Genomic DNA, 288,358 nt, shown 5'->3' with positions numbered 1-288,358 from the left:
AGATGTGCTGAGTTCATAGGAACCAGAAATTACTGAGGAAAATGGGAAGAAATGGCTCATGCAAAGAATGTGAGGACCTCGGAGTGAGGATGACACAGTTTTGGCAGAGTCTGGGACAAATTGCTAGTAGAGGAGATGCAGCTCGTAGATAAATGACAAAGTTGCCTGCAAACTTCAAAAGAAAAAAAAAAACATTTTCCTGCATTTCAACACTCCTGTGTTGTTAGAAATCGCTGTGAAACCCACCCTCGCCCAGGGCAGCTCCTGCAGAGAATCCATCACCCCGTCAGCAGCTTGAGTTCCACTCCACCACAACAAAAGCAAAATTTCATATTCAGCTTTTAATCAAAAGTATAAAATACCATCATAATGAACGCATCTGCATAAAAAAACCTGAATGAATCTCACAAATACTACCTGAATTCTGGTGTTTCCTATTTTGGAAAGTCAAAGCTTCTAATCTTAACATGTTTCTTAAAAACGCTTGTGTTTTTGTAGTAAAAGCACTAATCTTGGTTGAGTTATATTTCACAAAGAATAAGAGTGCGATAGGCTTCCAATATTTTCAGGCTATGTTGGCATTTCACAGAACTCTGGCTATTTTTGATACGCAGTTCAAGACTGAAATGAAAAATATAAACTTAAATAACAAGACTTATCTCTAAGCATTATTTGTCTTACTACTTCAGATAATATAGAATTGGAATAATTCCCTTTCTAACCCTGATAAGCACAGTATCCCAATGAGAAATTCAGATAGCCAGTGGGTACACCAATGAAATTTAAAAAATAAAATAATATAAAATAAATGAGCTATAGAGAGGAAGATATATATATACACAGAAGAGTTATATTAATAAAAAACCAAAAAAAGCATCTTGAGTTACATCCCAACTGCCCAAGCTCCCATCTTCTCTGTAGCAGGTTTAACACTTTACATAATTATCTGCCTAAATATAAAAGATGTAAATGAAAGCTTAACAAAATATTAAGGCAGAGTAGCCCTTTGAAAGAGCTTTAATTATCCTCCACACATAAGTAACAGAACTACATTTAAAATAATCATGAAAATGAACAGATTTCAAGTCCTTGTCCACTTAAAAAGAAAACGAACCAGAAAAGGTGAACTGAGTGGATAATATTAAATGAGTTTCAAATTTTTGCACATGCTTTAAAACCCAACGCTGAGCATGCTAATGTATAGAAAAGAGCGAATCTCAGGGCGAACAAACCAGACTGAGAGATGGTGTCCATTTTTTATATTCTGAAAATTATTTTTCTCATTAATTATTTGGGCAACAGGTCTAAGAAAACAGAAAATAACCACAAAGACTACTTAGAAAGAAGAATAGCTTAACAAGAAGAAGAAACTTAATGAGTTGCTGCGAATTACTCATATCCAAGTCATGCTTTGAGCCAAAAGACCCTCTCCATCCAAGGAAAATAACCTGTTTTAAAAAGCTCACTCTCTCCAGTCTGGCTCCCATATTAACAGGGATTAAAAGGCACGTTTAATCTTGGCTTAAACAGCCCCTCATTAGGAATATCTTGTCAGCATTGAGATGGAACGGTGGATCTCCAGCGCCTTGCCTTGTGCAAAGAGCTGAATTCTGGTTGCGTGAGCATCCCAACCACGCGATGGGTTTGGTCACCAGCTCAGGGATATCTAGGCTTTGTATTAATATATTAATTAATATAAGTAATATATTACTACACCATTCATATACTCAAGATCTCTAAACAAAACATGTTTCCTACAGTGATTTCCAAAAGCACTTTTCAGAAAGCTTTTCCATTTAAGAGGTCAATTTTCCTCCCGAAGACTCATCTTTTGCCCTTTTGTTTTCTAAACAATAAATTTACAAAATATTTCCAGATATTAAAATTGCTACAAGAAAACTAGAATGATTTTAAAAAGACGTTTTGGGAGATATTTTTTTTTTTTTAAGATGATGAGGGACTAACCACGATGTCTATTATTTCACCCATCTGTTGTTTTCAATCGGGCTGAAAGAGTGAAGTAAATAAATATTTCTATCTATTATAGCAGCAGAGCTATCAAGGACAAGATGTTTTCTCCACTTGGGTTCTTTCAGTGCGATGCCCCAGCCCATCCACAGCCATAACTAACACTTCAGCTCCTTGTTTTCTCCTCCAGATAAAAATAACAGTATGATTCACTTCTGCCTCCTCTGCCCGCAACGGTCAAGGTTAAGTTGGCAAAAGAGAAAAAAAAAAAAAACAAAACACAAAAGACTTGGCACGAAATGAAAAAGTTCTGATTTTTAAATTTTTTTTTAAAGGATGAAAAGTGAACGATGCACATGTTGACATTGGTTATTTTTATGTTTCCAGACGTGTTCACTATTAGGAGAGGAAGATGCTGTATTGACGACACACTGAAAAGGAGAAGAAAAGGAGAAAACAAACCTCTTATCGTAAAGTACTGCAGGATTAGCACTTCAGCTAAGTAGCTTCCTGAGGAAAATATAAATTACAGCTATGTTCAGGAGCTGATTGTCAAACCCTCTGATCTGGAGCAGAAGTGAGGCTGATTTTAGAAGAGACGAAATGGCTCCAGGTGATTCAAAAGCAGGAGAAACACAAAAGGTTTAGCGGCAAATTTAAGTGCTGAAGTTTTTCAGATTTGCCATGAAATGAGGAGCAACGTGTTCAAAGACACGTGAACTTTTTCAAGGTATTCGGCTCTTCTCATCTTCCCACTTCTAGCAAAGAAAGTGGGTAGGAGTGAGGAGAAAAAAAAAATCACTTAAAGTATTTATCCAGGCCCTCGTAATTAGCAGGATCAAAGTTTTTCTAAAAAAAAAACCATGACAGATCAGTTCTCATGTTCACTGCAAGTCCTGAAACAGAAGTTGTTATGCCAGACTCAAGCCAACTCAACTAATTTTAAAATCAAGCAGGGCAACATCTTCGGAGAATTAAATTCCTAGTAGGAAACTGCATCAATCGGATCCTTTGCACCACTAAACCATTGCTCCTGACCTCCTGATTTCTATCAGATTATTTTGCAAACAAACTTCTCGCAGCTCCTAGTTAAGCCTGTTCAACTGCACGACATCTATCACCAGGAAATGTGAAAGTCATGAAGAGCCAAGTTGAGTTCTCATGATGGCCGTGAAACAAACCTGTCTTTCGGAATTACAAGCGAAAAGTCGTCACCGAATTCCTGACACATCTGAGGTTGCTGACCAAATTAGAGACCACCTCTGGAACAGAGACATATAGATGGGTCACAGCTGGACCATTTCTCTGGGATGAATGACAGGAACCACAGCATTCCTCTCTGTTCCCCATCCAGAGGAATATCCCATTTAGCTAAATGAGATGCATGATATCCTATTAAGATGACTTAGTAAAATGAAAAGTAAATTAATAGGAAACAGAAGGTATTTTGATTTCAGTTTCTTCTGTAGAGCATTAACTGTTCCCATATGCTGCCAATCAGCTGGCAATGGTGATTTTTAGCTTATTTATAAAATCCCAGAGGTAGATAAGTAGTTTTCAATAAAAGTGTGTTCTATACAATGATGTCCCTTAAACATTTACCTATTTTTTGCCTCAACATTGAAGCCCACAGAGCTTACGTGTTATCACCAGAGTAACCTGAATGCTTCAAATCCTGAGACCGAGTTCCTTAATTACTGTGATGAAGTTTATCCCACAGTTAACCTGGGCAATTGTCACTGGTCTGGGCAGCTGGTGGAGTTGCAGAACCGTCTCCATATTCCTGGAGACCTACAGAGATGTTCTGCTCGGTCTCCTGCCCCCGTGTCATCCTGCCAAACGTCTGCTCTCCAGAGATCTTCGAGTCCCTGAAAACCTACCACAGCAATTCATTGTTATTAACATCAGAAAGTCTTTGCTTACAACCTGTGAATCCACAAGTATGTGAAAAAGGTTATTTCCTTTCCCTCACAGCAGCGTTTTATTTGAATAATATCACATCACCTTTGGCCTTGGCTGATCAGCACCTATTCTATTTGTCCTCAGAGGTCTCGTTTCCTACAGCTCTTGTTTCTCCCTAGAATTTCTTCCATGCTGCTGGCTGAACATGAACCAGCATATGTCCAGGTGGCCAAAAAGGCCACCAGCATCCTGGCTTGTACCAGCACTGGTGTGGCCAGCAGGCCCAGGGCAGTGACTGTCCCCTGGACTGGGCACTGGGGAGGCCAAACCTTGAATCCTGGGGCCAGTTTTGGGCCCTTCACTCCATAAAAGCCCTTGAGGTGCTGGAGCACTGTGTGAAGTTCTGGACACCACAGAATAAAAAGGATATAAAGCTACTAGAGAGTGTCCAGAAGAGGCTACGAAGTTGGTGAAGGGTTTGGAGGGGAAGCTGTAGGAGGAGCAGCTAAAGTCACTTTTTTTGTTCAGCCTGGAGAAGGGGAAACTGAGGGGAGAGCTCATGGCAGCTGCAGCTTTCTCACAGGGGGAGCAGGAGGGGCAGGGCTGAGCTCTTCTCTCTGGTGACCAGTGACAGAACCTGAGGGAATGGCAAAAAGATGTGCCAAGGGAGGGTCAGGTTGGACATGAGGAAAAGGTTCTTCACCCAGAGGGTGCTGGAGCACTGGAAAAGGCTCCCCAGGGACGTGTCACGGCCCCAAGCCTGACAGTGTTCAAGGAGAGACTAGACAACATCCTCAGACACAGGGTGTGAACGGTAGGGTTGTCCTGTGCAGGGACAGGAGTTGGACTCAATGATCCTTGTGGGTACCTTCCAGCTCAGGACATTCTGTGATTCTGTGAAGGGGCTGGAGCACAAGTGTGCTGGGGAGCAGCTGAGGGACCTGAGGGGTTCAGCCTGGAGAACAGGAGGCTGAGGGAAGACCTTCTCACTCTCTGCAACTGCCTGAAAGGAGGTTGGAGCCAGAGGGGGTCAGGCTCTGCTCCTAAGGTGTGGATGGGTTTTGATAGATTAAGACCTGTTGCTGAATTAGTCAGGCTCAAAGGTATCTCAAGGCCACTTCGAGAACAGAGTCTGCTGTGAGAAAGAGGGGCGTTCCTCAATCACCGGGCTCCTGGCGTGGCATGAATCATCGGACGTATCATCAGTGAGACTCCAGAGCACGGACAGCCCACGATACTCATTTAACGAATCCATGCTTGGAGCGTGGACGCGTGATTAGAATATAGTTACGTATATAAGGAGACTTGTTTCTGTAATAAATGGCTTAGCGTGATTCACATTGAATCGACTTGTTTTGCTTGGTCCTTATCTCGCTCTACATCTGGTGACCCCAACGTGATACTCTGATCGGCGTACCACTGAAGTTGGGGAAAAGCCTAGAGCGGCCCAGCCGGAGGCGGATCAGCTGGACTGAGAACCGGGCGGAGGCCTACGGTCGTTCCGCGTTGTTGAAGAAGTCACCGTAAAGGGTGAGCGGCTGGGAGCGGGAGGAGGGAAGAGTGAAGTTATGGGGCAAAATAAATCCTTTGAGGAAGAAGCCGTAGTTAAACTCCTCCTGCCTATTCTCTCTATGAGAGGACTTAAATAAGAAGAAAGCAACATATGTGGACTATTAATTCGGTATAGAATTAAAGGCTACCCAGGAGAAAATGAGAAGGCTTTTAAACGTTAACTTTGGGATGATAAAAGGCAGAAATTATGGAATAGGGTCAGCAATGGAGATGATAAAGAAACTAAATCACTAGCGACTAAATGGAAGCTTAAAATTTCCACCTTAAAAGACTTTAAGGCTGAGCGGGCTACCGTTGCCAGAATTTTTCCAGCGTTGCAGCCTGATAACAAACCTAAAAATGACTGTGAAGTTTACCCGGATTGTGTCTTTTGACCCCCTCCCCACTCCATCCTCTGTTGTGCCGGCGGCACTGATTCAGCAGTCTGGGGCGGGGGGAGGAAAATTACCGAGTGGATGGCCTCCCATACCATCACACGACCCTAAGGAGACCAAGCAGTCCAAGGAACTGGAGTCAGATAATTTGTCAAAAGAACTATGTGAAATGTAACAGCTATAGATCATTTAGGACAGAACAATGGGGATTTATCGAGGGGGGCAGGTGTCCCACAACTCCTGGAAGAGACACTAATTGACACACCGCAACTACAGACACGATAAGTTTCTGAAATCCTGAGGCAGTCAACAGATCTTGCATATCAAGCTATGAGAGAGGTGCCAAATCATTTGCAACTATTAATCAGGGTCCCAATGAGAATTACATGCAATTTATTGACCATCTTCAAGACGCCATCAGTAAGCAGGCTGAAAACTTAGAAGCTAAGGAAGCACTAGTGTTGAGATTAGCAGTAGAGAATGCTAATGTTTGCTATCAATGTGTTATTTGCAAGTTTTCCAGTACATATTATGTGCTCCTGTGTATTGCCTCTCTGAAAATCAAGCAGCTTGTCAGGAATGTGAGTTAATTGTTTTACTAGTTGTTTTTAAGTGTGCTGTAAAACCTTCTCCCACTTTTCCCATTCTCGCTGCAAGCAGCCCTGTGCCTTCCTCCTCCTCCCTCTCCCCCCTTCTCAAGGTTTTTACTTGCAAGATGGGGTCAGGAATAATTGTTTTCAGTTGTGTTCCTAAAAAATCAGTATTGGGAGGTGTTTTAAAACTTAGGAAAGCACTCAGAATTGTAAGGAAGGAAGATCTTGTAAAATATTGTAATTAATGGTGGCTGCGGTATAACTTAAATGATTGGGAAAAGTGTCCGGAAAATAGAATCTTGTTGCAATTAATGTTGTTTTTGAGGCCAGAAGATCAGGACAAAATAAATCCCTACAAGAGATCATTAAATCATTTCAGACAGTTTTACAGGTGGGGTGCTTTGAACTTCAACAAGCTGAGAGTTAACTGATAACACACAGGTCACAGAAAACTTGTTAAAGTCTGCAAGATGCTTTCCTTATTAACCTGTTTTCTTTGTGGGTATCTGTTTAAGTATGTTGCAATTTTGGTAGGTGTGTGCTATATGGTACAATAAGTTCACAGTCTGTTAAATCATGAGAATCCGCTGACTCAAAATGTGCATTTTGTGATAATTCAGAAGATCATGAGTAATTTAGTTCTTTACTGCGTGAATGTGATCGTAAAATTTTGCGTGTGGTAGCTGTTATTTTTTTTTCTCTAACGTGCTAGCTTTATTCCAGCATTCAGACTTGCGCAACTCTGTGACAGGCTGTGTCTCATCTCGGTGTGCTGGATTTGGTTTTTCCATATGCACATCATGTAAAGAATCCTGGTTTTGGAATAACAGCTGTAGCGCACTAGATGAGACACTAAAACAAAACAAAACAAAACAAAACAAAACAAAACAAAAGAAGGCCTTGCTCAGTCCGGGTCGGCGGGTGCGGATGGGTTTCAGCGCGCAACTGACCTTTATTGTCAGGGAGACCCAGAGGTACCTCCACCTGGCTGAGCAGTGAGCGGCCCAAAGGTGCAATATAAAAAATTGAGATATTGTCTTATATTGGTGTAACTGTGATCCATCTGCATATTTGAACTTGGTATATGGTTTTCATATCTGAGCTCAGTATTTTAGTTTGCATATTCATATTTGGTACCAAAAGAATCTTGTTTGGGGAGATAATTACAAAATGGGAACCGGTTCCACTGCTAAAATTCCACCTTGCTCCCCCTTAGGATGCATCCCTACACATTAGAGTAATTGCTTATATTGTTAGAAAAGCATTTAAATTGTTAAAATGCTATGATAGATGTGAATTTAGAAGAGGTTGTATTCAAAAGTTGCTAGAGTATTAACTGATTTAGATTTAGGAAAATAGAATAATGGATTTATGTTTATTATACTGGTTTATACTGTTTTTTGACATTTCTAAATTGTAGAAGGTAAATGGAGCTAAGGAATGTAACTATTTCTGAGCTACTTGAAATTGCATATAAAGTATATTATGGCTGGAATGAAATGGGAAAACAAAAGACCAAAACATCTCAGGCCTGTGTACAGCTCATTGTAACTGAGAAGTTTCCCAGAGACTCCCACTTCGTATCACTTCGTACCAGCCAGCTGCGTGACCTTGGCTATATCTGAACTGCAGGAAGAAGAGAATGAAAAAAAAATGGAGAAACCTGTTTTCCTGCTGCTAAGCAGAGAAAGGGGGGCTTTACTCCCCCCGCTCTGTCCCTTTTTTTTTTCCCTGAAGTGTTGTCATCCATTTTTGTTGTGGCACTGTGTTGTTTTTCGGCTTTGTATCAGGGGTTGTTGGTGTTGTTTGTTTTTGCTTCTGTCTTGTTTCCTAGGTTTTGGCACACCTGGGAAAAAGAGCTCATACTTTTACCTCCTTGCTGAAGTCAGTCTTTTCACACTGGTCAGCTTTGGGGGGTCACAGTGTTCAGTGCTTCTCTGGGTCAGACTGGTGCTGATTTGGGTGTGGAGTGGAGCCAGATTGGTTTCATGTGGAGTTCGAACTGCTGTGTTTTCATGCTGGGCTGTACGTCTTGCCATCTCAGATGGGGGCGAGAGGGAAGTTTTATTCCTCCCGTGCCCCTCCCCCAAGCAATGTTACTGCTAGAGAGCTGTGATACTGCATGAAGGAGTCTGAGGGTGAAATTTAAAGGCATCACCAGTGGATCCATAGTTCTAATGAAACTGGAAAACTAAACCAAAAATTTGTTAATAGACTTATTCTGTGGTAATTAGTTGTAAGTGACTTCTTAGTAAATTCACCATGCTAGTTTTTGAGGTCATGAGAGAGAACGAAAGAAAGGCCATTTTTTGAGACCAATGGAATGCCAAATTTGGAACAAAGTTTTAATACATGAATTCTTTAGTTGCCAGAAAGTCCTATATCTCTCTTAGGTTAGGATTTGTTAAGTAAATTGTAAGCTCAAATAACGTTTTCTGAGAATTCTGTTTAGTTGCATGGCCTACAAGAAGCTGCTTGGATGGCGCAGATCTGCTTGCTTCAAGTGAGAAATCTCCAAGGAAATTTCAAATGCTGTATTTCCACTACTATTAACAGGCAATGTTTCGATAAAGCAAATACTACACTGATAGATCTGAAACAGGACTTCGATCCGGTAAGGGAAAACAATATACAATAAATATGACAGCCAAAATGGAGTTAGAAACTTTGAGGAATGAATTTATGACAACCTTACAGGCTGGCTGCATTCGATTGGATTTGCAGATTTGTCTATAGCTACAACATAGAAACAACCTGTGGCCATTGTGGAACAGTATGATGAGATTGCTAGCAAACTGATATACCGACTGTTATATACCAATTGTCACTCTGATCAAGAAAATGCAGGGAATGAATTTAAGTCTTAATAGGCCATGATCCTTTTGTCATATATGTACCATTTGTGAGATTTAATTCTGATTTTTTTATTTGTAATCTATGTCTTTATAAATTGCACTAGTTGGTTTTCTTAACAGCACAGCTTTTAGCATGCCTAAATGTAAAATATAAATTGCTGCAGAACCTGCAAGTCTTTAACATCAGGTCGTAGGCCATACTTGTATTTGGTCTGATCCTACATACTTGCAAAGTTTTTGTTGATGGTTCTGGGAAGTCTCATAAAGCTGTAGTGGTTTGGTGTGGAGATAACAATTGGCGTCATTCTGTAAAAATTATTGAAGGTTCAACCCAATTAGCAGAACTTGGCATAGCTTTAAATTACTTAGAGCTTTTTAAGGAGGAACCTCTAAATTTGATTTGTGATTCTGAGTACGTAGTCAAGATCCAACGCACATATCTGGTTCTGAATTTTTGTTTGCTTGTTTGTTTGTTTGTTTGTTTTACAAAAAAAAAAAAAAAAAAAAAAAAAAAAAAAAAAAAAAAAAAAAAGGGGAGGGGGAAGTAGGGGAAGCACCACAAAACCAATTGTCAAAAGCATTGTATGTGATGAAATACTTTGCAAGTATGACCCAAAACCATGCTAAATCAGAAAGAACCTACATTAGTTATGGTCAAATCACTAATCAATGGAAAAGGCCTCATCAATTGATAACCTGGGGAAAAGGTTATGTTTGTGTCATTACAGGCCAAGGATTGAAGTGGATTCAACAAAGATTCAACGGATGCAGATGGACAGGAGGGAGATAAGTTGTGAGGACTGTTTCAGATGTAAACCATGGATCCTAATTCAGTGTTACAGATGCTCTCAGACCTGGTGGTCTAGAAGCCTATTAGCAAGCAGGTGGTGTACCTTCTGTGGAGAATGGCACTTTGAACAATCAGCAGGAGATCCAAAAGGGTGATATTATGATTAGACAGTCAATGCATAGATAAGGTAAAATTATGAGATATCTCTATCATAGTAATCTAAGTTCAGCAACTGATAAAGTTTTAGAAGGGATATTAAGGTTAAGCTATTGATCTTTTAAATAGGTTAAGATGATAACTTTTAAGATATTAATTCAATTATTAGTATATGCTGATGATATTAAGTATGTTACCCTATAAACTGCGCAGTTATAAATCTTTTAGGAATTTAAGAGAATATATTTTATTAACTTGTCTGGTTATTTTGAATCTATTAAAATAGTGTGTTAATAAGGTTGTCATAGTAGAATTAAGGTTTTAAGAATAGGCAGGTAGTTGTTTGATCTTATTAAGTAAGGTTTAACTGCATTATATGTAATTGTAATTATGTTGTTAATCACGTGTTCTATGTTGCAGTATATTTCAAAAATGATGCATCGTGCGGTTTAAGGGGCCTGACTAATTCAGGAAAAGAAAGGGGGAAGTGTGGATGGGTTTTGATAGATTAAGACCTGTTGCTGAATTAGTCAGGCTCAAAGGTATCTCAAGGCCACTTCGAGAACAGAGTCTGCTGTGAGAAAGAGGGGCGTTCCTCAATCACCAGGGTCCTGGCGTGGCGTGAATCATCGGACGTATCATCAGTGAGACTCCAGAGCACGGACAGCCCACGATACTCATTTAACGAATCCATGCTTGGAGCGTGGACGCATGATTAGAATATAGTTACGTATATAAGGAGACTTGTTTCTGTAATAAATGGCTTAGCGTGATTCACATTGAATCGACTTGTTTTGCTTGGTCCTTATCTCGCTCTACACTAAGGAACAAGCAACAGGACGAGAGGAAATGGCCTCAAGTTGCGCCAGGGGAGGTTGAGGTTGGATCTTGGGAACAATTTCTTCCCAGAAAGGGCTGTCGGGCATTGGAACAGGCTGCTCAGGGCAATGGTGGAGTCACCATCCCTGGAGGGGTTGAGCAGACACAGAGATGAGGTTCTCAGGGACATGGGTTAGTACCAGGGGTGGGTTAACAGTTGGACTCGATGATCTTACAGATCCTTTCCAACCCAAATGATTCTAAACCCAGAGTAACCCAGCTAAGACGTCACTAGCACCAGCAGACTCAGGGGACACCTCTGGGCTTCTCTGCTTTGCATACCCACCAAGGACTGCAGCAAACACCTCCTTCTGTTTGCACCATCAGCTCCTCATTACTACCTTCTCAGTACATTTTCCAACTAATTTTGCATCTAATTTTTAGCATTTTCACCTCTTCTGTGCTTCCTGTTTGTTTGATGAGAACATTATGTGCAACAAAGTCAAACCACTAAGTATTAAAGTCAAGAAATGTCATATCCATTTTATAGATTCTTGACAAGGTGATCTGGCATCCGTTGTAGTGTCCAAAACTCATTACAGATTGCACATATTCTATATTTTGTTAAGATTTCCTCAATATAGAACATGCTGTCTGTTAGTATTTCTGTAGGAAATACAAATCTGGACTATAGTTTAGGATCAGAGAATCTTACACCCAGCATAAGGAGGATTCTGTTGAAGCACAGAGGGATGTCAGGGTGACTCAGAGCATAACATGAACCTCATGTAGACCTCTAGTGGGATCTGACGATGGAAATTATACTCATGCTTCCACTGTAGCATGGGTGAAGATAATCCAAATGTATTTTGCTGTTTAATGACCACAAAAAGTATTGGTGGAGAGAATCAAGATGTAGCACAGCCCCTCCAGACATAGTTTGGGGTCCCCACCCTTCCATCACCAAAAGCTGCAACATTTACCATTTACACCTATGATTTATATGTGTTTGGCCACAAAATTACATTGAGCACAGCAGCCTGAACCCCAAAAGAGATCCCTGATACGTGGGAAGTTGGTGGATCCATCCTGCTCTGAATAATCAGTTTTGGCTACACAAAAAGCCCCAAAATTCTCTCTCTAACATCAGGCTGGGATGGAAACTTAAATAAGAATATAAGAGCAGTTCAAGAATAGGGAGATCCTCCCTGTGAATACATCCTCCCAGCTTCCAGCAACACACAGTTTAGGAATTTATTGAGCCAAATCTTTAAATATATGTATTTTTCCCCCATATTTTTTGACTACTTTTGGAGCACATCTACATTTCAGACACTCACAACAACTCACATGGCCATGAGGATGGAGCTCCCACCTTCATCATTGTAGAAAAAAACCTTGAGCAAAGTTTGGGAGCCAAGAACTTATTTTGGTTCTTCTCAGTGCCCACACAGTCCCAGACAAGCTCCCCATATGTAGAGCAAAACTAATACAGTTTACCACTTTTTCAAGGGATAGGAAGACCAGTTACAACATTTTGGCTGTGGCACACAAGACAATCTATGGGATGGTAGTGCTGCCAATCCCATGTATGAGCTGGAGGACATGACAAGGTAGGAGTCAGATGAATCTCATCTTTTATTCAGATCTGCAAGTCTGACAACTCTCAGCACTTACCAGCTGGTGACAGGTACATTAAAAAAAAAATTTTAAAATCTCTTTTTTTACATCCTCGCTTCTCTCTAACGAAGGAGCTATTTAAAAATTCAACATGCTCCCTTGAAAAGCTTTAAATAGTTTCTGAATGTAAGTGACATTATGTTGTAACCTAATATTAAATAGTTTTGGGGAGGAATTGTTTAAATTGTTGAGGAAAACCTACATTTAAGTGTTACAAAGGAAAGGACATGCTGCTATCGGTGGGAAGCACAGGGCTGTCACACAGAAGGTATGGCCAGTGCTAATTTTCTTGGATCTGGACAAGTGACCAAGGAAGGTGTCTATCTCAGTCAGGAATGAAAAAAAAGAAGGGAAGAAGAAGAAGGGAAGAAGAAGAAGGGAAGAAGAAGAAGGGAAGAGGAGGAGAGGAGAAGAAAAAAGAAGAAGGAAAGAAGGAGGGAAGAAGGAGGAGGGAAGAAGGAGGAGGGAAGAAGGAGGAGGGAAGAAGGAGGAGGGAAGAAGGGAAGAAGAAAAGAAGAAAAAAAGAGAAAGAAGATGATGATTTATTTTTCACTGCCCCACAATTTGAAGACATCTTGTCCTAATCTTCCGGGCAGCATCATGCTGTAGTCTGCAGCTGCCAAAAATTTGGAGAGTTTTGAGCTCTGAATCCTCTACTCTCCAAGTCTAGTGTCATGCTCTTGCATGACTAGAAAACATGAAGTGAGAACAGAAGAGGAAGGGGAAGGTACAGAGCAGGATTTCAGTTCGACATTTAAAATTTCTTTATGGATCATCAGAAATCTGTCAATCTTCTGTAATATTTTAAAATAAAAGCTACTTCAAGCATTGTTCAGCTCTGCAAATACTGACTTGAGGACAGAGAAATATTCCTTGTGCTTAAAAATCTGTTCTTTTCTATCAGGAATCATTACTTGGGTTCTCAATACGAACATTAAAGCCACCATCAGCTGCAGCAGTAATTAATTAACAACTGTTTTCCAAAGTCATACTCCATGGAGAGCCACAGTGGTAACAGTTTCTGATATGCAGCTATTTTGTTTTTCCTTCCAAAATGTTTACTTACCCTAAAGGGACTGATGTGGAGAGACACTTTTTAGGTGAGAGCAACACACAGATAAAGGCAACTGAATGTCTGCTCTTAAAAAACATCCCCCATATTAATTGACTAGTGAGGGGATGTCACGGAATATTACCCCGAGGTTAATACAAGGGACAACAGGGTCCAAAACAACTTTTATTAAACCGGTGAGAAACAGGGTTTTAGCATTCCAAAAGTGACTTAAATAAAGGTTCGGATATCAGTTGAGGAAAATTATTTAGGGGCAGCAACCACTACAACAGGCGGTCCACAGAGTGCATGCACGTGGCTTCACTCAAAACAATGCCGGAGTCACCCCTGAGTCCCGGAGAAGAACACACTTGCCCAAACCCGTAGCAGGGTTATTTTAAAGAGATACGCATACTCGTAGTGAGTACGGAAAGTTATACGCTCACGATTCCGCGAGGGTAAATTTATAATACACTCGCAATCCTGCGAGAGTTAATTTACTTACACGTGCAGATGTATTCCTTTACAAAACAGGGCTCAGCTGCCTCTGTTGACACTGATGAGAATCAGTCCTCCACCTCTTTTTTTTTTTTTTGTTTATGCCCATTAAAATAATTATACTCATCATTAAAAGAAATGTGGAAGTTAAAGCTCAGTACCAACTTTCTGAGACTGAAATCTTGCCTGCAAAAGGGATGGTAACCACCTCATGGTTCTTTCTCAGGACAGGAATTAAATGTGGAGCTTTTTTGCAAAAACTTTCATTTTTAAGGCAAAAAGGCAGATGTTTGGTTATGTTCTAGTTGCACAAGGGGCAAACTGAACAGCACCAGCTACAAGAAATGCAAGTACAGTTCTGGTTAGCGTGGGTCTTTTTTGTTGTTGTTAAAGGAAAAAGGAAAAAAACAAGTGATAACGCCAGAGAAAAGAGAATGAAAACACGCTGAACACAGGAATGAGAACATCATTTGGAAAAAAAGAATTTGAGTTCGATAAACACTAACAAGGAAGACACAAATGTGCAAAGCCAAAGCAAACTACAGGCAGAGCTGGATGTTCTCAGTTCTGAGCATCCTGGGATATTGTTGCTTTCCTTGCTGCGATGTAATCAATAGTTAGCATGACATCCTCTTGGGCAAAGACTTCCAGAGAATTCAATATTTAAATAGTGCTGAATGACACTGGTGTGTAAAAAGAACTGAAAAGTATATGGTTTATAAAATATCAGTCAAGTGGCCTAAATGCCAAAAGAATTGTTTAATTTATGGTACCCATCTTCTGGTTCCTACGCCGGAACATTCTGAGTGCTCATCCTTTTCATTTCATTTGACATTAAATCAATTTTATTTTTTAAAGAATTGGTTCAAAAAGTTCTATTAGGAAAGAATGCAAATCTCCAGCTTCTAAATCCCACTAATTCCTAGCAGAAAAAGGAAAACACGTCCACGTGTCATTCAGGTTAACTTTACTCAACCATCCCTCATAACTTGCACTGCCTAATAAAAACCGAGACAAAATTATTCTGTTTTTTGCTTTCTTTCCCCCTATGCTAGTTTATACAGAAAATAAGTCATTTGAAAATCAGAATTTTGGTCACTTGTGACATTATAAAGAGATATTTCTATGCAAGGGATGGCCCTTGGACCTGGGTACAGGTTTTTGAGCAGGGCCTGTTGCGATAAGACAAGAGGTGATGGTTTGAAATGAAAAGAGGGGACATTTAGACATTTAGCTCATGGCAGGGGTTGGACTAGATAAGCTTCCAAGGTCCCTTCCAACCCAAACCATTCAATGATTCTATTCCATGATTCTAAAAAGCACTAGTGCACAAACTTCACTCTCATATTGTGTCCACACGATGCATTATGATTAAATATTTATTTATTGCAAGATAGAATTCTCTTAAATGCAATAATTCTTTTTTTTTTTCCTTTTTACCCGAATGTATAGTAATCTGCAATCCAAAGCAACAAATAATTCTAAGCCTAACCAGGTCTACAATCAGAGACCTAACAGTGCACCTTTTCCTTTGTGGAAATCTCCTTGTGGGATCCATAGCAATGGTGCTATGCAGTATACAACAATATATACCTATATATATCTATATATATATCCAGGATGTTACTGCCTACTCAAAAATCCCCACTTCTCACTGAGACTTCACATCGCAGCAGTCTTCCAGGCAACTGATACTTTTGGCTAAATAACTGCTGGAGGTTTCTGCATATTGAAATGGTGTGATGCTGAATGCTATCGAAAAGGCAGTTATATATATATATATAAAAGGTTAGCACAATCTGAGCAGGAAGAAGCTTATCCAGTTGAAAAAAAAAAACCTGAGCAGAGATGTGTGATGGAATATGCTATAGTCATACAATGTATATAGGGTAAAAAAAAAAAAAAAAAATCAAGAAAGGCGCACTATAGTGAAGTCTTAATCCAAAGAAACCTGATGAAATAAAGTGGAAGTGCCACCTATAATAGCAGAAGAAATATATGATGGAAATATAGGCTGATGAACCTCACAATTCTGAACTTACTGCTTATGACAACTGATAATGAATGGCTCTTGGCAGGTGGTATCTTGGTGCCGGTAACAGGATGCCTTGAAATTTGAATTTTTTAGAGTGTAGATTTCTTTATGTTGAAGCTTGGTGGCTTTAGGTCACAATTACTGACACTGCAGAGCCCTCTCCTGTGGAGCACGGAGCGCACACGGTACAGAAAAGCTGCAAAGAAGCTACTTAAAGCAGCTTTATCTTGAGATATTTTAATATTTTTCTTCCTAACAACTCCACAAGTCAAAGCAGCAAAACCACCTCTGAATTTCCACTTCCCCAGATGGTCCTGACTGTCCCCTCAAGGCCATTTTGTCCCTTTGTACGTCAGCTGGGGTGCAGGAAGAGCCGGAGGACGATGAGGCGGGTGCGGCATTCAGCGTAGCAGGCAGGAGCCTGTCATGGTCGTGTCGCTGCGGCCATGGGATGGGGACCACTCATCCTCAGAGCCTCATCCCCTCCATGGATGAGGGAATAAACCAAAGAAAGGCGAGGATGAAGGTAGTACAGGCAACCTTAATAATGGCTTTTCTTTATTCTGAGTCCTTAATCCATGATGCCTTATTCATGTGGAATATTTTCAGTGAGATTTCCCCCTCCCAAAAAATATAACCTGCAAACATATAAACCTGTAATTGTAAACAACTACTTCCTTCATGACGCACATATGACTTGAAAGGCAATTTTGTCAACAATGGAAAACAAAAGGATACACGTACCATATACTTAACACTTATAAAAAATACTCAGAATGCCAAATTAACCCCAAACAGCTCTGGCCGCTATGTTTTTTACCAGGGAAAAAAACACAGAGGAAAAATTTGATAAACTAACTCCAAATCCATCAGCTGCATCCACAATAAGTCTAGATGAACAGACAGCTTCAGTTTATTTTCTATTTTTTTCAGCTAGCTTTATAGATGTGAAGGAATATTTAAAATAATTATATTTTTGGATATTCAGTACTTGACTCTTCCACACCTGCCCATAACACAACTATTATAAACTCCAGAGTGATGTACTTTATGGAAAAGAGGAATTGACACTCCAGGGATTTTCACCTTGATAACATCATTTAACAGCATCCACAATTCTAATGATGTAAACTTCCCTTTCCTCTTCACAGGGGAATTTCTACAGTTAAATTGTTTCAAATAATTTTCTTTATTTTTAGTTACTTAAGAGAATCATATACATCTTGTTTGTATTAGCTTTGGGGAGCTTCCAAGAGATCTGTCTGAATTTCCTGCATTTTCAGCAGAAAATAAAACCTTCAACAAGATAAAATCGCTCTGTCAAAAGACTGGAAGAATGGAGGGGAAAGAAGGAAGTGCCCAAGAAAAAATGAACTTCAAAGCCAAGCCTTTGGTGACAGAAATCTTATCTTTATCTATTTTACTGGTACAATACTCTCTGGCTGCTGTATGTTAAACCCAGATTGTTTTTGGCCATAATGTTGAATTGTGGGAAAATAGGTATTAAGGGAAAAATTGTGGGGTTTACACTGAATTTACCTCAACACCTTAATCTCTTCTTCCATTCATGCACTTTGAAATTCCAGTCCTAAAATACTTTACGTTGAAATACTTATCCTCTATCTCCCTACAAAGTCAGGCTCCCAAATCAATGAAAAATTTCTAGCTATTTACATAAATTCCCTCAATGCTTTACTGATTCTTGGTGATGCTTCACTCTCATAGCCCTGTGCCCATTTTATAGAATTGTTTTGGTTGGAAAAGACCTTTAAGATCTTTGAGTCCAACTGTCAACCCAACACTCAAAGGGATGGAGAGACACTTAAGTGCAGGAAAGATGTAGAATTTGGCATTTTTGTGAGACTGGGATTCAGTATCACAACTGCAGAAGGTGTTCACTTCCACAAACCAGGATTTAGATAGTGCTCCTCTTTGGCATTTCATCCCAAACTCCATTCTTGGGAACCTCCCATCTAATTCAAGTATTTAATTCCACCTGGAATGCAAAGGAGTGACAAGTCTCCTTCTCCTAAGATAATAAAATGACAAATCAAATCAAATGATTTTCAGCCCAAATAGCTTTGAAAAAAGTAAATGATTATGGAAGGCATCTACTCAAGGTCAAACTTTAGAGGCTGATCTAAGCCCACCAAGAAGCTCCAGTTTAAGGGGATCCACCAGTTGGGGACTCCAACACTGTCTATACAAGAACAAGATATTTCCAAACCATATCCAACCACGACAACAAAACCTGTATTTAGGAGAACTCAACCAAATCATTTTCTAAGGTCCCACCAAACCTGGGAAGCAACTGCTGCTGGGAAAAGGACAATGTTCCTACTAAGAAAATTTAAAACTCTGAATCTGTATTTTTCACAAAACATGCGTGAAAAATATAAAGAAATTTTCCTGCTGTTGAAAGGAAATGGAGAATTTTCCATTTATCCTTGAAATCAAGCAGTATTCCCTAGAGGGATGGGAAGATTTTGTTTGGTTCGCCTGGTAGAACAGGAAAGAACAAGTTCCATCCGCAACCAAACTATACTTGGAATGGGTTCTTATCCTTTTTATCCTATATGATGTTTAATTGAAGTATAGAAGCCCTTGCTTCTATCATGAAGAATAAGATGGAAAAACATTACAATTAGCAATTTAAATCAAACGGTTTTCTTCACATTTTCCCTTCACACCTCCCAAACTTGCCTCCAGACAGTCCACTACAGTTAGAGGAATGTAATTTATCCACCACCTCCTTACAGCCCCAGCATAATCTCTGACTATAATATCAACTATTTTCTTCACCCTTGGTATTATATTTAGCAGTAACGACTATGGAACTCATTGCAAAATGTATATATATATATACACAATGAAGAGCATATTTCTAATGAACCAACTGCTGTCATTCAAGAAAATCACTCAGTGCTATGGATTTTGAAGATCTATTTTCAGCATCTAAGCAATTTTAATTGAGAAAATATCAAAACTAACTGAATAATTCCCAACCCTCACTAAAGCTGGCAACTAGAAGCTGAAATCACAAGTTCTCCACTGGTTCCTCACTGATCCCATCCCATGGTTTGGCATCTTTGCCATGACATTTCCTGTAGACTGCTGTGGGAAAGCAAGATGTGCAGTTCCAGCCACCTGGATGATAAAGGAAGATCAATACTAACATGACCATCTGGACGGTGAAAGAAATAATACTAACATAATTAGATCATAGCAAAATATAAAGGGCCTTGGACAGATTGTGTTGAAGTACATTTCTCATAATTGTAAAGAATTATAGCCCAGACTCGTGAGAATGGTATCTCAGGCCAGATAACCGCCCCCAAGTGCATGGGATGTATGAATGTCCTTGAGCCTGGTCTGTGAATGAGTGAGAATGTAATTGAAACAAAGATAACATGAGTGTGGTGTGTTTTTAATAACAATTATTGGAAAAACATCTTATGTAACATCTTAGTCCAGGTCCGTATCTGTAAATCCTGTAAACTGTCACTGACTAATAAAGAAGGCCTCAGCCTGGCTCAGCTCTCTGCTCTGCCCGGCTCTGCACTCCTTCCTGAACAAGATCTCTGTCTGCGCGTGAATCTTTGTCTGCGTCCTGGTGTGCGTCGTTCCTAATCACTGCAAATGGTGCCCTGTGTGAATGTGTGACCCCTGGAGGCTCTGTGTGTTTGGCGGTAACCACGCAATCCGATGGGTGAGTAAATTTTATTTGTGGCCACATTAAACCCTATGGTATAAATAGGGACAAGTAGTCCTCGTGGAATGAGAGAGCTGTGGGATTGTGTTAGTATGGGGTAAGCCACTTCTCAGGAACATAAATTGTATTTGCAGGTTTTACTGCAGATATTATGTTTTTCTGGGTATCGTATTTCTGAGAAGCAGGTCGCTTCGCTCCTGGTATAGGTGACAGAGAATTGTGCTTGGTTTCCGAGTGAGGGGACGTTTGACAGTAAAATTTGGAAACAGGTTGGGGAAATATCTACACGCGCAAAAGAATTCAGGTTTTGCAGTCCCCAATGGTTTGCATGTAACTTGGAAATTTGTGTACTCTGTGCTATCGCAGTTGCAGTCGGCAGAGCAAATAATGCAAGGGCAAACAGGGGAGGATGGACAGAAAAACACAAATGAGCAAGTTGCTAATGATTTGAGTCTTGACAGCACTCATCCTTTTGAGTCAGGCTCTGTAGATCTCAAAAAAGAGTCAGTTTTATATCCATCATTAATGCCATCACAGCTATGTAAAGATAAGGCAGAAATTTGTGAGGAGCTGTGCTCTGCCCTCAGCACCTCCTTTGCCTGATTTTAATGATGCTTATACAGCACACAGTAACCCCTTCATAACTAAGACAGCAGAACACAAAGGGGTAATGCAAAAATGACACAAAGGCTATGGAGCACGGCAATTTTTCTTTCACCTTTCCAGTTATTTACAAACCACAACAACCACCAGAACATGATGGACTACCTTATACAATGGTTAAGGAGTTAAAAAAATATGTGCAAGAGAATGGGTTACACAGTCCTTTTACAATGGGAATTATTGAAAGTATTGGTGCCACGTATGTAATGACTCCATGGGATTGGAAATTGCTTGCTAAAACAATTTTGACACCAGCACAATATTCTGTGTGGCAAGTAGAGAATAAAGATCTTGTGATTGAACAGGTCTTGGAGAATTTGTCATCAGGAGCAGGGATAAATCAGGATATGTTGCTAGGAACCGGACAGTATATCACTCCACAGGCGCAGGCTGGGCTTCCGCGGCAGGTTTGCGAACAGGCAACTTGTCTTGCTATTACAGCATGGCGTCGGATCCCGGAGGCAGGGCAGTGCGTAAGCTCGTTTGCAACAATAAGACAGGGACCGCAGGAGTCTTATATAAACTTCACTGACAGATTGCAAACTGCTATAGCAAGGCAGGTTGAAAGTGAAGATGCAGCAAAACTTTTACTGCTTCAACTGGCATATGACAATGCTAACTCTGACTGCCAGGCTGCTTTGTTGTTGGTGAAAGGTAAAGCCACTGATATTGTGCAATATGTTAAGATTTGTCAGAATATAGGGACTGAAACATATCGGGCTTCAGTATTAGCAGCCACGTTGTCTCAGCTCAGTGTAAATCAAGCGAGTCTTGCGGCTCCAGCCCGCACTGACCTGTAAGCAGTTCAAAAATGCAATGCAAAAATCGAGATATTGTATTGAATTAGTGTAATTGTGATCCATCTGCATATTTGAACTTGGTGTTTGGTTTTCATATCTGAGCTCAGTATTTTAGTTTGCATATATATATATATTTGGTACCAAAATAATTTTGTTTGGGGACATAATTACAAAATGGGAACTCATTCTGCTGCTAAAATAGCACCTTGCTTCCCCTTAGGATTCATCCTTACACATTAGAGTAATTGCTCATATTGTTATCTAATAATTTTGAGACCAGAAAAGAATTGAAGTTGTTAAACTCTGATTCGCATTGAATTTATGTGTTTGATGGAGGTACGGGAAAGAAAAATAAATGCTATGATGGATGCAAACTTGGAGGAGGTTGTATTTAAAAGCTGCTAGAATATGACCTGGTTTGGATCTAAGAATATTAAAGTCATGGATTGATGGTTAATATGCTGTTTATTGACATCTGTAAGACATTGCAAATGGTAAATGGGGTTGAGGAATGTAGCTATTGCTCAGATAATTAGAATTGCATATAAAGTGTATTATGGCTGGAATGAAATGGGAAAACAAAAAAGCAAAATATCCCAGGCCTGTGCTGTACTGTTTCAACATAAATTCCAGGCCTGTGTCAAGCTGCTAGATAAACTTAGCTCCCTGGCTTAGCTCCCTCCCTCCCACTTAGCACCAGCAATTAACGCCACCTGCATGGCCTTGCCTGTATTGAAACTGCAGCAAGAAGAAAGAAAAGAAAAAGAAAAAGAAAAGAAACAAAAAACCTGTCTACCTGCTTTCAATGCGGTGAAAGGGGGATTTTTCTCTCCCCGCCACTGCAGCAATGTTGTAATACTGAATGGAGCAGTCTAAGGGTGAAATTTAAAGGCATTCCCAGCAGATCCGTAATTCTAATGAAACTGGGAAATTAAACCAAAAAATTTTTAATAGACTTATTCTGTGGTAACTAGTTGTAAAAGACTTCTTAGTAAATTCACCGTGATAGTTTTTAAGATCGTGAGAAAGAAAGAAAGACCATTTTTTGAAACCAATGGAATGCTAAATTTGGAACAAGTTTTAACAGCTGAATTCTTGTATTTGCCAGAAAGCCCTATACCTCTCTCGGGTCAAGATTTGCTAAGTAAATTGTAAGCTCAAACAACGTTTTCTGAGAATTCTGTTCAGTTGCATGTCCCATAAGAAGATGCTTGGATGGTGCAGATATGCTTGCTGCAAGCAAGAAATCTCCAAGGAAATTCTGGATGCTGTATTTCCACTAGTATGGGCAACCAAGGTATCGGTAAAGCCAATACTACATTGATAGAACTCAAACAGGACTTCGATCCTGTAAGGAAAAACAATATCCAATAAACATGTGTCGAGGGTTAGATTGTGGGGTGACAATAAAACCCTGGCAGATGTATTGTTAACCTCCTCTCCTCCCCCCACTTCCCCCTTTTTGCCCCTCCCTCTCCCCCCTTCCACTAAGGACAGGCGATCAGGAGGGAAAGAAGAACAGAGAGAAGAGAGTTGGAAAAAATTAAAGATGTTTTACTAATGCTACTAATAAGAATAGAGAAAATAATACAAAATATACAAAACCAATCTTGAAAGTCTCAGCAACTGCAGGGCCAGCACCTGAAGTCCTGGATTGGACTCTGTAGCCAACCGGAGCTGGATTCAGTCTCTCACTAGGCCTCAGTTCGCAGGGACGACTAGCAAGGTCCTCTCCTAATGTCGGCCATAGGGAAAAGTATTCACTGAATACTTAAACCTTATCAATACAATCTATCAATACAATCTAATTAATCACTACTACTATATATATATATACATATGTACATATATACACAGGAGTAATTAATCAGTGGAGCATCCTTTAAAAAGTTCATTAAGTTCATTTTGCCACGACAGTCTCCCAGGGCAGGAAAAATGGTACAAGTACATCTCATGACCACTGTTTGTGGGTTAAAGACATCAACTTCGAAGAAGTTGTCAGGCACCACTCGAAGAAGCTAGCTCTGGTTTCATCATCACTGTCTTGATCTGGAAGACACTTATTAAATACTGTTAGCATGGCAATTCACATCCTGCAGTTCAGTATTGAATATTTTCACCTAAACTCAAATCCCCTTGAGGTACACACCAAACTTCTCCATCCTTAAGCATCATCCATCAGGTGCTGCCAGGTCCCTGGGCAAAAACAATCCCACGAATGGGCTTGCCTTTGCCTGAGGCAGGAGTAACCCAGACTGCCTTTCCTAACATATTTTTCATGTGTACTACAGGGACTTAATCTCCTACAGTCTGTAGAATTTCTGATTGGGCAGTCCCGGCTCGATTGGTTGATCCCCTGGTGTTGACCAACCAAGTGGCTTTTCCTAAATGTGAATCCCAGTTTTTAAAGGTTCCACCACCAAGTGCCTTTAGTGTAGTTTTTAGCAAACCATTGTACCTTTCAATTTTCCCAGAGGCTGGTGCATGATATAGAATATGATATACCCACTCAATACCATGTTCTTTGGCCCAATTGTCTATAATACTGTTTTTGAAATGAGTACCATTGTCTGATTCAATTCTTTCTGGCGTACCGTGTCGCCAAAGGACTTGTTTTTCAAGGCCCAAGATAGTATTTTGGGCTGTAGCATGAGGTACGGCATATGTTTCCAACCATCCAGTGGTTGCTTCCACCATTGTAAGTAGGTAACGCTTACCTTGACGTGTTTGTGGAAGTGTAATATAATCAATCTGCCAAGCTTCTCCATAGTTATACTTTAACCATTGCCCCCCATACCATACAGGCTTTAACCGTTTCGCTTGTTTGATTTCGGCACAAGTTTCACATTCATGAATAACCTGTGAAATAGTGTCCATAATTAAATCCACCCCTCGATCGCGAGCCCATTTATATGTTGCATCTCTACCTTGATGCCCTGAAGCATCATGGGCCCACCGAGCTAGGAAAAGTTCACCTTTATGTTGCCAACCCAAGTCCACCTCAGCTACTTGAATCTTAGCAGATTGATCTGCTTGTTGGTTGTTTAGATGTTCCTCGGTGGCTCGACTTTTAGGCACATGAGCATCTACATGATGAACTTTCACAGGCAGGCTCTCTAGCCGAGCAGCAATGTCTTGCCACAGTGTGGCAGCCCAAATGGATTTACCTCTGCGCTGCCAGTTGCTTTTCTTCCATTGCTGTAGCCACCCCCACAAGGCATTTGCTACCATCCATGAGTCAGTATAGAGATAAAGTATTGGCCACTTCTCTCGTTCAGCAACGTCCAAAGCCAGCTGGATGGCTTTCACTTCTGCAAATTGACTAGATTCACCTTGTCCTTCAGTGGCTTCTGTAACTTGTCGTGTGGGACTCCACACAGCAGCTTTCCACCTTCGATGTTTTCCTACAAGACGACAGGATCCATCTGTGAACAGTGCATACTGCTTATCAGTCTCTGAAAGCGTATTATATGGTGGTGCTTCTTCAGCACGTGTTACTTCCTCCTCATCTGGAGACATCCCAAAGTCTTTACTTTCTGGCCAGTCTGTAATCACTTCTAAGATCCCTGGGCGATTGGGACTTCCAATTCGAGCTCGTTGCGTGATCAATGCAATCCATTTACTCCACGTAACTTCGGTTGCATGATGTGTAGAGGGAACCGTCCCTTTGAACATCCAACTCAGCACCGGCAGTCGCGGTGCTAGGAGGAGCTGTGCTTCAGTACCGATCACTTCTGAAGCAGCTCAAACTCCTTCATACACTGCTAGTATCTCTTTTTCAGTTGGAGTATAGTTGGCCTCAGATCCTTTCTATCCTCGACTCCAAAAACCTAAGGGTCGACCTCGGGTTTCTCCTGGTGCTTTCTGCCAGAGGCTCCAGGTAAGTCCATTATCTCCGGCTGCGGTGTAGAGCACATTTTTAACATCTAGTCCAGTCCGAACTGGTCCAAGGGCCACCGCATGAGTTATCTCATGCTTAATTTGTTCAAAGGCTTGTCGTTGTTCAGGGCCCCACTCAAACTGGTTCTTTTTATGAGTCACTCGATAGAGAGGGCTCACAATCTGGCTGTAGTCAGGAATATGCATCCTCCAAAAATCTACAACGCCCAAGAAAGTCTGTGTCTCCTTTTTATTAGTAGGTGGAGACATTGCTGCAATTTTGTTGATCACATCCATTGGGACCTGACGACGGCCATCTTGCCATTTTATTCCTAAAAAGTGGATCTCTCGTGCCGGTCCCTTGACCTTGCTTCGTTTTATGGCAAAACCAGCATCCAAAAGAATCTGAATTATTCTCTCACCTTTCTCAAAGACCTCTTTCGCTGTGTCGCCCCATACAATGATGTCATCAATATATTGCAAGTGTTCGGGAGCTTTACCTTGCTCCAGCGTGGTCTGGATCAGTCCATGGCAGACGGTAGGACTGTGTTTCCACCCCTGGAGCAAGCGATTCCATGTATACTGGATGCCTCTCCAGGTGAAAGCAAACTGCGGCCTGCACTCTGCTGCTACAGGAATAGAGAAAAATGCATTAGCAATGTCAATTGTAGCATACCACTTAGCTGCCTTTGACTCCAGTTCAAATTGCAGTTCTAGCATGTCAGGCACAGCAGCACTCAGTGGTGGTGTAACTTCATTCAGGCCACGATAGACTACAGTTAGTCTCCACTCGTCACTAGACTTACGCACTGGCCAGATTGGGCTGTTAAAAGGTGAGCGAGTCTTACTAATTACACCCTGGCTTTCCAATTGACGGATCAACTTCTGGATAGGAATCAAAGAGTCTCGGTTGGTGCGATATTGCCGGCAATGCACCGTCGTGGTAGCAATTGGCACCTGCTGATCGTCAACCATCAGCAGTCTCACAACAGAAGGGTCATCTGAAAGACCAGGCAAATCAGACAGCTGTTCAATTTTCTCAGTGTCCACAGCTGCTATACCAAATGCCCACCTATACCCTTTTGGGTCCTTAAAATATCCTCTCTTGAGGTAGTCTATGCCAAGGATGCATGGAGAATCTGGACCAGTCACAACGGGATGCTTTTGTCAGTTTTTTCCAGTTAGGCTCATTTCAGCCTCTAAAACAGTCAGTTCCTGGGATCCCCCAGTCACTCCAACAATACTGATGGATTGCGTTCCTTTATAATTAGAAGGAATTATTGTGCACTGTGCACCAGTGTCCACTAAAGCTTTGTACTCCTGGGGGTGTGTTGTACCAGGCCATCGTATTTGTACAGTCCAATAAACTCTGTTATCCCTTTCCTCCACCTGGTTGGAGGCAGGGCACCTCTAATTTCTGTTTTGCACAGTCTCTGGGTGTGAATTAGAGGTTCCTTCAAGAGCATCAGAATCTCTTCTGCTCCTTTTGTAAACTGGAGCAGCCATCTTCCTAGGACTTTTTCCTTTTATCTCACGTACTCGTTCTTGAAGTTCTGAGGTAGGTCTTCCATGCCACTTATTCATGTTTTCTCCTTGCTCATGTAGGAAGAACCACAGTGAACCTCTTTTTGTGGGCTGCCTCTGTCCTCTCTCTTGAGATTGGAAACACCTTCTCCTAATAGCTGAAACATAGGTTTGTGCAGGTCGTGAATGGTATGCGTCTTCTCTGAGTTCTTTGATTTCTTGCAACAGCTTTTCAAACCGGTCATCAGATTTTTCACACAGTTTCTCCACAGCAGAGACACAAGCCCGTAGAGAACCAGCAAGGCTGTCCTCAAAGTTCCGGAGCTGCTCAATCACTTCAGTAATATTTTGTACACCTCTAGCTGTCCAGACCATTCCTGCCAATGACTTAGCATATGCAGGCGGTGCACTTTGTACAAATCTGCGCCACAGAGGTCGTGTACAATTGATTCTATCTGGGTCTGTCCCCTCTTGGCTGTTTGGTCCAAAACAGATGATCTCTCGCACAGCTAATTCTCTCAGGAACTGAATACCTCTCTCCATAGTATTCCATTTCCCTAACTTGGATATACAATCTTCCTTGTAGGGAAATCTTACTTTCATAGCTGCCAGGAGTCGGGTCCAGAGAGTAGTGGCATTAGACTCTCTTGAAATTGCCATATCAATGGTGGAATCTTTTGACAGAGATCGCAGCTGCCTGGCTTCACCACCTTCCAGTTCAATTGTATCTGCCCCATTGTCCCAGCATCGGAGCAACCAGGTTAAAATATTCTCGCCTTCACGACGACTAAAGTCTTTTCGGATATCTCTCAGTTCACCTGGAGAAAAGGACCGAGTGGTGGTCACTTCATCTCCTCCCTGTCCTGATGGTGCCCCTTGGGTTGATGTTGGCCCTGTGCCATCATCTGCTGCACGGGTAGTCTTTCTAGTGACTTTCTTACAACCAGCAACTGATGCTAATATGGGTTCACCATCATTTGATTTATTTCCAGAGTCTGAATGACTGTCATAGTGATTACTGTGGTTACAGCAGCAACAGTGACCAGTGTGTGAAGAAGAGGAGGCTGCCTTTGAGGCTGGAGAAGTAATGTTAGCAGCAGCAGCCTTGGCAGAGGAACTCTGCAGAGGAGCTGTAGCTTCAGCCTGTGAAGTCACGGTTGGGGGGGCAGTGGCTGCAGCGGCAGCTTTCGCTGTTTTGCTCTTTCTCAAGGGGCCAGGAGTGCTTTTTGCTAAAGCTTCCGAAGATGCACCACAAATCTCAGGACAACAAAGAGACGCAAACCTTCTATTGAACGCCATTTCTCTTAACAGAAGCACAAACTGACACACATTCAGCAAACCAGATAACACCATCACAGTTCTATCAAAACTCCAAGGATATTCAAAGCTCTCTAAAACATTTGCGAACTGTCCTAGCGAAAAAACGAAAGTATTGTTAGTCAGCCTTTCTAAAGATTCGCTTGACCAATTAGCAAACACAGAGCCGTACTGCTCTTTAATCTCTCCTGGAGGCTTTTCAAGGTAAAGCAAAAGTGAGTAGAAATTCATTAGCGGCTGCAATATAATGAAATAAACCAGTGATAAACCACACAGTATCATCATGACCATTGTCCAGTTCCTTGTTGTTATATAATGAATACTTCAATTTAAAAAGAAGGCCCAACACAGATATGGAATCAGTGAGCACAATGTAGAAAATAACTGGTACAACTTATGCCATAACATCTTTAAATCAATGTAATTCACTTTGCCTTAATACCACTAAATAATGTCCGAAGCAAACAGACATGCAAGTATCACAACTCTATGAGTTGGCACCGTGCCAAGAAAATTGAAAGGTACGTCAGAGCAGTAGAAAAGCCAAAAATCTTCAAATTTACCCCTTTCTCGAGCCCCACGTTGGGTGCCAATTATCTGTCGAGGGTTAAGATTGCGGGGTGGCAATAAAACCCTGGCAGATGTATTGTTAACCTCCTCTCCTCCCCCTGTTAGCAAAAAGGATACATAACCACGGACGTAGTTATATGCGGTGCTTTTATTCCAGCGCTGGGAAACCAGGGGTTCACACCCAAAGCTGGCTTCGACCACCGATTCAAAACTCACTACATTTGTACAACTTAGTTACATACATATTCATCACAACTCTTAACAACCATTAGCATATTCCACACCTATTCTAACACAAACTGTCTATCTAACCGATCCTAAGTAATATTCGCATGTTTTTCGGTTATTTCTAAGTTACCTGTTTTAAGAGAATATATCATAAATCTTTGTCAACTAGAAGAATAGGGTACGGTTATATAAGACCATGCATGAATGCACATCTCCCTGGACACGGTCCGAAAACTTCAAAATAAGGTAAAAATCTTGGATACGGCATCTTAGATACAGTTTACTAAACCAAGAATCTTAGATACAGTTATATAGTTTACAAAACTAAGAATCTTAGATACGGTTTGCAAAACAGAAAACTAATTCAACCATAAGAAAACTAATTTCAACTATTTGATGCAAAACTTATTTCAACTATAAGATGTAAAAACTAATTCAACTATAACATTTCCCCCCTTTGAAAATGCTTTTCTATTCCTAGACAATGCATTTTCACTCCATTGTTTTGATTATAGTTGGATACACTATGTTTCCTTATCAGCTGGAGGGTTGTCAATGAGTGGGTTAGTATTTCTGCTAAGAACAGTAAAGATGCGATCATTCCTGGCGTTTGATTGATTTACTTGACGCTTAACACAAGCGTACAGCAAAAAGAGAAGAGCGACTATAACTGCAAGCAGGAGTAAATTTTCCAGTAATGAATGTACCCATCCTCCCAAATTCAGGTTCAATTTACCTAGTAAGGCCCCAATCCAGCTCTGCTCTGCATCTTGCTTTTCCTTTTGTAGTTCCTTTTCCGTTTGGGTTAATTGGGAAATATCTTTCTCCACTTCAGAAGTCACATTTGGGATATGAATGCAGCAATGATCAACCCTATCTTTTAAATATCCGCAAACGCCATTTTCTTTCAGCAACATTATGTCAAGTGCCATTCTGTTCTGCAAGGTCATTCTGGTTGTAGCTTGCAATTGTATATTGAAATCTCGAAAACCCTTTTTGGTTATCCTTGCCAATCGATCCATCTGCCCAATTAATTTGTCAATCATTTCTCTGTTTCTATAAGCTGCAATCGGTGCAAAGAAGGATTCTAATGCCCAGCCGAATTTAACACTGCTTGACGGTTCATGTCACACCTCATCCTCATCTATCTCTCGCTTGTGCCTAACTTGTAGAAGTTCCTGCCTATTCTTCAAGGGTGACTTTTTCCAAATGGGACATAGGGTTGGTAACCCCAAAGTAATTTCCCTTGCAGGTCCTGCTACCGGTAAATGTGTTGTCCAAGTTCCATCGCTTAAGGCCCAAACGAAATGTCCCACACCACATATAGTTCCTTTGCAATCTATTTTATCTCCATCAATGCCTATTTTGACTGCTTCCTTTGGATACAATTGTTTTTGACAGATGCAACCTGCTATTACTGCAACCTTAATGATGAACAGAGGTATATCTCTCACATCCGTCTGGCAGGTTATTACTCGCAAGCAATTCCACCATGGTACTGTTATCCCTCTCGTTACATTGGACCATTTAAACACCATGGGAATGCTTCACTATATTGATATTGTTGTACAATACTCAACGTCCACATGTTATTCCATGATTCAGTTATGTTCTGATTATCCTGATCTTTACATTCCCAATAGGTTCGGTTGACTTTTTCATATACTATCTTTTTGGTCCAACTTTCTTTGAGAACTATCTTTCCTCCATATTCCACTGGTTCGGGTCCTGTTTTCTCCCATTTTTCGGTTTGCACTTGCTCTAATCTAGTGCGAGATTCACACACTATCTTACAAGTTTTGTTTGTTTCTGGTAAGGTCGTAGATATTATTCCCCATTGTATTGGGTCTTTGGCCGATTTCGGAATGGGAAGGCAAGCAGTGATGCTACTGGTGTTCTGAGTTTGTGCAAAATCTCTAATCAATCCTATCATCAGGTTCTCTGCCTGATTTTGTACACTTTGCACCACTTGTGGCATTTGAGTGTCGTCACTATCTCCTATAGCCCTTCGTGTCCTACATAATTGTTCTCCAGTGACTTTGCAAATCAGAGTGGCATTCTCTGTTCCTTCTTCAAGAAGTGTTCCCACAAAAGCAAACAGTCTGGGTACATTTACTACTATAAACACAATACGGTAACAAAAACTAGACATCCTGCGTCGTAATTTTAAGTGTGGTAGGACCCACTACTTGCGATTGCCACAGTTTTGGGACTTTCTTTACTCGGGTGTAGTGTATCCAGGAATCTACTTCAGCAACCTTGATTGCGGTGAATGTAGTTAAAAGTACTTGATAGGGTCCGTCTCAACGTTCTTTTAAAGGATCCTCTCTCCAGGTCTTTATATACACTATGTCTCCAGGTTCTATATCATGTACCGGATTCTCAAGTGCTAGTGGGCGATTCCACACTAGTGCGGATCTGAGTCGATTCAATGTCCTGCCGAGAGACAACACATAATTGTATACATCCTGATTACCTTTTACATGTACACTTGGATTTGGATCAGGTGCTTCATATGGTTTGCCATACAAAATTTCGTATGGACTTACTGACATTCCGCTCCTGGGCTTAATCCTAATTCGCAATAACACTATAGGTAAGGCCTGAGGCCATTGAATTTTTGCTTCCTGGCAAATTTTGCTAAGTTGTCTTTTTAATGTCTGATTCATTTTCTCCACTTGTCCACTAGATTGGGGTCTCCATGGGGTATGTAATTCCCATTTGATTCCTAAACATCTACTGACTTCCTTCACCACTTGAGCAACAAAGTGTGGTCCCCTGTCAGATGATATTCCCAATGGTACCCCAAATCTTGGAATTATCTCTTTTAATAGCCATTTTACAGTTTCTTGTGCCTGATTGGTGCGACAAGGAAAGGCTTCTGGCCATCCTGAAAAGGTGCATACCCCAACTAATAGATATCTGAATCCTCGAGTTTTGGGGAGTTCCACATAATCTATTTGCCAATAATCTCCTGGTTGTATGCCTGTCTTAATATTTCCCATATCTACTTTTCTTTTTACTAAAGGATTATTTTTCAAACAAATTTCACACTTAGCCGTAATAGACTTTGCCATTGTTAACATCTGGACTGAGATAATTCATTTTCTCAGGTATTTTACCAATGCTTCTGCACCCCAATGACACTTCTGATGCTCCATTTGAAGTATTCCTCTCATAGTCGTGGTTGGCACCACAACTTGTCCGTTGGTGGTCACATACCATCCAGAATTATCCTTGACAGCTTTTACTAATTTTGCCAATTTCTCGTCTTCTGTAGAATATTTAGGTGCCTCTAAAGGTATAGGTAATAAATCAATTGCTCTTACCTTCTGGGAGATAAGACCCACCATTATCCAGACTTGTTGTGCCACTGATCGAGCTGTTTGATCAGCAAGTCGATTTCCTTCAACAATTTTCGATGTTCCACTCTGAAGAGCTTTACAGTGCATGATGGCAACTCGTAATGGTTTCTGAACAGCATTAATCAAGTTTAATATTTCCCTCTGGTACTTGATGTTTGTTCCTTGGGAGGAAAGTAGTCCGCGCTCTTTCCAGAGAGCTCCGTGCACATGAACAACTCCAAATACATACTTTGAGTCAGTCCAAATATTGACCCTTTTGTCCTTGCTGAGCTCTAATGCCCTAGTTAGGGCAATCAACTCAGCTTTCTGTGCTGATGTGTTTGGTGGTAGGGATTTGGCTTCAATCACTGTTTTGACAGTAGTAATCGCATATCCTGCATACCGCACTCCGCTTTCCACGAAACTACTGCCATCAGTGAAAAGTTCCCAATCCATCTCCTCCAATGGGGTATCCTTCAGGTCAGGACGACTTGCGTGGGTATATTCGATGACCTCCACACAGTCATGTTCCAAATCCCCTTCTTCTGTTTCTGCATTTAAAAACACAGCTGGATTCATTAGGTTAGTTGTTTTTAAGATAACATCATCTTGCTCTGTCAAAATGGCTTGGTATTTCATCATTCTACTTGGGGAAAGCCAATGGCCCCCCTTTTGTTCCAATACAGTAGTCACCATGTGGGATACAAATACTTCGATCCTTTTCCCCATGGTCAGTTTCCGAACTTCCTGGATTAATATCACGGTAGCAGCCACCGCCCGCAAGCATGCCGGCCATCCAGCACTTACCAGGTCAAGTTGTTTAGAAAAATAACCTACGGGCCGTTTCCAAGATCCCAGCCGTTGGGTTAATACCCCTAGAGCAAGTCTCTGTCGCTCATGCACGAATAACTGAAAGTCCTTACTCAGATCAGGTAGGCCCAAAGCAGGCGCTTGCTTTAAAGCTTGTTTCAGTTTTCGGAAAGCTTCTTGTTGCGGTTTTTCCCACACCAAAACTTTATTCTTCTGTGCCTCGTATAAAGGTTTGGCAATAAGTCCATAGTCCATAATCCAGAGCCTGCACTATCCTGCCATTCCTAGAAAAGATCTTAATTCATGCAAGTTACGCGGTTCAGAGATAGCACAGATAGCATGCACACGGTTTATACCTAGTCTTCGTTGTCCTTGAGAAAGCTCGCATCCTAGATAGATCACAGTCGTGGATGCAATCTGAGCCTTATTTTTCGACACTTTATATCCATTCATTCCTAGTTGATTCAATATTTCAATTGTTACCTGGATGCAAAGTTCTTGGGTTTCAGCAGCAATCAGAATGTCATCCACATATTGCAGCAACAAATACCATTGTCGGGGAATTCCGATATGGCCTCTTGTAGTCCACTCCTCAAGCTCTTTGGCTAGTTGATTTCCAAAGATGGTCGGACTATTCTTAAATCCTTGTGGAAGGCGCGTCCAGGTCAATTGAGTCTTTCTTCCGTTGTGAGGATTTTCCCATTCGAAAGCGAATAGCTTTTTGCTTTCCTGGTCAAGGGGTATGCAGAAGAAGGCATCTTTTAAATCAAGTACTGTAAACCATTTATATTTCTCCTTCACAGATGTTAACAAGGTATAGGGATTTGCAACTACTGGATGTATGTCCTTAGTGATCTGGTTTATTGCTCGTAAATCTTGGACTAGTCGATAGCTACCATCAGGTTTCTTTACTGAAAAATTGGGGTATTATATTCTGATTCACATTCTTCTAGAATTCCATATTTCAAAAATTTCTCAATTAAAGATACTATTCCTAATTTGGCTTCCAATTTCAATGGATACTGTCTCAACCGTACTGGTTTAGCATCCTCCTTCAGCTCCACTTTCACAGGTCTAGCTGTTTTTGACCTTCCAAGTATGTCAGTTTCCCATACTGTGGGAATTACTGCATCTTCTATTGCCTGTGGTATTTTTACAAACGGTTTTTCTTTTAATAGTAAAATCTGTCCTACCTTTGACTCTGGAATTTTCATTACCAACTCTCCATCCTCAAATGTTATTGTGGCATCCAATTTAGTCAGCAAATCTCATCCTAAAAGAGAAACTGGACAATCTGGAACATACAAGAACTCATGTGTTAGTTCCTTTTCTCCAAAACACAAATCCAAGGGTTGCAGGAATGGCCATACTTCCTCCTTCCCTGTGGCACCAACGATTGTTGTAGCTCTGTGACCTACTGCTCCCTGTAAAGAATTTAATACAGAGTAAGTAGCCCCTGTGTCCACTAAAAATTTTACATCCCGGTCTCCCACTTGTATTGTCACTAAGGGCTCCTTACTCTGAGTTTTCTCTTGCATGCTTTCATATAGTCAGCTGTCATTACTGTATTCCCCCAAAACCATAGTCTGTACCGCATTTCCCGCAGCATTGGACACCTGATTCGTGGGAATCTTTGGACACTCATTCTTCCAGTGTCCTTCCTACTTACAATAAGCACATTGATTTATGCCAAGCCTCACAGGGGGTCTCAGGGGAGTTCCTTGTGTATTTCGTAAACCGCGCCCCCGACCTTCTCCCCGAGCATTTCCCGTTCCCCTGCCACGGACTCCTACTCCCCTGCCCTGTCCCTGGATCAAAGCCAACAAATTTTGCTGATGACGTCTCGACTGCTCCTTCTCCCTATTATTGTAAACTTTCCAAGACGTTTCTAACATTACATCCAAATTCCTTAATTGTGCACCCTCCAGTTTCTGCAATTTCTTGCGAATGTCATCTTGAGATTGCCCTAAGAAAATTAAAGCCAACTGAGTTTTCGCTTGCTCCGTTTCCACATCTAAATCCGTATATCTTTTAGCAGCTTCTTTCAATCTTTCTAAAAAGACTGAGGGAGACTCATTCTTTTCCTGCCTTACATTATACAATTTTGACCAATTCATTTGCTTCGGCATAGCAGTTTGGACGCCAATCAATAACCAATCCTGGTACCTCCGGAGACGGCGTAATCCGTCTCCTGTATTATAATCCCATCGGGGGTCTTCCTTTGGAAAATTCTCATCAACATTACCGCCTGCTAGTCCATTTCGGATATCTTCTCTCGCTCTATCCCTTGCAGCTCGTATGACCATATCTCTTTCCGTAGAGTCCATTAACGTATCCAGAATCACTTGTAAATCATCCCAATCAGGATTCTGTGTCTTAATTATCATCTTAATCACTTTTGCAACCTTATCTGGGTTTTCCCGATAAGGACCAGATGATTGCTTCCAAATCACTAAATCCCCTGGTGAGAACGGGACTTTTACATAGACTGGTTCCCCCCCCACACTTACTGCTTGCCGCAGGGGTGCTATTATGTTTGATGATCCTCCCCCCTTTCGCGCTTCCTTTTCTTTTTCCCTGTTTCTAGTTCGATGAGATACTGGAGTCACGGTTATTCCTTTTACACCGACTATTACCTCCTTTTCATCACTCGAATCATCATCACTATCAGTAAGAGGGATAGGCGTGGAGGGTCTAATTGGTACCGTTCCCTCAGAAGGCGCAACATCGAGACACACTAAATCCGTCTTTGAATTATTACCACTGCTATTTTCCACAGCCAAACATGTCATGCATTTCCTTTCCGTTGTGCATCCCGTACACTTATTTTCGCTATTATTCTGTACTAACATTAGTCCACAGCTCTCTCTCCAGTCACGTTTTCGTTCAAGATAGAAAAAGAGATCAACGTATTGAACTTCATCCCATTTACCTTCTCTCTAACAAAACCTCATTAATTCAGCGATAATTTCACGGTTCAAAGTGCCCTCTGGTGGCCACTGTACTTCATTTGGTAATTTATACTCAGGCCACCAATGAGTGCAATACTCGATTAACTTCTTTTTATGCATAGACTGTCCAAACCCCCCCTCCTTCCAATGTTTTAGCAAACAATCCAGAGGTGATACCTTTAACTTAGACATATTATCAACACACAAACACAAATACAGAAAACAAACCAAGTTAACACAAACACAAAGACAAACACAAGAACCAGCTTAAATATAGAAACTGATGCAAAAAACAGATCAAAATAGAATCAGACACCAAGGTTCAGGACCTGCCACAAATACACAAATCAGACCAAATGGCACCTAGAAACTGAACCCAAACCAGAACAAATACAGAAACAAATACAAGAACCACACCAAATACAGAAACAAATACAGGAACCAGACCAGAACAAATTCAAAGACCAAGATTAGAATGCCGAGCCTGCAGCAAATACACAAACCAAACCAAATGGCGCCTAACCAAGTGCTGAACCTTTCAGCTACACAAACTAATTGGCGCCTGACCAAATGCCGAACCTGCAGAGGTTTCCCTCTGTCTGACGGACGGCGCCTATAGGCTTTACCAAACGGGAGCTCCCTGCCCAACCGAGCGTGGCTTTCGCCGCGTCTGACCGGCAGGCTACCAAACCAAATGGGGTACACCAAATCCAAAATAAAAGCACCTTCTTACCAATCAGAGGTCCGTCGAGAGCAGCGGAGGGTCGGTCGCGTCCGATGCGCTCCCCAAGAATACCTTGGTGCTAGCCGGAGCAGGATCAAGACACGATCTGCCTCAGCAGTGCTCGCGAGGTCCCATCTGGGTCGCCAAAAATGTTAGCAAAAAGGACACATAACTGTTATAGTTAGCTGCATTTTGCTTCGTAAACTGTATCCAAGATTCTTACCTTATCTTAAAAACTATGCAGGTTGTATATGAGTTTCATATTTTAGAGAACTAAAAGTTAGTACTTATCTCAAGAAGATAGGATGTGCTGAGAAGGTACATTTACTATCATCCAAGAATTTATACAATTTTGTGAAGAGTGCGCATGTGCTGTGATGAAAGGTGAAAAGTACACTAGTGATGAAGACTACTTACTTCATCCTGAAGACCCCCAAAACGACCACCAGAGGACACTGTGCATGCTTAGGGTAGTTCCAAGGTGTTGCAATTGATATTGTGAAATAATTGTGTAACTTAATGAATAAGCAGTATACACGTTGTAACTCTAATGAATATGTATGTAACCAAACTGTATAAATGTAGTAGAGTTCAAATCAGTGGTCGAAGTCAGCTTTGGGTGCGAAGCCCTGGTTTCCCAGCGCTGGAATAAAAGCACCGCATATAACTACACAAAAAAAAAAAAAAAAAAAAAAAAAAAAAAACAACAAAAAAAAAAAAAACCAGACAAAATCTATTACCTGACATGGGAATATATCCTCCAGTGGGAAGGAGAGAGAGAAAAAGAGGAAAGAAAAAAAAAAAGTGAGAATAACTATTGAAATCTCCAAATGAGAAAATCGGGGAGGGGGGGGGAATATATATATTAAAAGGTCTGTATATGGTTTGGTGCATTGCTCTTGAGACGTGAGCTTTATCTGAGTTCTATGGGTATTTTATTTTATAAGACATTTGGGAAGGAAAAAAAAATCCCACAAACTCAAAACATTGCGCAGTTTTCTGAAATAAATAGCAAAATAACTTGGACACTTTTTGTTTGGAGCAGATTAGAGGAAGTAAAAGAGGTGAAAGGACCATGATACATGGGCAAGTTTATAAATCCTGGAGGCTTTTCTTTTTCTTTCTTGGAAGTCCCAGTGTCTGCTTGGAGTCCAATATTTTTTATTCAGTTTTACTGGCAGAAAACTTTTACAGGCATGATTATTCTTAACCCTTTTCAACAGCTGAACTTGTCAACGTCTTTTTCTGTGTGAATGTGGTTTCTGGGGATGGAAGTAGCTGTTGAAAACACTTAGTTGACTATATGATATAGTGATAATAACGGCTTATTAAAAATATTATAAAGCCTGTCTGTAATCTTTAATGTTCAGTTATATCAAAACATACTTTTCCTAACAGCTGGATGTGGAAGGTTTTTGGGTTTTGTGTATATTATTTTCTAGCTTACTGGTGTAATATGTTTAACAAAGTGATACCTTAACTAATGATTTTATCCCCATATCATCGAAAGGGAAGTAGGGGAGGGGAAAGGAGACGTGGAAAAACTTGCTTTATTTAATTCACAATCCAACCCTGTTCTTCATGACGATGTTATAAGGCTGGGACATGTGTGCTTGATGCAATATTAATTTTTTTCAGGAGAATTATCAGGATTATTTAGTAGTGAGTTGACTTTTTACTTCCCTCTCCCTGATCAGTTACACTATAAATTCTTTCCCTGCTTTGGATCAAGGCAATAGTTCATTAATGTGTTTAGCTGGAATAAATCAAGAAAACTACAAGCCTAGTATGTGAATTTTGAGAAGGACTAGATTGAGTGGAATATTCAAGCTTTAAATGATTTCAGTAGCAGGACTTAAGATTGCTTGCTAGAGAATAGGCAGTTTATGGTGGCACTAACAATGTCTGTCTGTAAAGCTGCTATAAAGGTGAATTTTTGTTGTGACAGCCCATTAAAATATCTGCGCTGGGCCTGTCTTTGAACCATCATTCAGAAGAGCAAAATTTTTGTCTGTAGCCTGAACAGAGGATTGTGACAATTAGTGTGTCCCTTGGGTTCTGTAGATGCAGTTTGGTGGCAGAGTGGATACAACATGCAGCTCCTGTCTAAATATATTGCTTCTCCACATCCACTTCAAGCTTCTTGAGTGAAATACTACGATTATTTTTAAAGCATGGAAGACCATCTCCTTGTCCCAAATGCAGGAGCAGAGGTATCTGTGCAACAGTTCTGCACTCTGGAATTGTTCTAAATGTATACTTCAGAGGTACATATTTTTTCTTTTTCCCCCTTTCTATGTATAATTGCATATGTGCTGTCTTAATGTGGGGGTTTTGTTTCTGAGTGGTTTGTTTTTGTTTTTCAAATGTATAACTGAATTGTGGCCTGCATTACTGGATGATTCCGTGTAGATTTTGTTATGGAATAGTGAGAAATCGGAGATTATAATATAGAAAGATCTTATTTTTCTTCACAGTTGAGTATCATGTTGTGAAGATGTACATATAAGATGACAGTTACTGTTGGGAGGAGAACTGAGGTTACACATGTGATATTTTTCAGGCAGGTACATAATCTTAACCCACATTCCAGGCTGACCAAAGGCAAGCTGAAGACTTTAGGCTTGTCCCACGCACTGAGTTTAGGAAGGCTCAAGTCTTTCCTGAGCACAGACAGAGCTTGCTCACCTCTGAGCTTGCTCTATTACAAGCCTTGGCAGAATAAGCTCATGTCTGCCTATAAAATAACTTATTAGGCAAATGCAGCTGGGCAGCCTGGCCTAAAATTAATAAGGAAGGTATGAGATGGGGAAGACGACAAATGGTAAGTCTGTAACCCATCTTCTCGTATCCCTTACTGTGAATCACAGAATGTCCTGAGCTGGAAGGGACCCACAAGGATCATCAAGTCCAACTCCTGTCCCTGCACAGGACAACCCCACAGTTCACACCATGTGTCTGAGGACGTTGTCCAGTCTCTTCTTGAACACTGTCAGGCCTGGGACTGTGACACCTCCCTGGGGAGCCTGTTCCAGTGCTCCAACACCCTCTGGGTGAAGAACCTTTTCCTTATGTCCAACCTGACCCTCCCCTGACACATCTTCTTGCCCTTCCCTTGGGTTCTGTCACTGGTCATCAGAGAGAAGAGTTCGGTGCCTACCTCTCTTTCTCCCCTTGTGAGTAAGCTGGAGTCGCCATGAGCTCTGCCCTCAGTCTCCCCTTCTCCAAGCTGAACAAACCCAGTGACTTCAACTGCTCCCCATACATTTCTCCTCCAAACCCTTCACCAACTTTGTGTCCCTCCTCAGGATCCTCTCCACTAGCTTTATATCCTTTTTATCCTGTGGCGCCCAGACTTGCACACAGTGCTCCAGGTGAGGCCAGAGCAGAGCGGGACAATCCCGTCCCTGCCTGGCTGGCCATGCTGTGCTGAATGCACCCAGGACACGGGTCCCTCTTGGCTGTTGGCTCATGTTCAATTTGTCGTTGACCAGAACCCCCAGATCCCTCTCCCTGGAGCTGCTTTCCAGTATCTTGTCCCCCAGTCTGTCTGTAAAACCAGGGTTGCCGTGTCCCAGGTGCAGGGCCACCTCAGCATACAAAATGGTGGCCCCATGGGCACCAAGATCACTTCAGCGCACAAAATGGCGGCACCAGGGGCACCAAGATCACCTCAGGCCTCAGAATGGCAGCCAGAGGTGTGGCAGGGTCACCTCATGACAAGACAGACTTTGTCCCGGGTGCAAAATCTGGCACTTGCCTTTGTTGAACTTCATGTGGTTGCTGATTGTCCAGTTCTCCAATTTGTCCAGATCCCTCTGCAGGGCCTCTCTGCCCTTGAGAGTGTCGACAGCTCCCCACAATTGTGCGTCATTGGCAAACTCACTAAGCAATTCCTCAAGTTCTGTGTCCAAATCATTGATGAAGACATTGAAGAGCGCTGGCTTATGGATTATGTGTTGACCCAGCTGTATGCTGGACATCTTGTCCAGGAGAATACTGTGAGATGCCCTATCAAAGGCTTTACTGAAATCCAAAAATATCACATTGACAGGCTTCCCTTGGTCAACTAGGTGGGTAACCTTGTTGTAGAAAGAAATTAAGTTGGTCAAGCAAGACTTTCCCCTCATGAACCTGTGCTGGCTGTGGCCAATGACTATGTTGGCATTCAGGTGCTTATATGAAATAACCACCAAGATGTGGTGACTTTTGTTGGGAAAACCTGCAGAAATGTACATCAAAGCATATTTAGGAGTGTTCAGAATTATCTATGATAAATTTAAGAAACTGTTTCTCAAAGTTAGTTGGTATTGGGAAAGGCAAATGTGCTTTTAGGCCATTACACAGCGCGTAGCTAAACCAGTTTGTAGCAGGGAGCACAGGACTCTGCAGCATCGTGGTTTTGAGTCTGAGAGTTACTGAAAAGATCTTGAGTTACCCTTTTGAAAAACAGGCTCTGCTGCATTGTACAAAATGCCAAGGAAAAAGGTTTCACATATTAACATTTAATTTAAGGAGTTTTATAGAAACTACAGCATTATTGCTTTTCAGGAATTAGACATGAGCAGCCCCTTAGAACACTTGTGTTACAGTATGTGGATGTTTGATTTATGGCTCCCTTGGGTATGTTATGGATACTTTGTTTTTTCTTTGGGTTTGGTAATGTTAGCACTCAAGAGTGTACACTACTGCTTAAAACTGCATAGTCAGCAAAAAGATGCAACTTCAGTATTTAATTGTTTGACTTTTGTGGCAATGAGGAACGACGCGCACCAGGATGCAGACAAAGATGCACACGGAGGCAGAGATCGTGTTCAGGAAGGAGCGCAGAACTGGGCAGAGCAGAGAGCTGAGCCAGGCTGAGGCCTTCTTTGTTAGCCATTAACAGTGTATAGGTTTTACAGATATGGGCCTGGACTAAGAGGTTGAACAGGATGTTTTTTCAGTAATTGTTATTGCAAACATACCACACCCATGTTGTGTCTGTTTCAGTTACGTTCCCACTCGTTCACGGACCAGGCCCAACAACATTCACACATCACGTGTACTTGGGGGGGTGGTTATCCATCCCGAGATACCATTCTCACGAATCTGGGCTATCATCTTTACAATTATGAAAAACATACTTCAGTACAACCTGTCCAAGTCCCTTTATATTTTGACTAGTTGCTGTGATTTTATTATGTTAGTATTATTTCTGCTTTGACCGTCTGGATGGTTATGTTAGTATTGATCTTCCTTTATCATCCAGGTGGCTGGAACCACACATCTTGCTTTCCCACAGCTTTTACGTCGAAACTCTTGCTAAACATTTTGTAACAAGATAGAGCTCCCAAGGCTTTAAATTATAGAGTTTTCTTTCAGCAGCTTGTTAAGAGCTGGTACACATAACTGAACATCTGGTTGTTATCAGGACATTTTTCACTTCATTAAAAACTGTAAATGCATATGGAGAAAAAATGAAAAACTCTGATCTAGTTAAATCACTGTTAAGTAGCACCCTGCGGTGCCACTTAGAAGTGAGTCGATGTTTCTATTATGTTCCATTATTTTCTATAGTTAAAATTGGTTTTGGTTGCAATCTTAGTTATTAATACTTCCAAATTTAAATGGTAACAATGTTTTGACTCATTTAAGGGTGCTCACTACATTTCCTGGGAGCTTAAAAGTCAAAGATAGGAGGAAGAAGGGCGATAAAATTTATTACAAAGCGCTACAGAATCATTGCAGTGTAGGAATGATGCCATGTATAATGAGATGAGAAATATTTAGACTTTTTTTCCTGCTAATTTTGAGCAGTGAAGGGGTTAAGAATTGCTTTCTCTCTTATTTCAGTGTCTTTTTTTTTTTTTTTTTTTTCTCTCTTCCTTTCAAAACAACCAGTCAGAATAGTGCTTTTTAAAAAAGGGCTCTTCAGGGAACTTTAGCAAGATTGTATAATGGTAGCTTCAGTATTTGAAGAGCTATTTGACTTCAGTATTTTTGGCAACTTTACCGAATCATCAAAGGGAAACTTCCATCTGTAGAACCTTAGGTTGAAGCTAGCAAAAATGTCTGAACTGAAAAAGATTTGTCTTGCTTCGCTTTGAAGATCCTCAAAGTTTCAGACTGTTGTGCTCTGTGTAGGAGGGATCTCATTAACACAAAGGGAGTTTTATTTGGTGCTGCAGCAAATAAAAGAAAAAAAATATTTATTTGCAAGATTTTCATCATTGGTATTATCTTCTTTTCTATTTTCTGATGGCAGATGTGTGGCCTCTTCAGTGTCTAAAGCTCCTAAGCAGCAGAACCTTTATCTGTATCACATTCTTCTTATTCTTCTTTCTGTTCTAATTCTAAGTTATTTTTTATTTTAGACTTAGATCGGTGTTTCTCTATGACCTGTCTTTTCACTAGGCGAGCTTTAACTTACATTCAGCTTGTAAAAAAAACAAACAAACAAACAAACAAAAAACAAAAAAACCCAACAAAAAACAACAACAAAAACCCTAAAACAACAACAACAAAAAAAATCACACACACAAAAAAAAACCCACACACCAAACAAAAAAGCTTTCTAATCGCAGAGCATAGTGCTGTTTATCATATATCATGCTGTATATTCAGGCTCCTAATAATCTGTTTTCTCCGTTATGTTTTTCAGCCCTCTCTTGTGTTTGGATTTGAACAGTAAGGTCTTTCTCTGAGATTTAATGGATATTACTTACAAGACTTGATGTGCAAGGTAAATACAGAAGAATATAGATTATTTGTGCAACACTTAAATCCTAGATTATTTGTAGCATTTTTAGTTTCTAAAGGGAAGAGCTCAATGCCAGTGAGGTGAAAATGGACACAGCCACATCATCTCAGTTGGTTTAGGAACAAATCTGGGAATAAAAATCTTGAATCCAACCATCATTTTAATCCTTTAAATAACTCCCATTAGAGTATTTCCATCTTTGGTTGTTTTTTTGCTCGCTCTTTCAAGAATACCTGTTGTGGGGGAGATGCAGTAGGAAATGTCAGGGATGCTCTGAGCTTCCAGTTGGTATTTTTTGAGTGTCCTTTTGGGACATCTCCCAAACATTTGGAGTTGGCTGTAATGAGCACTGTGCATTACCGGCTGCAATGGTGCCATCAGGGGGTGTAAAATTAGGAGCGATTCCAAGAGCAAAGATTATGTTCCCTTGGAGTTGTGTCCTGAGACTGATAACCAGATATTCTGTTGGCTTTTCAGTTTTCAAAACTATTCCTATGCTTTCTGACTCCTCTTTCACCTTTCTGGTGGGTCCTCAGGAAGCAGGGAAATGAAACCTGGTTCCTGTATGATTTGAGAGTTTTTTGTATGAATCAGACCTTTTGGCAGCCCTCCTAAATTAAAAAATTAGTTACCTTTTAACCTTTTAATACTCGGAGTAGATGGCTCTGGCTGGGTGAAAGTTCAGGATAAGATTTAAATGGGGAGGGGGTTTGGTCTGGTGGTGCGAGGTGAAATTCAGAGATTTGTTTCTGACCATTCAGCCTGTTTGCTCTGAAGGTGTGAAATAATTTGAGCTCTCAGACTGTTTGCTAAGGTAATTAGCTGCGTTTCATTGAGTAATTAGCTGCGTTCACAACAGCACATGCCTTCAGAGCGGTGGTTGGTATTCCTAGCTGAGATTTTCCAATACATAGGGTGTTTCAAAAAGGAGGACCCAATTTCAAATTGAAATGACTTTGGAACTGTGTCCATCTTTTTCAAACACTCCATATTGTCTCTGTGCTTCATCTCTGTTCCTTATTCTGAGCCGTGTCTCTCTCAGAGGCAGGAAACAAAGCTGAACGATGTGGTGAGCTCAGAAAGCAGTTCTGAGCGGTGCTTGGCATTGGAGAGAAGCTAGCAGCAGCAGGATGGTGACACACAGGTACATTGTTGAACTCGTCAGCAGATGACACTGATAGAAGGTCATCCACACAGTTTTGAATGAAAAAAAGATGCCAGGACACTGGGGAGCTGAGGTTTAACAGGACCATAGTACTTGTTCTGTGGTGGGTAATGGCATCATTTAGAAACAGTCATTACACTGATACCTTCCCCTTACTAATTTAGATGCATAAGCTGCTGGTAGCATCAAACTCCTGCAAATTGCTCCTCTTGCTTCTACTGGAGTCGAATATACAAGAGTATTTTGGGTTTTGTATTTTCCCCCACAGGCCACATTTGACAAATGACCTTGCTATTATCATCTTCGTGGAATCATAGAATAGTTTGGGTTGAAGGGACCTTCCCAGCTCCCCCAGTGCCACCCCTGCCATGAGCAGGGACATCTTCACCAGCTCAGGTTGCTCAGAGCCCCATCCAGCCTGGCCTGGGATGTCTCCAGGGATGGGGCATCCACCACCTCTCTGGCCAACCTGGGCCAGGCTCTCACCACCCACAGGGGCAACAATTTCTTCCTCGTGTCCAGCCTGAATCTCCCCTCCTTTAGTTTAAAACCATTGCCCTTTGTCCTATCGCAACAGGCCCCGCTCAAAAGTCTGTCCCCATCTTTCTTACAGGCCCCTTTTAAGTTCAGAAAGGCCGCACAAAGGTCCTCCTGGAGCTTCTCTAGGCTGAACACCTCAACTCTTTCAGCCTGTCTTCCCAGCAGAGCTGTTCCAGCCTTGGATCATTTCTGTGGCTCTTCAGGTCCATGTCTGTCCTGTGCTGAGGACCACAGAGCTGGGCTGGATGATTGTTTTGACCGTAGACCTTTTTTTTTTTTTTTTTTTTTTTTCCAGACATTTAGACCTTTCAAAATGCAGTATCAGCATGGTGGAATATTTGAAATAACTGTCTGTAAAAGGCACAGGTGCAATTTTGGTCGAGATCAAGCAGACAATACATGCAGCAAGATGGTTCAGTGTGGTTCTCCAGCCCCCAAACATCTGAAGGTTGATACATTTACAAGTCCGCCACCACAATTAATAACAAAAATAAACCAATAATAACATATGTTCTTGATGGAAGACCAGAAGATAATTGATATCCTTTCCAGTTTGTATCCTGGAAGAATTAGTTACTTAATTTCTTCTAAATCAGTACTTTTTTCAGGATAAATGCAGCACTGCTTTAAAACTGCGAAGAGGAGCCTGACATCTCTGCTATCTACCTGAAAAAAGGGATTGAGACAGAAAGTATAGCTGACTTATTACAATTTTTATCATTAGTTTTTAATGGGATTATTGCCTAAAGATTACTATAATCCAAATTGTACATGGCTTTTAAATTTAAAAGCATTCATTGGAATGATCTGGTATCATTGCTTTTGGAAGGAATCCCTTGACATCTCAACTATTTCTCATTGAAATGTAAATACTAAACAATGTATTAAATATATACACACATTTGTGTCATGCTGGCATCCAGGAATCTCACATTTTTGAGCTCAAGTCATCATTCTCTGAAGAATTAATAATTTAAGATAATCACAGGTACACACCATCTCTTTTGCTTTAGAGATTAAATGTGTATGTATAAGATTTTGTTGCCAAAAATCAGTTTTAACTTGGGTGTCACATGCAAGAACCTAGATCTGTTAAAGAAACAGGTGCTTGCTTTGTGTCCCTATATAAGAAATGTGATACCAAGGGGAACAACTTGTTGTAATAAGGAAATAACCCAAATGCAGGAAAGAAATTATTGCTGTGATTTCTACATTTCACACACACAAAAAAAAAAAAAAAAAAAAACACCCCAGAAAAAATCTATTACCTGACATGGGAATATATCCTCCAGTGGGAAGGAGAGAGAGAAAAAGAGGAAAGAAAAAAAAAAAGTGAGAATAACTATTGAAATCTCCAAATGAGAAAATCTGGGGGAGGGGGGGAATATGTATATTAAAAGGCCTGTATATGGTTTGGTGCATTGCTCTTGAGACGTGAGCTTTATCTGAGTTCTATGGGTATTTTATTTTATAAGACACTTGGGAAGGAAAAAAAAAAATCCCACAAACTCAAAACATTGTGCAGTTTTCTGAAATAAATAGCAAAATAACTTTGACATGTAATTGATACATGAGTTCATTATTTCTAGTTTCCTCCTTATCTGCAAGCAACCAGTTTTCAGAGGAAGTTGGAGATCAGCATAAATTCCATGTCAAGTCATTTTATGTGACCGATAGCTTCAAATAAAAAAAAAAAAAAAAAAATATCTCAAATCTCCCTATTCTATAGTTGCTCAATATAAATAAACAATATTTTATTTGAAGTTAAATGAGGTTCCTGATGGTTCTTGTGACCCTTTAGAAATGTTGGAGTTTCAGAAAAAAGTACATTTGACCCACGGTGGAGGAAAAATAATTTTTCTCTGAAGCTTTATTCTTGTGCTGAGTGGTTGTGTTTGTGTCAGAGCAGATTTAATTTGAACAGGTTCTACAGGTTGAGGGAAATTTTTCTGCAGTTAAATGTGCCCCAACTGGGTTTTGAAGAGAAAGAAAATGAGAACAACTTGCTAACTGGAACTGCATGAATTTAGCTTTTTTTTTTTTTTTTTTCTTTCCGAGTTATATAAGGGTATTGAAAGCAGATTTTTCTTCCCCAAAAATTACTTAATACATTACAGCAACCTCTTTGTTTATTTCTTTATACTGAATCTTATTAAAAAATAGAAAATAATTTTGTAACATCTCGTGAATTCAGCCTTTTCATTTATCAACTCAGGCTTGGAGACATTATTCTTGGTAATTATAAGCTTCTGATTATTTTTTTTTCTGTAGCTAAAATGTATTTTTTCCAAGTGTTTACATTGTTTTTAAATATAAAAATATTGCTTTTTTTTCAGGCTAAAATGTTAATGTTCAGTATATCTAATTCTTCCCTGGATTTCTTGGGATGGATGTGGGTAGGGGATTGTGAAACGTCACAGTTTAGAGGGGGAGCTGTTCCTGGCTTAACTTTAGGTCTGGCTTAAATGAATTTGCAGTGGAACCAGATCCTGGTGTAACCTCTGGCCTGATGTAATTATCATTACATCATTATCTTGTCTTAGGGACCCATTTTTCCTGGCAGATGGAGCTGGACATTTCCCTGACTGAAAAATATATTTTTCTGACAATTTTATTTAACAGGACAAAGGGCACACTTTTGAGATATCTCTGTTATTTTTAGAATAAAGCATTGTCTGAAAATTGCACCTGGAATGTTCTGGGCAATACTTCAGTGTTTTTACATTGTCTTGTGTTTTGACACACACACACACACATATATATAAAAGCTTATGCTGAAGAAAAACAGCCCATTGTTGGTATAAAGTGATTCTGGGTTTCTTGAATATGTTGTTTGTATGTTCCCAGTTGAAACTCACTGTACAACCTCAGGTGAAGCTACCAAGTGTTCTTGGAAGTCTGTTTGTAAACAAACCCACTATTTTTTTTTTCCTGCAGAGATATTACATAACAGCATTTCCTTGAAAGCTGCGACAGTCTCATTGTCTTTCTCTCCTGCCAATTATTCCACAAAGAAATTCTCAGAGAGAGCATCATCCACAAATACCTGATGCACGGGTGATGGTAGGTCATGTTGCTTCTGATTGCTTGGATTGGAAAGCAGAAACAATGAAATACATTTTGATAGAAAACTTGTTCTGTCCAAGAGAAAACAGGATACAAAAGCAAACAGAATACAAAAGCAACCACATATAAGGACCGTTGGAAGGTTTCGGGTTTAATTCTCACAGCCCTGACTTCAGTAAAACTATTTTGGAAACTATTTTAATTTTTTGAGGGTAATTTCTTTTCAAGATTTTTTTGAATTCAGTTACGCGTCTTTTCCTGTAACGTTGCAGTCTACGGATCTTGCGTACCTCAGAAATGCTAGTGAGACTTCTTGCAATACAAATATTGGAATAAAATTTTAGAATAAATATTTTATAATAAATAGCTGCCCCTTGAAAGACTGCAAATCTGTGCTACACTGAGTTTTAAGCTGCAATAGTAGAAGTACTTAGCAGGTGATAAACTCAGTTGTGTAATATTAACACCACTTGTTCTTACGATTTGATTGTTTTGTTTAAATGCTTGGTTGCTTTTATACATTTTGCTCAGGTGACCATTCATCCCCTTTCAACTTGAAATTCTGGACTTTGGGGAAATGTTTCTTTTATTTAGTTTTCTGAAATTCCTACTAGGTGTAAAAGAGGAGTTGGGCCTGAAACTACAGCAGGGCGGAGGCTCAGGATGTGGGGTTTGGTGAGACTTAAACTTCTGAACCAAAGGAAATGAGGGTTTGGGGCAAAATGAGGAATATTTGGAAGAAGAGATAGTAGGTGTAGGTCTAAGTTGGGAGTAGCAGGTACCTGCCCTCTTTTATGTTCATTTATTGGATGTTTTATTGGTTTTTACAACCTGGTTCCAGCTGCACACACAGCCAAAAATATTGAGGGCAGGTGGAGAAATTCTGGTGTTACCTGTTCTATGTAACCAACGCATGGAGTGAAAACTAAACAAATATAATTTTCTTTCCCTTGCATACATATTTTTCCAGTTGTGTCTTGAGGCAAAAGAATACAATTCCATAAATGAAATGATTGATTTAAAAGTAGGATTGGAAAAAGAAAACAAAAATAGTTTCCCTGATCCTGCTGTTGAAGGGGCTTTTGCTGAATTCTTTGTGTGGGCAACACCTGGATGTTCTTTCCTTTTCCAGGCCTTGTCCAGTGGAAGAACGTGGAAGACTTGATGGTAGTTTTTTCTTAAGAAAAAGGTTTCTCTTGTTTATTATAATATACACCATGTTTCAGTTGATGGTTGCTCTGTTCCTCACACCAGATGGGTTTTATTGGTGTGTGTATTACATATAAAATTCCTTCTAAAGGTTTTTCTTTTCCATATAATAATAAAAAATAATATATTTTGCTAACAGAAAAGATATATTTTATTTTCTTTTTCCCTGATAAACTGGACAACACTTTGCAAATCATTTGTTCTCAATACTATTTATTTTGCTCTTTTGTGAAATCCATTCACAGTCAGCATCCCTGGGGGATATTAATGTTCAGGCCGCACGTGCTCTGCTGTCAAATATTTTACAGCCTGTGTCAGTTTGTGTGGGTCTCCTCACGGAGGTAGTAAAAGAACATTTCTCTGGAATTTGCAACGGAACCCAAAGACTACGCTGCTTCTGCCTAAGAGGAGGTTACACGCAGCTCTGGGTTAGACCTCTGCCATGACTGGGTTCTGCCGGTAATGTAAATGCATCAGAAAACCTTTGCTTGGGTTACAGTTGATTTAAACAGAGAATAAATTAATTAAACTGTTCCCTGCAACATTTTTGAGTCCCTCCAGGTACATTCTTTTCCTTTGCTAGAGAAAATTGCTCTTCAATGTTTTTCTGGAGTGTTTTTCAGTAAGTGATTTGTACTTTTGTTGCATATTTCAATAGCTCTACTTACCCGATGGTTATATTCTTCTTGGTTCGACTCTCTCTGGTCACTCACAGGCAATAATTTTTTTATTTTTTTTTCCTGGTTACTTGATGGATTTGTAAAGTCCACCCAAATTGCCACCACTCCTGCCTTCCTTTGTACCTCCTCTGATCTCATATCCCCCCATGACTTTTTACTTCGTGTATATCAAGTTTTCTTAATGCAGACTCTGAAGATTTCACCCTCCGTCTGTTCTTGTCTCTTCCTCCATTGCCTGTAGCAACTCATTGTAATAAGAACCGCCTTCTCAGGGACAGGTTATGAATATGTATAGGTGTTCCTAAAACTTTCATGAATATGTAACACTTTACTGTATTTAACCAAATTCACAACTACTGTAAAAACACACACATTTTGGTTTTTTGGTGGTGTTTTTGTTTGTGTTTTTTTGTTTTTTGGTTTTTTTTTTGTTTTTTTTTGGAAAGATCTCTCTTCATTGCGGGAGCAGACATTTTGTGTCTGGCAACGACAGCGGATAAGGTATGTTGTAATAAAATTGCATTTAATTGCATTTAGCGGGGAGCCAGTAAGCCGTAGACGGACGCCCCACATGTGGCCAGAGTTTCCGCAGTGGTAAAAGGTACCTGGGAAGTAGGGGTTGCTGTCTGTGGGTCAGTCGCAGCCGCTAGCGATCTTGGGAATAGATTGAGCAACCCCAAGGTTTGTGTGTCTCGATTCTGAGAGCCAGGATGGACTTTTGCTAATGACTAATCTTAGCAAGAGTGAAGGGCAATGTAGAAATCTCTCTTTTTGCAGCTGCTGAAAAAGGTAATAATGAAAAAGGAATTGGTCTATAACTGTGTGTTATCTTTTGTAAGTACTCGGGCATTCCATGCATTCCATTCTAAATCGTAAAGTAACTCGTAAGTTGTAAAACCAACCAGCCGTGTCTCTGTGAGCTGTGTGTGTGCTAATGACAGTAATTACTGTTTATGGTGGTACGCTTTAGCATGTGATCTGTATAAAGCAGAAGATGAGCTTAAAACACTTTGATTTAAGTCACGTGACATATGAGTTAAAATTATAGTGCGTGCAGTGTAAGAAAGTATATGCAGATATGTTTTTCACCCTCCGAAATCAGGGACATAATAACAAGATGGGAATCGGTTCTGATAAAGGCCACATTTAAAGAACCTCTGATAAAGGGCCACATTTTATTTCAAAAACTGTACAGCAAATCAGTCAGCACTTGGGAATTGACTGACAGCTACATACCCCTTATCGTCCTCAATCCACTGGCCAGGTAGAAAAAAAAAATGAATCATCTAATTAAACAACAAATTGTAAAACTGGGGCAGGAGGCGAATTTGGCTTGGCCTCGATCTTTGCCTTTGGCCCTTCTGCATATGCGAACAAGGCCAAGGGCAAAGGAAGGGTTGAGTCCTTTTGAAATCCTGTATGGGAGACCCTATAGTTTACAGAAGGGGATATCTGCACAAGTAGGGGATGAAATTATGACTTCTTATATGGTAGCATTGGGTAAACAACAAAATTGGGAAACATGTTTGGGACTCGGAGTATGGATTTGGATGGGCCAGTACATAACATCCAGCTGGGAGATTTATGTGAAGTCTCTTGCAGAAAAGACTTTGGAACCACAATGAGAAGGTCCATTTTAAGTCCTCCTGACATCTTCACTGCTACCAATATTAAACAACAGAATGCCTGGATCCATCATTCTAGAGTGAAGAAAGCCTGGAAAACACCATGGAGGGTAACCCAGGTGCAGCCTGGAAAATTGTATTTTTTCACGATCATAGCTTTAGGACACGATTGGCATGCAAAAAATTGGGATGTAATGCTCACTCAAATGATTTCGAACAATTTAAACCTTTCAGACTTTTGGATATGCACGGTCCTTCCAAGAGGAATGGAATTTCCACTGTTGGGAGTACCCCATCCAGACTGGAGTAGAGAAGGGGGTGGAGGGGGAAAGTTGGATGCAAACCAGAAGCAAACCTGTCTTTATGGGCAGGACCTGAGTAAAACAATAGGAAGACATTTCAAATTGGTACCTTGGAATCAAACTGAAATTACAATTTATTCTAGATGTATGAACTCCATAGATAAAATCACCAGTTGGGAAAAGTTTCCAAATGGCAGTGAATGTAGTCAAAGGGTGTTGGAATCTTTAATATAACCAAGCTGAAAGAACTGGGGTTTAATTACAGCATACAAAATACTGAAAACTTTAACTTCCCTTCCAACATAGCAACAAATTGTAATCTACCTCCTGGGTGGTGGTGGCTTTGCGGAGATAGACGAGCCAGGAAAAGTCTACCTGGTAAGTGGCAAGGCTGTTGTACAGGCAGATACATAGTACCTTAAGAAAAGGTGTTTAACCATTCATACCCACCCCCAGGTATTGTCAGGACGTTATGGAGAAAAACGCGTTCAGTGCCGAGTAACCCTCTTGTAAAGAGACCCTCTGGATTTCCTAGTTTTGCCAGATAGTTTATTCTTCAGCTGGGAGTTAGTGAGCTAGAAAAAGCCATGGTAAATATATCAGCCACAATCGAGAAAATTGAAAATGCCACTATGGATGCTCTTCAGGGACACCAGGAAGAGATATCATCACTAAGCAAGATAGTCCTACAAAATCGCATGGTCCTAGACCCCCTGACTGCAAAAGAAGGAGGAGTGTATGTGGTGATAAACCAAAGTTGTTGCTTATATATTAATCAGGAGAAATGGGTAGAAACAGATATTCAAAAGATATGGGAACAATCTCAGATCCTCCATCAAGTTACTAGAGACAATACAACATGGGGATTCTCAAATTTATGGGAAGGCCTCACTTTCTGGCTTCCCAACTTAACCCGGTTACAATCCTTATTTGTAGCTTTAGTGGGAATATTAGCTTTAGGGATACTGGTCTGTATGATGATGTGTTTCTTGTGGTGTTGCCAGAGTACTGGGAATACTTATAGCAACTGGAAGAAATATCAACTCAGGCAGGAGCTAGAATCTAATAGGTATTTTGTAAAGACATTAGATAAAGAATTTACTAATCTCTTAGAAAAGAGGGGGTTGATACAGGGAATTAACAATTAATTAACTAATTAATTAATTAACACTTAAATAATTAACACTTAAAGAACTAACACTTAAAGACACTTAGAGAACTAACCCTTTAACCTACATCACTATTGCCTAGCCTTGCTTAGTTTTGTGTAACTTACTGTAGGAGAAACAGGAGTTTGCTGACACCTTGCAAAGATAGTAATCCGTGGGTGCATCCTTGGGTGAACTAGATAACAGAAACTTGGGCACAGGACAGGAGGTATGCCAGTTTTAGCCAACTCAGCAGTCTTGGTCCTAACCAACTCATCACACTGGAGCAAAGGTGACCGTGTACAGAGGAGACCCGTGTTCACAATCACTGCGCAGCTGCAACCAGGAGGAGCCAGAGGTGGAAACTATGGAAATGGTCTTCTGGAACTCATTGTAATAAGAACCGCCTTCTCAGGGACAGGTTATGAATATGTATAGGTGTTCCTAGAACTTTCATGAATATGTAACACTTTACTGCATTTAACCAAGCTCACAACTGCTGTAAAAACACACACATCTTGGGTGGAGCTATCCCCTGTGTGTCCAGCGTTGTAAATACATACCTTCTTTACAATCTCAGAGGTTGTAAGGTCGTTTCCATGCCTCAAGAGCAGCTTCATTCTGCCCCAACTATCTTCTCTCCCACCATGAGGACCACATGAGCTGGTTTGAAATAATTCATCTGAAGGAGGGTATGACTAATATTTAGAAAATGTATTTATAGTTCTTTGGTTCAATGCTGGAGTGGATACAGACATAGCCAAGAATAACCTGATACTGAAAATGTTACTTGTTAATATTCTCATATTTTCTCTTGCTGTCATTCCAATTGCAAATCACAGATACCTGCAGCGGAAAAATCTAAATATTTCTGTTATACTGTATTTTTTAAATAACTATTTTTAATAACTATTATATTTTAATTACTATTTACTACCCCATACAAATGGATTGATTTTTTTTTTTTTTTTTTTTTAAACAACTAAACCAAATCCCTGGTCAGTCCCCAAGTGTCTCTGTAAAACGTGAAAAAAGAAGTTCTCATGTTTCACCAATGTCTCGTATAGAAAAAGTAGCATGAAAAAAATCCCAATTCCATTGAAGTATTTAGTACCAAACAGCCTAAAAGGCTCTGACCAGACTTCCTTCTGCATCCATGTCCTTGACTGTATATGGCTGCATGTTGAGAAAAAAAAAAAAAAACAAACCAGAATTATATTTTTATAACATATGGTAACACACTTCTGGTTTTTAAGCACTACATTTTGCAATCAAAACCTTGCTTTAGGAACACTAAAAGTTTGGTTTACTACATTGTTGAAATACAGAGCAGTTCCAAAAATAAATCCTACTTTTTGGAGAGCTACTGGATGGGGATTTTTTTATTTGATTGTGGTGGTTTGACAAAGTCCAGCCATCCAGAGTAATCAGGAAAAGCATCTAAAAACCAAATCAACAAAGAAAGATGCTTCAGGATGTTCATTTTTTCATCCAAAATCTTTAAAAAAATTGAATTAATCCAAGTTGAGCAAATGTTGGCTTACAAGGCAGTAATAAAAAATTCAAAAAACTGTCATAATTTATACCCTTTACTGCAAAACAATGACAATATCCTAAACCTATATAACTACTAAAGGAGGAAAATAAGAAAAAAAAAATGATAATGTTTGGCTTTCTTCAAATGTGTGTAATAACCAAAATAATTGGCTTTTTCAAAGGCTTTACCAGGTGTTTGTATCACTAATGTCAGTTCTTCCCACTTCTTCCAATTTGTTCTCATGTCTCCTAAATCTGAAGAGCAAAAGATTTTCAGTCACATTCAGAAGATGCTGCTGCCACACTAAATATTCTTAAAAAAAAAAAAAAAATAGCAATTTTCACCCTTATTTTCCTAAATCTTGAGAATATTAAAGTGGAATAAGGCTTAATGCCATCTACATAACATGAATATCAGACACCAATGAGACTTTTGTGGAACTCCTGAATGATGAAAGGAAAACATCTTTTTGAAGAACTTCTTGATTTTCTTCAATATATTTGTCTAAAAATCCTTCAACCACAAGCATATGATTAAAATCACAATAATGCAAAAACCAACTGCAAATAACTATTAGTCCTTCATATTAATATATGGAAGTTTAAATAGATGGAACTTCACCAACACTTTCGTTACAGAATTTTAGGATTGTTTGCTCTTTCTGTTTAAGGATAATTTATACAGCATTTTTTTCAGGAAAGTGTCCATGTCAAAGAAATAACTGATTAATAATTCAGATAGAACTGCAGAATTTGGTGATCGCTCAATACAAAAGCTTTAGATTTGGGTTACGCTGGTTATTTCAGTCTATTCTGAAATTGCTATTTTTTGATGATATAAAAATAGGGGGATTAGGTAGGAGTAATATTCTTTAAAATATAATTCATCTGAAGGAGAGTCTGACTAATATTTAGAAAATGTATTTATAGTTCTTTGGTTCAATACTGGAGTGGATACAGACATAGCCAAGAATAACCTGATACTGAAAATGTTACTTGTGTTCATGAGCCATCAACTCGGAGTAATCAAAAAGAAGGTAATTTAGTGTAAACCAAGGCGATTCTCATATTAAATGAAATTTAAATCAATAAAATCCACATACTGTAGAAAACATTAAAATATGGTATTGGTTTACCATGTACTACCTTCAGTAAACATCCTAAAAATTTCGTGTATAATAATATTTTAAGGTTTTTTTACAGTAGAAAAAAGAGGATCTAAAAATTCACACAAAAATGAAGTTTTTTAGATTATTAACAATGTCTGCTTAATCCAATCAAAAAATCTTACTGACTTAGTGACATATAGAAATTGAATAAAATACAGGGAAAAATAGTACTGAAAAGACCTAAGCGGTGCTTTTGGTGAAAAGTAGGTGGTTTCTGAGTTTTCAAGAAATATTATGACAAAATATTATTTTGGGCTTCTTCCCTCCTCCCCACTATTCGACAAATCTGGTCAATATCTCGATCAGGAGTCTTGATTTAATTTGCTCAAAATTTCCCATTCTGCCACCAGTGTCTTCAATTCTCCAGCTTAACGAGTAATCCACATTTTGTATGTTCGCAGCAGTTACCGCTAAGTAGTATTTTTACAGACTCCCAGCTAAACGACGTTAATTGCATCACGCTAACGTAGTTATGGTTGACCGGTTTATTTGAAAGTGGGTTTAATTTCATTTCTACATCATTACTGGAGTCATCAGATGATTGCGGGGAAGATTTCCTATTTTTTGACAATCACACGCATCTATAGGAAAACATTTATGTCTGGTGGCGAGTTCTGCATTCAACGAGTTCTTTAGATAATTTCAAAAATTAGATAGAGCTGCAACATTATTATATTAAAAGACATCACAACCTTAATTTACAGTTCAAATACTGTTCACGTTGATAGTGCATGAAATGCTTGTCCGCTGCATGCTGGATAGGAGAAAAAAAAATTAACTTTTTTGCACACCATAGAATCTTTTCGGTTCAAAGAGATCCTCAAGATCATCAAGTCCAACAGTTAACCCAACCCTGGTACTAACCCATGTCTCTGAGAACCTCGTCTACTGCATCTGTTCAACCCCTCCAGGGATGGTGACTCCACCACTGCCCTGGGCAGACTGTTCCAATGCCCGACAGCCCTTTCTGGGAAGAAATTGTTCCCAAAATCCAACCTCAACCTCCCCCGGTGTTTGCTGTGCTAAGGATGCTGGTGACAGTGTGATATGGTGGCATTTTTAAAGATGTCCCCAAGGAAAGGTCTTTTTGAGTCTTAAAATAATAGCTTAAAGTTGTCCCGGTAGTGTAGTCATGATCTAGGAAGGGGCAATATTATTAATTATTGCAGTTGGAATAACACAGGGATGTGAGTGAAGCTTAATACCCAAACCGTCTTCAGCTGGCACAGTTTCTGAGGGTTTAACCTTAAGAGAGGGCTTAAAGATGTTGTCACCCAAAGGAAAATTTCTGTAACCATTTTACTAGAAATGGTATTGGGATCTGGAAATATAAATTCAATTACCAGCACAGTAGCTGGAATGCAGCTTTATTCATTTAACCTTTCATCGTATTGGAGTTTAATAAAACTAAGCATTATAAACTTATCACTGGAATGTAAGACAAGGACTAGATCGATGAGAAGCTGGAGAGGAAGGCACAGAAGCAAATAAAACCATTCCTGATGTGGATGTATAGACAAAGAAATTAAAGGTAAAGAAGTTTCCTTTGGGGTGCTTGTGCAAAATGAGAGCGTGTTGGTCTGACAAGCTTTTGCACGTTATTTTTATTTTGCATATTAATCAAATGCTTTCATGTTTGGCCTTTCTAGGTAGGTCCCTGGCTAATATTTGGTTTTTTTGTGTCAAGTGTTGCCCTCTTTCCCACTCATTTTAGAGCATTTTGGGAGGTTTGAAGTCGACTGTGATCGTGCAATTCGGTGGATGGATTTTCCTTGGCCAGGATGCAAATCTTGTCATCCTGTTGTGGATATTAATAATGACAGAGTTGAGACCTTGTCACTCGTCTGCTGAGTAGTGCAGGGAATAAATTTGGAAACAAGGTTTCATAAGAGAATTGCAGTCAGGAACAGGACAAGGTTTTCTGTCTAAATGAGAAATTTCAGAATGAGTCTAACCCGGGAATAATTTAATCTTTTACCAATTATTAGGAATTTCTTTGCATTCCTGTTAGCATTTTGGATTTTTGCTCACCATTATGAGAATCTGTAGCTGATAAATACACAGATCCATAGTCTCGGTCTGACTAAACTGAAAATTTTTACTTTCCCATTGGTCTTAGTTCACACCCTCACATTGAGATGATTTTATACTGCAGCTGATGTTCAGAAGGAGTTTAAGTCTGTTGATTTCTGCCATGTACATACATGGATTTTCTTCTGTATTAAACAGTTGCTGTAGGACTCGTTTAATGTGTGTCTAGGGTGATGTGCAAGTCTTGAGGGTGAAAAACTTATATGAGTTGGCTTTCTCCAGTCACCTTCAGCTGGCAATTTATTATTTCAATAAGGTATTTGAGGTTGGCTTCCTGGATTTATTTTGCACCTCACATCTTAGAATCATAGACTCATTTTGGTTGGAAAAGACCCTCAAGATCATTGAGTCCAACCATAACCCAACCCTGGCACTAACCCATGTCCCTGAGAACCTCATCTCCACATCTGTTCAACCCCTCTAGGGATGGTGACTCCGCCACTGCCCTGGGCAGCCTGTTCCAATGCCCGACAGCCCTTTCCGGGAAGAAATTGTTCCCAAGATCCAACCTCAACCTCCCCTGGCGCAACTTGAGGCCGTTTCTTTGTGTCCCTGTCTCCCCTCAGCCTCCTGTTCTCCAGGCTGAACCCCCCAGGTCCCTCAGCCACTCCCATCACACTTGTGCTCCAGCCCCTTCCCCAGCTCTGTTCCCTTCTCTGAACTTGCTCCAGCACCTCCAGGGCTTTCTTGGTGTAAGGGGCCCAAAACTGAACACACAGATTTGAGTTAAGCCCTGAAACTGTTATTTTAAACATCACTTTGAAATTAAGAATGTTCAGTTTGTTGTCAAAGTAATTGTTGACGACAATTTTTGCTGGGGCTAAATGTTCCACGCTAAAACGGGGAAATTAATGGAAATATCAAGCAACACAAACACCCAAGTAAATTTGGAGTCTGGACCCTGTTACATGACATTTGTGAGCAAACAGTGGATGGAATTCACTAATTATAAATTCCAAAATTGAAGTCGAATGAGAGGAGGTAGTTATACTATGATACGCTGTATTGCAGTCATAGAATCGTGGAATAGTTTGGGTTGAAAGGGACCTTTAAAGGTCATCTAGTCCATGTCCCTACTTGTTGAGAAGCCAACCCAGGAGAAAGAGTCACCAAATCCTCTCCAAGATGTTTGAAGTCTTGGGGGCTTTGAGTTGTTTGTGCCCATGCAGATAAAAGAGCTTTATCCAGCTTGTGCATCATCTTACCAGGCAAACAGAAGTGGGATCTCCTGTTCTTTAACCACAAACTAATCTGCTGAAATGTTTTGAGTTCCAAAAATTAAAGGTCAGATGGCAACTTCTGGGAGAGAAATCAAAAGCCTGAAACCCACACGTGTCGTAAGGAGCTTCACGTGAATTAGAACACGATACAAGGGCAGGAATACACAGGAAAAACCTGCAAGTGATTCATTTGCTCTGTAAACCCACCTCTCTCTAGTTTGTATGGCACATGTCAGCAATAATAACTAAAAGATGCAGGTGAAGAAATCTGGTTATTTAAATTAAAGTCATTAAACTATTGTATCAAATTATCCTTTTGGGTACTTTTACGCTTAATGATCGAGTAATATGATAGTAAAGCCTCAGACAGGCATGTCCTGGAACATGTATTAACGCTGAAAATAAAACACTTGTTCCATTTTCATGCTCAAAAATCCACAGCAACTGATAAATCAACATTTTCTTTACACAGTATTGCAGTGAGAGTTCGAATGAGTACAAACCAAAGATCCTTCAGCAGTACAAAGATATTATTCAAGTCCTTGGAAGACATTTCCTCCTTGTACCAAAACTAGAGATTTTCCAACAAGCCATGCAATTAAATTACAAAATTGTTGCCAATTTGTGGGTATTGGCTCATTAAAATGAAGAGGACACGATGGATCCACTGTTCAGAACATACCGATTTGCCGCATGACTGCAGAACTTCCCCAAAAGCTCCTTGGAAATTGTTTTCAATCCTTTTTAGGAAGCCATAGCCCCATTCTTAAAAAATAATGTTTTTAACTGTATGATGTAAATATCCCAAATTACAAGTGGCTTGAGAATTGCAACTTGACAGGGTACAGTGAGTCTTTTAGCCATGAATAATTGCAGTTTTGTTTTGCTATTTTTAAGTGGATTTTTTTTTTTTTAAAGACATTCTGGACATGACATCATTCCTACAGGTTCCTGTATTTTGGTGTTGGTGGTTCCTCAGCTAATGCACATTTGGATAAATCTTTGTAGATTTAGGGACATACCAGTTGTGTTTTGAAACATGAAGTTTGATACTCACATAATCAGGGAGCAGAGAATTGGTCGAACCAAGGGAACCTCTTAGGGATTGCGTGGCTTGCTCCAGCACTTTGTTGTGGTTTTTAGACAGCAAAGAAAATAAACTGGAGGGAGAAAAGAAGTGGAAAAAAAATATTAAAAATAAATTCACAATAGTGTCCTGAAATAGTTCAACTACCCAGTCAGAAGAGACGGTTTATTATATACACAAACTTGAATAAAGAGATTTTTAGAATGCAATGAACAATAGTTATACAATTTATTTATTTATTTAGCATCTGGGCTAAGCAACAGTAAAATTTGAATAGAAATATTCTATACAATAAATGATGTGAAGAACATCATTTGTTCATGGTTAAATTCTTAAAAAGTCAAGCTGTAACAGAAAGAATGGTATACATGGAATTTTAAATTCATAACCATTATGTGTTTGCTAAAATGCAATTTTTAAGTGCAGCACCTCATGCAATATAGTGCAACAGATCCTTAATCATCCTGTGTATTATTCATTTCAATAATTCAATTGTTTAGTACAGGAAGAACCCAAGTATTTTACAGAAGCTTTGCTCTTGGAGTTGATGACGCTTGGGACATGGAGCAGCTGCAGACATCTTGTTCGTCACATCATTTAGAAAATATTAAATCCAGTTTAGCAATTAAAAAAAAAAAAGTGGCAAAAATACTACCTCAAGTGTTATATTCTAGATAGTTTCTATTTCTCAGAATTAGAGAACAGCTTCAGTGCTCGGAAAGCTTTTCTGCCTCAAGAAATGACGCTCGGCATTTCAAGAAATCCTCTTAATTTTTTTTACTTAAAATATATCATTGATATTGTATCTGTCACAGATGGTAGGAGTAGATTTCTCAGAGTATCAGTGGTTTTCCCTTTCTTGCTAGTCAACAGCCTCAGGAAAAGGTTTTTCCAACACTTCTCATCACCACAATGAATTAGTTATGCTCCTCAAACCTAAATTCTATTTCTCAGGAGCCGACTCAATAAATTCCACCATTTCCCAACACCTCTTCCATCAGATATTTCTCAGAACAGATTAACAGTGTCCTTTTAAGGACAACCTTAATCACAATGAAGGCATCTAATTAACCCATGTGAGAGCCCTTGGGTAGGTTGGACCATCCTCAAGGTTGATCCAGAGTCTACGAACATGAGGAACGGGCTTGAGACAACATGGTTGACACCAAGGCTGGTATCACAGCTGGTCCCACCAGGATAATCCCAACCGGACCGATATGACAAGAAGGTCGGACCATATTGCAAGACCTCCGTGGTGGTTACAGGGGTTGAGAATATTTGGTGTTTTCAGGATAACACAATATTTTTGGCACCACGAAAACTGGAATCTTATTTTTTCCTTCGTGTTGTCCAATGGAGACTCGACGTGTCATTCCTGGGACCAAACGCCAACCTCTCACTAACTCACAGCTATTAGAACATCCCATGTTAAAAAGGGGAGCAGCAATACAGAAATAAGATATATTAATAGGCTTTCCACCTTTTCCCCTCCCTCTCATAATCTACTATTGTATTCACAGACTGAAATTTTTGTTCAAAATTTGGATTTGCAAACTGGCCCTTGGCCCAAACCAGCAGCGCTATTTTTCAAATTGCTGGGATTTTTGAAGCCTCGGATTTCAGAGATATTGTCATCAGCACCATCTAGTGCTGCAGAGACAGAATAATTGGTTAAAACCAACCTGGTGATGGTTGGGGGGGGGGGGAACAAGAACAGGTTAAACCTGGTGTGTGTGTCTGCTCCAGAAGATACAGAAAATTTCACAGAGAGGAAAAATTTGGAAAAAAGAGGATTTCCAACTAGTAGATTCTTCTCCAAAACACATAAAGCATTTCAGCTACCAAGGAGATTTAAATAGAAACAAAGAATTGGTATCAGGATTTTGAAAAGTGCATTTATTCAACACATATGTAAAGGAAAATGCACATAAATTTGTATTCTGCATGGAATTGGGAGAGCAAAGAGCAAATTGATTTTCTCTGACAGATATGGAGACAACTGGGAAAAAGAATAAGAAATTAAAAGGACGGAAGATTATTTCTTTATATCCTATTTTTGCCTTTTTTTTTTTTTTTTTTTTTTTTGTAATTAAGTGTAATGTAACTAAACTCGAGTGCCTGTTTATGGCATAAACAAGCCCTTGGTGGCTGATTTCTATCTCCCAAAGGGGGGACGTTCTATTATCCACTGTCTTTGGCACCGGGACTTTCCCTCGCAGAGTTTTGCTTTCCTGCCTTCTTGGTCCACTGCCCAAAACACCAATATTCAGGTTAAGAAAACCAAACCAAACCAAATTAATAATAATAATAATAATAATAATAATAATTATTATTATTATTATTATTATCATTATTATTATTATTATTTTTTTTTTTTTTTTTTTTTTAACCCACACAAAAAATCCACCCCACAATTCTCTTCTTCATAAATTCTCCAAGAATCATCTCTTAGTGGAGCATGAAAGGTAAGGACATGTAGGCAGGAACTTTTGACACCGAGAATTAAAATAAACATATATCACAGAATTGTACTCAGAGCAAACTGCAATCCCTCAAAGAGCTCCACAAAATCACAATTAGAAAAAAAAAAAATTAAGGCCAAATACTCTCATTAGATACTGAATTTGGAGGTCCAAAGGAAGTGGTGTTGGCTCCCGAAATGGTGTAAAACTTCATCACCAAGTAATTCACTTACTACACCTCGACCTCTGAAAACCTCCTTGAAAAATATCAGCTTAATTTTTAAAGTATTGGAGCAGATTTAATTACAACCCTCAAAAAGAATTTGCATGAAATTTCGCTCATAAAATTATTTTATCGTTGACAAAATTACCTTCTAAAGGAGACACGCTACCGTGCGGCAGTCACATCTTTTCTGTAAGGTTCAGGGGTTTATTTTAAGGTATGAAAAATGCAATTAAAAAAAAAAAAAAGGCAACGATGTTTTATAACAAGGTTGTTCCCGTCTCCACAACACGGTACAAGAGACAAACCCCAATTCATGCAGAGGTGGGAATTAAAACCACCTCCCAAATTTCCCTCACATGTTTTAGTCTCACTTGTATTTTACCCCACTAAAAATCAGGCTGAGATCAAATTGAAAATAATATATATTATGTCCTCAGAGAGGGCAGCTTGAATGACAATCTCAAGGTCTTGTGCTTCTGATTTTTAGGAAATAAAGCATTGGTTTCTTAATTCCCTCTATACAGATGAAATTTTTAATTTAACACAAAGCTGAACCTTGATCAGTAATAAAAAAAAATATTGCAGACTAAACACTAATGGTTGCTTAAATACAAGTGATTTGATTATGTGTTGTTTGCACACACAATATTATAAAATTCCAATCAGTAACATATGAACTTAAGGATTTCGAAAGGCCAATTCCACAAAGCCCGTGGAAAAAGGAAAATAAAGAAGTCAATAGTGGGAACTTATTTAACAAGTTTCTTCCTGGTCCATCAAAAATCACACACACACACACAAGCTTCTGTAAGTTCTGCAGAAAATCTAATCTAATCTAAACAAAACAAAACAAATAATGTCCGACAGCCCTTTCCAGGAAGAAATTGTTCCCAAGATCCAACCTCATCCTCCCCAGGTGCAACTTGAGGCCTTTTCTTTGTGTCCCTGCCTCCCCTCAGCCTCCTGTTCTCCAGGCTGAACCCCCCAGGTCCCTCATCCGCTCCCATCACGCTTGTGCTCCAGCCCCTTCCCCAGCTCCATTCCCTTCTCTCAGTTTGCTCCAGCACCTCAAGGGTGTGCACCGGGAGGTGACGGGGTCCAAGGAGCGTGAACAAGTCTTCTCTGAAATCAGAGCGGTAGCCAGAGCTTTCCCAAAATGTGTAGCACTGAGTTTTCCAGCTGTGCTTATATTTGGAGTTTTCAGTAGAATGAAGGGCACGAAGAGGCTGGGGAAGATGCTGTCCATGTGATTCAGTGATGGGATGGAGAGAAATAAGGAAAATTGGGAGCAGCAGAAGGCGCATCCCTGCAGAGCTGGGTCCAGCAGATCTGCTGTCATTAAAATTGTGATTTGGGCACCAAATTCACCCCCTACCTCATCCTGCTTTGTCTCAATCGCTTAATTCTTGTGTGGTTAAACCCAGAGATGCTGAGTTGTGCCATGGTAAAGCTGACCACTATTATCCATTATTATTTCCTGACTTGAACATAAGTCTGGTAAGGGGTGAGATGAAAATTATCTTGTGTTTTAGGCAACTGAGTCCAGCAAAAATTATTTCTCCCTTGCCTCTTTGCATTTAATTTTTTAATTATTATTATATTTAGGTTGTTAGGCAGATCATTTTAAAACGAGACATTCCCAAGAGCCACTCGCTCATGTTCTCATGTCTCACTTAGGAAACAGCTTCATTTTTTTACCTGCAGTTACAAGTCAACAGGAGAAGTGTTTTAAGCTAAGTGCTATAAAATTCAAAGTGCTCTGTAAAAATTGGTTATTGGATGTATTGATCTATACAAGAACATTACAGGTCACTTCTGCCAACGGCAGCCTGAATTTCATCATCTGTCTCTATGTAGGGTTAAGGTGGTTCTGAGGGTGCTGCTTCAAGAGCATTAGCTAATATATTAAGTTAATGCATGCGATACAAATCTGGACTTAAATGTTGAATAGTTCATTATTCTGCCTTATTAATATGTTTATAGTTGATATATTTGATAATTACAATATATATTATATTTTATAATTTATAGAAATAAATGTTATGATTATACAAAATACAGATATGCATATATAATCCCCAAAATGTATCTGTCTACATTTAAAAAAAATCAAGTAATATTTGGCCTTTTTGCTACAGAGAGGAATTCATGCTGGCAGTTGTTGAGTTGGTTTTAAAAGGTTTTTCTTCCCTCTCTCTACAAGGGAGGTCAATCAAGGTGTAGATAGAGAATAGCAAATGTTCTCACTAATTTGAGTGTACTAACTAATAAACTAAAAATAATCGGAGGACAAGGTGATCAGGATAAATGCAGCAAGTATTCTGCACTATTATATACTGTACTGAACATGTTTACCTCCTTCATCTCTTTTGTTCTTTATACCTTTCAGGGTTTATATTTTTCCTTTCATTCTCTATTATAAATTCTTAAACCAGGTGTGTGTTCCAATCAGAGGCAGGTGTATCTAATAAGTCCTAATGACTTCATTGCAAAGGAAATAACAACTGGCAAGGGATTGATTTGCTGTTTTTGCATTAATAAAATCAAAATCATTGATATTGGCAAGTAAAGCTGGTATTTTGTTTGAAATATTTGCATGTGCCTGGACTAGATTTAAAGGTTAATTTAATTAATTCAAAATACACATCTTAAAATCATTTCCCCGACAATCCTGTCTACCTCAATTTCAAATTGTTGAGTGTAGCAGGAGGAATGAATATGAAATTATTAAGATGTTGTTTACCCATCATAATGAGCAACAATGTTGATCTCTACAGGACTCTTGATCTGATGGTTCTGGTTTAAGCAATATTAGTTTTTGTTACTGTGTTTTGCCTAAAGTATGCTGAGTTTAATAAAACTGAGTACATGAGAAAAATGCTGCGTGATGGAACAAGTAGGTTTTATTAAAACAACAACACACAAGCTCATTTTCCTCTATTAACGTGTTGACATTTCTACATAAATCCTTCAGCTGGTGCCTGCTCCATGTTTAAGGTTCTCCCCTTCAAACACAGGCTTTTGTTTCACCTCTCCTCGTTTACCTTTCATATATTATTATGACTTAATTTTCTTGAATTTCCAGTAATCTTTCAATTCCTTCTTTCCCACACCTGCTGCTGTTACTCCTGAAATTTTCATTTTGAGAAATCAAGTAGTCAGACCTGTTGTCTTATTGTACAAAAGTGAAATGTTTTTCCCTTTTCTGACCTATCAGACACTATCTGTTCCTCTAGAGGAGCTTTGTGCATTAAAATATGGACACAAATAATGTGTATATATATGTATTTTTGTTTGGTTTTTTGTTTGTTTTTTGTTATGTTTTGTTTGTTTGGTTTTTTGTTTTGGTTTGGTTTGGTTTTTTTAGCTATCCTGTGGACGGTCTTCACATTTGGCGGGGTGGGGACCAAAGTGCGGCCGCAGCTGGAACGCTGCTCTCCTCTCACAAACCAGAGTCTGCTGCTTCTCCTTGTCTTGGTGAATCTCACTGATGCTCCCGATATGTCCAATCCCTACAGACAAGCTATTATGTCTTTCAAGAACACACAAGGTTTGTATTTCTTAAGCATCAACGGATGAAAATGAAGCGTTAAGTTGCTGCGACTACTTCAAGGTTCCATTTGCAAAACTTGTTTTCCCTCCAGCCAACCTGTGGAAGAGCAATATAGTATAATTTATTTGAGGACAAGGCTACTCTTTCCTTCAGAATTGAGAAATTTTAGCCAGCTTCATAATTTCATAAAATATAAATAAAACTGACCTATAAGTAGATTGGTTATCCAAGAGTCTTCAGGTGTTCCCTAAAACTTTGTAGCACCAGGGGAAATTCTGCTTAACTGGAGACATGTTCCTCACGATATGAGGATAGAGGATTGTTTGAATATGAATAATTTTATGTCCTAACATGACCCTTGGATTTATGGGATACTGAGATCAAATTGGATATTGAGATCAAATTATTGATACAATTTATGTTTCATTCTGGTTTTTTTTTTTTAACTGAGAACTTCTCCGAATGCTTTATTTGGTTAGTTATGTATTTTATTGAAAAATTATATATGTATCATTATAAATTTTTAAAAGAAACTATTCTTTGTCATAAGTAGCACAAAAAGCTGTATTTTCTCTCAATATGTCCATTTCACAGAATCACAGAATCACAGAATATTAGGGATTGGAAGGGACCTCAAAAGATCATCTAGTCCAATCCCCCTGCCGGAGCAGGAACACCTAGATGAGGTTACACAGGAAGGCGTCCAGGCGGGTTTTGAATGTCTCCAGGGAAGGAGACTCCACAACCCCCCTGGGCAGCCTGTTCCAGTGTTCTGTCACCCTCACTGAGAAGAAGTTTCTTCTCAAATTTAAGTGGAGCCTCTTGTGTTCCAGTTTGAACCCATTACCCCTTGTCCTATCATTGGTTGTCACCGAGAAGAGCCTGGCTCCATCCCTGTGACACTCACCCTTTATATATTTGTAAATGTTAATAAGGTCACCCCTCAGTCTCCTGTTCTCCAAGCTAAAGAGACTCAACTCCCTCAGCCTTTCCTCATAAGGGAGATGCTCCACTCCCTTAGTCATCTTCATTGCCCTGCGCTGGACTCTCTCCAGCAGTTCCCTGTCCTTCTTGAACTGAGGGGCCCAGAAGTGGACACAATATTCCAGATGTGGTCTCACCAGGGCAGAGTAGAGGGGAAGGAGAACCTCTCTGGACCTACTAACCATCCCCCTTCTAATACACCCCAGGATGCCATTGGCCTTCCTGACCACAAGGGCACAGTGCTGGCTCATGGTCATCCTGCTGTCCACCAGGATCCCCAGGTCATTCCCCAACTTATACTGGAACCTGGGGTTGTTCCTACCCAGATGCAAGACTCTACACTTTCCCTTGTTATATTTCATTAAATTTTTCCCCGCTCAACTTTCCAGTCTGTCCAGGTCTCGCTGGATGGCAGCACAGCCTTCTGGTGTGTCACCCACTCCTCCCAGCTTGGTGTCATCAGTAAACTTGCTAATAGTACACTCTATTCCCTCATCCAAATCATTGATGAATATATTGAATAATACAGGCCCCAGTACTGATCCCTGAGGGACTCCACTAGATACAGGCCTCCTACTAGACTCTGCCCCATTGACCACAACTCTCTGGCTTCTTTCCTTCAGCCGGTTTGCAGTTCACCTCACTACTCGATCGTCCAGACTGCACTCGCTCAGTTTAGCTGTGGGGATGCTGTGGGAGACGGTCAAATGCCTTACTCAAGTCAAGGTAGACCACATCCACTGACCTGCCATCATCCATACACCTCGTTATGTCCTCATAAAAATCAGTGAGAGTGGTCAAGCACGACTTCCCTTTTGTGAAACCATGTTGACTGCCCCTAATGACCCTTTTATCCTTGATATGCCTTGAGATGGCTGTGGGAAACTGCAGCGAGTCTGTGGAATCCTTGACAGAAAATATGGGAGTAGAGATCAGCCTTGAGATATTAAGATTTACCCTTGAGAAGGATGGGAGTAAAGGAGTATCCGGAGAGAGGAGAGATGCACCCGTGAGAGAGAAGGGGATAGAAGAATAACATGGATGATAGAAAAATTAACCAATGAGATGTTAGTGCTTTAACTTGTAACCAATAGTGAAAAGACACATGAACTGGTAGAATTGTATAAAAATGCACTTGTAGCAATAAATGGCACCTATTACTTTCATCTTGAAAGAATTTGGTCCATGTCGTTTGTCCGTCTCAACCGCAACATATGGTGACCTCGACGTGATCCTGCCTGAAGAGGATCTCGCCTAACAAGGTGACAGCGTGAAAGCTGTGAACAGCCAAAGAAGAGCTGTGGGGACGGAGCCCGGTACAGCTGATGAGAGCAGTCAAAGGAGCTGCCGATGATCTGAATTGATTGAAAAGACACCTCGCTAAGGAGGAGGTGAGCTACCGGGAACATGGGGGGAAACTTATCTAAAGAAGAGGGTACTATATTATCCACATGGAAGCTGCTTCTGAAGAAGCAGGGTGTTAGCCTTCCGGAACTGACTTTAAGAAAAATGTTACTATGGGGCAAAGCACAAGGTTTAGAGGTTAATCCTGTGACAGCATTTAGTGTGTCACAATGGATGGACTTGGGAGATAAACTGTTTGACAGTGCTACCCAAGGGTCCAAGGAAGCAACTGAACTGTTAACAACCTGGCGCTTGCTATTAGATACTCTGAAAGAGTTAAAACAGCAACAGGATAAGGCAGAGGCGGCCGAGGGGGATGGTCTTCCTGGCTCTCCTGGGCCAGATTTGGAGGAAAAAGCAAGATTAAGTACTACTCCGACCCCCTCTGTTACTAAAGATTCGTCAAAACCACCCAAGTCCATATTATCTGGCACGGACAAGGATCCGCGGCACTTTTTTGGAAAGTTAAAAGGAATAAAGGAGGACCGTACGTATGTGTGGCCCCGAGATCAGATAAAAGCTATGAAAGACTCACATGAAAAAACAGTGTTGGGTTATGTGCGATGTCAGGAGGGGCCCTCGGAGCACCGGTCGGAGCGGTGCGTTCGGCCGACTGCTCCGCTGTCATCAATCACGGCTCGAACCTCTCCTCTACCATCATCAACCGCGGTTCTGCCATCTGCGTCACCGCCATTAATCACAGTTCAACCCTCTGCCCCGCCGCTATCAATCGTGGAAGAAAAAAATGGACATTTTTTTTTTTTTTAATATCCCCTCTTGCCTGGAGATTTAGGTGGGGAGGACCCCCCCGTGGTGAGCCAGACCGAGCCAAATACGTAATTCCTACAGATTTGGGTCCCCCCAACCTGCCCCCGTCTCCCTCCCACACTGCTGCAAAGCAAATTCCTGAGGGTGGGGGTAGAGTTTCAGAGCGTAAACCGAACTTACCAAAAAGCTGGGATTTACCCCCAGTTTCGATTACAGTTGAACCACGGGACCCTGTGCATTTCTGGAAGAGACACTAATTGACACACCACAACTACAGGCACGATAACTTTCTGAAATCCTGAGGCAGTCAACAGACCTCGCATATCAAGCTATGGTAAAGGTGCCTGAAACCAACAATGCAGCCAAATCATTTGCAACTATTAATCAGGGTCCCAGTGAGAATTACATGCAATTTATTGACCATCTTCAAGAGGCCATCAATAAGCAGGTTGAAAACTTAGAAGCTAAGGAAGCATTGGTGTTGTAATTAGCAGTAGAGAATGCTAATGTTTGCTATCAACATGTTATCTGCAAGTTTTACAGTACATATTATGTGTTTCTGTGTATTGCCTCTCTGAAAATCAAGCAGCTTGTTAGGAATGTGAGTTAATTGTTTTACTAGTTGTTTTTAAGTGCGCCGTACAACTCTCTCCCCGTTTTTCCCAGTCATGCTGCAAGCAGCACCCCTCCCTCCCCCTTCTCAAGGTTTTTACTTGCAAGATGGGGTCAGGACTAATTGTTTTCAGTTGTGTTCCTGAAAAATCAGTATTGGGAGGTGTTTTAAAACTTAGGAAAGCACTCGGAATTATAAGGAAGGAAGATCTTGTAAAATATTGAAATCAGTGTTGGCTGCTGTTTAACTTAAATGACTGGGAAAAGTGTCCAGAGAATACAATTTTGTTGCAATTAATGTTGTTTTTAAGGTGAGAAGAGCAGGACAACATAAATCTCTGCAAGAGATCATTAGATCTTTACAGACAGTTTTACATCTGGAACGATTTGAGCGTCAACAAGCTGAGAGAGAGTTAACTTATAACACACAGGTCACAGTAAACTTGTTGAAGTCTGCAAGATGCTTTCCTCATTAACCTGTTTTCTTTGTGGGTATCGGTTTAAGCATTTTGCAATTTTGGTAGGTCTTTGTTATATGGTACGATAAGTTCACAGTCTGTTAAATCATGAGAATTCCTTGACTCAAAATGTGCGTTTTGTGATAATACAGAAGATCATGAGTAATTTAGTTCTTTACTGCGTGAATGTGATGGTAAATTTTGTGTGTACTAGCTGTTATTTTTTTTTCTCTAGCATGCTACCTTTATTCTGGCATTCAGACTTGCACAACTCTGTGACAGACTGGTCTCATCTCGGTGTGGTGGATTTGGCTTTTCCGTATGCACACCATGTAAAGAATCCTGGTTTTGGAATAACAGCTGTAGCGCACTAGATGAGACACTAAAAAAACAAACCAAAACAAAACAAAAAAAGGCCTTGCCCAGTCCAGCTCGCTGCGGCGGCGGGGGGCGGGTGCCGATGGGGCTCCAGCGCGCACTGACCTATTTTGTCAGGGAGACCCAGAGGTACCTCCACCTGGCTGAGCAGTAAGCGGCCCAAAGGTGCAATGCAAAAAATTGAGATATTGTCTTGAATAAGTGTAACTGTGATCCATCTGCATATTTGAACTTGATATATGGTTTTCATATCTGAGCTCAGTATTTTAGTTTGCATATTCATATTTGGTACCAAAAGAATCTTGTTTGGCGAGATAATTACAAAATGGCAACCGGTTCCACTGCTAACATTCCACCTTGCCTCCCCTTAGGATGCATCTTTACACATTAGAATGATTGCTTATATTGTTAGAAAAGCATTTAAATTGTTAAAATGCTATGATAGATGTGAATTTGGAAGAGGTTGTATTTAAAAGTTGCTAGAATATTAACTGATTTAGATTTAGGAAAATAGAATAATGGATTTATGTTTATTATACTGGTTTATACTGTTTTTTGACATCTCTAAATTGTAACAGGTAAATGGAGCTGAGGAATGTAACTATTTCTGAGCTACTTGAAATTGCATATAAAGTGTATTATGGTTGAAATGAAATGCAAAACAAAAGAGCAAAATATCAAAATATCCCAGGCCTATGTGCAGCTCATTGTAACTGAGGAGTTTGCCAGAGCCTCCCACTTCGTACCAGTGATTATACCAGCTGCATGGCCTTGGCTATATCTGAACTGCAGCGAGAAGAGAAAGAAGAAGAAAGAAAAGAAAAAAAGAAAAAAAAAAAAGGAAAAAACATGTTTTCCCACTGCTAAGCAGAGAAAGGGGGGCTTTACTCCCTCTGCTCTGTCCTTTTTTTTTTTCTTTTATTCCCTGAAGTATTGTCATCCATTTTTGTTGTGGCGCTGTGTTGTTTTTCGGCTTTGTATCAGGGGTTGTTGGTGTTGTTTATTTTTGCTTCTGTCTTGTTTCCTAGGTTTTGGCACATTTGGGAAAAAGAGCTCATACTTTTACCTCCTTGCTGAAGTCAGTCTTTTCACACTGGTCAGCTTTGGGGGGTCACAGTGTTCAGTGCTTCTCTGGGTCAGACTGGTACTGATTTGAGTGTGGAGTGGAGCCGGATTGGTTTGATGTGGAGTTCAAACTGATGTGTTTTCATGCTGGGCTGTAGGTCTTGCCATCTCAGATGGGGGCGAGAGGGAAGTTTTATTACCCCCCGCACCCCTCCCCCAAGCAATGTTACTGCTAGAGAGCTGTAATACTGCATGAAGGAGTCTGAGGGTGAAATTTAAAGGCATCACCAGTGGTTCCATAGTTCTAATGAAACTCGAAAATTAAACCAAAAGTTTGTTGATAGACTTATTCTGTGGTAATTAGTTGTGACTTCTTAGTAAATTCACCATGCTAGTTTTTGAGGTCATGAGAGAGAACAAAAGAAAGGCCATTTTTTGAGACCAATGGAATGCCAAATTTGGAACAAAGTTTTAATACATGAATTCTTATAGTTGCTCTCTTAGGTTAAGATTTGTTAAGTAAATTGTAAGCTCAAATAACGTTTTCTGAGAATTCTGTTTAGTTTCATAGCCTACAAGAAGCTGCTTGGGTGGTGCAGATCTGCTTGCTGCAAGTGAGAAATCTCCAAGGAAATTTCAAATGCTGTATTTCCACTAGTATTAACAGCCAATGTTTCGATAAAGCAAATACTACACTGATAGATCTGAAACAGGACTTCGATCCGGTAAGGGAAAACAATATCCAATAAATATGACAGCCAAAATGGAGTTGGAAACTTTGAGGAATAAATTTATGACAACCTTACAGGTTGACTGCGTTCGATTGGACTTGCAGATTTGTCTATTTATAGCTACAACATAGAAACAACCTGTGGCTATTGTGGGACACTATGATGAGATTGCTAGCAGACTGATATACTGCTTGTTACTCTGATCAAGAAAAGCAGGGAATTAATTTAAGTTTCAATAGGCCATGATCCTTTTGTCATATATGTACCATTTGTGAAATTTAATTTTGATTTTTTTATTTTATTTGTAATCTATGTCTTTATAAATTGCACTAGCTGATTTTCTTAACAGCACAGCTTTTGGCACGCATAAATGTAAAATGTAAATTGCTGCAGAACCTGCAAGTCTTTAACATCAGGCCATAGGCCATACTTGTATTTGGTCTGATCCTACATACTTGCAAAGTTTTTGTTGATGGTTCTGGGAAGTCTCATAAAGCTGTAGTGGTTTGGTGTGAAGATAACAATTGGCATCCTTCTGTAAAAATTATTGAAGGTTCAACCCAATTAGCAGAACTTGGCATAGCTTTAAATTACTTAGAGCTTTTTAAGGAGGAACCTCTAAATTTGATTTGTGATTCTGAGTACGTAGTCAAGGTCCAATGCACGTATCTGCTTCTGAACTGTGTTTTTTGTTTTGGTTTTGTTCTTTTTTAAAACAAAAAGGGGGGAGAAGTAGGGAAAACACCACAAAAACAACTGTCAAAAGCATTGTATGTGATGGAATACTTTGCAAGTATGACCCAAAACCATGCTAAATCAAAAAGAACCTACAGTAGTTATGGCCAAATCACTAGTTATTGGTCAATGGAAAAGGCCACATCAATTGATAACCTGGGGGAGAGGTTATGCTTGTGTCTTTACAGATCAAGGGCCGCAATGGTTGCTGGCACGAAACGTGAAACCTCTGTCATCTTCCTGACAATGATTGTTGCAGCTGCTGTGTTTTGGATGCCTGCACAGACAAAGACTAACATGTGGAGTACTTTAGCCAACATGACTGACCAGGACTCCATATGCCTAGCTACGGCATCTCCAGAAAACCCGTTCCACACATGCTTGGTTGGCATCCCTCTTGATGACTACAGCAGCATCACACAATTGTTTCAAAATAGTGGTCGGTGCAAAGGCATTGCAACAAACTGTAATAATACCAACATGGCACTTTGGATTAATTGCCTCCTGGAAATAGACATTGAACCACAGGAACTGGAATTGCTGGGATCTGTGCCCATGGACGCTTGTATCCAGCTGGTTTGTGAAAAGTGCCAGGACAATATGCTAAAGCATGAATGGATAAGACTGCAAAATGTTAATGCTACCATTGGTGACTATAGAAATGAAACTCGATGGTGTAATGCCTCACAGAAGAATCCAAGGGATGTCATTAATAATGTGGGGCAGCGACCCAAAAACCTCCTGTATGGTGTATTCTTGATCTGCGGAGATAGAGCCTGACCAGGAATTCCTTCTAATGCTGTTGGAGGACTGTGTATTTTGGGACTATTAACTCTCTTAACGCCCAATGTATCTATGATAATAGATCACAGAAGAGCAAGACGAGAAAAACACTTTTTGCGTGTATATGAGTCAAAATGTGATGATAATGTAGATTTTTGGGGATCAAGGTTAAGGGTTTTAGGATCTCTTGTATCTGGTGTTGGCACAGCTAAAAGCTTTAAATATTTTAGAAAATTAGGATGCTGGCTAGTTAAGCAAACTAACAGAACTTAAAAGGCTTTAAGTGGACTTTTTTTTAGATGTAGATTCTGTAAGACATGCCACATGGCAGAGTAGGGCTGCGATAGATTTTTGTTATTAGTTCAAGGACATGGGTGTGAAGATTTTGATGGGATTTGTTAAATAAATTGCTTAGTGGTTGAGGGTTTTTAGGATGGTTGTTATCAGTAGTGAAAACAGGACTGATCATTTTGATGATTGTTGTGGTTGTGTTACTAATGTTGCCATGCATGATTTCTCTGCTAAAAAGGGCCCTGCAGCGGACAATGAGGGCAGCATTTTTAGGACAAATGAAAAAAGGGGGAATTGTGGGAAACTGCAGCGGGTCTGTGGAATCCTTGACAGAAAATATGAGAGTAGAGATCAGCCTTGAGATATTAAGATTTACCCTTGAGGAGGATGGGAATAAAGGAGTATCCGGAGAGAGGAGAGATGTACCCGTGAGAGAGAAGGGGATAGAAGAATAACATGGATGATAGAAAAATTAACTAATGAGATATTAGTGCTGTAACTTGTAACCAATAGTGAAAAGACACATGAACTGGTAGAATTGTATAAAAATGCACTTGTAGCAATAAATGGCACCTATTGCTTTCATCTTGAAACAATTTGGTCCATGTCGTTTGTTCGTCTCATCCGCGACAGATGGCACCAAGGATAAGTCATTTCATCAGTTTCCCAGGGATGGAGGTGAGGCTAACTGGTCTATAGTTACTCAGGTCCTCCTTGTTGCCCTTTTTGAAGACTGGAGTGACATTTGCTTTCCTCCAGTCCTCAGGCACCTATCCCGTTTCCCAAGACTTGGCAAAGATGATGGAGAGCAGTCCAACAGTGACCTCAGCCAGCTCCCTCAGCACCCACAGGTGCATCCCATCCGGACCCATGGATTTATGGATGTCCAGATTGCCTAATTGGTCCCTAACCCAGTCCTCATCAACCGAGGCAAACTCCTCCATTGTCCTGCCTTCCTCTGGGGCCCCAGGGGTATGGGGCTCCTCAGGACAGCCTCCGGCAGGGTACACAGAGACAAAGGCGGCATTCAGTAACTCTGCCTTCTCTGTATCTTCTGTCACCAGGGCACCCACCTTGTTCATCAGTGGGCCTACATTGCTTCAGGTGTTAGTTTTATCTGCCACTTATTGGAAAAAGCTCTTCCTGTTGTCCTTGACCCCTCTCGCCAGGTGTAATTCTAAGGAGGCCTTAGCTTTCCTAGTTGCCTCCCTACACCCTCTGACAACAGCCTTATATTCTCCCCAAGTGGCCAGCGCCTCCTTCCATGATCTATAAACTCTTCTCTTCCACTTGAGCTTACCCAGCAGCTCCCTGTTTAACCACGCAGGTCTCCTGGCTCCCTTCCTTGACTTCCTACGTGTCGGGATGCTCTGATCTTGTGCCCGGTAGAAACAGTCCCTGAACACTAACCAACTATCTTGGGTCTCTTTACCTTCAAAATTTATAGACTGACTTCTTGTTTCCACTACCAATACTCATACAACTGAGCTTAAATTTGATTCCTGTGAACATTCTGAGCAGCTGGTAGGAGGAGAATGATATAATAAAGAAAGTCTGGTTATTGCCATAATGATCTGTAGTGTCTGGCTTTTTTGTTGAAATAATTGATAACATTTAATTGGGACAAAACTGATAAAATTCAGGATAGTTTTCTTTATTCGACATGCTCTAGAATAGTTTAATTTCTCTCTTGGACAGTTTAATGTTTTATAGAATATCACAGGATATGCTGCTGTTGCTGATAAGTTTCTTTAATACTGTTTAGTTTTTTAAATAATTTTTAAATATCCTTTATTGAAATAGATAGTGAACTGCTATAAATATAAGTGACATGCTTTAAACATCCACAGAAGCGAAGCTTGAAAGTGAGTGGACACTCCTCAGCTAATGAATCATGGAGTCAATTTTCTGCTTAATAGAAGACATTGAATTGATCTGATTTTGCTGTCCACATCAAATTTTTCCCTAATTAAGGGAAATACTTGCCCGAAGCAGGATGGTTTTAATTGGTCCATAATGACGATCAGTGTTTGAAGGGGATGTGGAGGCAGAAAAGACAAATGTTGGTCTCTCCTCTTCCTGGTGGAATGTTTTTTGGGGAGAATGTCCTGGTTTTGGCTGGTATAGGGTTAATTTTCTTCTTAGTAGCTGGTGTAGTGCTGCATTTTGGATTTAAAATGAGAATAATGTTGATAATGCACCGATGTTTTAGTCATTGCTAAGCAGTCAAGGACTTTTCAGCTTCTCATGCCATGCCAGATGCACAAGAAGCTGAGAGAGAAGAACTGACCCAAACTTACCAAAGGGATATTTCATACCATAGAATGTGTTCAGTGTATATTTGGGGGGGAAGAAGAAGAAGGAAGAGAGAAGACGTTCAGAGTGATGGCATTTGCTTTCCCAAGTTACCGTTACCCGTGATGGAGCCGTTGCTCTCCTGGCCTGCTGATGAGAAGCAGCTAATTAATCCCTTATTTTGCTTTGCATGTGCGGCTTTTCCCTATTCATCTGCCTTTATCTCAACCCATGGGTTTTCTCACTTTTACTCTTCTGATTCTCTCCCCCATCCCACCAGGGAGGAGTGAACGAGTGGCTGCATGGGGCTTAGCTCCCGGCTGGGGTTAAACCACACCAGAGAGGCAGGGATTCCATCGCTGACAGGCTGCGTCTTGCCTCTAAAGGAAAAAAAAAAAAAAAAAAAAAAAAAAAAAAAAAAACGTTGCTCCAGGACCTCCTGCTGTTTTCAACTGAATGGCTGGAGCCATTACCCCTCGCCCACGCCAAGAGAAGCAGCAACATTGACTCCACCAGGCCCTCAAAATCCCAGTGGGAGACAAGGCTCCCGTGGAGCATCTACAGGTTTTCCAAGTGTTTTTTCCTTCCCAGAAGGGTGGAAATGTTGTTCAAAATCAGTGGCAACCACCACATTCTTCCACACTGAAAGCTGGTTACAAATTCGGACTAAAAAAAAAAAGGGGAAAGTGACACACGTGCATCCCATCGGGGGTAGGGAGTGTTTGTGTGATCAGTCCCTCCCAATATAGGCAGAAATTTCTCCAGAAGAGTGGAAAATTTTGGTAAGAAACCATGGGATTGTTCATTTAAAAGCCAAATTTGTTTCATCTTGTGGTAGCTGCCCATGAGCACATGCATGGTGATACTGTTCTCACTGTTTTCCATGGTTATGCTGTCTATAATATCTGAGAAATCTTTCAGGATTTGAAGAAAAAAGTAAGATTTTGATTAAATGCAATAGTTGCTGCCTATTCTGTTGGCTGTCGTAGTACAGTTGGCTGTAAAACAGCTTGTAAAAATGCAGATTTTTACATTTGCATTGTTTTATTTTCCTTTATTTTTCCAAGTCTTTTCTTCCTCTTAAAATTCCTTCTGTCCAGAAATTACTGTGCAGGAGAAATAATATTGTCCCACTGTTTTATACAGCAGAGCTTTCGCAAGTTAATGCATTTTTAATAATAGATAATTCTGAAATCTGTAGTTTGTTATTATGGGAACTAAAGAATTTTAGTTAAATTCTTCAACTTTGAACATCTTGCTTATAGTAATATGGGAATTTTTAAGCCCAGACCTTTAGTATATTTGAGTATCCAAGCTCCTGTTGTTCCCAGAATTTTTTCATGTATGTAGCTTGTTTGTGTATTCAGTTGCCAGGATGCTGAAAGAAATCAGCCCAAAAAAGGCCAATTGTCCCATTTCACAGAGCGTCACAGAAGATGCATGTTTTTGTTGGATGTTTTTGAACAAGAGCTGGATGGGAAAATACTTTCTGCAAATTTCTGTGAAGCTTTTTGAGTATTGAGAAAAGCACCTGCTCTGCATTGGAACTAAACCTCATGGTCTCAAAGTTGTTGGTTTTTTTTTTTTTTTTGTGAAGAAAACAAAGTAAAAATCTCCAGAGGCTGAATAAGAACACAAATCTGGATTTCTGACATGAGTATGAGCATGTTGATTGTCACATTTGCTTTTTTCGTTTCCACTGGAAATTCCTAAAAGGTGGAGATCTGTGCTGATGGACATTCTTCTCGAAACTGGTGAAGGTTCTTCAAGCCAAAATCTATTTTATTTTCATTTCCAGCTCTGGCACAGATTATATTGTGAACGTGAACAAACTGTTGTTACCACGAACGATGTTCAACTATATGCCACGGTGTTTTAAATCACTTTAATTAACGTGCTAAAATCCCCATCTTTTAAAGTCCTGACAACACCTGTTTTATTGAAAATATAAGGATAGTCTTGCCCTTCATTCCAAAAAGTGAGTAGCAGATAAATCCACCCTAATGCCCGTGAACTAATAGTGGAAATTTTATTTGCACATAAATCAGGTCGTTGATTCTAGCGAAGACGCTGTAGCTCCTTTGCAGCAACTCCTGGGATTGTCTTTTTTTTATTTTTATTTTTCTACTAGTAGAAGCTATTTGGACAAACTATATATATATATAAAGATATTTATTAAAAAAAGATGAGTGTCTTGTGCAGATGCAGGAGCTCACGTGGGAGGAGAATTTCAGCTTTATGACACAACCAAAGCTTCATGAGACCTTATCAAGCTTTATGATTAAAGTCCTGGATGATTTTTATTTCTTCCTTCCTATGATTCTGTATAAATTTTTTCTCCCCAGTGATTTTTTGAAGCTAATAAATAGCTGGATAGTAAATATATTTGTTAATTATTTTTGAATTATTTATTTCAGATAGCACTGCTTTTTCATCATCAAATCCCCACACTTTCCAGATTAATTTTAACAGTTTGTACATGGCTTTGTGCGAGCAGCAGAAATCTGACCAAGCAACTCTCCTTTTATACACACTTCTGCATCAAAATAGCAACGTATGGACCTATGTGTTGGCACAGACCAACATAGAAAATCTCCTAAGTGTTGTGTCATTGCAGGAATATGATCCTAAACATGTCACTGCAGTAAAATATAATATTTATAAAGCTCCCAGGCTTTGATTCCCTCTTAGTCTTGATCCACCTGGGCATGGTGTAAAGAAACTGGTAGCAGATATCATACTATTTATTATTATAATTTTTTTTTTAGATAGTCAGGCCAAGCGTACGGGGATAATAGTTAATAAAATGAGCTGTAACTTGCCTAATACGCCAAATATCTTACAGGGTTGACCTGAGGCTGAAACTCTTCAAGGAAGAGCTGGCAGATTTTATAGAAATGCAACTCTTGTGACTTTTTAGCTGCTTTAAATAGGATTGTGGTTAATGGTCAATGTAACAGGCACATGGTACAGGTTTTTGTAGGTTATAAATTAGCTTTAGTAACATTTAGTTCCAGTTCGGAGTTGATAGACACCACTGTTGGCAAACTGGGGGGAGATGGTTAATATTGAATTAATTCATGACTAAACTTCTGTGTCGTCTGCTGCAGATTATCTAGGTGAGGGCTGAGGCATTTTGCATGAATTCTGTGAACAAATGGTTGTATTTAATTTTCTGGGCTTTTAATATATGATACACCATGTTGCACAGCTGCTGACAATATCAATTTATTTTTAGAGAAATAAAGGTTAGGTGTGTGCATTGTTTTCTAATTCTGATGTCTGATTATATTGTAAAATTGCCAGAAAAAGCAGGAGGTGCATATGTCAGCTCCAGATGCAGGTACTCAAATGCTTCACAATGTGCAATATCTTCATATATTATCACTCATCCTTCTTCCCTCTCAAAAGAAAACCCAAAAAACAAAACCAAAAAAACCCACAAAATGACAATTAATAATCAGCAACATTAAACATGTTGTGGGAAAAGCTGAGAAAATTAAGAAAAGCATCAGTAAAAACTCAACAGCATGTTTGATTTTTTTTTTTTTTTTAGTACCAAAATTTGAAACTGTCTTTTCTTATTTGACTCTTCACACATCCTGTTGCTTTTTGTGATTGCTACTGACATCTTTGCCCAGTCCTCTTATTTTTAGTGAGTAGGTAAGGATGAGAAAAGCAATTTTAATTGCTTAGGAAGAGGCAGAAAGGATTGTGGGTGGGATGGTTTCTGGACAGAGAAGTCACGATCTCCTAATTACAACCCTGTGGTGAAAAAGGCTAATTTAGTCTTGCGCTTATCAACAAGATGAAGAAACAACAGAGCTGGATGTTTCCTTCCCTATATGGCAACGGCAAGAGCGCTGCTCACACGCTGCCTGTGGTGTACGACTATATTTAATGTTTTTAATAAAATATTTACAGGCTGTTGAAAAATCAGAGTGTAGAGAAACATTTTTTTTTCACTTGAATATTAACAATAAAACTGCGAGAGGCTTTGTAAAAGCAAAGTTAGTGCAGAAAAGAGCTTGAGAAGCGTTGGGATAAACACGTGACATCGGGAGGGGAGGAGGTTGGAGAGAGATGTGATAAGAAATAAAGCCCAGAGGTTGAATCCTTCGAGTTTATGGGTGCAAAACAATTAAGGTAATTAATTAGAGGCAAACCAGTGCTCTCTGTGGATAGATTTGACTGAGAGCGGATGAATTTTTGGAGGAATATTGGGGCAATGAGGAACGACGCATACAGGTGCAGACAGAGATGCATAGACACAGAGTTCTTGTTAGCAGCGAGATCAGAGCCAGGCAGAGCTGAGCTCACTTTTATTATCAGTTCTCAGTTTATAGGTTTACAGATATGGGCCTGGACTAAGAGGTTAGATAGGATGTTTTTTCAATAATTGTTATTCCAAACACACCACACTCATGTTGTGACTGTTTTCAGTCATGTTCCCATGCATATCTTGTGAGTGGTTCCACTTAAATTTGAGAAGAAACTTATTCTCAGTGAGGGTGACAGAACACTGGAACAGGCTACCCAGGGAGGTTGTGGAGTCTCCTACTCTGGAGGCATTCAAGACCTGCCTGGACGCCTTCCTATGTAACCTCATCTAGGTGTTCCTGCTCTGGCAGAGGGATTGGACTAGATGATCTTTTGAGGTCCCTTCCAATCCCTAACATTCTGTGATTCTGTGATTCACATGCCCAGGCCCGACATTCACACATCATACATATGGGGGCAGTTTTCTGGCCCGAGATATCATTCTCACTGGCCTGGGCTATCACTCCTTACACTCATAAAAAGCATACTTCTGTATAACCTGTCCAAGGCCCTTCAGCTGGAACCACACATGCTGCTGTTCCCACAGAATATGGCACAAGTCAGCGACTTCTTCATAGAGAAGCAGTTGGGTGATGTAGAAAGGTCTGAGATGGGAGCTCAGGTAAGCTGAGTGCTCAGCTTAAATGTTTAGGCACGTTGTTCCTGTTTTGCTGCACTCACTGCATTGCATTTGTTGCATTTTCTCCTATTTTAATACTTTTCTGATTTCGGTGCCCAGGAAGCATCATAACAGATGTTCTGTGACATTTCCTGGGATTTTTAAAATGTGTCTTTGCTCTTTTGTAACTTGAATTTTTAAATGGGTTCCAGGTGTCTTTCTTAACTGTTGTAACAGATAAAGTCTCCGCATTTTTCTTCATTTGTTTATGAATTTACCTCTGTCATTTATATATAAATACCATTATTGTGCTTTATAATATTTTATCTATAGTAAAACAGAGCATCTTTTTTACTCTTATAATTCCTCTTGATAGAATCAATAGGGTGTTGGTGTGTCTTCCATAACTCTTTGTAAAATTTTATAAAATAGGTTCAATATCTGCTGCTAGTAGGGATGTTCACATCTAGAATTCGACTCTCTTATTGAAAGTATTTGCAAAAATTCTCTGGGAAGTGGTGGGACTGGTGAAATAGGGATTAATTAGCAATTTTTTTAATAAGCACAGTGTCGCAGTCTGAGGATGGGAAAATATTGAGCCTTTTTCTGTTTATAAGAGCAGTTAACACTCATATTGCAGGTAAAAATACCAGTGAGGTATCTGCTTGTAAAAAAAAATAAGCTATTTCTGTTGAATATATTTGCTTTGGCTGCTGAATTGACATTTTGTTGCTGCTCAACACGACTGGACTGAAATAATGAATATGAAGATGTATTTATATCAACTGATAATACATCATTTTTTTTTTCCTGTGGTATAAATTTGACTTTAGTCAGTTACTTATCTGACTCCGCGGTGTTGTATTTTGTTGTGTACTAAAACCAAACTATTTTTAGAAATAGTTTTTGGGGAAGCTGCTCCTGACCTTGGACTGATTGTAACACCTGCAATTTTCAGGCTTGGTTTATACCTGCCTCTTGTTTTGGGGATTAAAAGTGTTTGGTTTTTTTTTTTTTTCTTTTTAACCAGTGGCTGTGTCTTACCAGTTAAAAGCTGCTTCTGATGGAGAAATTTTAGAAGTGGTCTAGTAATGATCATTTAATGACTATGAATAAAAGGCCCAGCAATACAAAAATAAGTGGTTATAGTCTTCTCCGTACATGGCTGGACATTGGCATTGCATGAGAAGACAGAGATAAAAGTTTTAAGGTATGTGCGTAAGATAAAAGTGTAGAAATGCATTTTGGTTACAGTTCTAGATAAATTTTTGTAAAATTAAATTTCCAGAATGTCTCAGAATCAAGGTACCATTTTTTAACGGAGTTTGCAGCAAGACTTAAAGAACACAAATGCACTTTCACGGCTACAGTTTGGCCTATTTTAATATTAATGTGCATAGACAGAAGAGATAAGTTGTTGTTTTCCCTGCAAAATCAAGTTATAAATGCAGTTCTTTAATAATTTTAGATTGTTCCCTGCTTATCGCAACGCTTGGAAATGACTTTTAGCTTACGTGATGCAGAGCTACGTACAAACTAAATATTTCAGATGGAAATAGTTCGAATAATGGACTAACACTGTGACATCTATCTCCCTTTTCTTCCATCCAAGGAAAAATATTAATACTGTTTTTGTTTTTTTTTTTTTTTTGCTATATGCTGAGTCAATACTCTAAGGAAAAACCTGCTCTTTGCTTTTCTCTCAAGACCTATATTCAAAAAACCACAAAGACATCGACTCCAGTTCTGACTGTAGAGAGAAGCTTATGAAGGACCCTTTGAAATGGTAAAGGAAGAATATTTGCAACGTGTAAATATTATTTTCCCTCTGCTTTTCTTGCGGTGTTGCCTTGACCCATCCATCAAAAGCTTTTGTGGCCTTGAAGCATTTAGATCAATCTCATTGGTTTTCATAGAAACTTTAATGTGTTTTTAGCATGTTTGGGACTGGTTGGTTGTATTATAAGAGAATATTCTGGTAATTTTAGAGGCTTGTGAAGCCGCTCACCAGAATCCGTTTCATCCACTACACTCGGCCTATTTTGAAAAACAGCAAGTTTTTTGATGTCTAGAAGCTTTTTGGCAACAAATTCTACGTCTTATCCACTATCTTGGAATTGAGAGTTTTCTCCAGTTCCTTTTTCCAACAGATTTTGGGATTTTTAGGCCTATTTCTGCGGTGGGGAAGCCGCGTTGTCCGGAACCAGTGGAAAGCCCATTTTCAGTTGGTAGCAAGACGTTTGCATCTGGATTAGCTTTAGCTGAGCGCTCAGTGCACTGCTCATCACAATAAAATCTCCTTTTCCTTATTATTGCAAGACTTTGGCTTTGGTTACTTGTCCTGGTGGAAACATTGCAAGACCTTGGGCTGAACTCTCCTCGTAACGTCAGTTCTCTTTGGCTGAGTATTATCTAGAATAGGAAAAACAGGCCTTTTCTAGGCTTAACCCAACCCAAACTGATTCTTTTCTGGGATTATGTCCACACACCAAACTGGGATTTGAATTTCAGGTCTTGATATTTCTGTGTGCACCTCAGCACCATTATATTTGATGAGAAAAGTCCTTTCAGACCAAGTTGTGCTTGAATGGTTTGAAACAATTGTTTTTGCTGCTTGAACATGTGAAAATCTTGTTTAAGAGTTTTAATAAATTTTAATAATTTTTATTTTAATTCTCATTTTCCCATAGTCTAAAGGGGAACTAGAGCTTTCAGCGCCTATAGTAACTGGTAGGGCTAGAAATCGCATTTATTAGGAATTGAAATTCTGCGTCTGACCACAAGAAAGAATTTGTTTAGACTCTTGCAGAGACGGAAAGAAACAGATGGAAGGTGTTTGAACACTGTATGTCGCTATTTAGGAGTGGTTATTGCAAGAGGGAGGAATTATTATATTGTTAAGGGCAGCATGATACACAGGACATTTTAATTCTCCTCTCTATTGTCTGAGGTATTTGAAAGACTAAACTAATCCACACATTTTTTCCTTCCCTTAAAGGTTCTGCCAGTTCTTGAAATTCTCTATCACGTCGAAGAAAGGAATTCCCACCACGTTTACATGGCTCTTATCATTTTGCTGGTCCTCACGGAGGACAACGGCTTTAACCGATCCATCCATGAGGTGGTGAGTTGTTGTTTTGGTCAATTCTTCAGCTCTAAAAATCATTTAAATGTTTATTTTTAGAAAGAGGCATCTGTATATCTGTGAACGTGCTCCCTCTTGTAGAGGAGATGTTGCATATACTTATTTTTCTGTCTCATTTTAATAGCCAGACAGGCTTCCTCAGAAATACTGAGTGTTTGCCATGGGAGGACTATAAAAAAGAGAAAAAACCAAAAAAAGCCTTTTTGATTTCTCATTACAAACTTTGCTTAACCAGTTTGATGCAGCTGAGAGGAGCTTTTAGTTGGAGTTTTATTTTCAAGCCTGAACGTTCCTTCCTTACTTGGCACTTCTTTTTCTTCCTGCTATGTTAATATCTATTTTATGTTGTTGGTGTAAGATGATCCAAATTTTTACTAGTTTTGATAGGTCTTGACCATCTGCCTTGGATAATTATGTTCTAATTTCCTACCTTCTAAAGCTGTGAGAATACAGAAGAGATCTGCACTGATTTTATTGAATTTTTTTTTTTTACTGGGATATTATGTGAAATTAATTAAATGCAAAAAGCTGGAAGCAAATGTCATGTTATCTAAACAAAACTCTTATTCTGGGATAATTTCCAGCCTCTTTTGGAGATAAATGGCATTTTATTCATTGTGCCAAGCAGTAGAGATTTAAAATATTTACTCTCTGAAATTCCATATGCACTGTACGTGTACATTTATTTTTGAGTTCCATATCACTAAGTCATTTAATTTCTCTTATTAATCGAATTTGGTGAGAGCAGACAAAGTTTCACTCCTGCCTCAGTCTTTTTCCCTATTATTTTTCATTCATTTTAAAGGCTTTGCACACGCTCTGTCAATAAATTCCTTATGGGATGAGTAAAAGTGGAAGATTTCCCTAAAATTAATGAGGATCCAGCTGCAGAAGGAAAACATAAATCAGGTTTTCTTGTCCAATTTATTCTTGCTTTTGCAGCTAAACCTGCCAATATAGTTGTATTGTGAATATTAGTTTACTACTTCAGTTTTAATAAAAATCTTTGATTTTAAGTCAGATTTTCACTAATTGCTTCTTTCTTTTACCCTGTGGTTGTGTTTTTTTCCTACTCCATAGTGTCTGCTGTGAAGAATCAATTCATTAGTTAATTAACGGCCAGAGTTTTGCTTCTTAGCTGGATAATGAGAGGTGGCTGGGAAGTCTCTGAAAATGGACAATTTTGCCATCCAAAGCCAACAGAGCACCATGACACTGCAAATTGATAACCTTAATTCTTCTTTTATTTCTTATTATTTCTCTTCCCTTTTTCTCCATTCTTTGATGGATGAGATGTGTTTCATGCCAAAGGAGAGAGCAAACTCAGAGGCACAGCAAAATGCTTTTCCACCCTTGAAGTGCTTTTCTTATTGAATTTTAAGGGTTTTTTTTATTGCCCCATGCTCTTAAAATTAATGTCACGTGGATAGATTGGTGCAGGGAAGGAGAAAGAGATCTCCCCTTTATTCAAAAATTCAAATTTGTACTCCAAAATCCACTATAATGTGGACAAGAGATGGTGATACCAACTCAAATATTCCCTATGGAAAGGATTCCTTATCTATAGAAAAAACACATTCCATTATATTAAAAAAAAAAAAAAAAAAAAAGTTACCTTCTTGATTTATGGCATTCCTGAACTTTACAGAGTCTACTTTTGGACACAGTTTAATTACTAATTATTTATTATAATTATTTCTTAACTAAAATACTTTGACACGCAAAGTCAGTTCCTTCATTTCTGATTAAGACATGGATTATAATTATTTTTTTAATTAATTATTCTGTCTGCTTCAGAAGGAGGTTTTAATGTAGGGAAAATCCCCTGTTGAATAAGAGTTTTGATGACAACAGAATAGAAAAAAAATAAAGAATAAGATATACATAAGGTTGTTAAGTGCAGAACATGAAGCTTCAACTGTGTTTTTGTTGCTTGTAAATTGAATTTGTCCAGCAATTTTTGGTGGTGATTCAGGAATTGGTACAATTTTTACCTCTATAGGTTAGAGATATTGGGATATTCGTGGAAAGTCATTATTTTGACTGCAACTGCAGCATTTTTATTGTAAAGCCTTTGATTTGCCACCTGCCAAATTTAAAAGAAACAAAAATGCAAAATTTAGTTGTGTTGTGACCCAAAATGACAATAAGTGAAAGAATATGACCCAGGTAAGAAATTAAAATCTTAAGGAGTGGAAGTCAAGTGATGGTCAAGTGGGGAATTGCAAATATTAGTGTTTGAACTGGTAAATATGGTAAACTGAAAACCAAGTGGAAAAAATTCCGACTATTGAAATGTGTGAGCTCTGGAATAACCTACATAGTGGAAAACCAAATCCAATCGATATTTAAATGTGTTCAGTGTTTGTACTGCCATGAGGAAACAAAATCCAGCTTTAATGAGCGATGCTACAGGTTTCAAAGTTAATATTTTTCGGTTTTAAACTCAAGTATTTCCGCTTTTCACATCAGCTGTAAACACCTTTGCCTTTGTTTCTGTTCCTGAAAGTATCTCCAAGTCCTGGTTTTTAAATATTTCAGAATTTCACTAACTTAATACATATATGAAATTTTAATTTTTGCTTTCCAGATACCACTTCTTTATCACATCTGTATTATTTTCAATGATCATGAAGTTCTAATGAAACACACTTAATATAGTGAATATAAAGTTACACAGAGCGATAGCTTTGTGTACTGTAGCACGGAATGACCTTACAACCCTTGAAGTTATACGGAAGATATGCATTTATTTACGACGCCAGACACATGGGGAATCATTTCACCTAATGCGTGTGTAAAATTACAGTAGCTGTGAGCTTGGTTAAATGCAGTAAAGTGTTACATATTCATGAAAGTTTTAGGAATGCCTATACATATTCATAACCTGTCCCCGAGAAGGCGGTTCTTATTACAATGAGTTCCGGGAGACCATTTCCATAGTCTCCATCTCTGGCTCCTCCTGGTTGCAGCTGCGCAGTGATCGTGAACCCGAGTCCTCTTTCTCTGTACACAGTCACCTTTGGTCCAGTGTGATGAGTTGGTTAGGTCTCAGACTGCTGAGTTGGTTAAAACTGGCATATCTCCTGTCCTGTGCCCAAGTTTCTGTAATCTAGTTCACCCAAGGATGCACCAAGGATGCATCCAAGGATTATTATTTTTGCAAGGCGTCAGTGAAGTCCTGTTTTTTGTACAATAAGTTACACAGAGCTAAACAAGGCTAGGCAATAGTGATGTGGGTTAAAGGGTTAGCTCTCTAAGTGTCTTTAGTGATGTGGGGTAGGGTTAGTTCTTTAAGTGTTAGTTATTAAGTGTTAATAAATTAGTTGTCAATTCTCTGTATCAGTACAAATTTTTATTTTGACCTAGAATAATCCTGAATTTATAGAGCATATTCTCCATGTTTTTAGGAATTTTTGTGCTTATTTTACTGTATTTCTCCAGGTTGGATGGCTGAATATTCTATTAATAAGATGAAAGAGCAGATTGATTCTCCTACAATAAATTCAGAAATTGTGGTTAAACTTTATCCACCCTGATGGTGCAGAGCACTGAAAAATCTGAAGCTCTTAACTTGGAACAAGGGAAAATGTGAAGGAACTGGGAACATTCTGCAGGTGGTTAGGGTGGAACTGAAGAGTTTCTGAAGTTTTTAAAGAATTTATAAATTAAAGGGTAAGATCAAAAAGAATATAGGAGTGTGGTGCACAGGGAGTAGAAATCAGGGAATTGCCAAATTTAATCATCTTTCTACACTTAGGGTCTTTCCACATGGCTTATAATAAAGTTGATGAGATCTATTGACTGATAATACTGCAGAGGTCCCTCCCCATTCCCTCCCCCCTCCCTCTTTTCCCTTTTTCTATAGTTTTTGCTTTAGAATACAGTAAATTTTTTCACATTTGAGACTGGAAAGCTACTTTACCTATCTTAAGGAATACAAGAGCCCAGACGACTTCCTATGTCCTTATTCAGATCTAGGTGCTCAAGAACTTTATTTTTTTTTGTTTGTTTTTGTTTTCAGATACTGAAAAATATCACTCGGTATGCCGAGCGTGTCCTAACAGAGATCTCACTGGGGAGCCTCCTGATACTGGTCATGGTAAGAACCATCCAATACAACATGACCCGGACAAGGGTAAGAATTAAGTGGATTTCAAACTTAAACGGGATTGATTTCAAACAGGGTCTGCAGTTTTTCTTCGTTTTGTTGCAACCAGCTGACATCTGAATTTATGGGAGGGAAGGAAATGGGAAGATGAGCTGGATTAATTAAGTGCAATGTTAAATGGTTCTGAACTTGTTGCACAGTTTCTGTATTATCTGTATTATTGAGTAGGATTCTTTAAAGACCATAATTCAAGCACCAAGCTCCTTATTTTCCTAGAAGAAAAAGTTCCATAGTTTGAGAAGAAATTATTCTGTATAGGTTGTTTCCCTCTCTGAAATTGCTCAGAAGTGGGAATTTCAGCTCTATTTATTGTTAATGTTTTTATGAGGTAGGACAGTGACTGAGCCATAAAACCTTTCTGAGCTCTAGCAAAGCAAAACTGCTTCAATTTCATAGCTTCATATCCAATTATTTTTGTGCATTTTTCAAGAATACATTCTATACCTTATCTCAAACATGGTATCATATAGTTTTGAATATTTTCAACAATTCAAGTCACAGATGTTTTTACATTACAAGTAGTAAAAAAATCACTTAAATATATTTTAAATTGGGAAACTTAAGGATTTCACTTATATGATCAAAAGAGTTAGAAGAAACGAGGACATTCTTGGCATGGATTTGTAGGATTTGGAATCTTTTATGTTATATAAATACATATTTTAGATTTGAATAGGCAAAAATAAATCCCTGTTGGATTGGATAAGCGGACAAGTTTGGCTCTGTGAAAACCCTTGACTTTGATAGGGCTGTTATTTAAATACGTCTGGTCAAATGGTTTCAGGGATAAGACCACAAAAAAGAAGGGAAGGAAGAGGAGGAGAATCTTTCAGTATTTGTTACATCTGTGATATCATTTAAATCAACTTTACTAAATATATGTGAAGACACACACATGAAGTCTGAAACAATCTCTCTTTTATAAGCCTTAGATTTTAAGAAAACCTATTTAAACCATCACCACATTTTGCATTTTTTTTCTCTATGCTTTTGACTATGTCCTTTAAAACAACATATATTACTCTGTCTTTTGAATGATTCCTTTAATAGGCATCAGTGTGTATCAAAAGGACACTGTGTGTTTTGGTTTTTTTTTGCTTTCCTCTTCTTTCTGACAGGACAAATACCTTCACACAAATTGTCTGGCTGCCTTAGCAAATATGTCAGCACAGTTCCGCTCACTTCATCAGTATGCTGCTCAGAGGATCATCAGGTAAATAGAAAAACTGCTCTTGAATTTCATCTTTTGCTGAATCTCAGGAGTAAAAAACCTCAAATTTTACATGCCTTAATAGATACCGATGAAATAAATAGCTGTAATGATAAGTGAATAGCTAAATACTCCCATAGTATTATTTGCTTTATACTAGAAATTGTTCTGAATGCACAAAAAAATATTAGTTTCTCTGTCTGAGAAACTTCTGAATTTTGATTCTCTTAATGGAGCAGCTCAGGAGCTGCTTTCAAACAAGGTTTTCAGGAATTTGTGTGAATTACTTTTTTTAGTTACATTATGATAAAAACACACTGAGTGCTGGTTCTCAAGTACTACGCAGACTGGATTTTCAACTTGCTTTACTTCTTCCTGCATATTTGACAACAGATTTATTTGTTAAATCTGATGTAGCACAATGATAATTTTGTGACCAAGGCTATGCTAATATGAACCCTACAACTGTACTTTTCAGATGATAAAGCTTATTATTAGCTTATTAAAATAAATTAATTAAATAGCGTGCCTGTACACTTTGTAAAGGACGGGGTTATGTGGATGGGTTTTGATAGATTAAGACCTGTTGCTGAATTAGTCAGGCTCAAAGGTATCTCAAGGCCACTTCGAGAACAGAGTCTGCTGTGAGAAAGAGGGGCGTTCCTCAATCACCGGGGTCCTGGCGTGGCATGAATCATCGGACGTATCATCAGTGAGACTCCAGCGCACGGACAGCCCACGATACTCATTTAACGAATCCATGCTTGGAGCGTGGACGCGTGATTAGAATATAGTTACGTATATAAGGAGACTTGTTTCTGTAATAAATGGCTTAGCGTGATTCACATTGAATCGACTTGTTTTGCTTGGTCCTTATCTCGCTCTACAGGGTTAGCCAGAGATATATCTTGTTCTTAAATCTCTGCTCTTTAGGATTTAGTTCTCTCCAAACCATTTCTCTTTTGGAAATGGTTGGTTGTCCAAGTGTGGACAAATAAGCAGGTTTAACACATTCTTTTACCTTTTCCCTGCTTGATAGTCGCCCTCTTTTCATACCCTTGGCAGTGATAGCGAGTGGTCAGAATTTGAATCAAATCTGTTTTCCCATTACATATCACAGCCATTGTCTAAAATACAATTTCTCAAATCGTAGATGTACATTCTGAGTTTTCCAAGCATTTGCAAAGTTTGGCCTCTGAAATCCTAGATGTGAGATCCACTACCTTGACACTCAAAAACTTGGTCTGGTTTCTAGTGGGATGCTTTGTTTTCCACTTCAGAGCTTTTTCCTCTCTTCCCGGTTTCTGATTTTGTTCCGTTTTCTTCTACTGCTGTTTCTGCTGACCAAAGCGAGATGTGTTCGTTAAATTTGGGGAAAGAAGAGGTTTATCTTGCTGCTCCCATTCCAGCCTGCTGTTATCACTGCTCAGTAATCTCGGAGTGATCTGTGTATTTCTGTGTGGCTTGGCTTTTTGTCAAAATACTCTAAATTTATGGACATCCACTGTTCAAAATTTAAGTTCACGGTTCAAAGAAAGCTCAGCTGGATTATTTTGGTTTAATTTGGATATGAAATGACTGAGCGTGTGGTCTGCTGGCTTCTCACAAGAGGTGGTAGCCGTCAGTGGAGCAGCAGCGACCTTGGGACTTTGGCAGATGCTTCTCACCTCAACCTTTAAATTTGGAATTATAAAAGGAGCTTTTTGAGCTGTGAGGCACCTTTTCCAACCTTCTCAGATGTGTTTTTCAACATCTATAGCTGTGTCTTTGAGGCAGATTCACTCCCTGATGTCTAAAACCTATCTCAAGACCCAAGGAAGGACGTGAATGCTCTTCGTACATGTCCTGGTTTTGTTAAAAAACAAGTATCTCTTTTAGTGAATTTTGCCTGTCAGCTAAAGCCTTCATATTAGCTGCATTTTCCTGGAGAACCAGACACATGTTTTGGTAAACATAGTAATGGAATGCTAACTTATTGATAAGGACAGATTCACATCTCGTGAGAGGGGCAATAAGAAACAGGTGACCAATAAACTGACCAACGGTGTACAACATTTCATTCACGTGAATACTTCATATAAAAGTGGGAGATCATGAGGATCTCGTCCTTTTGCCCTTTTTCGTCTTTCTTTGTCCCTTTTTCCTTATGGCTGACATTAGGAGAGGACCTTGCTAGTCGTCCCTGCGAACTGAGGCCTAGTGAGAGACTGAATCCAGCTCCGGTTGGCTGCAGAGTCCAATCCAGGACTTTGGGTGCCGGCTCTGCAGTTGCTGAGACTTTCAAGATTGGTTTTGTATATTTTATATTATTTTCTCTATTCTTATTAGTAGCATTAGTAAAACATTGTTAATTTTTCCAACTCTCTTCTCTCTGTCCTTCTTTTCCTCCCGATCGCCTGTCCTTAGTGGGAAGGGGGAGAAGGAGGGGCAAAAGGGGGAAGGGGGTGGGGAGAGAAGGTTAACAATACATCTGCCAGGGTTTTATTGTCACCCCGCAATCTAAACCCTCGACAACACCGCAACAGCACTAAGTAAAACATGCAAAGGCACTTACGTCCTTATTTAAATCAGAAATTTGATATTTTCTCTACTGAAGTAAGTCAACTGCAATTTTAAAGTAAATATATCAAAGATGAAAACATAAACAGCACCAGGCCTACATCTTTTTAAAAAACACAGAAACGTAGCAAATTGGGCAAGATATAGTAAAGTGCTCTAAAACCAGTATTTACTAACTCCTCTAATAAATACAATCTAGTCTGAAACAGCATATTCAAGATTCAAAAGAAAATTTCTCAGTGCTAATGTTTAAGTAATTGCGATTCATAATCTTCCTCTCAATGCACGCCAGATTTTATGAAGACTTTAAATCTTTAATGTTATTGAGAAAAAGGTCTTGAAGACATACATGCCACGTGTTAGCTCAGAGAAAATAGATTAATCTGCACCAATGGAAAACAAAACAAAACAATTCTGCTAAGCCTGAATAAATATTATTGTTTCTGCATCAGAATTTGAAAAATGAGCAGCAAATAACATCTTTCGCTGAGTTTGAAGACTTAATTGCTAGACTTTCAAAAGGGAGTTATGCTACAACATGACTCTATGGGAAAGCCAGTACAAAAGCCTTTTTTTGAAAGAAAAAAAAAGGAAAAAAAATAGTGTAAGTTAATTAAAGCAGCACATGTTAGTCAGCATCCCAAACTACCTGTATACACTCAGGAAGAAAGTCCTGATGTGCCTCGAAGATTTTACTACTGTTTTTGTCAGATAATCTATGTTCTAGGAAGTCCTCTGAGTCATTCCCAAAGTCAAACCCAACCAAAATACATTCTACACTCACTAAAATATTACATAGATTATAACAACATATTAAATCACTCATTCCATGACAATGACTAATTATTCTCTGCCTAAAATATCACCTATTAATGTTATTTCATACAGGATAAACAGCAAACAAAAAAAGCCTATCTGCCTTCTTGCCAAGGGTAAAATACATCCAAAAATATTAGAATTTTGGACAAAAGCTTTGATATCTGTTTAGTACTCTGTTGTTGATGACATGATGAACTGTGGTAATGATGAACCACAGTAGAAACTACACTAATTATTCGATTTGTAGTACCAAGATTGACTTGCAGATGTCCATGGAAAGGTGGGTTGGACTGGATGATCTCCAGAGGTCCCTTCCAACCTCAACCAGTCTTTGATTCTGTTCTCAAGTAATCCCTGACTTGATCCTTTCTCACTACTGGTACTTTCCTTCCTCCTTGATCCCCGCCTAACTTCCTAATCTAAGTAATAAGGTGACTTCTCTTGGCTTTCTAAAAATGCTCTGTTCTTGTGGGCCTAATTTTCAGATACACTAAATTTATATCTCAAAGCATAGAGTGATGACAGGATTTTAAAATAAATTATAGCAAAATAGCAGTTTGGAGGGGAGGGGTCATTATAGGGTTAAAGGTGCCATAACACCACAGAATAGAGAGGCAAAAAAAATATTTTAATATGTAAGAAATTATTATTTGTGATAATGTGTCACAGACATAATTTCCCATGCCCCATGGCAACATTCTGTCACAGAAGCGGCCAAATGTACATGACAGGCTCATGAGAGGATTATCATCTTTACACCTGAAAGTATTTATAGTAAAGAGTGCAAGGGAATGAAAACCGTACAAGTTCTGGAGATGTTTGATAGAAAGAAAATCAAATGATAAATATATGAGAGTCTTCTCTAGAAAGGCCAAATTGCCTCAAGACAGCTGAAGTTCTATTAAAAAGAACAAAAGGATTTATTAGAAGCAGACATGAAGAGCTGATGACCATAAGAAAAAAAAATATATGAAAGAGCTGTGAGGAAGTGTCTATTTGGTACTGAAGTTTGAGATGAAGAGCGAAGGTTTTAATCACCAGATGCAGTGGTTATTTGGAAGAGATGCTGCTATGGGAATGTTGCTTTTGAAACCTCCCGCGCTTTTATCCTCTGGCCAGACACTCAAGATAATTCACAGGCTATACATGGGATTGCGGGAGATGCCGACAACACCCACGTTAATGTCGATGTTTGCATCGCAGCCTGTTTCCAGCAGGATTCAGCCCATCTGAACCCATGTAAATTCTGGTATTTGGAGAAAAACCTACTTAGGGATGCACCCAGGAGTACAATTAATGAGTTACAGAACATGTTTCTACACAACTTCACAGAAAATTGATTTATTCATTGCAGAACTAAGTGTATTTTACCTAAAACCTGTTCTTTCCTAAACTTGCTGAAGGCTATTGCCATTAAACAGGTCAAGTCATTCAACAGTTATAAAGACCTGATGCACATTAAAGTTGTTAAATCCTCATTCTTTCCTCTGCACTTATAGTTTCACTGTCCATTTAGAAGCATCAGATGTTTCAAAGTACAATATTCTCTTCGGGAGCCATGCAGGCAACGGTGGAAAGGATATGGCAGTGGGAAATAGTTTGGTTTGAGTACTTAAGAGATTCAGAAATGTCATTAATTGTTCTCTAGTATTCCTAAAATCAGCCAGAAAGCCGGTTTGAAAATGTGGGGTCTGAATGAACACAAAATTTCCACGTGTGGTGGAAAGGAAGGTTTTCAGGAGCAATTTGGGGGGCACTGATTGATTTCTAACCAAGCAACAGTTTTGTTTGGTACTAATACTTACTCACAGCCATAATACAATTTTAGTTCATCAGATAAATCTTTGTGTGTTTATTACTCATTCCAGATTGTAGTTCACAGTTTTTTTCCAAAGAGAGATTTTCTAAAAAGGAAAAAGTACATGTTGTATTGGAATAAAGCGATTAATGAGCCAAATACTCTGCAACTGAAGAGAAAAGACAGGTTCAAGCAAGTCATTATCTTGAGTCATCTCTTAATTTCTGTTAAGGAACACTGTCCTATAAATACATTCCATTCACAACAAATTAAGAAGACAAGACTGCAGTTTCTAGGATTCTACTAGAATAGCAAATAGTAGTTTCTAAAAGGCTATTAGAATACCCTTGTTTTTGTAAATCTCAGAAATTCTTATGCAGGACAATTTCTTGCTATAAACCAGACTTTTTAAAATGTAAAAACTATGCAATTCACATCTTCAGTGTACTGTACATTAGACACCCAAATCCCAAATAATTGGGATACAACCTAATAAGCACTTTGGTGCCCTTAATCTATATTTCCAGACCAGCTAAAATAAATTAAAATGGCACTAGCACGAATGAATGAATGCCACTGGTTGTCTCCCTTTTCCTTCCTTTCACTATTAAACATGCAGAAAACTAAAACAACACAACTCAGAACCTCAGTCTGCTCTGCAAATTCATCTGTTAAATATCACTATCAAAAACCCAGTTATTTCTGCACAGGTTTCCTCAAATATTTAATCCTCTCCATCAAAACAGATTCGCAAGATCAACAGTTTTAAAAGCTGTGAGGTTCCACCAAAAAAATCAAACTTTAATTCCCCAATTTGAAGACTATTATCAAATTGTACTGTTTCCAAAGAGCTTATGCGGCATAATAACTATAAAAAGGGTTATTTGTGATAATTAAAGATGGGACAAAGGGACCTTCTACCTCCAAGTGACACTCTCCATTGCATGCAAGAATCTGTGTGATGCTCTCAATTCCTTGAAACCGGTATCGAGACTTCGATAAACTTCAGTTCTATGGCTGCATGAATTTGCATCATGTTCGTTTAACCACATGTTCTGCCAAGTGATGGCTTGTAGCTTGTAAGAAACTGAAGTACCGCACAATTTCCTGGATGGCAGAAGAGTAATAAGTTGTCAGAATGACTTTCTCTCCCCAAAATGACAGAATTACCATGATGGTTGTGTCTTACAGGTCAGCAGAGGCACAAAAAGTGGTCAAGGGAAGAGAGAATCATCTTGTCCAAAGCTGAGCTGTTAGAGCGGTACGTATGTAGAGATCAAAATCCTTTTTAAGCCAGGTCAGCAATCAATAATGATATTTTTAAGGAGTTCTGTGCCATGAATTCTACGATACGCAGAACAGAAGGTAACAATTCTGCTTCATGTGAGAAGATACTGAGATAGCGCAGAACAACGGTTTGTCCAAGACCCTTCCATGGTTCACGCTGATCCAATCTATCTCAAAATAAAGCTGTCAGTCTGTCCATCTGGGAAATGGCTCCAAAGGCTTCTAACAGCACACGGGGCACTCAACGGCTCACGCCAGATGGGGGACGAGGGTATTACTGTCTCATCAGGTGGCCACACAGAATCCCCAGCAGGTTGAACCAGGCTTAAAGGAAGTTCAAAGATATTTCCATGTTGGAAACAGCTGATATCGGCCTAAAACCTCACCTCCATATGTTACCCATGGGCAAAAACAGGCGAGTCCACAGAGAGCGCTCCTCTTGTGCATAAAGCTAAACCGGCTTTTTAATACATTTGACCACAACTACACTCAATGCATCGTAACAAAAGATACTTATTTCCTTTTAAAAATTCATTATATTTACGTTGCTAAGTCATTTGCTACTAGTATCTTTTTTCCCTCATCTGAACAATTGTTGTCTCACCTTTTGTCACAGCCATTCCTATTAATTGCAATGACACCTCCCAATTTTGGACCGGCTGATTAGCTTATAAGCTTCCCCACAGCTAATCTAGGTCAACAAGCTACTAACAACAGCAGATGTTTCTTTTCTTGAACTGTATCAAGATGTTTATAAATTGCTTCTGTCTCCCGACAAAAGCCACTCCACAGATTCGGGAACCTCTGTATAAAAAGTAGCAATGACGCAGTGGAGAATAAAGAGCATGAAAGATGAAGAGCTACAGTCTAGGAGGTTCCTCCAGTGCCTTGATGATAACTTTCTGATGCAGAGAGTAGAGGAGCTGACTAGGAGAGGTGCACTGCTGGACCTCATCCTCACTAACAAGAAGGGTCTGGTTGAAGCAGTAAAGGCTGAGGGCTGCCTTGGCTGCAGCAACCATGAAATGGTGGAGTTCAGGATCTTGTGTGGCAGGAACAGTATAGCAAGCAGAATTGCAACCCTGTACTTCAGCAGGGAAAACTTTGGCCTTTTCAAGCAATTGCTAGGAGAAATCCCATGGGCAAGGCTGCTTGAAGGTAAAGGGGCCCAAGATAGTTGGTTAGTGTTCAGGGACTATTTATACCGGGCACAAGATCAGAGCATCTCGACACGTAGGAAGTCAAGGAAGGGAGCCAGGAGACCTGCGTGGTTAAACAGGGAGCTGCTGGGTAAGCTCAAGTGGAAGAGGAGAGTTTATAGATCATGGAAGGAGGTGCTGGCCACTTGGGGAGAATATAAGGCTGTTGTCAGAGGATGTAGGGAGGCAACTAGGAAAGCTAAGGCCTCCTTAGAATTAAACGTGGTGAGAGGGGTCAAGGACAACAGAAAGAGCTTTTTCCAATAAGTGGCAGATAAAACTAACACCTGAAGCAATGTAGGCCCACTGATGAACAAGGTGGGTGCCCTGGTGACAGAAGATACAGAAAAGGCAGAGTTACTGAATGCCGCCTTTGTCTCTGTGTACCCTGCCGGAGGCTGTCCTGAGGAGCCCCGTACCCCTGGGGCCCCAGAGGAAGGCAGGACAATGGAGGAGTTTGCCTCGGTTGATGAGGACTGGGTTAGGGACCAATTAGGCAATCTGGACATCCATAAATCCATGGGTCCGGATGGGATGCACCTGCGGGTGCTGAGGGAGCTGGCTGAGGTCATTGCTGGACCACGCTCCATCATCTTTGTCAAGTCTTGGGAAACGGGATAGGTGCCTGAGGACTGGAGGAAAGCAGATGTCACTCCAGTCTTCAAAAAGGGCAACAAGGAGGACCTGGATAACTATAGACTGGTCAGCCTCACCTCCATCCCTGGGAAAGTGATGGAACGACTTATCCTTGGTGCCATCTCAAGGCATATCAATGATAAAAGGGTCATTGGGACAGTCAACATGGCTTCACCAAGGGGAAGTCATGCTTGACCAACCTCATTGACTTTTATGAGGAAATAACAAGGTGGATGGATGATGGCAGGGCAGTGGATGTGGTCTACCTTGACTTGAGTAAGGCATTTGACACAGTCTCCCACAGCATCCTCACAGCTAAACTGAGGGAGTGCGGTCTGGACGATCAAGTAGTGAGGTGAACTGCAAACCAGCTGAAGGAAAGAAGCCAGAGAGTTGTGGTCAATGGGGCAGAGTCTAGTAGGAGGCCTGTATCTAGTGGAGTCCCTCAGGGATCAGTACTGGGGCCTGTATTATTCAGTGTATTCATCAACGATTTGAATGAGGGAATAGGGTGTACTATTAGCAAGTGTCCTGGTTTTGTTAAAAACAAGTTTCTCTTTCAGTGAATTTTGCCTGTCAGCTAAAGCCTTCATATTAACTGCATTTTCCTGGAGAACCAGACACATGTTTTGGTAAAACCTAGCAATGGAATGCAAACTTATTGATAAGCATGGATGGACATCTCGCGAGAGGGGCGATGAGGAACAATTGACCAACGGTGTATAACATTCCATTCACGTGAATACTTCATATAAAATGGGAGATCACGAGGATCTCGTCCCTTTTTCCTTCTGCTTATGGCCGACATTAGGAGAGGACCTTGCTAGTTGTCCCTGCGAACTGAGGCCTAGTGAGAAACTGAATTCAGCTCTGGTTGGCTGTGGAGTCTAATCCAGGACTTTGGGTGCCGGCTCTGCAGTTGCTGAGACTTTCAAGATTGGTTTTGTATATTTTGTATTATTTTCTCTATTCTTATTAGTAGCATTAGTAAAACATCTTCAGTTTTTTCCAACTCTCTTCTCTCTGTCCTTCTTTTTCTCTCCCGATCGCCTGTCCTGAGTGGAAGGGGGGAGAGGGAGGGGCAAAAGGGGGAAGTGGGGGGGGAAGAGGGGGTTAACAATACATCTGCCAGGGTTTTATTGTCACTCCACAATCTTAACCCTCAACAGCAAGTTTGCTGATGACACCAAGCTGGGAGGAGTGGCTGACACGCCAGGAGGCTGTGCCACCATCCAGGGAGATCTGGACAGACTGGAGAGTTGGGCGGGGAAAAATGTAATGAAATATAACAAGGAAAAGTGTAGAGTCTTGCATCTGGGAGGAACAACCCCAGGTTCCAGTATAAGTTGGGGAATGACCTATTAGAGCGCAGCGTAGGGGAAAGGGACCTGGGTGTCCTGGTGGACAGCAGGATGACCATAAGCCAGCACTGTGCCCTTGTGGCCAGGAAGGGGTGTATTAGAAGGATTGTAGTTAGTAGGTCGAGAGAGGTTCTCCTTCCCCTCTACTCTGCCCTGGTGAGACCCCATCTGGAATACTGTGTCCAGTTCTGGGTCCCCCAGTTCAAGAAGGGCAGGGAACTGCTGGAGAGAGTCCAGCATAGGGCCACAGAGATGATGAAGGGAGTGGAGCATCTCCCTTATGAGGAAAGGCTGAGGGAGCTGAGACTTTAGCTTGGAGAAGAGGAGACTGAGGGGTGACCTTATTAATGTTTACAGATATATAAAGGGTGAGTGTCATGAGGATGGAGCCAGGCTCTTCTCAGTGACATCCAACGGTAGGACAAGGGGTAATGGGTTCAAACTGGAACACAAGAGGTTCCACTTAAATTTGAGAAGAAACTTCTTCTCAGTGAGGGTAACAGAGCACTGGAACAGGCTGCCCAGGGGGGTTGTGGAGTCTCCTACTCTGGAGATGTTCAAAACCCGCCTGGACACCTTCCTGTGTAGCCTCATCTAGGTGTTCCTGCTCCAGCAGGGGGATTGGACTAGATGATCTTTGAGGTCCCTTCCAGTCCCTAACATTCTGTGATTCTGTGATAAAAAGCATCTGCAAAAGCCAAAGCCACCCAAGGTTGACCAGCCAAAATCTCTCCAGTTATCCTGTTTTGTGCACAACTTCAACTACCCACAGAGAGACACAGTGAAGTGCTGATAACATAGCTCCATGTATTTAAAACCAAACCAGTATAGGGAAGGGAAGGTTCTCCAAGTCAGGGCAGTTGACAAAATTGAATGAATATTACCCTGAATCTTATAATAAAACACCTATTACAGCTATTTTTATTTCCAGCAGCTGCTTGGGATAGATTTATATGAATCTGACAATTTTCATGCTGTTTGGAATGTGATACAAATGACCCAAGTTGTATTTTATTGAGCTCTTAAGTACAGTATATTGAATATTTGCAGTTAATTCTTTCATAGAAAATAGTCTTTTAAATGTAAAACAATTGGCAGTCTCTCCTCAGAACAGGATTAGGAAAAAGGCTGCGTGGAAATAGAATTACTTCTCACATTAAGGAATCATTAGAGCATCTGGTGAGGTTTAAATTCTGACTGTCTATTCATTTGCATTGCTAAGCAGATTTTAAGTGTTTCACAGCTACTTAATTAAAAAACCTAAACCCTAAAACACTTTATTTGATATAAAGTACCATCTCTATAGGCATGGAAAAAACTTTTTCATTATGAATACTGTGGTTTCTTTTCTCAGGGATACTTGTACTCTCACGGTAGAACCAAAATAGGAATGTAAATAGAAATATTCTGCTTTGGCATCATGGAGCAAGTTGGATCTGTCAGCACTGGCTAAATTTAATAACACATTTCATAAAGCAGTAAAAGGATGGATGACGTATGCCTCAAAACATCAATCTCTCATGAAATAGATGTGTTCATAAGTATTTATTCCTATTGCTTTTCTTGGTAACTGAAACTTTATAACTAATCTGTGTATTTTGAGAGAAAATCAGGTGAAAATATTTACTTTATTATGCTTAAGCTTGCCAGGGAACCCAAGGTTGCAAAGCTTAAAAATAACAGCATGGAGTATCTTTGGAATATGTAAGCATATATTATATAGGATATAATATATATCATGTTGTCTTTTTGGTTTGCTTCTTTAGTTGATGAGTACATTCATTTTCTGTATGTATCCTTACATTATTTACAACCATCAAAATCAGCTCCAGCTGTTGGGATAACCAACATCTTTCTCAGTCTGCCATCCTGCCACGTTACACTTGGATATTTTGTGGTTATTATTTGTAATACAGCCCAGCTCAGATCCCACGTTAAGTCTCTCTGCTAAAAAACATCCAGAAACCAACTAAGAGTAGCTACTAAGAGCTTACATCTTTGGAAGAACTATGAGTTTCAGATGTGCTTTGTGTTTCCTCTAAGGTCTCTCTTACTATTTGGCACATTTCAAGTGTCATTTTACGAGTCCATCACACAATTAAAGATAATTTGGCCATTTCAATGCAACAGAATTTTTTTTCTTGTTTTCTGTCGTTCATTCCTTTCTGCATGCATCAGTGTCGAGCAACACCAGAAGTCTCTCTGCCTTCAGTAAGAATATCAGCACTATTATTTCACAAATAAAATTAAGTGGCAATGTTAAAGTCACATTTTAACTACATGTGTCTAGAGAGATGATGAATAAGTCATCCAAACGTCACAATGTTGTTGAGGCGTCGTATACTGTCGAGGGTTTAGATTGCGGGGTGATAATAAAACCCTGGCAGATGTATTGTTAACCTCCTCTCCCCACCCCCTTCCCCCTTTTGCCCCTCCTTCTCCCCCCTTCCCACTAAGGACAGGCGATCGGGAGGAAAAGAAGGACAGAGAGAAGAGAGTTGGAAAAATTAACAATGTTTTACTAATGCTACTAATAAGAATAGAGAAAATAATATAAAATATACAAAACCAATCTTGAAAGTCTCAGCAACTGCAGAGCCGGCACCCAAAGTCCTGGATTGGACTCTGCAGCCAACCGGAGCTGGATTCAGTCTCTCACTAGGCCTCAGTTCGCAGGGACGACTAGCAAGGTCCTCTCCTAATGTCAGCCATAAGGAAAAAGGGACAAAGAAAGACGAAAAAGGGCAAAAGGACGAGATCCTCATGATCTCCCACTTTTATATGAAGTATTCACGTGAATGAAATGTTGTACACCGTTGGTCAGTTTATTGGTCACCTGTTTCTTATTGCCCCTCTCACGAGATGTGAATCTGTCCTTATCAATAAGTTAGCATTCCATTACTATGTTTACCAAAACATGTGTCTGGTTCTCCAGGAAAATGCAGCTAATATGAAGGCTTTAGCTGACAGGCAAAATTCACTAAAAGAGATACTTGTTTTTTAACAAAACCAGGACATGTACGAAGAGCATTCACATCCTTCCTTGGGTCTTGAGATAGGTTTTAGACATCAGGGAGTGAATCTGCCTCAAAGACACAGCTATAGATGTTGAAAAACACATCTGAGAAGGTTGGAAAAGGTGCCTCACAGCTCAAAAAGCTCCTTTTATAATTCCAAATTTAAAGGTTGAGGTGAGAAGCATCTGCCAAAGTCCCAAGGTCGCTGCTGCTCCACTGACGGCTACCACCTCTTGTGAGAAGCCAGCAGACCACACGCTCAGTCATTTCATATCCAAATTAAACCAAAATAATCCAGCTGAGCTTTCTTTGAACCGTGAACTTAAATTTTGAACAGTGGATGTCCATAAATTTAGAGTATTTTGACAAAAAGCCAAGCCACACAGAAATACACAGATCACTCCGAGATTACTGAGCAGTGATAACAGCAGGCTGGAATGGGAGCAGCAAGATAAACCTCTTCTTTCCCCAAATTTAACGAACACATCTCGCTTTGGTCAGCAGAAACAGCAGTAGAAGAAAACGGAACAAAATCAGAAACCGGGAAGAGAGGAAAAAGCTCTGAAGTGGAAAACAAAGCATCCCACTAGAAACCAGACCAAGTTTTTGAGTGTCAAGGTAGTGGATCTCACATCTAGGATTTCAGAGGCCAAACTTTGCAAATGCTTGGAAAACTCAGAATGTACATCTACGATTTGAGAAATTGTATTTAAGACAAAACATACTGTGGTCAAAACAAAAAGGCACGATGGCTTAAGAAATTGCCTCCTTGCAGCTGCTTTCTCTTCTGAAAATTAATATATTGGCAAATGAAATGTCAAAAGGGATTGTGTGTTCCTCAACTTCCAGAGCAAAGGTAAGTAATTGACTTGAACCCAGTTGAAGACACTGGTTTTGATGAAGCCTTAGACTTGAAGCCCCAAGGATCAGCCATTGGTGACACTCTTTTCTGGCCTGTTCCTTGCCCAAACTACACAATTCGGTCTCCTGAAAGAGTCTTTTAGCCGCACATGTCTGCTAAAGGGATTCTAGAGGGATACTGGCCCGTGAAATGCAGGCGCTTGCGGTAGGTGAACTTGTTGGCCGAGATTCAACCTCTGAAGCTATGAAATGATGGGTTTTTTGATTTAGTGAGGAGGTTCCAGCCTAGAGTTAAGGGGTTTTTTTACTTCATGCTGCTGTAAGGATGGCAAACAGGCTGGTAGAAGCATCTCAAAGACCTGTTTTATTTATCTCACAGGATATTATGCTGCTTGAGGTATTTTTTGGAGAACTTACCACAATCTACACCCTGGGCAGATGTCCCCTGTGAGCTGGGCTATCACACTTGTGTATTTTACACCATTATACAGTGAAGTATTTTCTGTCTAAACCCTATGATAATAGATGTTTGAGGTTATATATGATCTATGTGCTTAGTATTTGACTGGTGATGCAGTTTGTTGCAGGTCAACTACTCAAATTAATTAATTTTCCATGATGAGTGGGAGGATATACTGTGAGTAGACATAGCAATAATTCTTACTCAAAAGCATCCAGAGTCAGTTAGGATGAATATTCAATCTTTTATCGATGGCTTTATCATTATTTCATGTAGTTTTTCACAAAAAAGCTCTCCAGGTCTTAAGTGCGTAACTCTGTTATGATAAAGCACCATGTTTGAGGAACTAGAACTCACTACAGGAATATTCTACCCCTGGAATCCCAGAGCAGTTCAGTAATTCCATGTGATTTTTTTTCCCTTAAAGCAAGATTTCAGTTTCCATGAAAATCAGTTCAATTTTGTGAATACTCTCAGGGGTTTTTATGGTAAACTTTGTAAACCTAGTTCAGACACACGCATTTATATTTTCAAGGTGAACTGAGAGAGGCAAAAAACTTCTTAATGCATTGTCAACCCTCCAAAAATAAAAAAAAAAATTAAAAAACAATTTATTTGATTTCCAACTTGGTGAGTTCCCTTTGCAGTAGTGACAGAACCAGCGTCTGAACCCAGGTGAACAAATTCATTTTATGTCAAACCGCTCCATTGCTTACTCAGCAGCTTCCATTGACTCTTGGCACAAAACCTGAGGACATAAAACCATGAATTAGCTTTCTCAAAGGCAAATACCTCTTTTTTTCTGTTTTGTTTTTTCTCCCTTTACCCTTGTCTTGCAACTATACCTGCCGCCACTTGCGGAGATGTGTATGTCTTGGACAAACTGTATTTTCCCCACTCCCTCTGCTCCACACTGCAGCATTGCTTCTCGACCCGCAGTGACAATGGAGAGGAACTCTTATCTTTAACTTGTTCTCACATTCTCAGATCCTATGCTGCCAGGTTATTAACCTCTCTGCTCTCCGTTCACTGCATGCTGCACGTTCTGTGACTGATCTGTGTATATTTGGGTTTTTTTTCAGTAAACTGAAAAATGACATTAAATTGTTAAGGGGATGGTTTGGGTCTTCATGGCATCCTTGATGCATATCCTAAAAAAATCTGGTGGAAATGGGAGTCTAATAACAGCTTGTTGTTGTTTTTGTTGTTAATAATAATAATAATAATAATAATAATTTAGAACACAACTTCTGAAATTAATGTGTGGCCTTTGGAAGTTTTTAATGCTTTTAATGTTCAAGTATTTTAATCCTATTCCAAAGCTATGACTTAAGAACATAAACTGTGATTCCCAAAGCTTCCATAGTTCATTTGAAATTAGTGCAGAGATATAATTTGTCATACATGTAAGTCTCTAATACTCTAATACTAATATGCCTCTTATTTTGGTGACACTGTCTCTACAAATTGCTTTTCAAGAATAGGTATGATAGAACTTTGCCCTCAAGTTCAGTAAATTGTCATGGCACTTAATGATAAATTAAGATAGATTTGCCTGTTTTTGTATGCCTGATCGGTTTTGATTATTCAGAATAAGAACAGTGAGAATCCATCAGCCCAAAATGACAATATAAAATCCTTGTTCGTGATGCAGAATTATAGATGTTCTACAAAAACTGTAAAATAGCAGGAAATTTAAAAATAAATTCTACTTGCAATACCCAACTGTTTTCTCTAAGCTGTTTACTCCAAGTTAAAATTAAGTTTTACTATTTCACTGTTGATAATTAAATATCTTAACCAAGACACTATAGAAGTTTTAGGAAAACAAGGAATAAAATGTGAAGATGGAAAGCGGCCAGGGTGGAAATAGGGCTTCCCAGCGTACAATAGCAACAGACCACACAGGAAATATGAGTAAAACCAGCTTGATTGTCAAGGGAAGAAAATCTGACAAAACAACAACAAAAAAGAAGTTTTATAGTAGTACATCGTGATGGAGAGTTACGCTGAAGGATCTCAACAAGAGATGAAAATTGAGACGTCCCAGGGGCATTTTCCAGATTAATTCGGAACAGGGGTATGGTATTAAAGTAGGCAAAACACTAAGATTTCAAAGGGATTATTTAAAAACGAATAATAATAATATTGAAGGCAGTCCACACCAAAAGCTTGTTTAAGATAGAATCTGAAAACATAAAATAAATAGCTTAATTATTCCAGCTTGTTTCAGTGAAATCGCTGCAACATTGGCAAAATCATCCTTGGGAAGCGAAGTGGCTTTATTGATGAAAATAAACACTGATAATAATATATATATTTTCCTATAACAAGTTTGTGAAGTTTTTAGAGCAAAAAGTTCATCTAGTTGGTCCCCATACCGAAACAGATAAATAGTTTACTGGTATTACTTTCTGACATGGGAGTTGTGCATCAGTTGAGATATATTATTATTATGATATTTTTTATATATCAGCTCAGAAGATTGTAAAATCTCAGGTTTTCATTCCAGGCTATCCTTTTATGAGATAGGAGGAGGACGGAGTATTTGAAATAGAACTTGCTGCTAGGAAAATATCTAGGTAGGAGTTTTTAGTGGCTAATTTCTGGTAATATATTATTAGAAAAGTGTGCACTTAGGAAACTTGCCTGCGTAAGTCTTTAAAGGGCATTAAATAAAGTGGCATAAATGGAGGTGTCAAAAAAAAGGGTTTTTTTTGTGAATCCATGCATTCATCCCAAATTAAGTTCTGCAGTAATTTATCCTGCTTAGAGAAGAGATGGAATACAGAAATTACTAAATGCAGAGAATTAATTATGGTCATTTATAAATCACGACCCTCTCATCCTCCCATACATGACTATTGTACCTTTAATTTGGAGATGGGGAGAGGAACAAAGGAGAGAAGGTAAAGGTGACTTTGGAATTATGGCACTGACTAATTAATCGAAGTTAATAACCACTTTTAAAACAAAGAAGACACAATACCTTTTTTTTTTTTTGTGCATTAGCATAACATAAATATTGAGCCTGGGATTGTCATCTGTCACTGCTACTGTCTAATAATTCAGTTGTGGCCATGCTATTTATTGATTATTGCACTAATTGTGCTTAGAGATGTGAAATATGTTCTCCCATTCTTACCATTATGGTTTCCCATTGAATTACATGTTTGTTGTGTGATGTTTTAACGATTGTGTTTACTTTTTTATTTTAAACCTATTTGGGTTGCAGTTCATCTCCAGAAATTTCTTTTTGAAAATGAACCAGGCTTAGCGCATGGACTAGTGAGAAGCAGTGATTTGTTTGGGGTTGCCAAACAAATTAAGGACAGTTTTATTTTCATAGCCAGCTTGACATGGGAAATATGGTTTTGCTGAGCTTTGGAAACTGAGTAAACACACTCACGAAGCAGCAGAGAAAAAGGAAAAATCATATGGATTCATTTGGATTCAGAAAATTTTTAAAAATATATATGATGTCAAATTTACACAGTTTACCCATTTTTTGATATCTTTTGTAACTTAATACTAGGTTTGTTTCAACAGCAAAATAATAATAATAATAATAATAATAATAATAATAATAATGGGAAGAAGAAGAAGAAGAAGAAGAAGAAGAAGAAGAAGAAGAAGAAGAAGAAGTTAAAACTCCCTTTCAGAAGTGTCTGAAGCCTGTAGAGAATGAGTTTTGCAACCACTCTCCTCCCAGGCCATCAAAAGTCAATGGAATTATGCATTTACATTAATTTAAGAACGTGCATCCTTTGCAGGATCAGGGCCTTGGAAGTCAACTTTGAAAAATACTGGTAATTATTATACTAGAAATGTTTCTATTGCTGCAATGCACTGGTGAATTACTGCATAAAATTAATTTTTATTCCCTTCAAGAGCCCCTTCAGCCTTCTGAAAACTGGTCTTTTTCTATTTTCCCACTTTTTCCACTTAAAGCACTCAGTTATTTATCACTTCTGTATATAATTTCTATCACTTCTGTGTGACATTTTAAATATTAACCACCAAATATTGATCCTTGCTTCACCTGGGAGAGCTGGTGTTGAAAGCGTTCCCCATGTAAAGAGCGTTATTGAGAAATAATATTAATTACAATTATATTATAAACATCGAGTAGGTGGGACAACATATAAACACAACAATCAACAGGACGAGCAATATTATTTTGAATTTAATGATTATTTTAATGGGAAAATTGAGTAAAAATGAATGTGTCTGCAAAGAAGTCGCCCAAATGGAGTGAAGTTGGTGTAGGTGGGTTCCATCCAAATGGTGTGTACAAACAAAAATCTCATTATAAATTAGTGTAAGAAGATGAAATTGCTTGAGAATGAGACAATTTCCAAAGGTAACAAAATCTTATTTCTGCAGGAAAATTATGTGTGAGTCTTCTATGGGGCCTCAGTCACAGGACCTATTGAAAACCTTTCTTGGTGAATAACTCCATAAAAATCTGTGAGAGAAGGAAAATTATTTGTGATGTAGCCACTGGACCTTATCAGAAAGGGTTTTTAAGTCTTTAAGTTTTGAATGACAGCTTGTTTTTTTTCACTTTTCATGAATAAACCCACTCCTTTCACAGGCAAGGAAAAGCTTAATTTAATTTATCACTAAAGCAAACTATTTTTGGAATGGTAAATAATTTAGTTTAAAAATGTTAATTGGCACCTATTCAGGGATTACAATATCGTGGTGTTATCATGGAATTTAATTATGGGTTGATTGGGAAATTGTTCTTATTATTGAGACATACGGCGTTATTCATCCAGATTCTAATGCTGAAGTTGGAAATAGCGCATTTTTGCGACAATTAACATTTTTCTTTTAATGTTATTGTCTGTACACTGAAAGATTCTAACTGCTGCAATTACCACCATTTAACCTAAAGACTCAAAGATGGTAATTTTCCTAATGGGTGTAATATTAATTTTACTTTTTATTTTTAATGCAAACCCATTGCTGTTATAATCATTGATTTCAGTGGTTACAGTACGTACATTTTAAATTTCAGTTCTAGGTAGTCCCTGGAACATCTGACAAAATTTAATTAACTCCCTTAAGAAGTAAATAAAACCAAGAATAAGTAAAAATGGGCAAAGGAAAAAAGGCACAAGCTACACTAATATTACTTTGAGGATGCAGGTTGATTTGATACTACCAGGATGCTGAGATTTCTATAGAACAGCCTATGAAAACAGATATTTTTATGAAAAAAAAAAATTAAAATGGTCAGATGCCTTGTTGAATTAATATAATTGAATGTTTTCTTGCATTTTGATTGTGATTTTTAGTCAACTGCTGGTAGGTTTATTGACCGCTTGGGGTTTTTTATTATTGAAATATCATTTTACACTTAACATTGAGTGACTTAGCAGAGGGGAAATTGTTTATAAATTATTCCATTAGAAATTGTCTTCACGCTGCACAGCATATCAATCAAAAATACAGTGTCATAAAAAAAATAAATGTTATCGGTATTCGGTGGGTGAAAAATTGCCTGGCTTATAGTTCTCAAAACGCAATTTAACAAGATGCTCATCAAGTGATTGCGCACCTAGTGGGAACCCTTGCGTGTTGCTTTGTTAACTCCTACACTATTTAAAATTATGTATCCAGAAGATGATTTTTTTTAGGGAAGCAGGGATCAATGAAAGGGAAAGCTTGGATATCAAAAATTAACAGTAAACCTGGTGCAAATGCGGTGTATTTTCATGGAGCCCATAGAATTTTGTGTGTGTAGGTCATGCTCTAGAGAGCGTTGACTTTGAAAGGACTTGGAGGCATTTTAGGGCAATTTTGCGCGTTTACTTGGAAATTATGTGGAAGATTAAGGATAAATAAATTATTTAATAAAGGACTTTTTAGTTTGCAAAAGTAGAATGTTCGCCAGTAGCTCGAAATTGAAGCAAAACTGATTGAGACTGGTTCATATTTATTTTATTGACAATGGTGGGTGATTCACTGGAATAGTTTAACAAGGGCTGTGGATTTCCCAAGATTGGAATTTTTAAGTGAGATTGGATTTTTTTCCTAAAAGATACATCCAAGTCCAGCCACAGCAATTGGCCTCGTAGGAGGTGGTAGCCGAGGGAATTCCTATGGCAAACTGATTCAAGTGGTGACTTTTGGCATTAAAAATCAGAATTACAGGTAAATTGCCATGCAGGATTTTGTTGTTTTGTTTGTCTTACATATTTCTTTAAAATACTGTATTTTAATTCAGAATTTTCCTGTTACAAATGTTATTTTCCCAAGGTGATCTGACCCACATAGTATAAAACAGCACAGGTGGCCAAAACACTACATTCTCATGCACAAAAAATAAATTAAATTGAAATAATAAAATTACAAGAGTCATTATTCCTCCCACCCTGGTAAAAATTTGTCACAGACACAATCTAGATGCATTCTGCCATATTAGCATGTGAAATTAAAATGCATCTCAATCAGACAGAATTATTTTCAATTGAATGCTTATGAGCCCACGTTCCCATGAGATGAAATTGGAAGAAAATGACTTTCACACATTTTCATTGTAGCATTATGTTCGGAGTCCGGGGGTTTTGCGTTCTTATGTAATATCTGGCGATTAATCAGGATTGGGGAGGGTGTCTTGTTCTTTTAGAAGTATGTAAATAAGTTATTGTTTGGAAATTAAAAAGAGAAATATTCTATAGCTTGCCTGAGGAGTTCAGGAGAATGCTAAAAAATGAATGGCAGACTGAACAGAGTTTAATAGTTTATAGCTAAAAGCAGAAAGAATTTATGCTCATACAAGCCAATCTTCTGCTTAGACCAAAAAACTTTACTGGGCTTCAGCTCCTTTGTAGTATCTGCTGTCTTGGGTGCAGAACATGTCCTCTTGGGTGCAAAACATCTCCTTGGGTGCCGAATGTCCCCCTCCTCTTGGGTACTGAATGTCATCTCCTGGGTGAAGAATGTCTCCCTCCTCTCAGGTGCCAAACGTCTCCTCTTGGGTGTAGAAAATTGCTTCTAGAAGCTTCAATAATTCATTGTCATTGGCAAGATGAGCACATGGTGAATACTCTTTGTTTTGTCCATCTAGATCATCCATTGTTCTCTCTTCTGGTTTCCCAGCCTGTTGGAGCGAAATAAGGACTCAGCAAAACAAGTCGATTCAATGTGAATCACACTAAAGCCATTTATTACAGAAACAAGCCTCCTTATATATGCAACTATATTCCAATCACACGTCCACACTCCAAGCATGGATTCGCTAAATGAGCATCGTGGGCTGTCCGTGCGCTGGAGTCTCACTGATGATACGTCCGATGATTCATGCCACGCCAGGACCCCGCTGATTGAGGAACGCCCCTCTTTCTCACAGCAGATTCTGTTCTCAGCTTCTCGAAGTGGCCTTGAGATTCCTTTGAGCCTGACTAATTCAGCAACAGATCTTTATCTATCAAAACCCCTCCACACCAGCCAGCATTGCACGAACTTTTGCCTAGTGAAAATGTGAAATTGTTGCCTAAAATATGCAATTATCACCTAAATTTAGAAAATTATTCACTTAGAAAATAACAAATATATGTTACCCATTGTAAACATCTTCCAATTTGTCAAATCAAAGCAGAGATTCTCACCAAAGGTTCATTTTGACTTATGAAGTCCTTGTCATCATGAGTTCTCCTTGCAAATCACCAGGCTGTAGCTGGAAGAAAATCACTTGGAGACAGAGTTGTAGGTGATTAAGAGATTCAAATAATGTTTATGAACAGTGGTGATGAATTTTTGGCAAAAGACTCTCAAGAACAAAAGCAACAAGAGATATACATTGATGTAGGAAACAAGACATTGGCTTTGAAGTTTGGATGCAAAATATCCCACTCCATAAAATGGAGAAATTTTATGTAGAAATTTTTAGTTCAGCAGGAATTTTAATTGATAAACCCAAGAATCAATAGTGCAGTTAAACAAAAAAAAAAAAAAAAAGAAAAAAGAAAACTTCAGAACATACTCTTAATATTGTAGGTGACTTTTGCTTGAAATATAAAAATATAATTTGGTTAGTGGGATATTGTGTGTCTGAGCTAGTTCTTCCCTAGTTGTTCCCCATGTACTGGCTGACTTCAGGATAATTAATGTTTAATTTAAAAATGATGAGTCCGAGAGATAAACATCATATAGTAAAATCCAGATTTTTTCATTTTGATTTTATTTGGTTTGGTTTCTTTGTTTGTCTGAGGTTGTTTGCTTGTATTTTGTGTATGTGGGTTTTTTTTGTGTATTTTTTTAATTTTAATTTTTAATATTATTTATTTAATATTTGATTAACAATCTACGTCATTAGAAGCATCATTCTCATGGTTCTTCTAGAGTAGTTCCAACCTGTTTTAACAGAGTTATAACTGCTAAAGACTTGGCAACCGGCCTCTGGATTCATTCATACCAATCTAAATGGCCCCAAACATTCCACTTTTGCAGAATTAATAACTCTATAAGGACTATTTCTTCTGTTCTTTCCATTTCCAGTTTTTAACAAGAACGTCAAACTACAAGAACTGTTGTTTCTTCTCACATTTTGGTATTGCCGTTCCTCGCTGCAGCGTGTTTCACCGAGAAATGCAGAGGTGGATTAAAAAATAAAGGGGGGGGAGAAATGAGTCAGTTTTGGATTTTAATCCCTGGGATGTCAGGCTCGAGAGCTCTGAGCTCTGTTCCAAAGTGGTTTTTTGTTCTTTCGTGTTTGTATGCTGAATTTATGAGAAAACAGCGACGAGAATGCTCCCACTGCACTGGCCATGCATCAGCAAAACCAGTGGGAGAGGAAAATCAGAATAACCACAATTGTTTTCCAGAGATGACTAATTCTGCAGTCCCAGGGTAACCTCCAGGACACTGATTAGCATTTGGCTTTTCTTCTAAATGCTGGAAAAGTTTTCTGGGGCATCAGCCAAACTGAAAACGAGTTCAATATGGGGATGCTAATGAAAGAAGATTGAAGAGTTTTCATTTAATTTTCCTGCCTGTATTTAGTTAATTCAAATAATTTTAGGTGCATAATGAGCAGGATCACATATGTTCCTTATTAGTTATCAAAACATTTTATGAAAGGAAAATCTGATTTTCTAGGTGGGATCTAATAAGGTAGCCCTAAGAGATGTGACCCATCAGGCCAAGTTTAATGTCAAGAATAGTGGGATAAATTGTTTTTTTTACCTCCGGTTGGTGGAAAATCTAAGCCTTAGATTTTTATAAGCTTGCATGGATCGAAGTTCACCCAAGCTTTGTGGTCTTTCTCCGAGAAGTGAACCTCAGAGGAACCTCTACTGAAGGTGAACCTCTACCCTCCTTACGTGTAAACACCACTAAAGCTCTTGGTGTGTGTTTGGTAGGACACGGTCCTACCAAGAGCTGAGCTTTCTTAAATCTGAGTTTTACTATGAACTCTGCTGTGATTGCTCCTGGATTTTGCAGAGTAGTTTTAAGAGAATTCAACAAAGATATTTTACTTTTCTCCACTTTGCAAGAAGATGCGACTCCTTAGAGTGGCTTTCAAAATGGTGTTCACCCAGCAGAAATTAAAAATTGGTGATTATTAAAAAAAAAAAAAAAAAAAAAATTAGATCTTTCTGATGCTGCATTCTTCTAATTAATCATCAGCCCATTCTCTCACTACTGCAGAATTTTATCTTAAAATATATTTCCTATATTCCTGAAGCACTTTATAGCACAATTGTGGCTTTGATGAAGCTTCCGCGTAATTTGCTGTTCGTTTCTGGCAGATAGCCATTCGTGCATTTTGTAGTTTGTTGCAATGTTTAACCATGCTCGTGGAAATTTTGGGGGGGTCACCAAATGGCTGAGTTTGGAAGGAACCTCTGGAGATTGTAGAACTGGTTGCCCAAGTCTGTGTCCAGTAGACTTTTAATATCTCTAAAAATGTTGACTCCACAAACTCTCTGGGTAACTTGATTTTTTTTTCCTTATGATGAAATGCAATTTCCTGTATTTCAATTTGTGCCCATTTCCTCTTGTCCTTTCTCTTCTTTGTCTTCTTTACACCCTCCCATCAGATATTTGTACACATTGAGATCCCCTCAAGCCTTTTCTTCTCCAGACTAATCAGTCTTAGGTCTCTCAGCTTCTTTTTTTGCCCATCAGATGCTCCAATCACTTAATCATCTTTGTGGCTCTTTGCTGGATTCACTCCAGCATGTCCATGTTTCTACTACTGGGGAGCCTAGTGATCCAGATAAGATGTCCCCGGTGCTGAGCATAGAAGAAGGGTCACCTCCCGCCATGGGCTGGCAACGTCTTGGTTGGACGTTGACTTTTCTTTACTGTGAGAACGCATTGCTGGCCTACATTCAACTTGGTGTCCACCAGGACCCTTAGGTCTTACTGATTGGCCTTCAATGTGCGAGATCTGATATTTCCCTTTGAGGTTTCTGTTGACCTGTTTCTCCAACCTCTCCAGGTCCTCCTGAATCTCAGCACAACCATCTGGTCCATCAACCTCTCCTCCCAGTTTTCTATCACCTGCAAACTCGCCGAGGGTTATCCTTGGAGGTATTGGTTCCTCAGAACTAGTAGATCCACCTATTCCCTTAAATTCATAGATTAAAAAGGCCCAATGCCCTCAGACACATGCTGTGAATTTTGGAGTTGTCCTATGCAGGGCCAGGAGTTGGACTCAATGGAGATTTAAAAGCGGCTGTAACTCGAGACAAGCACTCAGTTCCTCGGATCAGCTGACTGAAGCCAGCTCGGCTGGAGCCGTGAGCGAAATCTCGAAGCTACAGAGGTAAGAGAAGGTAAAGAGAGGGGTTTCTGGTCGCGTTTTCGATTTCGATTGCGCTACCCGGGAGTCCCCGGCAGCCCTTGCGGAGCCGGCTGACGTGGCGCGGCCGTTACCACGGTGACGGGAGTCACACCCCTTCCCTCTTGCTTCGAAAAAGCCTCTGGGAGGGCAGCGACGCATCGCTGCCCACCAGGCGCTGGGAGGTGAACGTGCTTGTGAGGCAGGTGAGCACTACCCACACTGTGCTGCAGCAGCGACTGGGGCTGCTTGTGCAGTAGGGTTCAGAGGTTCTGTCACTCCTTGCTGTTAGACCTCTCACTTGTTGCTGGTGACACAGACTGGGGTGTGGCAGGGCAAGTAGACTGGACACAACTAGCTCTTGTAGGTGAGTTTGTCCGGGGTTTCATTTTGTTATCTTGTCCCCAATTTAACTAAGGGTAGTAATGGTTTCTAGAAAAAGGAAAGCTGTTGCTGCCGTTAATACAAAGAGTGTGTCTACACAGACACTACCTGCCAAGAAGGATGCAGCCACCCAGGCTTCTGGCTGTGCAGAGTGTCTGTGCCTGGCATTAGTACCAGAGAATGGTATGGGAGGCACCTGTGTACGATGTGACCAGGTCAATGACTTACTGTGCCTAGTGGCAGAGCTTAAGGAAGAGGTGGAGAGACTAAGGAGCATTAGGGAGAGTGAAGAAGAAATTGACTGGTGGGGTCAGGCTCTTTTGACTCCTAAGGGTGTGCAACAGGAGATGGCAAAGCCTTGTCCCTCCTGCCATAAGGCAGATAGAGCAGATCTAATTGATGGGGGGGAATGGAAACAGGTCCCTGATCCGAGAGGTAAAAGAACCCTCTCTCGAAACCCATCACCACCCTTGGTGCCCTTAACAAATAGATATGAGGCCCTGGACCCTGAAAATCAAGCAGAGGACAACCAAGAAGATCCACCTGGAGAGCCTCCTGGATGGACCTCATCTACAAGAAGGATTACAACTGCAGCTGTAAGAAGGAAAAAAAAAAAGAAGAGTGGTAGCAGTCGGCGACTCTCTTCTGAGAGGAACAGAGGGCCCTATATGTCGCCCAGACCCATCCCATAGGGAGGTCTGCTGCCTTCCTGGGGCCAGGGTGAGGGACATTAATAGAAGACTTCCGGAGCTAATTCAGTCCTCAGACTACTATCCCCTGTTAGTAGTCCAAGCTGGCAGCGAGGACATCAACAGAAGTACCAAGATAATTAAAAAAGACTTTAAAGAACTGGGTCGGTCAGTTCATGGGACGGGAGCACAAGTGATATTTGCCTCAGTTCCTGTGCTATCTGGGATGGATGAGGAGCTAAATAAAGAGAGGAGTAGAAAAGCCCGTCTCATCAACAGGTGGCTTAAGGATTGGTGTCACCGTAAAAATTTTGGGTTTTTTGACCATGGGGCAAACTCCATGGTACCTAGTCTTCTCAGATCAGATGGGCTTCATCCTTCTAGGGAGAGCAAGAGGACTATAGCCCATAAGTTGGCAGGGCTGATCAGGAGGGCTTTAAACTAGGTTTGAAGGGGGAAGGGATTGAAACCGGGCTCTCCAAAGATCAGCCTAAGGATGGAAAGCCTGAATTAAGAGTGAAATCAGCAGCCCACTTGAAGTGCATGTACACTAATGCACGCAGTATGGGCAACAAACAAGAGGCGCTGGAAGCCATTGTGCAGCAGGAAAGCTATGACATAGTTGCCATCACAGAAACATCCAACCAGGATGACTCATATGACTGGAGTGCTGCTATGTGTGGCTACAAGCTCTTCAGAAAAGATAGGCAGGGTAGGAGAGGTGGAGGGGTGGCTTTATATGTTAGAGAGTCACTCGACTCTGTTAAACTTGAGGTCAGCAGTGACAAGGTTGAGTGCCTGTGGACCAGAATCAGAGGGAAGTTCAACAAGGCTGACATCCTCGTGGGTGTCTGTTATAGACTGCCCAACCAGGACGATGAAGGAGATGAATTATTCTACAAGCAGCTGGCAGATGTCTCAAAATCGACGGCCCTTGTTCTTGTGGGTGACTTTAATCTGCCGGATATCTGCTGGGAGCTCAATACAGCACAGAAGAGGCAGTCTAGGAAGTTCCTAGAGTGTATAGAGGACAATTTCCTTCATCAGCTGGTAAATGAGCCTACCAGGGGCAAGACCCCGCTAGACCTACTGTTTACAAACAGAGAAGGGCTGGTGGGAGATGTAGTGGTTGGAGGCCGCCTGGGGCATAGCGACCATGAAATAATAGAATTTTCAATACTCAGAGATGCAGGGAGAACCATTAACAAAACCTCTACGCTGGACTTCTGGAGGGCAGATTTTTGCCTATTCAGAAGCCTAGTTCAGAGCATACCCTGGGAAACAATGCTTAAAAACAAGGGGGGCCAGGAGAGTTGGACATGCTTCAAGCAGGAGGTTTTGAGTGCACAGGAACAGGCTATACCAGTGTGCCGAAAGGCTAGCTGGCAGGGAAGACAACCGGCTTGGCTAAACAGGGAGATTCTGAATGAAATCAGAAATAAAAAGAGACTTTACCGACTGTGGAAAAAAGGGCTGGCTACTTATGAAGAATTTATGGAAATAGCTAGATCATGCAGAAAAAAAATCAGGGAAACAAAAGTGCAATTTGAGGTTAATTTGGCCAATTCTGTCAGGGATAATAAAAAGTCCTTCTTTAAATATGTTAATAACAAAAGAAGGGGCAAGGAAAACCTCCATTTTCTGTTGGACTTGGAGGGAAATATAGTTAACAAAGATGAGGAGAAAGCTGAAGTACTTAATACCTACTTTGCCTCAGTTTTCACCAGAAAGACAGGTAGCTCTCAGGACAACTGGCCTCTGGAGGTGGTTGACAGAGATAGGAAGCCAAACAGGTCCCTTGTATTTCAGGAGGAAATGGTGATTTACTGAGCCATCTGGATCCTCACAAGTCTATGGGACCAGATGGGATCCATCCTAGGGTGATGAGGGAGCTAGCAGAAGAACTTGCCAAGCCGCTCTCCATCATCTTCCAACAGTCCTGGCTCACTGGGGAGGTCCCATATGATTGGAAATTGGCCAATGTTCCCCCAGTCCACAAAAAGGGCTGCAAAGCTGACCCTGGCAACTACAGGCCTGTCAGCCTGACCTCGGTGCCTGGCAGGGTTATGGAGCAGATCATCCTGAATGGAATCACCCAGCACCTTCAGGATGGACAAGGGATCAGACCCAGCCAGCATGGGTTTAGGAGGGGCAGGTCCTGTCTGACCAACCTGATCTCCTTTTATGATCAGGTGACTCACCTGGTGGATGAGGGGAAAGCTGTGGATGTGGTCTATCTGGACTTCAGCAAGGCCTTTGACACTGTCTCCCATAATATACTCCTGCAAAAGCTGGTAGCCCATGGCTTGGACAAGTGTACTCTACGCTGGGTTAACTGGCTGGAGGGCTGGGCCCAGAGAGTGCTGGTGAATGGGGCTGCATCTAGCTGGCGGCCAGTCACTAGTGGTGTTCCCCAGGGGTCAGTGTTGGGTCCAGTCTTGTTTAACATCTTTATTGACGATTTAGATGAGGGGATTGAGACCATCATCAGCAAATTTGCTGATGACACCAAGTTGGGAGAGTGTGTCAACCTGCTGGAAGGCAGGAGGGCTCTGCAGAGGGATCTGGATAGACTGGAAAAATGGGCTGATTCCAATGGGATGAAGTTCAATAAGGCCAAGTGCCGGGTGCTGCACTTTGGTCACAACAACCCCCTGCAGCACTACAGGCTGGGCACAGAGTGGCTGGAGAGCAGTCAGACAGAAAGGGACCTGGGGGTACTAATTGACAGGAAGCTCAACATGAGCCATCAGTGTGCCCAGGTGGCCAAGAAGGCCAATGGTATCCTGTCCTGTATCAAAAATAGCGTGGTCAGCAGGACAAGGGAAGTGATCCTTCTCCTGTACTCTGCATTGGTGAGGCCACACCTGGAGTATTGTGTTCAGTTCTGGGCCCCTCAGTTCAGGAAAGACATTGAAGTGCTGGAGCGGGTCCAGAGAAGAGCAACACGACTGGTGAAGGGACTTGAGCACAAGACCTATGGGGAGAGGCTGAGGGAGCTGGGGTTGTTTAGTCTGGAGAAGAGGAGGCTTAGAGGTGACCTCATCACTCTCTATAACTACCTGAAGGGAAGTTATAGCCAGGTGGGGATTGGTCTCTTCTCCCAGGCAGTCAGCAATAGGACAAGGGGGCATGGGCTTAAACTCTGCCAGGGGAAATTTAGGCTGGATATTAGGAAGAAATTCTTTACAGAGAGAGTGGTCAGGCATTGGAATGGCCTGCCCAGGGAGGTGGTGGACTCGCCGTCCCTGGAGGTTTTTAAAGTGAGGTTGGACATGACACTTAGTGCCATGATCTAGTCAACAGACTAGAGTTGGACCAAGGGTTGGACTCAATGATCTCTGAGGTCTTTTCCAACCCAGTCGATTCTGTGATTCTGTGATCCTCGTGGGTCCTTTCCAACTCAGGACATACTATGATTTTATTTAAAAGACATGTAAGTGTGGCACTCAGGGACATGGTTTAGTGGTGGACTTGACAGTTGATGGTTAGACTTGATGACCTTCAAGGTCTTTTCCAACCTAAATGATTTGATTAATTAAGGTGTTCAAGAGATTTGCCCCAGAATCACCACATGGGTTCCACCACCCATGACCAGCCTCCAGCTGGACTTTGTGCCATTGACCATTGCTCTCTAAACCCATTTCTTTAACCAGCTTTTTGTCCACCTCCTTGTCCACTTCTCTACCTTCTACTTCACCAGTTTGTCACTACTTGGCTCAATTGGAAAATACTATGATTATCTTGATTTTTCTTCTGAGAACCATGATACTTTTTGTATATTCAATCACATTTGTGAATTGCCTTAGTGTCCAGCATAGTTTTGGCCACAGATTAAACCAGCGAGGTTGTGAAAACTCATCTTTGCTTGACTTCGGTTGTCACCTGGAGAAATTTAAATTGTGAAAGGTATTTGTATGTGTCTCGAAACACATATTGTGTCTTTAGAGACATGGTTTAGTGCTGGAGTTTGGCTATGGTTGGACTCAATCTTGATGGTCTCTTCCAACCAAAAGGATTCTATGATTTTATTCTGAATATCCCAGTTTGTATTTGGTCCCGTGCTGTAGTTTTCTCATTTTTTTTCCCCAAGGTGAAGGGGAATTAACATCCCATCCCATGAGGGTTGTAGTTTTTGTACAATATACAATAGATAATGGTTGGTGTTTGCTTTATCATCTTGCTAAATCTATTCTTGGAAATGTTTGCTTTGGAAAAAATCACAAAATGAGCTGGAACATCACAGAATTTTGTCTTTTTAAAAAGTACATTTTGGGGAGGGCATTTTTTTTAAGAATTTGTGAGGATTTTTGAATTGATAGAGGCAGAAAGAATCACACAGGGGAATAAGACGTAGAAAATGGAGTGGGAGGTAAAGAGCAAAAGCTCAACCTCTTTTTGCTGTGAGAATGAGGTTTAATTTCCAAATAAATTGAAGACAATGTAAATTTAATTACTGTGCAACTTGAGGCACTGGGGCTTAAATATATATCATGTTGGTTTTGAAGATGGAAAAATATTGCACAACTGCAAGTATGCTGAAATGAATCATTAAATCTAATTTGGATCAGTTTTCCCACCGATCACAAGACTTAAAAGCAATAAAATAACCTCTCTTTAGAATGACAAATTCAGTAGTGAATAAGGTAATTTAGAATGACAGTATATGTGGGAAATAATGACCTTTTTCCTACTGAAAAATAATAACTTTGAAGTGTTACTTAAAATAAAATCTGCTTTCTCTTACGTAAGGGCTCCTTGTGCTAATGTAGTGTTTCTAAATCATACCGGTAACATCTGTAACACCTTTTTTTAACAAAATTAACATTTGAGCTCTGTCAAGGTTGGATTATGAAACATGGGCAAGACATTTTTTTTGCTAAATATATAAAGTATTTTTGTAAAGATGAAGGGGAGGGTCAAAGACTGGGCTCCTTCCATAAGCCAAGTTATTTGCACAGGTTGTTTTTCCCTTTTATATTATTTAACAACCATAGAACATGGAGGAGAAAATCACTGAACTCCTGAAATTTAAGATGTGATATTAGGAAGGGCAGCTTGACTGTTCATGATAAAGATGTATGGGAAATAAAGTAGATTAAAGACCCTGGCATTATTTCTAACACACCCATAGGAATGGACATGGGGGCTCTTGAGGGGCTCTAGAAAGAAATAAAATAAAAAATATTGAATAACAGGAATTAATAAAAATTAGCATCCTTGATAAATATTTATTTCAATGCTGCAGATATTTTTCAGGATGAGAAGCCCTCTTTTTAATTTCCTATCTATTTTGACATGAATTTTCCTTTGGAAAGAGGTTTTTTGTGACTGGCTACATTTTGCAGGTTTATATCTAGAGACATAAATCCAGAAAAATTTAACAAAAGAGGATTGATGTTGACATTACAATTAAGGATATAGACAATTTTTCCTTGGGATATATATTTTTAAAGTCCAGTGTTGTGCTTTTACAGGAACTGTTTAGTAATAGAGATGAAACTTGGTCTTGGTGTTGAAAAATATTTAATATATTACATTATCTAACATTATCCTGCATTTGTCTTTTGTTTTGCATATAATATTTTGAAAGAGACTGAAATGCTATATATATAATATATATACACATAGGCAGGTATACATATGTATATATATAGCATATATATAAAAAATATGTGCATACATTATATTATGCTAAATATTGTAGTGTGAATTTTGAGTTCATGATACAGTATCATACAGTATCATATTCAGAAAGGAATGCATAAGTAAAATTTGAAAATTGCCTAGAAATTCTGTATTTGCTGGTTTGAATACACATTGTGATAAACTCAAGCCCATATATTATGTTTTACTACATAAAAAAAATTGACTTGGTCAACATCAAATTTCACTTAAAGTTTAGTAAATAAGAGCTTAAGGTTGTCTGTGAAGTTTTAATTCAGCATCTTTGTTTCAAAAGCAAAAACATGATCTTTAATTAAGTGACTACGTGGGTTTTTTTGTTCTGAAGCAGTGTCATTCAGTAAATGGAGCAATATTCACTTTAAAAAATCATCTTTATTCTGTGTGTGGCCTGTAGTAGATCGCAGTCTGGTTATCGAATTTGTGCTTTAATACGATGTGGAATTAGGAAGATACTGTTTCTAGGTGCTGCTTCTCATCCTCGCCTGACTCGAAGTACAATTATAAGGATGTTATTTGGCATGTCAGACAAAAGGGGAATGAGATTATCTGTACCAAGATCCAAGGGAAGGATTTTATTGCCCTCTGTTCCTTTTATTTCTCTAGCAATAGGAGCATCCATTTCCCAACACGTGTTGGAAAGCGACCACGAGCTGCCTAACAATTTATGCCTTTGCTTGAAAAATATGTTTCTCCGCTCACTGCAAATTAAACTCTGGGATTAATTTTGTAAATATTTACTTTTTATCTCACCACATCCATCTGTTTTTTTCTAGTCTCTTTGTCTTTTCGATTCCATTTTAACAGGAAATCCTGTTTGTTAATGTGAAGCCTCCATTAATTGTTCAAAGTCGCTCCTGAATGTGCTTGTGATACTTTTGCCACAAGGGTACAGTGACTGTGTGGTTTTCTACTTATTAATAAGAAAGCTCCTTTAGGAGATGGAATTTGCAACATCTTTATAACACATAAATTCTAGATATCTGTTCATATGTAAGCAGTGGCAGATAAAATAATTCTCTTTAAAATTAATGAGAAGCTTCTGTCATGAGCTAAAGATGTCTTGAAATACTTAATTTCTTACGATCAAGGACTGTAGAATTAAAAGCAGTTTTTAATGCTGGATGTTTAATAGGAAGATGGGATAGAAATCATTTGTTTACCCAGGTTATGTTAAAATTATTTGCGATGCTTTGGGATTTGCCCTTAAATAACCAGCAGCTGAGTCACAGTCTGTTTCCAAGGGAACACAAACTTACGTTTTTGAGACAAGAAAAGTCAAAAAAAAGTAAAAAAAAAAAAGTCTGATCACTATCAGAATGTGGCAAAACCAGCCTCAGGTGGACCTTTTGCTACCCAGGAGAAGCCCTTTCCATCCTTTCAACACTCTTTAGTGAGTAAGTCCGTCGGTGATGCTTGTAAAAACTGTTTTATTTGCATCCATGACCTTGGTGGAGGCTGCACACCCAAAATCTCTTGGTTTCACATCATTTCCACAAGCCAGAGGAACCTAATAGTAAATATAGCCAAGCTTAATTCAAGCAGAATTTACTCACGCTTCACTTTACAAGATTAAAAAGAAAGATATAAAGTACGTTCATATTTTCTCCTTAGCAATTTGATATCTTAATTGGTTGACTTCTTATTCCAGGGATCTGAAATTTCTTCCAGGCCTTAAAGTTGGGCTTAAATAAATAAAACCAAGTGTCCCTCTGTGGAGTCAACTGCCCCAGATAGTCCTTGGAGTTCTTGTTATTTCTATTTGTGTGCCATAATAGCTTGGATAATTCAAATTCAAAATGCCTCAAGGGCTCTTCAGTAGTAATGGGCATTTGGGGACTTCATTATTTTTTTTTTCTGAACTTCTTTATGTTAAATGAATTAATTAATTAAAAAATAGGTCCTGTAATTCATTAAAAAATAGGTCACAGGCAAGAAGTGTTCCTTGCACATACAGGAGTTAAGGTATGGTTTTAAGACGTCAGGTTTCAAAACAAAGATATTTTTAGAGCTTGCTATATAAAGGAGTTTGTTTTTTTTTTTTTCTAATATGTTTGTGGTGTTCATGCAGGCATTGTAAAATCCTATTGTTTGAGGAATATTTGCCTAACATGGTTTTGGTGTTTAGGGTTTATAGTTAATTCTTTAAAATGGAGAACAATAGTCCATTTGGCATGTATATGAGAGCAGAGGGAATGAACAACACGGAGTATTGCTGAATTGCTTGAGAACATTCCTCATCAATTTTTGTTGATTTTTTTTTACATCACCAAATAGTGTTTTGTGTTTGCATGCTGTTCCATTTATTTGCAATATACTTCTGAAGTAGGAGAGTGAGGAGAAAAGATTCAAAATGTCTGAATTTTCAAGCTTCAAATAAAGTACGTTGAGCACTGCAAATTACTTATGTACTCAACACATATAGAATATTTTAAAATATTCAGATAATTGATTTTTTTTTTCCCTTGAGAAGCTCACCAGTGATTTGAATTGGCAGAAGTTCAATCCTTATTCCTTTTTTTCTGTCATATAACTCGATCTCGCCTTCCTCTGCTGATCTACTCCATTTGTCTCCCACTCTGTGACTCTTAGTTTTCAGCCTCAAAGGTTGTTCCTGTCTTCCCCCTTCCAAAGTTGTAGCTTTTTTTTCTCTTATTTTTTTGTTATTTCTTTACAGAATATACTCCTCTTGCCCATAATGCTGCTGATACGTCAGCATACGGATGCAAAAATTTAATTCTAGAGATACCTTTGCCAGTTTTACCTTTGCCAGATGTATTTTAATGTGACAAAACCTATAAATACAATTAATTGAGTTGTCTCCCAAGAGGATTTGTTGTCTGCATCTTTCATCAGATCATGTAGCATGGAAAAAAAATTAAAATATATGGAAGCTATATAGTAGTGTTACCTCCATCTCTTTTGATTTAGTACATATAGACCATTACTAAATGCATATAGGACCAGAAGAGACTACTTTGATCATTGAGTCTGACCTCTAACATAACGCAGACCAAAGACACAATTAATTCCTTCTTCTGGGCTGAAGTTGCTGTGGTTGAAATAGAACGGAGCTTTTAGGAAAACAGCCAGTCTTGATTTAAGGACTTTCATTGCTGTCCCAACCCATTGACTCCCCTCCCCATTAGAGCCACGCCACGTTGTCCATAGGTTTGTCCATTCTCCCCAATGTGGAGGGAGTCCAGGAGCAGCCTGAAGCCGAGGGTTGACCCCACAGAATCCCAGACTGGTTGGGGTTGGAAGGGACCTCTGGAGATCATCCAGTCCAACCCACCTGCTAAAGCAGGGTCACCAGAGCAGATCACACAGGAATGTGTCCAGGTGGGTTTGAATGTCTCCAGAGAAGGAGACTCCACAGCCTCTCTGGGCAGCCTGTTCCAGGACTCTGGCACCTCACAACAGAGAAGTTTCTCCTTATGTTTAGATGGAACCTCCTGTGCTTCTGTTTGTCCTTCATTCCCATATCTGGGCTCAGCCTCTGTAATTCCCCATTGGCTTTTGAAGTAAAACCTGGATGCAATTTAGGAGGAATCCTGGTCCAGCTTTTCTGTCTGCTGTTGGCAACCAGCTCTGGAGGTCTCAGCACAGGACAGACATGGACCTGTTGGAGAGGGGCCAGAGGAGCCACAGAAATGATCCGAGGCTGGAACAGCTCTGCTGGGAGGACAGAGAGTTGGGGTGTTCAGCCTGGAGAAGAGAAGCTCTGGGGAGACCTTATTGTGGCCTTTGCGTACTCAAAAGGGGCCTGTGAGAAAGATAGGGACAGACCTTTGAGCAGGGCCTGTTGTGGACAAGGGGTGATGGTTTGAAACTAAAGGAGGGGAGATTCAGGCTGGACATGAGGAAGAAATTTTTGCCTCTGAGGGTGGTGAGAGCCTGGCCCAGGTTGGCCAGAGCGGTGGTGGAAGCCCCATCCCTGGAGACATCCCAGGCCAGGCTGGACGGGGCTCTGAGCAACCTGATCTGGATGAAGATGCTCATTGCAGGGGTGGGACTGGATGAGCTCTGAAGGTCCCTTCCAACCCAAACCATTAAGTAATTCTATGACCGAGCATGAAGATGATGGTGCAACACTGCTGAGTTGGCTTCGAGTATGTGTTTTAAGTGCGACCTCCTCCTGTTCCCAGTGTGTAGGAGCAGAGATGCAATAGGCCCTGACAGTGTAAAAAAACTGTTTATTCTGCCTCATGCTTGGTTTCAACCACCTCGCTAAGACAGACCTGTGCCCCTGCAACTGGTACTTTAGTTTCCATTTCACTAAAACTTGTCATTTTTTTAAATTTCTGATAGCTTGAAGGATCCTCTGTTAGGCATGTGGAGAAAAGTTTGCTATTTTTTCATTTTGGTCAAATCATCCTTTTTTTCTCAAATCCATTCAATAATTGAGTTTCTTGCATGTTTCATGGAGAGGTGTGTTTTCTGGTCTAATAATTAATATCTTTTCTTCTATGAACCTTTGCATTTTCAAACCATCATTGTGAGATCTGCACATGGCAGTGCCATAAAGGAAAACTTTGCTGGATATTTTTGTTAATACCAAAACCAGTGACTTTAAGGGCAGCTTTATTGCATTATTGGCATCTATTTGTTGTTCTGATGGTCTTTAGTTGCTGATCCTTCACTCCTGAGGAGCAGCTTGGATCCTTTGCTGCTAAATTCAAGTATGGCTGCATTAAATCACAAGATTATTTAAGTCCAACTTCTTGAAAGGTAAAGCAAAAAATTAATAAAAATGTCTTTTTCTTTTTACTTGATGTTCCTGTAATGAATCTGCATTTTGCAAAGTTTAACCATAGCATTTCTTTATCATCGATGTGTATGAATGATACATGTTGTCTTATATATCATCTTCATATAATTAAAAGTATTTTGGGAACTATAGCAAATGTTAAATACCTATTGGCATTTAGAAAGGCCAATAATATATTCCTGTTTGGGCATTTTAAGAAAACTTATTTCAAGATTCAAATCTGAAGATTTTTCACTCTACAGATGTCTGATTTTCACTTCATATAATTCATCTCATTTTGGGGATTATATATGCATATCTGTATTTTGTATAATCATAACATTTATTTCTATAAATTATAAAATATAATATATATTGTAATTATCAAATATATCAACTATAAACATATTAATAAGGCAGAATAATGAACTATTCAACATTTAAGTCCAGATTTGTATCGCATGCATTAACTTAATATATTAGCTAATGCTCTTGAAGCAGCACCCTCAGAACCACCTTAACCCTACATAGAGACAGATGATGAAATTCAGGCTGCCGTTGGCAGAAGTGACCTGTAATGTTCTTGTATAGATCAATACATCCAATAACCAATTTTTACAGAGCACTTTGAATTTTATAGCACTTAGCTTAAAACACTTCTCCTGTTGACTTGTAACTGCAGGTAAAAAAATGAAGCTGTTTCCTAAGTGAGACATGAGAACATGAGCGAGTGGCTCTTGGGAATGTCTCGTTTTAAAATGATCTGCCTAACAACCTAAATATAATAATAATAATAATTAAAAAATTAAATGCAAAGAGGCAAGGGAGAAATAATTTTTGCTGGACTCAGTTGCCTAAAACACAAGATAATTTTCATCTCACCCCTTACCAGACTTATGTTCAAGTCAGGAAATAATAATGGATAATAGTGGTCAGCTTTACCATGGCACAACTCAGCATCTCTGGGTTTAACCACACAAGAATTAAGCGATTGAGACAAAGCAGGATGAGGTAGGGGGTGAATTTGGTGCCCAAATCACAATTTTAATGACAGCAGATCTGCTGGACCCAGCTCTGCAGGGATGCGCCTTCTGCTGCTCCCAATTTTCCTTATTTCTCTCCATCCCATCACTGAATCACATGGACAGCATCTTCCCCAGCCTCTTCGTGCCCTTCATTCTACTGAAAACTCCAAATATAAGCACAGCTGGAAAACTCAGTGCTACACATTTTGGGAAAGCTCTGGCTACCGCTCTGATTTCAGAGAAGACTTGTTCACGCTCCTTGGACCCCGTCACCTCCCGGTGCACACCCTTGAGGTGCTGGAGCAAACTGAGAGAAGGGAATGGAGCTGGGGAAGGGGCTGGAGCACAAGCGTGATGGGAGCGGATGAGGGACCTGGGGGGTTCAGCCTGGAGAACAGGAGGCTGAGGGGAGGCAGGGACACAAAGAAAAGGCCTCAAGTTGCACCTGGGGAGGATGAGGTTGGATCTTGGGAACAATTTCTTCCTGGAAAGGGCTGTCGGACATTATTTGTTTTGTTTTGTTTAGATTAGATTAGATTTTCTGCAGAACTTACAGAAGCTTTTGTGTGTGTGTGTGATTTTTGATGGACCAGGAAGAAACTTGTTAAATAAGTTCCCACTATTGACTTCTTTATTTTCCTTTTTCCACGGGCTTTGTGGAATTGGCCTTTCGAAATCCTTAAGTTCATATGTTACTGATTGGAATTTTATAATATTGTGTGTGCAAACAACACATAATCAAATCACTTGTATTTAAGCAACCATTAGTGTTTAGTCTGCAATATTTTTTTTTATTACTGATCAAGGTTCAGCTTTGTGTTAAATTAAAAATTTCATCTGTATAGAGGGAATTAAGAAACCAATGCTTTATTTCCTAAAAATCAGAAGCACAAGACCTTGAGATTGTCATTCAAGCTGCCCTCTCTGAGGACATAATATATATTATTTTCAATTTGATCTCAGCCTGATTTTTAGTGGGGTAAAATACAAGTGAGACTAAAACATGTGAGGGAAATTTGGGAGGTGGTTTTAATTCCCACCTCTGCATGAATTGGGGTTTGTCTCTTGTACCGTGTTGTGGAGACGGGAACAACCTTGTTATAAAACATCGTTGCCTTTTTTTTTTTTTTAATTGCATTTTTCATACCTTAAAATAAACCCCTGAACCTTACAGAAAAGATGTGACTGCCGCACGGTAGCGTGTCTCCTTTAGAAGGTAATTTTGTCAACGATAAAATAATTTTATGAGCGAAATTTCATGCAAATTCTTTTTGAGGGTTGTAATTAAATCTGCTCCAATACTTTAAAAATTAAGCTGATATTTTTCAAGGAGGTTTTCAGAGGTCGAGGTGTAGTAAGTGAATTACTTGGTGATGAAGTTTTACACCATTTCGGGAGCCAACACCACTTCCTTTGGACCTCCAAATTCAGTATCTAATGAGAGTATTTGGCCTTAATTTTTTTTTTTTCTAATTGTGATTTTGTGGAGCTCTTTGAGGGATTGCAGTTTGCTCTGAGTACAATTCTGTGATATATGTTTATTTTAATTCTCGGTGTCAAAAGTTCCTGCCTACATGTCCTTACCTTTCATGCTCCACTAAGAGATGATTCTTGGAGAATTTATGAAGAAGAGAATTGTGGGGTGGATTTTTTGTGTGGGTTAAAAAAAAAAAAAAAAAAAAAAATAATAATAATAATAATGATAATAATAATAATAATAATAATTATTATTATTATTATTATTATTATTATTAATTTGGTTTGGTTTGGTTTTCTTAACCTGAATATTGGTGTTTTGGGCAGTGGACCAAGAAGGCAGGAAAGCAAAACTCTGCGAGGGAAAGTCCCGGTGCCAAAGACAGTGGATAATAGAACGTCCCCCCTTTGGGAGATAGAAATCAGCCACCAAGGGCTTGTTTATGCCATAAACAGGCACTCGAGTTTAGTTACATTACACTTAATTACAAAAAAAAAAAAAAAAAAAAAAAAGGCAAAAATAGGATATAAAGAAATAATCTTCCGTCCTTTTAATTTCTTATTCTTTTTCCCAGTTGTCTCCATATCTGTCAGAGAAAATCAATTTGCTCTTTGCTCTCCCAATTCCATGCAGAATACAAATTTATGTGCATTTTCCTTTACATATGTGTTGAATAAATGCACTTTTCAAAATCCTGATACCAATTCTTTGTTTCTATTTAAATCTCCTTGGTAGCTGAAATGCTTTATGTGTTTTGGAGAAGAATCTACTAGTTGGAAATCCTCTTTTTTCCAAATTTTTCCTCTCTGTGAAATTTTCTGTATCTTCTGGAGCAGACACACACACCAGGTTTAACCTGTTCTTGTTCCCCCCCCCCCCAACCATCACCAGGTTGGTTTTAACCAATTATTCTGTCTCTGCAGCACTAGATGGTGCTGATGACAATATCTCTGAAATCCGAGGCTTCAAAAATCCCAGCAATTTGAAAAATAGCGCTGCTGGTTTGGGCCAAGGGCCAGTTTGCAAATCCAAATTTTGAACAAAAATTTCAGTCTGTGAATACAATAGTAGATTATGAGAGGGAGGGGAAAAGGTGGAAAGCCTATTAATATATCTTATTTCTGTATTGCTGCTCCCCTTTTTAACATGGGATGTTCTAATAGCTGTGAGTTAGTGAGAGGTTGGCGTTTGGTCCCAGGAATGACACGTCGAGTCTCCATTGGACAACACGAAGGAAAAAATAAGATTCCAGTTTTCGTGGTGCCAAAAATATTGTGTTATCCTGAAAACACCAAATATTCTCAACCCCTGTAACCACCACGGAGGTCTTGCAATATGGTCCGACCTTCTTGTCATATCGGTCCGGTTGGGATTATCCTGGTGGGACCAGCTGTGATACCAGCCTTGGTGTCAACCATGTTGTCTCAAGCCCGTTCCTCATGTTCGTAGACTCTGGATCAACCTTGAGGATGGTCCAACCTACCCAAGGGCTCTCACATGGGTTAATTAGATGCCTTCATTGTGATTAAGGTTGTCCTTAAAAGGACACTGTTAATCTGTTCTGAGAAATATCTGATGGAAGAGGTGTTGGGAAATGGTGGAATTTATTGAGTCGGCTCCTGAGAAATAGAATTTAGGTTTGAGGAGCATAACTAATTCATTGTGGTGATGAGAAGTGTTGGAAAAACCTTTTCCTGAGGCTGTTGACTAGCAAGAAAGGGAAAACCACTGATACTCTGAGAAATCTACTCCTACCATCTGTGACAGATACAATATCAATGATATATTTTAAGTAAAAAAAATTAAGAGGATTTCTTGAAATGCCGAGCGTCATTTCTTGAGGCAGAAAAGCTTTCCGAGCACTGAAGCTGTTCTCTAATTCTGAGAAATAGAAACTATCTAGAATATAACACTTGAGGTAGTATTTTTGCCACTTTTTTTTTTTTAATTGCTAAACTGGATTTAATATTTTCTAAATGATGTGACGAACAAGATGTCTGCAGCTGCTCCATGTCCCAAGCGTCATCAACTCCAAGAGCAAAGCTTCTGTAAAATACTTGGGTTCTTCCTGTACTAAACAATTGAATTATTGAAATGAATAATACACAGGATGATTAAGGATCTGTTGCACTATATTGCATGAGGTGCTGCACTTAAAAATTGCATTTTAGCAAACACATAATGGTTATGAATTTAAAATTCCATGTATACCATTCTTTCTGTTACAGCTTGACTTTTTAAGAATTTAACCATGAACAAATGATGTTCTTCACATCATTTATTGTATAGAATATTTCTATTCAAATTTTACTGTTGCTTAGCCCAGATGCTAAATAAATAAATAAATTGTATAACTATTGTTCATTGCATTCTAAAAATCTCTTTATTCAAGTTTGTGTATATAATAAACCGTCTCTTCTGACTGGGTAGTTGAACTATTTCAGGACACTATTGTGAATTTATTTTTAATATTTTTTTTCCACTTCTTTTCTCCCTCCAGTTTATTTTCTTTGCTGTCTAAAAACCACAACAAAGTGCTGGAGCAAGCCACGCAATCCCTAAGAGGTTCCCTTGGTTCGACCAATTCTCTGCTCCCTGATTATGTGAGTATCAAACTTCATGTTTCAAAACACAACTGGTATGTCCCTAAATCTACAAAGATTTATCCAAATGTGCATTAGCTGAGGAACCACCAACACCAAAATACAGGAACCTGTAGGAATGATGTCATGTCCAGAATGTCTTTAAAAAAAAAAAAATCCACTTAAAAATAGCAAAACAAAACTGCAATTATTCATGGCTAAAAGACTCACTGTACCCTGTCAAGTTGCAATTCTCAAGCCACTTGTAATTTGGGATATTTACATCATACAGTTAAAAACATTATTTTTTAAGAATGGGGCTATGGCTTCCTAAAAAGGATTGAAAACAATTTCCAAGGAGCTTTTGGGGAAGTTCTGCAGTCATGCGGCAAATCGGTATGTTCTGAACAGTGGATCCATCGTGTCCTCTTCATTTTAATGAGCCAATACCCACAAATTGGCAACAATTTTGTAATTTAATTGCATGGCTTGTTGGAAAATCTCTAGTTTTGGTACAAGGAGGAAATGTCTTCCAAGGACTTGAATAATATCTTTGTACTGCTGAAGGATCTTTGGTTTGTACTCATTCGAACTCTCACTGCAATACTGTGTAAAGAAAATGTTGATTTATCAGTTGCTGTGGATTTTTGAGCATGAAAATGGAACAAGTGTTTTATTTTCAGCGTTAATACATGTTCCAGGACATGCCTGTCTGAGGCTTTACTATCATATTACTCGATCATTAAGCGTAAAAGTACCCAAAAGGATAATTTGATACAATAGTTTAATGACTTTAATTTAAATAACCAGATTTCTTCACCTGCATCTTTTAGTTATTATTGCTGACATGTGCCATACAAACTAGAGAGAGGTGGGTTTACAGAGCAAATGAATCACTTGCAGGTTTTTCCTGTGTATTCCTGCCCTTGTATCGTGTTCTAATTCACGTGAAGCTCCTTACGACACGTGTGGGTTTCAGGCTTTTGATTTCTCTCCCAGAAGTTGCCATCTGACCTTTAATTTTTGGAACTCAAAACATTTCAGCAGATTAGTTTGTGGTTAAAGAACAGGAGATCCCACTTCTGTTTGCCTGGTAAGATGATGCACAAGCTGGATAAAGCTCTTTTATCTGCATGGGCACAAACAACTCAAAGCCCCCAAGACTTCAAACATCTTGGAGAGGATTTGGTGACTCTTTCTCCTGGGTTGGCTTCTCAACAAGTAGGGACATGGACTAGATGACCTTTAAAGGTCCCTTTCAACCCAAACTATTCCACGATTCTATGACTGCAATACAGCGTATCATAGTATAACTACCTCCTCTCATTCGACTTCAATTTTGGAATTTATAATTAGTGAATTCCATCCACTGTTTGCTCACAAATGTCATGTAACAGGGTCCAGACTCCAAATTTACTTGGGTGTTTGTGTTGCTTGATATTTCCATTAATTTCCCCGTTTTAGCGTGGAACATTTAGCCCCAGCAAAAATTGTCGTCAACAATTACTTTGACAACAAACTGAACATTCTTAATTTCAAAGTGATGTTTAAAATAACAGTTTCAGGGCTTAACTCAAATCTGTGTGTTCAGTTTTGGGCCCCTTACACCAAGAAAGCCCTGGAGGTGCTGGAGCAAGTTCAGAGAAGGGAACAGAGCTGGGGAAGGGGCTGGAGCACAAGTGTGATGGGAGTGGCTGAGGGACCTGGGGGGTTCAGCCTGGAGAACAGGAGGCTGAGGGGAGACAGGGACACAAAGAAACGGCCTCAAGTTGCGCCAGGGGAGGTTGAGGTTGGATCTTGGGAACAATTTCTTCCCGGAAAGGGCTGTCGGGCATTGGAACAGGCTGCCCAGGGCAGTGGCGGAGTCACCATCCCTAGAGGGGTTGAACAGATGTGGAGATGAGGTTCTCAGGGACATGGGTTAGTGCCAGGGTTGGGTTATGGTTGGACTCAATGATCTTGAGGGTCTTTTCCAACCAAAATGAGTCTATGATTCTAAGATGTGAGGTGCAAAATAAATCCAGGAAGCCAACCTCAAATACCTTATTGAAATAATAAATTGCCAGCTGAAGGTGACTGGAGAAAGCCAACTCATATAAGTTTTTCACCCTCAAGACTTGCACATCACCCTAGACACACATTAAACGAGTCCTACAGCAACTGTTTAATACAGAAGAAAATCCATGTATGTACATGGCAGAAATCAACAGACTTAAACTCCTTCTGAACATCAGCTGCAGTATAAAATCATCTCAATGTGAGGGTGTGAACTAAGACCAATGGGAAAGTAAAAATTTTCAGTTTAGTCAGACCGAGACTATGGATCTGTGTATTTATCAGCTACAGATTCTCATAATGGTGAGCAAAAATCCAAAATGCTAACAGGAATGCAAAGAAATTCCTAATAATTGGTAAAAGATTAAATTATTCCCGGGTTAGACTCATTCTGAAATTTCTCATTTAGACAGAAAACCTTGTCCTGTTCCTGACTGCAATTCTCTTATGAAACCTTGTTTCCAAATTTATTCCCTGCACTACTCAGCAGACGAGTGACAAGGTCTCAACTCTGTCATTATTAATATCCACAACAGGATGACAAGATTTGCATCCTGGCCAAGGAAAATCCATCCACCGAATTGCACGATCACAGTCGACTTCAAACCTCCCAAAATGCTCTAAAATGAGTGGGAAAGAGGGCAACACTTGACACAAAAAAACCAAATATTAGCCAGGGACCTACCTAGAAAGGCCAAACATGAAAGCATTTGATTAATATGCAAAATAAAAATAACGTGCAAAAGCTTGTCAGACCAACACGCTCTCATTTTGCACAAGCACCCCAAAGGAAACTTCTTTACCTTTAATTTCTTTGTCTATACATCCACATCAGGAATGGTTTTATTTGCTTCTGTGCCTTCCTCTCCAGCTTCTCATCGATCTAGTCCTTGTCTTACATTCCAGTGATAAGTTTATAATGCTTAGTTTTATTAAACTCCAATACGATGAAAGGTTAAATGAATAAAGCTGCATTCCAGCTACTGTGCTGGTAATTGAATTTATATTTCCAGATCCCAATACCATTTCTAGTAAAATGGTTACAGAAATTTTCCTTTGGGTGACAACATCTTTAAGCCCTCTCTTAAGGTTAAACCCTCAGAAACTGTGCCAGCTGAAGACGGTTTGGGTATTAAGCTTCACTCACATCCCTGTGTTATTCCAACTGCAATAATTAATAATATTGCCCCTTCCTAGATCATGACTACACTACCGGGACAACTTTAAGCTATTATTTTAAGACTCAAAAAGACCTTTCCTTGGGGACATCTTTAAAAATGCCACCATATCACACTGTCACCAGCATCCTTAGCACAGCAAACACCGGGGGAGGTTGAGGTTGGATTTTGGGAACAATTTCTTCCCAGAAAGGGCTGTCGGGCATTGGAACAGTCTGCCCAGGGCAGTGGTGGAGTCACCATCCCTGGAGGGGTTGAACAGATGCAGTAGACGAGGTTCTCAGAGACATGGGTTAGTACCAGGGTTGGGTTAACTGTTGGACTTGATGATCTTGAGGATCTCTTTGAACCGAAAAGATTCTATGGTGTGCAAAAAAGTTAATTTTTTTTTCTCCTATCCAGCATGCAGCGGACAAGCATTTCATGCACTATCAACGTGAACAGTATTTGAACTGTAAATTAAGGTTGTGATGTCTTTTAATATAATAATGTTGCAGCTCTATCTAATTTTTGAAATTATCTAAAGAACTCGTTGAATGCAGAACTCGCCACCAGACATAAATGTTTTCCTATAGATGCGTGTGATTGTCAAAAAATAGGAAATCTTCCCCGCAATCATCTGATGACTCCAGTAATGATGTAGAAATGAAATTAAACCCACTTTCAAATAAACCGGTCAACCATAACTACGTTAGCGTGATGCAATTAACGTCGTTTAGCTGGGAGTCTGTAAAAATACTACTTAGCGGTAACTGCTGCGAACATACAAAATGTGGATTACTCGTTAAGCTGGAGAATTGAAGACACTGGTGGCAGAATGGGAAATTTTGAGCAAATTAAATCAAGACTCCTGATCGAGATATTGACCAGATTTGTCGAATAGTGGGGAGGAGGGAAGAAGCCCAAAATAATATTTTGTCATAATATTTCTTGAAAACTCAGAAACCACCTACTTTTCACCAAAAGCACCGCTTAGGTCTTTTCAGTACTATTTTTCCCTGTATTTTATTCAATTTCTATATGTCACTAAGTCAGTAAGATTTTTTGATTGGATTAAGCAGACATTGTTAATAATCTAAAAAACTTCATTTTTGTGTGAATTTTTAGATCCTCTTTTTTCTACTGTAAAAAAACCTTAAAATATTATTATACACGAAATTTTTAGGATGTTTACTGAAGGTAGTACATGGTAAACCAATACCATATTTTAATGTTTTCTACAGTATGTGGATTTTATTGATTTAAATTTCATTTAATATGAGAATCGCCTTGGTTTACACTAAATTACCTTCTTTTTGATTACTCCGAGTTGATGGCTCATGAACACAAGTAACATTTTCAGTATCAGGTTATTCTTGGCTATGTCTGTATCCACTCCAGTATTGAACCAAAGAACTATAAATACATTTTCTAAATATTAGTCAGACTCTCCTTCAGATGAATTATATTTTAAAGAATATTACTCCTACCTAATCCCCCTATTTTTATATCATCAAAAAATAGCAATTTCAGAATAGACTGAAATAACCAGCGTAACCCAAATCTAAAGCTTTTGTATTGAGCGATCACCAAATTCTGCAGTTCTATCTGAATTATTAATCAGTTATTTCTTTGACATGGACACTTTCCTGAAAAAAATGCTGTATAAATTATCCTTAAACAGAAAGAGCAAACAATCCTAAAATTCTGTAACGAAAGTGTTGGTGAAGTTCCATCTATTTAAACTTCCATATATTAATATGAAGGACTAATAGTTATTTGCAGTTGGTTTTTGCATTATTGTGATTTTAATCATATGCTTGTGGTTGAAGGATTTTTAGACAAATATATTGAAGAAAATCAAGAAGTTCTTCAAAAAGATGTTTTCCTTTCATCATTCAGGAGTTCCACAAAAGTCTCATTGGTGTCTGATATTCATGTTATGTAGATGGCATTAAGCCTTATTCCACTTTAATATTCTCAAGATTTAGGAAAATAAGGGTGAAAATTGCTATTTTTTTTTTTTTTTTAAGAATATTTAGTGTGGCAGCAGCATCTTCTGAATGTGACTGAAAATCTTTTGCTCTTCAGATTTAGGAGACATGAGAACAAATTGGAAGAAGTGGGAAGAACTGACATTAGTGATACAAACACCTGGTAAAGCCTTTGAAAAAGCCAATTATTTTGGTTATTACACACATTTGAAGAAAGCCAAACATTATCATTTTTTTTTTCTTATTTTCCTCCTTTAGTAGTTATATAGGTTTAGGATATTGTCATTGTTTTGCAGTAAAGGGTATAAATTATGACAGTTTTTTGAATTTTTTATTACTGCCTTGTAAGCCAACATTTGCTCAACTTGGATTAATTCAATTTTTTTAAAGATTTTGGATGAAAAAATGAACATCCTGAAGCATCTTTCTTTGTTGATTTGGTTTTTAGATGCTTTTCCTGATTACTCTGGATGGCTGGACTTTGTCAAACCACCACAATCAAATAAAAAAATCCCCATCCAGTAGCTCTCCAAAAAGTAGGATTTATTTTTGGAACTGCTCTGTATTTCAACAATGTAGTAAACCAAACTTTTAGTGTTCCTAAAGCAAGGTTTTGATTGCAAAATGTAGTGCTTAAAAACCAGAAGTGTGTTACCATATGTTATAAAAATATAATTCTGGTTTGTTTTTTTTTTTTTTTCTCAACATGCAGCCATATACAGTCAAGGACATGGATGCAGAAGGAAGTCTGGTCAGAGCCTTTTAGGCTGTTTGGTACTAAATACTTCAATGGAATTGGGATTTTTTTCATGCTACTTTTTCTATACGAGACATTGGTGAAACATGAGAACTTCTTTTTTCACGTTTTACAGAGACACTTGGGGACTGACCAGGGATTTGGTTTAGTTGTTTAAAAAAAAAAAAAAAAAAAAAATCAATCCATTTGTATGGGGTAGTAAATAGTAATTAAAATATAATAGTTATTAAAAATAGTTATTTAAAAAATACAGTATAACAGAAATATTTAGATTTTTCCGCTGCAGGTATCTGTGATTTGCAATTGGAATGACAGCAAGAGAAAATATGAGAATATTAACAAGTAACATTTTCAGTATCAGGTTATTCTTGGCTATGTCTGTATCCACTCCAGCATTGAACCAAAGAACTATAAATACATTTTCTAAATATTAGTCATACCCTCCTTCAGATGAATTATTTCAAACCAGCTCATGTGGTCCTCATGGTGGGAGAGAAGATAGTTGGGGCAGAATGAAGCTGCTCTTGAGGCATGGAAACGACCTTACAACCTCTGAGATTGTAAAGAAGGTATGTATTTACAACGCTGGACACACAGGGGATAGCTCCACCCAAGATGTGTGTGTTTTTACAGCAGTTGTGAGCTTGGTTAAATGCAGTAAAGTGTTACATATTCATGAAAGTTCTAGGAACACCTATACATATTCATAACCTGTCCCTGAGAAGGCGGTTCTTATTACAATGAGTTCCAGAAGACCATTTCCATAGTTTCCACCTCTGGCTCCTCCTGGTTGCAGCTGCGCAGTGATTGTGAACACGGGTCTCCTCTGTACACGGTCACCTTTGCTCCAGTGTGATGAGTTGGTTAGGACCAAGACTGCTGAGTTGGTTAAAACTGGCATACCTCCTGTCCTGTGCCCAAGTTTCTGTTATCTAGTTCACCCAAGGATGCACCCACGGATTACTATCTTTGCAAGGTGTCAGCAAACTCCTGTTTCTCCTACAGTAAGTTACACAAAACTAAGCAAGGCTAGGCAATAGTGATGTAGGTTAAAGGGTTAGTTCTCTAAGTGTCTTTAAGTGTTAGTTCTTTAAGTGTTAATTATTTAAGTGTTAATTAATTAATTAGTTAATTAATTGTTAATTCCCTGTATCAACCCCCTCTTTTCTAAGAGATTAGTAAATTCTTTATCTAATGTCTTTACAAAATACCTATTAGATTCTAGCTCCTGCCTGAGTTGATATTTCTTCCAGTTGCTATAAGTATTCCCAGTACTCTGGCAACACCACAAGAAACACATCATCATACAGACCAGTATCCCTAAAGCTAATATTCCCACTAAAGCTACAAATAAGGATTGTAACCGGGTTAAGTTGGGAAGCCAGAAAGTGAGGCCTTCCCATAAATTTGAGAATCCCCATGTTGTATTGTCTCTAGTAACTTGATGGAGGATCTGAGATTGTTCCCATATCTTTTGAATATCTGTTTCTACCCATTTCTCCTGATTAATATATAAGCAACAACTTTGGTTTATCACCACATACACTCCTCCTTCTTTTGCAGTCAGGGGGTCTAGGACCATGCGATTTTGTAGGACTATCTTGCTTAGTGATGATATCTCTTCCTGGTGTCCCTGAAGAGCATCCATAGTGGCATTTTCAATTTTCTCGATTGTGGCTGATATATTTACCATGGCTTTTTCTAGCTCACTAACTCCCAGCTGAAGAATAAACTATCTGGCAAAACTAGGAAATCCAGAGGGTCTCTTTACAAGAGGGTTACTCGGCACTGAACGCGTTTTTCTCCATAACGTCCTGACAATACCTGGGGGTGGGTATGAATGGTTAAACACCTTTTCTTAAGGTACTATGTATCTGCCTGTACAACAGCCTTGCCACTTACCAGGTAGACTTTTCCTGGCTCGTCTATCTCCGCAAAGCCACCACCACCCAGGAGGTAGATTACAATTTGTTGCTATGTTGGAAGGGAAGTTAAAGTTTTCAGTATTTTGTATGCTGTAATTAAACCCCAGTTCTTTCAGCTTGGTTATATTAAAGATTCCAACACCCTTTGACTACATTCACTGCCATTTGGAAACTTTTCCCAACTGGTGATTTTATCTATGGAGTTCATACATCTAGAATAAATTGTAATTTCAGTTTGATTCCAAGGTACCAATTTGAAATGTCTTCCTATTGTTTTACTCAGGTCCTGCCCATAAAGACAGGTTTGCTTCTGGTTTGCATCCAACTTTCCCCCTCCACCCCCTTCTCTACTCCAGTCTGGATGGGGTACTCCCAACAGTGGAAATTCCATTCCTCTTGGAAGGACCGTGCATATCCAAAAGTCTGAAAGGTTTAAATTGTTCGAAATCATTTGAGTGAGCATTACATCCCAATTTTTTGCATGCCAATCGTGTCCTAAAGCTATGATCGTGAAAAAATACAATTTTCCAGGCTGCACCTGGGTTACCCTCCATGGTGTTTTCCAGGCTTTCTTCACTCTAGAATGATGGATCCAGGCATTCTGTTGTTTAATATTGGTAGCAGTGAAGATGTCAGGAGGACTTAAAATGGACCTTCTCATTGTGGTTCCAAAGTCTTTTCTGCAAGAGACTTCACATAAATCTCCCAGCTGGATGTTATGTACTGGCCCATCCAAATCCATACTCCGAGTCCCAAACATGTTTCCCAATTTTGTTGTTTACCCAATGCTACCATATAAGAAGTCATAATTTCATCCCCTACTTGTGCAGATATCCCCTTCTGTAAACTATAGGGTCTCCCATACAGGATTTCAAAAGGACTCAACCCTTCCTTTGCCCTTGGCCTTGTTCGCATATGCAGAAGGGCCAAAGGCAAAGATCGAGGCCAAGCCAAATTCGCCTCCTGCCCCAGTTTTACAATTTGTTGTTTAATTAGATGATTCATTTTTTTTTTCTACCTGGCCAGTGGATTGAGGACGATAAGGGGTATGTAGCTGTCAGTCAATTCCCAAGTGCTGACTGATTTGCTGTACAGTTTTTGAAATAAAATGTGGCCCTTTATCAGAGGTTCTTTAAATGTGGCCTTTATCAGAACCGATTCCCATCTTGTTATTATGTCCCTGATTTCGGAGGGTGAAAAACATATCTGCATATACTTTCTTACACTGCACGCACTATAATTTTAACTCATATGTCACGTGACTTAAATCAAAGTGTTTTAAGCTCATCTTCTGCTTTATACAGATCACATGCTAAAGCGTACCACCATAAACAGTAATTACTGTCATTAGCACACACACAGCTCACAGAGACACGGCTGGTTGGTTTTACAACTTACGAGTTACTTTACGATTTAGAATGGAATGCATGGAATGCCCGAGTACTTACAAAAGATAACACACAGTTATAGACCAATTCCTTTTTCATTATTACCTTTTTCAGCAGCTGCAAAAAGAGAGATTTCTACATTGCCCTTCACTCTTGCTAAGATTAGTCATTAGCAAAAGTCCATCCTGGCTCTCAGAATCGAGACACACAAACCTTGGGGTTGCTCAATCTATTCCCAAGATCGCTAGCGGCTGCGACTGACCCACAGACAGCAACCCCTACTTCCCAGGTACCTTTTACCACTGCGGAAACTCTGGCCACATGTGGGGCGTCCGTCTACGGCTTACTGGCTCCCCGCTAAATGCAATTAAATGCAATTTTATTACAACATACCTTATCCGCTGTCGTTGCCAGACACAAAATGTCTGCTCCCGCAATGAAGAGAGATCTTTCCAAAAAAAAACAAAAAAAAAACCAAAAAACAAAAAAACACAAACAAAAACACCACCAAAAAACCAAAATGTGTGTGTTTTTACAGTAGTTGTGAATTTGGTTAAATACAGTAAAGTGTTACATATTCATGAAAGTTTTAGGAACACCTATACATATTCATAACCTGTCCCTGAGAAGGCGGTTCTTATTACAATGAGTTGCTACAGGCAATGGAGGAAGAGACAAGAACAGACGGAGGGTGAAATCTTCAGAGTCTGCATTAAGAAAACTTGATATACACGAAGTAAAAAGTCATGGGGGGATATGAGATCAGAGGAGGTACAAAGGAAGGCAGGAGCGGTGGCAATTTGGGTGGACTTTACAAATCCATCAAGTAACCAGGAAAAAAAAATAAAAAAATTATTGCCTGTGAGTGACCAGAGAGAGTCGAACCAAGAAGAATATAACCATCGGGTAAGTAGAGCTATTGAAATATGCAACAAAAGTACAAATCACTTACTGAAAAACACTCCAGAAAAACATTGAAGAGCAATTTTCTCTAGCAAAGGAAAAGAATGTACCTGGAGGGACTCAAAAATGTTGCAGGGAACAGTTTAATTAATTTATTCTCTGTTTAAATCAACTGTAACCCAAGCAAAGGTTTTCTGATGCATTTACATTACCGGCAGAACCCAGTCATGGCAGAGGTCTAACCCAGAGCTGCGTGTAACCTCCTCTTAGGCAGAAGCAGCGTAGTCTTTGGGTTCCGTTGCAAATTCCAGAGAAATGTTCTTTTACTGCCTCCGTGAGGAGACCCACACAAACTGACACAGGCTGTAAAATATTTGACAGCAGAGCACGTGCGGCCTGAACATTAATATCCCCCAGGGATGCTGACTGTGAATGGATTTCACAAAAGAGCAAAATAAATAGTATTGAGAACAAATGATTTGCAAAGTGTTGTCCAGTTTATCAGGGAAAAAGAAAATAAAATATATCTTTTCTGTTAGCAAAATATATTATTTTTTATTATTATATGGAAAAGAAAAACCTTTAGAAGGAATTTTATATGTAATACACACACCAATAAAACCCATCTGGTGTGAGGAACAGAGCAACCATCAACTGAAACATGGTGTATATTATAATAAACAAGAGAAACCTTTTTCTTAAGAAAAAACTACCATCAAGTCTTCCACGTTCTTCCACTGGACAAGGCCTGGAAAAGGAAAGAACATCCAGGTGTTGCCCACACAAAGAATTCAGCAAAAGCCCCTTCAACAGCAGGATCAGGGAAACTATTTTTGTTTTCTTTTTCCAATCCTACTTTTAAATCAATCATTTCATTTATGGAATTGTATTCTTTTGCCTCAAGACACAACTGGAAAAATATGTATGCAAGGGAAAGAAAATTATATTTGTTTAGTTTTCACTCCATGCGTTGGTTACATAGAACAGGTAACACCAGAATTTCTCCACCTGCCCTCAATATTTTTGGCTGTGTGTGCAGCTGGAACCAGGTTGTAAAAACCAATAAAACATCCAATAAATGAACATAAAAGAGGGCAGGTACCTGCTACTCCCAACTTAGACCTACACCTACTATCTCTTCTTCCAAATATTCCTCATTTTGCCCCAAACCCTCATTTCCTTTGGTTCAGAAGTTTAAGTCTCACCAAACCCCACATCCTGAGCCTCCGCCCTGCTGTAGTTTCAGGCCCAACTCCTCTTTTACACCTAGTAGGAATTTCAGAAAACTAAATAAAAGAAACATTTCCCCAAAGTCCAGAATTTCAAGTTGAAAGGGGATGAATGGTCACCTGAGCAAAATGTATAAAAGCAACCAAGCATTTAAACAAAACAATCAAATCGTAGGAACAAGTGGTGTTAATATTACACAACTGAGTTTATCACCTGCTAAGTACTTCTACTATTGCAGCTTAAAACTCAGTGTAGCACAGATTTGCAGTCTTTCAAGGGGCAGCTATTTATTATAAAATATTTATTCTAAAATTTTATTCCAATATTTGTATTGCAAGAAGTCTCACTAGCATTTCTGAGGTACGCAAGATCCGTAGACTGCAACGTTACAGGAAAAGACGCGTAACTGAATTCAAAAAAATCTTGAAAAGAAATTACCCTCAAAAAATTAAAATAGTTTCCAAAATAGTTTTACTGAAGTCAGGGCTGTGAGAATTAAACCCGAAACCTTCCAACGGTCCTTATATGTGGTTGCTTTTGTATTCTGTTTGCTTTTGTATCCTGTTTTCTCTTGGACAGAACAAGTTTTCTATCAAAATGTATTTCATTGTTTCTGCTTTCCAATCCAAGCAATCAGAAGCAACATGACCTACCATCACCCGTGCATCAGGTATTTGTGGATGATGCTCTCTCTGAGAATTTCTTTGTGGAATAATTGGCAGGAGAGAAAGACAATGAGACTGTCGCAGCTTTCAAGGAAATGCTGTTATGTAATATCTCTGCAGGAAAAAAAAAATAGTGGGTTTGTTTACAAACAGACTTCCAAGAACACTTGGTAGCTTCACCTGAGGTTGTACAGTGAGTTTCAACTGGGAACATACAAACAACATATTCAAGAAACCCAGAATCACTTTATACCAACAATGGGCTGTTTTTCTTCAGCATAAGCTTTTATATATATGTGTGTGTGTGTGTGTGTGTCAAAACACAAGACAATGTAAAAACACTGAAGTATTGCCCAGAACATTCCAGGTGCAATTTTCAGACAATGCTTTATTCTAAAAATAACAGAGATATCTCAAAAGTGTGCCCTTTGTCCTGTTAAATAAAATTGTCAGAAAAATATATTTTTCAGTCAGGGAAATGTCCAGCTCCATCTGCCAGGAAAAATGGGTCCCTAAGACAAGATAATGATGTAATGATAATTACATCAGGCCAGAGGTTACACCAGGATCTGGTTCCACTGCAAATTCATTTAAGCCAGACCTAAAGTTAAGCCAGGAACAGCTCCCCCTCTAAACTGTGACGTTTCACAATCCCCTACCCACATCCATCCCAAGAAATCCAGGGAAGAATTAGATATACTGAACATTAACATTTTAGCCTGAAAAAAAAGCAATATTTTTATATTTAAAAACAATGTAAACACTTGGAAAAAATACATTTTAGCTACAGAAAAAAAAATAATCAGAAGCTTATAATTACCAAGAATAATGTCTCCAAGCCTGAGTTGATAAATGAAAAGGCTGAATTCACGAGATGTTACAAAATTATTTTCTATTTTTTAATAAGATTCAGTATAAAGAAATAAACAAAGAGGTTGCTGTAATGTATTAAGTAATTTTTGGGGAAGAAAAATCTGCTTTCAATACCCTTATATAACTCGGAAAGAAAAAAAAAAAAAAAAAAGCTAAATTCATGCAGTTCCAGTTAGCAAGTTGTTCTCATTTTCTTTCTCTTCAAAACCCAGTTGGGGCACATTTAACTGCAGAAAAATTTCCCTCAACCTGTAGAACCTGTTCAAATTAAATCTGCTCTGACACAAACACAACCACTCAGCACAAGAATAAAGCTTCAGAGAAAAATTATTTTTCCTCCACCGTGGGTCAAATGTACTTTTTTCTGAAACTCCAACATTTCTAAAGGGTCACAAGAACCATCAGGAACCTCATTTAACTTCAAATAAAATATTGTTTATTTATATTGAGCAACTATAGAATAGGGAGATTTGAGATATTTTTTTTTTTTTTTTTTTATTTGAAGCTATCGGTCACATAAAATGACTTGACATGGAATTTATGCTGATCTCCAACTTCCTCTGAAAACTGGTTGCTTGCAGATAAGGAGGAAACTAGAAATAATGAACTCATGTATCAATTACATGTCAAAGTTATTTTGCTATTTATTTCAGAAAACTGCACAATGTTTTGAGTTTGTGGGATTTTTTTTTTTCCTTCCCAAGTGTCTTATAAAATAAAATACCCATAGAACTCAGATAAAGCTCACGTCTCAAGAGCAATGCACCAAACCATATACAGGCCTTTTAATATACATATTCCCCCCCTCCCCCAGATTTTCTCATTTGGAGATTTCAATAGTTATTCTCACTTTTTTTTTTTCTTTCCTCTTTTTCTCTCTCTCCTTCCCACTGGAGGATATATTCCCATGTCAGGTAATAGATTTTTTCTGGGGTGTTTTTTTTTTTTTTTTTTTTTTGTGTGTGTGAAATGTAGAAATCACAGCAATAATTTCTTTCCTGCATTTGGGTTATTTCCTTATTACAACAAGTTGTTCCCCTTGGTATCACATTTCTTATATAGGGACACAAAGCAAGCACCTGTTTCTTTAACAGATCTAGGTTCTTGCATGTGACACCCAAGTTAAAACTGATTTTTGGCAACAAAATCTTATACATACACATTTAATCTCTAAAGCAAAAGAGATGGTGTGTACCTGTGATTATCTTAAATTATTAATTCTTCAGAGAATGATGACTTGAGCTCAAAAATGTGAGATTCCTGGATGCCAGCATGACACAAATGTGTGTATATATTTAATACATTGTTTAGTATTTACATTTCAATGAGAAATAGTTGAGATGTCAAGGGATTCCTTCCAAAAGCAATGATACCAGATCATTCCAATGAATGCTTTTAAATTTAAAAGCCATGTACAATTTGGATTATAGTAATCTTTAGGCAATAATCCCATTAAAAACTAATGATAAAAATTGTAATAAGTCAGCTATACTTTCTGTCTCAATCCCTTTTTTCAGGTAGATAGCAGAGATGTCAGGCTCCTCTTCGCAGTTTTAAAGCAGTGCTGCATTTATCCTGAAAAAAGTACTGATTTAGAAGAAATTAAGTAACTAATTCTTCCAGGATACAAACTGGAAAGGATATCAATTATCTTCTGGTCTTCCATCAAGAACATATGTTATTATTGGTTTATTTTTGTTATTAATTGTGGTGGCGGACTTGTAAATGTATCAACCTTCAGATGTTTGGGGGCTGGAGAACCACACTGAACCATCTTGCTGCATGTATTGTCTGCTTGATCTCGACCAAAATTGCACCTGTGCCTTTTACAGACAGTTATTTCAAATATTCCACCATGCTGATACTGCATTTTGAAAGGTCTAAATGTCTGGAAAAAAAAAAAAAAAAAAAAAAAAGGTCTACGGTCAAAACAATCATCCAGCCCAGCTCTGTGGTCCTCAGCACAGGACAGACATGGACCTGAAGAGCCACAGAAATGATCCAAGGCTGGAACAGCTCTGCTGGGAAGACAGGCTGAAAGAGTTGAGGTGTTCAGCCTAGAGAAGCTCCAGGAGGACCTTTGTGCGGCCTTTCTGAACTTAAAAGGGGCCTGTAAGAAAGATGGGGACAGACTTTTGAGCGGGGCCTGTTGCGATAGGACAAAGGGCAATGGTTTTAAACTAAAGGAGGGGAGATTCAGGCTGGACACGAGGAAGAAATTGTTGCCCCTGTGGGTGGTGAGAGCCTGGCCCAGGTTGGCCAGAGAGGTGGTGGATGCCCCATCCCTGGAGACATCCCAGGCCAGGCTGGATGGGGCTCTGAGCAACCTGAGCTGGTGAAGATGTCCCTGCTCATGGCAGGGGTGGCACTGGGGGAGCTGGGAAGGTCCCTTCAACCCAAACTATTCTATGATTCCACGAAGATGATAATAGCAAGGTCATTTGTCAAATGTGGCCTGTGGGGGAAAATACAAAACCCAAAATACTCTTGTATATTCGACTCCAGTAGAAGCAAGAGGAGCAATTTGCAGGAGTTTGATGCTACCAGCAGCTTATGCATCTAAATTAGTAAGGGGAAGGTATCAGTGTAATGACTGTTTCTAAATGATGCCATTACCCACCACAGAACAAGTACTATGGTCCTGTTAAACCTCAGCTCCCCAGTGTCCTGGCATCTTTTTTTCATTCAAAACTGTGTGGATGACCTTCTATCAGTGTCATCTGCTGACGAGTTCAACAATGTACCTGTGTGTCACCATCCTGCTGCTGCTAGCTTCTCTCCAATGCCAAGCACCGCTCAGAACTGCTTTCTGAGCTCACCACATCGTTCAGCTTTGTTTCCTGCCTCTGAGAGAGACACGGCTCAGAATAAGGAACAGAGATGAAGCACAGAGACAATATGGAGTGTTTGAAAAAGATGGACCCAGTTCCAAAGTCATTTCAATTTGAAATTGGGTCCTCCTTTTTGAAACACCCTATGTATTGGAAAATCTCAGCTAGGAATACCAACCACCGCTCTGAAGGCATGTGCTGTTGTGAACGCAGCTAATTACTCAATGAAACGCAGCTAATTACCTTAGCAAACAGTCTGAGAGCTCAAATTATTTCACACCTTCAGAGCAAACAGGCTGAATGGTCAGAAACAAATCTCTGAATTTCACCTCGCACCACCAGACCAAACCCCCTCCCCATTTAAATCTTATCCTGAACTTTCACCCAGCCAGAGCCATCTACTCCGAGTATTAAAAGGTTAAAAGGTAACTAATTTTTTAATTTAGGAGGGCTGCCAAAAGGTCTGATTCATACAAAAAACTCTCAAATCATACAGGAACCAGGTTTCATTTCCCTGCTTCCTGAGGACCCACCAGAAAGGTGAAAGAGGAGTCAGAAAGCATAGGAATAGTTTTGAAAACTGAAAAGCCAACAGAATATCTGGTTATCAGTCTCAGGACACAACTCCAAGGGAACATAATCTTTGCTCTTGGAATCGCTCCTAATTTTACACCCCCTGATGGCACCATTGCAGCCGGTAATGCACAGTGCTCATTACAGCCAACTCCAAATGTTTGGGAGATGTCCCAAAAGGACACTCAAAAAATACCAACTGGAAGCTCAGAGCATCCCTGACATTTCCTACTGCATCTCCCCCACAACAGGTATTCTTGAAAGAGCGAGCAAAAAAACAACCAAAGATGGAAATACTCTAATGGGAGTTATTTAAAGGATTAAAATGATGGTTGGATTCAAGATTTTTATTCCCAGATTTGTTCCTAAACCAACTGAGATGATGTGGCTGTGTCCATTTTCACCTCACTGGCATTGAGCTCTTCCCTTTAGAAACTAAAAATGCTACAAATAATCTAGGATTTAAGTGTTGCACAAATAATCTATATTCTTCTGTATTTACCTTGCACATCAAGTCTTGTAAGTAATATCCATTAAATCTCAGAGAAAGACCTTACTGTTCAAATCCAAACACAAGAGAGGGCTGAAAAACATAACGGAGAAAACAGATTATTAGGAGCCTGAATATACAGCATGATATATGATAAACAGCACTATGCTCTGCGATTAGAAAGCTTTTTTGTTTGGTGTGTGGGTTTTTTTTTGTGTGTGTGATTTTTTTTGTTGTTGTTGTTTTAGGGTTTTTGTTGTTGTTTTTTGTTGGGTTTTTTTGTTTTTTGTTTGTTTGTTTGTTTGTTTTTTTTACAAGCTGAATGTAAGTTAAAGCTCGCCTAGTGAAAAGACAGGTCATAGAGAAACACCGATCTAAGTCTAAAATAAAAAATAACTTAGAATTAGAACAGAAAGAAGAATAAGAAGAATGTGATACAGATAAAGGTTCTGCTGCTTAGGAGCTTTAGACACTGAAGAGGCCACACATCTGCCATCAGAAAATAGAAAAGAAGATAATACCAATGATGAAAATCTTGCAAATAAATATTTTTTTTCTTTTATTTGCTGCAGCACCAAATAAAACTCCCTTTGTGTTAATGAGATCCCTCCTACACAGAGCACAACAGTCTGAAACTTTGAGGATCTTCAAAGCGAAGCAAGACAAATCTTTTTCAGTTCAGACATTTTTGCTAGCTTCAACCTAAGGTTCTACAGATGGAAGTTTCCCTTTGATGATTCGGTAAAGTTGCCAAAAATACTGAAGTCAAATAGCTCTTCAAATACTGAAGCTACCATTATACAATCTTGCTAAAGTTCCCTGAAGAGCCCTTTTTTAAAAAGCACTATTCTGACTGGTTGTTTTGAAAGGAAGAGAGAAAAAAAAAAAAAAAAAAAAGACACTGAAATAAGAGAGAAAGCAATTCTTAACCCCTTCACTGCTCAAAATTAGCAGGAAAAAAAGTCTAAATATTTCTCATCTCATTATACATGGCATCATTCCTACACTGCAATGATTCTGTAGCGCTTTGTAATAAATTTTATCGCCCTTCTTCCTCCTATCTTTGACTTTTAAGCTCCCAGGAAATGTAGTGAGCACCCTTAAATGAGTCAAAACATTGTTACCATTTAAATTTGGAAGTATTAATAACTAAGATTGCAACCAAAACCAATTTTAACTATAGAAAATAATGGAACATAATAGAAACATCGACTCACTTCTAAGTGGCACCGCAGGGTGCTACTTAACAGTGATTTAACTAGATCAGAGTTTTTCATTTTTTCTCCATATGCATTTACAGTTTTTAATGAAGTGAAAAATGTCCTGATAACAACCAGATGTTCAGTTATGTGTACCAGCTCTTAACAAGCTGCTGAAAGAAAACTCTATAATTTAAAGCCTTGGGAGCTCTATCTTGTTACAAAATGTTTAGCAAGAGTTTCGACGTAAAAGCTGTGGGAAAGCAAGATGTGTGGTTCCAGCCACCTGGATGATAAAGGAAGATCAATACTAACATAACCATCCAGACGGTCAAAGCAGAAATAATACTAACATAATAAAATCACAGCAACTAGTCAAAATATAAAGGGACTTGGACAGGTTGTACTGAAGTATGTTTTTCATAATTGTAAAGATGATAGCCCAGATTCGTGAGAATGGTATCTCGGGATGGATAACCACCCCCCCAAGTACACGTGATGTGTGAATGTTGTTGGGCCTGGTCCGTGAACGAGTGGGAACGTAACTGAAACAGACACAACATGGGTGTGGTATGTTTGCAATAACAATTACTGAAAAAACATCCTGTTCAACCTCTTAGTCCAGGCCCATATCTGTAAAACCTATACACTGTTAATGGCTAACAAAGAAGGCCTCAGCCTGGCTCAGCTCTCTGCTCTGCCCAGTTCTGCGCTCCTTCCTGAACACGATCTCTGCCTCCGTGTGCATCTTTGTCTGCATCCTGGTGCGCGTCGTTCCTCATTGCCACAAAAGTCAAACAATTAAATACTGAAGTTGCATCTTTTTGCTGACTATGCAGTTTTAAGCAGTAGTGTACACTCTTGAGTGCTAACATTACCAAACCCAAAGAAAAAACAAAGTATCCATAACATACCCAAGGGAGCCATAAATCAAACATCCACATACTGTAACACAAGTGTTCTAAGGGGCTGCTCATGTCTAATTCCTGAAAAGCAATAATGCTGTAGTTTCTATAAAACTCCTTAAATTAAATGTTAATATGTGAAACCTTTTTCCTTGGCATTTTGTACAATGCAGCAGAGCCTGTTTTTCAAAAGGGTAACTCAAGATCTTTTCAGTAACTCTCAGACTCAAAACCACGATGCTGCAGAGTCCTGTGCTCCCTGCTACAAACTGGTTTAGCTACGCGCTGTGTAATGGCCTAAAAGCACATTTGCCTTTCCCAATACCAACTAACTTTGAGAAACAGTTTCTTAAATTTATCATAGATAATTCTGAACACTCCTAAATATGCTTTGATGTACATTTCTGCAGGTTTTCCCAACAAAAGTCACCACATCTTGGTGGTTATTTCATATAAGCACCTGAATGCCAACATAGTCATTGGCCACAGCCAGCACAGGTTCATGAGGGGAAAGTCTTGCTTGACCAACTTAATTTCTTTCTACAACAAGGTTACCCACCTAGTTGACCAAGGGAAGCCTGTCAATGTGATATTTTTGGATTTCAGTAAAGCCTTTGATAGGGCATCTCACAGTATTCTCCTGGACAAGATGTCCAGCATACAGCTGGGTCAACACATAATCCATAAGCCAGCGCTCTTCAATGTCTTCATCAATGATTTGGACACAGAACTTGAGGAATTGCTTAGTGAGTTTGCCAATGACGCACAATTGTGGGGAGCTGTCGACACTCTCAAGGGCAGAGAGGCCCTGCAGAGGGATCTGGACAAATTGGAGAACTGGACAATCAGCAACCACATGAAGTTCAACAAAGGCAAGTGCCAGATTTTGCACCCGGGACAAAGTCTGTCTTGTCATGAGGTGACCCTGCCACACCTCTGGCTGCCATTCTGAGGCCTGAGGTGATCTTGGTGCCCCTGGTGCCGCCATTTTGTGCGCTGAAGTGATCTTGGTGCCCATGGGGCCACCATTTTGTATGCTGAGGTGGCCCTGCACCTGGGACACGGCAACCCTGGTTTTACAGACAGACTGGGGGACAAGATACTGGAAAGCAGCTCCAGGGAGAGGGATCTGGGGGTTCTGGTCAACGACAAATTGAACATGAGCCAACAGCCAAGAGGGACCCGTGTCCTGGGTGCATTCAGCACAGCATGGCCAGCCAGGCAGGGACGGGATTGTCCCGCTCTGCTCTGGCCTCACCTGGAGCACTGTGTGCAAGTCTGGGCGCCACAGGATAAAAAGGATATAAAGCTAGTGGAGAGGATCCTGAGGAGGGACACAAAGTTGGTGAAGGGTTTGGAGGAGAAATGTATGGGGAGCAGTTGAAGTCACTGGGTTTGTTCAGCTTGGAGAAGGGGAGACTGAGGGCAGAGCTCATGGCGACTCCAGCTTACTCACAAGGGGAGAAAGAGAGGTAGGCACCGAACTCTTCTCTCTGATGACCAGTGACAGAATCCAAGGGAAGGGCAAGAAGATGTGTCAGGGGAGGGTCAGGTTGGACATAAGGAAAAGGTTCTTCACCCAGAGGGTGTTGGAGCACTGGAACAGGCTCCCCAGGGAGGTGTCACAGTCCCAGGCCTGACAGTGTTCAAGAAGAGACTGGACAACGTCCTCAGACACATGGTGTGAACTGTGGGGTTGTCCTGTGCAGGGACAGGAGTTGGACTTGATGATCCTTGTGGGTCCCTTCCAGCTCAGGACATTCTGTGATTCACAGTAAGGGATACGAGAAGATGGGTTACAGACTTACCATTTGTCGTCTTCCCCATCTCATACCTTCCTTATTAATTTTAGGCCAGGCTGCCCAGCTGCATTTGCCTAATAAGTTATTTTATAGGCAGACATGAGCTTATTCTGCCAAGGCTTGTAATAGAGCAAGCTCAGAGGTGAGCAAGCTCTGTCTGTGCTCAGGAAAGACTTGAGCCTTCCTAAACTCAGTGCGTGGGACAAGCCTAAAGTCTTCAGCTTGCCTTTGGTCAGCCTGGAATGTGGGTTAAGATTATGTACCTGCCTGAAAAATATCACATGTGTAACCTCAGTTCTCCTCCCAACAGTAACTGTCATCTTATATGTACATCTTCACAACATGATACTCAACTGTGAAGAAAAATAAGATCTTTCTATATTATAATCTCCGATTTCTCACTATTCCATAACAAAATCTACACGGAATCATCCAGTAATGCAGGCCACAATTCAGTTATACATTTGAAAAACAAAAACAAACCACTCAGAAACAAAACCCCCACATTAAGACAGCACATATGCAATTATACATAGAAAGGGGGAAAAAGAAAAAATATGTACCTCTGAAGTATACATTTAGAACAATTCCAGAGTGCAGAACTGTTGCACAGATACCTCTGCTCCTGCATTTGGGACAAGGAGATGGTCTTCCATGCTTTAAAAATAATCGTAGTATTTCACTCAAGAAGCTTGAAGTGGATGTGGAGAAGCAATATATTTAGACAGGAGCTGCATGTTGTATCCACTCTGCCACCAAACTGCATCTACAGAACCCAAGGGACACACTAATTGTCACAATCCTCTGTTCAGGCTACAGACAAAAATTTTGCTCTTCTGAATGATGGTTCAAAGACAGGCCCAGCGCAGATATTTTAATGGGCTGTCACAACAAAAATTCACCTTTATAGCAGCTTTACAGACAGACATTGTTAGTGCCACCATAAACTGCCTATTCTCTAGCAAGCAATCTTAAGTCCTGCTACTGAAATCATTTAAAGCTTGAATATTCCACTCAATCTAGTCCTTCCCAAAATTCACATACTAGGCTTGTAGTTTTCTTGATTTATTCCAGCTAAACACATTAATGAACTATTGCCTTGATCCAAAGCAGGGAAAGAATTTATAGTGTAACTGATCAGGGAGAGGGAAGTAAAAAGTCAACTCACTACTAAATAATCCTGATAATTCTCCTGAAAAAAATTAATATTGCATCAAGCACACATGTCCCAGCCTTATAACATCGTCATGAAGAACAGGGTTGGATTGTGAATTAAATAAAGCAAGTTTTTCCACGTCTCCTTTCCCCTCCCCTACTTCCCTTTCGATGATATGGGGATAAAATCATTAGTTAAGGTATCACTTTGTTAAACATATTACACCAGTAAGCTAGAAAATAATATACACAAAACCCAAAAACCTTCCACATCCAGCTGTTAGGAAAAGTATGTTTTGATATAACTGAACATTAAAGATTACAGACAGGCTTTATAATATTTTTAATAAGCCGTTATTATCACTATATCATATAGTCAACTAAGTGTTTTCAACAGCTACTTCCATCCCCAGAAACCACATTCACACAGAAAAAGACGTTGACAAGTTCAGCTGTTGAAAAGGGTTAAGAATAATCATGCCTGTAAAAGTTTTCTGCCAGTAAAACTGAATAAAAAATATTGGACTCCATGCAGACACTGGGACTTCCAAGAAAGAAAAAGAAAAGCCTCCAGGATTTATGAACTTGCCCATGTATCATGGTCCTTTCACCTCTTTTACTTCCTCTAATCTGCTCCAAACAAAAAGTGTATCTGTGCCAGGAAATTCTGACAAGCTTTGCAGAACGACACTCTAAATCATCTCACTAATTAATTACACACTAACTACCCAAACAGGGTGACAGAGCACTGGAACAGGCTGCCCAAGGAGGTTGTGGAGTCTCCTTCTCTGGAGACATTCAAAACCCGCCTGGACATGTTCCTGTGCGACCTCACCTAGGCGTTCCTGCTCCAGCAGGGGGATTGGACTAGATGATCTTTTGAGGTCCCTTCCAATCCCAAACATACTGTGATACTGTGAAACCCTGGTGTAACGCTGACAGAGTTGTATTTAATGAGAGCAATGTTTCAAAAACTATTGCATCTTGCTCAGCTTTCCAACCAAAAGAATAATCCAAAGGAGAAAAAATAAATCAGCAGCAGAGTGACACACTAAATTATAACAGATGATGTGAAACTCTTTTGGAGCTGTGATGCTTTAATTAAGGCACTACATTTTAGGCACAGATCATAATTTAATACAAAATATATTACCTAAGATAGTGTTGGCAAAGTTTATCTCGGGGGAGATGAAGTTAAAACTTATCAGGACAGGGGTGGAAAAACATTTTTGTTTCCCAAGAGCAAAGCAAGTTCTTCATCATATAATACTGAAGTATATCTGTAGAATCAACATGTCTCGAATACAGCAGATGCATGAAAAAAAGCCACGTAAACAGTTCTGCAGATCTACAGAAACATTCCACTTATTCATTTATCTTCTCTCTTTTTCAGACACAAATTTGCTAGTATTTCAGAAATAAGCATTAAGTCAGTCACAGGATTTATTTAATGCAAATGCAGTTCAAAAACCCACAAAACTGCAGAACAGCAACTTTAGTTTGCACCTTGCTGCATCCCCCAGAGATTAAGCAACACCTACAATGTACCTTTCCCTGGACAATTAACACAACCATTTCTAGCCAAAAATTAGCAATAACCATCTATGTGCTGCCAGAGGTACCTGAAACAAATGTCAGAACTCCTACAAAATAAATCAGGATCATTTCTGCTCCTGGTTTGAACTAGGTGTGAAATGCTGATCATGTTTTTCTTCTAACTGAATATTCAGGGCTGGTACCAACAGCAGGTTATAATTATCGGTACTGCACCATCACACACAGCATTCAAATACAAATATTTAAATATTATAATAACCCCACTCTAAGTTTTCTGTTCTCTGAAATGCTCGATTTACACAAGGAGGCTGGAAAACAAAACAAAACAAAACCAAACCCAAAGAACTTACAGGAGGGGAATTTCAACAATGAGCTGGATGAGAAAACACAGCAACTCTTCTATGAGGTCTTCATACACCATTCCTGAAAATAAACATACCAAAGTTTTTCTGGATTTTCAAATACCAAACAAAAGCAAAGATTTAAACACATAGATGATCAATATTTTAAATAAGGAACAAACACCAGAAGAGTAATTCTAGCTGTTGAAGAACATTATTTCCTGAAACAGAAAGGACTTGGGATTATCACCAGAGCAAATGGTGATGCTAAGCCTTAGATATATATAAAAATAACTAATAACAATTGGATAAATTCAATGAGATGTTGATATTCTAGGAAATGCTAATATTAAACATATCAAGCCTTATTTTACTACTTAACTAAGGTGATATTAAATGGTGTTACTACTATCAGTTGAATTGATCACTAGCAACTTCTCACTGCTCCACAGTTCGAGTCTACCCTCAAAATTCTGAATATTTTTCCACCTCTTTTTTTTAATCCCAAGTGAAGAATAAGCAGCAACAGAGAGAAAACAGTTCAATTAGTCTAACATACACTGAACAATATTCTAAATTGTGATCTGTTGAATAAATGCAGCCTGTTGTACATATCACTGCTGCTCTTCAGCAATTAAATCTATATATTACTTTTGCCTGAATGCAAAATTATTTACTGAAGAGGTTTTACGCATGGCAAGTATCAATTCATGAATTTCCAAAATGCATTTTAAGTGAGCAGAAATTACTCTCTAGTCATATACAAAGTGTCAAAAATGCATGGGATGATTTAAAATTATTTTTAAAATGTAATTATTCTAAGCAATAAAACCAGTAGTATTTTACATCAGCACTGCAAATTTTAAAAGCAACTGTAACAAAAGGCTTGCAAGACTTCGAGGAAAAAGCTTATTAAACCATATGAAGTTTTCATGTAATACTAAAAAAAAAAAAAAAAAAATAATCTCTTGGCTCATTTTGCTTTCAAAATAAAATTATAAATAGAAACCTACAACACAAAGGCATTGTTTTTCCCTTTTCATTATCTGATAGGCATTACAGCACAATAAGCACCCTCAAATGCTTATTTTGTATTTTCAAATAAATATGCCTTGCAATAAACACAACATTACAGGCAGGTTATGGTGCTGTTACTCTGTTTAACCCACATTTTTTCTTAAATCAAGGAATCTATTTTAAGCAGCACACCAGAGGGAATATTCACAAGGAAGCAAAATTATTTCTTTCCACCATCGGTTTATTAAAAACACATTAAAAATTGTCACCTAGTGAACTGCACATTCTAAAGGAAATCAGGTTTTTTATCATGGAAACATGGTTTCCTTTATATAGAATCCCCCACGAGGAATACAATGTAGCTCCTGTTAGTAAAAATACTGTTAGGAGTATATAACCTTCAAAACCACCACCAATAATGAAGCCCAGATAATCTAAAGCAACTTGAACATGACAATTTCCTCAAGTATTATTGTGTCTAGAAAATGCTTATAGAGCAAGACTGCTATTAGTTCCCAAAAGGTACCAAATTGTTTCTCTTGACAATCGAGGAAAGGGAGGAGGAGAGAGGAAAAAGGATGGAAAATAAAAAAAAAAAAAATGCATTTTAAGAATATTATTTTTTCTACTATTTTATATACACAACTCATTTGAAGAGAGAATAACGTCCTTTGAACATGAAAAAGGGCTTTCGCCCCACACTATATTCAAAATAAAGCAAGAAAATATTGGCTTAGCACAATCACATAGAATGGAAGATGTTGGTCTTTCCTGCCCTGTTCTCAAACTAGTTTTTCTTTTTTTAAAAAAGCTTAGTTGCTGTAATCAATGTCATTCAGCTCCAATAATTAATGTATCCTCTTCCCCATTGGGGCACGTGCATTCTTGTTTAATTCTCATCTTGCTAAAAAAATGAGGCAGCCAGGTGCCAAATCTATAACGTGAGAGGGAGCCATAAACATGCAATGTGATGTATTTTCATCAACAATGCCTCTTTCAACAGCAGGATAAACACAGTACTCCTTCACCTTAATAGATCACATTCTTAGATCAAACATACGTGTAAAGCCTCGGGGAAAATAACAAAAGGTGAATCTGTCAAGATTAGATTTGCAGAGAGAGGAATCATAGGTGCATCTTCAAATTTTATCACTGCAAACATACAGTTTAAAAAAAAAAAAAAAAAAAAAAAAGAAGTCCAGTTATGCTCCAACAAAATTTTTCAGTACCTGTATTTAAGTCCTCAAACATGTGGATTATTTGCATTGTGTTTTTTTTCTGTGGGGTTGGTTTGTTTCTTATTATAAATATTTTTAACTTTTTCAAAGCTACACGCATAGCAGACACTAGATTAACAGACACTACACTGGGAAAATGCCTCATCCAGAGACTCTACTTGTAAAATCAACCCAGCTCCATCTTTGGCCATGATACAGGGTCTAACCTGGACAGTAAAACAACCTTTTTCTTCTCAAAAACTTCATCACTACATTGTCATGACCTGATTTGAGCTGCTGTAGCAGCTACATGTGCCTAATATTAAAAATATATAATATTCAGGTATAGTAAGGTACAGCCTCACCTTAAATGCTACTTGGTTTTCTGCCCTGTTGCTCGTAAAGATAATAGGATAGAACCTGGACACCAGTGATGAAATAATTATTAATACTTCCTCGTAAAACAGTACTTAAAGCTCCAACCATTCCACTCATTACACAACCAGCAGACTTAAAGCTTTTGTGGTTTCACCTCCAGCTCTGAGGACTCCCAAAAACTCCCAGTTTTCACTTAAGGGTGTTAATAATGAGTCCATAAACTAATTGCCATCCCTCATTTCCTTTATATGACAGGTGAATACTCATTAAATCATTTAAGGATTCTGAATTCACAAATACAGTTAAAGACCATGAGGAAATTAAGGGATTAAAAAAACCAACAGAAGCCTCATTTTAAAGTGAACAATATGCGTTAACAAGACTAACTCCAGCCTCGAACCAGCAGCTGCTGAGTCCAGTTTAGGATTTACCAATAACAGGAAATTTCAGCTGAATTTTAAAGCACATGGTTTAAATCCCCATAAGGATTTTCTTACAATCAAAATTGTGCAATATTCTCCAAAGTTGTACGCAAATTCCTGATTATGGATGAAGAGGCAAAGGTTGTACTTTCTGTGCCGGAGAATCACCTGAAAACTGCCAAAAGGAACAAGTTTCTATTAATAGTTTGACAATTCTTGATAGAAATCTATAAAGTGTTGTAGCAGGGACTCGATCCTGCACAATTTGCTCATTCCAACTTTCTCATGGTAGGTTACAACATCCTCACCCTCAAACATTTTGCCAAAGGAAAAGCTCAATAATCCCATTTTATGAACTCATTTTATGACTCAAACAGAGTCTAGCAGGGAAAAGCACAAATCAGAAAAAAAAAAAAGAAAAAAAAAAAGAAAAAAAAAGAAAGAAAGCATATGAATTGCAAAATCTGGGAGGAAAATTCTTGCAGATAAGACAGTTACAAAAATGATGCTGCAGTTCCACATGCTGAGTTCCCAGGTGCTCTATTTAAACTCTGAGAACATGGTGCTACGATATATTCTCAGATTGGAAATAAAAAACGAGTGATGCTCATAGTTTAAACAGGGAAACAAGTACTACACAGTGATTTCCAAAGGAGTTTTAAGATGATCCTGAAAAGAACAGTTGCCCTTTCTCAGAAGGCTGAGAGATTGAAAATGGCATAAAAAAAATCCCTGATCATAGGAGAGAAAGCTTGTTCTTTTTATTAGTTGCACTGTTCTTCCAAAAACTACTCACCAGCCATTAAGAAAATAAGCCAAGAATACTTCAAAATTCACACACTGCATTAAAGCTTTTATCTATACACATTTTATTTACATTAATATGATAACATATTGAATAAAGTTTGTTTTATCATGCTGACAACTGAAAAACAGTAAAATCATATCAAGCTCTAACAAATGAAAAGATTGCAAGGACAACTAAGGACTTAAAGTTTTAAAAACTTCATAACAAGGCACGCTCTCATTTGCAAATAATAATAATAACAAAAACAAAGCTACATTTGACTTAATTATGAAAATACAAACAAAAAAGCATTTAATTCTGGTCTGCTCAGTTTAATAAACCCTAACACAACAGCATTTTATTACACTCTGTTAATAATCCTTCACCTTTCCTATAGCTAAGTATAAAAGCTATAGGAAGGGATTCACCTTATTACCATACTCCATATATATTTAAAAAAAATCTGATGTAAACCATCTCCACTGGAAACTCCTTTCCTGCCTCCAGCCCCTGCTCTCAGCAGCTCACATGCAATTACCTTCCTAATCAAAACCATCCAGCCAACGATAATTGCTAAGTCCATTTGCCATCAATATGCACAAAATTATCACTAATAAACATCACTGGGAATCACAATCAAGTGCTACAAGACATGGTATAAATGGACATACCAGTAACAAGAATCACTTTTCATACCAAGATGTGAGGAACTTCCAGTGTAAGGAATAAAGATCGTGAAGGTTACAGAAAAAACATCTCAGCTTTTTCATCCATTCTACTGTGCTACATTACACCATTTTTTAACCAAGTATAAATGTTAAAAAAAATTTAAACCAAGAATAAACCCAAGGCTGAATTCCTCTGAGTCATGGCAGGCACCAAGGAGTTAAAACTAAATTTTAATGACCAATTCTGCTGGGCCGACTGTTGAGGGAAATCCACAATTAGATACTTTTGGTTGTTCTACCTTTTTGCCAGACCGTTTTTGGCTTTTTGCAACAAATACACACAATTACAAACTCCATGGTATCTTTATAACAAAGGAAATCAAGGCTCCTGTGCCAGCGTTATCCATCATATCCAAGAGCATCTCGATAAGGTGCTACACAAAGATTTGTGGCAGCGTCAGGACTTCGGTTTTGCTGTAATTAAACTGATTTGGAACATATTCACATTATTTACTGTGAGAGATTTGAGGGATTTTCTTGAGGTTGTTGTGTGGATGGGTTTCTATTAGATAGAGATTTATTTCTGAACCAGTCAAAGGAATTTCAAGGCCAGCTTGAAGACTGAAAAACAGCAGTGAGACTTGGGCGCGTGGACAGCTTGTGAACGTGGACAATATCCAATCAGCTAATGTATGCTTGGGGCATGGACGCGTGATCAGGAAATAACTGCATATATAAGGAGGCTTGTTTCAGTAATAAATGGCTTCACTTGAATTTATATTGAATTGTGTGGAGTCCATGAGTTTTCGCCCTCGCAATTCACACTCAAATAGGAGCAGACAGCAGAAAGAACAGCTAGATTATTTGAGCATCCCTGTCATCCTTCATCTTGTGTAATACATGCTCTGTTTCCTGGAGATGCACTTATTTTTGAATATTCTGCCTAAATTCTTTGACTTTTGCTGCACTCTTGTATAAACTACTGCCTACTAATTAAATTTTAGCCATTGTCTTTTCAATGGATCAGTTCTAACCATAGTAAGGTAACCTTCCCTCTCTAAATTCCTAAAAATGGCATTAATTCCACTCCCTGGCTGCTGCTGGTTTATGAAACGTGTGAAAAGAAACATTAAATAATTGCAATGTCACCATTTCTATGGCATTATGTGGTTAGCTTCACCCCAATTCTATTCTGTTGTTCTGAAGATGACCATTATCATCTTTCAAACTGCATTAAAATGATTAAAGCTAAGGTAGATTGACAGCATCACTCCTGAACAACAGTTAAAAAAAAAAAAAAGGCAAATTAAATTTGGAAATAAACAACCTTGTTAAATATGAATCTTTAAAGAAAACATAAAACTATTTAAATACTACTTTAGAGGTCTGTTTTGCTTTAAAAACCTGTAACACACCAATAGCTTGTTATAAAGTGTTTAATTTTAGCAGAAGATGGCAATCAATATATTATTAAAAGCTCTCATTGCATTTTGAAGGCATTCTCTTTCACATGTATGATACAAAGGAAGATGTTTTACATCAAATTACTTCAGACCCCAAGGGAAGTTGGTCAGTTTGATTATTGACTACATACACTGCACCAAACAATAAACATGTTGTATGGAACTTCATATTTTTTTTTTTTTTCCTAGTTTTAAAGCAAAGTCTAGGATTCTTAGTCTAAACAAAATATAGAAAAATAGAATCATTTTGGTTGGAAAAGACCCTGAAGATCATCCAAACATTAACCCATCACTGCCAAGTCCACCTCCAACCAAACACCTAAGCGCCACGTCTAAAAACATCAGAACTTTTTGAAACAAATGTCCCACAAGAAACAATTCACACCTACTGTATGAGCCCGGTGCTTTCTCTTCATAAGTAAAATGAAGTTGCAGCTCCTCTTCTGACATTCGACTGATGAAGACTTTCAGCAAACAGCAAATGATAAACAGCATGTTGTGAGCCTGCCAAATAAAGAGGTGACTGGAAGAAAAGCAGCAGAAACAAACAGGAATCAGTAACATTTGACCTGCAAACATGCACCAAAAACCACAAGAAGCAAAAAGGTTGAGGGGAATCCTGAGAGCAAAGGGGCATTAAAAAGAAAACTCTTCCTTTCTGAAGTCCCCAACCTGATGAGTGTTGGATATTTCTCTGTGTGGGGGAACAATTACAGAAAATTCCCTGCCAAAACTACACAGCGCTGCACACGCAACCTAGCATTCTTTCCTACGGCTGTCGCATGATATTATTTCAAAGTAACGTCTTTACACAGAAGTTTGTGTTCAAATCCAGTCCAATTTTAAATACTTCCAAAAGAAAATATTGGTTCATTGTGAGAATGGCAGGATGTGCAGTTCTGAATGAGGGGGAAAGGGGGGGAGAAGAGAGAAAGGGCTTTTTTAAAATCAATGGAATGCCAAATTTGGAACACATGAATTCTTTTATTTGCCAGAAAGCCCTATACCTCTCTTTGGTTGAGATTTGTTAAGGAAGTTGTAAGCTCAAATAACGTTTTCTGAGAATTCTGTTCAGTTGCATTTCCCACAAGATGCTTGGAAGGTGTAGATCTGCTTGTTGCAAGCAAGAAACCTCCAAGGATATTTTGGATGCTGTATTTCCACTAGTACAGGCAAAGAAGTATCTGTAAAGCCAACACTACACTGATAGATCTGAAAACAGGACTTGGATTCAGTAAAGAAAAACAATAGCCAACAAACATGAAAGTGAAAATGGGGTTAGTGTCCTCCATGAATAGCCCCACAATTTGCCAGCTTGTTGTGAGTACCGCTGTGCAGCCTACACGTGAAGCATTCATGGAGGCTATAAAATATCATTACATGGATGTCATCTTAGTTTGTGCTGAACAATCTGATTATCTGCAATGTAGTGACACATTTACTTCAAGCTCTGAAACTTTATGGTTTACAAGTTGCACAGGAAAAAGTGCAGACCGTGGAAATATATGCCTCCTTGGAAATATTTAGGCTGGATTTTAACAGAAACTATGATCAAACCCCAGCCTTTGACAATTAATAATGACATTAAGACACTGAATGATTTACAGAAATTGATGGGTACAATTACCTAGGTACGACCCATGCTTGGAATTTCTAACCATGAACTCCAGCATCTGTTTAATTTGCTAAAAGGAGTTTCAGATTTAACATCTCCTCGCACTTGAACTCCACAAGCACACAGAGAATTAGAGCTAGTAGCAAACAAAATTACAAACTTACAGGCTGATCACATTTGATTGGACTTGCAGATTTGACTATTTATAGTTACAACACAGAAACAACCTGTGGCTATTGTGGGGCCATATGACGAGAATGCTAACAGACTGATAGACTTAGAATGGATTTTTTTTGCCCAACTCTTTCCATAAAACTATTACACAGCTTCTAGAATTGATTGTTACTTTGATAAAAAAAAAAAAAATGGATTCAAGTCTTACTAGGCCTTGACCAATATGTCATATATGTACCATTGTGCCATTTCTGAAGTCTGATTTTGATTTTATTTTTTTTTTTATTTGCAATTTATGTCCTTGCAAATTGCACTAGCTGATTTTCTTGACAGCATAGGTTTTGGCATGCCTAAATGTAAATAGCTGCAAAATCTGCATGTCTTTGACATCAGGCCACAGACCATACTTGTATTTGGTCCAATCCCACATGCTCACACAGTTTTTGTTGATGGTTCAGGGAAGTCTCAAAGCTTTAGTGGTCTGGCGTGAAGATAACGATTGACATCATTCTGTAATAATTATTGAAGGTTTAATCCAATTAGTAGAACTTGGCTCAACTTTACATGACTTAGAGCTTTTTAAGGAGGAACCTCTAAATTTGATTTGTGATTCTGACTATGTAGTCAAGGTCCTGCAGCACATCCCCTCCACCTTTCTTAAAGAAATGTCACAACAGCAGCTCTTTGAATTGTTTGTATAATCACAAACTGCACTAAAACATTGCAGACACCCACTGTTTGTTACTCATATACACTCTCATACCACTTTACCAGGTTCTATAACAGAAGGAAACACAGCTGCAGACTCTTACACTGTAGCTACAGTCCGCTTCCAGTCTGCCAGGGTTTCACATGCTTTCTTCCATCAGAATGCTGCTGCCTTAAAAAAGATATTTTATCTGACACTGGAACAAGCAAAAGACATAGTTCAGTCTTGCCGAGAACGTCAAAACCTTATTACAAATCCATGCTCTCTTGGAGTTAACACTCACAGGCTCACAGCTAATGCCATCTAGCAAACTGATGTTACATTTTTTGGCTGTTTGAAATATGTACACATTTCTATAGATACTTTTCCAGTTATGTTTTGTGCATCTGCTTACACTAGCGAGAAAAGCAAAGATGTTCAGTGCCACTGGATCTGCTGTTTCGCTATGCTGGGTGTGCCACAACAGATTAAAAGCGACAATGGTCCTGGCTCCACTGCCTTGGAAGAGGCCAGTGATGTTACCAGGGGGCAGCTAAAGAAGTTACAACAAAATACAAGTACTATGATGGCAGCAGCAGGCCCCTCACTCCAATTAACACTTCCTTAGCCTATTCGGCTATCATCTCCTGCAATAGTGCAATAACAATGACAGACAATGGGTAGGCGGTGCATGGATACCACCAGAAAGCCAATTGCAGAAAAACAAGGATTGGATTAAATTTAATCAAACACACAAATATTTTGTTGAGACCCCTCCTGTATGTATTTCTAAGAAACAAATTAACAAGTATTTGTCAGAGAAATTTCATCTGTTTTACCAGTGATGGGGGATGGAGGGGTGGTTCAGAGCAATTTGGCTTTTGTTTCCATTCTGGGTCTTAGCGTGCAAGGTATCTAAAGTTACCGCAGATGATGTTTTGAGTTTGTACTGGGCCCCCTGTAAATTAGAGGCACCAGCATATCAGAATGGTACAGATTTACATTATTTGGACTGGGGACTAACTGGTGAAAAAACTTTCAATGCATTTGTTTTCCTTATCAGGATGGCTAACCAGCCTTCTCCAATATTTGTTAACAACTGTAATTTTTGTAATTTGCATTATTCTATTCTATTGTAGGTTGATTTGTAATGATAATGTGTAACAGGGAAATAACACATAAGGTATGATGATCCACAGCGGATATTCAAACTCACCAACAGAATGCCCCCTTTTGACTTTGGAGGCAAGAGGTGACTGCATTACCACTCCAAAGTAGCCTGTCAGATGACTGTGGTCACGGGGTGGATTGTGTGGCAGTTGCACATTCCCCTGAAACCTGGAGCCCTCAGTGGGGCCGTTGATGGCTCTTTTAGCACCTTTTCTGCCCCACTGTACCTGTCCCCACGTACACACCTAGGGTGGTACCAAGGTGCTGGCAGTCACATCCTCCCCTGCCCCAGGGCAGGGTGACTTCACCTCTACTAACTGGTGGGGCAGGAGGGGTGGGACCCTCAGTCAGTTGACAGGGTTCTTAACAAAGGAGGTGCCCGGAGCAGCTGTGAAACTTCTGGACTACGTTTTAATGCCCACAGCCACATCTGAACAGACTATGAAGTGGGGTTCCCGCTGAAGACACCTTTTGAATGGTCTTCCTGGAGCTGCAGGTCTGTGAACTGGAGCCCTTTCCTTAGACTGGAACACTGTCTAAGGAGAATTCCTGGGATTGAGAATGCCTCACCTCTTCATTTGGGTGAGAGGTCCTTAAATGACCCCTCGCCTACCTCAGGCAAATGATTATTTATTGTGAGTACCCTGAAGTAACAAGCCTCTAGTTTTGCTTCTTGTGAGTGACTACATGCACATTGTGGATCCTCATTATTCTTCTTTTGTTGTACTCAAATAATCTTCTCAACTGATGTTGCTGTAGTTCTAAATAATTGTATAAACCCTGTTTCTAGTCAGTTTACTGGCTACGCATTTCCAGCTAGAATTAAGTCTGTTTTGGAACTTGTTGTCCACCTAAAACTGACTTTCAAGTACCTCCGTGACAAAGATAAAGGAGGAGTCAAACTTCTTTCTGTAAAGACAGTTTCTGCTGAGACTGGAGAGCAGTCACCTAAGGGGAAGAATAAAATTCAACAACTCTTCACACCCCTGGACAAATATATGCAAAGCAGCTCTGTTGTGGATAGGAGATGGACAGAACACTTTGGCTACCAGCATTGCGACTGGGAATATATTCAAAATAATTTATATGTAACACCACTGAAATTGAATCATAGTGTTTATGAGTGAAATCAAGTGAAACAACTTCTGCAGAGAACATTTTCAGCTAGTATACAAGGCCTGATTCAGGATTTCACCAGTGCCCTGCAAAAACAACTGCATGATTTGCAAGAATTAACACTGCAAGATATAATGGATGACATTTTCTAATAGCATAAACCATGGTTTTCAGGCCTCAATCTGCATATATGGGTTCTTGTGGGAATTGGATGTGCTTGTGTAATATTTTTTCCTTGTAGTTCTCTGAATCATCTGGAAAATTATACTGAATGTAAAGAAGAATAAAACCAGGGTCCTTGCTGCACTCACTGTGAACCAAATGTTCAAAACAAAAAAAGGGGGATATGTGGGAATGGCAGGATATGCGGTTCCAGCTAAATAGCCTTGGACAGGTTATACAGAAGTATGGTTTTTTATGAGTGTAAGGAGTGATAGGCCAGGCCAGTGAGAATGATATCTCAGGTTGGGAAACTGCCCCCATATGTATGATGTGTGAATGTTGGGCCTGGGCGTGTGAATGAGTGGGTCAGAATGCCACCCACAAGATATGCATGGGAATGTGACTGGAAACAGTCACAACATGTGTGGTGCGTTTAAAATAACATATTTTTTAAAAACTATCTAACCTCTTGATCGAGCTCTATATCTGTAAACCTATAAATTGAGAACTGTTAATAAAGGAGAGCTCAGCTCTCGCTGCTAACAAGAACTCCGTGCCTGTGTGTCTCTGTCTGCATCTGTATGACTTGTTCCTCATCGCCACAGTTCGTACAATTAGATTTAGCTAAAAAGGTCAGGTGATTTTTAAACAGCTCTAAACCAGTAGTAACCAGGAGTTACACCATTTGTATGATAAATGTGTTTATGTAACACATAAGATGAACAAAAATGCATATTTTTCCCCATCAATATATTTACCTATTACACTTAACCTTCTGTGCTTGAAAAAGTACTAAATACTTGTTCTATTTCAAACAATGATTTAAGAAAATTTTAAGTTTTGGTCTGTGCGTTAGCTAGCAAAAATGAAAAACTCAAGAGTAAGCAGCAAAAGGAACATTTAAAAGCTTTTTTCCAGGTACTTACTTCTGACATTCTGCTGAGATTTTTAACTCTTTGGTTCTAGAAAGAAAGACTTTAATCAATGACCCAAGGTTTCCTGTTTGAGGATTTTTCTCAACTAGATGAGGAAAAATAATATACGATTACATAGCACACATAAGTTGACATTATTTAGTTCAAATATTATATAGAATGAAACAAAATTTCAACATCTTAAATATTTCTACATCATCTGTTTTTCTGTACAGCTGTTGTTCTTCTTTCAAGATTCTCCAGGACATGCTTTACTATTCCATAACAGGTCTCCAAACATATTTTTCATCCTAAATTTCAAATATCCCAAATGTGGAGCTTATGCTGCTTCCTTTCCAAGACTTCTCTATAGCACAATAGTCTCCTGGCAGAAAATTGGGCAGGTTTTCACAACCAGCTTTTCCCTTCTTCAAAGATCATTGATCAAATTTATATTTTATTCCTTTTGCCCTCTGATAAATTTTTTCCCCTTATTGATCAGCTTAGAGGGTAGATGGAAAAAAAGAGGTAGTAGGGATGAAGTTATTTCTTTTAAACTTTTCAGTCTTTCAAGTTCTACAAAATAGCTGACTATAGAAGTTTCTAAAAATTTGGGATATATATAAGCTCACTCTTTACTTTAATCTTACTAGCGGAACACATACAGGTAGAGTTCAGTATCCTAGAGACATGGGTGTGCACATGAATACTATTTGTTAATTTTTCTGATAAAGCACATGGAAAAAAAAGTTAATTTGTCACAATTTATCACCTAAAGACTGGCAGACTGAGATGGTAGCTTCTTCCAACAGCTTCAAGTCAGCACTAGGGGAGGAAGAAAAAAAAAAAAATCATCACAATATTTCTATGAAACACTTAATTTCACCAGTTCATTATTTGGTTTACATCGATGAGTTGAGGTGAGAGGGAACCTCTGGAGATCATCTTGTCCAAGCTCTCTGCTCAAGCAGGGCCACCCAGAACCACATCCAGGCGACTTTTGTATATCTCCAAGGACAAAGACTCCACCACCTCTCTGGTCAAACAGAGAAGAACTATCATATGAAATAACATATTTTTTAAAAGCATAAATTAAAGAATCTTCAACCTGACATTTAACCTTAAGCTGAGCATCACTTTCCTTTAATGTTATTATATTAATGCAACGATCACATCAGATACACCAAGTTTTTCATAACTTCATAATTGCCTGCTGGTATTCCCCAGTGAAAACCATCAGCTGGTAAGAATAATAAAGCACTACAGCAAAACCTGCCAACAGCCACTGAAAGTAAACATCAGCTGTAACAAACAAACAAACAGACATTTATATACTCTTCTTACTACAGACCTACCACTACAGAGTAACCGATCCTTGAAAGTAAAACAGAAGAATACACAGAAAGAATATTTGTCCTTAATAGACAGGGAAAAGACAAATAATTATCAGATATTGTGGACACATTAAGCAACATGAAGGTGTCCCAATATTAAGAACTAAAGGGCAACCTGTTCCAGTGTTTCGACACCCTCATCGTAAACAATTTCTTGCTTATATCTAATTTGAATCTCCCCCTTTTCAGTTCAAAACCATCACCCCTTGTCCTGTTGCTACAGGCCCTACTGTTCAGGATATCAAAGAAGATTGTACAGTTTCTATACAGACCAAATTATTAATAATATTAATAACAGCTGTCATTCTGAAATTACCCAAATTAAGTCAGTCAAAAAAACAAAACAAAAAACAAACACACCCAAAAAAATAATTTAAAAAACCCCAAACAGCTCAATGCTTGCAGATAAAACATAGTATGCAATACAGACTGAACAATTTCAGAGTTAATGCAGCTACATCCTTATAATTTAAGGTATAAAAACTGCCATACTCAGAATAAATAGGAAAGTAGCAACATAATGAAACCCGAACAGTAACTCAGCCTAAAAAGTCAGTGGTCTGGCCTCCGTTCAAGCACTCATCTTCTATAAAAATATTGCAAAATGTAATACTGCCATCATTAGATTGCCAAAGTCACCGTTGCTTTGTAAGCATTAAGTTTTCCAATGAGTAACCTGATTTATATAAAAACAGAGATTAAACACCTCAATCCCATCTTGGCAACTACCTGTAGCTCTGCCACAGAACTTCTAAAGAAAAGTCCTCCTTTTTTTGTTCTTAAATTTAATTGTAATCCAGTTGACAGCACAGCCCTAAAAACAGTTGCATCAGTCTGAGATTAACTGTGTTGATATTTGGGAAGCCCCTAAACCAGCTCCACTGCCGGAAACCCATGTTGAGCTGAGCTCTTGGAAGCTGAGTTTAAGCAATGAGAACTAGAAAAGGAGGTAAGGATACTGGTAGAAACAGTAGCAAAAATAATTATTTCAAAACTTTAACAGGAAATGTTTCAAGACTGAGACATCAAACAACTTAAATTTTAAGATTCTTGCAAATTTTCCTGTATATCAGACTAATTTGCTGTGTAGTGACCTGACAGTAGAAACAGCTGAATATCCTAAGACAACTTCAGATAATGCAGATTGTTTTTTTTCCAACATCAGATACAGCATTTTCCTCCCTTATAAATCAGTTTGAAACATAAGTTTTGGAAAGAACAAACTTACACTTCCACATATACTTTAAAAACATTAAACTGAGTCTCAAAGGTGGTCTCTTGTTTCGGTGCTGAAGACGTGCAGAGTAATTCAAAATAAATGGTATAAAGCAACTACAGACAACACAATTTCCCAGGTCTATGTCAAACAAGGACGCTCACATTAAAAAAAAAATAAAAGAAATCTAAATTTGCTACTCATCAGGATTTATTCCTTCCTGCAAGCAGGCAGGCAGAGTGAACATTCTGTTGGACACCAAGTGACTAGAAGGTTCTTAGGCATCAAATAATCAGCATCCAACACATCGTAACCCACCTCCCACTATCCAAAGGTACTGGAGATTTCCATTAATCCAGCTGGAGTGATTATTGTAATTGCTCCAGGATTTAAACCATAAATGGGGACAATCAGCTTTTAATTATGGTTCATTTTCCCCCTAATTTCTAAGCAGTCAAGTTTAAAACTACAGTATTCTTACATTTTTTTTTTAATTCCCTTTGAGTCACTAAAAAACACACCAAGTCCCCAAACAATTTCCACAGTTACCTAATTTCTACAAACTGCCAGGATCAAAACAAAACCTTCAGATCTTCAACAAAGCTTTTAACGAGTCATTTTTTTCCTATTAAAACAAAGTCCAATGCTTAAAAAATAAATATAATCCATTCGCCCTCATTCATATAAGAACTGAATTTTGCCATCCTGAAGACAACAGAAACACCTAAAGAGGAAGAGATGCAGCAGGACACTACTCAAACACAGTCTGAAAATAGTCATTTTATACTCTATAAATAATATTACAGCTACATTCTCTTGGATGAATTCATAGAGTATAGTGAGGAGGTACCTGGAGCAAAGTTTAGCAGTGGATTTCTTAATGTGGGCAGGAAAAAAGTGAAAGAAATGAAAAAAAGATATGTATTTTTTTGTGAAGACAGAACATACATTATATTAACACCTAGGCAGAAAATGTCAGGGTCAAGATTCATAACATGGCACAAATGAAATGCTACAACCAGCTGTGGTGTTGCCTTTGCTCTACGATGCCTGTGGAGGTGACATGTGGTTAATGAATTAATAGAAGAATGGAAACCTAACACTAAACCCTCAATTTTTCATTAATTACTGAAGAAAAGTTCCAATTTTCTCTGAACACCCTCACCCGAGGAATACGGACTGTCATGTTGTTGTGTATACACATGCACATATATAGATGCATATTTAGGAGCTCGCTATTTGGGACAAAAAAAGTCTGAAACGCAAATTGACTCTTTACAATATTACACTTAATTGTAACAAAGTACCCATGGGAGGATCCAGGCAAGAACAACCTTTCAGAAAAGGAAAACATCCCACACATTTTCCACTCTGCAATTTTATCTACCAAGAACTGGGAAAATAGAAATTACACTTTTTCACAACTGAAGCTTCTGAAAAGATGATATTTTCTAGAAAAATATTTTCCAGAACATATAAAAATAGTTCATGTGCATATAGTAACAAACAAGTCTTCAGGCCACGGATCTGTATTATAATGGTCACAGTCACCTGGGTGAGTTAATATTTAATCATATCACAGAATCGACTGGGTTGGAAAAGACCTCAGAGATCATCAAGTCCAATCCTTGGTCCAACTTCAGTCCATTTACTAGATCATGGCACTATGTGCCATGTCCAATCTCAGTTTAAAAACCTCCAGGGACGGCGAGTCCACCACCTCCCTGGGAAGTCATTCCAATGCCTGATCACTCTCTCTGTAAAGAATTTCTTTCTAACATCCAGCCTAAATTTCCCCTGGCAGAGTTTAAGCCCATGCCCCCTTGTCCTATTGCTGACTGCCTGGGAGAAGAGACCAATCCCCACCTGGCTATAACTTCCCTTCAGGTAGTTATAGAGAGTGATGAGGTCACCTCTAAGCCTCCTCTTCTCCAGACTAAACAACCCCAGCTCCCTCAGCCTCTCCCCATAGGTCTTGTGCTCAGGTCCCTTCACCAGTCTTGTTGCTCTTCTCTGGACCCGCTCCAGCACTTCAATATCTTTCCTGAACTGAGGGGCCCAGAGCTGAACACAGTACTCCAGGTGTGGCCTCACCAATGCAGAGCACAGGGGAAGGATCACTTCCCTTGTCCTGCTGATCACGCTATTTTTGATATATTTCATCTGGCACTACCTGAACTAAACTATTTGGTTTTGGGCAAGTAGTATATATTCCAACTATATTTACCAGAAAATGTTTTATTTTAAAGGCATCAAAACATTAGAGGTTTTGCAGTGATTATTACCCTGTGATGTCTCAACAAGACAAGCAATAAGAATATTTTGCATATAAGTTGTCACTACAAACCCATCCCTAGACAGGAAATATTTGCATCACATAGTAAGTACTAGGAAGGAGAGAGAAGAAATCAAAATTAAGTTTAAACTTGCAAGCTCAAACACTATCCTTTTGATACAAGAGGTCAAAATTGTCCTTTTATATTTCACAAGGAAGAGCAAAAATTACGAGTTATCATATGCAAAGGCATTGATTATTGACTAAGTAGAACATAACACTGAAACAATATTTAGATAATATAAATTCTGGTTTTCTTGCTGAAATTGCTCTTCTATCATTTAACAATCGATCTCATGTCAAGTTTTTTTCTTCATCACCAAGTTAGTTTTCTGTAAGACAGCATCGTTTTTCAGTAAAGGAGGTGGGGAAGAAAGGTAAATTAAGAAGCCTATTGCTAAAAACACCCCAAAAAAACACCACACAACAACAACACAACACAGTTTTCATTGACTGCAGATTTTTATTTCTGGCTTCATACTACCAGAAAGCTGGATTTTGTGGTCAGCTATTCTGGCATATATCGTAAAAACCTATTACTTCCAAAAAGAAGAAAAAAATATTCAAAAAAAATAAATAAATCAGTGGAGTTACTTTACAGTGGCTGAAATAAATTCAGTTGCCTTACTTTAAATTTACTAACAATCAGTCCCACAGACTTCAACAAAACCATAATTAAAAAAAGACAGTGAAAGAAAGGAGTCATCTTTGAAAAACATGGTTTTATCTGCTTTTATTTGAAAGGTATCACAATAAAAGAGGTTTCAAAGTGGCAGTGAACAGTTAAAATATCTCAACGTGGCAATAAAAAGTATTCTGCATATAAAATGTAACTATAAACATCCTCGCACCATGGTGTCTATTCTTATGATAAAAATAAGATAAAAATATGATAAAAATTGTAGTAGAACAGGAAAAAAAAAAAAAACACCCACAAAAAAAACACAAAACAGCTTTCCTGACAGTTTTTTTCCTCTAAGTAAAGGTGTTTCGCTTGCCATCGAATACAAAGCAGAAGAATCAGCCCATTCAGTAAATTCACACTGTGGGAATGTTGACTTAAATGGACTAGGCAGAGGAAAGATATCAAAAGAACCAAAAGCTGCATATAATTTATTGTACCAATTTCAAAATGTACCATATTAAAGCAACATAAAAGTTGCTTGGTTTTATGTCTTTCCATTAAAGGCTCCTGTGCACTATTCTTGAACCAGCTGCTCATTAAAAACTCCAGGGAAGGAACAAAGTGGAACAGTAAATATTAAGCACATGATTTTCAGCAAGTTCTGGGTTAGTTAAGTCCAGTTTAAGTTTTCCATCAGGAAAGAATTGTAACTAATGTTGCCCCTAAGGAAGACATTGCATTTTTGGGAGTGACTCGTAGCAGAGCCAGACAAACACAAAATTCTGCCTAAACCAAGAGCTGAGGCACCAAAATAAACCTCACGGCTCCTGTTCATGACAATAACTAAACAAGTCACCCAGAAAAGCTGTTATTTTATTTTTCCGATATCCAAACAGTATTCAGATTGATAAGGCAGCCACTTGAAATGTAGCAAGTGGCAGACTTAAGATTTTAATTCAGCTCCCGTGAGTCCATTCTGTGCAACAAGTAAGGATTCATGAAGGAAAATATTAAAAAAAAAAAAAAAAAAAGAATTTTACCTACTTGCCACCCATAACCTGCTTTACGGCAGAAGAGATTATAATACAATTTTTACAGTGCAAAGCATGAAGCAACCTAAAACTAAACTGCTGGTAGCTTTCCCTTTTACATTTATGCATATATTACTCATCTCCTACTCCTAAATTGTTTAAGTGGCTTTACCTGCCAAATACTCCAGACTTGCTCTGGCTGTTACTATTGGTCACGGACAGTGAACAGGGATTCACAACAGCTCATTTCTAATTATTGACAGTTGATTCATAATCAGGACTTGCAAATGCACAGACCAGAATTACTCCCACTTTATATTCTCTCTTAAAACTTGCTTAACTATGAAGAAAATCAACATGATGAGAGGAAGAACAGCCTGGAAAAGCAGAATATCACACTCCCAGCAGCCAGCACATGCTTTCACATGCGTTTTTGGATGACACAGCAGGTTTCAGCAATCTCACCTTTTAGCCCAACAGTTTGCTCTGCTCCCCAAACCCCCCAAAATTAAAAAAAAATAATTTAAAAAAAAAAAAATAATAAAAAAATCAATCCCTCATTGTGCCAGAATTGTTTTACAGTGCCAAGCCACAAATCACTCTAGGGAATTAACTTGGCTGAAAAAATAAACACTTCTCTTTTTGCCATGTTGTTTTTCAGATAGATTACTTCCTGGTTAAACCCAGAGCAGAGCAAAATAAACACTGGGATAGCAAAAATGCAAAAGTATCTTGCATCAGTGTTGCTGACAGAGATGCAGCGACTTTGGAATCAGTAGCATTTATTCATCCTTGTAAGCTACCTTGTGTTCTTCACTAAAATAGATGATGTGAGAAATACAGTTGTGATTCGTGCTAAGATGCTTAATGTTTACAGATATAACCAAATGAGGCACGGGCTTTGAACCTGGAAAAAGGAAAAGGTGGTTAAGTTCTATGTAAAAAGTTATGAAACTTGCTTATGAAGTTATATTGACAGAGGGAACTAGCATTTTAAGGGTTAACTAAACATATAATGGGTGCCTACTAACGAACTAACTCTTTAAGGCTTAGCCACACAATAAATGCTTAGTTTAGAGCTTTATGTTAAGAAGAACAGAACCCCATTGAATGCCAAGATAAGAAGTTTTACTGCACCTAGCTGTAAACTTGAGGAGACAAGATAACGAAGATTTACAGCAAAAGGGGGCGCCAGTCTGGTTTCAATCGACTTGGCAGCTTGGGTCCCAGTCAATTCAACATAATGAGCCAAAGGTAAAAAGTTCACTGTGATGAAGCTGAAGGAGCCTTCATCCAAAGACCCCCAAAGACCCCTCCTCAAATTCACCAAGTGGCACTGCGCAGGTGCAACAGGGGAGGGTCTATGGAAATGGTTATCTGAGACTCATTTTAATCAGAAGTGGGGAAAGGTTATGAATATGTATAGGCATTCCTGGGGTCATTATGAATATGTAATACCTTACTGTATTTAAGCACACTTCTTATTGTTTAAAGGTGTGCGTGTTGGGCAGAGCGAATCCCCCGCGCACCCAGCGCTGTTTTGCTTATGCTCTAATGAACACGTGTTTAAGGAATACAAGGAATTGGATTAAATGTTGTTGATCCATAGAAAAAAACCTAAGTTATTTATTTCAATGACAAAATGAACTGAAAAAATAAACCAAGTAAAGAAGACGTGGCTGCATAAATGAGAAATGATAAAGAACTATAAACAGAACCACACAAAGAGAGATTAACGTATACAATTGGAAGAGAAAGCAAAAGAGAGAAAACCAGAAAGGTGAGAAATAGATAAACAGAGAAGAGATCAACCCAACTGAAAGGGGAATGGGAGAAAATCAAAACAGTAACAAAGAAATAAAGGGTATAAAGTGCTGAGAAAAGCGAAGCATAAGGAAATGAAGACAGACAGCAATGCCATTATCAGATCAGATATGGTATCATGCCCTCATTTTTCTTAGAGTAGAAAACCAGTAAATTCACCAACTCTCAAGGCCCTGAGTTTCTGATTTTGGGGATTAAAGAACTATTGTTCCTTGGAAGATCCAACTGGGTTTGGCAGCCCGAAAGATCTTCCTTTGGCAGCTGCGATCAGCAGTACCTGGGCTAATCCGGACAACCTTCTATAAAGCAAAGCATGACTTGCTTACTCCTCATCAGAGAGAAAATACTCACAGAAAAGTGTTCAAAACCCCACAAACTTATACAAACAGATTCAAATTTCCCTTAAATATATCGCAAGTAGCCTCTGCCTTCCTTACAGATACTTGTTTCTTCATGACAACAAGGTAAACGCGTCGCTGAAAGCAACCCCAGTCCCACCATGTCCCACGTGTCGCTGGTTTTTGTTGTCTTATTTATTGTTGGTTGGTTTTCCTACAACCATATATATTCTCCTACTACCTTCGCTTTTCATGTTTTTCTCTTCTTTCCCTATAGTACTGTCATATATAGGACAAAAGTACATCTGAAGCAGCATCCAGAGAATAGGACCCCCTTCCACCTGGGGATCGTATCAGTCCCATCTTTGCAAAAATTCAAGGAAGTAAAAAAAGTATTATTTGAGAAAAAAACCTAAATTGTGTCCTGTTGGACAGGTGAAAAACAGTTCCTATCCACGAGAGAAAAAAAAAAAAAAAAAGCACCTTGCTTCTGTCTAAAGATTGACCTACGCTCAAGCCTCGTTAAAACAAAACTGGAAACATTTTCCCCTCCCAGTTGTCTGAACATTCACTTACTCCCAGTAGTAGGAGATATGATCTGCCTGATCTGGTCCTAATTATTTCGAAAATAAATGTGGGTTTTTTTGCCTTTCAGAAGCTACTGCACACAAGACACAGCACAGAGTTAAGTCACATAACATGTAAACTATACCTCACCAGAAATTGTATCCCATTATTCATTCAATCAGTGATTTATATTTAAAACTTGAGAGCTCAGAGCAGTCAAATCTGCACTGGTTTTTCACCTTCTGAAAAAAAAAACCAAAAAAAACCAAAACCAACATTTATTTTGACAGGAGCTCTGTTTTAAACAAAAAAAAAAAATAAAATTGAAAGATGGCAATCAAATTGGCCAGAACAGTCCTTAAACACATTTCCAATTTATTAAAGGTGAAAAGTGTTCCAAATTTTAGCAGTAATGCATTGTGGCCTATTTAAACCTGTTACACAAGTGGTTAGAAGTAGTCTGTTACGATCCTTTGTGAAAAAGCCAGATCCTTTGCAAGGATAATAAAGGGGTCAAATGAGACATTCACCTGACAGAAGATAATCAGGTCACATTGTAAACTGTAAAAAACAGTTTAAGTGATAATTAGAAGTATTAAGTAATACCAGACTGTTCTTTTAAGACTGATAATCAATAGATAGGCCAATGAATTTAGCAATGGACAAGGATTTATTTTCTGTATTTCTGGACATGTGCTGTGGATCCTCACAAAAATATTAATTCTGTTTACATCTACACCACTTGCTGGAGTGAAAAGACACATGGAACTTGAATTTTAGATATTTAGAAAATATTTTTGTGGACACATGCCAAGCTTCTTTGTAAAATGTAAAGGGGGGAGGGGGGGGAAGCCATAAAGACTAAGAAACTCAACAGGTAACCTAAAATTAAGTTATGGAAAATGTGCAATTCAATGTAAGTCAAGAGGAAATATCACGTTAGAGTCTTGAGCAACTCCAGAGGCTTTCCCAAAAAAAACCCAAGAAAACAGGAACCCACAGGAATGGAAGAGGTGGTGGAAGAGCCTCCAAAATTAGAAACAACAGTCCATTTTACACATGCATTTATTCCTCTGCTACCTAGAACAGGATTAACAAAACCACTCATTTGCTTTCAGACTTATAAATATACAATCAAGGTTTAGTTTTTCAACAAGAACCCTTTTACCTGTTTGTTGGAGTGGTAAAGCTGAAAGACAGCAGCTGATTCCAGAACGGGTCATTCTCAGAGATAGGTTCCGCTCCTGCTAATTTCTTTAAGTACTCGTTTTCTAGAAGCTCACTGATGCTGCTACTGCTATTTGCTCCCATCTTCTTTATTTGGCAAATTCCTTTCTAAATTTTCATTTCTTTGAATATTTTTTTTTTTTTAGTTTAAGTCTTTTGTACTAATAAGGAATCTATACAGCCTAAATTAGCAATCAGTAGTTTTAGTTCACCACCTTGAACAATTACCAAAATGTAGAAAACAGGCACATAGGAAGACATTTAAAAGATTTTTCTTTCTTTCAACAATGACTTCTTCATCCAAGGAAGTTAAAAATTACTGTGCTATATACTTCAGTCATTGTCTCACTTGGATTTTCATAAATCACGCTCAACAAGAACAGTGTCACAGTTGTATCGAAACCAGTGGGGAAAACTGCAAAGAATTCACAATTTAAACAGGGGTGTCCAGTTGACAAGCTATTCAAAACTATATTTTCCAAGTGAATATGTGCAGATAGAAAATTATTTCTATTGCCAAGAAAAGGAGTCCATCATGGAGCAAATTCCTGCCTGTTATCAATGATCTACACCTTGAAATCTCCCACCTTCTAGGAGGGAAAAGTTAAAAAATACATACATCAAAAAACTGCTTTTTGAAGCAACACCACAGAAGCTGGTAGAGATATTGTCCAAAACCTCTTCATTACCAGCTGTGTTGTCCTTGACCTGTGCAAGAATGATGAGATTTCAATTCTCCATGCTGCATGTCAGCACTTCTTACCTTTATAAACAATTTAATTAAAGAAAAAAATACCATGATACTATTAACTATGTGCCAGGGATGCTCCTAAGCATCTTATATCGTTCCAGGACATCAGCTTCAATAATCTTCCATCTTTGGAGAAGAAATAACTGTGACTAATAGCTTTTAAAGTTTATATTTATATAAAAGAAATAAGAACAGGAACAGCTATACTAGGAGATGTAAGATACTACTTGGTAGCAACTCTTCCCTTGGTCTTCAAAAAGATATAAGATCCGTTTCACGAATCACTCCAGTACCGATTAAGACTCATCAGCTTTGCAGAAGCAGTTGCTTGCAGAAAATACCATTCTAGTAGTAGTTAATAGTAATAAAGAACAGTATAAAAATGAGGAACACTTACTAAAAAGAAACTAAGGGATAGAATGAAAAGCTGCAATGTTTGCAGCCATCACTATGGCCATCTGAAGAATTTATATTTGAGATTTACAGCAAATGCACAGCACCTAAATATTTCAAAAGCAACAAAATGCCAGCACAGACTGAGAGCAGAACACAGGATATTTTCCATCCTCCACCATCACTATTAGCTGCTCTAGAAGACAGAATACAGCAAGATGAAACTTTATACTGACTCAGTATATCAAATTTTATAACTGCACCACTGTAGTTCTGCCATCGTGCACCTGTGGAATTCATTTTTACAAAGCAGCTCAGTTTCTACCACCCCCCCCTTTATATCTAACCAAAGGGAAGAGAGAGACAATCATCATAACCTCATTTATGTCTCATTTGGCACAAAGCTCTGAAGATAGTGTCTACAGAATTAGCAGAAGTCATTTCTGTCATGGGGACAGGAAGAAAAATTTAAAAGTGGTCTATGAGTGAAAATGGAAGTTTGTGCCAGGGAATTCTGTAGAGAAACATTAAGGGATTATAAAATGTAATTATTTTAAGAAGATTACCAGAAATTTGGTTTAATATGTACTCATGGAACAGAATGAATGCATCTTACTTGAATATAAATTTTACTGCCTCAAAGGAAGGAAAAAAACCCACCACAAACAACAGAACAACCACGAGACTTAAAGTACGCTACCTTTAATATTCATTGACCTTATTTCAAAGGTAGAGATTAAACAGAAAAATCAATCAAAAGAATCCAATTGCTAGATAAATACTTGTAAAGTAATTAGTAGATACATGGACTTTGTGAGCTTTGCCTTCTACTCATTCGTGAGCCAACTTCGAGCATTCAAATAAACATTTTTTTTCCTCTCTGTTATATCCCAGGGGCTTTTTCTCTCCCAAAATATTCTATTCACTATACTCCTCTAAAGTAAAAATCTCTGTTCTACTGATACTTAATAGAGATGACCATACTTAGCTTCATTATACCTGTTGTACATTATTTCTAACTCCTTCCATCATTAACTTATATTATCTCAAAGTGTGCTGGTTTTGTGCTCTGTGATGATTTTATGATGCAGTCTGAGCACCTTGAGCTCCTACAATCTTAAGTGCCATAAGCCCAGCTTTAAATCAGAAAAACATTTCTTAGGAACTCCAGGCGACAGAGGAAATAAGTCTGTTCTTCAGATTTCTTGAATATCCTGCAGGAAAAATGTCTAAAATAATTTAAAAATAATAGCAACACACACAAAAAAAAAAAAAAAAAATCAAGACTTAAGAGTTTTAGCAATGGTAACAGATTAACCCAAATGCTTTAACTTTGATGGTTACATGTTATCCATGATCTCCAACACATTTACAAGATAGATACTGTTCTCCACTCACCACCTTAAAACATTTTCAAACATGTTTTTAAAGAGCAGACATGTTTCTTTTCAAAACAGCTGCCCTTAGCTGGAAGAAAAAAAAAAAAAAAAAAAAAAAATCACTCCAATAAAACATGTAACCACTTAAATTTGCAAATTGCTTTTAAAAGGCATTATCGCTGTGTCTCTAACACTAGTTAAGGCAGTAGAGGTTCAAATTTTTATAAGACATAAAACGTTAGTCAGTATTTGAAACACAACATGATATTAATTGCTATTTTTTTAAATTTTAAATTTTTACCCATGACTTTCACAACAGTCCCCCTTGCAACTCCAGGGAATCTCAGTCACTTCTGAGCAGAAGGTTGTTCAATAGATTCTCTTTCCTCACATGATGAAGTGGGAGAGCCACGAGAAACACCAAATAAGAAGAAAACCCTTTTCATTAAAAAACAAAAAAAAAACAACAAAAAAACCAAAACAAAAAAAAACAAACAAACAAAAAAAAATCATCAAATCATCAGTCCCAACCCCAGCAGTAAATTACCAAAGAAATCTAATTTTTTTTTTCTGAAATACACTAAATGCATGGTTTCATTAAAAAAAAAAAAAGTTGTCTTCTCTTGAAAAGCAATCAAGCTAATTATTTGCTAAAAAAAAAAAATAATTAGACATAATTTATTAGCAAGTCTTTTAGTTTAACACTATTATTACCTTTACCAAAAACTCTAAGTAAGCTGGGAACACCCCTACATAATCACAGTGTCACACTCTGTTAAACCCAACATCTGTTTAGTCCTGAACTTGGCTGCAGGACACAGCAGCAGCTAGTCCAGAGCAACCACGAGGGAGTTTGTTCTGCACATCAGGACTCATTCCAATCTCAAAGAGCGAGGAGTAGAGATATATCCCAAGTTTACTGTCCCTTCAAAAAGATTAATATTAATTATTAACAATGTTCACAAGAATGTAATTTTTTCTCTTCAATTTAAAAGCAATTCAGCAACATACATGTTGTGTCTGAGCTCCTAAATGTAACTCAAGGTACAACATGTGTACTGTCCAAACTTGCAATGCTCTCTAAACCTTCTATTTCAAGAATTTTAGACAAGTACTTATAGTTCCATTAAGTATTAAATCTCCTACTGGTCTCAACTTAATTGATATTGAAATAAATAACTTACGCTTTTTCTATGGATAAACAACATTTAATCCATTTCCTTGTGTTCCGTAAAAACGTGTTCATTAGAGCATAAGCAAAACAGCACTGGGTGCGCGGGTACTTTTAACAATAAGAAGTGTGCTTAAATACAGTATGGTATTACATATTCATAATGACCCCAGAAACGCCTATACATATTCATGACCTTTCCCGCTTTTTATTAAAATGAGTCTCAGATAACCATTTACATATTCCCCTCCTTGACCCTCCCCTGTTGCGCCTGCGCAGTGTCACTTGATGAATTTGAGGAAGGGTCTTTAGGGGTCTTTGGATGAAGGCTCCTTCAGCTTCGTCACAGTGGACTTTTTACCTTTGGCTCATTAGGAGGAACTGGCTGGAACCCAAGCTACCAAACCGACTGAAACCAGACTGGCGCCCCCTTTTTGCTGTAAATCTTGGCTATCTTGTCTCCTCAAGGTTGCAGCTGGTGCTGTAGAACTTCTTATCTCAGCATTTAATGAAGTCCTGCTTTTTTTAGCACAATTAGTTACATACAGCTCTAAACTAGATATTAATAATGTGGTTTAAAATGTTAGCTTGTTAGTAGGCCCTTATTATATAGTTGCTTAACCCTTAAAGTGTTAGTTCCCTCTATCAATATAACTTCCTAAACAAGTTTCATAACTTTTTACATAGAACTTAACCACCTTTTCCTTTTCCAAGTTCAGAGTCCGTGCCTCATTTGGTTATATCTGTAAACATTAAACATCTTAGCACAAATCACAACTGCATTTTTCACAATATTATACTAATTCATCCAGTATAACCAGCTCCCCCTTCCAAAACTATTCTTGCCATGATGGTCTGGCTGAGTCCACAGACAACCTGAATAATACATATTATATTTATTTTTTTTTTTAATTAGTACTTTAAAGCCTAAGAATATGAGGTGGTCATGCAGACAATTTTACCACACCATCTGAGATCTGGTCTCTAAGCTAGGTCTTTAACGCAACCATATGAAAATAAAATTAAGAAGTGATGCTATTTGAAAGCCTAACAAAATTTCATTTCCACATATAACACTTAGGTTACCTTTACAATTTTAGGAACTAAAACAAATGCACATTGTTTTCCTTTCAAGCAAAGCAGCTGATATAGCTGTAAAAATGAGAACATATAAGATGTAATTCTGCTTTTTCAAGTATTAACACAGCTGCTGCACTGAGGTTTTTGGCTAATTCCCACTTGTATCCAAGAACTAACTGTACATTTCAGACCATATTTCACCTGTGAGACATTAAAATGCCTCACAAAATCCTAACATAAAACTTCCCTTGCATTTATGAGGCTACTGCAATAAATACATACAATTCTTCATGCAACAGAAAATGCAGAAGATATAGTAACCATAGATATTATTCAGTGCCAATATTTTAATTTTAGTGTCCACACAATGTATCTGAGTGTCTAAGGATCAAAAATCAGAATCTTTTCATTAACTTTAATTGCTGCTAGAAATACCAATGGTGTCTATACAGACCAATTTTCCAAGAGAAAATCAAGTTGGGTACCACACATACCCAAAGGTACCAGAAAAGGACTAACAGATCTCACCATAAAAATGATAACTCATGCTGTAAATGCCAAAAAAAAACACACCAAAAAAATATGCCAAAAAATAATCTTTAATTTCAGCAGCAAAACTATAATTTCTCTTATCTACACACCCTCCAACTGCTTTCTGCTCACCTCCAGAAAATAAGCCAACAAGCAGTAAGTAGAGCTTTTAATTCAAATTATAGTTAATTTAGTTTTCCGACACACACACTTAAATATCAAGAAAGAAAAGCTCCCTTAATAAGGATGGGTTTGCAGCTTTCCTGACATATTAAGTGTTTATTCAACTGCACTATTTGGGGAAGTTTTGGTGCTGTTAGTGAGGCTGGAAGAAAAAAAAAAAAAAAAAAAAAAACACAACAAAAAAGTGATTTGATCTTTCTTCAAAGGTAAAAAACAGTTATACAAATATTTTATTCATACCAAGAGATCATTCATTAAACTTCGCATATACTCTAAAACAAGGTACGAAAGTGTAAGGATTTTAGTTTTATCAACTGAAATGGTAAAATTTTGCTAAACAAAACTAACAATGGAGAAATGTACAGCAATGAGAATCTATGTCCGTAAAAGGGATCTTCATAAAAAAAATAATCTTTATAATCCTCAGAATTTAGGACCTTTTGCCATTTTTAATCAAGAGAAAAAACACTGAAATAATCTTTTTTTGTAAAGCATGTTAAGGAGTCAAAATATTTCAGCTATACCTTAATGCCTGGCAATCATCAAATGCAATCAAACTACTACTAAGAATTTATCTCTTCTTTACATGCCAGTCACTTATTACCAAGTAGCATGGGAGATTTCAGAATAGAATAAATGCATCTTTCACAACTAGAAATTAAAAGCATTTCCTACTGGTTTTAAGTTAATGAGTTACACCAGAAAGACTGTTTCAGCTTATTTTACTTTTCACTGTACTGCTTTGCGATTTTCCTCCACTTTTCTACCGTGTATTTGGCCACCACTCCTTTCTCTGATTCCCTTTTCCCACACCTCTTATTTTAACACAGCATTTAAACACATAAAAGCATCAAAAAAGAAAAACACAAAAAAAAGGTTTTGTGCAAAGCAGAAAGAAACAGACGAGCTGAGTTTTGTCAAAAATACAACCTATGTGCTCTTGAAGAGAACCTGGTCGACCATAAATGGGTCTAATCTTCGCAACCTGGGACAAATATCTTATTTCATAGTGTTCTAGATATTGGTCAAGTTCTCTATTTCTCCTCTATCGTTTTTCAGACTCTACCAAGTCTGATGGCCGCTGTCTCCACCGTATCAACAGTCCTTTAATATATTTTTGCAGCAGCACAGCACACTAACCATTCACCAGGGACCAAAATATATTTCCTTAAAGTTCAAGACCTTAGGACAGACATACTTTTGGACACTAATAAGAAATGCAACATAATTGGTCCATACAATACTTAAATACAAGAAAAAGAAAGCCGCATCTTAAAGTCTTTAGGTAGCTCCCAAGATAGTTTAATCAGACTTGTCCACTGTTTATTGTGCTGGATGAACAAAAAAAATTTAATTTTGAAGAGCACAGTTTGCTTACTTGACATCTCACCCACAGGACAGTTGTTCTGCTCACAAGTGATGAAGGGATTTTTCAAGACCTTCTTGGTTAGGTAGAATATTTCAAGCAGAAGAAATAGGATGTGAGCAAGGCCAAACACTCTGGTTGTTGACTAAACAAGAAAACTACCTTTTTCTTTATCAGTTTACCCTAAAGACCACGGTTTGCTGATTCTTCATAAAGTGTTCTGAAAAGCAGGTGACAGAAAAATGAAAACCTACATTCTATAAATGAGACTGAGATTTACAACTTCTGTATTTTCTCAGTACTATCTCAACACACATTTTCTTTCATTCTTTATAATAACATGTAATCACTATCCAACAAGTTACTGTTGTGGTGATCAAATCTATTCATTTGATCACTAAGGAGATGTTTACTAAGCTCAAAATAGCTTTTTCAGATGAACTACAAGTCACCTTCACAGACTTGTCCTGAACTAGAATTATCGACTCATAGGGGAAAAAAAAATAATAAATAAAAACCTTGCTCAAACTGCTTTTCTCTAAAGTTAGACAAGATCCAAAAAAGCTTCACATAAAAATGCCATTCCTTCTTTCTGTTCCAACCTTTTGCCTCAGAATAAAAACAATAAGCATTTCTAGCATTTAAGTATTCTATGTTTAATTGCCACATATGCAACAAAACATGTCTCTAGTTCATTAGTATAAATTCCACAAGATCTCCCTAATTTTGTCCTTTTTTAATGCTGCTAGTTCCACTCCCACACTAAAACATGATACTTGCGGCCAAATCTCCCTGAAGGTTCAAAAACTCTAAAGAGCATTTTTCTGACCTCCTACATAATTCCACTAATAACATTTCATTAAATAATTACTGCATCAGTCCTAATAATTTGAGAGTAGAATGACAGCATCAGCTTTAGAAATACATCCTATCATAGCAGGAAAGAAAGATTGGGGGGGGGGGGGGGGGGGGGACTATAAAATGAGAAGAACAAATTGAACTTTTGACAAGAATATCAATGGAATATGGAGCTTAAAAAAAATTTAAAAGACTAATCAAAATATACACAACCCATACTGAGACTGAACTTCACGGCTTAAGAACATACTGCATATCGGTACCAGTATTACTGGTTTGACCGTATCTTCTTCCCATGGCCAAAACCAGACTTTTATTACCACAACCACAAATACAGCAACAATTTTCAAAAGCACAATTTTACACAAACTACCTGATAATCTATAATGGATTACGGTGTTGGAAACTTTACTTAATATGAAAATGTTGATGAATTTATTCCCCCCCCCCTTTTTGTTTATACTCAGTATACCTAACTAAAAATCAATTTACAGTAATTCACTCAGTTACTGCCGTAATTAAAATGGGCAGCTGGGTTGGATATAACAAAAGTCATGTTAAACCTACTACAATTTAATAATCTAAGTAGCTGCTAGTTTGGTATATTTATCTCTTTACAGAAGGGGTATTAAGATTACCATTACACATATTTAAGATTTTCTCCGTATTGCAGTCTCAGGTATAAATACAACTAATCTAATGGTCAAAGAGATGTTTCAAAAAGAAAAATAATACCTTATGAGCTTCAGCAAGATGCTTAGATATTCATTAAAAGGCCTGCATTTTTTTAAATATTAGTGTGTATTGCTATATTTCAAAGGTTATATAATTATTTTGGCATCTGCCCGCAATTGAGCATTATGCTTATTTGTACAAGAGTTGTCTCTGCTTTAAATGTTTTGTATGTACAGCTAATTTTATATTATGCTACACATCATTATTTATATCACCTCTCTCCAGGGTCTACTGCAAATGAAATGACACCTACCAAAGTGCACAATTACTGTAAGGTACAAGAAGCTTTCCACTCTAGAGAATACACTCTGAAGAAATGTCTTCATCATGTTTAACCATCCACTTTAACAACAGTTCATCAGCCACCAAACAGGATTCTTTTAACACCTTCTGTCAGTCACCAGGATGTTAAAAACATCCTGGAATCTTCTTCTGGAAGCACCAGAGCCAGCTCAATTTAGTATTAATTTGCTATAAGCCTTTTTTTTTTTCTTTTTTCTTTTTTTTTTTTAAACTGAATTTATCACCAAAACACTAAGCAGGACTGGAAGAAGAGGAGCTGATGGCTCCTTCAGCCAGGTGAGAGTGCTGAGCAGGGTACCGCATCCCCAGGACCATCCATGGGTTTCTCCTGACACAGCGGTGACGTGAAAACAGAGAACAGCTCAGGGATAGAGTAAAACAACGCCTGCTTGAGCTCCTGGCAATCTAAGGAGCAACAACCATTTTTAATTCACTCCAACTGGAGCAATTTCAACAGTTTTTACTTGGGAATTGACAAAAGGGAGGATTACACAACCCAGCCACATGCATTAGGAAATTTGACCAAACCACCCAGGGGCTTCTTTACACTTCCCTGCACTCAAAAAGCGCTCAGTGCAGGAAACATTAACAATCTACTTACTTCTACTAACACCTGAATTATTATAATCGCAGCCCAGCACATTATCCCTCAGAACATGCCACGAAAGAAATCAGATAATAGCCTCATAAATTCACTTCGCTTAGCACAAAAGCTTAGAAAAATATATATAAACAATATGTGGCATGAAGGCATCCAAGACAAAACCTGATGGCAACTACGACACAAATTCCTTTTTAAAAGCTAAATATTTTCCCAGTCCTGCTAAGCATGAGCCTTCAGAATATGAAAACAAATCGGCAATAGCGACCAGGAAGCAGAGGCAAACTGAGCAGACTCATTATATTGCAAATGCAACAATTGAGCACTATAAAAACTATCCCGTTCACAAAAGCAGAAATGAAAATACACTATTTTATAGTCTTTTTACTAATAACTGCCATTACGAGCACAAAACAAGAAACAGAGGTATGAACCTCGCTCGCTGGGGCTTTGACCGTGTATGAAGGAACAATGGGGACAACTCCATGACCCGGGAAAGGAATACGCGGAGGGTCCCAGCGGGTACCAGTGGGCCGGGAGCGAACACTCGGCTGAGGAGATCGGGAACTCCCCGCCGCCACGATGCCCTATCGCGATATGGTGCCGAGCAACGACAGATGTCGGAACAAGGGGACGACCGGGACGCTTAAGGGCGTGTGTCAGCTCCCCACGCAGCACCGGGAGCTGGCAGAGCCTCAGAGGTCCCCCGCCACCGCCCGCACCTCTCAGCCGCCCCCCAGCCCCCGCCAAGGGGCGGGCCCGGAGGAACTACTGCTTACCCCGTCAGCGTCGCCTGTCTGCTCGCACGAAAACCGCCGTACTGGCAGGTAGGTGACCAATACCGAAGACCCAGGACCCGACAAAACCCAATCAACATCTCCACAACCACCACTACCTACTAGCCTTTCACGTCGTCAGCACGTCCCGGCGCGCATGCGCACAAGGTGGCAGGGATTGGTCAGGGGAGGAGCGGTGCCGCGGGGCACGCTGGGAAGTGTAGTCCGGCGCGGGGAGGCTGCCACGGACGGGTCGTGAACTCCGGGTGAGCCTTTCCCATGGGTACAGGCTGCTCTTGGGAACTCGCGGGGTGGTCGGGGGCACGGGCTGGGTGCCACGGCTTCACCTCCCCTGCAGCCCGCCTTTTCAGTCAGTGACACTTGAGGTAACTGGAGGAAGCGGGACCTGAGGTAACTGGAGGCACCAACAGCAGGTGTCTGAGGGAGGACTGACCAGACACAATCCTGCCCTCACACAGCTTTAAATCATTGCTTATACCTTTGGTAACCTCAATTTCTGAGGTGTTTTAAACGCTATCAGCAGCTGGTTCTATAACTACCCTTTAGTCCCTTCAAAAAGAAACCCCTTCACAATATGAATAATCCTGTGGCAGATGCATTTGACCCCCCCAGCCAAACCAGCAGCAGTTTGGTCCAGGCTCCAGAGGAGGTAAAGGCCTGACCTGCAGCCAGGCCAAGAACTCCTTCCAGGAGACCCACAGGGAAGTAGAACAGCAACTGAACACTGGTAACTTGTGGGCACAGGGAGTCTCATGCAGACTTTTCCTACTGGATTTGACTATGAGTCAACCACTTCATTCTATAAATACAACAGCCTAGATGAGCCCACTTTGAGCTCTCCCTGCTAAATAAGTGAGCTGTATGGCAATGGTTTTACTACTCACAGGTTAGTGGATGAGCCCAATTTAAGTTTAATATTAATCATTTAGCTTAAGTAGATGCACACTAAGTATTTATTTAGAGATATAAGGTTGTATGATTTTTAATATACTCTTTGCTTCATGTTACTTGGTAAACTGGATTTGGTAAAATTTTAAGCTGTAAAGTTCTGCTCATATTTACCAAAAGCAACTACAAACTACACTGGACACTTATAAGAAAAGGTCTAGTTTGCACTTTGCTGGGAAAAATGGAACTGACTGGGAAAAATAACATTCCAAGGATAATGTGGAGACATTACAGACATCTGCAAAATGGGGCCTACTTCACACTTAAGAAGAAATTATTTATTCAGACAAAACAGTATCACAGAATCACCGAATCACAGAATGTTAGGGATTGGAAGGGACCTCAAAAGATCATCTAGTCCAATCTCTCTGCCGGAGCAGGAACATCTAGATGAGGTTACACAGGAATGTGTCCAGGTGGGTTTTGAATGTCTCCAGAGAAGGAGACTCCACAACCTTCCAGTGCTCTGTCACCCTCACTGTGAAGAAGTTTCTTCTCATATTTAAGTGGAACCTCCTGTGTTCCAGTTTGTATCCATTGCCCCTTGTCTTATCATTGCTTGTCACCGAGAAGAGCCTGACTCCATCCTCATGACAGTCACCCTTTACATATTTATAAACATTAATGAGGTCACCCCTCAGTCTCCTCCAAGCTAAAGAGACCCAGCTCCCTCAGCCTTTCTTCATAAGGGAGGTGCTCCACTCCCTTAATCATCTTCATTGCCCTACGCTGGACTCTCTCCAGCAGTTCCCTGTCCTTCTGGAACTGAGGGGCCCAGAACTGGACACAATATTCCAGGTGCGGTCTCGCCAGGGCAGAGTAGAGGGGAAGGAGAATCTCTCTGGACCTACTAACCATTCCCCTTCTAATACATACCAGCATGGCATTGGCCTTCCTGGCCACAAGGGCACAGTGCTGGCTCATGGTCATCCTGCTGTCCACCAGGACCCCCAGGTCCCTTTCCCCTACACTGCTCTCCAATAGGTTGTTCCCCAACTTATAGTGGAACCTGGGGTTGTTCCTGCCCAGATGCAAGACCCTACACTTGCCCTTGTTATATTTCATTAAATTTTTCCCTGCTCAACTCTCCAGCCTGTCTAGGTCTTGCACAGCCTTTTGGCGTGTCAGCCACTCCTCCCAGTTTGGTGTCATCACCAAACTTGCTGAAAGTGCACTCTATTCCCTCATCCAAGTCATTGATGAATATGTTGAATAGTACTGGTCCCAATACTGACCCTTGAGGGACTCCACTAGATACAGGCCTCCAACTAGACTCTGCCGCATTGGTCACAGCTCTCTGGCTTCTTCCCTTCAGCCACTTCACAGTCCACCTCACTACCCAATCGTCCAGTCCACACTTCCTCAATTTAGCAGTGAGGATGTTGTGGGACACTGTGTCAAATGCTTTACTGAAATCAAGATAGACCGCATCCACTGCTTTGCCATCATCTATCCACCTGGTTATGTCCTCATAAAAGGCCGTGAGGTTGGTTAAGCATGACTTCCCCTTGGTGAAGCCATGTTGACTGCCCTTAATCACCCTCTTATCCTTGATATGCCTTGAGATGGCACCAAGGATAAATTATTCCATCACCTTCCCAGGGATGGAGGTGAGGCTGACTGGTCTATAGTTACCCGGGTCCTCCTTCTTGCCCTTTTTGAAGACTGGAAAGACATTTGCTTTCCTCCAGTCCTCAGGAACCTCTCCTGTTTCCCACGACTTAGCAAAGATGAAGGAGAGTGGCCTAGAAATGACTTCAGCCAGCTCCCTCAGCACCCGCGGGTGCATCCCATTTGGACCCATGGATTTATGGGTGTCCAGATTTCTTAATTGGTCCCTAACCCAGTCCTCATCAACCCAGGCAGACTCCTCCATTGTCCTGACTTCCTCTGGGGCCTCAGGGGTATGGGGCTCCTCAGGACAGCCTCCGTCAGAGTACACAGAGACAAAGGCGGCATTCAGTAACTCTGCCTTCTCTGTATCTTCTGTCACCAGGGCACCCACCTCATTCATCAGTGGGCCTACATTGCCTCTAGTGTTTTATCTGCCATGTATTTGAAGAAGCTCTTCCTGTTGTCCTTGACCCCTCTCACAAGGTTTAATTCTAAGGAGGCCTCCCTACATCCTCTGACAACAGCCTTATATTTTTCCCAAGTGGCCAGCCCCTCTTTCCATGATCTGTAAATTCTCTTCCATTTGAGTTTGCCCAGCAGTTCCTTGTTTAAGCAAGCAGGTCTCCTAGCTCCCTTCCTTGACTACATGTTGGGATGCTCTGATCTTGAGCTTGGAAGAAGCAGTCCCTGAATGCTAACCAACTATCTTGGGCCCCTTTACCTTCAAGTACCTTTTCCCATGGGAATTGCTTGAAAAGGCCAAAGTTGGCCCTACTGAAGCCCAGGGTTGCGATTCTGCTAGGTATTCTGTTCCTGCCACATGAGATCCTGAACTCTGCCATCTCATGGTTGCTGCAGCCAAGGCAGCCCTCAACCTTTACCGCTTCAACCAGACCCACCTTGTTAGTGAGGATGAGATCCAGCAGTGGTCCTCCTCTAGTTGGCTCATCCACCGTTTGCATCAGGAAGTTATTGTCAAGGCACTGGAGGAACCTCCTGGACTGTGGCTGGCTAGCTGAGTAGTCCTTCCAGAAAACATCAGGGTAGTTAAAATCTCCCATGACAACCAGGGCCTGTAATTGCGAGGCTGCTCTCAGCTGCCCATAGAAGGCCTCATCAACTTCCTCATCCTGATCTGGTGGCCTATAATAGACACCCACAACAGTATCACCCAAGTACCTGCAAGGATATGGACTATAAACATACAGCTGAACAAAACAAAGGCCCACGTGGAATCAGAGAAAAGGATCTAATGAGAAGCAAAAAGACCCCAAAGTGAAATATTGTTATTGGACTGAATCATGGTGCGAATGGTTTGTAAAGATATAAAGGTCTATGGTTTTCTATATTCGGGTTGGACCTATGTGCAGGTACCCAGCTTGAGCCAGCCCTCCTGCTGTTCTACTCCTTTAAAATTTCTTTTTTTTCTGAGTATTTTGTCTCCTGAAAGTCTGCTCTGCATACCTTTATCAGGTCTCACCTGAAAGTTTGCCACTGGAGCTTTAAACATAGACACCAGAGCGAACGGTTATCAGGGAGGGAATGCCTGAAAGTTTGCTTTTGCGAATGGGTACAGGCCTCCCCTGAAAGTTTGCTTATGGAGCTCTAAAATACAGACTCTTTGAGAAATCTAAACATTGTTCTGCAGTGAGCAGAACCCTAAATCACCCCCCCACGACAGTATCGCAGTGCGTGACACTAAATACGGAACCCGGATCTTAGACATACCTATAAAACCTGTAAACTGTGTGTGTGAGCAAACAGCGCGTATGCAAATGGTGCAAGTGCAAAGGTGGGTGTAACCACTTCATATACGTTGGCACAAAAAAGCAAAAATCTTTGGCTTCATGTTCGTGTAGTGTTTGATTGGACCACTGCGGCAATAAAAATGGTGCACAGCCAACAGAGTGGCTATAAAAGAGGTAAGACTGCACAAAAAATGAGTTGATAAACAATCCTCATGCAAAATACAAGTATTGCTACATTTATCTATGTATAAATACATCTTTTCACAACATTTCAAAGAATTTATGTTTCAAATACAACAATGAAAGAAAGATAGAGCACTATGAGCTAAAAAATATTCATAAGGCAAGAAAATCACTGTAGCAAATGTGGTTTTTGAGATTATTTCAGTTAAATTACTTCAGTCAGGCTCACTGAAAAGCAAAAATAATGACAGTCTGTGAAACCTAAAATATTATTTGATTCATCGAGCATGTTCTAACAATCAGGAAACTGCACAAGGGAGATAATCCTTTCATGTATTAGTTCAATGGAACAGAATTAGTTCTCATGGAAGCCAGATTTAGTTAATCTAAGTGTTAATTAAATTTCTCTTCATTTCCTTTACCAGCAGCCTCTGAAAAGACTCTTCTTTCAGCAATGATGTTCTGCATTGTACAGAAGGCTGAGGTGCAATTGCTGTATTTGGGTAATAACATTATATTGTATTACTATCATTAGATTGGCTTTGTGAATATTAACACATCTGAATAAAGATCATTTTGCACAGAATTCACTGTCAGTGTCGACATCCTGAGAGGCTGATCATGTTCCATTCAACCCACCAGAATTTCCTTTGCCTGCAGAATCAGGTCCATCAAAAGAATTGGCAACATAAAACTTTCTGAACTTTTTTTTTTTTTGCACGTAATTGCAGTATTTTACAGGTGTATTTCAACTTTTGAAGTTCTTGGCATCCAGCTCCCGAAACAACACAGGGAAGGTACCATGTCACATTTAGACCTTCCTGTAAAGAAATCTAATTTTAAATTAGATTATTTGAATGTTATTTTTTTCAAATAGTGATTTCTTGATTCTTCCTCAATAATATTTAAATAAACCTGGACATCTGTAATGCAGACGATCTTAAGACTAGATTTGCAGAAGTTAAACTTCCTTGATATATATATTGTTCTCTCATGTGAGGATTTCCTTCATTTCTGTCAACTTATTTTTCCTAAATAAGGCTTTGAGCGCTTCTTAGCATCCCAGCAGGTGATCTCTATTTCACCTGTTTTCTGACTTATTTTTTCTTAACGATTCACAACAAAATAGGATTATTGACCCATTCTTGGAAATTTTTGCAACACAAACCTGCCAGGACTCCCAGTGAAGTGCCTCATTCCAGAAAGCTTTGTGATGATTAATCACATCAGCGTTTAATTGCAACTTAGAAAAGTATTGAAACACCCCTTCAGAAATCATGAATGGGGTAATTTTACAAACAAGAAGAGATAATTGCATTATCTACCTATTATTTTGCTTTTTGCAGGCTTTTCAGCAGCCCTGCTGTTTAAATACGGTGCTAGAAGCCTAATTACTATAGTTTATTGTCTGTGTCACTGTCTGATGCACTTCCTTGTAAAATAATACCCTAAATAACTCCATTAGTTATGTAGATTTTAGAAACTGTGTATATTTACAAACTAAAGGAGCCCCAGTACGGCTCTTGCTCTGCTTTTTGTCATGTTCCCAGATGTAAGAGGTGAAGATATTACTCCAAAACTTTGGCCTACTTATCAGATGCCTGTAATTTTAAAACAGCAGCTAAGTTTACCTGTCCTAGGACACAAAACACAGCAGAAAGGACGATCTTTTACCTTTTACCAGCTGAAGTTTTGATGGATATGATTTGTCGCAACAATATACAGGCGAAATATCCAAAGATACAGAGGACAAAAATGATCAGAAACTAGAGTGGCCTCTTTTCCTCACTTCTGCTTCCTAATCCCTGTCTTCAACAGAGCCTGAAAAAGCCCGACAGGGGCCCAAAAGAGTCCAACAGAGGCCGACAAAGCCCAACAGAGTTTGACAAACCCTGACAGAGCCCAAAAGAGCTCGACAAAACTTGACAGAGCCCCACAGGGTTCAACAGAGCCCGAAAGGGCTGGAAAGAGCCTGACAAAGCCTGACAGGGCCTGACAGACACCGCCAGGACCCGTCAGAGCCTGAGAAAGCCCGACAAAGCCTGACAGAGTCCGACAGAGCCTGACAGGGTCTGAGAGAAGCCAACAAAGACTGACACAGCCTGCGAAAGTTTGACAAATCCTGACAGAGCCCAACACAGATAGACAGAGCCTGACAAGGACCGACAAAGATAGACAGAGCTTGACAGGGCCCAACAAAGCATGACGGAGCCTGACAAAGCCCAACAGAGCCATACACAGTTTGACAGAAGCTGACAGATCCTGACAGAGTACAACAGGGCAGAACAGAGCCAGAAAAAGCCCGACAGAGCCTTACAGAGACTGACAGAGCCCGACGGAGTCTGATAAAGCCCAACAGAGCCCGATAGAGCTTGACAGAGCCTGACAAAGCCTGACAAAGTTCGACAGTGCCTGACAGAGCCCGACAAAGCCAAACATAGCCCGACAAAGCCAAACATAGCCCAACAAAGCCTGACAGAGCCTGACAGTGTCCGACAAAGCCTGACAGAACTTGACAAAGCTCGACAAAGCCTGACAAAACCCAATATTACCTGAAAGAGCTTGACAGACCCCGACAAGGCCTGACAGAATTTGACAGGGCCTGACAGTACCCAACAAAGCCAGACAGAGCCTGACAAAGCCTGATAGGGCCTGACAGAGACTAAAAATGCCTGACAAAGCCTGACAGAGCCTGACAAGGCCTGACAGAGCCTGACAGGTCCTTACAGAGGTCAACAGAGCCCGACAGAACTTGAAAGGGCAGGACAGAGCCCGACATGGCCTGAGAAAGCCCAACAGGGACCAAAAAACATGGCAGAGCTTGACAAAGCCTGACAGTGCCCAACGGACCCCAACGAAGCCCAACAGAGCCCGACAAGGCCTGACAGAGCCCAACAGGGCATTACAGAGGCTGACATGGCCCTACAGACCCTGACAAAGCTTGGCAGGTCCTGACAGAGCCCAACAGAGCATGACAGAGCCCAAAAAAGCCTGACAGAGTTACACAAAGCCTGACAGAGCCCGTTAGAGCCCGACAGAGCCCGTTAGAGCCCGACAGAGCCTGAATGAGCCCGATAAACCTGACAGAGCCCGACAGGGATCGACAAGGCCTGTAAAAGACTGACAGGGGCAAACAAAGCCCGTCAGAGACGAACAGAGCTCAGCAGGGCCGGACAGTACCTGACAGAGGCTGACAAAGCCTGACATAGCCCGCGAAAGTTTGACAACCCGACAGAGCCCGACATGGATAGACAGAGCCCAAGAGAGCCCAACAGTGCTCAACAAAGCCTGACAGGGCCTGAGAGAGCCTAACAAAACCTGACAGAGCCTGCCAGGGCTTGACAGAGCTTGACAGGTGTCGAGGGTTAAGATTGCGGGGTGACAATAAAACCCTGGCAGATGTATTGTTAACCCCCTCTCCCCCCCACTTCCCCCTTTTGCCCCTCCCTCTCCCCCCTTCCACTCAGGACAGGCGATCGGGAGGTAAAGGAGGACAGAGAGAAGAGAGTTTGGAAAAAATAACAATGTTTTACTAATGCTACTAATAAGAATAGAGAAAATAATACAAAATATACAAAACCAATCTTGAAAGTCTCAGCAACTGCAGAGCCGGCACCCAAAGTCCTGGATTAGACTCCACAGCCAACCAGAGCTGGATTCAGTCTGTCACTAGGCCTCAGTTCGCAGGGACGACTAGCAAGGTCCTCTCCTAATGTTGGCCATAGGGAAAAGAGGAAAAAAAAAGGGACGAGATCCTCGTGATCTCCCATTTTATATGAAGTATTCACGTGAATGGAATGTTATACATCGTTGGTCAGTTGTTTCTCGTCGCCCCTCTCGCGAGATGTCCATCCATGCTTATCAATAAGTTTGCATTCCATTGCTAGGTTTTACCAAAACATGTGTCTGGTTCTCCAGGAAAATGCAGTTAATACGAGGGCTGTAGCTGACAGGCAAAATTCACTGAAAGAGAAACTTGTTTTTAACAAAACCAGGACATTCCACCCCTTATAATATGCCATTCACTGAATGCTTAAACCTTATCAATACAATCTATCAACACAATCTAATTAATCACTACTACTATATATATATGCACATATGTACATATATACCCAGGAGTAATTAATCTTAATCAGTGGACCATCCTTTGAAAAGTTCATTAAGTTCATTTTGTCACAACAGTCTCCCAGGGCAGGAAAAATGGTACAAGTGCATTTCATGACCACTGTTTGTGAGTTAAAGACATCAACTTCGAAGAAGTTGTCAGGCGCCACTCGAAGAAGGCTAGCTTTGGTTTCATCATCACTGTCTTGATCTGAAAAACACTTATTAAATACTGTTAGTATGGCAATTCACATCATGCAGTTCAGTATTGCATATTTTCACCTAAACTCAAATCCCCTTGAGGTACACACCGAACTTCTCCATCCTTAAGCATCACCCACCAGGTGCTGCCAGGTCCCTGGGCAAAAACAATCCCACGAATGGGCTTGCCTTTGCCTGAGGCAGGAGTAACCCAGACTGCCTTTCCTAACATGTTTTTCATGTGTACTACAGGGACTTTATCTCCTTCTACAGTCCGTAGAATTTCTGATTGGGCAGGCCCGGCTAGATTGATTGATCCCCTGGTGTTGACCAACCAAGTGGCTTTTGCTAAATGTGAATCCCAGTTTTCAAAGGTTCCACCACCAAGTGCCTTTAGTGTAGTTTTTAGCAAACCATTGTACCTTTCAATTTTCCCAGAGGCTGGTGCATGATATGGAATATGATATACCCACTCAATACCATGTTCTTTGGCCCAATTGTCTATAATACTGTTTTTGAAATGAGTACCATTGTCTGATTCAATTCTTTCTGGCGTACCGTGTCGCCAAAGGATTTGCTTTTCAAGGCCCAAGATAGTATTTCGGGCTGTAGCATGAGGTACAGCATATGTTTCCAACCATCCAGTGGTTGCTTCCACCATTGTAAGTAGGTAACGCTTACCTTGACGTGTTTGTGGAAGTGTAATATAATCAATCTGCCAAGCTTCTCCATACTTATACTTTAACCATCGCCCCCCATACCATACAGGCTTTAACCGTTTCGCTTGTTTGATTTCGGCGCATGTTTCACATTCATGAATAACCTGTGAAATAGTGTCCATAGTTAAATCCACCCCTCGATCGCGAGCCCATTTATATGTTGCATCTCTACCTTGATGCCCTGAAGCATCATGGGCCCACCGAGCTAGGAAAAGTTCACCTTTATGTTGCCAGTCCAAGTCCACCTCAGCTACTTTAATCTTAGCAGCTTGATCCGCTTGTTGGTTGTTTAGATGTTCCTCGGTGGCTCGACTTTTAGGCACATGAGCATCTACATGACGAACTTTCACAGGCAGGCTCTCTAGCCAAGCAGCAATGTCTTGCCACAGTGTGGCAGCCCAAATGGGTTTACCTCTACGCTGCCAGTTGCTTTTCTTCCATTGCTGTAGCCACCCCCACAAGGCATTTGCTACCATCCATGAGTCAGTATAGAGATAAAGTATTGGCCACTTCTCTCGTTCAGCAATGTCCAAAGCCACCTGGATGGCTTTCACTTCTGCAAATTGACTAGATTCACCTTGTCCTTCAGTGGCTTCTGTAACTTGTCGTGTGGGACTCCACACAGCAGCTTTCCACCTTCAATGTTTTCCTACAAGACGACAGGATCCATCTGTGAACAGTGCATACTGCTTATCAGTCTCTGAAAGAGTATTATATGGTGGTGCTTCTTCAGCACGTGTTACTTCCTCCTCATCTGGAGACATCCCAAAGTCTTTGCTTTCTGTCCAGTCTGTAATCACTTCTAAGATCCCTGGGTGATTGGGACTTCCAATTCGAGCTCGTTGCATGATCAATGCAATCCATTTACTCCATGTTACTTCGGTTGCATGATGTGGAGAGGGAACCGTCCCTTTGAACATCCAGCTCAGCACCGGCAGTCGAGATGCTAGGAGGAGCTGTGCTTCAGTACCGATCACTTCTGAAGCAGCTCGAACTCCTTCATATGCTGCTAGTATATCTTTTTCAGTTGGACTATAGTTGGCCTCAGATCCTTTGTATCCTCGACTCCAAAAACCTAAGGGTCAACCTCGAGTTTCTCCTGGTGCTTTCTGCCAGAGGCTCCAGGTAAGTCCATTATCTCCGGCTGCGGTGTAGAGCACATTTTTAACATCTAGTCCAGTCCGAACTGGTCCAAGGGCCACCGCATGAGTTATCTCAAGCTTAATTTGTTCAAAGGCTTGTCATTGTTCAGGGCCCCACTCAAATTGGTTCTTTTTTCGAGTCACTCGATAGAGAGGGCTCACAATCTGGCTGTAGTCAGGAATATGCATTCTCCAAAAACCTACAACGCCCAAGAAAGTCTGTGTCTCCTTTTTATTAGTAGGTGGAGACATTGCAGCAATTTTGTTGATCACATCCATTGGGATCTGACAACGGCCATCTTGCCATTTTATTCCTAAAAACTGGATCTCTCGTGCAGGTCCCTTGACCTTGCTTCGTTTTATGGCAAAACCAGCATCCAAAAGAATCTGAATTATTCTCTCACCTTTCTCGAAGACTTCTTTCGCTGTGTCGCCCCATATGATGATGTCATCAATATACTGCAAGTGTTCTGGAGCTTTACCTTGCTCCAGCGTGGTCTGGATCAGTCCATGGCAGATGGTAGGGCTGTGTTTCCACCCCTGGGCAAGCGATTCCACGTGTACTGGATGCCTCTCCAGGTGAAAGCAAACTGCGGCCTGCACTCTGCTACTACAGGAATAGAGAAAAATGCATTAGCAATGTCAATTGTAGCATACCACTTAGCTGCCTTTGACTCCAGTTCAAATTGCAGTTCTAGCATGTCAGGCACAGCAGCACTCAGTGGTGGCGTAACTTCATTCAGGCCACGATAGTCCACAGTTAGTCTCCACTCATCACTAGACTTACGCACTGGCCAGATTGGGCTGTTAAAAGGTGAGCGAGTCTTACTGATCACACCCTGGCTTTCCAATTGAGGGATCAACTTCTGGATAGGAATCAAAGAGTCTCGATTGGTGCGATATTGCCGGCGATGCACCGTTGTGGTAGCAGTTGACACCTGCTGATCGTCAACCATCAGCAGTCCTACAACAGAAGGATCATCTGAAAGACCAGGCAAATCAGACAGCTGTTCAATTTTCTCAGTGTCCACAGCTGCTATACCAAATGCCCACCTATACCCTTTTGGGTCCTTAAAATACCCTCTCTTGAGGTAGTCTATGCCAAGGATGCATGGAGCATCCGGACCAGTCACAATGGGATGCTTTTGCCAGTTTTTTCCAGTTAGGCTCATTTGAGCCTCTACAACAGTCAGTTCCTGGGATCCCCCAGTCACTCCAACAATATTGATGCATTGCGTTCCTTTATAATTAGAAGGAATTATTGTGCACTGTGCACCAGTGTCCACTAAAGCTTTGTACTCCTGGGGGTGTGTTGTACCAGGCCATCGTATTTGTACTGTCCAATAAACTCTGTTATCCCTTTCCTCCACCTGGTTGGAGGCAGGGCACCTCTAATTTCTGTTTTGCACAGTCTCTGGGTGTGAATTAGAGGTTCCTTCAAGAGCATCAGAATCTCTTCTGCTCCTTTTGTAAATTGGAGCAGCCACCTTCCTAGGAGTTTTTCCTTTTATCTCACGTACTCGTTCTTGAAGTTCTGAGGTAGGTCTCCCATGCCACTTATTCATGTTTTCTCCCTGCTCATGTAGGAAGAACCACAGTGAACCTCTTTTTGTGGGCTGCCTGTGTCCTCTCTCTCGAGATTGGAAACGCCTTTTCCTAACAGCTGAAACATAGGTTTGTGCAGGTCGTGAATGGTATGTGTCCTCTCTGAGTTCTTTGATTTCTTGCAATAGCTTTTCAAACCGGTCATCAGATTTTTCACACAATTTCTCCACAGCAGAGACACAAGCCCGTAGAGAACCAGCAAGGCTATCCTCGAAGTCACGGAGCTGCTCAATCACTTCAGTAATATCTTGTCCACCTCTAGATGACCAGAGCATTCCTGCCAATGACTTAGCATATGCAGGTGATGCACTTTGTACAAATCTGCGCCACAGAGGTCGTGAACAATTGATTCTATCTGGATCTGTTCCCTCTTGGCTGTTTGGTCCAAAATAGATGATCTCTCGCACAGCTAATTCTCTCAGGAACTGAATACCTTTCTCCATAGTATTCCATTTCCCTAACTTGGATATACAATCTTCCTTGTAGGGAAATCTTACTTTCATAGCTGCCAGGAGTCGGGTCCAGAGAGTAGTGGCATTAGACTCTCTTGAAATTGCCCTATCAATGGTGGAATCTCTTGACAGAGATCCCAGCTGCCTGGCTTCACCACCTTCCAGTTCAATTGTATCTGCCCCATTGTCCCAGCATCGGAGCAACCAGGTTAAAATATTCTCGCCTTCACGACGACTGAAGTCTTTTCGCAGATCTCTCAGCTCACCTGGAGAAAAGGACCGAGTGGTGGTCACTTCATCTCCTCCCTGTCCTGATGGTGCCCCTTGGCTTGATGTTGGCCCTGTGCCATCATCTGCTGCACAGGTAGTCTTTCTAGTGACTTTCTTACAACCAGCAACTGATGCTGATATGGGTTTACCATCATTTGATTCATTTCCAGAGTCTGAATGACTGTCACAGTGATCGCTATGGTTACAGCAGCAACAGTGCCCAGTGTGTGAAGAAGGGGGGACTGCCTTTAAGGCTGCAGAATTAGTGTTATCAGAAGTGACCTTGGCACTCTGCGGAGGAGCTGTACCTTCAGCCTGCGAAGGCGCCGTGGCGGGGTCAGCAGCTGCAACAGCAGCTTTCACTGTTTTGCTCTTTCTCGAGCGGCTCGGAGTGCTTTTTGCTAAAGCCTCCGAAGACGCACCACAAATCTCAGGACAACAAAGAGACGCAAACCTCCTGTTGAATGCCATTTCTCTTAACAGAAGCACAAACTGACACACATTCAGCAAACCAGATAACACCATCACAGTTCTATCAAAACTCCAAGGATATTCAAAATTCTCTAAAACATTTGCGAACTGTCCTAGCGAAAAAACGAAAGTATTGTTAGTCAGCCTTTCTAAAGGTTCGCTTGACCAATTAGCAAACACAGAGACGTACTGCTCTTTAATCTCTCCTGGAGACTTTTCAAGGTAAAGCAGAAGCGAGTAGAAATTCATTAGCGGCTGCAGTATAATGAAATAAACCAGTGACAAACCACACAGTATCATCATGAGCATTGTCCAGTTCCTTGTTGTTATATAATGAATACTTCGATTTAAAAAGAAAGCCCAACACAGATATGGAATCAGTGAGCACAATGCAGAAAATAACTGATACAACTTAAGCCATAACATCTTTAAATCAGTGGAATTCACTTTGCCTTAATACCACTAAATAATATCCGAAGCAAACCGACGCGCGAGTATCACAACTCTATGAGTTGGCACCGTGCCAACAAAATTGAAAGGTACGTCAGAGCAGTAGAAAAGCCAAAAATCTCCAGATTTACCCCTTTCTCTTGCCCCACGTTGGGCGCCAATTATCTGTCGAGGGTTAGGATTGCGGGGTGACAATAAAACCCTCGCAGATGTATTGTTAACCCCCTCTTCCCCCCCACTTCCCCCTTTTGCCCCTCCCTCTCCCCGCTTCCACTCAGGACAGGCGATCGGGAGAGAAAAAGAAGGACAGAGAGAAGAGAGTTGGAAAAAATTAAAGATGTTTTACTAATGCTACTAATAAGAATAGAGAAAATAATACAAAATATACAAAACCAATCTTGAAAGTCTCAGCAACTGCAGAGCCGGCACCCAAAGTCCTGGATTAGACTCCACAGCCAACCAGAGCTGGATTCAGTCTCTCACTAGGCCTCAGTTCGCAGGGACGACTAGCAAGGTCCTCTCCTAATGTTGGCCATAGGGAAAAGAGGAAAAAAAAAGGGACGAGATCCTCGTGATCTCCCATTTTATATGAAGTATTCACGTGAATGGAATGTTATACATCGTTGGTCAGTTGTTTCTCGTCGCCCCTCTCGCGAGATGTCCATCCATGCTTATCAATAAGTTTGCATTCCATTGCTAGGTTTTACCAAAACATGTGTCTGGTTCTCCAGGAAAATGCAGTTAATACGAGGGCTGTAGCTGACAGGCAAAATTCACTGAAAGAGAAACTTGTTTTTAACAAAACCAGGACAACAGGGCACGACAGAACCTGAAAAAGCCTGAGTGGCTCAATAGAGCCCAGAAGAGCCCGACAAACCCCGACAGAGCCCAACAGAGTCCAAAAGAGCCTGAAAAAGACTGACAGGGCCTGATAGAGCCCAACAGAGCTATACAGAGAATTACAAGGCCCAACATAGCCCTACAGAGCCGGACAGGGGCTGACAGAGCCTGATGGAGTCTGATAACGCCCAACAGAGCCTGACAGGGCCTGACAGAGGCCAACAAAGCCTGACACAGCCCGCAAAAGTTTGACAAATCCTAACAGAGCCCAACACAGATAGACAGAGCCCGACAAGGAATGACAAAGCCTGACAGAGCTTGACAGGGCCCGACAGAGCACGATGGAGCCCAACAGAGCCATACACCATTTGACAGAAGCCGACAGGTCCTGATAGAGCCCAACAGGGCAGAACAGAGCCAGATAAAGCCCAACAGAGCCTTACAGAGCCAGACAGAGTCTGACAGAGCCCGATGGAGTCTGATAAAGCCTGTCAGAGCCCAATAGAGCTTGACAGAGCCTGACAAGGCCTGACAGAGTTTGACAGTGCCTGACAGAGCCTGACAAAGCCAAACATAGCCCAACAAAGCCTGACAGGGCCTGACAAAGCCTGACAGGGCCTGACAGAGCCTGACAGTGACTGACAAAACCTGACAGAGCCCGACAGAGCTCGACAAAGCCTGAAAAAGCCTAACAGAGCTTGACAGACCCCGACAAGGCCTGGCAGAGTTTGACAGTGCCTGACAGTACCCAACAAAGCCAGACAGAGCCCAACAAAACCTGATGGGGCCTGACAGAGTCTAAAAGTGCCTGGCAAAGCCTGACAGAGCCCGACAAGGCCTGACAGAGCCTGACAGAACTTGAAAGGGCAGGACAGAGCCCGACATGGCCTGAGAGAGACCAACGGGGCCTGACAAAACATGAAAGAGCCTGAAAAAGCCTGACAGAGCCCAACATAGCCTGACAGGGCCTGACAGAGCCCAACACATATGGAGTATCTTGCAGATAGTTACCCTGAGTTACTGGAACGACCTTAACTAAAATAGAATAAGAAACCAGAATGTTTTAGTACAAGAAAAGATAGACTAAAATAGAATAAGAAATCAGAATGTTTTAGTATAAGAAAAGATATTTACAATGTGTTAGCCAAACTGCCAGAGTACGTGCAAGATTAAGTAAACCAATCATAAGATAACTTTAAGCACATGAACAGCTGGTATAAGCCAATTAAAACAGAAAGTTAAACGCATGTACAACAGCTACTAACTATAAATGTAAGTGCCTCACTGAAATAAAAGGTCTCTTGGTTCACCTGCACTGGGAGTCCGTGCTTTTAATCCCTCAAATCGTGACCCTGACATGATAGGGTTGAAAAAGCGCTGAAGCGAGTGTCCGGAGGGACTCCAGCCGAACGATGATCTTGACAGCTGGACTGATCGAGAAACAAAGAAACAGAAGAGGAAGAGAAGAGAAAGAGAAACATAACCAGGTAATCACTGTATTATGAATACAGGTGAGCAGCTGGATAGTTAAATATGGGACATAATTTGTCTGTAGAAGAAGAAACTATAGTGAAACTATTATTGCAACATTTACAAAAGCGGGGTATAAAATATGAAGAGTGTACTGTTAAGTTAATGCTAAAATGGCTTAAAGTAAATGGTGTTCTGTCATCAGGAACGGAAGTCTTTGATCCAAAGACTTGGGAGCATGCAGGGACTATAATTTGGGAAGCTGCTTCCAAAGGTGATCTTAAAGCAAAAGAAATAATGACAACATAGTGCTTAGTAACAGAGACTCTTAAAGCTATAAAACCAGAAAAGAAAGTATCAGGAGCAGTGAGACAATCTTTAAGCTCCCCAGTAGATGTCAGCAAAGACCAAGAAAAGAGTGCAGAGGAAAGTTTCAATATAAGTGAAGAAAAATCAGAGCAAGACCTAACAGACCTTAATATGACTATACCTGGTGTGGCAATTTCTAAACCTTTATTGCCCCCTTTTAATACCGACCCTGTAGTGAAAAAGGAGCCCACCGTCTCTAGTGCTCTGTCGTTACATTCAGAGCATGATTTTGATCCGTGGAGCTGATGGCGATTGTTACAAGAGGCAATTGCCTCGAGGGGCAGTGATGTTGCATTAGTTTTTCCTGTGATAGTGCGTGATCAGGGACCAAACAAATGGACTTAATTTCAATGGGACTTGATAAGAGAGCTGCGCAGAACAGTTACAGCTTGTGGCTTAACTGCACCATTCTCCCAATCACTATTGGAAAACATTTTTACGGCACACTTGCTAACACCTTTTGACTGCAGACAGCTTGCAGCCATGATCTTAATGCCCACACATAAATTATTGTGGGAGCAAAAGTGGAGTGAACTGTGTACTGTTGCTGCACTTGGGAATTTAGAATGGTGGGAGGAGGATCCTTGCTTTGGAGCGGGTTTGCCTCAGCTCCTAGGACAAGTGCAGTTTGCAGATTCTAGATTACAAGGATGGCTGCACACCAACATTCTGCATTGTTCAGCTCAGCTTGCTTACCAAGCTTTGATAAAAGTTTCTGAGTCTGGCAAAGCAGAAAACTCTTTCACAAAGATAATTCAAGGTCCAAATGAGCCATATATGCAATTCATAGATCGTCTGAGAGATGCTTTGGATAAACAATTAGAAAATAAGGAAGCGAAGCAAACTGTAGCATTTAAATTAGCCGTGGAGAATGCCAATGTCAACTGTAAAAAGATTTTAACTTCGTTGCCAGTAAATACGACTTTGGTGCAAATGACTGAAGCATGCAATAGAGTGGGATCCATTATTTATCATACCGAGGCACTTGCCAGTGCCTTTGCCACTGCGTTGTGAGTTACCAAGCCAAAAAAGTGTTTTTCTTGCGATGATGATGGACACCTGAGCTACCAGTGTTCCAGTCAAAGAGAGGACTTCCAAGCTACAAGAGCTCAAGGGGGGCCAACAGTACCAGAAACTTGTCCTAGATATCAGAAAGGATGCCACTATGCTAACCAATGTAGATCCAGATTCAAAAAAGATGGAACCCTGCTGCCTGCTTGATCTAATGGTGGAAGGTTGGGAAACGGAAATCAGAGCACGAGGCAGAACCACACATCGACACAATTGACATCATTGAATGCTCCAAGGCAACAATCAGTCCACCACTACAACCCTGCAGTGTGGGCAGTCTCACCGCCAAGACCAGAGGGAGTGCCAGAGTGGATGTCTGTGAATGGGTTTCTATTAGATGGAGATTTGTTACTGAATTAGCCAGGCCCAAAGGAATTTCAAGGCCACCTCGGAAAGCTGAAAACAGGACCTGCTGTGGGAGTGAGGCAGTTCTACAATAACAGGGCCTCAACAAGACGTAAATCAACGGACCTATCAGCAGTGAGACTCCAGCACGTGGACAGCTTGTGAACATAGATGATATCCAATTAGTGAATGCATGCTTGGAGCGTGGACGCGTGATCAGAGAATAGTTGCATATATAAGGAGGCTTGTTTCTGTAATAAATGGCTTTGCGTGATTCACATTGAATCGGAATGTTGAGTCCTTTATTCGTTCCAACAAATGGTGACCCCGACGTGATACTCTGAATGGTGTCTCACTATGATTGGGGAAAAGCCTGGAGCGGCCCAGCCGGAGGCGGTTCAGCTGGACTGAAGACCGGACGGAGGCATACGGATGCCCCGGGAATAAATTCATCGATGGATCACCAGAAAAGGTGAGCGGCTGGGGGCAGGAGGAGGGAAGAGTGAAGTTATGGAGCAAAACGTATTTTCTGAAGAACAAGCTATAGTTAAACTCCTCCTGCATATTGTCTCTGTGAGAGGACTTAAATAGGAAGAAAGTAACATATGTAGACTGTTAGTTTGGTGTAGAATTAACAGCTACCTGGGAGAAACCGAGAAGGCTTTTAAATGTGAACTTTGGGACGATAAAGGGCAGAAATTATGGGATAAGGTCAGCAATGGAGATAAAGAAGCTAAATCATTAGCAACTACATGGAAGCTTATAATTACTACCTTAAAAGATCTTAAGGCTGAACGGTCTGCTGCTGCTGGAGTTTTTGTATCGTTGCAGCCTAATAAGAATCCTGAAAGTCGCTGTGAAGTTTACCCAGTTCGTATCTTTGATACTCTCCCTACTCCATCCCCTGCTGTGTCTTCGGCATCCCCGATGGTTCAGCAGTCTGGGGCGGGGGGAGGAAAAATGTCGAGCGGGTGTCCTCCTACACTATTACCCAACCCTGATGAGAACAGCAAGTCCAAAGGACTGGAATCAGACAACTTGCCCAAAGAACCTGTGAAAGCTAAGAATGCTAAAGTTGCAAACAAGTGTGCTATCAGGCTTTTTAACAATTTGTATCTGCTTTTACCGTCTTTTAACCCTCCAACTTCCATGAGAGAGCAGAAGGAGTCGCTGGATAAGAACTGGACAAAAGAACTGCAGGAAAGATTACATCAGCTAATAGCGAGTGAATCCAGCAGTCAGCAGTGCAGTCATGCTGATCGTGACGGGAAAGGGGGTGCGCTTGCGGACTCAGGTTATATGAATAATTATGATGCTAGAAAGTATTGGCGAGAATGTGCATTGTTCTGAACCCCCCTGTTACTAATGATTCTCCAGCACCGTTCAAGTCCATGTTATCTGATGACTCGGATGAGGATGAGGTTTTGCAGCATTTTCCTGAAAAGTTAAAAGGAAAAGGAGTATGTGTACAAGTTGCCCCGAGATCAGATAAAAACCATGAAAGACTCAAGCAAAATTAGGCCTATGCAATGTAACAGCTATGGATCATTTAGGACAGAACAATGGGGATTCATTGAAAGCGGCAGGTATCCCCCAACTCTTGGAACAGACACTAATTGGCACATCACAATTACAGGCGTGATTAGTTTCTGAAATCCTGAGGCAGTCAGCAGACCTTGCATATCAAGCTATGAGAGAGGTGCCTGAAACTGACAAAGCAGCCAAATCATCTATGACTATTAATCAGGGTCCCAATGAGAATTACATGCAATTTATTGACCATCTTCAAGAGGCCATCAATAGGCAGGTTGAAAACTTAGAAGCTAAGGAAGCACTGGTGTTGAAATTAGCAGTAGAGAATGCTAATCAACATGTTATCTGTGAGTTTTACAGTACATATTACGTGCTCCTGTGTATTGCCTCTCTGAAAATCAAGCAGCTTGTCAGGAATGTGAGTTAATTGTTTTACTAGTTGTTTTTAAGTGCGCCGTAAAACCTTCTCCCCACTTTTCCCACTTGCGCTGCAGGCAGACCTGTGCTTCCCCCCTCCCTCCCTCTTCTCAAGGTTTTTACTTACAAGATGGGGTCAGGAATGATTGTTTTCAGTTGTGTTCCTAAGAAGTCGGTATTGGGAGGTGTTTTAGAACATAGGAAAGTACTCAGAATTATGAGGAAGGAAGATCTTGTTAAATACTGAAATCAGTGTTGGCTGCTGTATAAGTTAAATGATTGGCAAAAGTGTCCGGCGAATAGAATCTTGAAGTATAACACTATGATGCAGTTAATGGTTTTTTTTAAGGCGAGAAGAGAAGGACAAAATAAATCTCTACAAGAGATCATTAAATCATTTCAGACAGTTTTACAGGCGGGGCAGTTTGAACTTCGACAAGCTGAGAGAGAATTAGCTGATAACACACAGGTCAGAGAAAACTTGTTAAAGTCTGCAAGATGCTTTCCTTATTCAGCTGTTTTCTTTGTGGGTATCTGTTTAAGTATGTTGCAGTTTTGGTAGGTCTTAGTTATATGGTACGATAAGTTCACAGAAAATCCATGGACTCAAAATGTGCATTTTGTGATAATACAGAAGATCATGAGTAATTTAGTTCTTTACTGCATGAATATGATGGTAAAATTTTGTGTGTACTAGCTGTTACTTTTCTTTCTAGCATGCTAGCTTTATTCCGGTATCCAGACTTGCACAACTCTGTGATAGGCTGTGTCTCATCTCGATGTACTAAATTTGTCTCTTTTGTATGCACACCAAGTTATGAATCCTGCTTTGGGGATAACAGTTGTAGCACACCAGATGAAACACTAATAAAAGCCTTGCCCAGTCCAGCTTGCTGCGGTGGCGGGGGGGCGGGTGCCAATTGGGCTCCAGCGCACACTGACCTGTTTTGTCAGGGAGACCCAGCGGTACCTCTGCCTGGCTGAGCAGTAAGCAGTTCAAAGGTGCGATGCAAAAACTGAGATATTGTCTTGAATAAGTGTAACTGTGATCCATCTGCATGTTTGAACTTGGTGTTTGGTTTTCACATCTGAGCTCAGTATTTTAATTTGCATATTTATATTTGGTACCAAAAGAATTTTGTCTTGGGAGATAATTACAAAATGGGAACCAGTTCCTCTGCTAAAATATCACCTTGCTCCCCCCTAGGATGCATCCTTACACATTAGAGTTATTGCTCATATTGTTATCTAAAAATTTTGAGACCAGAAAATAATTGAAGTTGTTAAACTTTGATTTGCATTTAATTTATGTGCTAGTTGGAGGTATGGGAAAGAAAACTAAATGCTACGATGGATGTGAACTTGGATGAGGTTTTATTTAAAAGTTGCTGGAATATGAACTGATTTGCATTTAGGAAAGTGGAATAATGGATAGATGTTTAATATGCTGGCTTTTGACATCTGTAAATTTTTAAAGGTAAAAGAAGCTAAAGAATGTAACTATTGCTGAGCTACTTGGAATTGCATATAAAGTGTATTATGGTTGGAATGAAATGGGCAAACAAAAAGCAAAATGTCCCAGGCCTGTGTTGTACAGTTTGAATATAAATTTCAGGCCTGTGTCAAGCTGCAAGATAAACTCACCTCATTGTAACTGAGGAGTTTGCCAGAGCCTCCTACTTTGTACCAGCGATTATGCCAGCTGCATGGCCTTGGCTATATCGAAACTGCAGCAAGAAGAAAAAGAAGAAAAAATGGAAAAACCTGGCTTCCTGCTTTCAAGGCGGTGAAAGGGGGGTTTTCTCCCCCCTCTGCAATGATGTTATAATACTGAATGGAGAAGCCTGAGGGTGAAATTTAAAGGCATTCCCAGCAGATCTGTAGTTCTAATGAAACTGGGAAATTAAACCAAAAATTCGTTAATAGATTTATTATGTGGTAAATAGTTGTAAAAGACTTAGTAAATTCACCGTGCTAGTTTTTGAGGTCATGGGAGAGAATGAAAGAAAGGCCATTTTTTGAGATCAATGGAATGCCAAATTTGGAACAAACTTTTACCATATGAATTCTTGTATTTGCCAGAAAGCCCTATACCTCTCTTGGGTCAAGATTTGTTAAGTAAACTGTAAGCTCAAATATTGTTTTCTGAGAATTCTGTTTAGTTGCATGTCCTACAAGAAGCTGCTTGGATGGTGCAGATCTGCTTGCTGCAAGTGAGAAATCTCCAAGGAAATTTCAAATGCTGTATTTCCACTAGTATGAACAGCCAATGTTTCGATAAAGCAAACACTACACTGATAGAACTGAAACAGGATTTCGATCCAGTAAGGAAAACAATATCCAATAAATATGATAGCCAAAATGGAGTAATAAACTTCGATGAATAAATTTATGACAACCTTACAGGCTGACTGCATTTGATTGGACTTGCAGATGTGTCTATTTATAGCTACAACAGAGAAACAACCTGTGGCTATTGTGGGACAGTATGATGAGATTGCTAACAGACTGATATACTGCTTGTTACTCTGATCAAGAAAATGCAGGGAATGAATTTAAGTCTTAATAGGCCATGATCCTTTTGTCATATATGTACCATTTGTGAAATCTAATTTTGATTTTTATTTTTTTTTTTTGCAATCTATGTCCTTGTAAATTGCACTAGCTGATTTTCTTAACAGCAAAGCTTTTGGCATGCCTAAATGTAAGTTGCTGCAGAACCTGCAAGTCTTTAACATCAGGTCACAGACCATACTTGTATCTGGTCTGATCCTACATACTTGCACAGTTTTTGTTGATGGTTCTGAGAAGTCTCATGAAGCTGTAGAGGTCTGGCGTGAAGATAACAATTGGCATAATTCTGTAAAAATTATTGAAGGTTCAACCCAATTAGCAGAACTTGTCGCAGCTTTACTTAGAGCTTTTTAAGGAGGAACCTCTAAATTTGATTTGTGATTCTGAGTACGTACTCAAGGTCCAACGCACATATCTGATTCCAAACTGTTTTTTGGTTGTTTTGTTTTCTTTAAAACAAACAAACAAACAAACAAAAAGGGGGAAGTGACTGCACTACTCCACATGACAGACTGAGTAAAGCATTATATGTTTTGAACTTTTTACGCCTCCCACAAGGGTTTGATATTCCACCTATGATTCACCATGGAACAAGTTTAAAAGGCCATCTGACAGACCTTAGGGAAAATCACTGTCAGGTCAAAGTGCGCAATGATGTTACTGGTGAATGGGAAGGTCCTTTCCAGTTAATAACTTGGGGAAAGGGTTATGCTTGTGTCATTACAGGCCGGGGATCGGAGTGGATTCCCGCAAAATGGGTTAAGCTGTGGCTGAATAAAGACAACGAAGATTCAACAGATGCAGATGGACAGGAGGGAGATAAGTTGTGAGGACTGTTTCAGATGTAAACCGTGGATCCTAATTCAGTGTTATAGATGCTTGCAGACCTGGTGGTCTAGAAACCTATTAGCAAGCAGGTGGTGTACCTTCTGTAGAGAATGGCAATTTGAGCAAACAGCAGGAGAGCCAAAAGGGCAATATTACATTTAGATAATTAATACAAAGATGAGGTAAAATTATGAGACATTCCTACCCTAGTATCTATTGCACTCTTTCTCCCTGATCTAGCAGCTGGTAAAGCTTTAGGAGACATATCAAAGTTAAGCTATTGGTCTCTTACATACGTTAATCTAACTTCTGAGTTACTAATTCAACTAATAGTAGATGTTGATGGTATTAGGCATACTACTCTACAAAATCGCACAGTTATAGATCTTTAAACACTAAGTCATGGTTGTGAAGAATTCGAGAGAATGTGTTGTATTAACTTGTCTGATCCTTCTGAATCTATTCATAGTACTTTAGATAAACTAAACCAGAACGTTAAGAAGATTGTCATAGTAGAATTAGGGTTTGACAAATGGTTTAAAAACTTGGGAATAGGTGGGTAGTTGTTTTATCTTATTATGTAAGGCTTAACTGCATTATATGTAGTTGTAATTATCTTGTTAATCATGTATTGTATGTTGCAGTGTATTTCAAAGATGATTCAGCATGCTGTAAATAAGGCCTGACTGGTTCAAGAACAAAAAGGGGGAATTGTGGCTGGGTTTCTATTAGGTGGAGATTTGTTACTGAACTAGCCAGGCCCAAAGGAATTTCAAGGCCAACTCAGAAAGCTGAAAACAGGACCTGCTGTGGGAGTGAGGCAGTTCTGCAATAACAGGGCCTCAACAAGACGTAAATCAATGGACCTATCAGCAGTGAGACTCCAGCGCGTGGACAGCTTGTGAACATAGATGATATCCAATTAGTGAATGCATGCTTGGAGCGTGGACGCGTGATCAGAGAATAGTTGCATATATAAGGAGGCTTGTTTCTGTAATAAATGGCTTTGCGTGATTCACATTGAATCGGAATGCTGAGTCCTTTATTCGTTCCAACAGATGTCACCTCAATAGAGGATACTACTTTGTGGGATCAGAGGGTAAAAAGAATACCCTTGAATGTTAAAGGTCCTTTGGGAAATGGCTTCAGTGCTCTCCTATTGGGCAGATCAAGTACAACTGTGTCTGGACTTTTTATTTTATCTGGAGTTATCGATGCAGACTTTGAGGGAAATATTCAAGCAATGGTCTAGACTCCAGTGCCACTGGTGTTCGTTCCACGAGGGAGTCGAATTGCACAATTAGTACTATTCAAAGCTCAAATCCCGAATACTGAAAACATCAATCTCAAGGACAGAGGCTTTGGTGTGGATGCCGACAGCAGGACTGAAGGCCTCCCAGAGGATTTGATCTTGACCAGGTCAGGCTGTACCCTTGAAAATGCTGAGGCAAAAGGATAGACGACTTTGAGGAAGCTGGAAACTACGAGACAAGGATATGTAAGAAGATGGACATGACGACAAGCATACAACAAGGATCAACAAATGCCAATCAGTTTGGGCTAGCAACAAGCAGATACCAATCAAATTGTAACATGCTGATATATATGATGCAAGTTTAACATATAAAGATATTGTCTCAAAGTAAAGATTTTGCTGTTGCTGCTTGAACTTCTGTGTCGTGTCCATCTCTACTGCAATACTTTGGTTAGACCGGGCTGCCAGAAATTTATTAGGCGACAAATATTACTGTCAAAAAACCTGTGCTGACTGTTACACTAATGCACCCTACGGCTACACCAAAGACGGTGCAATTGTCTGTATTGTTGGATACAGGAGCTGATGTGACATTGTTTTCAGCGAAAGATTGGCCATCAACATGGCCTGTCCAAATTCCCTCCAGCGGCCTTATTGGGGTGGGGGGTGTGTCACAAACTCAACAAAGTAAAATGCTAATCCAAGTAATGGCTAGTGATGATTTTAATTGCTATGTTCGACCATTTGTCACAAACATTCCAATGAACTTGTTAGGACGTGATGTTTTAAGTCAGTTGCAATTTGTTTTGTCAACTTCAAAAAATTTAGCACAATGGCCATTGATCAGCGACCTACACTCAAATTGACATGGAGAACAGACACTCCAGTTTGGGTGGATCAATGGCCTTTGACAAAAGAGAAAGTCGCAATTCTGCAAACACTGGTAGAGGAACAACTGAAACAAGGCCACATAGTTCCTTCTACCAGTCCTTGGAATACTCCAGTGTTTGTAATCCCAAAAAAGAGTGGCAAATGGTGATTGTTACATGACTTGTGCAAAATTAATGAAGTTATTGAAGGTATGGGTCCCTTACAACCTGGGATTCCCTCACCAACCATGTTGCCAAAAAACTGGAATATTATTATAATTGATGTAAAAGATTGTTTTTTCACAATACCCTTACATTCACAGGATGCTCCAAGGTTTGCTTTTTCCATTCCAACAGCAAACAAACAAGAACCTATGAAAAGATATAATTGGGTAGTACTACCCCAGGGGATGAAAAATTCACCTACTATGTGTCAGCAGTATGCAGTGCAAGCTTTACAAAAAATTAGGAAAGATAATACTGAAATTTTAATATATCATTACATGGATGACATTTTATTTGCAGGAAAACCAGAATTAGAACTGAAATCGATTTTACCTGTGGTAACAAAGGAGCTAGAACAATTCAGGCTTGTTATTGCCCCAGAAAAAATACAATCAGAACCACCATGGAAATATTTAGAATGGAAAATTACACAAAAAACAGTTGAACCACAGCAAGTAAAACTTGATATCTCTATCAAGACGTTGAATGATGTGCAGAAATTGTTGGGAAATATTAACTGGATCCGAAACTGACTGGAATGTGGTCATGGATGGCTATGACCTTTTCAGAAAAGACAGACCAGCCAGGCGTGGTGGTGGAGTTGCTCTCTATGTGAGAGACCAACTACAATGTGCTAAATTCTGCCCAGGAGCAGATGAGGAGCGAGTTGAGAGTGTATGGATCAGAATTAAGGGGCAGGCTGGCAGGGGTGATACTGTTGTGGGCATCTATTACAGGCCACCAGATCAGGCTGAGGAAGTTGATGAGGCCTTCTATGGGCAGCTGAGAGTGGCCTCACAGTCACAGGCCCTGGTTATTGTGGGTGATTTTAACTTCCCTGATGTTTGCTGGAAGGACCATTCAGCCAGCCAGCCACAGTCCAGGAGGTTCCTCCAGTGCATTGATGATAACTTCCTCATGCAGATGGTGGAGGAGCCGACTAGGAGAGGTGCACTGCTGGATCTCATCCTCACTAACAAGGAGGGTCTGGTCGAAGCAGTAAAGGTTGAGGGCTGCCTGGGTTGCAGTGGCCACGAGATGGTGGAGTTCAGCATTTTGTGTGGCAGAAACAGAATAGCAAGTAGAATTGCAACCCTGGACTTCAGCAGGGCTAACTTCGGCCTTTTCAAGCAATTGCTGGGGGAAATCCCATGGGCAAGACTGCTTGAAGGAAAAGGGGCCCAAGATAGCTGGAATGCATTCAGAGATTGCTTCTTCCACGCTCGGGATCAGAGCATCCCCACACGTAGGAAGTCAAGGAAGGGAGCCAGGGCACCTGTGTGGTTGAATAGAGATCTGTTGGGTATGCTCAAGCAGAAGAGGAGAGGAAGCAGGGGCTGGCCACTTGGGAGGAATATAAGGCTGCTGTTAGAGGATGTAGGAAGGCAGCTAGGATAGCCAAGGCCTCCTTAGAATTACAGCTGGCGAGAGGGGTCAAGGACAGCAAAAAGAACTTTTTCAAATACATAGCAGATAAAACTAATACCAGAGGCAATGTAGGCCCACTGAGGAATGGGGTGGGCACCCTGGTGGCAGAAGATACAGAGGAGGCAGAATTACTGAATGCCTTCTTTGTCTCTGTCTACTCTGCCGGAGGCTGTCCTGGGGAGCCCTGTACCCCTGAGACCCCAGATGAAGCCAGGTCAATGGAGGAGTTTGCTTTGGTTGATGAGGACTGGGTTAGGGAGCAACTAAATAGTCTGGACATCCATAAATCCATGGGTCCAGATGGGATGCATCCGCGGGTGCTGAGGGAGCTGGCTGAAGTCATTGCTAGACCGCTCTCCATCATCTTTGCCAAGTCTTGGGAAACGGGAGAGGTGCCCGAGGATTGGAGGAAAGCAAATGTCACTCCAGTCTTCAAAAAGGGCAAGAAGGAGGACCTGGGTAATTATAGACCGGTCAGCCTCACCTCTGTCCCTGGGAAAGTAATGGAACGGCTTATCCTTGGTGCCATCTCATGGCATATCAAAGGTGAGAGGGTTATTAGGGGCAGTCAGCATGGTTTTACCAAGTGTAAGTCATGCTTGACCAACCTCATAGCCTTTTATGAGAATGTAACAAGGTGGATGGATGATGGCAGAGCGGTGGATGTGGTCTACCTCGACTTCAGTAAAGCCTTTGACACAGTCTCCCACAGCATCCTCACAGCTAAGTTGAAGAGGTCTGATCTAGACAATAGAGTAGTGAGGTGGGTTGCAAACTGGCTTAAGGAGAGAAGCCAGAGAGTGGTAGTCAGTGGTGCGGAGTCTAGTTGGAGGCCAGTATCTAGTGGAGTGCCTCAGGGGTCAGTACTGGGGCCAATATTATTCAATATGTTCATTAACGATTTGGACGAGGGAATAGAGTGTACTATCAGCAAGTTTGCTGATGACACTAAGCTGGGAGGAGTGGCTGACACGCCAGAAGGCTGTGCCACCATCCAGCGAGACCTGGACAGGCTGGAGAGTTGGGCGGGGAATAACCTGATGAAATTTAACAAGGGAAAGTGTAGAGTCCTGCATCTGGGCAGGAACAACCCCAGGTTCCACTATAGGTTGGGAAATTACATATTAGAGAGCAGTGTAGGGGAAAGGGATCTGGGGGTCCTGGTGGACAGCAGGATGACCATGAGCCAGCACTGTGCCCTTGTGGCCAGGAAGGCCAATGGCATCCTGGGGTGTATTACAAGGGGGGTGGTTAGTCGATCGAGAGAGGTCCTCCCTCCCCTCTACTCCACCCTGGTGAGACCCCATCTAGAATATTGTGTCCAGTTCTGGGCCCCTCAGTTCAAGAAGGACAGGGAACTGCTGGAGAGGGTCCAGTGTAGGGCAACCAAGATGATTAAGGGAGTGGAGCACCTCCCTTATGAAAAAAGGCTGAGCGAGCTGAGTCTCTTTAGTTTGGAGAAGAGGAGATTGAGGGGTGACCTTATTAATGTTTATAAATATATAAAGGGTGAGTGTCAGGAGGATTGAGCCAGGCTCTTCTCGGTGGCAAACAATGATAGGACAAGGGGTAATGGGATCAAGCTGGAACACAAGAGATTCCACTTAAATTTGCGAAGAAACTACTTCTCAGTGAGGGTGACGGAGCACTGAAACAGGCTGCCCAGGGGGGTTGTGGAGTCTCCTTCCCTGGAGACATTCAAAACCCGCCTGGACGTGTTCCTGTGTGACCTCACCTAGGCATTCCTGCTCCAGCAGGGGGATTGGACTAGATGGTCTTTTGAGGTCCCTTCCAATCCCAAACATACTGTGATACTGTGAAACATTTGTATCATTGATAATCATGTTCTAGCTCCTTTGTTCCAGTTGTTGAAAGGAAACTCAGATATTAATGCTCTTTGCCAATGGTCACCCAAAGCAAAAGCTGCTTTAGAGCAAGTTAGCCATTTTGTTAGTCAACAGCAATGTCATAGATATGACAAAGTGTGTTCTATCCATTTATATATAAGTAGTCAAGAACTTCAGCCAATAGCAATAATTGGACAGTGGGTTGAAACTTCATCAGATCCTTTACAAATTCTAGAATGGATGTGTTTGGCATTTCAAGCAACCAAGTCTGTTCTAACCTGAGTGGAAATGTTTGCACAATTAGTCATGAAGGGAAGGCAGTGCATAGTTGATCTATCGGGCTTAGAGCCTCGAAGCATCATTTTACCAGTGACTCATGACTATTTAACATGGTGCCAACAAAATAGCATGGCACTGCAGATAGCTTTAGCAGGCTACGATGGCTCTCTCCATGTGCATTTTCCACCACACAAGATGTTTACCTTTTTGTACAATGTGAAAATTGAGAAATGGCACTTATGCCAGCAATGCCCACTACAAGGTTTAACAGTCTTTACCGATGGTTCTGGGAAAACGGGAAAAGCAGCAACAGTATGGTATTTGCAACAACAATGGCATCATCATGTTGTGTCTTGTAAAGGGTCGCCCCACGTGGTAGAATTACAAGCAGTTATTGAAGCTTTTAAGTTATGACCTGATGAAGCACTTAATATTATATCAGATTTGATGTATGTTGTTGGAGTAGTAACAAGGATTGAGAGGTCATATTTAAAACATATAGACAACGAACAATTATTCTTACAGTTTTAGACAATTGTATTTGATAGAACACAGGGTTCAACCACATTTTATTGGACACATTCATAGTCACACCAACTTACCTGGGTTTCTGTCACAAGGGAATGCTTTAGCAGATTATTTTACAGCTCCCATATGGGCTGCTCCATTCTCTGATACCTTTCAGCAAGCTTGGCTATCTCATGCTTTTTTTCCATCAATCAGCAAAAGTTTTGTCTAGACAATTTCATTTACCTATTTCTGATGCTAAGCTTATTGTTCAGACTTGCCCAGACTCTCAACAATTTCAAAATATACATGTACCTGTGGTGAATCCCCGAGGATTAGCCTCTTTGCAACTCTGGCAAACAGATGTTACACATATTCCAGAGTTTGGTTGATTGAAATATGTGCATATCTCTGTCGACACCTTTTCGCACGCCTTGTGGGTTACTGCCTTGGCAGGTGAAACAAGTCTCCATGTGCAAGCACATTTTCGACAAACTTTCACAGTTTTAGGTGTGCCTTCACAAATCAAAACAGATAATGGCCCTGTATATGTTAGTAACTCTACTAGCAAGTTCTTTCATCGATGGTGCATCAAACATACCACAAGTATCTCACATTCCCCTACAGGTCAAGTCATTGTAGAACACACACATCTGATTCTGAAACGTTTTTTTTTGCAAAAACAAAAAGGGGGAGAAGTAGGGGAAACACCACAAAATCAATTGTCAAAAGCATTGTATGTGATGAATCACCTATATCTGAGTGGTGCAGCCCAAATTCCCCCTGTGGTGAAACACTTTACAAGTATGACCCAAAACTTGTTAAATTAGAAAGAACTTACGTTACTTATGGTCAAATCACTAGTTAATGGCCAGTGGGAAGGGTCACATCAATTGATAACACGGGATTGAGGTTATGCTTGTGTCGTTACAGATCAAGGTTCGCACTGGGTGCCTGCATGTTGTGTCAGAGCGTTCCTGAAGAAGCTCAAGTCAACAGTTGAAGAAGCAGAAGCAGCACTGTCGTGGTTGAGACGGACAAACGACATGGACCAGGTTCTTTCAAGATGAAAGTAATAGAGCGCCATTTATTGCTACAAGTGCATTTTTATACAATTCTACCAGTTCATGTGTCTTTTCACTATTGGTTACAAGTTACAGCACTAACATCTCATTGGTTAATTTTTCTATCATCCATGTTATTCTTCTATCCCCTTCTCTCTCACGAGTATATCTCTCCTCTCTCTGGATATTCCTTTACTCCCATCCTTCTCAAGGGTAAATCTTAATATCTCAAGGCTGATCTCTACTCTCATATTTTCTGTCAAGGATTCCACAGACCCGCTGCAGTTTCCCACACAGCACCTGGTGTTGAAACCAATCTGCTACCTGACATACAGCTAGATGACAACAACGAGGGGTGATCCACAATTGACTAGTCCCGACCCTTTGGGACAACATAACATAGCCTCTCTGATCATCTGTACAGCATGTCAACGATGTTGTCGGTATTACAATAAGTAGCAAGCATCGTCCTAGTATTGTTGGACATAAGCGATGCTTTTTGGCTTCCCTCTCAACCAAAGACTAATATTTAGATAACTTTAGCCAACATGACAGGACAAGACTCTATCTGTTTAGCTACTGCATCTCCAAGTAATCCTTTCTCAATGTGTTTGATTGGTGTTCCATTGGACACCTGGCCTATCCCCGAAAATAAGAGGCAGCCGACTGGCGGTGGTCAAGATGTGACAAATAATTGGGATGACTGGGTCATAGACTGACCACAAGGTGGTTTAGAACCCCAAGAAATTGAGTTACTAGGATCAGTAAAAATGGATTTTTGTTTATATTTCAATTATTCAGGAAAAAAAAATACCTCTCTCGTGCAAGTGATAAATGCCTCATCAGCTGTATATCACAATCAGAGTTTTTGGTATAATTATACCAGTCCCAATGTATCTAAGGCCACCAACATCTCTTTGAAATTACCCCCAAGAATATTTTTAATTTGTGGTGATAGAGCCTGGCAAGGGATTCCTTCCCACATAAAAGGAGGGCCATGTTCTTTAGGGAGGTTAACCGTATTATCCCCAAACACATCAACCATTTTAATGCATAAAAGAGGAAAAAAAAGTATTCATGCCTTTGACAAAGATTGCAAGGATAATATAGAGTTTTGGGGACTGGATGAAACTGTATTTGCCTCCATTTTTGCACCTGGAGTTGCAGTAGCAAATGCTTTGAATACACTTAAATTAGAATGTTGGTTAGCAAAGCAAACTAATGCCACCTCCTTAGCATTGTCTGGGCTTTTAGCAGGTGTTGATTCAATTAGACATGCTACACTTCAAAATCGTGCTGCCATAGATTTTTTGTTGTTAGCGCAAGGACATGGTTGTGAAGATTTTGACGGGATGTGTTGCATGAACTTGTCTGATCATTCTGAATCAATTCATAAAGTAAAAAGAAGGTTAGATTATATGACCAAGAAAAAATAACCTATGAGGACTGGGGTTTAGATAAATGGTTGAATGTTAGAGCAAGATAAGGACTAAGCAAAACAAATCGATTCAATGTGAATCACGCTAAGCCATTTATTACAGAAACAAGTCTCCTTATATACGTAACTATATTCTAATCACGCGTCCATGCTCCAAGCATGGATTTGTTAAATGAGTATCGTGGGCTGTCCGTGCGCTGGAGTCTCACTGATGATACGTCCGATGATTCATGCCACGCCAGGACCCCGCTGATTGAGGAACGCCCCTCTTTCTCACAGCAGACTCTGCACTCAGCTTCTCGAAGCGGCCTTGAGACACCTTTGAGCCTGACTAATTCAGCAACAAATCTTTATCTATCAAAACCCCTCCACAGTTGAATGGTTGGGCATTCCCAAATCCTCCCCTACCCAACCCTTCACCCCAAACCCCTTCACCCCAAGATCCTGCTACCCTAAAACCTGCACCCCCAAATCTTGCACCCCCAACCCTGCCCCCCAACCCTTCCCCCCTAAAAGCCTGCACCTCTAAACCCTGCACCCCTAAATCCTGCACGTCAAATTCCTGCCCCCCAAATCCCCACCCCCATGTCCTGGACCCACCAACCCTGCACCCCTAAACCTTGCACCCTCAAACTCTTCACCCTCAAATCTTGCAACCCCAGGTCCTTTCCTCAACACCCTGCGCCCCCAATTCCTTCACCCCAAAACCCTTCAACCCTAAACCCTGCACCCCCAAAGCCTGCTCCCCAAAACCCAGCAATCCCAAATCTTGTACCCCCAGATCCTTCCCCCAACACCCTGTACCCCCAATCCCTGCACCCCCAACTCTACCTCCCCAAACCCAGCATCCCCAAATCCTGCATTCCCAAACCCTGCACCCCGAACCCCTGCACCGCCAAACTCTGCTCCCCCTAATCCTCCACCCCAAAACCCTATACCCCAAATCCTGCCCCCCACAAGTTGCATCCTAAAAACCTGCACCCCCAAAACCTGTACCCCCAGATCCTTCCCCCCCAAACCCAGTACCCTGAAATCCCTGCACTCTCAAATCTTGCACCCGCAAAAAACGTGCACCCCCAAACCATTCACCCCCATATCCTGCCCCTTTAAACCCTGCACTCCCAGACTCTGCACCCCCAAATCCTTACCCCAAACGCCCTGCACCCATTAATCCTGTACCCCCAAATCCTGCACCCCCAAGTTCTGAACCTTCAAACCCCGCACCCTCAGATCCTTCCTTCCCCAACCCTGTACCCCCAAATCCTCCAACCCCCAAGTCCTGCACCCCCAAGTCCTGAGCACCTGAACCCTGCACCCTCAAACCCTCACTCCGAAGCCCTGCACCCCAAAATCCTTCCTCTAAATCCTGAACAAGGTTCTGCACCCTCAAACCCTGCTCCTCTATATCCTGCCCCCCCAGATCCTGCATCCCAGAACCCTGCACCCCCAGACCCTGCAACCCCAAATTCTGATCCCTACACCCTGCACCCCCAGATCCTTCCCTCCCAAAACCTGCACCCCCATAACCCTGCAACCTTCAAAGATCCTGGTACTCAAACTCTCCAACCCAAACCGCTACACCCCCAAACACTGCACCCAAAACACTGTTCCCCAAACCCCGCAGCCCCAAATCCTGAACCCCCAGATTTTTCCCCCCTAAATCCATCACCCCCAAGTCCTGCACCTCAAACCCCTGCACCCAAAGATCCTACTGCCCTAAACCCTGAACCCGCAAATCCTGAACCCCAGACCCTGTACCCCCAAATCAGCCCCCCCAAAACCCTGCCCCCTGTGAAAAATGCAGTTGTGATTCGTGCTAAGATGTTTAATGTTTACAGATATAACCAAATGAAGCATGGGCTCTGAACCTGGAAAAAGGTGTTTAAGTTCCATGTAAAAAGTTATGAAACTTGCTTATGAAGGGAACTAACATTTTAAGGTTTAACTAAGCATATAATGAGTGCCTACTAACGAACTAACTCTTTAAGGCTTAGCCACACAATAAATGCTTAGAGCTTTATGTAAACAATTATGTTAAGAAGAACAGAACTCCATCGAATGCCAAGATAAGAAGTTTTACTGCACCTAGCTGTAAACTTGAGGAGACAAGATAACGAAGATTTACAGCAAAAGGGGGCGCCAGTCTGGTTTCAATCGACTTGGCAGTTTGGGTCCCAGTCAATTCAACATAATAAGCCAAAGGTAAAAAGTTCACTGTGATGAAGCTGAAGGAGCCTTCATCCAAAGACCCCCAAAGACTCCTCCTCAAATTCACCGTGGCACTGCGCAGGCGCAACAGGGGAGGGTTTATGGAAATGGTTATCTGAGACTCATTTTAATCAGAAGTGAGGAAAGGTTATGAATATGTATAGGCGTTCCTGGGGTCATTATGAATATGTAATACCTTACTGTATTTAAGCACACCTCTTATTGTTAGAAGGTGTGCGTGTTGGGTGGAGCAAATCCCCCGCGCACCCAGCGCTGTTTTGCTTATGCTCTAATGAACACGTGTTTAAGGAATACAAGGAATTGGATTAAATGTTGTTTATCCATAGAAAAAGCGTAAGTTAGTTATTTCACCCCCGACCCTACACCCCCAAATCCTGCACCATCTAATCCTCCACCCCCTTAGCACTGCACCCCCAAAACCTGCACCCCTAAACCCTGTAGCCCAAACCCCTGCACCTCCAGATCCTTCCCCCAAAACCAATGCAGCCCCAAAACCAATGCAGCCCCAGATCCTGCTACCCCATACCCTGCACCCCCAAACTCTGCACCCCAAAATCCTGCACTCTCATAACCCTGCACCTCAAATAATTCCCTCGACCCTGCACCCCTAAAACATGTAACCCCAAACGCTCCACTCCCAGATCCTGTACCCCTAAACCCTTAAATCCCAAATATTGCACCCCCAGATCCTTCCCCAACACCCTGCACCCCCAAATTCCCCACCTGAAACCTTGCCCCCCCAGATCCTGCCCACCCAACCCTGCACCACCTAATCCTCCACCCCCTAACCCTGCACCCTTAATATCCTGACTCCCAAAACCTGCACCCCCAAATCCTGCACCCCAAAACCCCTCCACTATCAAATCCTACACCCCAAATCCTGTTCTCCCACACAATGCACCCCCAAACATTGCACCCTCAATTACCCTGCACCTCGACATCCTGCTACCCTAGACCCTGAACCCCCAAACCCTGAATGTGGAAATCCTGCATCCCAAATCCTCCATCCCCACAACCCGAACCCCCAAACCCTGCACTATAAATCCTGTTGTCTAAACCCTTCACCCCAAAACCCTGTGCCCTCAAATTCTGCCTGCCAAAAACTTGCATGCCAAACCCTGAACTCCCAAATCCTGCACCCCAAATCCTGCACTCCAATATCCTGCCCTACCAAGCCTTGGACCCCAAACCTCTGCACCCCAAGACCCTGCTAGCCTAAACCCTGCACCCCCAAATCCTGTCTCACCAAGCCCTGTACCCTAAAATCCTGCACCCACAAATCCTGCACCCCAGTTCCTCAAGACGTGAAACCTGCACCACCAACCCTCACTCTAAAGACCTGCACCCCCTAATGCTCCAACCCCTAACACTGCATCCCCATATCCTGCACTCCAACACCCTTCACCCCCAGATCCTGACCCTGAAACCCTGCACCCCAAAACCTGCACCCTGAAATTTTTCCTCCCCAAACACTGTACCTCTAAACCCTGCACCCCACAACCTTACGCTCCCAAATTCCCCTCCCCAAATCCTGCCCCTCTAAACTCTGCACCCCCAAATTCTGCACCCCACAACCCTACACTCCCAAATTCTGCCCCCCCAAATCCTGCCCCTCCAAACCCTGCACCCGCGAATCCTACACCACATACACCCCCAGATCCTGCACCCCCAAAACTCTGCACCTCCAAACCTCCACTCACTGTGCCCCCAAATCCTGCAGCCTTAAACGCTACACCCTGAAACCCTGAACCTCCAAATCCTTGCCCCCTCAAATCCTGCTGACCAAAACTTGGCACCTCTAAATCCTGCACCCCAATATCCTGCCCCTCCAAAACCCTATACCCCCTAAACACTGCACCCCAAATCCTGAACCCCAAATCTGCACCCCCAAACCCTGAACCCTCAAATCCTTCATCCCCAAAGCCTTCACCCCTCAAATCCTGCACCCCTGAAATCCTGTTCCCTAAAACCCTGCACCCCCAAATCCTGCACCTCCAGGTCCTGAAACCAAAACCCCTGCACCCCAAAATACTACACTCCAAACCCTGCACCTCAAACCCTGCACCCTCAAATCCTGCAGCCCAATCCCGGCACCCCAGAGCTGTTTAGCACGAAATCTTGCACCCCCAGTTCCTGAACACGTGAAACCTGCCCTCCCAAACCCTCACCCCAAAACCTCGCAGCCCCCAAATAATTTTCATTCAAATCTCACACCCCAAACTCGTACACCCAAAGATATTGTACCCCCAAACTCTGCACCCCAAACCCCTGCACCTCCAGGTTCTGAACCCCAAAATCCTGCTCCTCCAAACACTGCCCTACCAAACCCTTCAGCCCAAACCCTGCACCCCCAAATCTTGCCAACAAACCCCTGCCCCCCAAGCCCTGCAACCCTAAATCCTGCACCCCCTCATCCTGCCCCCCCAAATAATGCACCCCCAAACTTTCAATCCCCAAATCCTGCACCCCCAGGTCTTCAGCACACAAACCCTGAAACCCCAAACCTGCCCCCCTAACCCTGCAAACCCAAATCCTGCTCTCGAAAAGCCTTCACCTGAAACACTGCACACCAAAACCGTATGCCCCCAGATCTTGCAGCCACAAAACTCTGCACTCCCTATCCCTGCACCCCCAGCTCCTCAACACCTGAACCCTGCACCTTCATGTCCTGGACCCCAAAACCCTTAACCCCAAATCTCAGCAACCCCAAATCTTGTACCCACAGATCCTTCCCCCAACACCCTGCAGCCCTGAACCCTGTGTCCCAAATTCTGTCTCCCTTAACCCTGTTCCCCCAGATTCTGCACCCCAAAACTCTGCACTCAAAGGTTCTGAACCCTAAAATCCTGGTCCCCCAAACCATGACCCCAAAAACCTGCCCCCCCAATTCCTGCACTACCAAACTCTGCACCCCAAAACTCTACACCTCCAAATCCTGAACCCTTAAACCCTGCATCCCCAAATCCTTCCACTCCCAAACAATGCACCCCAGATCCTGAACACTTGAAACCCGCATCCCCAAAACCTGTACCTGGAAATTCTGAACCCCCCAAATCGTCCAGCCCCATGTCCTGAACCTCCAAATCCTGCACCTTCAAAATCCTGCCTCTCCAAGCCCTGTACCCTAAAGCCCTGAACCTCAAAAACCTGCACCCCCAAATCAGACACCCCAGATGCTGCATTCCCAAATGCTGCACCCGCAGATCCAGCCCCCCCAAACCCTGCACTCCCAAATCTTGCACCCTCAGATCCTTCCCCCAACAACCTGCACCCCAAATCCTTCCCCCAATCCTTGCAACCCCTAAACCTCTACCCCAGGTTCTGAACCCCCAAACCTTGCACCCCCAATTCTGCCTCCCCAAATCCCACAACCCCAAACCTGTTTTCCTTCAAATCCCCTAGAACTTCCACCTCTAACTCTTTCACCACCAGATCCTTTCCTGTACACCCTGCACCCCAAAATCCTGCATCCCCAAATACTGAACATGTGAAATCTGCACCCCCAAACCTTGCACCCCAAATCCTTCCCCAAAATGCTGCATGCCCTAAACATGCAACCCCAAATGCTGCATCCCCAAATCCTGCCTCCTACAACTCTGCACCCCCAAATCCTTAAACCCATAACCCTGCACCCCCAAATCCTTGACCCCATAACCTTGTATCCCAGATGCTGCACCCCAAAACTCTGCACCCCTAAATCCTGCACCCCCAAATCTTGCACGTCCAAACCCATCTCCCAAAACCCTGCACCCCTGAACTCTGCTGCCCCAAACTCCGCACTCAAAAACCTTGCATCACCAAATCCATCACCCCCAGATCCTGCTCCCCAAAACCTTGCACCCAAAATCCTGCCCCACAAGCCCTGCAGTCCCAAAGCCTGCACCCTGAATTCCTGCACCCCCAGATCATTTACCCCAAATCCTTCACCACAAACTCTGCACCCCAAACCCTTCACTTCGAAATTCTGTCCCTCAAACCCTTCACCCCAACATCCTACACCCCTAAATCCTGCACCCCCAGATTGTGCACCCCAGAACTCTGCACACCCAAACCCTCACCCCAAAGCCCTGCACCCCTAAATCCTGCCCTACCAAACCCTGCACCCCAAGATCCTGCTACCCTAAACCCTGAACCCCCAAATCCTGCACTCCCAAAACCTACAACCCCAAATGCTACGCCCCGAGATTGTGGCCCCCAACCCTGCACCCTGAAATCCTGCACCCCAAAACCCTAAAGGTCACACCGGGGTTTGTATCATCGTGTTCTGGAACATTCTCAGTGGATCAGGTCTGTGTCAAGAGTGTGATGGAAACGAAAAGAGAGAACATGGGAGAGAACAGTGGGAAGGATGGAGGGACAAGAGTGAAGGTAAATACCAGAGAGAGCATGTACAGATCAGTAGTGATCACCCCCAAACCTGCACCCTTAAATCCTGCTCCCCCAAACCATACACCCTTAACTCCTGCACCCCCAGTTGCTAAACACATGAACCCTGCACCCCCAAACCCTCACCCCAATTCCCGCACCCCCAAATCCTGCCCTATCAAATGCTGCACCCCAAAACCCTTCACCCCAAGATCCTGCTACCCTAAACCCTGAACCCCCAAATCCTGCACCCCGAAATCCTGCCATCTCAAACCCTGCACCCCGAAGTTGTACACCCCCAAACACTGAAAACCCAAATCCTCCAGAACCATCAAACCTGCACCCTCAAACCTTGAAATCCCAGGTTTTGAACCCTAAAACCCTGCACAGCCAAACCCTGCACCCTGAAATCTTGCACCACCAAATGCTTCCCCCAACACCCTGCTCCCCCAAATCCTGCCCTATGAAACCCTGCACTCCAAAACCCTGCACCTCCTAATCCTCCACCTGCTAACTGCAGCCCCAAAACCTGGACCCCAGAACCCTGCAGCCCCAAAACCTGCACCCCCAAATTCTGCAGCCCCAATCCTGCACCCCCAAATCATCACTCCAAAGTCCTGCACCCCCAAATCCTGCCCTACAAAACCCTGTACCCCAAACCCCCACACCCCAAGATCCTGCTACCCTAAACCCTCCACAACCAATCCCTACACCCCCAAATCCTGCACCCCTAAATCCTACACCACCAAACCTTGCACCCCCAGATCCTTCCCACAAGACTCTGCGACCCCAAATCGAGCACCTCATATCCTGCACTTCAAAACACCACACCGCTAAACCCTCAACCCTAAATCCTGCCGCACAAACCCTGCACCACCAAATCCTGTCCTACCAAACTTTTCACCCTAAACCACTGCACCCCAAATTCCTGTTATCCTAAACCCTGGAATCCCAAATCCTGCACCCCAGATCCTGCAGCCCCAAAGCCAGCATCCCAAAATCAGGTCCCCCCAAACTTGCACTGAAAACCCTGTACCCCAAAATCCAGCATCCCCAGATCCTGCACCCTCAGATCCTCCTGCCAAAAACCCTGCACCCCAAACCCTACACCCCGAAATTCTGCACCTCCAAATCCTGCACCCCCAGTTCCTGAACACACAAACCCTGCACCCCCAAACCTTCACCCTAAAGTCCTGCACCCCCAAATCCTGCTCTACCAAACCCTTCACCACAGACCCCTGCACCCCCAGATACTGAATTCCAAACTCTGCACCCCCTAATCCTCCATCCCCAAACACTGCACCCCCAAATCTTGCACCCCCAAATCCTGCAACCTCAAGTCCTGAACCTTCAAACCCTGCACCTGCAAATTGTGCCCCCCAAATCCTGCACCTGCAGTCCCTGAACACGTGAACCCTGCATCTCCAAACCCTCACCCCAAAGCCCTGCACGCCAAAACCCTGCCCTACCCAACCCTTCACCCCAAGATCCTGCTACCCTAAACCTTGAACCCCCAAATCTTGCACCCTCAGATCCTTCCCTCCCAAAACCTTCATCACCAAGTCCTTCACTCCCAAAACTCTGCAACCTCAGCTCCTGAACACACAAAACCTGCACCCTGAAACTCTCACCCCAAACACATGCACTCCCAAATCCTGCTCTACCAAACCCTGAACCCCAAACCCTGAACCCCCAAACCCTGCACCCCTAAACCCTGCACCCCAAACCCCAGCACCCTCAAATCTTGCACCCCTGATCCTGACACTCAAACCCTGCAGTCTCAAGTCCTGCACCCCAAAATTCTGCCACCCCAAGACTGCCCCCACCTAACCCTAACCCTGGCTCCCCAAACCCTGCACCCGCAAATCCTTCTCCCCCCAGTTCCTAAAGATGCGAAACCTGCAGCCCCAAACCCCTGTACCCCCAAACCTCAAACTCTGCACCCCAAGATCCTGCACCCAAAAATCCTGCACCCCCAAATCCTGACCCCAATCCCTGCACTCCCATATCCTGCACCCCAAGATCCTGCTACCCTAAACCCTGAACCCTGAATCCCCAAAACCTGCACTCCCAAAACCTACACCAAATGCCATGCCCCAAGATTGTGGCCCCCAACCCTGCACCCCGAAATCCTGCACCCCCAGATCCTACACCTCAAAATCCTGCACCCCCAAAACAATCACCCCCTAACACTGCACTCCCAAATTCTGCAGCCCCAAACCATGAATTCCCAAACCCTGCACCCGCAAATCCTGTCCCACAAACCCTGCATTACAAAACCCTGCACCTCAAAACCCTGCACACCTAAATTCTGCACCCCCAGGTCCTAAACATGTGAACCCTGCATCCCCAAATCCTCACCCCAAACCATGCCCCCAAAATCTTGCACCCCAAGACCCTCATCCCAGACCCCTGCACCGCAAGATCCTGCACCTCAAAACCTGCACGCCCAAATACTGCACCCCCAGATGCATCCCCTATTCCTCCATGCACTAACACTGAACCCTCTAATACTGCACCCCCACGACCTGAACCCCCAAACCCTGCACCCCTAAAGCCTGCAACCACAAACCCTGCACATCAAAACCCTGCACCCCCTAAACATGCCTCTCCAAACTCTTGACCCCCAAATCATGCACCCCAAAAACAGGCACCCCCAAACCCTTCCCCACCAAACCCTGGACCTCCAATTCCTCCAGCCCCATGTCCTGAACCCCCAAACCCTACTCCCCAAAACTCTGCAACCCCAAATCCTGAATTCTCAGCCCTTGTGCCTCAAATTCTGCTGTCCAAACTGTGCACCCCAAAATTCTGCCACCCTAACCCTAACCCTGACTTCCCAAAGCCTGCACCCCAAAATCCTGCACCCCCAGATCCTTTACCCCAAATCTTTCACTGCAAACCCTGCACCCCCAAACCCTTCAACTCGAAATTCTGTTCCCCAAACCCATCACCCCAACACCCTACACCCCTAAATCCCGCATCCCCAGATCCTGCCCCCCAAACCCTACACCCCAGAACCCTGCACCCCCAAATCCTGCATCCCCAGTTCTTAAAGATGTGAAACCTACAGCCCCAAACCCTGCCCTACCAAACTCTGCACCCCAAGATCCTGCACCCCCAGATACTGACCCCCAATCCCTGCACCCCCATATCTTGCACCCTAAGATTCTGCTACCCTAAACCCTGAACCCCCAAATCCTGCACTCCCAAAACCTACAACCCCAAATGCTACTCCCTGAGATTGTGGCCCCCAACCCTGCACCCCCAAATCCTGCACCCTTAGATCCTGACCTCCAAACCCTGTACCCCCAACAATGAACCCCCAAATTTTGAACCCCAAACTCAGCACCCTTTAATGCTCCACCCCCAATACTGCATGCCTAAACCCTGCACCCCAGAACCCTGGACCATGAAACCCTGCACCCAAAACCCTGCACCTGCAAATCCTGCCCCCAACATGCTGCACCCCAAAATTCTACACCTCCAAATCCTAAACCCTTAAACCTTGCACTCCCAAATTCTTCCCCCAAAAAACAATACACCTCAAACCCTGCACCCCCAGATACTGCAGCCCCTAACTCCACCCCCAAACGCTGCACCCTCAGATCCTGTGTCCCCCAACTCTGCACCCCAAATCCTCCACCCCCACGTCCTGAACCCCTACATCCTACACCCCCAAAACCTGCACCCCTAGTTCCTGAACATGCAAACCCTGCACCCGCAAACCCTCACCCCAAAGCCCTGCAGCCCCAAGTCCTGCCCTACTCAACCCTTCACCCCAAACTCTTTCACCCCAAGATCCTTCTACCCTAAAACCTGCACCCTCAAATACTGCCCCCCCACTCGTGAACCCCCAAACCCTGCACCTGCAAACTCTACTCCCCCAAAAGCCTGCAGCCCTAAATCCTGCACGCCCAAACCCTGCTCCCCAAATCTCCACCCTCACGTCCTGAAGCCACCAACCCTGTACCCCTAAAACCTGCACCCCAAACTCCTCACCCCGAAATCTTGCAACCCCAGATCCTTTCCCCAACACCCTGCACCCCCAGTTCTGCCTCCCCAAACCCTGTACCCCAAAACCCTATACCCGAAATCCTGCCACCCCCAACTTGCACAGTAAAACCCTGCACCCCCAAATCCTGCACCCCAGGATCCTACACCCCAAAACCCTGGACCCCCAGACAGAATCAGAATCACAGAATCACAGAGTGTTAGGGATTGGAAGGGACCTCAAAAGATCATCTAGTCCAATCCCCCTGCTGGAGCAGGAACATCTAGATGAGGTTACACAGGAAGGCATCCAGGCAGGTCTTGAATGCCTCCAGAGTAGGGGACTCCACAACCTCCCTGGGCAGCCTGGTCCAGTGTTCTGTCACCCTCACTGAGAAGTTTATTCTCAAATTTAAGTGGAACCTCTTGTGTTCCAGTTTGAACCCATTACCCCTTGTCCTATCATTGGTTCTCACCAAGAAGAGCCTGGCTCCATCCTCCTGACACTCACCCTTTATATATCAGTAAACATTAATGAGGTCACCCCTCAGTCTTCTCCAAGCTAAAGAGACCCAGCTCCCTCAGCCTTTCCTCATAAGGGAGATGCTCCACTCCCTTAATCATCTTGGTTGCCCTACACTGGTCCCTCTCCAGCAGTTCCCTGTCCTTCTTGAACTGAGGGGCCCAGAACTGGACACAATATTCCAGATGTGGTCTCACCAGGGCAGAGTAGAGGGGAAGGAGAACCTCTCTGGACCTACTAACCACCCCCCTTGTAATACACCCCAGGATGCCATTGGCCTTCCTGGCCACAAGGGCACAGTGCTGGCTCATGGTCATCCTGCTGTCCACCAGGACCCCCAGGTCCCTTTCCCCTACGCTGCTCTCTAATAGGTCATTCCCCAACTTATACTGGAACCTGGGGTTGTTCCTACCCATATGCAAGACTCTACACTTTCCCTTGTTAAATTTCATCAGGTTATTCCCCGCCCAACTCTCCAGCCTGTCCAGGTCTCGCTGGATGGTGGCACAGCCTTCTGGCGTGTCAGCCACTCCTCCCAGCTTCGTGTCATCAGCAAACTTGCTGATAGTACATTCTATTCCCTCATCCAAATCACTGATGAATATATTGAATAATACCAAACTCTGCACACCCAAACCTGCAACACCGAATCCTGCACCCTAAAATCCTGCCTCACCGAGCCCTGTAACCTAAAGCCCTGCACCCCAAAAGCCTGCAACGTAAATCCTGCACCCCCAAATTCTGCACCCCCAAATCCTGCCTCACCAAGTCCTGTACTCTAAAGCCCTTCTCCCCAAAAACCTGCACCCCAAAACTGTACACCCCCAGATCTTGCACCCCCAAAACACTTCACCCCCAAACCCTGCACCTCGATCCTCTGCACCTTGAAATTCTGCACTTCCAAATCCTCAAACCCTGCACCCCCAAAACCTTCAGCATTAGGTCCTGTCCCCAAAACCCCGTTCCCCAAAACTCTGCATCCGCAAATCCTGTTCCACAAACCCTGCACCCCCAAACTCTTCACCCCCAGTTTTTGAACACACAAAACCTGCTCTTCACCTCAAAATCCTGAACCCCAATATCCTCTTTAAAACCCTGCATCCCAAGCCCTGAACTAGAAAATCCTGCCCTGCACCCCCCTGTACCCCTCAAAACCTGCATCCCCAAACCCTTCACCCCCAAACTTTGCATCCCAAATTCTGCCCCTAACACTGCACCCCAATACCCTGCACCTCCAAACCCTGCAATCCAAAACTCTTCATCCCTAAATCCTGTCCCCCAAAAACTTGCACCCTGAAACCCTGCACCCCCAAATCATGCCCCCTCAAATCCTGCCCCCTGTGGGGTGCAGGGTTTAGTATTGCAGGATTTGGGATGCAGGATCTATGGTGCACAATTTGGGCATTCAGGACCTGGGGGTGCAGGGATTGGGGATAAAATTTTTGGGGGTGCAGGCTTTTTAGGTGCAGGATTTGGAGGTGCAGGATTTGTGGGTGCATGGTTTGGAAGGGAAGAGTTTTGGGGTGCAGGGTTAGAAGGTGCAGGGAGATGGGGTGCAGTGTTTCGGGGTGTAGGGTGTTACAGTGCAGGATCTGGAATGCAGGTTTCAGGGTGCAGGGTTTGGGTTTTCAGGAGCTATGGTTGCAGGATTTCAGGGTGCAGAGTTTTGGGGTTCAGGATTTGGTGGTACAGGGTTTTGGGGTGCTGTTTTTGGATATGCTGAATTTGGGGGTGCAGGGTTTGGGTGTGCAGTGTTACGGATTTCAGGACCTGGGGATGCAGGTGGTGCATTGTTTTGGGTGTAGGATTTTGGTGCATGGGATTTGAGGGTTCAGGGTTTGGGGGTTCAGTATCCAAGTAATCCAAGTCCTGAACCCCAGAACCATGCACCCCAAAACTCTGCACCTCCAAAACCAGCACTCCCAGGTCCTGAACTCTCAAAACTCTGCACCCCTAAACCCTGCACCCAAAATCCTGCACCCCAAAACTCTGAACTCCCAAACCTGGCCCTATCAAACCTTCATCCTAAAATCCTGCACCCCAAAATCCTTCTCCCCAACCCTGCACACCCAAATCCTGAACCCTAAAACCCAGCACCCCAGAACACTGCACCCCCAACTCTTACCCAAAAGCCCTGCACCCCCAAATCCTTCTACCCTAAACCCTGAATCCCCAAATTCTGCACCCCCAGATACTTTCCTCCCAAACCCTGCACCCCAATACCCTCAACCTCCAAAACCTACACCCTGCACACCAATTCCCTCAACCTCCAAAGTCCTGCACTCCCAGATCCGGCCCCCTAAGCCCTTTGCCCTCAAATCTTACACCTCCAAATCCTACCCCCCAAACTCTGTGTCCCAAACCCCTGCACCACAAATCCTGAAATCCCAAACCCTGCACCCCCAAATCCTGACCCCCAAACCCTGCACCCCAAACTCCTGCACCCTCAAATCCTGCCTCTGAAAAACTTGCATCCAAAACCCTGAAATCCCAAATCTTGCACTGCCAAACCTCTACACCCCAAATCCTGCACCCCAATATCCTGCCCTACCAAATGCTGCACCCCAAGACCCTACACAACAAGACTCTGCTACCCTAAATCCTGCACCTCCAAATCCTGATACCCCAAATCCTTCCTCACCAAGCCCTGTACCCTAAAATCCTGTACCTGCAAATCCTGTACTCCAGTTCCTCAAGACGTGAAACCTGCACCACCAAACCTCACCCTAAAGACCTGAACCCCCAAATCCTGCAATCTAAATCCCTGCACCCCCAAATCATGCCTAACCCTTCCCCCACAAATCATGCAACCCCAAATCCTGCACCTAGCATCCTCCACTCCCATAACCCTGCACCCCAAATCCTTCCCTCAGTCCCTGAACCTCCAAACCCCACACCCCCTAATGCTCCAGCCCCTAAAACTGCATCCCCATATCCTGCACCCCAACACCTTACACCCCCAGATCCTGACCCCAAAACTCTGCACCCCAAAACCTGCACCCTGAAATTCTTCCTCCCCAAACACTGCATCCCACAACCCTACGCTCCCAAATTCTGCCCTCCCAAATCCTGCCCTTCCAAACCCTGCACCCACAAATCCTGCACCACATACTCCCCCAGATCCTTCACCCCCTAACACTGTGTCCCCAAATCCTGCAGCCTTAAACTCTACACCCCAAAACCCTGAAACCCCAAATCCTCACTCCCTCAAATCCTGACGTCCAAAACTCAGCACCTCTAAATTCTGCACCCCAACATCCTGCCCCTCCAAAAGCCTACACCCCTTAAACATTGCACCCCAAATCCTGAACTCCAAATCTGCACCCCCCAAATCCTTAAACCCTCAAACTCGTTGTCCCAGTTGCTGCACCCCAAAACCCTTCACTCTAAATTCTGCACCCCCAAATCCTTCCCTCAAACCATTCACCCCCAAATCTTGCACGTTCAAACCCATCCCTCAAAACCCTGCACCCCTGAACTCTGCTCCCCATACCCCGCACTCCAAAACCTTGCACCACTAAATCCATCACCCCCAGATCCTGCTCCCCAAAACCCTGCACCCAAAATCCTGCCCCACAAGCCCTGCAGCCCCAAAACCTGCACCCACAAGTCTGTCCCCCAAACCCTGTACCCCAAACCCTCACCACAAAGGCCTGTACCCCCAAATCCTGCCCTATCAAACCCTTCACCCCAAGATCTTGCTACCCTAAACCCTGGGTATGGAAATATATTGGAAGATATTGGCAAGGAGATTAGTTAAATGTAAATACGCTCAAGTGACTTGCATCTGTCTGTAGAAAAAGCACATACATCACACTAATTGTTTTACTGACCTTGTATGCTTGATGAGTAGAACCTCTGTGTTAGATAACATAGGCCTGTGAGAAACTCTAGACAACTTATCACTATGTCTGAGATTCCTGCTTTGTTGTGAGAAAGAGCGGGAGGCTGTGCCTGCCTGAAGCCTTGAAATACAGGCGAGCTCAGCAGGCCCAGTGATCTTCCAGCAGGGCTGAACTTACCAGCACCTGCATCCCCACTTGTGTTACCTCTGCATGGGAGCTTAGGTGCTACTTCAGAGATCCCCCAGTAGAGAGGTAACTAAAATAAAACTTGCTCTTTGCAATGCATTGGTGGCCTCTGGCTCTTCTTGTGATGTGCTTGCGTATGTGTACACACCCTGCACCCTCAAATCCTGCACCCCCAGATTATTCTCTCACAAACCCTGCACTCCAAAATCCTCTCCCCCAAAACCATACACCCTCAGATCTTGCACCAAAACTCTGCACCCCCAGTCCCTGCACACCTAAACCCCAAACCCTCAAACTCTGCACCCCCAGATACGTCTCCCCCAAACTCTGCTCCCCAAAACCCTGCACCCCAAATCCTGCCCCCAACAATACACCACCAATCCTTGAACCCCCAATTCCTGCCCTACCAAACTCTGCACCCTAAAACATTGCACCCCTAAACTCTGCACCCCAAACCCTTCACCCACAAATCCTGCACTGCCAGATCCTGCACCCCAAACTCTGTACCCCAAAACCTCCCCCGACTCTGCACCCCCAAATACTGACCCTCAAACCCTTCACCCTCAAATCTTGCAGCACAGACTCCTGCACCCCAAGATCCTGCGACCCTAAACCCTGAACTCCCAAGCTCTGCTCCCTAAAATCCTGCACCCCAGGTCCTTTCCCCAACACCCTGCTCCCCCAAATAATGCATCCCCAGATCCTGTACCCCAAATCCCTGCACCCCAAACCCTACACCCCCAATCCTTGCAACCCCAAATACTTTTCCTTCCAATCCCGCACCCAAAAAACGTACGCCCCAAGATCTTGCACCCCAAACCCTGCACCCCCAATCCTGCAACCCCAAGTCCTGCACCGCCAAGTCCTTCAACCCCAGGTCCTGAACACCCGAAACCTGCTCCCTCAAACCCTGCTCCCCCTAAACTTTGCACCCCCAAATCCTGACCCTCAAACCCTGTACCCCCAAATCCATCCACCCTAAAACCCGGCACCCCAGAACCCTGCACCCCCAAATCCTTCACCCCCAGTTCCTAAAGACATGAAACCTGCATCCCCAAATCCTGCCCTGCCAAACCCTTCACCCCAAACCCTGCACCCAAACCCTACACCCCCAATCCCTGAAACCCAAATTCTGGGACCCCACCCCCAAAGTCCTGCACCCCCAAATCCTTCCCTCCCAAATCCTGCACCCCAAAACCTGGCACCCCAGAACCCTGCAACCCCAAACCCTGCACCCCAAGATCCTGCACCCCCACATACTGTATCCCCAAACCCTGCACCCCAGGTTCTGAACACCCAAACCGTGCACCCCCAAATCCTGCATCCTCAGGTCCTCCTCCCAAAAACACTGAACCCCAAACCCTACACCTCCAATCCCTGCACCCCCAAACCCTGAAACCCCAGATTTTGCTCCCCCAAACCCTTTGTCCCCAAACCCTGCACCCTCAATTCCTGCACCCCCAAAACCCTGTGCCCCAAACCCCTCTACTCCAAATCCTGCCCCGCCCAACTCTGCACCCCATAAATCAACTGCCCCCCTGAACCCCTAAAGCCTGCAGCCCTCAAACTCTGCACCCCCAAACCCTACAACCCCGGATCCTGCAACCCAAAACCGTGCACCCCCAAATCGTGAACCCCAAAACAATGCAACCTAAAATCCTGCCCCACAAGCCCTGCACCTTAAAACCCTGCACCCCAAAACCCTGCAACCCCAAATCCTGCAACCCTACATCCTGAAATCCCAAACTCTGAACCCCAAAATCTGCACTTTCAAATCCAGCACCCCAATATCCTGCACCTCCAAATCCTGTACCCCCAGGTCCTGAATGCCCAAACTGTGTCCCACCATCCTCATTTCCTGCACCCCCAAAACCCTGTGCCCCAAACCCATCTACTCCAAATCCTGCCCCGTCCAATTCTGCACCCCAAAAATCAACTGCTTCCAAGACTTGCACTTAAAACCTGGCACCCCAAATCCCTCACCCGCAGATCCTTCCCCCCCAAACCTTGCACCCCAAAACATTCCTGCAAACCCTGCACCCCCAAAACCTGTAAACCCAAACCCAGCACCCCCAGATCCTGCAGCCTAAAACCTTGAACCCCCAAACCCTGCACCCCTAGATCCTTCCCTCCCAAATCCTGCACCCCCAATTCTGCTGTCCAAACTGTTCACTCCAAAACCTGCACCCCCAAATTCTGCCCCCCAAACCTTGCACCATTAAACCCTGCACCCCGAAATCCTGCATCCCAATATCCTCCACTTTAAAACCCTGCACCCCCAAACCCTGCACCCCCAACTCCTGCACCCCCCAATCCTTTCCTGCAAACCTTGTAGCCCAAAATCCTGTCCCCCAAAGCCTGCAGCCCCAAAACTCTGCACCCCCAAATCCTGAACACCCAAATCCTGCATCCCCAGTTCCTGCCCCCATAACCTTGCACCCCAAATCCTGCAATCCTGAACCCTGCACCCCAAATTCTGCACACCTAAAACTTAACCCCCCAGATCCTGCACCCCATCCCCCAAATCCTGCACCCCAGAACCCTGCACCTCCAAACCCTCCACCACCATACCCTGCACCCCAAACCCCTGCACCCCTGATCCTGCATTGCCAAACCTTTCACCCCCAAACCCTACACCCGAAATCCTACACTCCCCAACTTGCACCCTAAAACCCTGCACCTCAAAATCCGTACCCCTGAACCCTGCACCCCCTGATCCTGCACCTTAAAACCCTGCACACCCAGACCCTGAATCTCCAAACCCTGCCCCCCCAAATCTTTCACCTCCAGATCCTTCCACCAAGCCCTACACTCCAAATCCTCCAAACCCAAATCCTGCACCCCAGAACTCTGGGCCACCAAATTCTACACCCCCACATCCTGCCCCCCCAAACACTGCACCTCTAAATCCTTCCCTCCAACACCCTGCACCCTCAAACCCTGAACTTGGAAATCATGCCCTCCCAAATCCTGCACCCCCAAACCTGCACCTGCAGATCATGCCCTACCAAACCCTTCACCCCAAATCCCTGCACCCCAAGATCCTGTTACCCTAAACCCTTCACCCCAAATCCTGCATTCCTATATCCTGCCCCCCCAAACCTTGCACCCCCAAATCCTGCACGACCAAACCCTACACCCCAAGATCCTTCCCTCCCAAACTCTGCACCTTCAGATCCTGCACCCAAGGATCCTGTCCCCAAACTTGCACCCCCAAATCCTCCAACCCCACATCCTGAACCATCAATCCCTCCTGAGCAAAAATTCTTAACACTCAGATCCCATACCCCTAAATCCTGAACCCTCAAATCCTGCACCCTCAAATCTTGCACCCCAAAATATTTAACCCCAAACCCTGCACCCCCAAATTCTGCACCCCCAAATACTACCCCCAACAATGTACTCCCAAACTTTGCATCAATTCTTGCCCTACGAAACCCTGCACCCCCAAACCTTGCACCCCAAAACCCTCACCCCAAATTCCTACACCTCAAAATCCTGCACCCCAAAACCCTGCACTCTCAAATCCCGAACCTGAGAAAGAATAATAGAGACCGACAAAGTCTGACAGAGCCCAACAGACTCAAACAGAGCCCAAAAGAGCCTGACAAAGTCCGACAGAGCTCGACAAAGCCTGTCAGATCCTGACAGAGCCCAAAAAACTTGACAAAGACTGACAAAGCTCGCCAGAACCCGACAACGACTGACAGAGCCTGACAGACACTGAATAAGTAGGAGAAAGCCAGAGAGACTCCACAGAGACCGAGAGGGATCAACAGAGCCTGATGGAGCTCACCAGAGCCTGACAGAGCCCTACAGAGCCCAATAGAGCACGACAGTGCCTGAGAAAGACCGCAGAGCACAACAAGCCCTTACAAGGCCTGACAGAGCCTGAAAGGGCCTGAACAAAGCCTGCCAGAGACCGACAGTGCCCTCCAGAGCCCTCCAGAGCCACACAGAGCCCAACACAGGCCTACAGAGCCTGAAAAGGACTGTAAGAGTCCAACAGAGTGTGATAGGGTCCAACAGAGCCTGACAGAGCCCGAAAAAGCCCGACACAGCCCAAAAAATTCCAATAGAGCCTGACATGGCCCGACAAAACCCAACAGAGCATGACAGAGCTCAACAGAGCCCGACAAAGCTCAAAAAGTCCCAACAAACCTGACAGAGTGTGACAGAGCCTGACAAAGCGTGATGGAGCCCGACAGAGCCCGATAGAGTCTGACAAAGATCGCCAGAGCCCGACGAAGATTGGCAGAGCGCGACAGAACCTGTCAGAGCCTGACAGAGCCCAGACGAGTCCGAAGAGGCCTCACACAGCCCGACAGAGCCCGAGAGGGACAGACAGAATCCGATAGAGACTGACAGAGCCTGACAAAGCCCAACAAAGCTCAAAAAATCCCGACACACCTTACAGAGCATGACAGAGCCCGAAAAATTGTGATGGAGCCAGACAGAGCCCAGACGAGTCCGAAGAAGCCTCACACAGCCCGACAGAGCCTGACAAATCCCGTCAGAGCCTGGCAGAGCCTAAAAAAGCCCGAAAAAGCCTGACAGAGCCCAACAGAACCCATCAAAGCCTGACAGAGTCTGAGAGGGCCCAACAGAGCCCGATAGAAACTGACAGATCCCAACAAAGCCTGACAAAGCCCAAAAAAGGCTGAGAGAGCCTGAAAAAGTCAGACATAGTTTCACAGACCCCGAGAGGGACAGACAGAGCCTGACGAAGCCTGACAAAGCGCAACGGAGCCCGACAGAGCCCGGGAAGTCCCGACAGAGTCCAGGAAGGCCCAACAGAGCCCAAAAGAGTGTGAGAGAGCCTGATAAAGTTGGACAGAGCTCGAGAAAGCCCGTCAGATCCTGACAGAGCCCAAAAAACCCAACAAAGACTGACAAAGCCCGCCAGAACCCGACAATGACTGACAGAGCCGGACAAAGCCCGACAAAGCCCAAAGGAGCCTGAGAGAGACCGAAAAAGCCAGACAGAGCTTGACAGACCCCGAGAGGGACAGACAGAGCCCGACAAAGCCTGACAAAGCATGACAGAGTTCGAGAAAGACCGACAAAGCCCAAAAAATCCTGAGAGAGCCCAACTAAGCCAGACAGAGCTTGACAGACCCCGAGAGGGACAGACAGAGCCCAAAAAAGCCCAACAGAGCCTGATAGAGCACGACAGAGCCCAACAAAGCCTGACAAAGCATAACAGGGCCTGACTAAGCAGTAGAAAGCCAGAGAGACTCCACAGAGCTTGAGAGGGACCGAGAGAGCCCCATGGAGCTTGTGAGAGCCCTACAGAGCCCTACGGAGCCCGATAGAGCATGACAGTGCCTGACAAAGATTTCAGATCATGACAAGCCCTTACAAGGCCTGTCAGAGCCTGAAAGGGCCTGCACAAAGCCTGCCAGAGACTGACAGTGCCCTCCAGAGCCACATAGAGCCCAAAAAATTCCTACAGAGCCCAAAAAATTCCTACAGAGCCTGATATGGCCCGACAAAACCCACCAGAGCATGACAGCTCAACAGAGCCTGACAAAACTCAAAAAGTCCCGACAAACCTGACAGAGCTTGACAGAGCCTGACAAAGCGTGATGGAGCCCAACAGAGCCTGACAGAGCCCGACACAGCCCAGACAAGTCCGAAGAGGCTTCACACAGCCTGACAGAGCCTGACAAAGCCCGTCAGAACCCGACAGACACTTCCAGGGCCTGACAGAGCCCAAAAAAAGCTCAAAAAAGCCTGACAGAGCCCAACAGAACCCGTCAAAGCCCAACAGAGCCCGATAGAGACTGACAGAGCCCAACACAGCCATACAAAGCCCAAAGGAGCCTGAGAGAGCCCGAGAAAGCCAGACAGACCTTGACAGACCTTGAGATGGACAGACAGAGCCCGACAAAGCCTGACAGAGACTGACAGAGACCAACAAAGCCTGACAGAGACGGACAGAGCCCACCAACCCTGACAGAGACGGACAGAGCCCACCAACCCTGACAGAGACGGACAGAGCCCAACAAAGCCTGAAAAAGAACGACAGAGCTTGACAGAGCCTATCAGATCCTGACAGAGCCCAAAAAACCTGACAAAGACTGACAAAGCCCACCAGAACCCGACAATGACTGACAAAGCCAACAGAACCCAACTAAGCAAGAGAAAGCCAGAGAGACACCACAGAGCCCGATAGAGACTGACAGAGCCTGACAAAGCCCAAAGGACCCTGAAAGAGCCCGAGAAAGCCAGACAGAGCTTGACAGACCTCGAGAGGGACAGACAGAGCCCGACAAAGCCCAACAGAGCCTGATAGAGCACGACAGAGCCCGACAAAACCTGACAAAGCACGACAGAGCCCAACAGAGCCCGGGAAGGCACGAAAGGGCACGAAAGAGCATGATAGAGCCTGATAAAGCCCGACAGAACTCGAGAAAACCCGTCACATCCTGACAGAGCCCAAAAAACCCGACAAAGACTGACAAAGACCACCAGAACCTGACAATGACTGACAGAGCCCGACAACGACTGACAGAGCCTGACAGAACTCGACTAAGCAGGAGAAAGCCAGAGAGCCCACAGAGCCCGAGAGGGACCAACAGAGCCCGATGGAGCTCACCAGAGCCTCACGGAGCCCGATAGAGCACGACAGTGCCTGACAAAGATTGCAGAGCATGACAAGCCCTTACAAGGGCTGTCAGAGCCTGAAAGGGCCTGAACAAAGCCCGCCAGAGACCGACAGTGCCCTCCAGAGCCCGCCAGAGCCACACAGAGCTTAACACAGGCCTACAGAGCCCGAAAAGGACTGTAAGAGTCCAACAGAGTGTGATAGGGTCCGACAGAGCCTGACAGAGCCTGAAAAAGCCCGACACAGCCCAAAAAATTCCAATAGAGCCTGACATGGCCCGACAAAACCCAACAGAGCATGACAGAGCTCAACAGAGCCCGACAAAGCTCAAAAAGTCCCGACAAACCTGACAGAGCTTTACAGAGCCTGGCAAAGTGTGATGGAGCCCGACAGAGCCTGACAGAGTCTGACAAAGCTTGCCAGAGCCCGACAAAGAATGACAGAGTGCAACAGAACTCGTCAGAGGCCGACAGAGCCCAGACGAGTCCGAATAGGCCTCACACAGCCCGACAGAGCCTGTCAGAGCCCGACAAACACTTCCAGGGCCCGAGAGAGCCCAAAAAAGCCTGAAAAACCTGACAGAGTGTAACAGATCCTGTCAAAGCTCGACAAAGCCCAAGAGGGCCTGACAGAGCCCTATAGAGACTGACAGAGCCCAACAAAGCCCAAGGGACCCTGAGAGAGTCCGAGAAAGCCAGACAGAGCTTGACAGACCTCGAGAGGGACAGACAGAGACCGACAAAGCCCAACAGAGCCTGATAGAGCACGACAGAGCACGACAGAGCCTGACAAAGCCTGACAAAGCACGACAGAGCCTGACAGAGCCCGGGAAGGCACGACAGAGTACGAAAGAGCGTGACAGAGCCTGATAAAGCTAGACAGAGCTCGACAAAGCCCGTCAAATCCTGACAGAGCCCAAAAAACCCAAAAAAGACTGGCAAAGCCCAACCGAACCCGACAATGACTGACAGAGCCCGACAGAACCCGACTAAGCAGGAGAAAGCCAGAGAGCCCCCACAGAGCCCAAGAGGGACCAACAGAGCCTGATGGAGATTGTCAGAGCCCTACAGAGCCCAACAGAGCACGACAGTGCCTGACAAAGATTGCAGAGCATGACAAGCCCTTACAAGGGCTCTCAGAACTTGAAAGGGCCTGAACAAAGCCCGCCAGAGACCGACAGTGTCCTCCAGAGCCCGCCAGAGCCACACAGAGCCCAACACAGGACTACAGAGCCCGAAAAAGACCGAAAGAGTCCAACAGAGTGTGATAGGTTCCGACAGAGCCTGACAGAGGCCGACAAAGCTTGACAGAACAAAAAATTTCGATAGAGCCTGACATAGCCTGACAAAACCCAACAGAACATGACAGAGCTCAACAGAGCCCAACAAAGCTTAAAAAGTCCCGACAAACCTGACAGAGCTTGACAGAGCCTGACAAAGTGTGATGGAGCCCGACAGAGTCTGACAAAGCTTACCAGAGCCCAACAAAGACTGAGAGCGCAACAGAACTCATCAGAAGCCAACACAGCTCAGATGAGTCTGAAGAGGCCTCACCCAGCCCGACAGAGCCTGTCAGTGCCCGACAGACACCTCCAGGGCCTGACAGAGCCCAAAAAAGCCTGAAAAAGTCTGACAGAGCCCAACAGAACTTGTGAAAGCCTGACAAATCCTGAGAGAGCCAGACAGAGACTGACAGAGCCTGACAAAGCCCGAAAAAGCCTTACAAAGTATAACAGAGCCCGACAGAGTCCGGGAAATCCCGACAGATCCCGGAAAGGCCAACAGATCCCGAAAGAGCATGAGAGAGCCTGATAAAGCCCCATAGAGCGAGACAGAACCTGTCAGAGACTGACAGAGCCCAGACAAGTCCGAAGAGGCCTCACACAGCCCAACAAGGCCCGTCAGAGCCCAACAGACACTTCCAGGTCCTGACAGAACCCAAAAAATCCTGAAAAAGCCTGACAGAGTGTAACAGAACCCGTTAAAGCTCGACAAAGCCCGAGAGGGCCCGACAGAGCCCGATAGAGACTGACAGAACCCAACAAAGACTGACAGAGCGTGACAGAACCCGTCAGAGCCCGACAGAGACCAGAAGAGTCCGTAGACGCCTCACACAGCCCGAAAGAGACCGACAGAGTCCGTCAGAGCCCGACACACTTCTAGGGCCCGAGAGAGCCCAAAATAGCCCGAAAAAGCCTTACAGAGCCCAACAGAAACCGTCAAAGCCTGACAAATCCTGATCGAGACTGACGGAGTCCAACAAAGCCCGACGAAGGCCAAAGGATCCTGAGAGAGCCCGAAAAAGCCAGACAAAGCTTGATGGACCCCGAGAGGGACAGACAGAGCCCGAGAAAGCCTGACAAAGCATGACAGGGCCCGATAAAGCCCAACAGAGACTAACAGAGCTGACAAAGCACGACAGAGCCCAACAGAGCCCGGGAAGGGCCAACAGAGTCTGAGGGAGCGTGATAGAGCCTGATAGATCCTGATAAATTTGGACAGATCTCGACAAAGCCCATCAGATTCTGACAGAGCCCAAAAAACCCAACAAAGACTGACAAAGCCCGACAGAACCCGACTAAGTAGGAGAAAGCCAGAGAGACCCCACAGAGCCTGAGAGGGACCGACAGAGCCCGATGGAACTCACCAGAGCCTCACAGAGCCTGATAGAGCACGACAGTGTCTGACAAAGATCGCAGAGCACAACAAGCCCTTACAAGGGCTGTCAGAGCCTGAAAGGGCCTGAACAAAGCCCGCCAGAGACCGACAGTGCCCTCCAGAGCCCTCCAGAGCCACACAGAGCCCAACACAGGCCTACAGAGCCCGAAAAGGACTGAAAGAGTCCAACAGAGTGTGATAGGGTCCAACAGAGCCTGACAGAGCCCGAAAAATTCCAATAGAGCCTGACATGGCCCGACAAAACCCAACAGAGCATGACAGAGCTCAACAGAGCCCGACAAAGCTCAAAAAGTCCTGTCAAACCTGACAGAGTGTGACAGAGCCTGACAAAGCGCAATGGAGCCTTTTCCATTGACCATTAACTAGTGATTTGACCATAACTAATATAGGTTCTTTTTGATTTAGCATGGTTTTTGGTCATACTTGCAAAGTGTTTCTTCACAGGGCAAATTCGGCCTGCACCACTTAGATATAAGTGATTCATTACATACAATGCTTTTGACAAATGGTTTTGTGGTGTTTTCCCTACTTCTCCCCCTTTTTGATTTTGAAAAAAAAAACAAACAACAAAAAACAACGAAAAAAACACCAACCAAACAAAAATGTTTGGAATCAGGTATGTGCGTTGGACCTTGACTACGTACTGAGAATCACAAATCAAATTTAGAGGTTCCTCCTTAAAAAGCTCTAAATAATGTAAAGCTGCGCCAAGTTCTGCTAATTGGGTTGAAACTTCAATAATTTTTACAGAATAATGCCAATCGTTATCTTCACGCCAGACCTCTACAGCTTTACGAAACTTCCCAGAATCATCAACAAAAACTGAGTAAGTATGTAGGATCAGACCAGATACAAGTATGGTCTGTGACTTGATGTTAAAGACTTGCAGGTTCTGCAGCAATTTACATTTAGGCATGCCAAAAGCTGTGCTGTTAAAACCAGCTAGTGCAATTTACAAGGGCGTAGATTGCAAATAAAAAATCAAAATTAAATTTCTCAAATAGTACATATATGACAAAAGGATCATGGCCTATTAAGACTTAAATTTATTCCCTGCATTTTCTTGATCAGAGTAACAATCGGTATATCAGTCTGTTAGCAATCTCATCATACTGTCCCACAATAGCCACAGGTTTTTTCTATGTTGCAGCTATAAACAGACAAATCTGCAAGTCCAATCGAATGCAGTCAGCCTGTAAGGTTGCCATAAATTTATTCCTCAAAGTTTCTAACTCCATTTTGGCTGATCGAAGTCTGGTTTCAGTTCTATCAGTGTAGTATTTGATTTATTGAAATATTGTCTGTGAATACTAGTAGAAACACAGCATTCAAAATTTCCTTGGAGATTTCTCACTTGTAGCAAGCAGATCTGCACCATCCAGGCAGCTTCTTGTAGGCCATGCAACTCAACAGAATTCTGAGAAAACATTATTTGAGCTTACAATCTACTTAACAAATCTTGACCCAAGAGAGGTATGGGGCTTTCTGGCAAATACAAGAATTCATATGGTAAAACTGTGCTCCAAATTGGGCATTCTATTGGTCTCAAAAAATGGCCTTTCTTTCATTCTCTCCCATGACCTCAAAAACTAGCATGGTGAATTTACTAACTCTCTTACAACTAGTTACCACAGAATAAGTCTATTTAAAAAAAAAAAAATTTAGTTTAATTTCCCAGCTTCATTAGAACTATGGAACCACTGGTGATGCCTTTAAATTTCACCCTCAGACTCCTTCATGCAGTATTACAGTTCTGTAGCAGTAACATTGCTGAGGGGGGGGAATAAAACCTCCCTCTTGCCCCGATCTGAGATGGCAAGACGTATTGCCCAGCATGAAAACAAATCAGTTCGAACTCCACATCAAAGCAACATGGCTCCACTCCACACCTAAATTAGTACCAGTCTGACCCAGAGAAGCACTGAGCACTCTGACCCCCCAAAGCTGACCAGTGTGAAAAGACTGACTTCAGCAAGGAGGTGAAATGAGCTCTCTCCCGAGATGTGCCAAAACATAGGAAACAGAAGAAGAAACAGCACCAACAGCCCCTGATTCAAAGTCGAGAATGCAGTGCCACAACAAGGATGAATGACAATACTCCAGGAAAAAAAAAGACAGAGAGGGGGGAATAGAGCCCCTCTTTCTCCGCTTAGCAGCTGAAAAACAGTCCAGATGTAGCCAAGGCCACGCAGGTGGCATAATCGCTGGTATGAAGTGGGAGCTCTGGCAAACTCCTCGTTGCAATGAGCTGAGTTTATCTTGCAGCTTGACACAGGCCTGAAATTTATATTCAAACTGTACAACACAGGCCTGGGACATTTTGCTTTTTTGTTTTCCCATTTCATTCCAACCATAATACACTTTATACAAATTCCAAGTAGCTCAGCAAAAGTTACATTCCTTAGCTCCATTTACCTTTAAAAATTTACAGATGTCAAAAAACAGCATATTAAGCATCAATCCATTATTCCATTTTCCTCAATCCAAATCAGTTCATATTCTAACAACTTTTAAATACAACCTCATACAACACCAAGTTCACATCCATCATAGCATTTAGGAGTTTTTTGGTTTGGTTTTTTTTTTGTTTTGTTTTGTTCAATTTTTTTTTTCCTTTTTTTTTTTTCAATGCAAACCAGATTTTAAAAATTTAATTTTTTTTTCTGGTCTCAAAATTACTAGATAACAATATAAACAGTTACCCTAATGTGTAAGGATGCATCCTAAGGGGGAGCAAGGTGGAATTTTAGCAGTGGAATCGGTTCCCATTTTGTAATTATCTCAACAAACAAAATTCTTTTGCTACCAAATATAAATATGCAAATTAAAATACTGAGCTCAGATATTAAAACCAAATACCAAGTTCAAATATGCAGATAGATCAGAGTTACACTTATTCAAGACAATATTTCGATTTTTGCATTGCAGCTTTGGGCCGCTTACTGCTCAGCCGGGCAGAGGTACCGCTGGGTCTCCCTGACAAAACAGGTGAGTGCATGCTGGAGCCCCATCGGCACCTGCCCCCACTCGCCGCTGCAGCAAGCTGGACTGGGCAAGGCTTTTATTAGCGTCTCATCTGGTGTGCTACAACTGTTATCCCAAACCCAGGATTCTTTACCCGGTGTGCATACAAAAGAGCCAAATCCAGCACATCGAGATGAGACACAGCCTATTGTTGGAGCGATAAAGGACTCAGCAAACATTCCGATTCAATGTGAATCACGCAAAGCCATTTATTACAGAAACAAGCCTCCTTATATATGCAACTATATTCTAATCACACGTCCACGCTCCAAGCATGGATTCGCTAAATGAGTATCATGAGCTGTCCATGCACTGGAGTCTCACTGATGATACGTCCGATGATTCACGCCACGCCAGGACCCCGCTGATTGAGGAACGCCCCTCTTTCTCACAGCAGATTCTCTTCTCAGCTTCTCGAAGTGGCCTTGAGATTCCTTTGAGCCTGACTAATTCAACAACATATCTCCTTCTAGAGAAACCCCTCCACAATTCTCCCTTTTTATTGAATTAGTCAGGCCCCTTAAAGAGCATGCTGAATCGTCTTTGAAATACACTGCAACATAGGACACGTGATTAACAACATAATTACAATTACATATAATGTAGCTAAACCTTACTTAATAAGATTAAACAACTACCTGCTTATACTCAAATCTTCATATCATATGTAAAACCTTAATTCTACTTATAACAACCTTAGCAACGCACTATTTTAGAATAGTCAAACAACTTAATACAATATATTCTCTTAAATTCCTAAAAAAATCTATAACTGTGCAGTTTATAGAGTAATGTACTTAATACCATCAGCATATGCTAATTATTGAATTAATATCTTAAAACTTATATTTAAACTTATATTTAACTTATAAAACTATTAACTTATAAACTTATATTTAAACTTATATTTAAAAGATCTGTAGCTTAATCTTAATATCTCTTTTAAAACCTTACCAGTTGCTAAATTATGTTACCATGGTAGAAATATCTTATACTTTTACCTCATCTATGCATAGATTATCTAATTGTAATATCAGCCTTTTGGAACTCTTACTTAGCATTCTCTATGGAAGGTACCTTATTTGTTTACTGATAGGCTTTTAGACCACTGGGTCTAGGAGCATCTATAACACTGAATAGGAATTCATGGTTTACATTTAAGACAATTCTCACAACTCATCTCCCTCCTGTCCTTCCGCATCTGTTGAATCTTTGTTGTCTTTATTCAGCCATGGCTTGATCCATTTCGCAGGAATCCATTTTGATCCTTGGTCTGTAATGACACAAGCATAACCCTTTCCCCAAGTTATTAATTGGAAAGGACCCTCCCATTCACCAGTAACTCCATTGCGTATTTTGACCTGGCATTGATTTTCTCTAAGGTCTGTCAAGCGTCCTTTTAAGCTTGTTCCATGACGAATCATAGGTGGAATGTCAAACCCTTGTGGAAGGCGTAAAAAGTTCAAGACATATAATGCTTTGCTTAGTCTGTCATGTGGAGTAGTACAGTCAGTTCCCCCTTTTTGTTTGTCAAGTTGATGCTTGAGAGTTCGATTCATCCTTTCTACCAAGGCCTGACCAGTAGGAGAATTTGGTATCCCTGTAATATGCTTAACACCCCACAATTGAAAAACGGTGGCAGTAGCTTTGGCAATATAACCAGGTGCATTGTCTGTCTTGAGCTGTGCAGGAACTCCCAAAGCTGCAAAAGCAGAATGTAAATGTCGTTGCACATGTGAACTAGTTTCACCAGTCTGAGCAGTGGCCCATATGGCGAAAGAATATGTATCAATAGACATATGCACATACTTTAGCCTGCCAAATTCAGGGACATGTGTGACATCCATTTGCCACAATTCCAAAGCTCCTAATCCTCTTGGACTGACTCCTGCACCCAACCCTTCTGAGATGCGCTGACAATCTGCACAACTTTTAACAATACCCCGGGCCTCACTTTCAGACAATGAAAATTGCTGCTGTAAAACCTGAGCAAACTGATGGAGGAAACTATGAGAGCGTACTGCTTGCCCAAACCTATCTACTGGAGGTGGAACCCAGGCAGGAGATACAAGAAAATCAGCTCGGCGGTTTCCTTCAGCTAAATCGCCTTGAATTGTCACATGACTACGGATATGTGTTATGAAGTATCGGTGTTGTCTCTTTTTGACCAACAACCATAATTGCTTGAACAATGACATGAGTTGTGCATCCTGAACCTCTTTGAGCAATGATCTTTCAATGTGAGCTACCACACCTACCGCATACAAAGAATCACAAACAATATTCACTGGGCTATGAGCAAATCTGATAAACACTTCTATTACAGCCCTGAGTTCCAAATGCTGAGTTGATCCTTTCAGGTCAGTTAGAATCACATCATGCCATTTCCCATCTGTTTTCCATGTAATTGCTGCTTTCTGCATTTTACCTCTTGCGTCAGTAAACACTGTGGGTCCTTTAACAGGAAATTCTGAGAGAAGAGGGGGACCCTCCTCCATTGATCCCATATTCAAAACTGACATCAACTTGTGTGGAGGGGAAACTGTCTTAATTAAAGCTTGAGAATCTAATAATGCAATCTGAAAAGGTAAGGAGTCCTGCAAAGCCCATTGTAAATACTCTGAAACGAGGGGAACAATGATATACGCAGGCTCACCCCCTGAAATTTCAACTATTCTCTGCCTACCTTTCATTATAAGCTGAGCAAAGACCTCAACCCGGGTTGTAATGGTTCGTTTGAGTTGAAAAGGCAAAAACACCCACTCTAAGATCTTTAATGGCTCCTTACCAGTTGTCCATTGCATTATGAGAGCAAAAGGATAGTTAGTATTGTTTACAATTAGTAGTCTGATTACATAATCTGGGTTCCGCCTATGGCTGAAAGCTTTTACAAGTTTGGACATAATCTTTTTCAGAGCAGCTTCCGCCTCAGCAGTAAGCGTCCTAGGAGACCTAATGTCGCTATCCCCTTTTAGCAGTTTTACAATTGGAGCTAAATCCTCATTAGTGATCCCACAAACAGTTCGGACCCAATTCAGATCACCCACTAGTTTCTGCACATCATTTAAGGATCGAATGACAGGCCGACATACTACTTTCTGAGGTTTCACTGTGGACTGAGAAATTTCCCAATCAAGATATTTCCATGCTGGTTGAATTTGTACCTTTTCTGGAGCAATTTGTAATCCCCTATGCTGCAATGTATCAGATACTTCATTTATCAACAAATCAGTCGAAAAAGTTTCCCCAGCTATTAATATGTCATCCATGTAGTGGTAAATCACTAACTCAGGATGAGATTTTCTGATTGATTGCAAGGCCCAAGCTACATAAATTTGACACATAGTTGGGGAATTTTTCATTCCCTGTGGCAAAACTACCCATTGATACCTCTTCGCAGGTTCAGCCTTATTCACAGAATGTATGGAAAATGCAAAACGTTTACAGTCATCAGGATGCAAAGCAATGGTGAAAAAAACAATCTTTCAAGTCAATTATTAAGATCTGCCAATTTTCTGGAATCATGACAGGGGATGGTAATCCTGGCTGTAATGCTCCCATGTCTTCCATGGTATCATTAATTTTTCGAAGATCATGTAACAACCTCCATTTATTTGATTTTTTCTGAATAGTAAACACAGGAGTATTCCAGGGACTTGTTAGACGGCTCTAAATGCCCTTTTTCAAGCTGTGTCTGTACTAGATCTTCGACATGGGCGAGTTTTTCTTTACTGAGCAGCCATTGATTTACCCAGACTGGGTCATCATTTTTCCACTGTAATTTCAGTACTGGTCACCCATCATCAATGGCCGCTTCTAGAAATGCTGTTGTTTTGCCACCAGAGTTGCTCCTAGTTGTCCTAACACATCTCGTCCTAATAGAGAAACAGGGATAGACATCACATAAGGTCGTACAGAACATAGTGAACCATCAGATAACTGCATTTGTAAGTGATGTTTGCTCACCTGGGTATTCCGCATACCCCCAACACCCATGACTGGTATTTGCGGAGACTTGAGAGGCCACCAAACTGGCTAATCTTTTTTGCTGATAATAGTCACGTCAGCACCTGTGTCTACCAGAATTTCAAAAGTCTGTGAACAGCCAGTTTTGTCTAAAAGAGTCACCTTTTCCATTGGCTTAGCCTTACTAATGTCTAGAGCTAAATACAACTCTGCATTGTCAGTAGAATCAAAGCTTCCTTCTGCACACTCTTTAATTGAAACTTTTGGAACATTTGCTTTAAATGGAACCAATTGACCTATCTTTGATCCTTTGGGAATGTGGACTGGTGGACCAAGAGTCCATACCATAATCGAAATGATGCCAGCAAAATCTGCATCAATTATATCTGGAAGTATAAAAATGCCTTTTCTAGTGGCAGATGGTCTCCCTAGAAGCAAAGCACTTAAACCATGCCCTAGTGGTCCAATCACGTTTGTTGGTATGCATTGTACCTGAGTGTCAATTAATGTTACATCTTTCATAGTTTCTACATCCACTCCGTCACTCCCTGAGGTGGCAGCGGTGACTGTGTCCAAGCAGCCTGAGACCTCACTTGTGTCATCGCGCCGGGTCTCGGTGTGCTCGTTTCCCCGTTTCCCAGTGCCTGCCCACTTTTATGAAGAATAGACCTACAGTCTTTATCTTTGTGTCCAAATTTTCCACAGCGGTAACATACATTATTGTCTATTGGACCTGTACCACTCTTATTTGATCTTCGATAAGTCTGATTGACATGACATTGGGATCTGTAATGCCCTGTTTTTCCACATTTGAAACAAACTCGGCCTGATCTATTTGGATTGTGAGCTAACAGGGGCTTCATAGTAGCCGCAAATGCAGAAGCCATAAGACCAAATTTCTCTTCCTCTGAGCCCACCCTGGCACAAGCATCCATCATCTCAGCTATTGAGCTATACTTTGGTAAAGCAAGCAAAATTTTCTTACAGACTGAGTTAGCATTGTCAACTGCGAGTGTCATAAGCAAAAGTTCTTTTACATTACTATCAATCGGTGCCCTATCCAAAGCTTCCCTTAGACGTTCAAGAAAAGCCATGTACGATTCATTGTCCTTTTGCTTTACCTGAGAGTACGGAGGGACTGCTTTACCTTCTTCCGGTAGAGTTCGGAGAATATCTCTTGCAAGAGAGGAACTCTGCCGCAAGATGGCAGTATCTAACTGTGCCTGCGCCTGAGGGTTAGCAAATTCCCCCGCCCCTATCAGCTTGTCTTTCGAAGCAAGGCGCAACGGGTCTCCGTCATTGCGGTCTAAGTTAAGAATAGCTGCTTCCTCACAAGCATCAATCCACCTACTTCTCCAGAGAACTTCTTGCATTGGTGTTAGTAGCAACGCAGCCAGCTGACGACAATCGTAAGGCGTTAGTATTTGCCCATCAAAAAGAGTACTAATAAAGCCTTGTGTATACTTTCCATGCAATCCATACTGTTGCACCGCTTTTCTAGCCTCTTTTATCTCCTCCGAACGCAACCCAGCCCACCCAGGATTCTGATTACCCTGTTCGTCTCGCTGGTAAATGACTGGGTATGCACTCGTTATTTCACCTTCTATCATCGCATTTCTGATAATTCCTCGCCAATGTTTTTTAATGTCATAATCATCCGTAGAACCCGAACCCCCCGACGCACCCCCTGCCACATCCCCCTTCTCGTCACCATCAAGATAATTGCCTTTCTGAGTGCTGGATTCTTTCAGTAGTAGCTGATCTATTTTTTCACACGGTTCTTTTGTCCAGTTCTTTTCTGGCGACTCCTGCTCTGGCGTAGGAGTTAGAGGGGTAGAAGGCGGTAAAGGCGGACACGAATCAGTAAAAGGACTGATATTACACTTATTTACGACTTTAGCATTCTCAGCTTTCAACAGTTCTGACTCCAGTTCCTTGGACTGCTTGGTCTCTTTAGGGTCATGTGATGGTATAGGAGGCCATCTACTGAGTGATTTTCCTCCCCCCGCCCCAGACTGCTGTATCATCGGGGGTGCCGACGGCACAATAGGGCTTGGGGCAGGAAAGGAATCAAAGACACAAACTGGGTAAGCTTCACAGTTATTTTTAGAGTTCTTATCAGGCTGCAACGCCGTAAAAATTCCAGTAACCGCAGCCCGTTCAGCCTTAAGTTCTTTTAAGGTGGTAATTATAAGCTTCCATGTAGTCGCTAGTGATTTAGCTTCTTTATCTCCATCGGTAATCTTATCCCATAATTTCTGACCTATATCGTCCCAAAGTTCAATTTTTAAAGCTTTTTCAGCTTCTGTCGGGTAGCCGTTAGTTCTACACCAAACCAACAGTCTACGGATGTTACTTTCTTCATATTTAAGTCCTCTCATAGAGAGAATATGCAGGAGGAGTTTAACTATAGCTTCTTCCTCAGAGGATATATTTTGCCCCATAACTTCACTTTTCCCTCCTCCTGCTCCCAGCCGCTCACCTTTTTTGGTGCTTTCTTCAACAAAATTAATGCGGAACGTCCGTACGCCTCTGCCCGGTTCTCAGTCCAGCTGATCCGTCTCCGGCTGGGCCGCTCCAGGCTTTTCCCTGACCTCAGTGGCAGGCCGTTCAGAGTATCATGTTGGGCTCACCATTTGTTGGAGCGATAAAGGACTCAGCAAACAATTCAATTCAATGTGAATCACGCTAAAGCCATTTATTACAGAAACAAGCCTCCTTATATATGCAACTATATTCTAATCATGCGTCCACGCTCCAAGCATGGATTTGCTAAATGAGTATCATGGGCTGTCCATGCACTGGAGTCTCACTGATGATATGTCCGATGATTCACGCCACGCCAGGACCCCGCTGATTGAGAAACGCCCCCCTTTCTCATAGCAGATTCTGTTCCCAGCTTCTCGAAGCGGCCTTGAGATTCCTTTGAGCCAGACTAATTCAGCAACAAAGTCTTTAACTATCAAAACCCCTCCACACACCCCCACAAGGCATTTGCTACCCTCCATGAGTTAGTATAGAGATAAAGTATTGGCCACTTCTCCCGTTCAGGAATGTCCAAAGCCATCTGGATGGCTTTCATTTCTGCAAATTGACTAGATTCACCTTGTCTTTCAGTGGCTTCTGTAACTTGTCGTGTGGGACTCCACACAGCAGCTTTCCACCTTCGATGTTTTCCTACAAGACGACAGGATCTGTCTTTGAACAGTGCATACTGCTTATCAGTCTCTGAAAGAGTATTATACAGTGGTGCTTCTTCAGCACGTGTTACTTCCTCCTCATCTGGAGACATCCCAAAGTCTTTGCTTTCTGGCCAGTCTGTAATCACTTCTAAGATCCTTGGACGATTGGGATTTCCAATTTGAGCTCGTTGTGTGATCAATGCAATCTGTTTACTCCATGTAACATCGGTTGGATGATGTGTAGAGGGAATCGTCCCTTTGAACATCCAGCTCAGCACCAGCAGTCAAGGTGCTAGGAGGAGCTGTGCTTCAGTACCGATCACTTCTGAAGTAGCTCAAACTCCGTCATATGCTGCTAGTATCTCTTTTTCAGCTGGAGTATAGTGGGCCTCAGATCCTTTGTATCCTCGACTCCAAAAACCTAAGGGTGGACCTTGGGTTTCTCCTGGTGCTTTCTGCCAGAGGCTCCAGGTAAGTCCATTATCTCCGGCTGCAGTGTAGAGCACATTTTTAACATCTAGTCCAGTCCAAATCGCTCCGAGGGCCACCGCATGAGTTACCTCACGCTTAATTTGTTCAAAGGCTTGTCGTTGTTCAGGGCCCCACTCAAACTGGTTCTTTTTACGAGTCACTCGATAGAGAGGGCTCACAATCTGGCTGTACTCAGGAATATGCATTCTCCAAAAACCTACAATGCCCAAGAAAGTCTGTGTCTCCTTTTTATTAGTAGGTGGAGACATTGCTGCAATTTTGTTGATCACATCCATTGGGATCTGACGACGGACATCTTGCCATTTTATTCCTAAAAACTGGATCTCTCGTGCCGGTCCCTTGACCTTGCTTTGTTTTATGGCAAAACCAGCATCCAAAAGAATCTGAATTATTCTCTCACCTTTCTTGAAGACTTCTTTTGCTGTGTTGCCCCATATGATGATGTCATCAATATATTGCAAGTGTTCTGGAGCTTTACCTTGCTCCAGGGTGGTCTGGATCAGTCCATGGCAGATGGTAGGACTGTGTTTTCACCCCTGGGGCAAGCGATTCCACGTGTACTGGATGCCCCTCCAGGTGAAAGCAAACTGTGGTCTGCACTCTGCTGCTACAGGAATAGAGAAAAATGCATTAGCAATATCAGTTGTAGCATACCACTTAGCTGCCTTTGACTCCAGTTCAAATTGCAGTTCTAGCATGTCAGGCACAGCAGCACTCACTGGTGGCGTAACTTCATTCAGGCCACAATAGTCTACAGTTGCTCTTCCTGTTGACCTTGACCCCTCTGGCCAGGTGGAATTCTAAGGAGGCCTTAGCTTTCCTAGTTGCCTCCCTACACCCTCTGACAACAGCCTTATATTCTCCCCAAGTGGCCAGCCCCTCCTTCCATGATCTATAAACTCTTCTCTTCCACTTGAGCGTAACTTCATTCAGGCCACGATAGTCTACAGTTAGTCTCCACTCGTCACTAGACTTACGCACTGGCCAGATTGGGCTGTTAAAAGGTGAACGAGTCTTACTGATCACACCCTGGCTTTCCAATTGACGGATCAACTTCTGGATAGGAATCAAAGAGTCTCAATTGGTGCAATATTGCCGGCGATGCACTGTCGTGGTAGCAATTGGCACCTGCTGATCGTCAACCATCAGCAGTCCTACAACAGAAGGATTATGTGAAAGACTAGGCAAATCAGACAGCTATTCAATTTTCTCAGTGTCCACAGCTGCTATACCAAATGCCACCCTTTTGGGTCCTTAAAATATCCTCTCCTGAGGTAGTCTATGCCAAGGATGCACGGAGCATCTGGACCAGTCACAATGGGATGCTTTTGCCAGTTTTTTCCAGTTAGGCTCATTTCAGCCTCTACAACAGTCAGTTCCTGGGATCCCCCAGTCATTCCAACAATATTGATGGATTGCGTGCCTTTATAATTAGAAGGAATTATTGTGCACTGAGTACCAGAGTCCACTAAAGCTTTGTACTCCTGGGGGGTGTGTTGTACCGTATTTGTACAGTCCAATAAACTCTGTTATCCTGTCGAGGGTTAAGATTGCGGGGTGACAATAAAACCCTGGCAGATGCATTGTTAACCCCCTTTCCCCCCCCCACTTCCCCTTTTTTGCCCCTCCCTCTCCCCCCTTCCACTCAGGAGAGGCGATTGGGAGGAAAAAAGAAGGACAGAGAGAAGAGAGTTGGAAAAAATTAAAGATGTTTTACTAATGTTACTAATAAGAATAGAGAAAATAATACAAAATATACAAAACCAATCTTGAAAGTCTCAGCAACCGCAGAGCCAGCACCCAAAGTCCTGGATTGGACTCCACAGCCAACCAGAGCTGGATTCAGTCTCTCACTAGGCCTCAGTTCGCAGAGACGACTAGCAAGGTCCTCTCCTAATGTCGGCCATAGGGAAAAAAGGGAAAGAAGGGGCGAGATCCTCGTGATCTCCCATTTTATATGAAGTATTCACGTGAATGGAATGTTATACACAGTTGGTCAGTTGTTTCTCGTCGCCCCTCTCGCGAGATGTCCATCCATGCTTATCAATAAGTTTGCATTCCATTGCTAGGTTTTACCAAAACATGTGTCTGGTTCTCCAGGAAAATGCAGTTAATATGAAGGCTTTAGCTGACAGGAAAAAATTCACTGAAAGAGAAACTTGTTTTTAACAAAACCAGGACATATCCCTTTCCTCCACCTGGTTGGAGGCAGGGCACCTCTCATTTCTCTTTTGCACAGTCTCTGGGTGTGAATTAGAGGTTCCTTCAAGAGCATCAGTATCACTTCTGCTCCTTTTGTAAACTGGAGCAGCCACCTTCCTAGGAGTTTTTCCTTTTATCTCACGTATCCGTTCCTGAAGTTCTCAGGTAGGTCTTCCATGCCACTTATTCATGTTTTCTCCCTGCTCATGTAGGAAGAACCACAGTGAACCTCTTTTTGTGGGCTACCTCTGTCCTCTCTCTCGAGATTCGAAACGCCTTCTCCTAATAGCTGAAACATAGGTTCGTACAGGTCATGAATGGTATCTGTCTTCTCTGAGTTCTTTGATTTCTTGCAACAGCTTTTTGAACCACTCATCAGATTTTTCACATAGTTTCTCCACAGCAGACACACAAGCCTGCAGAGAAACAGCAAGGCTGTCATCAAAGTCCCAGAGCTGCTCAATCACATCAGTATTACAAGGGGGGTGGTTAGTAGATGGAGAGAGGTCCTCCTTCCCCTCTACTCCACCCTGGTGAGACCACATCTGGAATATTGTGTCCAGTTCTGGGCCTCTCAGTTCCAGAAGGACAGGGAACTGCTGGAGAGGGTCCAGCACAGGGCAACAAAGATGATTAAGGGAGTGGAGCACCTCCCTTATGAAAAAAGGCTGAGGGAGCTGGGTCTCTTTAGTTTGGAGAAGAGGAGACTGAGGGGTGACCTCATTAATGTTTATAAATATATAAAGGGTGAGTGCCATGAGGATGGAGCCAGGCTCTTCTCGGTGGCAAACAATGATAGGACAAGGGGTAATGGGATCAAGCTGGAACACAAGAGGTTCCACTTAAATTTGAGAAAAAACTTCTTCTCAGTAAGGGTGACAGAGCACTGGAACAGGCTGCCCAGGGAGGTTGTGGAGTCTCCTTCTCTGGAGACATTCAAGACCTGCCTCGACATGTTCCTGTGCGACCTCACCTAGGCATTCCTGCTCCAGCAGGAGGATTGGACTAGATGATCTTTTAGGTCCCTTCCAATCCCAAACATATTGTGATACTGTGAGTAATATTTTGTACACCTCCAGATGACCGGACCATTCCTGCCAATGACTTAGCATATGCAGGTGGTGCACTTTGTACAAATCTGCGCCACAGAGGTCGTGTACAATTGATTCTATCTGGGTCCGTCCCCTCTTGGCTGTTTGGTCCAAAACAGATGATCTCTCACACAGCTATTTCTCTCAGGAACTGGATACCTCTCTCCATAGTATTCCATTTCCCTAACTTGGATATACAATCTTCCTTGTAGGGAAATCTTATTTTCATAGCTGCCAGGAGTCGGGTCCAGAGGGTAGTGGCGTTAGACTCTCTTGAAATTGCCATATCAATGGTGGAATCTTTTGACAGAGATCTCAGCTGCCTGGCTTCACCCCCTTCCGATTCAACCGTTTCTGCCCCATTGTCCCAGCATCGGAGCAGCCAGGTTAAAATATTCTCGCCTTCACGACGACTAAAGTCTTTTCGCAGATCTCTCAGCTCACCTGGAGAAAAGGACCGAGTGGCGGTCACTTCTTCTCCTCCCTGTCCTGATGATGCCCCTTGGGTTGATGTTGGCCCTGTGCCATCACCTGCTGCACGAGTAGTCTTTCTAGTGACTTTCTTACAACCAGCAACTGATGCTGATATGGGTTCACCATCATTTGATTTATTTCCAGAGTCTGAATGACTGTCACAGTGATTGCTGTGGTTACAGCAGCAACAGTGACCAGTGTGTGAGGAAGAGGGGGCTGCCTTGTTAGCCTTTGAGGCTTGAGAAGTAATGTTATCTGCAGCGACCTTGGCAGAGGAACTCTGGGGAGGAGCTGTAGCTTCAGCTTGTGAAGCCGCTGTTTAGGGGGTAGCGGCTGCAGCGGCAGCTTTCACTGTTTTGCTTTTTCTCAAGCGGCTAGGAGTGCTTTTTGCTAAAGCTTCCGAAGGTGCACTGCAAATCTCAGGACTAAAAAGAGACGCAAACCTCCTGTTGAACCTCATTTCTCTTAACAATAACACAAACTGACACACATTCAGCAAAACAGATAACACCATCACAGTTCTATCAAAGCTCCAAGAATATTCAAAGCTCTCTAAAACATTTGCAAACTGTTCTAGTGAAAAAACGGAAGTATTGTTAGTCAGCCTTTCTAAAGATTCGCTCAACCAATTAGCTAACACAGAACCATATTGCTCTCTTATCTCTCCCGGAGGCTTTTCAAGGTAAAGCAGAAACAAGTAGAAATTCATTGGCGGCTGCCGTATAATGAAATAAACCAGTGACAAACCACACAGTATCATCATAACCATTGTCCAGTTTCTTGTTGTTATATAATGAATACTTCAATTCACAAAGAAAACCCAACACAAATATGGTATCACTGAGTACAATGTAGAAGATAACTGATACATCTAATGCCATAACATCTTTAAATCAATGTAATTCACTTTGCCTTAATACTACTAAATAATGTCCGAAGCAAACAGACATGCGAGTGTCACAATTTTATGAGTTGGCACCGTGCCAAGAAAATTGAAAGGTACATCAGAGCAGTAGGAAAGCCAAAAATCTCCAAATTTACCCCTTTCTCTAGCCCCACATTCGGTGCCAATTATCTGTTGAAGGTTTAGATTGCGGGGTGACAATAAAACCCTGGCAGATGTATTGTTAACCTCCTCTCGCCCCCCCACTTCCCCTTTTTGCCCCTCCCTCTCCTCCCTTTCCACTAAGGAAAGGCGATCGGGAGGAAAAGAAGGACAGAGAGAAGAGAGTTGGAAAAATTAAAAATGTTTTACTAATGCTACTAATAAGAATAGAGAAAATAATACAAAATATACAAAAACAATCTTGAAAGTCTCAGCAACTGCAGAGCCGGCACCCAAAGTCCTGGATTGGACTCTGCAGCCAACCGGAGCTGGATTCAGTCTCTCGCTAGGCCTCAGTTCGCAGGGACGACTAGCAAGGTCCTCTCCTAATGGCGGCCATAAGGAAAAAGGGACGAGATCCTCGTGATCTCCCACTTTTATATGAAGTATTCACGTGAATGGAATGTTATACACAGTTGGTCAGTTTCTTGGTCACCTGTTTCTCATTGTCCCTCTCGTGAGATGTCCATCCGTGCTTATCAATAAGTTTGCATTCCATTGCTGTGTTCACCAAAACATGTATCTGGTTCTCCAGGAAAATGCAGCTAATATGAAGGCTTTAGCTGACAGGCAAATTCACTAAAAGAGAAACTTGGTTTTTAATAAAACCAGGACGGGGGTTATCTCTCTTGGACGTTTCTGACTGTCACGCTAGGGAGTTACTCCACCAGTCGATTTCCTTTTCACACTCCCTGATGGACTTCAGTGTGTCAACCTCCTCCTGAAGTTTCACCACCATGCTGAGCAGATCTTCTACCTTCTCACACCTCACGCAGGTGGAATGCTGGCCTCCTTTCCTTGGCAGCAGCAGGCTCTGGCACTCCCTGCAGCCGGAGACCTGAACAGCCACGGTTCGGGGCAGGGCCTCTCTCTGGGTCACCACAGTCTTTTTGTGACAAGCTCTCTTTCTGAAGGACACCATGGTTAGCAGCAGTCTGGGACATTGGCAATAGGTGAGAGGATCTAACAAGCAAGGAGTGAGCAACTCTGCACCCTGCTGCACAAGCTACCACACCCACTGCTGCAGCAGAGTATGGGTGGTACTCGCTTCACAAGCTGGTTGCCCCTCCCAGCGCCTGGTGGGCAGGGACGTGTCACTGCCCTCTCGGAGGCTTTTTTAAGGTGAGGGGCAGGGGTGTGATCCCCATCACTATGGTAATGCCTACGCCACATCTGCCCTCTTGCAAGGGCTGCCATGTGCTTCTAGGTTGCAAAATTGAAGCCCAAAAAAACAAAAAGCCCCTCTGTACCTCGGGATCCACTGAAACGGCTCTGGCTGAGCTGGCTCAAATCAGCTGACCTTGGGGACTGAAGTCATCCATCCCTGCAACAGGCTGTGACACCCAGCTCCCTCCACCCAAATCCTTGCCGTTGTTCCCCACATGCCTGCTCACACCTTTCATGCTACTGAATTTCATCCCTTTTCCATTCAGCAGGGCTCAGTGTCGTCCAAGGGTGGTTATTTAAAGAAAGGGGGCTGCTCAGAAGCATGGGGTTTCAAGGGGTTGGCAGGTGGGACACATTTCCCTTTACTATCCCTCAGCTGATGGTTACCTCGTCCTGCTGGTTGTGGATCAAATAGCTCCCCCAGGGCATCAATAGGCTGAGCAGCTCTGCTGGCCTCTGCAGGGAGGTGGGCAGCACCAGCACTTGGATAGGGGGCACCTCAACAGGGCAGGTCCCTGGCTTTCCAGGGCAGGGCAGCAGCTCAACCCCGCAGGGCTCCTTACCAGGCTCAGCAGGCAGCATCACACTAGGCACAACCAGCAGGACCTCAGCTGTGGCCAACAGCATCTCCTGGGGCACCTTGACCATAGCTGACATTTCCTAGGGTATCTTGTTCATGGACACCAGCATCTCCTAGGGCATCTCAGTCATGGCTGCCAGTGTCTCCCTGTGGCGCGGAGGCTTCTCCATGGGTATCTCAGGAAGGAGAATGTTGCTGTAGGCCCTGACCACACATGGTGGCCTCTCCCTGGGGCGCATGGGAGGCATGTGGCCTGTCAGAGCAATCCTGCAGATGGGGACACAGCCCCTGAGGCAAGGTCATGGGGCATATCCTTCAGACCCCACTTGCCTGCTGTGACCTCAGCTCACACCAACTCAGGCAGAGCCCTGAGGCTGGGAACCCTGAGTCTCTTGTGGTGTAACCTCCACCCTAGGGCAGCAGACAAGGTACTCCTCTCCCCTTGTGGGGGCACTGCTTGCCTGCTACTGGGTCTTTACTCCCCTCCACCAATGTGATCCATCCTCTGTACCTCCTCCTAGGGCTCTGCATGCCCCAGCACCCCCTGCCTGGGCTCTGCCCTCCACATCCTCCCCAAGCCTAACCACCTGCCCAGCCTCCCATCTCCTAATAGCCCCCTTAATACTCCCCTGACTCTGCCCCCCAAATGTCTCCCTCAGGGATCACTCCAAGGCTCTACACCTCTTAATGACCCCTTGGACCCCTCCCCCTGGTGTCCCCAGCCTGGTCCCACCCTTGAGAGGGTCTCACCCCCCCACACGCATGACTCCACGGTACCTGCACTGGGTGAAACTGCTCTGTCCCCGTAGAGATGATAAACACCAGTCACACCGAGACCACCCTCCTCACCCTGCAGCTGCAAGGTCGTTGGTGGTGCTGTGTACATGTGCCCTTCCCATTGGTGGGGAGCCTGAAGGGGAAGGGGCAGGGCCAATGGACAGGATTAGAGTGGAGGGTAAAGAGGATAGGGGCAATTCGGCATGGTGAGGGGTATGAATGGTTGAAGAGGTCTGGTCTGGTCTGGTCTGGGCCGGGCCGGGCCGGGCTGGGGTGATGTGGTGGCTCCCTGGCCTGGGGGTATTCCCACCCCTGAGGAGCTGTGTCCCCATGACTCAGGCTGCCCTGGCACCTTGGAGCTGCCACTGGAGGGGCTGTGGAGGAGCCCTGGGCCTGGCCCAAAACTGTGGTGTCTGGCCCGGGGGCAGGAGTGGCCCTGGAGGTGCTCAGGTGGGCACCTGGCCCAGGTTAGAGACAGCTTGGTGGCAGGAGGGACATGCCCTGTGCTGGGTATGAGATGTCTAGGGACATACTGCAGCCCATCACTTGACCCGAGTGACCCCCACACACAATTTCAGCCTGGCTCTTGGGCATGTCCGTCTGCCTCAGGGACCCATGACTAGCCCAGGATGATGCAGCAGGATGGGCCCAGTGCCTGGCTGGGAAGAGCTGGTCCCTTGCAGGTGTGTGCTGCGGTGCTAACAGGAAGGTGGCCCTGCTCACTCTGTGGTGTGGAGCAGCTCCCCTTGCTGCCAGCCCTTGCCAGCCCCTGGCTCCTATCCCCATGGAGGCTGGGCAGAAGAAAGGTCCTTTGATAGCAGCAGGCTCTGACCACGATGGCTGTTATTCCAGTGCTCTGCAGTGTGTGCTGCCAGGGCCACTGTGGGCCTATTTTTCCTGGCCAAGGCTGTGCTTGGCCCCTCTGATCTCAGCTGGCCAGCACCCCCAGGAGGGACTGCTCCTCCCTCCAGGCACTCAGCCCCATGCCAAGCAGAGGCTCCTCTGAGCCCATCTGCCATGCAGCTGCAGGGAAGAGAGAGAGATGTGTCCTGGAGCTCAGGCTCAGTAAAGGGCCCCCCCGCCATGTCAGTATTGCACCAGTCCCACCATCAACTGGAGGTGGGTGCCTAGGTGCCCTGAGGGCTGGGTGTTTGTTATGAGGGTACTGGGGTGCATGCTGCCAGCCGTGATCGCATGCTCAGCCCCAGACCCAAGGCTGGCACAGGAGGTGCATCCATGCCCCAGCCTATGCTGGAGGGATGGAGTGGCATCCTGAGCACCCTGCCTCAGCTTGCACCCCAGGGTGCTCTTCCTCACTAGACACACGTGTGCTTGTCCTTGGGGCAGCCTGTCCAGGCAGCACAGGTTCCTGGGGACACTGAAGGGATGCTAGAGGCACTGCAGTACAGTGTGGGACAGGGCAATGCCAGCCCAGGGGTGTGCACTCACTATGGGACAAACCACTCTGGGGTGGCATATGGGGCACTGCCATGGGGCAGCACCCTGGCAGCATCACAGTGGGGCAGCAGCTCTGGAGCTGCTGGAACACATATGTCCACCTCTTGCTAGCTGACACATTTCCTGTTACCCCTCCTACCCAGCTCTTTTGGGAACTTGCATCATGTGTGATAGTCTTTGAGGAACGGAAACAGCCGTAGGCCCTCCCTGGCCCAGTCCTCCAGGGCTGTGACTACTCTGCTGCCCTGGGGCTGCTTGGGGCCTGACAAAATAAACCTGGTATAGGAGAAAGCCCAGTTGTGTGCATCCACATCCTGAACTTGCATGTCAGTGCTCACCCTCTACCAGGCACAGTGGCCCTGGGTGGGGAAATTGCTCCAGGTGAGCCCTGGGGGATGATGCACTGAGGAGCATGGGGATCCTCAGCCTCTCTTTGGGGTCCTTGCACCCCTGGGGATCCCCAGCCAAGAGGGTCCCCAGTCCCATGTCCAATAGTGGCCCCAGCCTGTGCTGAGTATTGAGCAGGTTCCTGCTGCTGAAGGTGGGAAGCAGCATCATCCAACATTTTAAAGGTTCATTTGCACCCCAAAAACATTCCCCATGCTAAAATGGGGGGGGGCTGGGTTCTGACAGCCCCACTCCTCTCCCAGGGGGTCCTTGCTGCTAGTGCCACTGAGCTGGAGACCAAACAGAACTGCCATTTACCCTGGTGGGCTGCAGTCCCCTGCGCAGCTGGCAGGGGCCTAGGTAGCCCCACCGGCAGTGCCAGGTGGGCCATGTACTGCACCAGCCCTGGCCCCCACTGCTAAGTATAGCCATAGCACCTGGCCGTGGCTGAGTGTACAGCAGGAGAGGGAGGTGCTGATAGAGTGAACTAACACTTGAAGAGTTGACCATATAGCAGTTGCCTAGCTTAGAACTTTGTGTAACTTATTGTGTGAGAAACAGGAGCTGATGACTTCACAGACCTTGCAGAGATAAAAAAATACAGCTGCGTCCTTGGGTGGACAAGAAAACAGGAGTCTTGGGCACCAAAGAAGAAGATAATCCGGCTGTAACCAGCTCATCAATTTGAGCCTTGGCCAACTCAGCATGTCAGGCCAGAGGTAAAAAGGATACAGAGAGGTAGCTGAGTAGCCTTCATCCAAAGACCCCTGCCCACAACCACCAGGAGGCACTGCGCAGGTGCAACCAGGAGGGGCTGAAGGTGGAGACTATGGAAATGATTTCCTGGAAGTTATTGTAATATGAACTGCCTTTTTGGGGAAAGGTTATGAATACGTATACGTGTTACTAGAATTTTTCATGAATATGTAACATTTTGTAGCATTTAATCAAGTTTGCGGCTGTTGGGCATTTGCCACACTTTGGAGGAATTATCCCTGTGTGTGCCCAGCGCTGAATAAACATACCTTCTTTATAACCTTGTTAGCAAAAAGGACACATAACCACAGACGTAGTTATATGTGGTGCTTTTATTCCAGCGCCGGGAAACCAGGGGTTCGCACCCAAAGCTGGCTTCAACCACTGATTCAAAGTCCACTACATTTATACAATTTAGTTACATACATATTAATTACAATTCTTGACAACCATTAGCATATTCCACACCTATTCTAACACAAACTGTCTATCTAAGTGATGCTAAGTAACATTCGCATGTTTATCAGTTATTTCTAAGTTACCTGTTTTAAGAGAATATGTCATAAATCTATGTCAATTTTAAGAATAGGGTATGGTTATATAAGATCATGCTTGAATGCACATCTACTTGGATACAGTCCGAAAACTTCAAGATAAGGTAAAAATTTTGGATACAGCATCTTGGATACAGTTTGCAAAACAGAATATACCTTGCAAAAACTAATTCAACTATAAGATGCAAAAACTAATTCAACTATAACATTTCCCCCCTTTGAAAATGCTTTTCTATTCCTAGACAATGCATTTTCACTCCATTGTTTTAATTATAGTTGGATACACTATGTTTCTTTATAAGCCGGAGGGTTGTCAAAAGGTGGGTTAGTATTTCTGCTAAGAACAGTAAAGATGCGATCGTTCCTGGCATTTGATTGACTTACTTGACGCTTAACACAAGCATACAGCAAAAAGAGAAGAGCAACTACAACTGCAAGCAAAAATAAGCTTTCCAGTAATGAATGTACCCATCCTCCCAAATTCAGGTTCAATTTACCTAATAAGGTCCCAATCCAGCTCTGCTCTGCATCTTACTTTTCCTTTTGTAGTTCCTTTTCTGTTTGGGTTAATTGGGAAATATCTTTCTCCACTTCAGAAGTTACATTTGGGATATGAATGCAGCAATGATCAACCCTATCTTTTAAATATCCGCAAACACTGTTTTCTTTCAGCAACATTATGTCAAGTGCCATTCTGTTCTGCAAGGTCATTCTGGTTGTAGCTTGCAATTGTATATTGAAATCTCGAAAACCCTTTTTGGTTATCCTTGCCAATCGATCCATCTGCCCAATTAATTTGTCAATCATTTCTCTGTTTCTATAAGCTGCAATCGGTGCAAAGAAGGATTCTAATGCCCAGCCGAATTTAACACTGCTTGACAGTTCATGCCACACCTCATCCTCATCTATCTCTCGCTTGTGCCTAACTTGTAGAAGTTCCTGCCTATTCTTCAAGGGTGACTTTTTCCAAATGGGACATAGGGTTGGTATCCCCAAAGTAATTTCCCTTGCAGGTCCTGCTACCGGTAAATGTGTTGTCCAGGTTCCATCGCTTAAGGCCCAAACTAAACGTCCCACACTACCTATAGTTCCTCTACAATCTAATTTATCTCCGTCAATGCCTATTTTGGCTGCTTCTTTTGGATCCAATTGTTTCTGACAGATGCAACCTGCTATTACTGCAACTTTAATGATGGACAGAGGTATCTCTCTCACATCCGTCTGGCAGGTTATTACTCGCGAGCAATTCCACCATGGTACTGTTATCCCTCTTGTTACATTGGACCATTGTACACACCATGGGAATGCTTCACTATATTGATATTGTTGTACAATACGCAATGTCCACATGTTATTCCATGATTCAGTTATGTTCTGATTATCCTGATCTTTACATTCCCAATAGGTTCGGTTGACTTTTTCATATACTATCTTTTTGGTCCAACTTTCTTTGAGAACTATCTTTCCTCCAAATTCCACTGGTTCGGGTCCTGTTTTTTTTCCCATTGTTCAGTTGGCACTTGCTCTAACCTAGTGTGAGATTCACACACTATCCTACCAGTTTTGTTTATTTCTGGTAAGGTTGTAGATATTATTCCCCATTGTATTGGGTCTTTGGCCGATTTCGGAATGGGAAGGCAAGCAGTGATGCTACTGGTGTTCTGGGTTCGTGCAAAATCTTGAATCAATCCTATCATTAGGTTCTCTGCCTGATTCTGTACACTCTGCACTACTTGTGGCATTTGAGTGTCGTCACTATCTCCTATAGCCCTTCGTGTCCTACATAATTGTTCTCCAGTGACTTTGCAAATCAGAGTGGCATTCTCTGTTCCTTCTTCAAGAAGTGTTCCCACAAAAGCAAACAGTCTGGGTACATTTACTACTATAAAACTAGACATCCTGCGTCATGATTTTAAGTGTGGTAGGACCCACTAATTGCAATTGCCACAGTTTTGGGACTTTCTTGACTTGGGTGTAGTGTATCCAGGAATCTACTTCAGCAACCTTGATTGCGGTAAATGTAGTTAAAAGTACTTGATAGGGTCCGTCCCAACATTCTTTTAAGGATCTTCTCTCCAAGTTTTTATATACACCGTGTCTCCAGGCTCTATATCATGTACCGGATTCTCAAGTGCTAGTGGGCGATTCCACACAAGTACGGATCTGAGTCGATTCAATGTCCTGCCGAGAGACAACACATAATTGTATACATCCTGATTACCTTTTACATGTACACTTGGATTTGGATGAGGTGCTTCATATGGTTTGCCATACAAAATTTCGTATGGACTTACTGACATTCCGCTCCTGGGTTTAATCCTAATTCGCAATAACGCTATTGGTAAGGCCTGTGGCCATTGAATTTTTGCTTCCTGGCAAATTTTGCTAAGTTGTCTTTTTAATGTCTGATTCATTTTCTCCACCTGTCCACTAGATTGGGGTCTCCATGGGGTATGTAATTCCCATTTAATTCCTAAACATCTACTGACTTCCTTCACCACTTGAGCAACAAAGTGTGGTCCCCTGTCGGATTATATTCCCAATGGTACCCCAAATCTTGGAATTATTTCCTTCAATAGCCATTTTACAGTTTCTTGTGCCTGGTTGGTGCGACAAGGAAAGGCTTCTGGCCATCCTGAAAAAGTGCATACCCCAACTAATAGATATCTGAATCCTCGAGTTTTGGGGAGTTCCACATAATCTATTTGCCAATAATCTCCTGGTTGTATGCCTGTCTTAATTTTTCCCATATCTACTTTTCTTTTTACTAAAGGATTATTTTTCAAACAAATTTCACACTTAGCCGTAATAGACTTTGCCATTGTTAACATCTGGACTGAGATAATCCATTTTCTCAGGTATTTTACCAATGCTTCTGCGCCCCAATGACACTTCTGGTGCTCCACCTGAAGTATTCCCCTCATAGTCGTGGTTGGCACCACAACTTGTCCGTTGGTGGTTACATACCATCCAGAATTATCCTTGACAGCTTTTACTAATTTTGCCAATTTCTCATCTTCTGTAGAATATTTAGGTGCCTCTGAAGGTGTAGGTAATAAATCAATTGCTCTTACCTTCTGGGAGACAAGACCCACCATTGTCCAGACTTGTCGTGCCACTGATCGAGCTGTTTGATCAGCAAGTCGATTTCCTTCAACAATTTTTGATGTTCCACTCTGATGAGCTTTACAGTGCATGATGGCAACTCGTAATGGCTTCTGAACAGCATTAATCAAGTTTAATATTTCCCTCTGGTACTTGATGTTTGTTCCTTGGGAGGAAAGTAGTCCACGCTCTTTCCAAAGAGCTCCATGCACATGAACAACCCCAAATACATACTTTGAGTCAGTCTAAATATTGACCCTTTTGTCCTTGCTGAGCTCTAATGCCCTAGTTAGGGCAATCAACTCAGCTTTCTGTGCTGATGTGTTTGGTGGTAGGGATTTGGCTTCAATCACTGTTTTGACAGTAGTAATCGCACATCCTGCATACCGCACTCCGCTTTCCACAAAACTACTGCCATCAGTAAAAAGTTCCCAATCCATCTCCTCCAATGGGGTATCCTTCAGGTCAGGACGACTTGCGTGGGTGTATTCGATGACCTCCACACAATCATGTTCCAAATCCCCTTCTTCTGTTTCTGCATTTAAAAACACAGCTGGATTCATTAGGTTAGTTGTTTTTAAGATAACATCATCTTGTTCTGTCAAAATCGCTTGGTATTTCATCATTCTACTTGGGGAAAGCCAATGGCCCCCCTTTTGTTCCAATACAGTAGTCACCATGTGGGATACAAATACTTCGATCCTTTTCCCCATGGTCAGTTTCCGAACTTCCTGGATTAATATCACGGTAGCAGCCACTGCCCGCAAGCACGCCGGCCATCCAGCACTTACCGGGTCAAGTTGTTTAGAGAAATAACCTATGGGCCGTTTCCAAGATCCCAGCCGTTGGGTTAATACCCCTAGGGCAAGTCTCTGTCGCTCATGCACGAATAACTGAAAGTCTTTACTCAGATCAGGTAGGCCCAAAGCAGGTGCTTGCATTAAAGCTTGTTTCAGTTTTTGGAAAGCTTCTTGTTGCGGTTTTTCCCACACCAAAACCTTATTCTTCTGTGCCTCGTATAAAGGTTTGGCAATAAGTCCATAGTCCATAATCCAGAGCCTGCACCATCCTGCCATTCCTAGAAAAGATCTTAATTCATGCAAGTTACGCAGTTCAGAGATAGCACAGATAGCATGCACACGGTTTATACCTAGTCTTCGTTGTCCTTGAGAAAGCTCGCATCTTAGATAGATCACAGTTGTGGATGCAATCTGAGCTTTATTTTTCGACACTTTATATCCATTCATTCTTAATTGATTCAATATTTCAATTGTTACCTGGATGCAAAGTTCTTGGGTCTCAGCAGCAATCAGAATATCATCCACATATTGCAGCAACAAATACCATTGTCGGGGAATTCCGATATGGCCTCTTGTAGTCCACTCCTCAAGCTCTTTGGCTAGTTGATTTCCAAAGATAGTCAGACTATTCTTAAATCCTTGTGGAAGGCGCGTCCAGGTCAATTGGGTCTTTCTTCCGTTGTGAGGATTTTCCCATTCGAAAGCGAATAGCTTTTTGCTTTCCTGGTCAAGGGGTATGCAGAAGAAGGCATCTTTTAAATCAAGTACTGTAAACCATTTATATTTCTCTTTCACAGATGTTAACAAGGTATATGGCTTTGCAATTACCGGATGTATGTCCTTAGTAATCTGGTTTATTGCTCGTAAGTCCTGGACTAGTCGATAGCTACCATCAGGTTTCTTTACTGAAAAATTGGGGTATTATATTCTGATTCGCATTCTTCTAGAATTCGATATTTCAAAAATTTCTCAATTAAAGATACTATTCCTAATCTGGCTTCCAATTTCAATGGGTACTGTCTCAACTGTACTGGTTTAGCACCTTCCTTCAGCTCCACTTTCACAGGTTTAGCTGCTTTTGACTTCCCAGGTATGTCAGTTTCCCATACTGTGGGAATCACTGCGTCTTCTATTGCCTGTGGTATTTTTTACAAACGGTTTTTCTTTTAATAGTAAAATCTGTCCTACCTTTGACTCTGGAATTTTCATTACCAAATCTCCATCCTCAAATGTTATTGTGGTGTCTAATTTAGTCAGCAAATCTCGTCCTAAAAGAGAAACTGGACAATCTGGAACATATAAGAACTTGTGGGTTAGTTCCTTTTCTCCAAAGCACAAATCCAAGGGTTGTAGGAATGGCCATACTTCCTCCTTCCCTGTGGCACCAACAATTGTAGCTCTGTGACCTACCACCCCTTGTAAGGAATTCAGTACAGAGTAAGTAGCCCCTGTGTCTACTAAAAATTTTACATCCCGGTTTTGGCAGCTTCTTTTAATCTTTCTAAAAAGGCCGAGGGAGACTCATTCTTTTCCTGCCTCACATTATACAGTTTTGACCAATTCATTTGCTTCGGCATAGCAGTTTGAATGCCAATCAATAACCAATCCTGATATCTCTAGAGACGGCACAACCCGCCTCCTGTATTATAATTCCATCGGGGATCTTCTTTTGGAAAGTTCTCATCAACATTGCCCTCTACTTTCCCATTCCGAATATCTTCTCTCACTTTATCCCTCGCAACCTGTATAACCATATATTTTCTTTAGAGTCCATTAATGTATCCAAAATCACTTGTAAATCATCCCAATCAGGATTCTGCATTTTAATTATCATCTTAATTATTGCAACCTTATCTGGATTTTCCCGATAAGGACCAGCCGATTGCTTCCAGGTTACTAAATCCCCTGGTGAAAATGGAACTTCTACATAGACTGGTTCTCCCCCACACCTACTGCCTGCCGCAGGGGTGCTATTACGTTTGATGATCCCCCCCCTTTTCATCCCCGCGGGCGGCGAGCCAGGAGGAGAGGAGCTGCAGCTCCAGTTCTAGCAGCCGCCGCTCCCCCCCACTTTTCCACCGCTTTAGCAGACAGTCAGCTTTTTACCCTTTTTTTTTTTTTCCCTCCGCAGCTTATCAAGGAGAAGCTGCTGGGCACAGGTTTGGGCTCCTTTTGCCCTTTTTCTCTCTTCATTTAATTCCTGCGATTATAAACTTTATATGTAATTCCAATTAGCTGAACAATAGTTACATCCCTCAGCTCCTACCTTTTGTAACTTCTTACAGATGTCAATAAACAGCATATTTAAGCATCAATCCCTGACATTAATTTTAGATCCAGATCAGTCTATCCATAGAACAACACTAACTGCAATACAGCTAACTCAATTTACTTTCATGTGTACAGATGCATCTGAAGGGGGAGCAAGGTGGTACTTTATTAACAGAACCGGTTCTTATTTTGTAATTATTTCCCCAAACAAATTCTTTTGGTACCAAATATAAACATACAAACTAAAATACTGAGCTCAGACATGCAAACCAAATACCAAGTTCAAATATGCAAACAGATTACAATTTAACGGCGATACGTTTGAATTAGACATATTAAAACAAACAAACACAAATATAGGAACCGAACCAAACCAGAACAAGTACAGAAACAAATACAAGAACCACACCAAATACAGGAACAAATACAGGAACCAGACCAGAACAAATTCAGAGACCAAGATTCAGGATGCCGAACCTGCAGCAAATACACAAACCAAACCAAATGGCACCTAAACAAATGCTGAACCTTTCAGCTACACAAACTAATTGGTGCCTAACCAAATGCCGAACCTGCAGAGGTTTCCCTCTGTCTGACGGACGGCGCCTATAGGCTTTACCGATCGGGAGCTCCCTGCCCAACCGAACGTGGCTTTCGCCGCGTCTGACCGGCAGGCTACCAAACCAAATGGGGTACCCCAAATTCAAAAATAAAAGCACCTTCTTACCAATCAGAGGTCCATCGAGAGCAGCGGAGGGTCGGTCGCGTCCGATGCGCTCCCCAAGAATACCTCGGTGCTAGCCGGAGCAGGATCAAGACGCGATCCGCCTCAGCAGTGCTTGCGAGGTCCCATCTGGGTCGCCAAAAATGTTAGCAAAAAGGACACATAACCACGGACGTAGTTATATGTGGTGCTTTTATTCCAGCGCCAGGAAACCAGGAGTTCGCACCCAAAGCTGGCTTCGACCACTGATTCAAAGTCCACTACATTTATACAATTTAGTTACATACATATTCATTACAATTCTTGACAACCATTAGCATATTCCACACCTGTTCTAACACAAACTGTCTATCTAAGTGATGCTAAGTAACATTCGCATGTTTATCAGTTATTTCTAAGTTACCTGTTTTAAGAGAATATGTCATAAATCTATGTCAATTTTAAGAATAGGGTATGGTTATATAAGATCATGCTTGAATGCACATCTACTTGGATACAGTCCGAAAACTTCAAGATAAGGTAAAAATTTTGGATACAGCATCTTGGATACAGTTTACAAAACCAAGAATCTTGGATACAGTTTGCAAAACAGAATATACCTTACAAAAACTAATTCAACTATAAGATGCAAAAACTAATTCAACTATAACAACCTCACAGGTTTTAAAGTGATTTCCGCACGTCAGTGCAAAGCAGGGAGCACATGGGCACCTGCTCAGCGTCAGCAAGTGAGCAGCCTGTTACACCCATAGGTGGCCTGGCACTCATGGTGAGTGTGCAGCTGTGTGCATGTGTGTGAACCCCACTGTGTGTGCACCCCTCTTGAGGTAGACATGGCCATGTGCAGACATGTGTCTGCAGTCAATGTGTGTACACGTGTGTGAGCGCTGCTGCGTGTGTACAGTGCTACCCATGTTCTGCATGCACAGGGGGTCTGCTGTGTGCAACACAATGTGTTTTACACAGTGATGCATGCACAAGGGGTCTGGGGTGTGTCGTGCACTGCAGGCGCAGGGGTCTGGTGTGTAAAACACGTTTTGCACAGTGGTGAATGTGCAGGGGGTCTGGGGTGTGCAGTGCAGTGAATTTTGCACAGCCTTGCATGTGCAGGCAGTGTGGCAGTACAGGGTTATGCATATGTGCAGGGGGCAGCATGCCCACCATACAGACTGTCCCGCAGTGCTGTTAGCTCACAGCTATGAACCACCTGGGAGCTCCCAGTGAAGGCCCTCTGGAGGTGAGGAGGAATAAATGTGCAACTAGTGCTTTTAGTTAAATTTAGTGCAATTAGTTCACTTTTGCAAGGCAGAGAAGCATCAGTGCTTGGCGCAGGGCTCAGGCAGCAACATGGGGGTATTTGGGGGACACTCAGGGGTGTCCCCACCCTGAGTCCTTCTGGAGTATCCCTGCTGTTGTGACACTGGAGGCCACCGCTGTCCCAGGCCAGCCACTCCCACCCCTCGTGAGGACCACCCTGACACAGAGCCACCAAAGCCATTGCCAAGGAGATGCTTTGTTGGGGGACAGTGGGTGAGTGGGCTCAGCCAGCAGGCCAGTCCAGCTGCTGCTGCCCCCCCCAGCACATGGACACATGGAGGTGCAGGTGGCAGACAGACTGCATGTCATGCTTCCCATGGATAGCATAAATCGGCAAATCGAAGAAACTTCTAAAACCAGAGATTAGGATTTTAGAAGCAGCATTCCTTTATTTGCGTCAGGCTCACTTGCGGGGATAGCTCCACCAAGTGAGGGCACTGAATAATTCCCAGACAAAGGTTATATCCACACAGATCATACATATTCATTACATTTCTAGGAAATCATTTACATATTATTACATTTCTTGGAACCACTTAGCATATGTAAATGTCCCCAGTACATGCCCAGTTCAATGAGTCAGGGGTCTTTCAACAAGGAAGACGTCTTTCTCAGCCTGCCTGCTGTTTGACCTCAAGTCCTGGGTGGGCACAGTTCCTTTGTTATTTGGCTAGTAATCACAAAGACAGTCTGAACTGGTCCTTGTCCTGGTCTCATCTCCTTATTTTCTAAGAGCAAGGGCATTGTCTCCTAACCTTCTGCTTATCTTAACAAATACCATTCTTGTGACTTACCACCTAATAAGTGCCTAACACCTAACATCTGTGAACCTTATTCTTAATAAGTGCCTGACATCTATGAACCTTATTCTTATTGATACAGGGAATTAACAATTAACTAATTAACACTTAAAGAACTAACCCTACCCCACATCACTAAAGACACTTAGAGAGCTAACCCTTTAACCCACATCACTGTTGCCATAGCCTTGCTTAGCTCTGTGTAACTTACTGTACGAGAAACAGGGCTTCACTGACGCTTTGCAAACATAATAATCCTTGGGTGAACTAGATAACAGAAACTTGGACACAGGACAGGAGATATGCCAGTTTTAACCAACTCAGCAGTCTGAGTCCTAACCAACTCATCACACTGGACCAAAGGTGAGTGTATACAGAGAAGAGGACCCGGGTTCACGATCACTGCGCAGGTGCAACCAGGAGGAGCCGAAGTGGAGACTATGGAAATGATCTCCCGGAATTCATTGGAATAATAACTGCCTTCTTGGGGGCAGGTTATGAGTATGTATAGGCGTTCCTAAAACTTTCATGAATATGTAATAATTTACTGCATTTAACCAAGCTCACAGCTACTGTAATTTTACACACGTATTAGGTGAAATGATTCCCTGTGTGTCTGGCATCATAAACAAATAGATAAAATACATACCTTCTTTATAACCTCAAGGGTTGTAAGGTCATTTCCGTGTCTCATTTTGGCGAGCCAGACAGGAGGGCATTCTGCTTTCCTGCTTGAACAGCTGAGGAGGACATCTTAGGCGCACCCCAAAGTTTTTTTTTTTGGAAAGATCTCCATCTCTGTTGTTCATTGCGGGAGCAGACAAAAGAGCTCCAGCCACAACAGTGGATAAGGTATGTTGTAATAAAATTGCATTTAATTGCATTTGGCAGGGAGCCAGTAAGCCGTGGAAAGACATCTCACCCGTGGCCAGAGTTACTGCAATGGGAAAAAAAGGTACCTGTCTGGGAGTTGCTGTCTGTTTGTGGGTCAGCCGCAGCCGCTAGCAATCTTGGGGGTAGATCAAGCAACTCTGGGATTTCTGTGTCTTGATTCCGAGAGCCAGGATGGACTTTTGCTAATGACTAATCTTAGCAAGAGTGAAGATTAATGCAAAAATCTCTCTTTTTGCAGCTGCTGAAAAAGGTAATAGTGAAAAAGGAATAATTGGTCTATAACTGCATGTTATCTTTTGTAAGTGCCTGGGCATTCCATGCATTCCATTGTAAATCGTAAAGTAACTCGTAAATCGTAAAACCAACCAGCCATGTCTGTGTGAGCTGTGTGAGTGTGTGCTAATTACTGTTTATGGTGGTATGCTTCAGCCTGTGATCTGTATAAAGCAGAAGATGAGCTTAAAACACCTTGATTTAAGTCACGTGACATACGAGTGTAAAATTAAAGTGCGCGCGGTGTAAGGAAGTATATGCAGATATGTTTTTCACCCTCCGAAATCATGGACATAATAATAAAATGGTAACCGATTCCGTTCAAATACTAAAATGCCATCTTGCTCTTCTTAGGATGTATCCTTACACATTAGAGTAACTTAGTGGTGAATCCTGATAAAACAAAGTTTGAAACAATATTGTATTCACTTGTGGTTTGAATGTGGGGTTATATCACTTAGTGGCAATTAAACATTGTTCTGCAGAACTTGGAAAATAGGATGAGATACAGTATTTTAAGTTAATTTGCTTTTATTGTTATCTAATAATTTTGAGACCAGGAAAGGATTTAAGTTGTTAAACTCTGATTTGTATTGAATTTATGTGCTAGTTGGAGATATGGAAAAAGAACAAACTAAATGTTATGATGGATGTGAGCTTGGGAGATTGTATTTAAGAGTGGTTTGAAAGTGGCTAGAATATGAACTGAATTTGTTTTAGGAAAATAGAAATAATGGACTTATGTTTAATATGTTGTTTTTCTGACATCTGCAAAAGGTAAATGGGACTGAGGAATGTAACTATTGCTGAACTAATTGGAATTGCATATAAAGTGTATTATGACTGGAATTAAATGGAAAAACAAGAAAGCGAAATATCCCATGCCTGTGTTGTAATATAAATTACAGGCCTGTGCCAAGCTGTAAGATAAACTCAACCTCCCCTGTCCGTGTGGCCTTGCCTGTGTTTAAACTGCAGCAAGGAGAGAAAGAAAAAAAAATATAGAAAATACCACTGATAGAAGTGGCAGAGGGGGAAGGAGGTGGGGGAGGATAAGCCGTATGCCTTTCAGGGTAGCCTGACACCCAACATAGTGCGAGCTGCCCTAGAGAAGTTATAGAAACTGAGGGCAACAGAAAGTAGAAATTTGGATATGTTGTTAGATGAAGCTTGGAGAGTATTCAGTAACAGGGAAAAGGAAGATTGTTGAAAGGATAAGAAAGTAGGGAACTGAAGAGGTTGGAAGGCTTTGAAAGCCTTTTGAGAGAGATGAATGTATACTGGGAAAAGTAATGTTGGAGAAGGTACAGAAGAAGTAGGCAGAGAGAGAAGGACAGTAGCAAGTTTTGAAAAAGACTGATGGGAACCTGGAATGAACAGAAACAAGTGGAATTTTTGGTGGATTGCCAATAAGTAACAATTACATAGTAGGTAAAAGGAGTCACTGGCCAAAGTGAAAGGGCATATTTTTGTGAACCTTTCAAGTACAAACTGGGTAAACAAGTAGGTATTGATGAATTTCTATATATGTCCAATTTCCCAAAACCTTTTTGGGAGAAATTTGCTGGAACAAATGGATGCAGTAATCAGATTTGAAAAAGGAGAAATTACTCTGGAGGTAAATGATCAGCAATATATGAAAATAATGGGCTTGCTTTTAGCAACTGTTCTCACAGAAGGCAAGATTAATGAAGAAGTCATGAACCAAGTGTATCCCGGGATAGAGACTACTGATATATCTGGAAGGGCAAAAATGCTGTACCCGTTGAGGTAAAAATCAAAGGAGAAAAGCCGGTAAGGATAAAACACCACCCTAAGAAAAGGAAGGACAGGGAAAGAATTCAGCCGATCATAGAGAAATTCATACAAATCGAGTCATAAACAGAAAAACAGAGGACCTCTACCCAGTGGTAGCAAACCCATATACTTTTCTGACTGTATTAACTCTAATTTGATTTGGTTTACTGTTTTAGATTTAAAAGATGCCGTTTTGCCTTCCTCTCTGTGAAGCCAGCCAGACAATATTTACGTAAAACACAGCTCACATGGACGGTGTTGCCACAAGGATTTAAGAACAGCCCGACAATATTTGGAAATCAGCTTGCTAAAGATCTTGAATCTTGGGAAGCCCCACCTGATGAGGGACAGATGCAATAATATGTGGATGACATTTTGATCACTACCCAAACAAAGGAGATGTGCATAACCTGAACTGTAAGTTTATTGAAATTTTTGGGACTCCAAGGATATCAGGTATCACAGAAGAAAGCCCAGATGATACAGCAACAAGTAACTTATTTGGACTAAGAAATTAGTGCAGGGCAGAGGACCCTGGGACAGGCTCAAAAGGAGGCTATATGCCAAGCTCCAAAGCCTCAAACTGTAAAAGAATTACGGACCCTTTTTGGGCATGACAGAGTGGTGCCGGATGTGGATTTATAATTATGGATTGTTTGTCAAGCCATTGTAGGTAGTAATGACCACAGATCAGGAACACTTGCAATGGAATAAAGGAGCTACATGAGCCTTTGAAGAACTTGGTAAGGCTTTCATGACAGCGCCTGCTTTAGGACTCCCAGATGTGAGTAAACCTTTTTTTCTATTCTCTCACGAGAAGCAGGGAATAGCCTTGGGTATACTGGCACAGGATATTGGCCTGTACTGACGAGCAGCGGCCTATTTCTCCAAACAATTAGACGTAACTGCAAAGGGGTGGCCTGGATGCCTGTGGGCAGTTGCAACAGTGGTACTGAACATAGAGGAGGCCTGGAAATTTACCATGGGTCAGAAAATGACTGTGCTAGTATCCCACACAGTGGCTACAGTTCTAGAAGAAAAAGGAGGACATGGGCTTTCCCCAAAAAGATTTCTCAAATATCAGGCTAAACCATCATCATTAACATTGTCAGTCCAGCATTGGAAAACCAGTTCATCATAATTGCCTGGAAAGCATCAAAGCAACATACTCCAGCTGACCAGATCTAAAGGACAATCCTATAGAGAACACTGAGAACTGCTTTATGGATGACAGCAGCAATATCCTGAACGGTGGAAGGCATGCTGGTTATGCTATAACTACTAGCCATGAAGTGATGGAGTCTGGACCTCTGCCTAAAATACTTCAGCACAAAAGGCAGAAATAATTGCCCTTACTTGTGCTCTGGAACTAGCTGAAGGTAAAACTGTGAACTTTTATACAGACTCTAAGTATGCTTTCAGGGTTGTGCATGCGCATGGAACAATTTGGAAAGAAAAAGGACTCTTGAACTCTCAAGGCAAACATATCAAACATGCAGAAGTAATATTGGCAGCTCAACTTCCTAAGAAGGTGGCAATCATGCATATCAAGGCACACCAGAAAGTGAGCTTGGAATTGGAAAGGGGAAATGAGCTGGTGGACAGAGAGGCAAAACTGGTGCCTAAGCAAAAGGTAAAAGTAGAAAGTGCCCTAGTCCCTGACGGGCAGGTTACTTTAGAAGGTAAGCCAGAATATACTAAGGAAGACCAGAAACTTATTATAGATTTAGAGGAATCATATAATGAGGAAGGGTGGGCTCACACCCCACAAGGGGAAACTTATTGTTACCTCCTATTTAGTGTGGCCTTTAGGAGCAGAAGCATTATATAAACATTTGATCAAAAATAGTAGCTAGAAATTTGTATGCTACTGTAAGACACAGCAATGCGATCTTTGCCTCCAGACTAATCCTAAGAATATACCTAAGCCAGAAATGGGTCAAATTGGGAAAGGAAATGGACCTGGGCAATAATGGCAAATTGATTTTTCAGAACTCCCAAGAAAAGGGAGGTGCTGATATTTGTTGGTACTAAGTGATACCTTTTCAGGTTGGCCAGAAACACTCCCTACCAGAACAGCAAAAGCTCGGGAGGAAACTAAAACATTAGTACAAGAAATAATACCAAGGTTTGGAGTTCCAGCTGATATATCCTCTGATAAAGGGTCACATTTTATTTCAAAAGTGACACAGCAAATCACTTAGCACTTGGGAATAGACTGGCAACTACATACCCCTTATCGTTCTTAATCCAGTGGCCAGATGGAAAAAAAATGAATCATCTAATTAAACAACAAATTGTAAAACTGAGGCAGGAGGCGAATTTGGCTTGGTCTCAGTCTTTGCCTTTGGCTCTCTTGCATATGAACAAGGCCAAGGGCAAAGGAAGGGTTAAATCCTTTTGAAATCCTGTATGTGAGACCCTATAGTGTACAGAAGGGGATGTCTGCACAAGAAGGGGATGAAATTATGACTTCTTATGTGGTAGCATTGGGTAAACCACTTAAGAAAATTGGGAAACATGTTTGGAACTCAGAGTAGGGGTTTGGATGGGCTGGTACATAACATCTAGCTGGGAGATTATGTGTATGTGAAGTCTCTTGCAGAAAAGGACTTTGGAACCACAATAGGAAGGTCCATTTCAAGTTCTCCTGACATCCTTCACTGCTATCAAGATTAAAGAAGAAAATGCCTGGATCCATCATTCTAGAGTAAAGGAAGCCTGGAAAACACCATGGAGGGTAACCCAGGTGCAGCCTGGAAAATTCTATTTTTCATGATCATAGCTTTAGGACACAGTTGGCATGCAAAAATTGGCATTTAAAGCTCACCCAAATGATTTGGAACAATTTGAACCTTTCAGAGTGTTGGATATGCATGGTCCTCCCAAGAGGAATGGAATTTCCACTGTTCGGAGTACCCCATCCAGACTGGAGTAGAGAAGGGGGTGGAGGGGGAAAGTGAGATGCAAACCAGAAGCAAACCTGCCTTTATGGGCAGGACCTGAGTAAAATGATAGGAAGACATTTCAATCTGGTACCTTGGAATCAAACTGAAATCATAATTTATTCTAGATGTATGAACTCCATAGATGAAATCACCAGTTGGGAAAAGTTTCCAAATGGCAGTGAATGTAGTCAGTCAAAGGGTGTTGGAATCTTTAATATAACCAAGCTGAAAAAACTGGGGTTAATTATAGCATACAAAATACTGAAAACTTTAACTTCCCTTCCAACATAGCAACAAATTGTAATCTACCTCCTGGGTGGTGGTGGCTTTGTGGAGATAGACGAGCCAGGAAAAGCCTACCAGATAATTGGCAAGGCTATTGTACAGGTGGATACATAGTACCTCAAGAAAAGGTGTTTAACCATTCATACCCACCCCCAGGTATTGTCAGAACATTATGGAGAAAAACGCGTTCAGTGCCAAATAACCCTCTTGTAAAGAGGCCCTCTGGATTTCATAGTTTTGCTAGATGGTTTATTCTTCAACTAGGAGTTAGTGAACTAGAAAAAGCCATAGTAAATATATCAGCCACAATCGAGAAAATTGAAAATGCCACTATGGATGCTCTTCAGGGACACCAGGAGGAGATATCATTACTAAGCAAGATAGTCCTACAAAATTGCATGGTCCTAGACCCCCTGACTGCAAAAGAAGGAGGAGTTTGTGTGGTGATAAACCCAAGTTGTTGTTCATATATTAATCAGGAGAAACAGGTAGAAACAGATATTCAAAAGATATGGGAACAATCTCAGATCCTCCATCAAGTTACTAGAGACAATACAACATGGGGATTCTCTAATTTATGGGAAGGCCTCACTTCCTGGCTTCCCAGCTTAACCTGGTTACGATCCTTATTTGTAGCTTTAGTGGGAATATTAGCTTTAGGGATACTGGTCTGTATGATGATGAGATGTTTCTTGTGGTATTGCCAGAGTACCGGGAATACTTATAGCAACTGGAATAAACATCAACTAAGGCAGGAGCTAGTATCTATTAGGTATTTTATAAAGACATTAGATAAAGAATAATCATATTAGTAAAAGAATTTACTGACCTCTTAGAAAAAGGGGGAATGATACAGGGAATTAACAATTAATTAACACTTAAAGAACTAACCCTACCCCACATCACTGAAGACACTTAGAGAGCTAATCTTTTAACCCACATCACTGTTGCCTAGCCTTGCTTAGCTCTGTGTAACTTACTGTACGAAAACAGGACTTCACTGACGCCTTGCAAAAATAATAATCCTTGGGTGCATCCTTGGGTGAACTAGATAACAAAAACTTGGACACAGGACAGGGGATATGCCAGTTTTAACCAATTCAGCAGTCTGAGACCTAACCCACTCATCACACTGGACCAAAGGTGAGCATGTATAGAGAAGAGGACCCGGGTTCATGATCACTGCGCAGCTGCAACCAGGAGGAGCCGGAGGTGGAGACTATGGAAATGGTCTCCCGGAACTCAATGTAATAAGAACCCCCTTCTTGGGGACAGGTTATGAATATGTATAGGTGTTCGTAAAACTTTCATGAATATGTAATAATTTACTGCATTTAACCAAGCTCACAGCTACTGTAATTTTACACACGTATTAGGTGAAATGATTCCCTGTGTGTCCGGCATCATAAATAAATAGGTAAAATACATACCTTCCTTATAACCTCAGGAGCTGTAAGGTCATTTCCGCGCCTCAGTATTAACTTATTTTATTACTAATTTCTGATTTTAGGTATAATCAATTTCTCTTCTTTTCTTGAGGGTTTGTAGCCACTAGTCTTCAACCCTCATTAAAATCCAAGTTTTTAATGAACAACATTCAGCTAAAGGACACTTTATCCAAAAGTCCTGAGATACATGTTAAAACAAAACTCAGCCAATTGTGTGGGCCTCAAAACATCCAACCTGCAAGGTCAGTAGTCTTGTTAGTTCATGATTAAGTGTTCTGCAAGCCACTCTTTATCTTATGTGAGCAGACTAACCTAAAACTAAAAGAATTTGTCTGTCTTGAAGGTTAGCAATTGCGGACAGGATTCGTTCTTTTAAGTGATGACAACAGTTCATATATATATATATCATATAAGTCTCACCTTTTCTAAACTCTTTTAATGACTGCAACACAATGCTTAATCACACATTGCAACATAACATACAAACATTACAATTACTAACACAATAATTACAATCAATTTCTTAATCCATGTCTGTAAATCAAGAATCCAGGACATCAATCATATCCAAATTTCCTGAAATCTATAAGATGTATTGCTTTTCTATACCTCATGCACGATTGTAGTATGTTTCCAAATATCTAACTCAGTCATGATTCTTTCAGATTGATCAACATTCAAATGAAGGGTTTTCCCAATATATGTTAATAGGGAGGAGTACTCCTAGTATAAGAACCCTTTTACTTGAATTTTCCAGGAAATAGGTGCATACCCAGCAATTGGTCTTGGCAGCTATCTGCATGGTCTTCTGGATCATCATAAAATGTACATTTTGGGTCCATGTGTTCTCCTGATTTAACAGACTGTAAACTTACTATACCATATAACAGGCAAAGACTTATGTAATTGTAATACATGTTTAAACAAAGACCTACAAAGAAAACAGGCTAATATTAATGCTACAATGAATATTAACAAACCTCCTTGAATACAGTCAAATTGTTTATAACATTCTATTTCAGTCCAAGTGCAGTTCATTAAGTTTTAGTGTTAAAGGAGTGATCTCTTCTGATTTCTACCCAGTCTCTGTACTTTTCTTTAATCTAGTGTGGTGAATCCAGAAATTGACTCCCTTAAGTTTCACAGCTCTGTTTTTTTGCCAACAATATCGTACAGGATCCTTTCCACCGCTCTTTCAAAGGTTTGTCCTTCCAGGTCCAAAGATAAACTGGATCTCCAGGTCAGAAGGGAGGTACAAGCACATGAAGTACCACAGGTGCTTTCTCCTGGTATACCTGTGTAACGATGAGAAAGTTTTTCTCAAAGACAACATATATTCAGTGAGCATTTAGTTCCCCAAAATATGCATTTGATCAGTTTTTCCTGACAAGTTGTCAAGGTTTAAAGCAAGGTGACAATAAACCATGGCAGATGCTCCCTGTTACCCCCTTACCCTCACCCACCCTTTCCTTAAGATCGGAAAGATGATAAGGAAGATAAGGAGGAAAGGAGACTTAGACTTCAAGTTGGAAGGTTTTAAAGGGTTTTACTAATGCTACTAATAAATAGAAAATATATACAAAATATACAAAACCAGTCTTGAATGTCTGATATGGAGCTGGCATCACCCCAGCAGTGGTGAAGCTAGGAGTTGGCATGGCTTCAGCAGGTGCAGGGCAGGCACCCAGAAGTCATGGGCGGGACTTCACAGCAAACTGGAAAATGGATTTCAGGGATGCAGGGTCTGAGGCCTATAGATCACAGGCAGACAGAAAGGGTCCTTTCTAAATGCCAGCCATGGTTGAAAAGATGAGACCCTCATGATCTCTGCTCTTATATAGGGTGCATGACGGTTATGGGATGGAATACTCAGTTGGTCAATTTTAGTCACCTGTTCCATCCGCCCCTCCTTGCAAATATGTCCCGTTATCAGTTAACCTTGGTTACCATAGTAATAAGTCTAAACATGAGCTTCTTCAGCATTCCATTGGTCCTCTTATCAGCACCAGTACAGTGTCCAAGAAAAATATGCAGTTACTTAGAAGGCACTTAGCTGAAAGGAAAAATCACTAAAAGAGAACTAGTCTTGTTTTTAACAAAACCAGGACATTCCATCCCTTATTCCATACCATTTAAGTCATACCTAAATCACTACTGCTTTCTGCTTGTCTTCAAATGTATATACACACACACATAAATATGTATATCACTAATTCATGACTGCAGGTCTCTGTCTATCACAGCAGTCTCTCTCTAGGCAGGAGAGATGATGTGTAATCTGGTGCAGTTCATGCCCATGAATTGCAGGTCAGAGATGTCAGTCTCAGGAAAGTTACTGGACACCACTCGATGAAGTTAGCTCAGGGTTCATCACCACCACTGCATCAACCTGAAAGACACTTACGGAACACTGTTAGCATCATGCAGCAATTACCCTCATACAGTTTGAGTATTCTCACACAGAATCAAACCTCCTTGAGGTACACATCAGACTTCACCATCCTTCAGCATCACCCACCAAGTACATCCAGGGCCTTGAGCAAAAACACTCCCGCAAATGGGTTTGCCTTTGCCTTTATCCCCTTCTACTGTATGTAAAAGCTCTGACTGAGCAGGGCCAGCATGATTGATTGATCCCCTGGTGTTAACTAACCAGGTGGCTTGTGCCAGATTCTTATCCCAATTTTTAAAAGTTCCACCTCCCATTGCCTTCAGGGTAGTTTTTAACAAGCCATTGTATTGCTCAATCTTCCCAGAGGCTGGTGCATGATAGGAGATATGATATACCCATTCAGTACCATATTCTTTGGCCCAGTTGGTTATGAGACTATTTTTAAAATGAGTCCCATTGTCTGACTCAATTATTTCTGGAGTACCATGTCACCACAGGACTTGCTTTTCAAGGCCCAGAGTAGTGTTTTGGGCAGCGGCATGAGACACAGGATATGTTTCTAGCCATCCAGTGGTTGCTTCCACCATTGTAAGTACATAGCACTTGCCTTGGCGTGTTCTAGGGAATATAATATAGTCAATCTGCTAGGCCTCCCCATATTTATATTTCAACCACCGCCCCTCATACCATACAGACTTGATTGCGGCACATGTTTCACAATCATGGAAAACCTGTGAAATAATGTCCATGGTTAAGTCTACCCCTTGGTCACAAACCCTTTCATATGTTGCACCCCTTCCTTGATGCCCTGAAACATCATGGGCCCACCAAGCTAGAAAAAGTTCACTTTTATGTTGCCAGTCCAAATCCATCTCAGCTACTTTAATCTTAGCAGCCTGATCTACTTGCTGGTTGTTTAGATGTTCCTCAGTGGCTCGACCTTTAGGCACATGGGCATCCACATGCCATACTTTCAAAGTTAGGTTCTCTAGCCCAGCAGCAATGTCTTGCCACAATGAGGCAGCCCAAATAGACTTGCTTCTGTGCTGCCAGTTATTTTGCTTCCACTGCTTTAACCACCCCCATAGGGCATTTGCCACTATCTATGAGTCAGTGTAGAGATAAAATACTGGCCACTTTTCTCTTTCAGCAATGTCCAATGCCAGCTGTATGGCTTTTACCTTGTTCCAGTACAGTCTGGATCAGTCCATGGCAGATAGTAGGGTTGTGTCTCTGCCCCTGGGGCAGTCGAACTGTGGCCTGCATTCTGCAGGCCATCAAATCCACACAGTTCAATAAATTCAGTTGTCATTGCCCCTCTCCTCCACCTGGCTAGAGTCAGGGCCCCATTAAATGTGTTTTTTGCACAGTCTCTGGTAGGGAGACACAAGAATCCCTCCTACTCTGCCTGGAAAGCCTCCCACTGGAAACCGGAGCACCTTTTCTCTTGGGAGCTTTCTTTTTCAACTCACGTACCTGTTCTTGTAGGTCAGCAGTGGGTTTTCCATGCAATTTATTCATATCTTCTCCCTGGTCATGCAGAAAAAAACATAATTCACCTTGTGATATGTTCCGTTTCTCTCGAGCTGGTGCTGCAGAAGGGTGTTTTCTCTTAACAGCTGTGGCTTGGGCCCATGCAGGTGATGAGTAGGATCTATCCTCCCTCTTGGACAGTTTGTCACACAGTTTCTCCACAGCTGCGACACAGGCTTGTAAAGGAGAAGAAAGAGTGTCTACATACTGCCACAATGTTTGCTACTTCACCCACAGTTGATCGATTGTCTTTTGAAAGGTTGAGTAATCCTGAAGTGTGGACATAAGACGGTGATGTACTCTGCACAAACTTCCACAGTATACCCCAGGTACATGGCACTACATCAGGATCTATAATTGTCTGTGGGTCACTGTAAATTATCTCTTGCACAGCCAGTTCTCTCAGATACCTAATACCTCTCTCCATAGTAGTCCATTTGTTTGGACGGCATATGATATCATCTTTTAAAGGTTACCTGATTTTTACTGCTGACAAAATTCTCCTCCAGAGGCTTTGATTTTGTTTCTTCTTTGCAACTGCTTTATCGATGCCACCATCTCTGGCCAGGCATCCCAAATGACTGGCTTCACTGCCATCTAATTCCAAACTATTGGCCCCACTCTCCCAGCATCGCATGAGCCAAGTGACAATTGTTTCACCTTCACGATGGCTAAAATCTTGTTTCACAGTCCTCAGCTCCTTCAGGGAGAAGGAGCGTTCTATTAGCTCGTCCTTTGCTGGTCGCTTTGTTTTAGAAGGACTCACTGGTTGCTTTGCTGTAGAAGGACCCTCTTCTTCCTCCTCTGATTCTTCTTCATTGTCACCTTGTTCTATTCCAGAAACAACCTCTCCCTGCTCTTCTTCATCTTCCTTCACAGCAGTTTCCAAATGTGTTTTCTTTTGCTTCCTCCTTGTTGGGGCAACTAACTGGCTGAAGGAAAGAAGCCAGAGAGTAGTAGTCAATGGGGCAGAGTCTAGTTGGAGGCCTGTATCTAGTGGAGTGCCTCAAGGGTCAATACTAGGACCAGTACTATTCAACATATTGATCAATGATTTGGATGAGGGAATAGAGTGCACTGTCAGCAAGTTTGCTGATGACACTAAACTGGGAGGAGTGGCTGACATGCCAGAAGGCTGTGCTGCCATCCAGCGAGACCTAGACAGGCTGGAGAGTTGGGCAGGAAAAATTTTAACAAAATATAACAAAGACAAGTGTAGAGTCTTGCATCTGGGTAGGAACAACCCCAGATTCCAGTATAAGTTGGGAAATGACCTGTTAGAGAGCAGTGTAGGGGAAAGGGACCTGGGGGTCCTGGTGGACAGCAGGATGACCATGAGCCAGCATTGTGCCCTTGTGGCCAAGAAGGCCAATGGCATCCTGGGGTGTATTAGAAGGGGTGTGGTTAGTAGGTTGAGAGAGGTTCTCCTTCTCCTCTGCCCTGGTGAGACCACATCTGGAATATTGTGTCCAGTTCTGGGCCCCTCAGTTCAAGAAGGACAGGGAACTGTGTGGCAGTTGCACATTCCCCCTGAGATCTGGGGCAGTTAATGGCTCTTTTAGCACCT

The 288,358-nt window shown here is 41.5% G+C and overlaps 2 protein-coding genes across 3 annotated transcripts; one reads left to right on the top strand and one right to left on the bottom strand.

Moving 5' to 3' along the window:
- The first annotated feature begins 66,340 nt into the window (after positions 1-66,340).
- On the top strand, positions 66,341-132,410 carry LOC308051424 (dymeclin-like). Its single transcript, XM_080361849.1, is given in 8 exon segments — positions 66,341-66,637; positions 79,562-79,736; positions 85,078-85,203; positions 89,249-89,362; positions 90,514-90,608; positions 105,442-105,465; positions 105,467-105,604; positions 131,914-132,410. Coding segments are annotated over 8 exon segments (1,137 nt in total). The 5' UTR covers positions 66,341-66,353; the 3' UTR covers positions 132,095-132,410.
- An 11,659-nt stretch (positions 132,411-144,069) lies between these two features.
- Positions 144,070-188,405, bottom strand: LOC308051459 (dymeclin-like). Of its 2 annotated transcripts, none has more exons than XM_080361897.1 (6): positions 188,274-188,405; positions 168,359-168,411; positions 167,599-167,692; positions 162,137-162,270; positions 155,805-155,877; positions 144,070-144,183 (listed from the first exon to the last, which is right to left on the bottom strand). In XM_080361897.1, the coding sequence occupies exons 1-6, from the start codon at positions 188,369-188,371 to the stop codon at positions 144,171-144,173; spliced, it is 465 nt and encodes a 154-aa protein (XP_080218023.1). In that variant the 5' UTR covers positions 188,372-188,405; the 3' UTR covers positions 144,070-144,170. The 2 variants fall into 2 exon arrangements, with proteins under 2 accessions (XP_080218023.1, XP_080218022.1); XM_080361896.1 differs by lacking the exon at positions 144,070-144,183 and adding an exon at positions 146,430-146,830.
- Positions 188,406-288,358: the final 99,953 nt, after the last annotated feature.

This window comes from Nesoenas mayeri (assembly GCF_963082525.1).
Source record: "Nesoenas mayeri genome assembly, chromosome: W".
NCBI lineage: Eukaryota > Metazoa > Chordata > Aves > Columbiformes > Columbidae > Nesoenas > Nesoenas mayeri.
Note: the sequence above shows the minus strand (reverse complement) of the source record. Positions and strands in the feature narration are given on the sequence as shown.

Bases quoted from the DNA above. Each gene is read 5' to 3' on its own strand.
- LOC308051459 (XM_080361896.1), bottom strand. From the start codon at position 188,371: ATGTTGATTGGGTTTTGTCGGGTCCTGGGTCTTCGGTATTGGTCACCT. The intron at 168,412-188,273 runs GTAAGCAGTAGT...TTCCTCCCCTAG, and splicing joins AGACAGGCGACGCTGACGGG to TGCTGACTTGAAGCTGTTGG. The intron at 162,271-167,598 runs GTAAGTACCTGG...CTTTTCTTCCAG, and splicing joins ATCTCAGCAGAATGTCAGAA to TCACCTCTTTATTTGGCAGG.